General features: G+C 39.6%; 9 protein-coding genes across 10 annotated transcripts; 4 read left to right on the top strand and 5 right to left on the bottom strand.

Moving 5' to 3' along the window:
• Positions 1–68,579: 68,579 nt before the first annotated feature.
• On the bottom strand, positions 68,580–214,269 carry LOC135711071 (UPF0547 protein C16orf87 homolog). The gene is made up of 4 exons (XM_065233818.1): positions 214,265–214,269; positions 70,200–70,567; positions 68,929–69,080; positions 68,580–68,839 (listed from the first exon to the last, which is right to left on the bottom strand). The coding sequence occupies exons 2-4, from the start codon at positions 70,506–70,508 to the stop codon at positions 68,752–68,754; spliced, it is 549 nt and encodes a 182-aa protein (XP_065089890.1). The 5' UTR covers positions 70,509–70,567; positions 214,265–214,269; the 3' UTR covers positions 68,580–68,751.
• LOC135711051 (phosphoglycerate mutase 2-like) lies at positions 71,707–72,856 on the top strand. Its single transcript, XM_065233792.1, has 2 exons — positions 71,707–71,916; positions 72,094–72,856. The coding sequence occupies exons 1-2, from the start codon at positions 71,814–71,816 to the stop codon at positions 72,756–72,758; spliced, it is 768 nt and encodes a 255-aa protein (XP_065089864.1). The 5' UTR covers positions 71,707–71,813; the 3' UTR covers positions 72,759–72,856.
• On the top strand, positions 91,406–93,351 carry Sirt2 (Sirtuin 2). The gene is made up of 4 exons (XM_065233802.1): positions 91,406–91,995; positions 92,057–92,413; positions 92,475–92,854; positions 92,927–93,351. Exons 1-4 carry the CDS (start codon positions 91,521–91,523, stop codon positions 93,188–93,190), a joined length of 1,476 nt encoding a protein of 491 aa, XP_065089874.1. The 5' UTR covers positions 91,406–91,520; the 3' UTR covers positions 93,191–93,351.
• On the bottom strand, positions 93,494–108,945 carry GluProRS (Glutamyl-prolyl-tRNA synthetase). The gene is made up of 7 exons (XM_065233801.1): positions 108,780–108,945; positions 107,313–108,710; positions 106,738–107,252; positions 106,455–106,679; positions 104,185–105,810; positions 104,010–104,127; positions 93,494–94,734 (listed from the first exon to the last, which is right to left on the bottom strand). Exons 1-7 carry the CDS (start codon positions 108,823–108,825, stop codon positions 93,761–93,763), a joined length of 4,902 nt encoding a protein of 1,633 aa, XP_065089873.1. The 5' UTR covers positions 108,826–108,945; the 3' UTR covers positions 93,494–93,760.
• Positions 137,217–147,643, bottom strand: Gp93 (heat shock protein 90 Gp93). The gene is made up of 2 exons (XM_065233811.1): positions 147,475–147,643; positions 137,217–139,998 (listed from the first exon to the last, which is right to left on the bottom strand). The coding sequence occupies exons 1-2, from the start codon at positions 147,518–147,520 to the stop codon at positions 137,663–137,665; spliced, it is 2,382 nt and encodes a 793-aa protein (XP_065089883.1). The 5' UTR covers positions 147,521–147,643; the 3' UTR covers positions 137,217–137,662.
• Positions 151,460–152,624, top strand: 140up (RPII140-upstream gene protein). Its single transcript, XM_065233791.1, has 4 exons — positions 151,460–151,707; positions 151,778–151,943; positions 152,007–152,095; positions 152,164–152,624. The coding sequence occupies exons 1-4, from the start codon at positions 151,526–151,528 to the stop codon at positions 152,594–152,596; spliced, it is 870 nt and encodes a 289-aa protein (XP_065089863.1). The 5' UTR covers positions 151,460–151,525; the 3' UTR covers positions 152,597–152,624.
• LOC135711060 (serine-rich adhesin for platelets) lies at positions 175,858–252,825 on the bottom strand. 2 transcript variants are annotated; one of them, XM_065233804.1, is made up of 7 exons: positions 252,400–252,825; positions 228,297–228,986; positions 197,102–198,565; positions 186,853–187,514; positions 184,521–186,578; positions 179,766–181,305; positions 175,858–179,687 (listed from the first exon to the last, which is right to left on the bottom strand). In XM_065233804.1, exons 3-7 carry the CDS (start codon positions 198,402–198,404, stop codon positions 178,603–178,605), a joined length of 6,648 nt encoding a protein of 2,215 aa, XP_065089876.1. In that variant the 5' UTR covers positions 198,405–198,565; positions 228,297–228,986; positions 252,400–252,825; the 3' UTR covers positions 175,858–178,602. The 2 variants fall into 2 exon arrangements, with proteins under 2 accessions (XP_065089876.1, XP_065089877.1); XM_065233805.1 differs by lacking the exon at positions 252,400–252,825 and adding an exon at positions 229,292–229,706.
• A 5,699-nt stretch (positions 252,826–258,524) lies between these two features.
• Positions 258,525–270,962, top strand: EloB (elongin B). Its single transcript, XM_065233819.1, has 3 exons — positions 258,525–258,579; positions 258,701–258,890; positions 270,004–270,962. The coding sequence occupies exons 2-3, from the start codon at positions 258,888–258,890 to the stop codon at positions 270,355–270,357; spliced, it is 357 nt and encodes a 118-aa protein (XP_065089891.1). The 5' UTR covers positions 258,525–258,579; positions 258,701–258,887; the 3' UTR covers positions 270,358–270,962.
• Positions 270,963–274,976: 4,014 nt separating this feature from the next.
• On the bottom strand, positions 274,977–276,022 carry LOC135711049 (esterase AAEL000016). The gene is made up of 2 exons (XM_065233790.1): positions 275,366–276,022; positions 274,977–275,295 (listed from the first exon to the last, which is right to left on the bottom strand). The coding sequence occupies exons 1-2, from the start codon at positions 275,931–275,933 to the stop codon at positions 275,039–275,041; spliced, it is 825 nt and encodes a 274-aa protein (XP_065089862.1). The 5' UTR covers positions 275,934–276,022; the 3' UTR covers positions 274,977–275,038.
• Positions 276,023–288,358: the final 12,336 nt, after the last annotated feature.

Here is a 288,358-nt window from a genome sequence, read left to right as displayed (position 1 = left end):
GATTGTAAAAGTTACCGTGCACACCAACTTCAAACGTGTTCCAAATTGCTTCAGAACAAATGGAGTAGTTTTTCCATCGAAAGGATGCCCGGAAGTCCTACGCGGTCGCTATATGGAGTCAAAAGTGAGTGCAGGAAAAGAAATGGGATTATTTCAACAGTGTCGTTGCTGATGGGAATTCTTTTTCCTTTCGGTATAGTTACATCCGGTATTGCAGTTACTGAGTTATGGGAAGTTATTTACGACCCTATGCAGAGCATATTTCAACAAACGGTAAAACTGTTACATCGCTGCAGTAGCAGAATGTTTCGAGATTCGATATGATGATGTGCAGGCACCTTACATCCTGATCAGGGTAATATCACATATCTGCGGCAATATGAATAAGAGACACAATTGAACTGTACGAACATCGCGTGAAAGACGAACGCATACAAACAGGGTTGTGCAGTCCCTAATAAATGGGTACCATACACTAACGATATCATAGATGGAACGACCTTACCACATAAAGTTGGGATTATATCCCTTCTTCTTCTTTTTTATTTTATTTAACGTCGGTCTCTGTTCCGCAATCTAGTCAAGGGGGGGGGAGGTGGCTGTCAAATACGAACAATCGTCGCCTACCTCGCATAACTGGTTCCAAACGTAAACAAGCCATAAGAAACCTACAGCGTTTGTTTACGTTGGGAAGCAGTTTCATACAAGAATGATCAGTAGGCTGATTTGATAGCACGTCTGCATAATAAATTCTCATATTGAGAAATCTGCAATGGTCTTTAAACTCCGGATGTGATCCAGGTGCCTCCAGAAAAGTAAGTACAGTGCACAGTGGGCCAGAAATTCAATCTATCAGGAAAAATATTAACGCTATACGATTGCGTCTAACTAAATTTATGTCTTCCGTGAAGTTTCTTGGAATAATTATTACTAAAATGTGGTGGATAAAAATAGTTAATGTTTTGATAAATTTTTTTACTAGTTCGTTTATTTACATATTGGCATTATTATCAATTGGTCTCTCAGACCGTGGGCTCTTCGAATTAATCGAAACTAGCAGCAGATAATTGAGTACAGTCATGGGGCGCTAGTATAGATAGTCGGCGCCGCCGAGATTTTCCGTGGCATAAAATCTCTGATCACGCCTTCCTTCGGTTCATGAGTTGATGGGTCGATAGGTAGGGTCCAGGTATGGGAGCTGCCTCCCTGTAGTCGGTAGCATTGGTACTCAGTATGGAAATCCAGATCGACGGAAATCAAATCAAGGGAAAAAATCATTCGCTAGTCGGAACGTTCCATCTACCGAATGCCATTCGATTTGTTTTTTCCTTAATTTGTTTTCCGTCGATCTTGTTTTCCGTGCTGTGCACCAATGCTACCGACGCCAGGAAGGCAGCTCCAACACCTCAACCCTACCTATCGACCCATCAACTCATGAAGCGGGGACCAACGGCTTTACTTTCCTTTCGAAGGAAGGCGTGATCAGAGATGTTATGCCTCAGAACATCCCGGCGGTGCCGACTGGGATTGAATCCAGGCCTGCTGGGGTGAGAGATAATCACGCTTACCACTACACCACCGGCGCCGCTGAATGCCATTCGATAATTGGAATGTACTATGGGCCAGAAACGCAATCTAGCGGAGCAAAATTAATAACTCCGAAACGAAGCATTTCCGCGACTTGGTGTCTTGGGCAAAGTTTCTCATCATAATAACGACCATCTATTGACACAAACAAATAGTTCAAAACTCTTCCGCAAAGATGGTGCCACCATCTAACTTCTTTCTCTGACGTTTTGGAGACTTGATGTCTCCGGCAAAGTTATTTGCCTTGACAAAATAAACAACTCTTTTGAAGACGTAAAATTTCCACAGCCTACTGGTTCCGAGTTATATGGAGTTAAAGGAAAAAATGTCGAAAATATGGTTTTTTCTTTCTGTTTCGGTTTGTTTTTTGCTGACAACCATATAATGTTATATTTTTCCGTTGTGCAAATGCATTAAATAAATAACTTTTGTGAAGAAACAAACTGGTTTGAGCTTCAAATTTGAAAGATATTGTTGAAAACCCAAAAAAAAACAACAATTTTTGAACTTTAATAACTCTCAAGTCGCAAAAAATCGCAACCTGACATTTTCAGCAAAAATTAAGCAATACTCGTACAAAATATCAAAATTTTAGAAAGGTATCTTTGGGTGTTTTTGAGATTTCATCATTTTAGTGGAGCATGTATTTTTTTCTATAACTTTTTTTAATGCATTTAAATGGCGTTTTGAAGTCTTGAGGACTAAGGCAAAGTTGTTTGTCTTGATAAAATAAACAACTCTTCTCAAGAATGAAGTAATGAAATTGGGTTGTTAGCGGAATGCTTCAATAAAACAGCAAAAAGGTTATGTTCCATTTAATTCCACTTAATTAATTTTGGTATCCATGACAGATACGTATTTCGACTACAATGTGCAGTCTTCATCAGTGTCATTCCCACTAAAGAACTATTCAAAATCTAACTCCCTTAAGTACTCATCCCCCAGGTATAAAAGTCAAGATCACAGGTATAAAAATGAAACTACAATGTGTTGAATCGGAACCTACCTAACTAATTAAAACCAAAGATTTAAGTAAGCTAAAGGAGAAAAATCTATTCAACTCTCTAATAAGGACAATCCCAAAGGCTTGGTAGCCATCATAATGAAGTAATGAAATTGGGTTGTTAGCGGAATGCTTCAATAAAACAGCAAAAAGGTTATGTTCCATTTAATTCCACTTAATTAATTTTGGTATCCATGACAGATACGTATTTCGACTACAATGTGCAGTCTTCATCAGTGTCATTCCCACTAAAGAACTATTCAAAATCTAACCCCCTTAAGTACTCATCCCCCAGGTATAAAAGTCAAGACAGGTTTTATACCTGTGATCTTGACTTTTATACCTGGGGGATGAGTACTTAAGGGGGTTAGATTTTGAATAGTTCTTTAGTGGGAATGACACTGATGAAGACTGCACATTGTAGTCGAAATACGTATCTGTCATGGATACCAAAATTAATTAAGTGGAATTAAATGGAACATAACCTTTTTGCTGTTTTATTGAAGCATTCCGCTAACAACCCAATTTCATTACTTCATTATGATGGCTACCAAGCCTTTGGGATTGTCCTTATTAGAGAGTTGAATAGATTTTTCTCCTTTAGCTTACTTAAATCTTTGGTTTTAATTAGTTAGGTAGGTTCCGATTCAACACATTGTAGTTTCATTTTTATACCTGTGATCTTGACTTTTATACCTGGGGGATGAGTACTTAAGGGGGTTAGATTTTGAATAGTTCTTTAGTGGGAATGACACTGATGAAGACTGCACATTGTAGTCGAAATACGTATCTGTCATGGATACCAAAATTAATTAAGTGGAATTAAATGGAACATAACCTTTTTGATCTTCTCAAGAAGTCAAAACTCCACAGCCTGCTGTTTTCGAGTTATATGGATATACAAACAATGTGAAAATAAGTGTTTTAATTTTAAATATATTGTTTAAATGCATATGGCTCAGTGTGGAATAGTTTTTAAGCTTTCAAACTCACATTTTTCACACAAAACTGACCACTAAATAATTTCCAAGTACCAACGATTAAATGTCACGGCTAGTTAGGCGTAATTTTCTGACAGATAAATGCTTTTTAGTTGGAACGTTGCCAAATTAGGTTGGGTACTTGCGATGAGTTAGGTTTTTTTCATGTTGAAATATGATTAGTTTTGAGGAAGAAAATGCTGAGAGCGCAATCGATCATGCAGGCTTAGCCCTTGACCGATTAGATTTTCATATTTAATTTAGAGTTTGTTTGCAGCTAAGTATACGCGTCTTTCTGGTAAAACGATCGCAGCTATTTCTGGCTTCCGCTTGCTTGTTCTAATTTCCGGTTGATTTGTCGTTGATTGCCATCACTTATTCATCGAGCACCTCAATTGGCACCTCAGCAGTTGCATCTCCGGCTACTACACCTGCGTACGAAGTACCATTTAAACTACTACCGGGCTGATCTCTGATCTGATCTCGGTTCTCTTCATCCTGCTTTCGTTGTTCGTTCTGTTGTTGCTTCTCTAGCTGTTTCCGAACCTTTCACTTGGGTTACACCACGTACATCAGTATACATATGGAAGCACAGCTCTGTTTGATTTTTTTCCCGAATGACAACGCTTTTCTTTACCGCACACTGAAAATTTAGATCACCAAAGTTGGTAAAATTGTACCGGGGTTTTGGTTTTGAACAGCCGGAAAAGTAGGTAAAATTTTCAAATGACCGTAAGTAATCAATAAAATCGATTTTTTTTATTTTTAGTCATTAATTGGGGTTTACTGGACAAAGTCCTTACAGCTTTGGAATTAATTTTGTTACCGGTTTAAAACCAGTCACAATGTAAAATATAGTTTGATTTGAATGGCCCCAAACTTGTTAAATTGTAAATATTCATAATTCGTACATAATAAAAAAAGAAAATTACTATTGTTAATTAGTCTTAAGAAATTATGTGTTAGGTTTCCTTCACGGGATCTGTTTTCTATGTGTGTAAATTTAATTTACATATATTTGTTTAAATTATTAGTATAATACCAAACACATAAAGAACAGATTAAAAAAAAACTACATTGTCGGACTCCCGTGATCATTATGAAGAAACGGCTACATTACACATAATTATATACATCTAGCTCTAAAATATTACCCTTAAAATTAGTTAACCAGTACCTATTTATGAATTATATTAATCTTTGCATGCAGACATTTATGAAATAAATAAATAAATAAATAAATAAACAATTTAGCAAACACACTAAGTAAAAGTGTGTAAGGTTTGCTAGATTGTAAACTATGTAAATAATGAAAAAAAGACGGCAAAGATCCGCACTAAATTAAAATATTAATAAAATTCTACTAACCTATTCATCGAGCAAGACCGACACGGCTACGTTTCACCATTTACGGATAATCAACAACGAGATGAGAGTTGGGAGAGTGAGTACGGAAAGGGAACTCCAGGCGAAGCTGGAAGTTGTAGCCGGAGTGATTGATGACTGGACGTTCGAAGAGTGCACACACGATATCCCAGTGAAGAGGACGAACAGTATACCAGTGGAAAAAAACCGCGTGAGACTTTTAACCCTCACTCGGATTTGAAGAGAAGTGAAGATCGACGACGATTTTTCGGTCAGAGTGTAGACGGTGGTTTTCCGAGACTCGATCCACCCGGGATCCGTTCTATGAGAAAAATTCTACGTGTGTGAGGTGTGATACGTGATCGATCAGTGAAGCTTTTCCGAACAGTTTTGGAGGTTGGAAAGCCGCGGAGTTCCTTAATTTCGGAGTCGGATATATGGCCGAGCACGTTTACTACTCTGTGTGAAGATTACCGAATTACCCTACCGTGGACGTCGATCGGGAATACCCGTCATGCTAGCAGTGAGACCGACACTTGCTTTAGGTACTCCAACAATACGCGAGGCACCCCAGTAAGACACGTGGTGCCCCTGTGCAATTAACCTCGACACTTGAAGGCCTAGTGAAGCATTCCCCAGCACTCCAGTGAACCCCACAGCGGTGCAGGTAGTCGGCGGGCCCCCACGTCATTCCGTCCACTACACACGGTCGCTGAAGAGAGAAACGGACGCTAAGAAGGTCCCAGCCCAGTAAGGACCGGAGGGTTCACCCCCGCTTGCTTGTGCTTGGACCGATGTGTTTCTCCTCTCCTTCCGTGAGCGCCTTAGCATCACGCCGACCCGCGGGCGTACGCAGCAACAGCATGCAGCTGATAGGTATGTTCCCGACCATTAGCTTACTCTCTCTCCCACGCCGTACGACCTTCTAAGAGCCCCACCAGTTCCAGCATCGGCCGCAACGATTTCCTAAAAACCCATCTCAATCCTTCCCGATATGAGTAAAAAAAAAAAAAAATAGAAAATGATTTTGTAACCTTTCTTACTTTTCTATCTGAGCCTTTATGCATGAATCTGTGTATCTATTGTTCTCTATTGATGTTTAAGGGGTTAAGCCTACCTGCAAACTTTCAAAAAATCGATTTTTTTATTGTCCTAATCGAAAGTATATAAAGTCAAGAAGGTTTCCTCAAAAGATCAAGTTGATCCGATGAAAATTGTGAAAGTTATGTGACGTACAAAAATATTCACTTATAGTGGACTAAACCCAACTTGAAACTTTAAACGCGATTATCTCGGAATCATATTTTCAAAACCGGTGCCAAAAATTTCTCGAAATGTATACATTCGATTCGTCCGATTCGTTTTGATTTCTGTTCAGTACTATTTTGTGCAGTCGACGATCGTTCGGATTTCGTCTATCATTTAATTTCGATTTTTAACAGCTGATCAAAGACAAATTTTAAGGATCAAAAATCAGCACTTCAACTTTGCAAGGCCGCCATTTTGTCAAAAAAATTTAAAAAAAACGAACGATCAAGGACTAGTTTAACACATGCTTAACGATTTGGCAAGGTTTTTTTTTTATTTCAGATTATTACATCACAAACCGGAGTTGGCACCGCAAAAAGCGTTTTTTAGAACATCGTCCACGGGGAGCAGCCGTGCGGGGCACCAGGACCTCGTTTTTACAGCATCGCCTGATAAATGTACCATTTAATGTGTGTTCAATAAACGGCAGAAAACCGATTTTCAATATGTTGCGTCGTTTTCGAGAAAAAAATCCAAACTTTCGCTTTTTTTCGGTCTTGCAGGTAGGCGTTCCCTTAAGTCCACCTTGTTTGAGAAGTGAGTCTACTCCGGGTAAGTATTGTGCCGACCCTGGAGAAAGAGCAAACCTTGAGCTAGTCGAGAATTACAATTTTCTAATTTTTGAATATTTCACTGATACTTAAACTTTTACCCAACAGTGCCGTAGTTCCACAATTACCGATCAGCAGAAACCCGGACTGGTGTGCGTATTTCCCTACCACTAACGCTAGAACGCGGTCCGGAAGTTTTGCTGGCAGATTATAAACTCGCAGATATTGAACATACACCATCCACTGCCTTTCCATTTGCATAATGCATAATTAAATGTCAATGTATGGAGCACCGATTTCTTAAACTTTATGAAAAGGGATATTTGGACTGTGGAGTTATCCTGTATGCTGCTTTCATTTGAACGGAATTTGGCACTTTCATTCCCGAAGCAAAACTTGACGGTATACAATGTCAACGACACTCGTTATCAAATGGTTTGCAAGCAAAGAACAAGAGCGTTCCGAAAAATCACATAATCGAGTATACAAACTGTTGATAGCGATCGACACCGAGATACTGCTGCTGCATCTACCGCTGAAAGCGAACTGAAAACTTGATTGATTTCAGGAAATTTTTGAAATGCTGAAATTGAAAAATTCGGCTTAGAATGAAAGTGATCAACCTCTCGAACAACTTGTCAAGGCAATTACAGTAATAATTTTGTTGCTATAGATCCGAGAATCAGTCATTTACCATATATAAACTGGATTCTAAAAATTTAATAACTCAATTTACTTAAACAATTTATTTATTTATGTAATTGTCGTCTACTCTTTGACCGTTCTGTTACAATGCACACAGCAAAGCATACATAAGTTGATTCTTAAACATATTGCCAATTGTTTCGATGTATATTTACAGAACAGAGTCAGGTTCACGCAATATGAAATGAACCGCAAAAGCAACACATTTAGCCCAACGATCCAGACGATACATTTAACCATAACAGCACTGCATTCAAATATAGCGAAACCAGCACTTGAAAAATCCTACCATGTGTTGCAGGTCAGGAATTTTCCCATGTTCTAAACCAATGGATTGCATCCGAAAGGAAACTGCTAGGAATGTGATCGTAATACGACCCACGCTAAAAGTAATTTCCTAGGAAGGAGATATCCTCGCCTTATGTCGTATTCCAAGCGGACCCATCGCTAGTAAGCTCTTGCTACGTTTTGCGGTTGTGGTTTTATTATTTTCCTCCAACATCATCCTTTCCGTGCACCACTGTTTCAATTAGAAGCGTGCGTCGGTTTCATATACGTAGAGATGTTCAACTAACGGTACATTTCGCCTTCTTATTCGAGCGAGTCACGCCAGGAAGTCTTCAATATATGCGGAATGTGGTCCAAAATCGAAAAAAATGTGGGACTTTTTTCATAGGGCCTGACCTTAGCCTGTCATTTTAGCCATTAAGTGTCTTCAGAAGATTTGTTTGTACGAACATCCTGCACAATTTGAACGTAACGAAAATTATTCTTGTCTTAATATGATCAAAATAGAAAAACTAACTTTTTTTCTCTCTGAAGATTTATAGGAATAAATCTAGAATAAATAGGAGTTCATATGAGAGAATGAAACAAGTGGAAATACAAAGTCAAGTAATCTTCTTGAAGACTAGTTCATGAACTATAAAGCAGTGAAGGATTGAAGCAATTCAAGAAAGATGGAAAGGTGAAAAAATAGAAAAAAGTAGTTGAATATGTACCAGACAATAACACCAATTTCATCACAACAAAAATAGACTTGTTATTTATTGCCATGGCAACAAGGGGTAGGTCACTTCGCACACCAATCTTGGGTCATCTTTTTTGTCAGTGTGCCGCAGGTGTGCCGATTGGGCCCAGCGTTGCCAGATATACCGATTTATCGGTATTTATACCGATTTCCAAACTAGATACCGATATACAGATAAGGTTCCTCAGAATACCGATTTTTAAGATTTTATACCGATTTATACCGTTTTTTTTTTAATCATCAAAATTATTATTGCCTGTTTGCACTCGGAGAATTTTTTTGTGAGAGACTTGTATCTTTTTGAATACCTCATATTTTTTGAGCTTTCAAAATTCTAAACAATCATCTCTAAAGATGCCTTATGCTTGAAACTCTTTCGACTAATGTTTGCATTTCCTCATTGTTTTTGGCTACTCATCAATCGAGAAATAGTCGAAGGCTCTTTCTGGTAATTCCTAGGGAGTCGAAATTTTAAACATTGACTTCCTGAAGTTTCATCCAACTTTCCAAGTAGTTTTCTTCCACCTTACCCTGGAAGCTTCTTCACCCTTCGCTCGAATCATTCTTTCGTCTTCTCTCGCTAGTTTTTCAACTTTCCCGGAACTTCAAGGATGCTATCAGATAAGTCCAGATTTTTGTGTAAGTTTCGATAAATTAAAGACAGTTTCACTTCTGTTAAAATTCGAAAACCCGGGAATTTCAGAAAAGTCCAGCGAACTCCAGTGAACTTAAGGAAACATCATATAACTTCATAAAGCCAAAAAACTTCAGGGAAAATAAATGGTTTTCAGGAACTTTAGTGAAGCTCAGACAACATCAGGACAGATCAATTAATCAATTAAATTGCTGAAATTATAAAGGAGTTCCGAGAACCTCAGGCAATTTCCGAAAACTTCAGCAATGTCCTGAGGGGCTCATGAAAATTTAGGAATCGTAATGGAAGTTACGAGAACATTAGAACATTGTGAGAACATTGTTTGGGAAGTTCTTTGCTTTATATGGCAGTGTCAATAACTTTTAAAAATTTAAAAAAATCGGGAAGATCAGAGAACTTCAATGCTGATGTTACAATAAATTCAAGAAAATTTTGAGAGCACTTAAGAGATTTCGTAATCTTCAAGAAAGTCCAGAGACCTTCAAAGATGATTAAAGATATTCCTGTAGTTTTATTATAATCGGAAATTCCGAGCGCTTCGAGGATGACTAGAGAACTCCAAAACAGCCCATAATTTCAGGAAATATAAAAGAACTTTAAGGATTTTCGAGGAATTATGGAGTATTCCCAAGTACATTTTCGGAATGTACCGAAAACTTCAGGGAAATTGCGGAGTCTTCAGGGATGTTTTATGAATATCAGGAAAATTTTCTGGATCATTAGAACATCCCCCAGGAATCTATTTCTTCCGGAATTATGTCCTTGTTTCTTTCGACTGTTCCGTGAGTTGCTTCCGATTTTCTTCAGATGTTTCTTCCAATCTATCTTAGGAAGTTTCTTTCGTCTTCTCCAGGAAGTTCAATTAATTCTCCCAGAAATTTCTTTCGCCTTCTTGTGGAAGTTTGACCATAAAGCCAAAGGTTTGTTCGACTTCTACTGGAAGATTTTTCCGAGCTTCTTCAGGCTTTCCCTGGAAATTAATTATTTTCCACAAGTTTCTCAATTCGTGTCTCGGCAGTTTCCCGGATGTTTTTCTAACTTGTCTTAGAACTTTCATCGACCTTCATTCAGGAAAGCTTATTTCGTCTTTCTTTGGATGTTTGTTTGGCTTCGTTCAGAAGCTAATTCAAACATTCCCCGAGTTTTCGTCCGGAATTTTCCGATCGTTGTACAAAAGCTAAAATTTTGCTTTGATTAACGGCTTTCTCAGTCTTAAAAACTGCAACAACTACGATGTAATCTGCTGGACATTTCGGCCAAGGGTTGTGGCCTTTTTCAAGTGAAAATATTGTTTGTCGTAATTGTTAATAGTTTAGTCGTTATTTTGGCTGATTTTCCATATTTGGTTTCATTTAATGATATTTTATTGAAAGAAAAACTATTTTCTCTCAATTTTGATCACCACTTGAGGACAACGATAATTTTAAAAACTAAATTTAAAAAAATTAAGACTGTTTTAAGACTGAGTAAGCCGTTAAACATAGCCATTCCCCTCAAGTCCGAGTCGTCACCATCGTTAAAATTTTCGCTTTCAAAAACGGCAAAAATATATAGTTAATGAAATTGTAAATACCGATTAATACCGATTTTTTAATACCTTTGATACCGATAAGCTTTAAAAAAATCTGGCAACGCTGATTGGGCCGGTCATAGAGCAAGCTGCGATTGTTTGTGAAATACCAAACTCGGCAACCCGGTATGCGGTATTTATGACATTTATTTATGAAATCGCAAGTCGCAATCGGTCTAGTGAAAGTTGCAGCCTAGTGGAAGTGGCGGGTGTGCAAAATTAAAATCCTGTGAATTATAATGCCCTCAAAGGCAGACCAGAAACCTAGCCTTTCATGATGTGAAATGCTACAGTCTATCTGCGGCCGGAAAAAGTTGAGCCGGTGCGGAACATTGTTGGAGACCGAATATATTGCGCATTTCACACCAAATTGGACTAATAATCGCGTTTTCACTTATTAAAAAGTGTGATAAAATTGCAAGTTTACGTCTAATCGTCTTGGTGTCTTGCGTGCACTTATTCCTTATGATGCAAGCAATAAGTGTTTCGAAGACATCAAAACGATTTGACGGAAACGTGCACTTTTATCACACTTTTTGCATTTTTGGGACAGTCCAGTTTCAGATGCAATTAGCAATACAGGATGATGAATATGACTTCTATGGTTTTTTTTGCTTGAGTTGTAGCATTATTTGAATTAAGGGTACTAATGGGGTCTGATTATCTGCCCCTTTTTCTCGAGGCCACGCTAGAACCTACATTTCTGATTTAGATCTATAAGTGAACTGAGAAGTGAACTGCTGGTCTGAGTTCCTCTGGTATATTCAATTAGAGAATGTTCCTGAATATACAGTCAAACAGCACGTTCCTAATCTAATTTCGGCACAATGTGCTGAGTGGCTTACCCCTTGCATGGCAACCACATATTACTTTTTTAGCATTTGGACAACTAGAATCAGTGATGGAAAAGTTCGCAAAAAATCACTATGACTCGCGAACTTTTCCCTTAGAGAACTTCGTGAAATATCGCGAACTTTTTCAACACTGACTAGAATAAAACCCAAAAAACAATTTTGGTTTTATGAGGGTTCTGTAGACCATGATATGGACTTGTAGAATGCTATAAAACCTCTATAAAGCTTGCAATGCTACTTTGGAAGTTAGAGCAAATGAGTGAAATTTAAATTGCTTCCATAGTGATTTCCATACAAATTTCAAACCATTTGCGTGATCTCTAAACACTCAAAAAAATTTATGATTTTTTGCACCGACTCATATTTTGTGGTTATGAATCAAACTGGAGATCGGTCTATCAAAAATCTAACCCTTTTTATAAATTAGGCTTACAAACAAATCTTCTGAAGACACTGTACAGCAAAAATGAAACAAGTTCTCAAGGAAAAAAGTTCCACATTTTACCCTTTTTGGACCACAGTGCTGAGGTGAGAAGCAAGTCTTCGTCACGTGATATAATTACACAAAACATTTATTTCAAATGCAAGAAAGCTTTGGAAGATTGTAAACACACACACTAGCTCGGCATTGCTCGGGGCAGAGCAAAACATAAAGCTTCTCTTCTAAGGAAGATGAAGCATGTTCAGAATGCGAGCAAGCAGATGGTGACAAAATGTTGAATTACCTTCCAAATCAGTTGAAAAATGCAAAATTTGGTTGGAAATTCAACAATTCATCGAGCTGATGTAATTTAAATTACTGGAAATGCAATAGTATTTGGTTTTACTAAATGCTGTTCAGCAATGCATTTGAACTTAATTTCCAAATTGGGTATATATTCAGCCATTCCATAGCAAAACGATATAGTGGTTCTCAGAATTTCGTAAAAAAGGTAGTTTTGTTCTTATCGCAAAATATTAGACCAGTATTTTTTATGTTGTCATTAGGGTGACCATTTCCAGGTTAGGGTGGCCAAAATAATCAATTTTTAATTACTTTGACGAAGCTCTGCGATCAGTTTTAGCTCAAAGTTCAACGATATATTTAGCAACTACCGGTGCGAAAGTAAAAAACATAAATTAACAATCGTGATAGCAACGACCGGTGCGAAACCTGGTTGTGAACTAAAATAGCAACGGCTAAAATTGTCAAACTAGCCGCCTGAATAGCAACGCACCGGTACGGGTGCTCTAAAGGAATTTATTTTCCACAAGTGGTGGAAAGGGCTACAAAATGGTGAGTTGACAACCTGGAAGGAGCGGAATACCTAGCTCTGGTCCTCACAAGTTCCTACTTCAGGCCTCCCCAAGTCATATGATAACAAAAGACTACCAGCTGAAACATGGACACAGCTGGGTGGCGTAGCCTGGGCAATGTTGCCAGTCCGGCAATAGCAAAGTGAAGAGGTGCGACGCGAACACTGGCACGGTAACCATAGTACGGTGATAGAGGAAATGCTTCACCAAACCTCAGCGTCTGTGGAGGTGCGGCTCAAAACGGCGTCTGTCCTCCATGTTAGGAGCGGTTGACAACCGTCCTAGTGCCAGCGTGTGACTCTAAACAGAACTGTGCACGATGGTCCCCTGGCGAGACAGGGGGTTGGGGCAGGCCCAACAAGCCGCCCTGGAAAAAAACATAAAGTTGAAAATACTGAAGATAGAAATACGGATCGATTGGAAACTCGGAATATGGACCTGCAAATCGCTTGGCTTCCCGGGCTGCGATAGGTTAATCTATGACGAACTTCAACCACGCAACTTCGAAGTCGTAGCACTGCAGGAACTTTGCTGCACAGTACAAAAGGTATGGAAAAGCGGGAATCGAGCGGCTACTTTCTACCAGAGCTGTGGCACTACAAACGAGCTGGGAACCGGCTTTGTAGTGTTGGGTAAGATGCGCCAACGCGTGATTGGTTGGCAGCCGATCAACGCGAGGATGTGCAAGTTGAGGATTAAGGACCGTTTCTTCAACTACAGCATCATTTACGTGCACTGCCCACACGAAGGGAGACCCGACGACGAGAAAGAATCGCTTTATGCGCAATGGGATGTCAAAATCGTCATCGGCGACATAAACGCTCAGGTAGGACGGGAGGCAATGTATAGACCGGCAATCGGTCCAAACAGCCTGCATGTCGTATCGAACGACAACGGCCAACGATGCGTTAACTTTGCAGCCTCTCGGGGTATGGTAGTTCGAAGTACCTTTTCCCCCTCAAGGATATCCACAAAGCCACCTGGAGATCACCTGACCAACACACAGAAAACCAAATCGATCACGTTTTAATCGACGGGAAATTCTTCTCCGACATTATCAACGGCCGCACGTACCGCAGTTCCCGGACCACTACCTAGTTGCAGTATGCATGCGCTCAAAACTCTCGACGGTGCATAACACCCGTTGAAGTTGAACGCCGTGACCCAACGTTGAGCAATTACGGGACGCCGGAGTTGTCCAGTATTACGCGCAGCAGCTGGAAGTTGCACTACCCACGAAAGAGCAGCTTGCCGAAGCTACTCTTTAAGATAGCTGTAGGGACATCCGTTCCGCCATAGGTAGTACTGCTGCAGCGACACTAGGTACTGCGATCCCGGACCGAAGAAATGACTGGTTTGACGGCGAATGCAAACTGTTAGTAGAGGAGAAGAATGCAGCATGGGCCAGAATGCTGGAACACCGCACGAGATTGAATGTGGAGCGATACAGACAAGCGCGGAACAGAAAAAACTCGGTTCTCCGAAGTAAGAAGCGTCAGCAGGAAGACCGAGATCACGAGGCGATGGAAAATAGTTCGCGCAAAGGCTACATGCCGCAAGCCGATATGTACAAGGACTTGGACGGTAACCTTCTCACGACCGAGTGTGAGGTGATTGAGAGGTGGAAGCAGTACTATGACGAGCACCTCAACGGTGATGCAGCTGAAATCGAAGGTGGCACGGCAACAGACCTTGGAGCACGCGCAGAAGACGACAGGCTACCGGCCCCTAATCTTCAGGAAGTTGAAGAGGAGATTGGTCGGCTGAATAACAAAAAAGCAACTGGCGTAGATCAACTACCTAGTGAGCTATTAAAATACGGTGGTGATGCACTGGCTAGAGCACTGCACTGAGTAATTGCCAAGATTTGGGAAGAGGATATATTACCGGAGGAGTGGATGGAAGGTATCTCGAGTCCCTTTGAATCTCGAAGGGGGCTACGGCAAGGTGATGGACTTTCGTGTCTGCTATTCAACATCGCGTTAGAAGATGTGATCAGAAGGGCTGGGATAGACACGAGTGGCACGATTTTCAGGAAGTCCATCCAGCTTCTTGGCTTCGCCGATGATATCGACATCATGGCGCAGAACTTTGAGACGATGGCGGAAACGTACAATGAAGGCTGAAGCTAGGCGGATTTGACTTGCCATCAACGCATCAAAGACAAAATACATGAAAGGAAGAGGTTCTAGGGATGACAATGTTAGCTTCCCACCCCGAGTTCAGATTGACGGTGACGAAATCGAGGTGAACGATGAGTTCGTGTATTTGGGCTCACTGGTGACCGCCGAAAATGATACCAGCAGAGAAATTCAAAGACGCATTTTGGCAAGGAATCGCGCCTACTTTGGACTCCGGAAGACGCTCCGGTCGAATAAAATTTCGATCATCGACGGGCCCGACACTGACACCGCACACAAACAGAAACCTTGAGTAGTTCTTGATATGAAGAGATAGGGCTGTTATTGTCAAACATTCAATAAATCGCCGTCAGTAAGTAGATTAATTGTTTTTTGGTTTTTCCTCTTGCTTCGCAAACCATGGTGAAAAAAATCGACCCAGAGTGTGGTTAGAGTCACTTGTGGGCTGAGCGCGGACGTAACAAAAGGGTTTGTTACATACACTCATAGCGATGTTTTCGAACTGGGTGAACAGAAAATACAGAGAAGTCAACTTCCAACCTAACGCAGTTCCCGTCGAGGTTCCCGTCTAGCCACGGCTGCTCCAGGAAATACCTGCATCGGTTCGGACACGCAGCGTCAGCCCCTTTGTCCGGAGTGTGGCAACGCCGATGAAACGCCGAGGCATATAGTCTACGACTGTCCAAAGTTCAAGGCAGTTCGAAGGGAGATGTTTGTCCTTAACGTGAGGAATGTCGTCGATGAAATGTGTCGCGAGGAGAGCACTTGGAATGCCGTCAACAGAGCAGTCACGCAGATAATGTCGGAGCTACAGCGTAAATGGAGAGAAGAGCAGCGATCTAGCAACGCCAGCTAGCACTGAAAGTATGAGAACATGGGCGCGGGATATTCATCCTCCCCTACGCTGCCGTTCTACGCATATCTGTCCCATGTTACTTTTGGACGTTTTTCACTTTTGTTCATAAAGCAGTACTCGTTTAGGTAGACTTTGGAATGAAAATAGAAAAACGTATCATTTGTTCTGGGTTTGTATAAAACAATATCAAGCCTAATTGTCCCATGTTGAAATTCTACGCATAACTGTCCCACAAAGATTATCTTGACTGAATCTATCATTAACGAATCTATTTGTGTACACAAATTTTTGAAACAGGATTTATATAATCAAAAGAAACGGTATGAACCATTTTAGGAAGTGGAAGTTTTATTTTATGTTGATAAATATTTAGAAAAACGGGATTTCATATTAAAACACCAGTTTATAATTTCAAACAATGCCTTATTAGACACTTGCTTAGACACTCTCCACCCTCACACTCCCCCTATAGTGTCTACGTGTTTCATGAAAAGCCCCTTTTATAATATGATATTACGCAGCATAAAGGTCGACTCCGTACGGAAGAAATTTGCATGTGCATGTCAACTCATCCAAAGTGTTTCTTGAAATCATCGAAGCCCACGGTCAACGATCGTGTAACGATTGATCTTTTGTCCACAGCATGTCAGCCACCATAAATCTATGGTTGGACTCAAAATTATTAAGCACAATATCCTTTAGGCCTACGTTAATCTTGCTAAGAAGTAGAACAAGATGTTAAGAAGTTTATGTTCTAAATAGTGCATTCATCATTAGTTGCTTGAAATGCCCATACCTTTAATAGTTTTATAGAAGTAGCAATGTCAACAAATTTATAGTTGGTATAATTTAATGATGGGAAGCTATACAAATTATCCAGGATCTTCCAAAACTTCGCGGAGAACGCAAGCACGCTCATGCAAGCACAAGATTAAAGACGTCAAACGCAACGTAGCCATCAAAGCAACACTGAAAGTAACAGTTCCTAGTGGGACTAACATGCGTAGAATATCCTACTTCATTGCAAATTTCTAGGCATAACAGTCCCATTAAATATTATTCGTATAAAAATAGGCTTAACTGTTTTCATTGAAGGTAATTTCTGTAGTTTTCACTAAAACATATTGATTCTGTTGAAATGTGAATAATGCGGTAACTTATTTTAACGTATATTTCTTCCAATAAGCAGAAATGATTCGAAACATTATTCGCGATTTTCTCAGAAGCAACTTTTGAAACATGGGACTGATATGCGTAGAACGGCAGTACGGCCCTCTAACTAGGCCCATGAAAAAAAAACAAAGCTCACATTTAAAGATTCTTTTACTATTCCCGCCTACCTACCTTAGACGTGACCAACGTCGTTATTAATCTTTGATAATGGAGCCACTGAAACGTGTGCAATGACAATGAACGATTACTCAAGTCAGTCTATCAGTTGATTCATTGTAGAATTTCATTTATTTCGATCAACCTCGGAGTAGCAACTATAGCCATACCGAAAGGTTATCGACCATTTGATTTTTTTCCCTTGCTGTTCCTCATTCCACTTTGGTCAGCGAAAAGTTCAATCTACTGAATCCACATGAGTATGATATTCTATTTTCACGATCCGACCGACTAGGTATGTTGCTATACATATTTGGTGTCCTACCGCAACGTAAATGGAGCCAATCTCAATGGGGGTTTCGTTACATCGTCGTTTGGCTGCAAGTGCATTGCTGCAGATTGATGCTGTGGTAATACGAAAAAAGATTAATTTCTAGCGTTCGATGGATGGACACTACGGCCATACTTCGCTGATGGTGCACTGACGATCAAGAGCTTTTCCGGAAGATGCACAGTGAAAAATTACACCCGTTTGATAGACATATTTTTGCACGACTCTTGAGAAAAACTGTTTAGTCCGAGGTTTAGTCGCAACAATTTGTAAACGTATTTTAGTGATTCAAAATTATTGGTATGCTGATTGCCAACATTAAAACTAATAAATCGGCATGACCGAAAACTTCACCATTCTAAAGAGGGGACTTTTCCCGTCATTTTGAGACTAGGTACTAATGAATTGTTCCATTGGACGTACTTTTTCATACACAATGTGGGTCTATTTGATCGTTTATTTCTATGAATCACTTTTCTTACAGTATTTTTGTATGGATAATATAGAGAAAAACCGAGGAAAAAGCATTGTGTAATGGTAATAGCAACAATTAATACGAAACTAATGATTTTAAATTGACTCACTACTTGACTAGCCTATTGGTCCCAAGCAAACGATTAACGTACCCTATTCTAGTCGAAATTCTACTACTACACAATGTTTGTTTTGATTCGCTATGAAAATTTGACAGATAAAATGAGGGGTTTGTGGATTTTCCTATGTTTCGAGGGGTAAATCGATTAGCTTGGGACCGAAGAGAGTACCAGAGCTGAGCCAAAAAGTTGAGCACGTTATTTCGGGACCTTCTAGTATTAGAGTTACCTCTATGATACAACCTAGCGACTTGATTCCAACCACATTATCCGTTTCAAGCTATAGGTAATCGAATGGCATACTTTTAAAAAAATCACAATTTTTGGTGTAAATTCACAAATTTTTAAAATATGGACCATAGCATGCTATAACTACAAATGGCATCAAAATCCGATCTTTTAAAAACATTTAAGCATGTGAAAAATCAAAATCTCGGTAGGTTTTTTTTTACACGGTTTTTTTAAACAGGTACATATCCCCCGTGTAAAAAAAAACCTGAGTGTATCATGTAATATAAGCTGTCTTGCAATGAGCACTCATACATAAGATTTCCAGTGAAAACTAGTGTATGATTGTAATGTAAATATATGAGTAATGTAAATTGATATATATGATAATAATATATGAGTATTGTAAATGTATGAGTGCTCATTGCAAGACAGCCTATATTACATGATATAAGCCATAGTCTTTATGGGGTATAAGGTACACTTTGGTCCAATAAGACCACTGAAAAGTGCATGGGTTTCGTAACTTAGAAAAGATTTCCAAAAAAAGGGCTGGCAAAATCTGATCATTACTGTATATGTCTTCAGTGGGATGCCTTGGTCTCCTTATCATTATCAAGACCTGACATATACTAAATTGACCTGAAAAAGAACTGGCATCACTGATAAGTTCGAAATGTAGTGACTTGCTTAACGCTAGCTAACGCTAACCATGTCAAATGCAAGCACATTCCCAACTAAAACCGTATTTGCGAAGAATGTGATGGTGAGAGTTATGTCTGTTTGTCTGTGCCTAATCCTTCTCTCTTAATTCATGCAGGTATTGCACCATAAACGCCATATATCATATATCAGAATTAATCAATATTTAGCCAGTTAGTTCTAGCTTTTCGCTTAAAGATGACACCCCTTCCGATTGGTTTTTTTAATGTGCATCGAACCACATGGAACCTACGGCGTGTAATAAATGGTGCACACTACAATGCACCAGCGACGGCATTCTGCAGTAGGGTTTTTGATCTAATTTCCGTCCTACTAAGCACAACCCGCGCTTTACCTCTCTTTTCTGAACCAGTTCAAACAAAAAAAGGAAAATTTATGCCAAAGATGACTTCTAAATCTATTCACCTTCCATACGTACCGTTGGATTTGATAAAGAGTCACAAATTGTTGAGATATTGTTTAAAATCAAATACTGCTTCTTGATTCTAAATTCGTTCTATAGAGTTTCAATTCCGTCCTAACGCATTGAAACACCATTAGATTTTCTTCGTCCTACGGATAAACGTAGGAAAGGGGATTCGCTAGGAGCGCTTCTTTTATTTTGAGAACAATGAGTGTAAATATTCAAACAACGCGCTCTAACAGGATTTATGTTGTAGCTAATGAACTAACGCATCGGAACGCATTGATATTATTGATCTTTTCTGATCGATAGAACGGAAATGGGCGATTACGACGAAGTAGCGCTCTACCCTATACAGGAAAGATACAGGCAGCAGGCATGTGACAGACAAGCAATAATTCCAATAATGTAGGACAACACATTCCTCGATAGAATGGGATGAAACATGAAGAGCAAAAAAAGTGTTTCCGTCCAACAGATGGGATGTTTGATATTCACGGTTTCCATCGATTAGCTGCATACATGGTGACACTGCGAATAGAGCGCAAACAAAGGCAATGTGTTCCTTATAATTGATTTGGTTTTTCAGCTATGTTTTTATCGAGGGGCTATTCACTTGTGTATTTTCGATTTAGGCAGGTATTGATGAACGTATTGAAGTATTTTTTTTTATCGAATAAACGTGTATTTTGTGTAATAATGCATTATTTTCCACTTTTGACGTAGGACTACGTCTTTGATTCTATATGGGGGTACACTTTGTGAAAACCGAAAATGGAACATGTAACAAATTAAGAAAGATTTTGAACGTTAATAACTCAGCTGCCCCTGGTCCAATTTCAATAATTTTATCACCGATCGATCAGAAATATGGCTACACATCGATAACAATGCTTCCGAATGTTGATTTTTAAACAAGAAATTATTGAAAAACTGGTAAATGTCCAGCATTGTCCAAAAGCGTCGAATTAACTAACAAATCCACCAATTACCTACATGCATATGCTGCTTCTCCAGCACAGTCGTCAGAGAGTAGTAAGTAGACGAAACAAGTCGAAGTGGCATGCGCCTCCGATCCTCGGGCGCGTGCGAATAGGGAGGATGGAATTGCGTAATATGTTGCACACTCATCGCCATACTCAGAACCCCACGCTCCCAACGACCACACCACTATGTGGTGTTGTTCAGTCGTCGAAATTAGTAGCAGCAGTAGCAGTGCTTTCGGCCTGTTGTGGCGTTGAAAATTGTTCTCCAGTAACAACGAGCTGCAGAGCCCACATAAGCAACCATCAAGGAGGAAGAAGCTGCACCGCTATGATATGGATCGGAATCAGTAGCTCTTCGTGAGTCGCTGAGGAGCGGTCATCTATGCCAAGCGTGTCACCCTCGCTCCAAACGACATACAGCACGACAGCCTCATCCGTGTTGAACACCCAGCTCAGAATTACTCAACCATCACTACAAAACAGTCCTTTTCAGGGCCACCAAAAATTTGTTAGAGAGTATTATTTGGACACTGGTCAAGGTCATCAGTTCCCGCAAGCAGCTAGCTATCAAGGCTCAACCTGGTCTCTATATAAGGTGTGGAATTGTAGGCCCGAATGTATTGGTGAGATTAATCATCGTCCGACCATTTTCCAAAACACGCTGGTAGGAAGTGTTAAAAATGCATATAGAATTTGAGAGAAGTGGGAATACAATTCGCTTTCGCTCCACAGTGCTTAAATGGTTTCAAATCGGGTCCAGATTAGCCTCCCAAAGTTACAACTCATTTGGTTAGAAACAGACTTCGCACAAGCCATTTGAAGTTGACATGTAAATTACTATGGGAAATCTCAAATTTTTGTTCATTGCCTTCTAGTCTTTTTCCATATTAAGCTGCGAAACAGTTCGATAGCCATTCTTATAGAAAATTTTCTCAGCTACAACTTTGACGAAGATCATTTCTATGAAAACCCGACAGGAAAAAGCTAATAATTATTTAAGAGATTGGTAAACTTATGACATGATCAAGCAGCTGCTCTGTAGGCAACACTGTATTTTGCAGTGTGACATAGTAGCCATGATTGTTGTGTCCTATTTAACGCCCCAGAAACACCAATGTTGCCTGTTGAGCAGTTGATTGAGCATCATCATAAGACATCAGCGCATTGAACCATTGATAACTTTCAATCCTTGCTGTTCCGATACTCAGAAAGGCGGGAGGTTTTCACGGGTATAATCACTTTCTTTCAGATTCGTGTTACAATTCACAGGTAAGTATATTCTTCCCTTTCAGGTATGATCTTCATCACAGGTAAGTAATTCTAGTCCACATACGATTTATTAATCACCAATAGTTTCTTTTTATTTCACTAACTTGGCTTTAAGCTACTAATTAAACTCTTAAGTTATTTAACTTCTTATTAGAGTATATAATTCACAATTTTTAATCTTCACTGTAAGTAGTTCCACTATTCCTCGCTTGATGCTAATCTGCTGGTCGGTATAATCAAAAAGAGACGCCCTAGACGGGTTTCTTAGGTTTTAATATTGACTGAATCATCGGAAGTCATTGATGACACGACGTGATGACACATCATCGGTTTCGGTTCAGTGCAGGATCCAATCTGCCTAGGTGGTGAAATTCGTCGATGTAGCCATGATGCAAAAGACAGGTACGGTGAATTGGCTCCTCACGCATGCTGTGCGAACACTTGCATTTAATCAAAAAGTGGTCTTCAGCAAAGTTGTAGCTGGGAAAATTTCCTACAAGTACAGTTGCTTGCTTTTGCAGACCGATATGGTGAATTATTAGATAGACATGAACAAAAATCTTGGTTTTACCATAGTAATTCCCATACAAACTTCAAATGGTTTGTGCCATCTCAGTTTCTCACCAAATGGGTTCAAATTTTGAGAAGTGAGTCAGGATCCGATTTGGAATCGTTTAAGTATTGTGGAGCGAAAATTTCAAATTTTTCATCACTCTAGTATATATTCAGTCCCCAGAAAGCCAATAAAATCAAATTTGTGAGAAAATTAGCTCTCACGAGTTCAAACTCTCGAAGTCCCTCCTTTTTTACATATTCTGCACAAACGATACTTTCCGCCCCGCCCCATTCATATAATTCGGAAAGGAATCCTGTGAGGGGTGAATTGAATACACTTCAATACCAAAATGCACAAAACTTAAAAATTCATAAATAACAAAAAAATAAAAATACACCTTTTAAAGCCGGGTAGATGAATCGAAATACTCAAGTTGATAGTCCCTTGGATTCTCTTCATCAACTTTCTCTTTTAAATAAATACTACAAATTTGATAGGCTTACAAATAAAAAACGGAAAGGGTTAATATAATTGACGATTGATCAATTAAAAGAACTAAATGTTCACATTTGTTCCATCTACTAGCGGTCCTACGTCAAGCATCCGTTCGTGCCCCTAGGCACAGACCCTTCTACTTTTTGAATATATCTAGATAGAGCTGGAATTAGGGCGTAACAGCATTTGTAAACAATGACTCCTATCGATGATTTCTAGGAATTCAAGGCACGTTCTCGCAGACAAACCTAACCATCGGATAGGGGAAGTCTTTCCCTACCCGATGAGAATGTTGGTTTGAGTGGGCGACCCTTGAATTTGTAGAAATCAAACGAAATTGAAAAGTAATAACTTTCCGTCACGAATGCATTTTGATGGAAATGTAGGTGAAAATTCTTCTGAAATCCGCAATCTCTTTGCAAATTTCTTTCAGGAAGTATACACTACATTTTCTGAAAAAGACCGCGACCGCGACTTCTTTGCATTCATTCCCGAATCTCTAACAACATATCTGTCAATCAAACATGTCAACATGAAGTCCTCAATGCACTAAGTAATTTGGACGCATCTAAAGGTCCAGAACCTGACGGAATTGCACCTGTATTCTTGAAGAATCTTTCAGAACAACTCACCCTTCCTTTAGAACGCCTTTTCAATATGTCTCTGAAAAATGGGAAATTCCCTGAAATTTGGAAATCGTCTCATTTGGTGCCTATTTTCAAATCAGGCAAGAAATCTGACATCCGTAATTATCGTGAAATTGTCATTATCTCTTGCATCCCAAAACATTTTGAATCAATCGTAAACGACAAAAAATTTCAGCAAGTAATAAATCAATTTACAAACAAACAGCACGGCTTTTTAAAGGTCGTTCAGCTGCCTCTATTTTTTTTTTTAATTTGTTGCCTTCATTCTTAACGCAATGGACAAAAGCTTTTTATACTGACTTCAGTAAACCATTTGACCGAACCGACATACCATTATTATCCTTTAAATTTCAAAAAATAAGAATGAAATCTAGACTTCTGAATTGGCTCCAATCATACTTAACGCAACCCAAACAAATAGTTCGTTTTCAGAATAAACTACCTATTTCGGTCACCTCTGGGTGCCTCAGGGCTCTCATTTAGGCCCAATTTTTTTTTATTTTGTACGTAAACGACATTTCCTACAAACTTGAAAAAAATAAAAGTTCTTATATATGCAGACGACATGAAGCTCTTCGTGGAAATAAGTAATTCTAGCGACACAGAAGAATTCCAGAATGAAATCAACTTATTCAACACTTGGTGTAGTAAAAGTCTTCTCCAACTTAATGTAAAAAAAAACCAAGTAGAAGGGTCTGTGCCTAGGGGCACAAACGGAAGCTTGACGTAGGACCGCTAGTGGACGGAATAAATGTGAAGAGCATTAAGTTCTTTTAATTGATCAAATCAGGCATAACATTTGATAACGGCACAAAAGCATTTGTAAACAAACATTCTAAGGCCCTTTACACGCGAACTAAAGTACGCCCACGCAAATCAATACCACTTACGGACAAGGTTGCAAAGACTCATTTCAGCTAAAATAATGTTTTTCGGAATAATAAAACCAAAAGATGGTATGATGGCATGTTTTACTTGTAACTTACAAGAAGAGGTTACAAAGTATGCGTTGGAAACATAAAACCTGTAAATTTTGCTTTATATGAGTCACAATCAGCGATTTGCTGATCGCTGAGTGAGTGAGTGAGTGAGTGAGTGAGTTTGTGAAAAATCGCTGATTGTGACTCTCATGAAGTGAAATAAACAGGTTTAATATGTCAAACACATTCTTTGCAACCTCTTCTTGTATCCTACCAATTCAAAATTTAATCATGGCATCTAATTATTTCATAATTTAGAAAAACATTGTTTTAGCTGAAATGAGTCTTTGCAACCTTGCTTACGGAAAGGTGATAGATAATCAATCAGGGTGGCCAGTGAATTTTCATTTTGAAAATCCCGGTTTTTTCCCGGTTTTCCCGGTTCAAATCTTAAAAATTCCCGGTTGTTAATATGCAACAAAAAAAAACAAAATTTACTGATAGGATAAAAAGAATGTGATTTAAGAAGATTCCGAAGATTCTGGAGCTTTGAAATTTGTGTAGTCTGAAACTAGAACTTTTCTTCAAAATTTGTGATTAATAACATGCTTCGTGATGCAAGATTTGGAGAAACAATAATTAAAATGTGAAATTTTGAATTTTTTCAAGATCACAGATTTATAAAAAAAAAAACGTCATACTTATGAGTCGTGGAGTCATAATTGTCACGCTCTGAGACTTGGAAGCATTTTAAGGGTAATAACAAATTACATAGCAATCTGTAGAATCTGGCGGACAAACCCTGGAATTTTTAGTAAAATTTAAAAGAATTCAAAGTGTTGATTAAAAACAAATATTGAGTAGGATTCCCACACAGTTTTCGAAGGAGAAGAGCAGATTTCCAGAATTATTCTTACATGAAATCCATAGAAATTGTTAGATGAATTTGGAAGGATTTCTTTGGAGAAGAATGCAAGTTCTAAATTAAACTGTTAGGTAATTTTAGTAGATTAAAAAAGAATTGTGAAAATAAAAATAAAACATTGCAGAAAATTCCTACGTGGTTCTGATGAGATTTGTATGGGCATCGTGAGGAACATGACAGATGAATTTTAAGAAGAATTCCAAGAGAATTGAGATCGGAATTCAACAAGAAACAGAGTTCTTAAAATGTTCTGGCAATAATTTCAACCCTAGTGCGAATGATTCATCACATAACCCAAACAAAATTGATTCCAAAAAATTTGCTGATAATTAGAAAGAAATTATTTAAAATACTCCAAGGGGTTTATAAATAAATTTTCGAAAGATTTCTTTTGTTTTGAATAGAGTTAAAAGAAATGTTTGAAAAGATTTTTAAAGGAATCAAAGTCTCCGGATAGGCGGGAACGGGAATTATATGAAGGATTCCAATAAATTCTTAGAAGGGGTTGGAAGAAAATTCCTAAAGGAATTCAATTATTATTACGTAATTATTACGCGGAGTGTTTTCTGGTTTATTTCAGAACAATTTCAAGATAATTCAGAGCAGAATTCCAAGTTAATTCTGAAATTCATCATGAGAATTTTGAACAACGAAAAATTAAAACCCCGGAAAAGAATAATTCAGTTTCGGTTTTTACAAATATTTGTTTCCAAACTCCAGCATCTTCAATATTTTCTTTAGAGGACCATGCACTTTACATCTGAAATTGAAACGACAAAAATCAATTTGCAATATTGCTGAGTGATTAAATTCTAAAAACAATAAGACGGTATACTGAAGAAAATTATGCAACAAATAGAGCAAGACATTCATTTGCTAAAGGATCACTCTGTTTGAATGGTTTATTCTGAAATTCTGATGTAAAAATTTGTTCCTATGATATGGTTAATTTATTTTCCCGGATCTCTTGCAGAATTCTCGGGTTTTTCCCGGTTTCCCCGGTTACTTTCCAAATTCCCGGATTTCCCGGTTTGCTGGCCACCGTGAATCAATCAAAATCACTTGCACCCCTGCTTCCAAGTTTGTGTGGTCGTTGGGGGCTTGTGGTTCTGAATATGGACAAACAAGCATAGATAAATTCTATTCCAACTCTTTACTGATGTAAGCTTGATGGCCCTAAAAAGGGCCGTTTTATTGAAGAGGACATCCATGGCCACTAACACTTGGCGTGTTTAGTGTAGGTGACAGCATCACGGACCTCATTTTCCACGAACACCTTCAGCACACCTCGTAGATCAGACCGGAGATACGTCAGACACTGCGACGGCGAGCCAGACGACGGATGGTGGTTATCTCGAAGAATTTGCGATGACGATTGGCACCTTCTTTGCCACGACCTACTGCTACTATTGCTCACCACGCCGTCCGAAGCGAAAATGAGCTGATACCAGTAGTAGTAAAATTTACGTTTATTTTCTGGGTTTTATGTTTCAACATTTGATTTAACATTTCAATTGGTTAGCCTTTGGCTCTTCATCTTTGTTCTAATTAATTGGTTATTCTAATGTGATGATTGCGTTTAGCGCTAATTTACAGGATACCCTTTGTGGGATTGTTTTGGTTTGAATTTAAAAATTTGATAACCTACCTACTTGAGCACCTAACTACTTATACTAGGTTGCCAAATCACGAATGATCTGGTGGTTTGATCGCAGACAGGCGACTCTGAACCTTTCCAGCGTGGAAGTCTTTCGCTCCTCGAGTGTTTGAAGACCGGCCAGGTGGTGAATCTCAGAATTACGAGTTCGCGGTGGACTGTTAAGGATCATTCTGAGGATCTTGTTTTGGATCCTCTGAAGCTTTAAGTGGTGGCACTTAGCACAACTCTCCCAGATTGGCATACCATACTCAATAGCCGGCAGAATGATTTGCTTGTGGACAGCAAGCTTGTTTTTGAGGGAGAGGGTGGACTTCCTGTTTATCAGAGGGTAGAGCGACCTGATCAAGATGTTACACTTGGTGGATGTCTTGTCCACATGGGATCGGAATAGCAATTTGCTATCGAGGGTGAGACCAAGGTAGACTACTTCACTCGACCATTCAATGGGAGTGCTATCAAGATGGACCTTGTTGTTAGCAGGTGGAACAAGCCGAGGTGAATTCGAGTGTGGGAACAGAATGGTTTGTGTTATAGCTGCATTGATACAAATCTTCCAGCTCTTAAAATAGTCGGACAAAACATCCAGGCCTGATTGTAGTTTACTCGCCAGAGCACGGATCACTCGACCCTTATAGATGATGGAGGTGTCATCTGCGAACATTGACAGGATACCACCACCCGGTAGGGGAGGAACGTCTGACGTGAAAATGTTGAATAGGATAGGCCCAAGCAGGCTACCTTGAGGGACCCCTGCATCAACGTTGAACGTATCAGAGGAGACATTGTTCAAGTAGACCTGGAATGATCTGCCCGACAAGTAGTTTTTGATGATCTTCACGAGGTAGTTCGGAAAGTTGTATCGATGCAGCTTGTACACTAGACCATCATGCCAGACATTGTCGAACGCCTTCTCGACGTCCAACAATGCCATGGCAGATGTATTGGAAACGGACTTGTTCCGCTTGATGATGTTAGTAACCCGTGCGAGTTGGTGGATGGTAGAGTGGCCTTTCCTAAACCCGAATTGCTCTTTGAGAAAGATGTTATTATCATTTGAAAACACCAGCAGACGGCTGAGTATCAATTTTTCGAATAGCTTCGAGATGGAGGACAAGAGGCTGATGGGGCGATAGCTTTTGGCACTGGTAGGGTCTTTGCCAGGTTTGTGAATTGGAATAACTTTGGCTAACTTCCAGCATGCAGGGAAGTAGCCAAGCATTAAACACTTGTTGAAGACCACTGCAAGGTGCTTGAAGAAGTCAACACTCAAGTTTTTCAGCTCGAGGTTGACCACTCCATCGACACCAGCGGCCTTCATGTTCTTTGTTGATTTAATCGCTGCTATCACCTCATCAGCCGATATTCTACTTTCGTCAGGGACAACTACGGGGGTGGCAGCGACACTAGCCATTGCCTGTGATACTGCAGGCTCGTGGGGACTCACCATGGCGTGGCCAAGGTTATGTGAATTTTCAAAGTGTTGTCCAAGAGCATTGGCCTTTTCAAATGGGGTTATTAGTAAAGATGGGTCCGAATTTTGGTTAGGAGAGGAAAGGGGAGGAATGGGCCTCGGCTTATTTTTCAAAATCTTTGCCATTTTCCAGAATGGCTTAGCACAATCTGGGAGAGAGCGAATCTTGTTTGCAAAATCGATATTTCTGAGATCCACCATCCTGGCTTGGATGATTTTGCTCAAACGGTTGCAATTGGTCTTCAGATTAGGCAGCCCAGTACGCTGGTACTGCCTACGGATCGTGTTGCGGAGTCTAATGAGGTCTTTAGTAGGCCTGTCAAGGTTCAGAGTGTTACTCACCTGTCTGGATACTGGCACATGTAGCTCCCTGGCCCGGGAAATTGCTTGATCGATGGAGCGCAGACACCGGTCAACATCTTCGAACGATTCCGGTTGGACATCGTAGTCTACAGCGGTGTCGACGCAATGTTGGAACTGACCCCAGTCAACACGATGATAGTTGCGCCGGAAAGCTTCAAATCGATTTACGGAGGATCCCACCTCAGTCACCACCGGGTAGTGGTCCGAGCTGAGTTCCTGATAGGTGATAGGTTGAGCGATGTTGTTGCCCATGTTGCTGATGAAGATATCGATGGTAGCGTGAACACCGGACCGACTCAACCGGGTGGGAGTTTCCGGACTCAAGATGTTGTACTGCGCTTCCTGCAGGTCGTTGTTCAGGATGGTGCCGTTTTGATTGCGCCGATTGTTGCCCCAAGCTTGATGTTTGGCGTTCAGGTCGCCAGCGATGATAAAGTTTTCCCGTCGTCGTGTTAGCTTGATAATATCTCGTCGCAGATCTGCTGCTGATCCGTCCCTGATGTTGACTTGTTTGGGGCAGTAAGCCGCGACGATGGTGATGGGGCCGATAGGAGTAGAAACTTCCACCCCTACGGCTTCGATGATCTTCAGCTGAAAGCTGGGCATCAGTCGACAGCAGATGTTTCTCCTTATTGCAATAGCCACTCCTCCTCCTCCAGAGTTGGTTCGATCTAGCCTCACGAGCCGGAAATCGGGAAGGTAGACGTTTGTTTCAGGCTTCAGGTGGGTTTCAGTTATGATGGCAATGTCGATGTTTCGTTCATTGAGAAACTCAACAAACTCGATGTTTTTGCTCTTCAAGGAGCAAGCGTTCCAATTTACGATCTTGATGGCTTCACGGTCCATACTTAGTGACAAGGGACAGGGCAGCATGAAGCTGTTCAGATCGAGTCTTGCAGGTGCGCAAGATGATGATGACCTCGGCCACGAGCGTCACAAGTTCCTCCGAGGTGAACGGAGAATCGTCGACAGGCTCACCTGAGACAACACCAGCGTATGATAAACCAGGGGCGGTGGAGGGACCTGGCATTGGCTGGGCAGCAGCAGCAGCGAGACGATGCTGGACTGTTCGATTGTTAGGAATACTCACATGCTTGACTTGTTGGTTGTTGAGCGGAAGTGGTTCTAAGTTCGGAACATGTCGACGGGGCTGGAGAGCTGGGTACTGGACTTCCGTGCGTGCAGGAGGCGAACGATGATTACGGAGGCGACCGGGCTGATTATTGATCGTAGCCTTCCGACGGATATTGATGAACTCCACTCGCTTGGGACATCCGCGATTGGAGGCTTGGTTGTTACCACCGCAGTTGACACACGTTGGCTCGATGTCATCATCTTGCTCACAGGACGCAGTCGAGTGAGTTCCAGCACACTTGCCGCAGATAGTCTTCATATGGCAGTTTTTGGTGCCATGGCCGTAGGAGAGGCAGTTCATACACTGCGTAACATCACGATGTTGGGATTTGTAATGCTCCCAACTGATGATGACCTGAAACAGGTCCCGGATTTTGGATCTCAGAGCCGCTAGACTGGTGGATCCCTTCGTGAAGTGCACCAGGAACAACTGGTCACGGAAGCTGGTGTTGTGGTTGGAACGCCGGTTTATTGGGAACACCGCCTCAGGTTTGAGCCCAAGCCGCTCCAGCTCGGATTTAACCACAGCCGCCTCGAACGACGGTAATCCACGCAATACCAGCTTCAGTGGCTTGCTCGATGGCAGATCGTGCGTGAAGAAGTCAACGTTGTTTTCCTTTAGGAAACATCCTGTTTGATTGTACTCCTCCAGGCTGGAGCACATGATTTTGGTGCCGATGCTGCAAAGCTTGAAGCGAGGCAGCAGCTTGTGTTTTGCCAGTTCGGCACGCAGCTTGGCAACATCCTTCTCCGGCGTGAAAAGCGGGGGAATCCGCTCTCTTGCAGCGATGGGAACGACGTCACCATCGCCATTTTCTTCGGGGAGCACCGCAAACTGGTTGGCTTGCAGTACCCGTTTTCCGGCGTCATCCTGCGACGCGCTGTGCTGGATTACCACCTTCTTTGAAGGGCCCGCTGCTGAATCATTGGTACGTTTACGCACCATTTGTTTCGTGTTGGCAAGTTGCAGTAAACTTGCCAGAACGCGCGAAGGTGGCGACGCTTCCACGGCGCAACGCGACAGCACAAACCGAATCGAAGCGAGAACTCGAGCGAAAAAGAAAACGAACTGAACAGCTCAACAGTCGAGCAAAGACAACAGCGCTGCTTTATATCTTTTTAGGTTAAAGCAGAATGATGTGCAACCAAGTGGTATAAAAGCTACAAAGACTCCTCCCATTATGAGTAGTTTGCTATCAAGTAGCGACACTGGCTATTTTCTTTTTGCGTACACGGCGAATGAGAACGCCCCAAATTTGAGTTTAGTTCACTCATAATCGCCAAAAGTGTAGGAACTCAGCGATGAGTAAATTTGTCTAATGATTTCCTGTGGAAAACCTAAAAAATCTGCCAGAAAATGAGGAAATTGACGAAAATTTTATTCAGTATCGGAGTAGTACCAATAGACTGAGTGAATCCAATCTTTACTTTTCTCAAATTAGGGAATTTTTCCCTGGAAAATCCTGGAAAAACCTGGGAAAACATGAGGAATATTTACTCATCGCTGAGTTCCTGCACTTTATTTCTTATTTCTGAGATAACTAAACTCAAATTTGGGTCGTTCTCATTCGCCGTAATAGATATCGGCACCGGTGGTTAGCGTGATTACTCACCCCAGCAGGCCTGGGTCCAATCTCAGTCGGCGCCACCGGCATGTTCTAAGGCATAACATCTCTGGGAGCTGCCTCCCTGGCGTCGGTAGCATTAGAGCTCAGTACGGAAAACAAATCTCGCGTCACTTTTCAATAGGTCCTATCTACATTGATCGATTCTCTTCATCGACACTCTCTTTCGTAAATATTCGGCTTCACAAATGTGGATCAACAATAGAAAAGAGCCCATCAGCATTTGTAAACAAACCGTTCCAAAGCCCTTTACTCACAAAGCGAAGGCCACCCACACAAACCAACACCATCATCGGATAGGGGAAACTTCTACCTACAAGATGTTGGTGTTGGTTTGTGTGAGCGGCCTTCGATTTGTGAGGCTTTGGAACGGTTTGTTTACAAATGCTGATGGGCCCTATTCTATTGTTGATCCAGAAATGTTTCCTGCCGTCTTCGTCGAATAAGATGCTAGATTGTTGCTTCTTCCATCGAAAATATCCGGCCGTGGCGATTCAAAGTTGATCAAGGTTGATCAAAATAATTTGTATCCCTGCTTCCAGTTGATAACATGAGCATTTTGTGTGGTCGGTGGTTCTGAATATGGACAAACAGGCAGATGAATTCTATTCCTACTCTTTTCTGTTATAAGATTGGTGGCCCTGAAAAGAGCCGTTTTGTTTCCAATGTTGGTGATGATTTACCTCCGAAACCAAACAGAGTGCGTCTCTGTCACTTCAAAAACGTAGATGACATCCATGGCCGCTTACGCTTGGTGTAGGTGACAGCATCACGGATCTCATTTTTCAGGAACACCTTCAGCACACCTCGTAAATCAAACCGTAGATACGTCAGACACCGCCACTGCGAGCCAGACGACGGATGGTGGTTATCTCGAAGAATTTGCGTTTGGTTCTGAACATGGCTCCCTATTCGCACGCGCCCGAGGATCGGAGGCGAATGCCACTTCGACTTGTTTCGTCTACTTACTACTCTCTGACGACTGTGCTGGGGAAGCAGCATATGCATGTAGGTAATTGGTGGATTTGTTAGTTAATTCGACGCTTTTGGACAATGCTGGACATTTACCAGTTTTTCAAAAGTTTCTTGTTGAATATCAACATTCGGAAGCATTTTTATCAATGCGTAGCCATATTACTGATCGATTGGTGATAAAGTTATTGAAATTGGACCAGGGGCAGCTGAGTTATTAACGTTCAAAATCTTTCCTAATTTGTTAAATGTTCCATTTTCGGTTTTCACAAAGTGTACCCCCATATAGAAATCAAAGACGTAGTCCTACGTCAAAATCAAAAATTTTCTCTCACATCTATTCTACGTTAATATGGACCAACAGGTCTGTGCCATAAAAAGGGAGATCTATTCTACGCCTACATGTGCGCATCAAGCATTTCAAGTGATTCTAAATGTGTATGTCGAGGGCTTCCGCAAATTTTCATATCATTTATTACTTGTTGATAACATAGTTTCACACTTCTCGACAGCTAGCTGCAGGCTGCAGAAAACTAACGGCATTGGATCTAAGAAGTGTCGTTCCTTATGCTGTATACAATATGTATGTAGTCGTTGTTTCGCTTTTATCACTCTATGAAATTCAAATTACGAGGTACCTATGTAGGCACCTACATACTTGCTTTCTGGAGTAAGTTGTGTCACAACTTACCCAAAACGGGCAAGTAACTTTTTGCCAGCTTTACACTGTGCTAAGTGATTAAATATGCACTACAACGGAAGCGGATGGAAGAGTAGAATCAACTTTGTCGTAAATGTATTGCTTGAAACAAGATGGTTTCAATTAAGAATACCGACGGGCTTGCTCCTTCTTCTGTATGCAGTTTGATCTTTCGAGAGCACTTCACAAGCATTTGCATTTTTAATACATGTTTGCAAGTTAGTTGAAGTGCAATTTTCTACATCCATGCTTTAGCTGAGCACCGAAGGAAAGTAAGCGGTAAATGATGGTGGATTAACACGACTATACAAATATTTTAAACTGGTTGAGAAAGCTTTTCGGTTTCAATATTTAGGCGAGATTTTTCGTTACCAATTTTTATATTGAACAAAATATTTGAAAACAAAAAGTCAACCTCAATGAACAATTTAAAAACAAAAATAAAATTTACGGATTGTACTCGATTTTAACAGCTCCTAAAACATAATTGCAATACCGTAAACGCTCGGAATCTGAACACTTAGACCATCAATTTGGACTCTTTGAAAGGTTGATTACGCAACGCAAAAAAATCTGAATTTGGACCCCCACTCTATGTAACAATAATATTGCTTAACAAAACCTCCTCTAAAATTACGTAAGGCTAGCTCACTTCCCCCTTTTTTAAGATTGAATAAAAAATCTCAATTAGCAATTAGAAAAGCTTCTATCATATGTTAGGGGCTGGATTTGTTTAACACCAATTTATTTTTTAGCTTTTGATTACTTTTTTTTTCGCTTTGAACAATATGTTACGTAACATTTCCCATAGCCCCCTCTCCCTATGTAACAATAAATAACACAAGCTTTTCCCGCTCCCCTTATCACTGCCTACACTGAACCAATTAGGAACGTGAATTGCACCTGAAAATTCAGGTAACTTCTCAAAAATAGCAATCCAATAAGAATTACCTAATGCATATGAAATTCAATGACATGGTAATAAATTCCATTGGATTGACTGGTCGAAGTCAAGTGACATACTGGTGAATGTTATCTGAAATTCACGTAAATTGTACGTCATCTCTTGGTGAGAAAATTATCGTTGCATATTTGTAAGTTCAAAATGGCGATAGAAAGAAGTGTGAGTTCGTCGTTGATAGTCGATTTGGGATAAAAGTTTTTGGGCGTAAGTGTAAATAATCAATAATTGAATATTCTGTAATTCAATGTACTATGAATTGTAGAGTGTGGAATCGGATTATTTGAGCTCCTCACATGCTCATTAAAAGACCTACAGGAATACTTACAACAAGCGGACGTAAGTTGGAATTATGATGTCCTCTTCGAGCTTATCAGTTTCTGGAGAAACAGAAATGTCAGTGTCTAAATTTTACGTTTTAAATAAACCAATAAATAACCCATTCCAAATATCCATTTTTATACAGAAAGCAGCGATTATAAGTGGTCAGCAACGACGGCATATCGATCAACAATAATAACACTCAAAATACCAAGCCTCCTGAGAGTATTCCCGGAAGTGTATCTCTTTGTGACACCCTAGAAATCGTTCCCGGAGTTGAACACTTCCCAGTGGAAGGCCCAGAAATCAACAACAAGCAGAATATCAAGCCTCCTGATACTTTTCCCAGAAGTGGGTCTCTTTGTGAGACCCTAGAAGTTGTTCCCGGGGTGGAAAACATCTCAGCGGACGGCACAGACACTGGAGAAAACTATTCCGAAGCAGGAGAAAGTGTTAGGCATTGCATTCCACTGGCGACCTCGCTTGCGACGAAACTCTCCATTTTAAATTGGCTCACTACTTGACTAGCCCTTTGGTCCCAAGCAAACGATTAACGTACCCCATTCTAGTCGAAATTCTACTACTACACAATGTTTGTTTTGATTCATTATAAAAATATGACAGATAAAATGAGGGGTTAGTGGATTTTCCTATGTTTCGAGGGGTGAATCGATTAGCTTGGGTCCGAAGAGAGTACCAGAGCTGAGCCAAAAAGTTGAGCACGTTATTTCGGGACCTACTAGTCTTAGAGTTACCTCTATCGTAGTATGACCATAGAGGTAACTCTAAGACCAGAAGGTCCCGAAATAACGTGCTCAACTTTTTGGCTCAGCTCTGGTACTCTCTTCGGTCCCAAGCTAATCGATGCACCCCTCGAAACATAGGAAAATCCACGAACCCCTCATTTTTTCTGTCAAACTTTCATAGCGAATCAAAACAAACATAGTGTAGTACTAGAATTTCGACTAGAATGGGGTACATTAATCGATTTGCTTGGGACCAATAGGCTAGTCAAGTAGTGAGCCAATTTAAAATCGTTAGTTTCCACCGGTTGGTATGACCAACCGGTGGAAACTAACGATTTTAAATTGGCTCACTAATTGACTAGCCCAAGCAAATCGATTAACGTGCCGTATACTAGTCAAAATTCTAGTACTACACTATGTTTGTTTTGATTCGCTATGAAAGTTTGAGAGATAAAATGAGGGGTTCGTGGATTTTCCTATGTTTCGATTAGCTTGGGACCGAAGATAGTACCAGAGCTGAGCCAACAAGTTTAGCACGTTTCCTCGGGACCTTCTGGTCTTAGAGTTACCTCTATGATATTACCAACAATCAATACAAAACTAACGTTTTTAAATTGGCTCACTACTTGACTAGCCTATTGGTCCCAAGCAAATCGACTAACGTACCCCATTCTAGTATAAATTCCAGTACTACACTATGTTTGTTTTGATTCGCTATGAAAGTTTGACAGATAAAATGAGGGGCTAGTGGATTTTCCTATGTTTCGAGGGGTGAATCGATTAGCTTGGGACCGAAGATAGTACCAGAGCTGAGCCAAAAAGTTGAGCTCGTTTCTTCGGGACCTTCTGGTCTTAGAATTACCTCTATGATATTACCAACTCTAACCCGAATAGAAATTGTAATGTAGGAAACATCAGCAGACATCTTCAATACATTAAATTTTAACGTATATTGCTGTACCCTTAATGTATTCAGACTTCAGTGTGACGTCCAAGTACATAAAAATACATTAGCCTCAAACGTTACATCAGAATCAAACGTCTTGACGATGTAAAATTTGACATCAGAATACATCCAACGACAACAGAACCTAACGTTACATTAGAATCAAACTTCATCACGATGTAATATGTTGCACGCATAAAACATCAGAATACATCCAATGACAACAGAACCTAACGTTACATTAGAATCAAACTTCATCACGATGTAATTTGTTGCACGCATAAAACATCAGAATGCATCCAATGACAACAGAACCTAACGTTACATTAGAATCAAACTTCATCACGATGTAATTTGTTGCACGCATGCAACATCAGAATACATCCAATGACATCAGAACCTAACGTTACATCAGAATCAAACTTCATCACGATGTAATTTGTTGCACGCATAAAACATCAGAATACATCCAATGACAACAGAACCTAACGTTACATTAGAATCAAACTTCATTACGATGTAATTTTTTGCACGCATAAAACATCAGAATACATCAAATGACAACAGAACCAAACGTTACATTAGAATCAAACTTCATCACGATGTAAATTGTTGCACGCATAAAACATTAGAATACATCATATGACACAACAATAAAAAGTGGCTTGCAGTGCAGTGATGCCTCCTATGCATAGTTTTGTGACATTATCAATTGCAAATAAAATTGAACTCTTTAGAAGAGTGGAAACGCTAATAAAAGTGCACTTAGACGTTGTATCGTCTTGACGCCTTCTGCGCACTTATTCTTCATTCACCAAGGAATAGGTATGTGCGATGAAGACACAACAACAATTTAACGTAAAACCGCACTTTTATTAGTGTTTCCGCATTCATAATCTCATAAATGTGCCCAATGCGCGATCCTCGACGCAATCCTCGACGCAATCATATAAAATAGCACATTGCGATTACAAGGTAGAGCTTACCACCATTAACTCTTGCACGACTGACATAGCCTCAAATCACTGAAAGAAGTTTTGGCATGCCCTGTGGGCAATGTTTATTTGTATGTAAAACAATGCCCTGGTGACGTTACAGTGCAAGAGTTAATTAGTGTTTTAATTGATTATTATCGTTTCAATTGAAAACCGATTTTACTCTTGTTCTGTACGTTAGACATAACGTCGGCCATAGTGTGCTGTACACGCTAACTTGAAAGTACCCATTAATGGTTGAAAAAGACCCATTTTGAAGAAAAGTGGCTTAACTCATTAAATGAGTAAATTTTTTACCCATTAATGAGTATCTGTTACCCATTAATGAGTAATTGTTAATCATTAATGGGTAACAGATACTCATTAATGGGTAAAATTGTTTAATCATCAATGAGTTAAACCACTTTTCTTCAAAATGGGTCTTTTTTTACTCATTAATGAGTACTTTCAAGTTAGCGTGTATACCGCATCCGTGTACACGGTTAGAAAAAAGTGCCCAAAAGTAAGTTCTTTTCACTCATCTCGGCACTATACACGCTTATTCTGGTCAACTCAAAATTGAGTCGAATGTACTCATCTCAGCGGCAAGTATGGCTACTCAAAATTGAGTAGTATTATGTTGACTCACTTTTGAGTAAACTACGTTCTCACGTAGACTGAGTCAAATCCACTCACCGGTATTTTCAGTTGCAGGGAGAATTTTTGTTTTGATTTTTATTAAAGGAAATGGAAATTGCCTGCTCCGGATTCATTCTCCCGGAGCAAAAACCGGTCCAACACCGTTTCCCTAAGCAATTCGTACTTACTTGAAGGCATTTCAGCAAGTTTTGAGTAACATTTTCTATGAGGTTTCCTCCGACATGACTGGCATTTTTTCCAAGTCCAGGATTTTGCTGACTGAGTGGTTTTTACTCAGTTTGACATTTCTCGTTTACTCAATTTTTGACAACTCGATACATCGGACGAAAGTGAGTACAATCGACTCACCTGGTGAGTAAGCAGAAGTTAGCGTGTAGTGCAGGAACCCAAGAATAGGTAAAACGGGTCAAAGTACCCACATACAGCGGGCTAGTCGCCCACGGCTCGCCCCCGGACCGCTCGGCGGACGGGGCGGACTTGGGCGACTCGAACCTCGCGGCGCCGCTTGGTCCAATTTTGGTCGCCGGCGCGCCGGGGGCGACCATATTTGCAACATTTGGGCGCCTGAGGCGAAAACGATACCTGTCAAAAAACTGATCGTTTTAGCCGCTTTGGTCGCCTTTTGTCCGCCCCGGCGCACTAGCCGGCGGCTGTAGTTTGTGCACCACCATTTTCTTTCTTTTTGCGATTTTAATAATAAAAAGTAAATAATGTTGAACCCTTCAAATGACTTTATTTAAAACTCCTTTAAACATACATACAAAAATAATTCTTATAACTAAAATATTTGATTTTTTTTTGCATATACATATCTTAAACTAACAATAATAACAAACAAACTTACAATCTACCCAAAATCAGACGATATTCCCAGGGATGCCTCATCATTCAGGTTCAGGCCAATCCCGGGTGCCCTGGGGAAAGCATCCAGTAACTGATTAGATTTTATTAGGTTTAACCCCATGATGCGACACATCGAATTACATGAGAATTCAATGAATGGTTCAATAGAACTCAAATTTAGTTCCAAGAACCACTTTGGCCACATCCGGACATATTCCGGGTGTCCCGGGGGAAGAAGCCAACATCTAATTAGGGTCCAACCCATCATGCGACACATCGAATTACATGAGAATTCAATGACTGGTTCAATGGAACTCAAATTTAGTTCCAAGAACCGCTTTGGCCACATCCGGACATATTCCGGGTGTCCCGGGGGAAGAAGCCAACATCTAATTAGGGTCCAACCCATCATGCGACACATCGAATTACATGAGAATTCAATGACTGGTTCAATGGAACTCAAATTTAGTTCCAAGAACCACTTTGGCCACATCCGGACATATTCCGGGTGTCCCGGGGGAAGAAGCCAACATCTAATTAGGGTCCAACCCATCATGCGACACATCGAATTACATGAGAATTCAATGACTGGTTAAATGGAATTCAAATTTAGTTCCAAGAACCACTTTGGCCACATCCGGACATATTCCGGGTGTCCCGGGGGAAGAAGCCAACATTTAATTAGAGTCAAACCCATCATGCGACACATCGAATTACATGAGAATTCAATGAATGGTTCAATAGAACTCAAATTTAGTTCCAAGAACCACTTTGGCCACATCCGGACATATTCCGGGTGTCCCGGGGGAAGAAGCCAACATCTAATTAGGGTCCAACCCATCATGCGACACATCGAATTACATGATAATTTAATGACTAGTTCAATGGAACTCAAATTAAGTTCCAAGAACCACTTTGGCCACATCTGGACATATTCCGAGTGTCCCGGGGGAAGAAGCCAACATCTAATTAGGGTCCAACCCATCATGCGACACATCGAATTACATGATAATTTAATGACTAGTTCAATGGAACTCAAATTAAGTTCCAAGAACCACTTTGGCCACATCTGGACATATTCCGAGTGTCCCGGGGGAAGAGGCCAACATCTGATTAGGGTTAAACCCATCATGCGACACATCAAGATACATGAGAATTAAATTTCTGGTTCAATGGAACTCAAATCTAGTTCCTAGAACCATTTTGGCCACATCCGGACATATTCCGGGTGTCCCGGGGGAAGAGGCCAACATCTGATTCGGGTCAAACCCATCATGCGACACATCGAATTACATGAGAATTCAAAGACGGGTTCAATGGAACTCAAATCTAGTTCCTAGAACCACTTTAGAATCTAACTTATTTCAAATGCTTTCAACCATACAACACATTAGAATTACAAACATGATTTTGTAAACAGTTCACACCATTGTTGTTAGATTACATTATAGAAATGCATACATAATAGTCATTGCTAAAGCTCCCGTTCCCCACCAGTCAGTTAACTGACCTTAGCTAACCTAATATCATTGTAGCAACTCTCTATGCGGCATTGGAACCATGCCATCAGCGCGCTAAGAGTTATTAGACTACTGACATAGGCGCCAATTCGTGGATGACGAGGCACTAGGTGACGTTACAGCGAGCTTGACGATTGTTGTAGCATTTTTTAACGAACTACCAGACAATGATGCGCAGTGTTAACATGATCAAGTTTCCAACTCTACTACAATCTACAATAAACTGGAAATCGATATCCGACGCCATTTTAAATCAAATATCGCCTCTTCCTGTGTCAGAAAAAGTGGGTTATATTGTCATATATCCATCTATATGGGTATTTTTGGAATCGGGGTGACGTGTACAGATAGGAAATCGATATCCGACGCTATTTTGAAATCCAAGGTGTAGGATTCCTGTTTCAGAAAAAGTGGGAAATACTGTCAAATATCCATAAATATGGGTATTTTTAGAACCGGGGTAATGACTAGAGGCCGCTAATTAATATCCGATGAGATTTTGAAATCAAAGCTGGCGGCTTCTGGTTTAAGAAAAATTGGGAATACTGTCAATTATTTATAAAATGGGTATTTTTGGGATCGGGTTATGTCTATAGATTGGAAATAGGTATCCGACGTCAGTTTGAATTCCAAGATCCAAGAAGAGGTGGCTTCAGGTTTTAGAAAAAGTGGGAATTACTGTCAAATACCAATCAATATGGGAATTTTTTGAATCAGGTTGTCGTCTAAAGTAAATCGATATCCGATGCCATTGAAAATCGATTGCAGGCGCCTATAATCCGGGAGACTAGTGGACTCTGGAACTCTGGATGAAGTTGGACGACTGCGACATCAGTTGGAGTTCCATTCGTCAATTTGACAGTCGAGTACTATTCTGTACAGGATGAATAAAATGAAATCAAGGATAAGTAATGTTATAAAAAACTTATTTGTCTTATTTGTACCTTGTTGGACTGAGTTAATGATCCAGATTCGTTAGGTCCACCGTCGAGATGGTGCAACCTAAACTAACGCTGTCCGGTGACTTGAAGATAAGCTCGGTGACATTGAATACATAAAATTAAATTAATATTTATGTAGAGAAAAATTAACAAAATTTATCTAGCAATACACAGGCGTAAAAAGTGACTCACAGACTGAGTCAAGTTTACTCACTTTCTTTTTTTTTTACATACAACATTTTACTCACGAAAGTAAGTAAAATTGTGTAATTAAGTAAGTAAAAATTGCGAAATTACAGTGAAGTTGAATTTGAGATTCAAAAAGCATTAAATATATGAATATGATTCATTCCAAACATTATCAATGTTGAAAGTGATGAATTTGGTTGTAACATAGACTCCCTCGGTAACTATTTATTATATTCCTAAAACTTCCTTTGGCCACTAAGTCCTACTAAGTTGTTTAATTTTTAAAATTTATAAATTTTTAAATTTGATATTTTTTTTTGCTTTCGAAACATAGATATAAGTTTAGTTTAAGTTAAGGTAAATTTGAGTTAATGTTTAGTTAAAGCTAAGTTGTAGTTATGTTCATGTTACATCCGGGAAACTTCAGTTCTTGGATGTTTTTGTAACTTCTTGGAAGTTCTAGTTAAGATAAAATTAAGTCAAAGTTAAATCAAAATTGAGAATTAAAAATTTGATTAGTTCAGATTAAGTAATAGTTGAACATAAGTTTAGTTAATTAGTAATATTTTAGTAAAACATGTTTTATGAAAGATAAAATCAAGTTCAGTTCCCGAAAAATAATAATTATAATAAAACAATGAAATTACAATGATTTTCACGATTGAATTTTGAGTATATTAAAATTTATTGTTTAGTTATTGAACGGCGAAAAATAAATTTTAGATTTTTAACGATACAATGCTCAAACAATGAAAATTAATGTGATGAGATTAAATTTGTTCTAGAAAAATCAGTTTTTTTTTATTGCTAAGATGCTTAACAACCCCCCTTTTTTATTGTAAATTTCACAAATACCTTGATTTTCATTGTTGTGAACCATGAATTCCGTTGTGATTTCATGGTAATCAACAAAAATGTCCAATGTTTTAACAGTAAATATCATGGTCACAATAACAATGAAATTCATTGTATTTTTATTGGATTTTTTACGGGGTAAGCTAAAATTTAGTGAAGGTTGGTTAAGCTCAAGATAAAGTTTAGTTAAAGTGAATGATATGTTAAATTCAAGTTAAAGTTATGATAAAATTATGCTAAAATATGTTTAAGTTCAGTAAAAAATGAGTGGAAGTTAATTTTAACTTGAAGTTATGTTAATTTGATAAGATAATGTTTAATTAAAGTTAAGTTAAAGTATAGTAAAAGTTTAGTTGAAGTTTTTTCAAGAGAGCTTCTGTTCAAGTTATGTTAACGTTAATTAAAATTTATGTTAAACTATTAAGTTTAGCTTAAGTCATGGAAAAGTTATTTCCAGGGAATTTCAGGGAAATTTCCAGAGAACTTCAGGGAAACTCCAGTTATTGAAACTTCTTGAAAGATGTTGGAAGCTTTTGAAATTTTTTGAATGCTCTTTGAACTTTTGAAAGTTCTTGGAAGTTTTGAAACTTTTAGAAATTTCTTTACTTTTCACATGGAAGTTCTTACTACGTTAAAATTATGTCAAAGTTAAGTAAATGTTTAGTTAAAGTTAAGTGAATGTTTAGTTTAAGTTAAAGTAAAGTTGAGGTTATAAGTTAAACTTTAGTTAATGTTAAGTTGAAGTCTGGCTAAAGATAAAATCAAGTTGTGTTCAAATTAACTATAAGTAAAATTTTAATGAAATTTTAAATAAACTTAAGATAAAGTTTAGATAAACTTATGTATTAAAATTGAGTCAAATTTTTACAAAATTTTAAAGTTATGTTAAGTTTAAGTTATGCAAAGGAACTTCATGGAAGGAGTTTTCATAAAGTTCACATGAATGTTTAGTTAAAGCTATGTTGTAGTTAAAGCACAGACAAACATACATAACACTGGCAAGGTGTTCATCGAACACGCATTTAGCGGTCAATTTAAATGTTTTTAGTTGGTAATATCGCCACCTGTGTCGCGCTTAGTCAATTCCCTTGCGTTTGACGTATACACACTAGCGCCATCTGTTCAGCGTACTACCCATCACAGGATACTCAATAGATGGCGGTAGTGTTTAAGTGACTATGTTTTACCAAGAAAAATAATAAATGTGTTATGTCTGTTTGCCTGTGGTTAAAGTAAAGTGAATCTAATTAAAGTTTGTTTATATAAAATAAAGTTAAGTTATAATTAAGTTAAAATTTAGTGAACGTTACGATAAAACTAATTTAAAGTTTAGTTAAAGTGAAGTGAGAGGTATGATAGAGCTAATTACAAGTAATGATAATTTTAAGTTGAAGTTGCGTTTTAGTTGAAGTTAAGTTAAAGAAAAAGTAAATTTAAGGTATTATTAGTTATTGGTTTATTTAAAGTTTAGCTAATGATAGGTTAAAATTAAATAAGAACTATAATAAAGTTAAATTTAAGCCAAGTTAAATGTTAAGATAGAAAATCTACATTACAGAACCCTACTATTACTGCCAACACTGTATTGTAAAAGTTGGAACCTCACAAATACCAATGTATCTTTTGGAGAATAAAAAATCATATCTTTTGTTGAACTCGCTAGTATCGGACGTGTTTTATTTTCGTTCTCGAGTATCCGTGAAAAATACAGTCCGCTCGGTTTATTGAAGGAACATTAAATTTACATTAATTTTCAGTTCAAGTTTAATTGAAGATAAGTTAAAGTTGTTAAAGTTGAGCTAAAGATATGTAAAAACTAAGTTATAGTTCTGTTTAAGTTAAGTTAGTTTCCAGGAAGTCCTATGTTGTTCTTGGAAGGCTGGGAACTTCTTGTCTTTAAGTCCAGCATCGAAACTGCTGCAACCAGGTCAATCCATCGGTTGTGTAATATCACATTGTACAATGTACATCGATTTTGCGAACAAAATTACATCCATTGATGTAATATCCCGACCAACCGTTCGTGAAACTTCTTCAAAGTGCTTTATACAGAAATAAATATTTATGTCGGCAATCCTTTACTTTAAATTTTCTATGATTTCGATGTACACATTTAAAAATCTTTATTGCTCGATACTTACATTTAAGATTATTTCTTCATCGGTCATATGATAGTAATCTTTAAAGGTGCCATACTAAATTTCTTTTAATTTCGATATCTCACATGGACTTTAGTATTCTTTACAAATATTCATCAATAAATATTTAAATACTGATATCATCGTAACTTTGAACTTTGACGAAGAACAACAAAGATTGCCATCGATGCACATTTATAATCTCCTTGTTATCGATTTGCATCGTTGGTTAAAGAGAGTTCGAGACACACCAGGTGACAGATAGCAATGTTTATATTATTTATCGACATATTCGGCATTTCATCGGAAGAAGCAATCTGCTGGTAAATGAACGAGAAGACCGATGGCCGTGACGCAGCAAATGTTTACCATTGTAGTTCTTCACGTTTTATATTTAATAACTCGTGATAGCATGCGTGGTGGGATTCTCGGCATTTGGAACCCAATGAGGAAAACTTTTTGAACTCTATTACACCTACATGGCTGACTGGTTGATGGTTATGACAAAACAATATTGAATTCATGTATGAAAAGATTTACAGAAATTTCAATACACCACATACTAGAGTGTGTTTGCCTGTCGTTGATAAGCTCATCAACAGCAGCCGTGGACCCGAGGATTAGCAACCAACAACGAAATCAGTACACCCCAGATGGCCTGGGATCGAAACTAGAAATTTTGATTTTACAACAGAAATCGATATTTTGATCTGGCAACACAATCGATATTTTAACATTGGTAACGATTGGTAGCAATATTTTGAGACAGATCTTTATAAACGATTCACGATTAGACTTTTAGCATCTTTACAATTATTCATGAAATGGTGACGATCGCTATCGATTTTTCTTATGAATGGCTTTGAAGATCGATGTATAGAAAATTAAAGAAAATTAACAAAATGGTTGGTCGGGATTGTATATGCGTTTTGCTATTACATCATTATTTCATACATCAGCTTGAATTACGTTGATCGATATTACATTTTTTTGCTGTGTAGCTGCGATTTGAGTATTACGTAGCATAAACAAAACTTCTAAAAAGTTTTAACTGTTAACTTAATTTAAGTTTATTTTAGCTTTCACTTAACATTTACTAAACGTTAGTTATATTAATTAATTTTAACTGAACAGAACTTCCAAGATGTTCAAAGAATGAAGTTTCTCTGAAGTTGCCTGGACATAACTTTCACATAACTTCAACTTTACTTTATCATAACTAATGAAATTTTAACGTAACTTCAAAATATCTTTAGTTAAACTTCAGCTTATCTTCAATTAAACTTTAACTAAATACACCTTAAATAAAAATTTACTTTAATTTAACTGCCACTGAACACTAACTTATATTTAACACAACTTCAACATTTCTTTAACTTCGCTTTAACATATTTTTAACTTAGCTTTTACTTAATTTTAACTTAATTTAATCTTAACCTTTACTAAATTTTAACTTAACTTTGATTTAATTGTAAGTCAGCTTGATTTTATGTAACCAAATTTCAACTTAACTTTAATTAAACATTAACTTGTTAAATTAACTTAACTTTAATTTCAACGTAACAGTAACATAAATTTAACAAAATTTAGACTCAATCTTAACTTAACAAGAACATCCAAGTGAGATGTAATGAAGTTTAAAGAAGCTTCATGAACTTCCAAAAAGTTAAATAAAATTCAAGGTGTTCCAAGAGATTTCAATAACTTCCAAGAACTGAAGTATTACTGATGTGCTCTGAAAGGATCCCTGAAGTTCCTTTGTAATAACTTCAACTTCACTTATTTATAACATGTACTGCAATTTGACTTAACTCTAACTTAAGTTTCAACTAATTCTATAACAATTTAAACATAGCTTTAGTTTAAGTTTAACATAACTATCTTAACTTTAACCAAACTTTAAATTAATCTCAACTTTAGCTTCAACATGTCTAACTTAACATCAACACATACTTAACTTAAGCTTAAGTATCTATTAACATATCTTTACTTTAACTTTTACTAAACTTTAACTTAACTTTTCCTAAACTTTAACTAATGTCTAACTTAAATTTGATTTAATATTAACGTAACTAAACTTTATTATATCTTTTAAACCGCAACTCATTAATTTATCGTCACTTTGAATTAGTTTTGCCTTAACTTAAACTAAATCTTCACTAAACTTTAACCTACATTTGTCAAAATTTGATCCTAGCTTTATCTTTAACTTAACTTTAACTTAACTTTACCTCTACTTTAACTTAAATTTAACTTAACTTTAACTTAACTTTAACTTAATTTTAACTTAACTTTAACTTAACTTTAACTTAACTTTAACTTAACTTTGACTTAACTTTAACTTAACATTAACTTAACATTAACTTAACTTTAACTTAACTTTAACTTAACTTTAACTTAACTTTAACTTAAATTTAACTTAACTTAAACTTAACTTTTACTTAACTTTAACTTAACTTTAACTTAACTTTAACTGAACTTTAACTTACCTTTAACTTAACTTTAACTTAACTTTAACTTAACATTAACTTAACTTTAACTTAACTTTAACTTAACTTTAACTTAACTTTAACTTAACTTTAACTTAACTTTAACTTAAATTTAACTTAACTTTAACTTAACTTTAACTTAACTTTAACTTAACTTTAACTTCACTTTAACTTAACTTTAACTTAACTTTAACTTAAATTTAACTTAACTTTAACTTAACTTTAACTTAACTTTAACTTAACTTTAACTTAACTTTAACTTAACTTTAACTTAACTTTAACTTAACTTTAACTTAACTTTAACTTAACTTTAACTTAACTTTAACTTAACTTTAACTTAACTTTAACTTAACTTTAACTTAACTTTAACTTAACTTTAACTTAACTTTAACTTAACTTTAACTTAACTTTAACTTAACTTTAACTTAACTTTAACTTAACTTTAACTTAACTTTAACTTAACTTTAACTTAACTTTAACTTAACTTTAACTTAACTTTAACTTAACTTTAACTTAACTTTAACTTAACTTTAACTTAACTTTAACTTAACTTTAACTTAACATTAACTTAACTTTACCTCTACTTTAACTCAACTTTAACTTAACTTTAATTTAACTTTAACTTAACTTTAACTTAACTTTAACTTAACTTTTACTTAACTTTAACTTTAAATTAACTTTAACGTAACTTTGACTTTACTTTAAACTAATCACTTACTTTACTTTGATTTTATTATAACTTAAACTGAGTCTATCTTTAAATAAACATTTATTTAGTTTTATTTAACTTCAACTCATTAATTAACCATAAACTTGAATTAAATTTAACGTAAATTTAAGTTACACTAAATATAACATAAAACTAACAAAACTATAACTTTATTTTAACACAAATTTAAATAAACCTTATCTAATTCATTTAAAATAAAACTAACTTAACTTTGACTTAACTTTAACTTTACTTCAACTTAACTTTAACTTTGCTTCAACTTAACTTTAACTTAACTTTAACTTAACTTTAACTTAACTTTAACTTAACTTTAACTTAAATTTAACTTAACTTTAACTTAACTTTAACTTAACTTTAACTTAACTTTAACTTAACTTTAAATTAACTTTAACTTAACTTTAACTTAACTTTAACTTAACTTTAACTTAACTTGAACTTAACTTTAACTTAACTTAACCTCTACTTTAACTCAACTTTAACTTAACTTTAACTTAACTTTAACTTAACTTTAACTTAACATTAACTTAACTTTAACTTAACTTTAACTTAACTTTAACTTAACTTTAACTTAACTTTAACTTAACTTTAACTTAAATTTAACTTAACTTTAACTTAACTTTAACTTAATTTTAACTTAACTTTAACTTAACTTTAACTTAACTTTAACTTAACTTTAACTTAACTTTAACTTAACTTTAACTTAACTTTAACTTAACTTTAACTTAACTTTAACTTAAATTTAACTTAACTTTAACTTAACTTTAACTTAACTTTAACTTAACTTTAACTTAACTTTAACTTTACTTCAACTTAACTTTAACTTTACTTCAACTTAACTTTAACTTAACTTTAACTTAACTTTAACTTAACTTTAACTTAACTTTAACTTAAATTTAACATAACTTTAACTTAACTTTAACTTAACTTTAACTTAACTTTAACTTAACTTTAAATTAACTTTAACTTAACTTTAACTTAACTTTAACTTAACTTTAACTTAACTTGAACTTAACTTTAACTTAACTTAACCTCTACTTTAACTCAACTTTAACTTAACTTTAACTTAACTTTAACTTAACATTAACTTAACTTTAACTTAACTTTAACTTAACTTTAACTTAACTTTAACTTAACTTTAACTTAACTTTAACTTAACTTTAACTTAACTTTAACTTAACTTTAACTTAAATTTAACTTAACTTTAACTTAACTTTAACTTAACTTTAACTTAACTTTAACTTAACTTTAACTTAACTTTAACTTAAATTTAACTTAACTTTAACTTAACTTTAACTTAATTTTAACTTAACTTTAACTTAACTTTAACTTAACTTTAACTTAACTTTAACTTAACTTTAACTTAACTTTAACTTAACTTTAACTTAACTCTAACTTAACTTGAACTTAACTTTAACTTAACTTTACCTCTACTTTAACTCAACTTTAACTTAACTTTAACTTAACTTTAACTTAACTTTAACTTAACTTTAACTTAACTTTTACTTAACTTTAACTTTAAATTAACTTTAACGTAACTTTGACTTTACTTTAAACTAATCACTTACTTTACTTTGATTTTATTATAACTTAAACTGAGTCTATCTTTAAATAAACATTTATTTAGTTTTATTTAACTTCAACTCATTAATTAACCATAAACTTGAATTAAATTTAACGTAAATTTAAGTAACACTAAATATAACTTAAAACTAACAAAACTTTAACTTTATTTTAACACAAATTTAAATAAACCTTATCTAATTCATTTAAAATAAAACTAACTTAACTTTGACTTAACTTTAACTTTACTTCAACTTAACTTTAACTTTACTTCAACTTAACTTTAACTTTACTTGAACTTAACTTTAACTTATCTTTAATTTGACTTTTACTTAACTTTAAACTAATTTATTTTATAACTTTGTTTTTATTTTGACTTAACTTGAGTTTATCTTTAAATAAACATTAACTTAAATTTATAAAACTTCAACTCATTAAATTATCTTAACATTGAATTTACTTTAACATTAATTTAACTAACTCTTTCCTTATTAATTTAACATAAAGCATACTTCACTTTTACTTATTTTTTACATAAATTTAACTAAACCTTATCTAATTAATTTAATATAAATCTAACTTAACGTTAACTTAACTTTAACATGACTTTAGCTTAACTTTAACATTGCTTTAACTTAACTTTAACATATCCTTAACTTAACTTAAACTAATTAATTAAATTGATTATAAGTCAAAGACACATAAGCATTAACTTAACTTCCACTTAACTTTAACTTAACTTTAAAATAACTTGGTTTTAACATATCTTTAACTTAGCTTTATCCTAACCTTCACTAAATAATATATTAACTTTAACTTAACTTTATCTTTATTGAAACTCAACTTGATTTTATCTTTTAAAAAACTTTAACTAATTAATTTTAATTTTAATTTAACTTTACTTCAACTTTACACCAACATGAATTTAACTTTCGCGATCTGGCTTCGGATTCGCTATCGGGATACGGATTCGAATCCGTTATCGGGATCCAGATTCGAATTCCTGATCAGGATCTGGCTTTGGATTGTTCATGAATTAAAAAATAGCAAACTGTTACAAAAATATTAAAACACACACACGCATACGCCTATATACAGTGCGTCGGAAGCAGTAGGCATTATCGCCGGAATGATCCCTATCGGCATCACTAAGGCGGAGGACAGCGAGTGCTACAGGCAGAGAGAAGCCGGAAGAGTACGGAAAGTCGTGAGAGCGGAGTCGTTGACTATGTGGCAACAGGAGTGGTACCTCGAGTGGGACACGACGGAAAACGGTAGATGGACACATCAGTTGATACCGATTCTTTCGACCTGAGTGAACAGAAAACACGGAGAAGTCAACTTTCACTTGACGCAGTTCCTATCTGGCCACTGCTGCTTTAGGAAATACCTGCATCGGTTCGGACACGCAGCGTCCAATGCGAAGGGAGATGCCCGTCCTCAACGTGGAGAATGTCGTACATGATATGTGTCGAGACCAGGGCACTTGGAATGCCGTTAGCAGCACAGTTGCTCAAATGTTGTCGAAGGTGCAGCGTAAATGGAGAGATGAGCAGCGATCTAGTAACACCAGCTAGTGCTAAGAGTATGAGAAGTGCATGAGCACAGCCACCCCCCGAATTAGTCGCTTCACCGTAGTCCCGGGAGGATCAAGGCAGAGGAGAGATAAGGAATGGGTTTTAGTGGAGCTGTGCACCGTGCCAACTTCACTACAGGCCAAGCTTTTTGAAGGTTTCCTAAACCTTACTATGAAAAAAAAAAAAAAAAACACACACACACACACACACGAGTGTGCGCGCACAATTCCACCGCATCCTCAAGGATGTTGCAAGACAGCGGGAAATCATGCAGCAGGCCATTTATAAATTTAATTTAATCCCTTCAAGAAATATTGCTTGATATCACATAACCTGATAACCATCGCGTGATGCACAATTCCAACGCATCCTCAGGGATGTTGGAACATATCCGGATGTAGCCCAGAAAACCAATTATGACTATTGATTTTACTCTGAATCACTTCTTTAAATAAACAACAATTCAGTTCGGAGGATCACAATCCCCAGACATCCCAAAGGATGTTTAACTCCATCCGAATTCCTCCAGCGGATTAATTATGACAAATGATGTCACTTAAAACAACAAACAGGGCAATACTTATCTTAAATCAACTTCCCGTAGCTAATTCCAGCTTCACCATCATGTATCCAGAATTGCACTTAACTGGATCTGGATGAAAAATATAAACAAAAATTATCAACATTGCCCTTTTTTTCCGTTTGCATGCAGTATATTTACCTTGAGAGTATTCCACTTGGCATGTTGGCTTGCTGATTTTGTTGACCTCGTCGGTTCCGTTGGGAGGGAATTCACCCCGGTTTCGGTTGAATAAAAATCCATCTCGGTGTGGAGTCCACTCCTAGTCCGTGACACTTCTCAAGTAAACGCCAGCAGCCGGCTGAAAAAAATTTACAAAAATTATCAAATTATATTCACCCCTGTTCTGTATTTCGTTTCGAACGAAATTCTCATACAAAAAAATATTTTTTTGTATGAGAATTTCGTTCGAAACGAAATACAGAATAGGGGTGATTGTTTTTGTTTTTATTGAAAAGTAGTTTACTTACCTTGAGTATAAAAATGTTCCGTCTTTGGTCCCGTCGGAAGACCATTCATTCCCGAATATGGCCATCGGAGGCCAATTTCACGGCCCGAAGAAAAACAAACGACTTCCACGAATGAAATAAAAACATGGCTGACCACGTAATCAGCCGCTACGAACAAAATCACAAAAAAATAAAAACAACTTCCATCCGCCATTTGGTAGCCCGGCGCATGAAATTACTCTAGCGGGGCGAGTCGCCTTTCGTCCGGATCCCGGAGCGCCATTTGGTCGCCCGGCGGATGAAATTACTCTAGCGGGGCGAGTCGCCCTTCGTCCGCATCCCGGAGCGCCATTTGGTCGCCCGGCGGATGAAATTACTCTAGCGGGGCGAGTCGCCTTTTGTCCGCATCCCGGACAAAGGGCGAACGATCAGTCTTCAAGTCGCTCAATGTCAAATGACGTCACTTTTTCGCCGGCAATTCGTGTGGGTAGTTTTCATTTACTTGTGTGCAATTCGTATGGAATATTCCACTAGCTTTCAACGCAAAAGTAAGTTAGTTGTACCCAACAGTAGGTAAATATTATTATACTCAACGTTGGGTTCCCACACGTTACTACCCCTGTTGGGTGGTTTCGCTCCTCCGTTTTTGACAACATTAGAAGGAGAAAAGGAGACAAACTAGTCAAAAGTAGGTAAAAGTGAACTGGCCGTTGGGTACTTTTTTCTTACCGTGTACGAATACAGCACCCCACACGAATAAAGCCCTACAGTAAAAGTATGGACGACTGACACCACAAAACTGAAAAAAGCTGTTCCAATCGAGCAAAGCGGTGCATTTTGACGGTTCGATTGGAACAACTTTTGACAGACGTCCATACTTTTACTGTAGGACTTTACACACGAATTGCCGGCGACAAAGTGACGTCATTTGACATTGGGCGACTTAAAGACTGACGTTTTTAAATTGGTGTATTTTTTTTTGTCGTGCGCTCAGCCATCTTGTCTGGTTTGTTTATAAACAAACTAGACAAGATGGCTGAGTGCACGGAGCGCACCGCAAATTCCTTCACCCGAGCCGCGAAGGAAATTAGCAACTTTAACAGTAAGTATTCAAATATTTGTTATATTTAGTGTTATTATTTGTAATTTAAAAAATTGATGCGTTGCATTAGTTATCTCATCCGGATTTCTCAAGCGGGTCAATTTTGATGTAATTATTTTCAAAAATTGATCCGGTTGAGATAAGCAGGATTGCTGATGCAACGCATCAACAAGGATGTTTAACTCATCCGGATTCCTCCAGCGGATCAATTTTGAAAAATAATTACAAATTCTAATAATTGGATCTGTTTCCAAAATTTTGATTATTTTGTAATTGTTTTTTTTTTCAGCCGGCTGCTTCCAATAATTCCGGAGGTGTTCGGAAATTGAATAGAGGTAAGCTGAGGTAAGTATTGAACAGTTTGTTATTAAGTGTAATTTTTTTTTAATTGATCCGCTGGATGAATCTGACTGAGTTAAGCATCCTTATTGTAAGGATGTTTAACTCATCAGGATTCCTCCAGTGGATCAATTTTGAAAAATAATTACAAAATTCTAACAAACATCCAAAATTTTGATTAATTTGTATTTTTTTTTCAGCCGGCTGCTTCCAATTATTCCGGATTAAGGGACGGGTACGGAAATTGAATAGAGGTAGGTGTTAAACAGTTTGTTATTAAGTGTAATTATTTTTAAAAATTGATCCGCTGGAGGAATCTGACTTAGTTAAGCATCCTTACTGATGCAACGCATCAATAAGGATGTTTAACTCATCCGGATTCCTCCAGCGGATCAATTTTGATGTCTTTTTTTCCAAAAATTGATCCGCTGGAGGAATCCGACGGATTTCATTGACTGATGCAAAGCATCAACAAGGATGATTAACTCATCCGGATTCCTCCAACGGATCAATTTTGATGTTACTATTTTTCAAAATTGATCCGCTGGAGGAATCCGGCTGAGTTAAGCATCCTTGCTGATGCAACGCATCAACAAGGATGTTTAACTCATCCGGATTCCTCCAGCGGATCAATTTTGAAAAATAATTACAAATTCTAACAAACAGATCCAAAATTTTGATTATTTTGTAATTGTTTTTTTTTTCAGCCGGCTGCTTCCAATAATTCCGGAGGTGTTCGGGAATAGAGGTAAGTATTGAACAATTTGTTATTAAGTGTAATTATTTTTTTTAAATTGATCCGCTGGAGGAATCTGGCTGAGTTAAGCATCCTTATTGTAAGGATGTTTAACTCATCAGGATTCCTCCAGCGGATCAATTTTGATGTATTTTTTTTTTTCCAAAAATTGATCCGCTGGAGGAATCCGGCGGATTTAATTGACTGATGCAAAGCATCAACAAGGATGATTTTTTCATCCGGACTCCTCCAACGGATCAATTTTGATGTAACTATTTTCCAAAATTGATCCGCAGGAGGAATCCGGCTGAGTTAAGCATCCTTACTGATGCAACGCATTCCGATGCCGGATCCCGATGTTTATGTTTAAGTTAAAGTTTTATTATAGTTAAGTAAAATTTAAAGTTAAGTTAAATTAAGTATGTAACAACTAAATTTAAGTTAAAATTATGTTAAAATAAAAGTTATGTTGATGGTAAGATAAACTTATGTTAAAGTAAAAGTTAAAATTTAGTAAGTTACGTTAAAGGTAAGTTAGAGTTAAGTTAAGGTTATGTTTAAGTTAAGTTAAAGTTATGTTTAAGTTAAGATAAAGTAAAGTTAAAGTTATGTGTAAGATAAAGTTAAGTTAAAGTTATGTTGAAGTTAAGTTAACGTTAAGTTAAAGTTAAGTAAAATTTAAGTTAATGTTAAGTTAACGGTAAGTTAAAATTATGTTAAGTAGAAGTTTATTCAAATTTAGGTATAAGTTATGTTAACGTTAAATTTAAATTAAATTTATGTTAAAGTTAAGTTAAAGTTATGATAATGTTAAGTTATCATTAATTTAAAATTAAAGTTGTGTTAAAGTTAAAGTTATGTTCAAGTTAAGTTAAAGTTAAGTTAACGTTATGTTAAAGTTATCTTAAAGATAAGTTAAAGTTAATTTAAAGTTATGTTATGTTAAAGTTAATGTTAAGTTTAAGCTATGTGAATGCGAAGTTAAAATTAAGTTATGTTAAAATTAAGTTAGAGTTATGTTTATGCTTAAGTTAAGTTAAGCTTCAGTTAATGCTAGGTTAAAGTTATGTTAAATTTAAGTTAAAATTACGTTGAGGTTATGTTAAAGTTTAGTTAGAGCTAAAGTTAAGTTAAAGATATGTTAAGTATATGTTAGGTTAAAGTTAAGTTAAATTTATGTTAAATTTAAGTTAAAATTTCAAGTTAAGTAAAGATTAAGTTAAGGTTATGTTGCAGTTTAGTTAAAGTTAAGTTAAAGTTAGGTTAAAGTTATGTTAAATTTAAAGTTATGATAATGTTAAGTTATAATTAATTTAAAATTAAAGAAACGTTCAAGTTAAGTTAAAATTGAGTTAAAGTTGAGCACAATTTAAGTTCATGTTTAGTTCAATTATGTTAAGTTAAGGTTTATTCAAACTAGAGTATTCTAGTTCTAGAGGTTCAAGTAAAGTTTAGGTTAAGTTAAAGTTATTTTAAAGTTAAAGTTAAGTTTTAGTTATTTTAAATTTAAAGTTAAGTTCAAGTTATTTTATAGTAAAGTTAAGTTAAATTAATGTTAAAGATAAGTTAAAGTGTGCCGGCGCCGGTGGTGTAGTGGTAAGCGTGACTGCTTTTTCATCCCAATGGGTCTGGGTTCAATCCTAGCCGAGGTCGGTGGGATTTTTCTGAGGCATAAAAATCTCTGGTCACGTCTTCCTTCGGAAGGGAAGTAAAGCCGTTGGTCCCGGCCCATGTGTGTTGATGAATGGGTGCGATATCCTACGCAGGTGTGGAAGCTGCCTTCCTGCACATTCGATTGCCGTCAATGGATGGCAATCGATGTCCGTCGGTGATTGGCACTGGATTGCGGAACAGAGACCGACGTTAAATAAAGGAAAAAAAAAAAAAAAAAAAATAAGTTAAAGTTATGTTAAAGTTGTGTCAAAGTTAAGTTAAAGTAATTTTAAAGTTAAAGTTATGTTAAAGCTTAGTTAATGTTATGTTAAACTTTATTTAAAGTTATCCCGCATAAACAATAACCATTAGAGGAGCCTAACCACCAATTCGGGATATCATCTCAACTTTATGTGGTATGGTCGTACCATCTATGAAATTGTTAGTGTATGGTACCCGTTTATTAGGGATGTTATAGGTAAGGTAAAGTTAAGCAAAAAATAAATTAAATTTATGTTATATTTGATTAAATTTAAGTTAAAGTTTTGCTAATATTATGTTAAATTAAAGTTAAAGTTAAGTTTAAGTTATTGTTAAGTTAAAGTTATTTTAAAGTTAAAGTTAAGTTTAAGTTATTTTAAAGTTAATTTTTTGTTAAAGTTAAGTTTAAGTTATTTTAAAGTTAAAGTTATGTTAAACTAAAGTTAAAGTTCTGTGATGGTAAGTTAAAGTTAAGTTGAAGTTAAATTAACGTTAAGTTAAAGTTACGTTAAAGTTAAGTTAACGTTATGTTATGTTATGTTAAGTATAAGTTAACTTAAAGTTAAGTTTAAGTTAAACTTAAAGTTAAAATAATTTTGAAGTTAACGTAATGTTCAAGGTAAAGTTAGGTGAAAGCTAAGTTAAAATTAAGTTAAGTTATGTCAAAATTAAATTAGAGTTATGTTTATGCTTAAGTTAAGTTAAAGTTCAGTTAATGTTAGGATAAAGATATGTTGAATTTAAGTTAAAATTACGTAAAGGTTATGTTAAAGTTTAATTAAAGTTAAGTTAGAGATATGTTAAGTTTATGTTAGGTTAAGTTCAAGTTATGTTAATGTTAAAGTTATTTTAAATTTAAGATTAAATTTAAAGTTAAGTTATAGTTCAGTTAATGTTAGGTTAAAGTTATGTTAAATTTAAGTCAAAATTAATTTAAGGTTTTGTTAAACTTTAGTTCAAGTTAAGTTAAAGTTATGTTAATGATAAGTTAAAGTTATTATAAAGTTTAAGTTAAGTTAAAGATCTGTTTAGTTCATGTTAGGTTATAGTTAAGTTCAAGTTATGTTAATGGTAAACTTATTTTAAATTTAAGATAAAATTTAAAGTTAATTAAAGTCAAGTTAATGTTAGGTTAAAGTTCTGTTAAATTTAAGTTAAAATTAATTTAAGGTTATGTTAAAGTTTAGTTCAAGTTAAGTTAAAGTTATGTTAAAGTTAAGTTAAAGTTATTATAAAGTTAAAGTCAAGTTAAAGATGTGTTAAGTTAATATTACATTAAAGTTAAATTAAAGTTATGTTAAATTTAAGTTAAAATTTAGTTAAGGTTGTGTTAAAGTTAAGTTAAAATTTGGTTAAAGTTATGTTAAAGTTAAAAATATGTTAAAGTTTGTTAAAGTTAAGTTAAAGTAAAGTTAAAATTACGTTAGAGTGAAGTTAAAATTAAAATGATTTTAAAATTAAAGTAATGTTCAAGGTTAAGCTATGCGAAAGCTAAGTTGAAATTAAGTTAAAGTTATGTCAAAATTATGTGAGAGTTATATTAATGCTAAAGTTAATTTAAAGTTAAGTTAATGTTAGGTTAAAGTTATGTTAAAGTTAAGTTAAAATTAAATTAATGTTATGTTAAAGTTAAGTAAAAAAAAAAGGTTAAGTTTAGTTAAAGAGAAGTTAAAGTTAAGTTAAAGATGAGTTAAAGTTAAGGTTAAGTTATGATAAAGTTAAATTAAAGTTAAGTTAAGATTAAGTTAAAGATAAGTTAAAGTTAAGTTAACGCTAAGTTAAAGTTAAGTTAAAGTTAATGGTAAGTTAAGTTAAGTTAACGTTAACGTTATCTTAAAGTTATGTTACAGATAAGTTAAAGTTATGTTAAGTTATGCTCAAGTTAAGTTAAAGTTGAAGTAATGTTCAAGGTAAAGTTATGTGAAAGCTAAGTTAAAATTAAGTTAAAGTTATGTTAAAATTAATTTAGAGTTATGTTAATGCTTAAGTTCAGTTAATGTTAGATTAAAGTTATGTTAAATTTAAGTTAAAATTACGTTAAGGTTATGTTAAACTTTAGTTAAATTTATGTTAAAGCTAAAGTGAAGTTAAAGATATGGTAAGTTGATGTTAGGTTAAAGTTATGTTAAAATTTAAATTATAATAAATTTCAGTTAAAATTAAGTTAAGGTTATGTTAAAGTTTAGTTAAAGTTAAGTAAAAGTTATGTTAAATTTTCCTAAAAATCTGCAAATTACTTAGACGATCTTCGAACTTCCCTGAAGTTCTGTGTACTCCCAGAAGGTCTGTGAATTTCTCTGAAGATCTTCGAACTACCCTGAAGCATTAAAAATTTCTCTAAAAGTCTACAAAACTTTCCTGAATTTCTGCAATTTTTTCTGAAGCAATAAAAATTTATCTGAAGACCTCCTTTAAGTTCTGCAAATTTCTCTGAGGATCAACAAACTTCCCTGAAATTCAGTATTTTTCCCTGACGTTCTGCCAATTTGCCTAAAGCTCTGTGAACTGCCCTGAAGTACTGAAAATAACTCTTAGATGTACGAGGATCTTTAAATTTATGTGATCTTCCCTGAAGTTCTGTGAGTTTATCTAAAGTTCTGCTAACTTCTCTGAAATTCTGTTCTATAAATTTCCCTTAGGAACTAAAAAATTATCTTTAAATTTACGAACATCACTGTAGTTCTGTTAATTTCTCTGAAGATCTTCAAACTTCCCTGAAGATCTTCAAACTTCCCTGAAGATCTGTGAACATCCATAAAGTAGTGATTATTTCTCGAAACGACGACAAACATTACTGTAGTGCTGTAAATTACTCAGAAGATCTACGAACTTCCCTGATTTTCTTTTGATTTCTCTAAAGATTTCAGTTTTTTAAAACTTTTCTGAAGTTTTTTTTTAATTTCCCTAAAGTTCTGCTAGTTTCTCTGAAGATCTACGACCTTCGGTGTAGTAAGATCTTCATAACAATTTCCGATTATTCTACGTTCTGAAGAAATTTTCAAACGAATTCAATTCGATTTTTTATCAGATGTTGGTCCTCAGAATAATTCCTGATCAACTTGACCTCTTCGAAAAATATCTCAAGATTTTAATTTCTAATCCTTATCAACCTGACCACTTCGAATATTTTCTAAATTACTTTATTTGAATTTCTGATCAGTTGTAGGTCTTCAAAACAATTCCTGCTTATTTTGATCTCTTGTAGTAATATCCGAAAAGTTTCAATTGATTTATTGATCAGTTGTAGGTTCTCAGAATAATACCTGATCAATTTAAACTATTCAAAGAATATCAAAAGGACATCGTTTGAATTTCTGTTCAGTTGTAGGTCTTCAGAATAATTATTAACTTAAATTAAATTAAATCTGGTATTTTTCTGATGTTTATAGAACTACCCTGAAGTTCTAGTAGTTCTTCTAACTAACCTTAAAATGTACATTTACCGCTATACCGCTATGCCGCTGTCCTGGTGTCATTGGGTTCGGCCCTTTACCTGGCTCGTAGACATTTCAAAGACAACAATGTCTGCATGATGTTTATACATCGGTTCAAACTATGCGTATTGATAAGTTTTCTGAAAAGATTTGGATCTAGGTGCATAGTTTGCTTTGATAGTCTTTTACAGTTTCTCTAGCATTCTCTAGTCTTAGCTCATCTAAATATTTACTGCAAAATCCCTGGATTAATCTTCAATTTGGCTTTGTTTTCTTGTTTATTTTCTATCGTTCTATGTTCTGCAACCGAGTGGCAACCACTTACGCCAGGGAGGCAATTGAACACCTAGACCTGGACTCATCAACTCAAGGGCCAGGATCCACGGCTGTGCTTCTTTTCGAAGGAAGGCATGACACCACCAAAGCAACCAAGGAAGTCATCAATCACCACCAACTGACGAGTTTCGTTTGTGGTTCGACATATGGACGGAGCATTTGTGTTTTGCTAAATTTTGCTAATTATTGGGGAATTTCCCTAAACTTCACGCGGCCACCAGTTTTCACTCTTCCACAGGCCTTAAGGGTAACCCACATTAGATCTGCTTGCGTTGCGTTGTCGTAAATTTTATAGTTAGACAATATATTTAGCTGTCACTTTGCTGCATCGCGCCAGATCCGGATCTAATGTGGGTGGCCCTGTAGATTTGGAAACTTGATTATGTAAACACTAGGCATCTTTTTCTGGTAGTTCGTTCAAAAATGATACAACAATCGTCAAGCTCGCTGTAACGTCACCTAGTGCCTCGTCACCTACAAATTGGCGCCTAAGTCAGTGGTCTAATAACTCTTAGCGCGCTAATGGCATAGTTCCCCTGCCGCATAGAGAGTTGCCACAATGACATTAGGTTAGCTAAGGTCAGTTAACTGACTGGTGGGAAACGGGAGCTTACGCAATGACTATTCTGTATGCATTTAAGAGATAGTCTACCAGAATGGATGATTTTTTTTGTACAATTTTATGTTTTCTGATTGTGCAAAACATGAGAATTAAATTTTCCAATGCTTTCAATTGTACAAAGCATTAGTGCTAGAAACATGATCTTGTAAACACTACACACCTTAACTGTTAGTTTGATTAAAAAAATGCTGCAACAATCGTCAAGCTCGCTGTAATGTCACCAAGTGCCTCGTCACCTACAAATTGGCGCCTATGTCAGTGGTCTAATAACTCTTAGCGCGCTAATGGCATAGTTCCCCTGCCGCATAGAGAGTTGCCGCAATGACATTAGGTTAGCTAAGGTCAGTTAACTGACTGGTGGGAAACGGGAGCTTCAGCATTGACAGTTATGTACGCATTTTTATGATGTTATCTAACAACAATGGTGTGTAGTGTTTACACGATTATGTTACTAATTCTAATGTGTTGTAAATATAATTGAAAGCATTTGAAAAGTAAGATTCTAGTGGTTATACTACTTAAAACATAAGTAAACATCTACATTTTAAAACATTCAAACAACGTTTACTTTAAACGTTTTGTACATCTGAAAACATCAGAGAACAACAAACAGGAAGTACAATTGAAAACATCCGAACAACGTTTAGTTCTAACGTTGTGTACATCCGAAAACATCCAAAAAACGTTTGGTTCTAGCATCGGGAAACATCTACATAAGAAAACATTAGAATACATTTACATATAAAAACATCCGAACAACGTTTAGTTCTAACGTTTTTTACATCCGAAAACATCCAAAAACGTTTGGTTCTAACATCAGGAAACTTCTACATTAAAAAACATCAGAAAACATTTACGTATAAAAACATTTAAACAACGTTTAGTTCTAACGTTTTTTACATCCGAGAACATCCGAAAACGTTTGGTTCTAACATCGGGAAACATCTACATTAGAAAACATCAGAAAACGTTTACATATAAAAACATCCGAACAACGTTTAGTTCTAACGTAATGTACATCAGAAAACATCCTTAAAACGTTTGGTTCTAATGTCAAGAGATTGAAATTTTTGACGTCAGACCGACATTAGAATGGCAAAATTTTGTTCCAAAATTTCTGATGTATACACCATGTTACGTTGCTTAAATACAACTAAATCATAATGTTTTCTAATGTTTGACATCAGGCATACATTTGATTTCGATGCTGATGTAGACATCAAAATCAAACGTTGGGCTAATGTAAATTTCTATTCGGGTGGTCCAAAGGAAACTTCGAGCTTTTAGCTCCTTCAAGACCGAAACGCACTGCTATTTCTCGAATAGATCCCTGTTGACTCAGTGAATAGAATCCCTGTTCGTCCTTACGAACTCTGATCCCCAGAAACTGGTTCACTGTTCCCAAACAGGAAATCTCGAATCGCTTGTGCAACTCCTGTTCCAGCCGGTCTAGCTGTTGCTTGTCTCTGCACGCCACAATCATGTCGTCTACGTAAAGTAGTAAGTAGACCCACTCTCCGCTGTTCAGCTGCTTCATAAACAAGCAGACGTCCGACTCGGACTGCCGGAATCCCATCTCCAGCAACACCTTCTTCACGGTGGAGTGCCAAACTTTCGCCGACTGTTTCAGTCCGTACAGGCTTCGGTGGAGCCTGCACACCAGTTCTTCCTTTCCAGGAACAGCGTACCCCGGAGGCTGCCGCATATACACCTCCTCTTCCAGCCGCCCGTTGAGATATGCGTTCCTTACATCAATGTGCCGCACTTCCAAGTTCTTATGTCCCGCAACTGCCAAGAGAACTCGAAAAGTTGATTGCATCGCGACTGGAGCAAATACTTCTCCGAAATCTGCACCCAGCCACTGCGCGTATCCCTGTGCGACTAATCTGGCTTTAAAACGTGTCACACGTCCTGATGAGTCCCTTTTTTGCTTGTAAACCCACTTGGATCCAATCGCCTGTCGTCCTGCTGGCAACGGTACGAGCGACCAAGTGTTCATCGCCGACAGCGACTGATATTCTTCGTCCATAGCACGGACCCACTTGTCCTTGTCCGGACCTTTCACGGCTTCGGTGTAACTGACCGGCTCCGCTACTGCAACTTGAGCTACTCCAACCACGAACTCTCCGTATCTACTCGGCATCGTTCCCAGATTACTACGCTGTGACCTCCTAGGCTCATTGCGAGGCTCATTGTTTTTCGATTCTTCGAATCCGAAGTACTCTTCGTCTGAATCCGAAAAACCCTCAAAGTCAGACTCATTGCCGATACTGCCCGCATCACTCTTTCCAACAGAAAAATCAATTTCGATCTCCTCGGCAACCTGCCGCTCCGGTGAATCATTCCTAGTCTTCGGCGGATCTCTTTCTTGGTTCGACTCGCGGAGTTTCGACTCCTCCTGTAGCTCTGGACCAAGCTCCACAAACCTAGCATCTCTACTGATCGTTATTCTGTTAGACCTCTTGTCCAGAAAACGATATGCCTTCGAACCACACGCATACCCGACGAAGGTTAGCTTCTCGGCTCTGCTCTGCATCTTCCCGCGCTTCGCGTCCGGAATATATACGAAAGCGTCACACCCGAATACCTTCAAGTGACTCAGGTCTGGCTTTTCGCCGTTCCACAGCTCGAACGGAGTTTTCTGTACCGAACGCGATGGCAGACGATTTTGCACGTATGCTGCCGCTGCAATCGCCTCACCCCAATAACGCTTCTCCGTATTAGCGTCAAGGAGCATGCAGACAGCCATTTCCTGCAGATAGCGGTTACGGCGTTCTGCCACGCCGTTTTGCTGTGGTGCATATCCCGCCGTCAGCTGCATTTCAATGCCTTCATTCCGGTAAAAGCGCTTCAATTCCTTATTGACGAATTCACCGCCCCGGTCGGAGCGAATCACCCGAGGTTTTCTTCCGAACTTATTCTGCACCAGCCGTACAAAATCCTTGATACAGTCCTTCGCCTCCGCTTTGTCCTTCAGCAGGTAGAGCACCATGTACCTGCTGCACGCAGAAAAAAATATTTTAAACGTAATAATATTTGACGTAAATGCAATAAGAATTTCATTTTGTTTTGGCTGCAAAAAGAAATCATTATTGTTTCAACAATCCAGCATTATTGTCCCTTAAAACCCATGGATTGTTAAATCAAAGAGAAAATCTTTTCGAATTTACAAGAGCTTTCATGGTTTCGACGTAAGCTGTCAAATTTGGCAGCTGGGTCAACAAGAAAAATATGTTTGTTTTTAAAAGAGATTTCTTGTTGATTCAACCAAATTTATTTTATGAAGGCTGACAATTCACGCAGTAGAAATAACAATATGTTTATTGATTCAAAAATAATGTCGATTTTTTTTTTGTGACAACAAACAGAATTGCAATTGAATTTTTGAGGCATAAAATCACTGATCACGCCTTCCTTCGGAAGGGAAGTAAAGCCGTTGGTCACCGGTTCATGAGTTGATGGGTCGATATGTAGGGTCCAGGTGTGGGAGGTGCATTCCTGGCGTCGGGAGCATTGGTACTCAGTACGGAACACAAGATCGACGGAAAAAAATCAAGGAAAAAAAAACTTAAAAATTGATTATATTTAACAACTGCAGCTTGAACTGCAGCTTACTTGCTTACCTCAAGTCTTAAGATTTTCGGAAATCTCGTACTTATTTCCCGAAATTCACAATTAAAAACAATACTTAATCAAATGAGAACATTTTTGTTATTGTTTACATTTTTGTCCGGGTGAAAACGAGGGAATGGTTGGTAGTTATTTTTGTATTCATGGCCCAGGGAATGGACACAGCAAATAAATGCTAAATTAAAATTAACTATTGTTGGCTTAATAATAGAATATTGTTATTTTTACAATAGTTGCAATTGAAAAGTGGCTTATTAAAACAAAAAGAATCTTATGTTGAGTTTATTTGAATAAGTTTTATAGAAACAATAAAATGCAATATAATTTCAACCGGAATTGTTTGTTTAAATACAACTAAAGTTTTGTTTGGTTCAATGCAATCAATTTTCTGTCCGTGTGTAATCGTCAATCAGCGACATGAAGTATTTCTTACCGCCTGGAGTCACGTTTGACATAGGTCCACACAGATCCGTGTGGATAAGCTGCAACGGTTCTGTCGTCCTCCGTGCTGCTTGCTGCGGATATGGCAGTCGGGCCATCTTTCCCTCCATGCAGCACTCGCAAACGATCTTCGCTCCGCAGTTGACCACTTTCATCCCCGTCACTAGCTGTTCCTTCTGCAGTCGGTCCATTACCGCAGGATCGCGATGGCCGAACCTGCGATGCCAAGTATGTTGGCAATTCACGGTGTGCTTATGAGTTACCGCCAGCGTTGCACGCTCTTCCTCCTTAAGGACGTACAATCCTCCACACCGCTCACCTTGAACGACAACTTTGTTCGTATTGCTCAGGGCTTCGACGGTATCTTGCTTGAAAAGCACTTTATATCCGTTATCAGTGATTTTGCTTACGGATAACAGCCCGCTGTCCAGTTCCGGTACATACAACACCTTCTCCAGCTGGATGTCGACTGATCCTTCGGCGCCATTCCAAACTTTCACAGTTCCGCAACCATGACCACCCGATCTCGTACAGACTCCGTTAGCCATTCTCACCGTCACACCAGGTGATTCCTCCAGTTCTTCGAAAAAAGCTTCCTTGTTAGCCATGTGACACGACGCACCGCTGTCAATTGTCCACGACTTTCCCGGCTTCACTGCTGCACAAATGGCTTCATTGGTTTCACTCGCCGAAAAACAAATAGCTCCATCACTCGAATCCGTCGCCTGCTTAGCCTTCGCTTGCCGCTGGTTGCCCTTCGAAGGTTTGCTTCCGGATGCTCCCTGCGTTTCCGCGTTTTGAGCCTGCCACTTTCGGCAATCCCGTTTGAAGTGGCCTGGTTTCTTGCAAAAGAAACACACTACGTCCTTGCTCACCTTTTGCGTTTTCAGTACCCGCTCATCAGCGTCCGACTTTCCTGCACGTTCCTGTCTCTTCCGGTACTCATATCCAGCAGCTTAGTCCTGATCAGCTCCATGGTGATATCACCGTCGGGGCGAGCTTCCAAAGCCGATGCCAGAAAATGGTACGACTCTGGCATACTCCGAAGTACCATGGCGATTTTCAGTTTCTCCTCCAGCTTGAGACCAGCATCTTCCAGGCACTCGAAGAGCGAATCCATATCCAGTAGATGTTTCTCTACGTTTCCCGATTCACTCAGCTTCGTTTCACACAGCCGGATCAATAACGATAGCTGCGACGTAATCGTAGCTTTTTCGTGATACGCTTTCAGCGCATCCCAAACCGCTTTTGCACTTGTGCAGTCCTTGATCAGGATGTATTGGCTTTGCTCAAGACACAAGCCAATCGTCGCTCTGGCCTTCCTATCCGCGCGTATCCACGCGTCCGTCAACGGATCCGGTCTGTCATCTGCCACGACATGCCACAGTTCCTCCCGTGTGAGGAACATTTCCATTTGGAAACGCCACGTCGCAAAGTTGCTGTTTCCAAGCTTACTGATGGCAAATTTTCCGGGATCTGCCATGCTCACAGCTATCGGATCGGTACAAGTATTTATGCGGTACACTGTACCTCCTCCGCAAAACGCAAACAGCAGCCGAAACAAACTTTCGATACCAACCGCCGACCACGACGCAAAAACTTCCTTTTTCACCGATATTCGTCCCGATTTCACGATTCCCGAACTGGGCCCATAACCTATGGGCATTAGGTGGACGTTCCGAAGTGGAATTAACCGTGGGGAATTCGTAAACGCGTCAAAATAAAGTATAAATATCGGACTTGAAAAAACAACGTATTTTTATTTCGCACTGTAACAAAAGGAATGAGGTTATACTTCAAAACACCGCCTGGCTGTCATTCTCTCTACTCGCCGTGTTGCCAATTTCTCTGATAGGGGTTCAGTTACTTCAGCGTCCCTGTTGTTCATTTGCCAACAGGTACATGAGGGGAAGAAAGAAATAGAACAAGTTAAGTGTGAGCCGCATGCGTTGGTTAGTCGTTTGGGTCAGGGTGTTGTGTTCCCTATTTTATTTGCCTCTATTCAGCTCTCAGATCGCCCCTCCCCCCAAACTTTTGAGGATGAGAAAAAGAACCCATATTTGGTGACCTCTCGCGAGCTGCAATGCATAAGATATGAATAACAAACAAATCTAGAACGGGGCTTAAACATATAACATTTTTTAAGACGGATCATGATTAATATAGTATGAATAATGAGAATTGTATGAAGAAAATACGATCCCAAAAGAAAGTTCCCAAGCAATAAAACTATTACTCTGTGCTAATATGAGTTATTTCAAAATGGGCATCCATACTCAGAAACTATACCCGACCTCAACAAACTGTACCGAAATCAGACCAGCTAAACTACTCGGTTAGATTTTGGCATTTCTATTTAATTGTATTAAGCTATCTCACAGAGACCAGACGTCCAAGTTCGGTCAGAAACTTGTGTAAAGTTAAGTGTAAACGTTGCCGTTTCGTAGCTCTAGCATCTCCTGATTCCCTCTATAAATTTATCACTTTCTATCAATTTGGCGCTAGTATCGATAAATTATCTGCTGAAAATTTCCACTTAGCGCTACCAGTACTTCAAGAGCAAATTTTCATTATGTCGTAAGTAACATTCGCACCGATCCGAGAAAAATAAAGTTTTGTTTTGATGACCGAAAAGTTATTCCTATTTCCAATTAAACACATATAATCTCATAGTGATAGCAATGTTTAACATATTAAGCCGGGTTTTAATCATACAAATGCAAATCGCTAGCTTTCATGCTAAAAAATACTGGTTTTTGAGTCAAAAGATATTATACGTCGTTTGGTGGCCCCTATTGTTACTTAAGTCAAAGTGTATTTACCAGGATATTCGGGAGAATTATCAATTACGTCTCCTTACGTGCAGCCCATTCATCATTTTAGGACCACCGAAATCATCTTAGCAACAAACAGTTCGATTTATTCACTTTAATACTGAGAAATCGAAACGACGAACGTACACTTTTCACTGGTTTCTCTGTGCTGTTACTTAAGGCAAACGGCATCTCCATAGAAAACGGGTGACTTAAGTAACATCGAAAACTATTTTGATCGGAAGGTGATTACGTCAAAAAGCAATTTGACTGGTAAATAATTTTAAAAATGGGATGTGATCCTATATTCAGACAGTATATTAGTGTAATAGCAGGAGCATCGATTGACACTCATAGCTCGACTTTGTTTACCTTTGTTACATTCGACGTAATGAAAATTTGCTCTTGACTTAGTGTCTAGTGTAAGTCAAGGTGCCTACATATAGGTGTTCTAATGTGTCAAATTCATGATTCAGCCATGATGGCAGCCAGCGACCGAGTTTGTTTACAATTTGCTCTAAAACCGCACTTTCCCCCCCCCCCCCCCGCGACCTCCTCACCTATATAGTGACAAAGCTGTATCACCATTTATATACCCACCATGGTGTAAGTTTTGCAACGCCAGCGCCATCATGTTGTCAAAGAGGCTTTTTAAGTGGAGAAGTCGCCGTTAGTGGCGCTTAAGCCGAATAGGAATCTTTACACAAGTTTTTAGATAAATTTTGGAGCCTTAACGTCTGTTATCTGTGGCTATCTTATATCGAGCTCTCTTCAATAATTGCAACATGTGAATAATGCAGAACAAGTTTAAAATTGTTCTAGAGCCAAATGGGTTTTGAAGGAAGGTCAAACTACAAACGAACAGCTCAGCCGCTCTGAACCCTATGAAAATTATGCTTTCCCAGTATGGTACATTCTCTCACTATAAACCTGTCATTTCTAGCCTATCTGAACTATTTAATAAATGGAAACCATAACATGGGTTACGCTCCTCCTAAGCGGGCCCTCCGCATCCTATCTCTATCTTATCTCAAATGCCAATGGTTTGAATGTATCAATATATACATTGGAAATGACGTTCAATCAAATAAACCCATACCCCACTCACTTGGCCAGGCTTCAGAATCCTCCAGTGGGCAGTGCGCTCTACACTCCAAGTTCCCTTTCTTTCAAATTTACCCCAAATTTTATATTTTACCCCTTTGAGTGTTGATTAATCACAATGAAACATTGTGACAGAGCACGGACTTGAGGTTACTAGAGTATTAAATAATCTAGGTCCTATTTAGGATTACATCTGAAAAATCCAAATTTGGCCAACGCCCACCCAGATTGTTTGGAAGTCATCATTGTCCGCAAAGCTGCCACCATGTGAAGATCATGTTTGATCAAGCAAGAAGTAAATAGCAAGTGAATCCGTAACAAACTATGTTATGTAAAATAGTTTATGTAAATAGCAAACATATTTCCATCCAAAGTGTCCGAATCCCTGAAGTAATGTGCTTTCGGAGTTTTGCCGTTAAATAAACGAATTTCATGCATTCCACTCGCGACCAATTATGTAAACTTAAAAGAGTTCAAATTTTTATCCTCACACAGTCAATAAATTATTGCAGGACAAACATACTCCTACATTTAGTACAATAACCTAGCTACTAACTATTGTTTATTACATCATGGTTGTTTCCACACGACTGAACCCATTTTCCGATTTATCTCCGATAGAATCAGTGCTGCGATTTCCTGCTTATCCATCGGCATCCTAGAAAGGTAAGTGAAATCATTTTAAAATGTTTAGCAATTACAAGCAATGAGTTTTGAATTGTTTATTCTTTTTTTTTTTAATCTTACTTAGCAGCTAAATCTCCCCCGCCGTCGATTTCCTCTTTCTTAGCCCTTCGCTGTGCATGCCGATTGGCCCGAGAAACTTGCGTTTCTTTGGTGCTAATCAGTTGCGTTTGTTTTCCCTCCTTCCCTTTGAATAGTGCTGACCTGGTAGGTTTCTGAAAAGTGCGAAAAATCATTACGAAAATGAAACTCTGTGCTTTTGCTACAATATAATTGACAAGTTTATAGGGTAAACAGGCATAATACACCTCCTTAAGGAAAAACAGCTATATTTTTATCGTTTCATTTTAATTAACGAAAAAATCTCGTATATGTTGCATTGGGAATTAGAAATAACCTGTGATCATTTATTTTTCTTCGGTGGCAGTTAACATAGAAGTATGGTTTTTCTTTCGACAACTCTAAAATTCGGGGTTCTTCAATTAGGCGGGGAAATATGCCCCATCTATGAACGAATATGCTCCCACAACAAAGAGACTGTATGTTCTTAGGCCTACTCTGCGCAGCGTGACAGAGTAGTGACAATTTGATTTGCACCAAGAGTCACCTCACCCAAGGTGACAATTATTCTTCCTTCACAAGTGACAACGTGTCACCTCAGCTCACATGCCGCGCAGAATAGGCATGTATATTCCAAACGGATAGTACACCACTCACCAAAGGTGTGACATTAAAGCTGGGTTTAGACTAGGCAAGTCAAATGATCAACTCAGTTGAATTCAACTGACTTGAACGCAAATTGAACGTGTAAGCCATGCCATTCAACTGACTTGATCAACTCACTTGAATTGAAAAAAGTTGAACCAGGCTCAACTTTTCAAGCCAATTGAATTCAACTGAGTTGATCATTTGACTTGCCTAGTCTAAACCCAGCTTAAAGCATTAAATTTAGATGTCTCATACAGCACAAATATAGACCTTGACCTGATAAAGGGTACAACCAACAGGGTATCGTAAACTAAATAAATTACAATTACAATTCCAATAAAAACTTTCTTAAATATGTTTACTAAAATACCAAATGGGAGCCTCCCCTTACAGAGGGGGAGGGGTCTCGAGCCATCATAAGAACCTTTCCCGGCCCCAAAAACCCCCAATTTTTCATGCCGATCGATTGTAGTTTCCGAGTCTATAAGGGTTAGACAGACAAAAATTCGTGAAGCAGAGTTGACCCATTAAACACCTGGAATGCCCATCAGAAATGTATTTACCTATTAAGCCTGAATTCATAGAAATTTAAAGGGGGTGTTTTATACCCTATGTGTAGTAGGTACCTTAGTTTTTTTCTTTTTCTTTTCATACTGCAGGGAGTCGTAATAATTGGGTTTCTCACGCCGCACTCTGCCGGTCCTCCGTCGTTGAACCTGTGCGGCAGAGACCACTGCTGCTGCTTTCCGTGTTTCGGCCGCTGTAGGTTTACCCTTTTTACTTCCTTTCGGTCGGCCTACATTGGCAGGTGGAACGTATGCACTGTTTGCTTGGCGACCATTAAACGAATATCCGCACGAGCACCGTTTGGAGGCAATGGCCACTTGCTGTTCACAACTAGGGCAACTTTTTGAAATCATTCTGGTTCTCACCATTACGAAGTTTGCCGGAGGTGGATTGGAATTCGGCGGCGAAATTAATTTTGCTTTTAGAACTACTCCTGGCGAAAGCAACTTTCGTAAACAGAACGGGCAGTGTTGTTTATGTTCAAACAAATCTAGACCAACAATTGAAATAGGCGGAACAACCAAATGTAAGCAATGGCTTTAAACGCAAATTACTCGTGAATCAAAGCACATCTGAAAGAGCAAACTTCCTTTATCGAATGGCATTGTTAGCTTGTGTGGGAGTGTTTTCATTCTCGAGAATTATGTGTTTAAAGCCATTGATTATGTTTGGTTGTTCCGCCTATTTCAATTGTTGGTCTAGAAATTTTAACCATTTCAAGACCAACAATTGAAAAAGCCTCAACTCATTTTTTTAAACAAACCTTGTAAGGCCATTTTCTCGTGAACCGAAACCTATATGTATACCTTTGCAAACCTAAAACACAATCGGGTAGAGGAAGATTTCCCTTACCTGTTCATTTTGTTGTTTGCGTTGGCGGACTTCGGTTCGCAACAAAATGGCCTTACAAGTTTGGTTACAAAACGGAGTTGAGGCCTTTTCAATTGTAGGTCTTGTATTTGTTTGTTGAGTTCTTCACGGTCACTGATAATAACTCAGAAAGAGAAACACTTCTACCCAGAGGTATACACGCTATTTTGAGGCTACTCAGTAACTGGGTAGATAGCACTAATGTTTGCATGCTGTATATAGTTGTCGAAAAATGAGTAAAGTGGTTTTGTTCCTATGGGTGGAATCTACCCAGATTCTAGGTAAATGATTCTCATATAAATCTTTCCCAAGTTCAAAATGGCACACTTAAGTTGTGAACAGGCGATTTTTGCGCAGTGAATCAAACATCAGTTTCAAGAAGTAAAGCAGTGCAAATGGAACTGCTACGTAATAGCACAAACTAAGTGGCAGATGACTAACTGGCGAAGAAATCAATTAAAATAATGTGGTTCGCTGAAAAAAATGAATATTACAAACAATATATAGCATGAGGATGGTAAACACTAATGATAATGTTAAAATAGACTGTTCATTTAATTTAGAGTAAAACCCACATTCAAAAATTTCTAAATACTTAACCGTGCTTCAGTCGTTAAGAAAATTCTAAAGGGCTACGGAATATTTTGACCTTGCCACTGTCAAATAGAGGTCAACAAAAGATCAGTTTTTCGCTAATTTTCTTCAGGTTCGGAGTCCTTGTCCGGTTGCCGTGCCGTTAGTGTCCTGTGATTATCCTAGATTAAATTTCCAGTAAAATAATCTCAAAACAACTGCTGCGAACAATGGCTGCTAAATACCGTATTGTGATGGTCCGTCACGGTGAATCCGAGTGGAATCAGAAGAATCTGTTCTGCGGCTGGTACGATGCCAATCTTAGCGAAAAGGGTAAGTGATAATGGGTGAAAGTGAAACTAGCCTTGACCCCCCGAATACATGCACATAGCACAGACAACTGTGTGATGTAACAAGTGTAATCAATTTCCTGATCTGTCCTAACAAAGGATTAATTATCCACCAGGATTACGTTTGACCAATATCATTATAATTACAATCTTTCTGTAGGTAAGGAAGAGGCCCTGGCCGCAGGAAAGGCTGTCAAGGAGGGCGGATTGAAATTCGACGTTGCCCATACTTCTCTTCTGACCCGTGCTCAGGTCACCTTGAACTCCATCCTGACCGAATCGGGTCAAGCTGGAATTCCCATTGAAAAGACATGGCGTCTTAACGAACGCCACTACGGTGGACTGACTGGATTGAACAAATCCGAAACTGCTGCCAAGTACGGTGAAGAGCAGGTTCTGATCTGGCGTCGTAGCTTCGATGTCCCACCACCAAATATGGAACCGGAACATGCTTATTACAATGCCATCGTCAAGGACGAGCGTTACAAGGGTGATCCAAAGCCGGAGGAATTCCCAATGGCTGAATCGCTGAAGCTGACCATCGCTCGTACACTGCCATACTGGAACGACGTTATCATTCCTCAACTCAAGGCCGGCAAAAATATCATCATTGCTGCCCACGGCAACAGCTTGCGCGGTATTGTGAAGCATCTGGACCAGATGACCGACGAAGCTATCATGGGTCTGAACTTGCCCACTGGCATTCCGTTCGTGTACGAACTGGATGAAAATATGAAGCCCGTTGTCTCGATGAAGTTCCTTGGCGACGAAGAAACCGTTCGCAAGGCCATCGAATCCGTTGCAAACCAGGGTAAGGCTAAGTAAATCAGAAGTGTATGTTGGTGTTTTACTAGGTTAATGGTACCGACTATTAAATTATTAAACAAAAATTAGTTCAGTAATGTAACAGTATCCAGTACTAAGGAAGCCCAAACAATGTGCTGTTAAACGAACAATAGATTACGTAAAACTAGAAGCGTATTCAATAAATCATGTCAACCTAGTCTAAAACCGTGTTTGTTACATATCACTATCATGCATCCATATTTTTGTTTAGATAGGGGAAATGGATGTAATGTCGGCTTAAATGCCCCTATTTGGGCCCATACATAAATTCAGCAATGGACTAAATTCAATAGCGACCAAAAATATCCATTAGTACCGTCCCAATGACGCGTTCATCTAGATAAAATTGATAAATAGCAGATTTTTAGCGATGGGCCCAATGCTAGATCCATAGACCAACATTAGAGCCATTTCCACTATTTTTTTTTTGTTCGAAATTAAGCGAGAATATAGGTTGAAGATTTTAAGATTTTTTTCTGATTCTATAAAACGATGTTGCTGTTTTTTTTCTAAAACATGATGGTCCCTTGAATATTGAGGAGAGTTGACTAGTGTTGGTTGGTAGGGCGAAACATGTACGAAATACAACGTTTCAACAATTCAACCCGATCCATGCAAAAGATCGAATACTATCGACCTCTATCGACATACATGGTTGTAGCCTATGCTACAATCATGTCTGTACGTTACGTTACGTTACCTTGTATAAATATACATACATCTAAATTGTAATGTTTTCTAATTTTTGACGTAAGGAGTACATTTTATTTCGATGCTGAAGTAGAAATCAAAATCAAACCACAGACAAACAGACATAACACATTGAATATTTCTCACTGTAAAACACCGTCGCTAAAACATTACCGCCATCTGTTGAGTACACTCTTGTGGGCACTACACTGAACAGATGGCGGCAGTGTGTAAACGTCAAACGCAAGGGAATTGACTATGCGCGCCACAGGTGGCGGTACTACCAACTACGATACTTTTAAATTGTCCGTTAAATGCTTGTTCGACGAACAACTTGCAAGTGTTATGTCTGTTTGTCTGTGGTCAAACAGTGAAGTTATTATTTTGCTTTAAATCTTGATTTAAAAATCGAGATGAAAGTGTGTGGGTTCGAAAAAACTATCGCTGTGCTCCGAAAACGAAGCTCTTTCAGATGATGTATAAAAAACGATACATTTTTCAAAATTAAAGAACCCAATTGTATTTAAGCAAACAATTCCGATTGAAATTATATTGCATTTTGTTGTTTCAATAATAATTATTCATATAAATTCAAAATAGGATTCTTTTTGTTTTAATCAGCCACTTTTCAACTGCAACTATTGTAAAAATAACAATATTCTATTATTAAGCCAACAATAGTTAATTTTAATTTAGCATTTATTTGCTGTGTCCATTCTCTGGGCCATGAAAGCAAAAATAACTACCAACGATTCCCTCGTTTTCACCCGGACAAAAATGTAAACAATAACAATACTTCCGCGTTCCACGTAAGTATTGTTTTTAATTGTGAATTTCGGGAAATAAGTGCAAGATTTTCGAAAATCTTGAGACTTGAGGTAAGTAAGTATGCTGCAATTCGAGCTGCAGTTGATAAATATAATCAATTTTTCTGTTTTTTTTTCGTCGATCATGTTTTTCGTACTGAGTACCAATGCTCCCGACGCCAGGAAGGCAGCTCCCACATCTGGACCCTACATATCGACCCATCAACTCATGAACTGGGGGCTTTTATTTTATGCCTCAGAAATTCAATTGCAATTTCTGCAATTTTGTTTCAAAAAGAAAACGAAACATAAAAAAATTGCCATATTATTTTTGCATCAATAAACAAATTTTTATTTCTACTGCGTGAATTGTCAGGCTTTATAAAATAAATATGATTGAATCAACAAGAAATCTCTTTTAAAAACAAACATATTTTTGTTGTTGACCCAGCTGCCAAATTTGACAGCTTACGCCAAAACCATGAAAGCTCTTGTAAATTCGAAAAGATTTTCTTTTTGATTTAACAATCCATGGGTTTTTAGAAACAAAAATACTGGATTGTTAAAACAATAATGATTTCTTTTTGCAGCCAAAACAAAATGAAATTCTTATTGATTTTACGTCAAATATTATTACTTTTAAAATATTTGTTTTTGTGTGTAGCATGAAATTCAAATCAAAATTGAGATTTTACAGTTTTACTGAATTTTCAACGTTATTATTCACTGACTACATTGAAAATAGTATTACAAAATGTATTGTTTCTAAACAGTTAAAATAATAATCTGTCGAACTTCAACTTCGATTTTCTCAAAATGGTGGATATGTAACATTGGTCTATTTGAAAAGTAACACGAAAAATCTCGATTAGACCGTTGTCGAAATAAAAAAAAATTGATTTTTCATATTTTTTAATACATTCATATCACAGACAAACAGACATAACACTCACAATCACATTCATCGCAAATAATGTTTTAGTTGGGAATGTGCTTACATTTGCCATGGTGGCGCCACTGAAGCATTGAGCAAGCCACCAAATTTCGAACTTATCAGTGATGCCAGTTCTTTTTCACTTCTAGATAGTAGATGTCAGCTCTTGACAATGATAAGTGGTCAAGGCATCCCACTGGAGACACATACCACATTTGACGAATATAGAAAAAAATAGTTGAATATTACATCGAAAGTGCTGCACATTAGTCATTCCGTTCCTAATATTACGCTGTACGATTAACACAGAATTCGAGAACAAATCATGTTGATGACTGTAATATTCTATCAACTTTCACCCCTTTTACCAGTTATTGATGTTCAATACTTCACCATGAATTTCATTGATTGATACATATTACATATATATTTTTGCTGTACACACATTAAAGTGATGAGCGGTGGTAGAAAGGGCACTAATAAGTGATGCAAAAGAGGTAATGTTTAAAAACTTGTTTCCAGTAAAAGAAAAAACACAATAAACAAATAAAACAAATCCTTAAAAAAAGTCTTGACATCTGTGAATTTTTCCTACAGATCCATATTTCTGCAGAATTCAATCAATTCTATAGATCTACGGAAAATTTAGTAGAACCGACATCACTGACTTCCATCTGTTTTGTTTTTATTCAAAACAGCTGACGCGTTGACAGAACGAGGGAAAAGCAACTGGTGAAAAAATGGCATGAACGAGGGATGCTCTAGTTGCACATCAATGCTTGGGAATGTGGATGATAGATGGTAGCACCAAAAAAATGCAAAATACGCTTGACGATATTTTTTGAAGAATTTTCTTCTAAGAGTTATGTCTGTTTGTCTGTGTTTATATTTTAAATTCAGGCATAACATTTGATAACGGCATAAAAGCATTTGTAAACAAACTTTCTAAGGCCCTTTACACGCAAACCAAAGCACGCCCACGCAAACCAACAACATCATCGGATAGGGGCAACTGTCACCTTTCCGGAAGTGGTATTGGTTTGCGTTGGCGTACTTTGGTTCGCGTGTAAAAAGCCTTAGGATGTTTGTTTACAAATGCTTTTGTGCCGTTATCAAGTATTATGCCTGAAATATTCATTTATAAGACCCAGGGTCGTATTTACGTTAGAAGACTGTACACTCTAACATTATAGTACCCATTGATGAGTACAATTTCACCCATTTTGAAGTAAAGTAGGTTAACCCATAACATGGGTAAAAATACCCATTGATGAGTAACGTTTACCCACTAATGGGTAACAAGTACTCATTTTTGAGTATTAATAAGTTTTTTTTACCCATTAAATGAGTTAACCTACTTTACCTTCAAAATGGTCCTAAATTGAGAAATTGGGTTCTTTAAGGGTATTGAAGTAAATGCATATTCGTAATCTGCATTAAAAATGGAACCCAAACCCAAAATTTCATCAATTTTGGTACACTGGAACTATTTTAAATAAGTACGATTACATTTGCAAAAATCACCTTATTAGCGCCCCTCGGTGTCACTTTGTATGGGAGCGAGCTGTCAGTTTGTTAGTTTAGTGTCAAACAGTGAAGTTATTATTTTGCTTTAAATCTTGATTTAAAAATCGAGATGAAAAGGTGTGGGTTCCAAAAAAAATATCGCTGTGCTCCGAAAACGAAGCTCTTTCAGATGATGTATAAAAAACGATACATTTTTCAAAATTAAAGAACCCAATTGTACCCATTAATGGGTACTTTCCAGTTACAGTGTAGCTCAAGGTCTATCTGAAGGTCAATTTTTGTTATTTTTCTGTCTAAATTTGTGTCATGCATTTCATAGATAAAACCTAGATAAACATTTCGAAAGGTCCTATCTACATTGATCCATTCTCTTTGTCGACTTTCTCTTTCGTTAATAACTCAGCTGCATAACCTTTCCCTGTTGTATTTAACGTTTTGGACGCTAGATAAGAACCTCTTTTAACAAACTATGAGGTAAAAATAGCGAAAAACATGTTTGCATAGCAGTGGTATGTATGTATGTATGTAAGTAGCCACCATCCTAGCTTGGGTCTTGCCCTGCATGCGGCTCCACTCAACAGCAAGATCAAATTCCATCATCATTCTGAATTCAACATACTGCTGTATGAAGGGCCAAAAAGGGTTGGACGGGCCCGTAAGCAGAGGCACTTATGCGAAACCCGCGGGAATAAGAGAATCTCCTTCCAACAATATGATCCAACAAAATGAATAACGAAATTCGCAATACATGTTAAGCTTTCCACGGGATGATTTGTTTAAGAAGAGCGCGTCAAATTCATTGCAACTGTTGGAGTGAAATGTAACTATCTAAAATGACAGTACACATTCCCTCCTACACAGAAACAAAAGTTGTTGAATATTACATCCAAACTGCTGCAACCAGGTAAATCCATCGGTTGTGTAATATCACATTGTACGATGTACACAGAATCAAATGATGTGACACACAAAACCGATGTAATTTTTCTGATGTAATAAATGTGATGTACACAGATGCGATGTAAACGAAGCGATGTAATAGTGATGCGATGTAATAGTGATGCGATGTAAAGAAGAAACGATGTATAGGTATACATGGCTGATTAAATTGCTTTGTTATCTTTTTTCTCACATACAATTTAATCAGTTGTAAAAACTGCAGTTACTCAGAGCTACAAATAATCGCAGTTAGTACAGCAGAGTAAAATATGCGTAAGAAAAGAGATAGCAATGCAATTTAATGAGCAACTGAGTAGGATTCAACGGCGTTCCAAAAAGATGTTTGTTTTCGAAGAAAAAAAGAACAAATACCTAATTAAAATTGTATTCAATATATTCTGTCCTTTAGCGGCGGCAGTAAATTCATTCGCACCAAACACGGCAGCAGAGGACGGATTTCTACGTCGAGTTGTCCGCCGGGTTGAAGGGTAGACCACCGGGTGGTAGGAGCCATGGACCATGGACAATTAACAATTATTTGGTACAGCCATCTGAATAGACTTCCTTCGGCACTGCGTAGAGCACTGACAGTGTTAGTCAGCATGGAGGGCTCCCAGAAAGCATGGCGTCTATGCCTAGTTCACCCAGCTCACCGTCTGGTTGAAGAAGACAAGACAACTCGTCGCGGATGTTCTGAAAAGATAAAAGCGAAATCGGCAATAAATCAACTGAGACCTAACATTTGAAAACAGCACATAATCATTTGTAAACAAACTTTTGTGGAAACTTTACTCGCCACCCGAAGTACGCCCACGCAAACCGACAGTATCATTAGGAAGGGGAGAATTTGCCCCACAGTGTTTTTGGTTTGTATGAGCGTACTTCGGGTGACAAGTAAAGGGCCCACCAAAGTTTGTTTACGCAGTTTTCAAATGTTACTTGAGAACTAAAATATAAAGAAAAACATATTAGAACTTACAGATTACGGCTTCATCTGGAACTGCGTGGAGTACTGCGCAGTGTTGGTCGGCATGAAAGACTTCCAGAAAGCATAACGACTAGTCTCCGCCGTGTTGATGGGCGGACAACCGGGTGGTAGGAGCCATGGACCATGGACAATCAGCATTCCTACTGAATTCGGGTCACGTTGAAGGTACTGCTAGCTGAATGGACTTCCTCCGGCACTGCGTGAAGCACTGATAGTATTGGTCGGCATTGAGGGTTCCCAGAAAGCATGCCGTCTCTGCCTAGTTAACCGTCTGGTTGAAGGCAAAAAATCTCGTCGCGGATGTTCTGCAAAGATAAATGCGAAATCGTCAATAAATCAACTAAAATTTGTAAAAATTATTTCAATTTACAGGTTGTGGCTTCCTCTGGAAATGCGTGGAGTACTGCGCAGAGTTGGCCAAAAAATTATGACTCCGTATAGTTCTCCGTCAGGCTGAAACGCGGTCCACCGGGTGGTAGAAACCCACTATCCTTCCGTCACCATGAACAATCAACATTCCTGCTGTCACGTAGAAGTCATAATTAAATTAAGGATAAGTCATAATAATTAAGGATACTGAGAAGCAATGTACATATGATCAGAAGGACACGGGTGTATGAGAACGTTTGCGAATAGGCTTTCGGTGGGACTCTAACCCACGATCTCCTACTCGGTACGTAGGTGTGATAACCGCTACACCACGGTTATCACACCGAGTGCCGTGGATTTTTTTCGCAAACATTCTCATACACCCCGTGTCCTTCTGATCATTAGTACAATGCTTATCAGTTCCTTAATTATTTTTCATTAAACATTTGAATGAAAATGTTCGCGGACTTTACAAAGAAGAAAACAACACAGAAAAAAAAAGTTGTTGAATATTACATCCAAACAGCTGCACAGAGGTCATTCCGCCGGTTGTCTTATATTACGTTGTACGATGTACATCGATTTTGCGAACAAAATTACATCTATTGATGTAATATTGTATCTGCTTTTTGCTATTACATCATAATTTCATACATCAGCTTGAATGACGTTGATCGATTTTACATTTTTTTTTTTGCTGTGAAGTTCACGGACTTTTCAAATTGTCAAAATTGTTTTAAAAATTTTCAATTTCAATTTGAAATTAAAAAAAAATCATGTTTCAGTGATAGCAACACATTTTTAGATCTCGGAAAAATAATGGAAAGTCTTACCAAAGTTTTAATATGGACAAATAAGCATTAACTTATGTTATTTCGCGAAAATTAGTTTACATATTTTTTAAAGGGGCAAAGCAAGTTATTCAAAGTTTCAGTTATTTACTTTACCCGAAAGATTCGAAAATATTCAATTTTTGCTTTGAAATCGATTAATATGGAACAGATGGCTGATGCAAATATTAATTTCATTTTATGTCCGACATCACTCAAATAGGTCGAGGGGGGGGGCACAAAATAAATAACAATGGATGAAAAAAAAAGTAATTATTTAATTAAATAATTAAAAAAAAATATATTAATAATAAAAAAATGTTTTTGTAATTTTATGAAAAATCGCAGAGGAAATTTCAATTCTAAATTGGGCATTTTTTTGTTATGGAATTTGCATTAGCCTATTGACATATTTCCATTGATGTAGAAAAATTACGTTACTAAAAATTTAAAAACTTTTGGTGACCCGCATAAACGCGAACCATAAATTGACCTTACCTAAAATGGTTAAAAATTGTTTATAATCCCTGCTAAACTTTAACTGAAATGGTTATGGAACTTTACATGAACGTTTAATGATAAAGTTTCAACATTATGTATTATGGTTTTTTGGAACTGGACCTTACAAATAATGGGTTGTTAAGAACCATTACCATTCCAAATTCTTGTTTTCTCCATACATTTTCAGAAAGAGAACTATATAAGAACGTTTTTACTTATGATTTGAGAACATTAATGGTAATGTTTATGGTAGTTATGGTAGTCAGTAAGGTCCATTAATGGTTTTGTATTATCGCTCAACTTTACGTGGAATATATCGTGAATTGGTAATCTGTAAATTACAGGCAACCAATTCGCGATGTATTCCACATAAAGTTGATCGATGTTAGAAAACCATTCGTGGACCTTACTGACTACCATAACCATTACCATTAAAGTTCTCAAACCATAAGTTAAAAGGTCCTAATATAGTTCTCTTTCCGAAAATGTATGGAGAAAACAAGAATTTGGAACGGTAATGGTTCTTAACAACCCATTATTTGTAATAGTACGTTCAGACTACAGAGTTATAACATGTTATAGCGCTATCTTGATGGTGGTTTCTGTGTTGCAATTATTTGACAACCGTTATAACATGTTATAACTCTCCAGTCTGGACAGCGTTTAAGGTCCAGTTCCAAAAAACCATAATACATAAGGTTGAAACTTTATCATTAAACGTTCATGTAAAGTTCCATAACCATTTCAGTTAAAGTTTAGCAGGGATTATAAACAATTTTTAACCATTTTAGGTAAGGTCAATTTATGGTTCGCGTTTATGCGGGGAGTCAACACAAATTATGAGCCAATTTCTGTTAGATATTAAATTGTATGCAAGTTAGTGGTATCAGGGACGTCCAACATTACATATTCATTCATATCTTATACCCCGTTCACATTACAACCTATATCACGTAATATTGGCTGTCTTGCAATGAGCACTCATACATAGGATTTCCAGTGAAAACTAGATGTATGAGTGCTCATTGCAAGACAGCGTATATCACGTGATATACGCTGTAATGTGAACGGGGTATTAGAAGATTGAGATAAAAATTACGGAAAATTAAAAAAAAAATGTGTCCCAATAATTGGGAGAAAAGTAATACAAAAGGTAATAGAGGTGAAATCTTCATGATCCAGAAATCATTGATTACTACTTTAGTTTAATTTTCATAAACTTTATAAATAGTTTGTGCAAACATAGTGAAAGTCTATCGTCAGTGAGAAACTTTTACAAAAAAAATAATCTATACACTTTAAATAAGCGCATGTTAAAGTTTTTGTGATTGTTCCCTGTTCTCTCATCGAATTCCCGGATTTTTCCCGGTTACTTTTCAAATTCCCGGTTATTTCTCAGTTTTCCCGGTTCACTGGCCAACCTGTTTTCGTTATGATCCAAGGAAAAAGTGGGCCGAAGACAACAAAACAATTTGACGTAAATGCGCACTTTTATTAGCGTTTCCGCACTTTCCGTCAATGTCCACAATATGCTATATTAACACTTTAACCAAGGTAAGTATAAGGGAGGTACTCCAATCTGTCAGATTATGCATTCTGCCATATTGGAATGCACTACGACCAAGGGAGGGAGGTGGCTGTCAAATACGAACAATCGTCCCCTACCTCGCATAACTGATTCCAAACGTAAACAAGCCATAAGAAACCTACAGGGTTTGTTTACGTTTGGAACCAATTTCATATAAGAATGATCAGTAGGCTGATTTGACAGCACTTCCCACCCCAGACTACGACAGCTGGCGAGTTACTTTCACGCTAAAATGCACATCTCTAATAATTTTAAAATTTGCACATACTTAAATCACAGACAAACAGACATAACACATTGAATATTTCTCGCTGTAAAACATCGTCGCTAAAACATTGCCGCCATCTGTTGAGTACACTATGGTGGGTAGTACGCAGAACAGATTTTTTTTTTTTTTACTTTATTATAGAGATTTTTAGCCATAGGCTAGTTCATCTCTTACGCAGAACAGATGGTGGTAGTATGTGAACGCCAAACGCAAGGGAATTGACTATACGCGCCACAGGTGGCGGTACTACCAACTGAGATACTTTTAAATTTACCCTTAAATGCTTTTCGATGAACAACTTGCGAGTGTTATGTCTGTTTGTCTGTGCTTAAATTATCGATAATTATCGAATACCTAACATTTAGCAAACGTTTACTATATTTTTAGTATATTGTTATTAAAAAAAGAGCCTATTGTAAGCAAAAAGTAACGTTTTTATCGATAAGTTGCTTTTGTGAGCAACTCTTTTTGACCGTGAAGCTAGCCAGCTGTCATTTTCCCGCCCCAAGCATGCTGCTTCCCCGCGCTCCCCACACCAACTGACTAACCAGATCGGACAACCTGTATTACCATAGAGGTAACTCTAAGACTAGAAGGTCCCGAAATAACGTGCTCAAGTTTTTGGCACAGCTCTGGTACTCTCTTCGGTCCCAAGCTAAATGATTCACCCCTCGAAACATAGGAAAAACCAATAACCCCTCATTTTATCTGTCAAACTTTCATAGCGAATCAAAACAAACATTGCGTAGTACTAGAATTTCGACTAGAATAGGGTACGTTAATCGTTTGCTTGGGACCAATAGGCTACTAAAGTGGTGAGCCAATTTAAAATCATTAGTTTCGTATTGATTGTTGGTATTACCAAGGAACACAATTGAAGGGAAGTTATTAGTTGACTGCATCTTATGGATATCCTGTGTAAATATTGCAAAAAAAAAACTAATTCAAAAGATATTAGTTTGTGCACTGACAACGAAAGGACAAAGGGTCATGCGAGTGAATAATAGCAACAATCAATACGAAACTAACGATTTTAAATTGGCTCACTACTTGACTAGCCTATTGGTCCCAAGCAAATCGATTAACGTACCCCATTCTAGTCGAAATTCTAGTACTACACAATGTTTGTTTTGATTCGCTATGAAAGTTTGACAGATAAAATGAGGGGTTATTCGATTTTCCTATGTTTCGAGGGGTGAATCGATTAGCTTGGGACCGAAGATAGTACCAGAGCTGAGCCAAAAAGTTGAGCACATTTCTTCGGGACCTACTAGTCTTAGAGTTACCTCTATGATAATAGTGCAAGAATTGGTTGGTGCAAATGTAGCAATGTTGGATTTTTACTGTATAAAAAAACAATCAGATACAAGCATGTTTGATAGGAGTGATTCACAAATTATGTCACGTTCTAAATGGGAGCGGGGTGAAGAAATGTGTGACAAGCAATACATTAGGTATAGGAAAAACTTGATGAAGAGGAGAGGGGGGAGAGCGGTCGGGGTTAATTTTTACTAAATTTCACGTGACATAATTAAAGCATGACCCTATACCAATAATCAATACGAAACTAACGATTTTAAATTGGCTCACTACTTGACTAGCCTATTGGTCCCAAGCAAACGATTAACGTATCCCTTTCTAGTCGAAATTCTAGTACTACGCAATGTTTTGATTCGCTATGAAAGTTTGACAGATATAATGAGGGGTTATTGGTTTTACCTATGTTTCGAGGGGTGAATCGATTAGCTTGGGACCGAAGAGAGTACCAAAGCTGAGCCAAAAAGTTGAGCACGTTATTTCGGGATCTTCTAGTCTTAGAGTTACCTCTATGCCCATACCATCTGATTTTTCTTTGAATTTTTTGAAACTAGTTGCATTGAATTTGGTTGAAAATTGAGATCACACGATCAAAAATAGCATCCAGAATTCCGAACAAAACAGTCCATGTTGCAAACGCCCTTGGCTTTCTGAACAGCTTTGCTGAAGACTTGAACTTTCTAGGTGGTCGGGACCACAAGATAAAACAAGTTCAAAAATGATACACTAGTGCCACGTAGTGCCAGAATTCCGAACCATAGCGACCATCTTGTGAAGGCCCAAGACTCGAACTTTCTAGGTGATAAAACAAGTTCAAAAAATGATCTTTTTTACATGCACACTAGCGCCACGTAGTGACAAAATTCCAAACAAATGTGCCGGATGGCCTTGGCCTTCTGAATAACTTTACTGAAGACTTGAAATTTCTAGGTGGTCGAGATCACGAGAAAAACAAGTTTAGAAATGCAACTTGAAGAATGATCAACATACCGGTATTGTGGCCGAACCTGACTTCATTTGGCATCGATTATTAGTGGCCAATCACGTAAAAACCGGTTTTACATACCAGAAACTCAAAATTTAGACTCTCACAAACAATTTGACCATATAAACATTTAGGTTTTAATACAAAACACTTGTCCTAATAGTTTGAAATCCGGGTCAATATGACTCGTAACACCATATCAAGAGCAAATTTTCATTATGTCGTAAGTAACATTCGCACCGATCCGAGAAAAATAAAGTTTTGTTTTGATGACCGAAAAGTTATTCCTATTTCCAATTAAACACATATAATCTCATAGTGATAGCAATGTTTAACATATTAAGCCGGGTTTTAATCATACAAATGCAAATCGCTAGCTTTCATGCTAAAAAATACTGGTTTTTGAGTCAAAAGATATTATACGTCGTTTGGTGGCCCCTATTGTTACTTAAGTCAAAGTGTATTTACCAGGATATTCGGGAGAATTATCAATTACGTCTCCTTACGTGCAGCCCATTCATCATTTTAGGACCACCGAAATCATCTTAGCAACAAACAGTTCGATTTATTCACTTTAATACTGAGAAATCGAAACGACGAACGTACACTTTTCACTGGTTTCTCTGTGCTGTTACTTAAGGCAAACGGCATCTCCATAGAAAACGGGTGACTTAAGTAACATCGAAAACTATTTTGATCGGAAGGTGATTACGTCAAAAAGCAATTTGACTGGTAAATAATTTTAAAAATGGGATGTGATCCTATATTCAGACAGTATATTAGTGTAATAGCAGGAGCATCGATTGACACTCATAGCTCGACTTTGTTTACCTTTGTTACATTCGACGTAATGAAAATTTGCTCTTGATATTCATAACTTTTTTTCTGTACCCCTTCAGAAACAATTTCAATGCAGAAATCTAGATTGATTTTAGAATAGGTCCTATCTCCATTTGTCGGTCAAAGAATCGATTAACTTTGTTCGTTTTGCAAATCCATCGGATATTGCAAATCCATCGCTCAGATCGCCATAGAAAGCGATTTAAGTTAATCGACAAATGAAGGACATAGGGTTAAATACCCCATTTCCGGCCTATTAAGAACAACCCACACTTAATCTTTCTTATTCTAGCGCAACTTAGCACCAAACGGAATGTTATTATTACTGATGGCTTCCAAATTTATTTACCATTCCGTATGTACAGTAATATTTGATAAAGAGAAACCAATCGTTGAGGTATTGTCAAAAGTCTAAAACTGCTTCTTGACGCCAAACTCGGCCTACGGATTCTAAACTCAGCCTAACGCATTGAAACGCCATTGAAACGCCAATGAATTCCCTTCGGCCTATCGGATGAAGATAAAAATTGATTCGGTCGGAGCGCTTCTTTGTTTTTGGGAATAATTGATGCAAACCTTCATATCACGCGATATCATTGATTTCGTTCCGTAGCTTATAAACTAAAGTATCGTACCAAATGTATAATTGACTTTTTAACTCTGAAATCATGGATTTATTTGAAGTTTTCTGCTCGATAGGCCCAAAATGGGCGATTAGGCCGAAGTAGTTCTCTACCCTATTCTAAAATCAATCGAGAAATGTTAGTTCTCAGAAATTAGGAGAATTCAAGAAAAATCAGATCTCTAGTTGCTCACCATAAAAAGTTACACTGTTTCGAAAGTTCTTTTCGGGTCATATTGACCCTCCCTAATAAAAATGTTATGGTTAATTTGCTTAACGACGTGTTCAAGGTATCATCCAAACCATTTGTGGAATAGTTCAATGATTTGGTTTATCGTTCGTTTATGGTAATTTTTTATTAGGGCTAACACCTAAAGAAGGTTTAACATAAATGTCTTCTATTGCTATAGGGTAAGTGAGCCAGTTATGGCACTAGTGCTCAAGGGCATAACTTAAATTTGAAATAAATTTTCCTGGTATGATCCGCGTAGGCATAGGTATGACAAAATGTATGTTCTAACCTTGCATGTTAATAATTTTGGATAAGAATGATAAATACTGAAAATTTAAATACAGATGGATCTCGATTTTGGCAACACAACTGCTTCATCATCAAGCTTAAATCAATGCTGACTATTTAAAGCTGAATTTACAAACCAAAGAAGGATCGAAAAGTTGTGAATCACCTGTGCTACCATGTGAAGGAAAGGGTTAATTGCTTGCATGCGTAATCGATCCAGGTTGCGTGTAAAGGTCCTACAAAAGTTTGTTCATAAATGTTTATGTGCCGTTTTAAAATGTTAGGCCTCCGTTCTTTGATTCAAGTTCAGTGTAAAATTGGATAACGATAACGTAAATACGAGTAATTTTATTGTTGTTGTGAGGCAGCACAAATTTCCCGGTGTTCCCATTGAACTCCCGGTGATTTCAAATTCCTGGGTTTTCCGGCTTTCCCGGAATACCCGGTGAGCCAATATTAATACAGTTTAATACGACTGATACCATACAATTAGTATTTTTTTTTTCTTTTCAAAAAGCACTCACCCGAGCACTCACCTGTGTTTTGCAGGATCTTGTCGGTCAAGGGATATGATATTATTACGGCACACACGACGCATCTGTAATTTTCAAAATTTACATGTGATACAGCGCTACATAAACATAATTTTCGGTGTACCTAGTACCTGTGATTGGGTGTCGCGTATGGTGTGTGGGCGTATTGCACGAGTGCTGCTCAGCAATGCGGATGGAGCTGTTCCTGCCGTGGAGTCACTGAAAGGATAGAAGATACAAATGACATTCATGTGAGAGAAGCTAAAACGGCGAGGAAGACGAAATTGTTTCTTGTTGGAATACAGTGGAGATTCGCTATTTGGGGGAGGCCTTTCGCGTTTTTGACGTATTCAATCAACCGGAATGAGTGATTGAACCATTAAAAAACAAAATTAAGCATAATTTTACTTACATGCAGATTTTAGCTCGACGCTCACGAAAAAAAACTTTCACTCCCGACAATAAACAAACGCATCAATCATCATGGATGATCATCCAGAACGAAGTCTGGCAGTGTTGCAAGATTTAATATAGCATCAACGTTATATGATATTACACAAATTTTGTGTAATATTACACAACTATTTTGAAATGACTTGGTTGCATCTGATTCTGTGTAATAATTAAGTTATTAATATGTGAATATTACACAGATGCAACGTAATAGAGAATGGTAATTTTGTTTCGGTGTAATTTAAAGAGCGATGTAATATGACATCCAAATGGATGTTATTATACATCTACTTTTCTTGATTACATCCTTTTTGTTGTACATCATGTGAATTACGTTGATGCATATTACTTTTTTTTTTGCTGTGTAGACTCCGGTTGGCACTCCACTCCATTGCCCAGTTACAACTTCAATGATGCCCTGATGCTCCCTCCCGTCCCAGTATTTATTGTAATTTACATTATGAATTTATATATAATCATGTAATATATAATATATATAAAATATGTAATAAATAAAAAGTATAATAAAAAATAAAGATGTTTTACAAAATACAAATAACCTAGATTATTGGGTCCTATACACACACTTTTTGTTTTATGTGCCATGAAATGACATAATGCATCATTGTATGTTTTGAAAATATAATACTAAAGTTTTGAATCAATAGACCGAAAATCGACGTTATTTGGACATGAGACATTATATTTAAAAGGATACTACCAAACCGACCATCAAACGCACTGCCCACAAAAGCAGACACGTCCCCTCGAAAATGCAATCGAGAAATGTACAAGAACAATCCTCAACTGGAACGTACTCACCAAATCAATATATCCGGGAGCGCATTCCCGATGTCGTCGAACGGCAAAAAAAAGGGAACCCTGTGAGCAAATTTGTGATACGGAATTTTCGCTGAAAACAACTGCGAATTTCACCACACCCAACTGCGAAACACGTTCAGAAGCACTTTTGGTACACTTTTGGTACACTTTCGATATCAATTTCATTCGAAAAAACCTTACTTTTTTTTTTTTGCAAAAATAGTTGCAAGTGTACCAACATCAACACCGATCGTGCCAAGTTCTTTCACACACCTTGCAGCGCATAAACTGAAATTAAAATTTTCACTCACGATGCCACAAATTTCTGGTCCGGGAGAAACAATCAAACCACGCAGCGCCAAATCTTCTGATGCTTGCAATTTTGCAAACATGATGAATCATGTTTTCTTTCTCGATTCTAAAACTTCTCGGAAAGCGAGAAAACCACCACTCACACACGTATAACCGTCCGGGAGGCAGAGTGCCAGTGCTAATCCGGCAAATGCAGCCGAAAACTATGAAAGCGAACACAGGCACAAAACAGAGAACAAACACAACCGTATCCAAAGGGGTTCCGTGCGCGACAGACATGTTTGCATAGCAGTGGTTATCATAAAAGAATGTCGATGAAGAGAATGGTTCAAAGCAATTGGCGTTGACGGCACCGTCGAAAAATTTGCTCTTCCAGCAAATATAGACAGTTTCCTATGGGAATTTTCGGTGGAGTGAAAGGATACCCGCATAAACGCGAACCATAAATTGACCTTACCCAAAATGGTTAAAAATTGTTTATAATCCCTGCTAAACTTTAACTGAAATGGTTATGGATTATATAGTACAAAGTCCGCCATGTTTCACGCACAGTCTGACGTTTGCTTATGGATTTTCTCATAGGAGTAAAGAGCTACAGAGTCGCCGTCAACGCCAATGAGGTACAGAGAGATGTGAAGCAGATAGTGACGTCACTAATTGCTTGTATCGTATACAGGGGTTTTACTCACACAACTTAACGGATTGCTTCACCTCGGTAATCCAGCTCATTGCGTTCAAAGCAGTTAGTACACCGAAAAAAGTTTTCATATAGTTTCCATTGGGAACGCACATGATATTTTTCCAATAGCAAAATTAATGATTTTTATCTGAAATTCACATAACATTCATATGATCACATGAATTCTATGTGATAAATCACATAAATTTCATTGGACACATAAGGTTCACGTGATTTTGTAGTGCGATTCCCAATTATGAAATCACATGAAAGTTATGTGAAATTCTACACACTTAAATATTTATGCCGAGATTCCAACAGCCGAGTAATTCTGCAATTTATTTTACTGAGATTCAGTAAAACAATTGCCGAGACTCAGCTAACAAATAACATTTTGCTGAGCTGTCAGCTAACAAACAGATATTTTGCAGAGATATCAGCAAAAGAGAATGCCGAGGTAATCGGCTTTTGGAGATTTTACCGAGCTAGATTAAGTGTGTAATGGATATTTTCCATTGGAAATGTGATTTATTTTTTGAGTGTACTAAAGAGCCTGAATTTATAAAGAGACGACACCTTATCCATTTGACAGGTCTTCTGCTCGATTGGAATGACTTTTCCTATGACTTTGACAGATAATCGGTTGTTCCAATTTTGACGTGTCGTCTCTTTATAAATTCAGGCTCTTTAGTTAGTACCATTTGAAATCAAGAGCAAATTTTCATTATGTCGTAAGTAACATTCGCACCAACCCGAGAAAAATAAAGTTTTGTTTTGATGACCGAAAAGTTATTCCTATTTCCAAGTAAACACATATAATCTCATAGTGATAGAAATGTTTAACATATTTAGCAGGGTTTTAATCAAGAGATGAACTAGCCTCAGGCTAAAAATCTCTAAAATAAAGATTAAAAAAAAAAAAAAAAAAAAAAGGGTTTTAATCATACAAATGCAAATCGCTAGCTTTCATGCTAAAAAATACTGGTTTTTGAGTCAAAAGTTATTATACGTCGTTTGGTGGCCCCTATTGTTACTTAAGTCAAAGTGTATTTACCAGGATATTCGGGAGAATTATCAATTACGTCTCCTTACGTGCAGCCCATTCATCATTTTAGGACTACCGAAATCATCTTAGCAACAAACAGTTCGATTTATTCACTTTAATAATGAGAAAGCGAAACGACGAACGTACACTTTTCACGGGTTTCTCAGCGCTGTTACTTAAGTCAAACGGCATTTCCATAGAAATTGGGTGACTTAAGTAACATCGAAAACTATTTTGATCGGAAGGTGATTACGTCAAAAAGCAATTTGACTGGCAAATATATTTAAAAATTGGATTTGATCCTATATTCGGACAGTATATAGTGTAATAGCAGGAGAATCGATTGACATTGATAGCTCGACTTTGTTTACCTTTGTTACATTCGACGTAATGAAAATTTGCTCTTGAAATGTTCATCGAGAAATATTTTTTTATTCGTATTCAAGCTGAACATTGCATTAGGTCCTAAGTAACATTGATCGATTCTCTTCGTCGACTATCTCTTTCGTTAATAACATGAGTACATAACCGTTTCTCGTTGTGTTTGTCGTATTAGATGCTAGATGGAAGCTTCTTTTATCGATATGTGTACTGAAAATACCTGGGAATGTCTTAAGATGGCCGTGGGGATACAAAGAGAAAGTCGACGAAGAAAATCTATCAATATTACTTAGGACCTAATGCAATGTTTAGTTTGCAGTGTCATCCGCTAAAATGTAATGTCAAATTTTCGCCTGACCTTTCAGGCTTTCAGGGCTTTCAGTGGTATCATTTTACAAGCTGAACAATGCATTAGGGCCTTAGTAACATTGACAGATTCTTTTCGTCAACTTTCTCTTTGTATCCCCACGGCCATCTTAAGACGTTCCCAGCTATTTTCAGAACATAGATCGATAAAAGAAGCTTTTAGCTAGCATCTAATACGACAAACACGACATGAAACGGTTCTGTACCCAAGTTATTTGAGAAAGAGAAAGTTGATGAAGAGAATCGATCAATGTTACTTAGGACCTAATGCATTGTTCAGCTTGATTTTCCATCTTGTTTATGTCCGCCAACCAAGCAAGACCGAAGAAAACGTAGTTCAAACTGAATAATAAATTTTTTAGTATCTTCGGGAAGCACCTATCCACCAAGCTTCTTCCGTTTGCTCGTGGTTCGTACAACTTCACTATGTCTGCCGAAAATCCGATGCCAGATGTCGTTGGCGGTACCGAAGGTTCAAAATTGATGAGGGAAAACTTAAACAACAAACTCCCGATCGGTGGTGAAGCTAGCAGCAGTAGTAATGGTGTAACCACTAAAGCTGGAAACCCCGATGTGGCATTCGGTGAAGGTAATCACAGCTCAGCGGATCGACAGCCATCATCCGTGCAGCCAAAACCGGATTTCTCCCAGTTTGATGATAGTGAAGATGAAGAACATTACCACAGTGGTGGCTTACATTCGGACAACATCAGCATTGAAAGAATTAGGCAATACCTTTCGGACAAATTGGGTTTCTACACTACTGATAACTATGACGACAAGGATGGTGCTCCCAGGAAGAGGGTACTGGATACGGTGGACATAGACGGGGTCATCAAGCACTGGAAGAACGGTGGCTTCAAAAAGATCGTAACGATGGTGGGGGCCGGAATTTCTACTTGTAAGTATAGAGCCTAGGATTGGAGATGGGATATTTGATAATCACTTCATTTTTAATTCAGCTGCAGGAATACCAGACTTCCGGTCACCGGATACAGGATTGTACAACAATCTACTGAAGTACAACCTTCCATATCCGCAAGCAATCTTTGAGTTGGAATACTTCTACCAGAACCCGAAACCATTCTTCCAGCTGGCCAAGGAACTCTATCCGGGTACATTTAAACCGACGCCATCACACTATTTTGTAAAACTGCTGGAGGAGAAAGGGCTTCTGATACGACACTATACGCAAAACATTGACACACTGGAGCGCATTGCCGAAATAAACGAAGAAAAGATAGTGGAAGCTCACGGAACGTTCTTTACCAATCATTGTTTGCAGTGCAGAACAGAGTATTCTTTGGAGTTTGTTAAAGGTCAGATTTTTGCCATTGAGTAGCAAAAGTAGATTTGAAAATGTATTCCATATCTTTACAGAAAAGATTTTTTCGGACGAGATACCGACCTGTTCATGCAACGGGGTTATCAAACCGGACATTGTATTCTTCGGAGAAGGCCTTCCGGAACGGTTCCACGTTCTACCGCATAAAGACTTCGTCGACTGTGATCTGCTGATCATCATGGGCACATCCCTGACAGTACAGCCATTTGCATCGTTAGTCGAATATGTGAACGATGATTGCGTTCGGCTGCTGATAAACCGGGACAAGGTCGGTAACGGAGGATTTGGATTTTTACGTTCGATGATGTTTGGTGAAGGACTGTGCTTCGATTTGCCCGGTAACCGAAGGGACGTCGCGTGGACCGGTGATTGTGATGATGGGTGCTTCTTTCTCGCTGACAAGTTAGGAATGGGGGTAAATATATATAGTGGTGGCTTTGAAATGCAATCTGGAGCGTTTTTCTTAACAGTAGGAATCCCTTTTTAGGATGAACTGCGAGAAATGATCAAACGGGAACACGCCAAGTTGGACGCAGTTCAACACAAGCATTTCCTTATAATGGAACCGAACGTAGCTACGACGTCTTCTCCGCAGCAAATTCACGACAGTGAGGAAGCCATGATACACGAAGCTCATCCAGCTACAGACGCGTCTATACCAGACTTGGTTCCAGTGGATCTACATCATGACGAAATGAAGGATCATGGCGCGGGCAAACCGGAGGTGGCGAGTGAAGCCAAGAACGATTGAACGGGTACAAACGAATCGTTAACCAATATTGTAAAGTGCAAGAGAAAACCTTTTGTAAAAGGGAAAAGTATAAGGAAGATAAGTAATTTTAACCACTAGGAAACAAAATACACACGGACCTTGCAATCAAACTCCAATTCATGTTAATATAATACGGTTCATAGTTTTGCCGCAGTAATGAAACGAAAAAACTCAAAAAATAACAATTAGGGGAAATAGCTCTAATGTTGGCCTATGGATCTAAGATTGGGCCCATCGCTAAAAATCTAGCAGTAGAACATGATTCTGGAGCACGCCTATTTTAATTTAATTGACGGACGTTTCGGATCTAGGCAAACAGTTTTTTACCATTTAAAGTTCACTTTCACAAATTATGTTTATTAGTAAGATACAAGCATCAGCTTGAAACTGTTCGTATGCCTCGATTCTCAATCAAGCAACATATGTAGAAGTTATGTTATTAAGTTGACAGTCAAGAAAACAGTAACTGTTTAAAATTCAACTCTGGCGAGATTAAATACATTATTATCCCGAAAACACGTGTATTGTCACTTACCTCTCTATCCCTCTTTAGTAGCTTCTGCCAAAAAGCGTGTACCATTTTGCGCTTCTTCCACATGCTGGATGAACGCACTTGTCGTTCTGCTCAATGGCAGTCGGTTGTTCGAACGGAATACAGAGCGACTTGGCACCCATTGCCGGAGCACCCGCATCAGCTTCCGCGTCGTCACGAGCGCTATCCGCTTTGATCTTTTCTTCACACGAACCTTCTCCACAGAACGGTGCCAGAATGATGTTTTTCAACTCCAAGAACTGAATAAACTGATCCCAAACCTTGGTAACCTTCAGATGATCATGCAGATCTTTGTCGGCCTTGTTGAACATACTTTCGTGGATGGTTTCCAACAGAGAAGGAATATCCTTGGCAGCTTTATCTCGTTTGATGGTAATCTTTTCACCGGTATCACGACGAACGGCCACAAACTGATTGTTCTTCAAATCCTTGAAGCCCAGCTCGATACGAATCGGAACACCCTTCAACTCCCAATGATTGTACTTCCAGCCAGGGGAATAGTTGTCCCGATAATCTCCCTCGCAACGAACGCCGGCCTTCACCATTTCGGCTTCCAACTCTCTGCAGCTTTCGTACAGCGATTTCCTTTCGTCATCAGTAGTGTTGGCAGTGATACCGCAAGGAACGATAATCGCCTGCACACAGGCAACTCGCGGAGGAAGTACCAGACCTTGGTTATCGGCGTGGACCATGATCATCACACCGATCGTACGCGTCGTAATACCCCACGAGTTCTGGTACACATACTCCTTTTCCTTCGTTTCCGGATGCTCAAACACGATGTCGAACATTTTGGAGAAGTTCTGACCGAGATGGTGACTGGTGGCACCCTGGATCGCTCGGCCCGAAGCAGAAATGAACGCCTCGACCGTGGTAGTATAGTCACCTCCGGCGAATTTTTCCTTCTCGGTCTTGCGACCTTTCACGACAGGAATGGCCAACATATCGGTGTACACCTTGGCGTACAAATCTAGAAGAAAATGATAGAAGTTAAAGTTATTAGTTAAAGTTGGATGTACGGATATGCTTCTCTTATCTGTTGTATCTAGAGCACCAGGCTGAAAAAGACTAATGTGCCAAATGTTAACTTTATTTTTTTCATAAACCGCAACATACCCACGCAAACTAACTAAGCTTTTCAATGGGGCAAACTTCCTCTACCAGATGCTGCTGCTGGTAGGTACCTATGCCCAAATGAGACCGTGAGAAATTAGTTTAGTTTTCTTTATTAACGAGACTTTCAGCCTTGGGCTGGTTCGTCGAGTACGCCGTGAGGAACTGATGTTGGTGATGAACGGAGTCTTCCGTCAACTACCGAAAAACATGTGTTCGTCTACGCCGACGACATCTTCATCGTCACCACCGAACAAACGCCAGTACGTACAAGGATGAGAGGCCAAGCGGCAGTCTCCGCCGTCGCAAGGTGGGCCCACTCAGTAGGCTTTGAATTATCAGCCTCTAAAAGCATCAGGTGCCATGTCTGCCCTTCTCGACACAGAATTACCAGACCGTCGATCAAAATCAACGACCAATCCATACCGCTGAAGAAGACCGTCCGAGTTCTGGGAGTTTTCGTTGACTTTGAACAACATTCAAGAAAAATTGCCGCAGCCGAGTGAATCTCATCCGGACCATCTCCTGACAGAATAGATCGAACAATCCGCTTCCGTATAACCGCAGCTATCGCAACCAAAGCCGAGGGGAACAGACTCCTCCGCACGGCTGCCAACGAAGATCTCCCACCAGTGGCCAGGGTCCACTGGCATGGAGACAAATGCTGACAAACACCATTACCGAAAATTGAGAGCCGGATTAAGGACAGGTTCAAAGCCGGAGACAATTCCGTGGCCATGAAAAGGACTGTATCTGAAATGTTAGGAGAAAAATACTCCACGCACACTCACCGATACACTGACGGATCTCGCTCTCGGGCCGGGGTCGGTATCGGTCTAGCCGGAAACATCGCACCAACCAGCTGTAGCTTACCGCGGCAATTTTCTGCCTTCTCTTCTGAAGCTGCTGCCATCTTTATTGCTGCTACAACGCCCTTGGAACGACCGATCGTGGTCCTCACGGATTCACACAGCGTCATACAAGCCCTGACATCCGAGGCCCCAACTCATCCCTGGGTACAGACGACGATGAAGTCCGCGCCACCAAACACGGTATTCTGCTGGGTTCCGGGGCACTGCACCAGGCAACTCTTAAGCTGACTTTCTGGCTGGACAGAACCATCTACCCCTCGCTACACCAACGAAGTACCGTTTCACGATGTCAAGCGCTGGATCGTGAGCAAAGTACGGGAAAAAAAAGCAAAGTTGGGACGCAAAGTGGGCCCAAAACCGCTCCCTCTTCATCAGACGGAGCAAAGGGACGCCGAGGAAATGGACAGAACAGATCAACCAGCGGGATCAGAAGATAGCGTCGCGTTTGAGGACCGGTCACACCAAGATCTCGCACAATTTCGGTGGAACGCCGTTCCACAGAATTTACGTCGGTTGTAGAACTCCAGCTTCAATCGAGCACATTCTATGCGTATGCCCTTAGTATCAGAACCTGCGGGAATTCCACGGGCTTCCAAATAGCATACGCGACATGCTGGATGATGATACCTCCACACTGGCAGCAGTAATGCGCTTTCTAAAGGATGCTGCATTGTTATTTTAAAGTTTAGTTTTCTTTATTAACGAGACTTTCAGCCTTGGGCTGGTTCGTCTCGTACGCCGTGAGAAACTGATTGTAGAGTTATGATGACGTTACCCTAGCAGCTAGTAATGTTCCACTGTACGGTCAAACACTGGGTGCGATGGATGTCAACGTCGAGATGATTTCCACTGCCGCATCACAACTCAAGTCGTCCTTCAATCCAGGACCCGATGGCGTGTTCCATCCGTATTACTGAAAAAGCATATCGCCAGCTTGCTGATGCCCATGCTTCACCTATTTCGATTGTCCATCTCGAGTGGTACATTTCCATCTTGTTGGAAATTCGCACATATGTTTCCTATCCACAAAAAGGGCAGCAAACGGGATGTGGACAATTATCGTGGAATTACGTCGTTGAGTGCAGTTTCGAAGTTATTCGAGTTAGTCATCATGGAGCCTCTACTCTCTCATTGTAAGCAGTATCTAAGTGGTGATCAACACGGCTTCACTTCCGGTCGTTCTACTTCCACAAATCTGCTGTGTTTGACATCGTATCTTACGGAAAGCATGGCAGAGAGGACTCAAACAAACGTCATATACACCGACTTGTCAGCTGCCTTCGATAAGCTAAACCATGCCATCGCGATTGCCAAGTTGCATAGACTTGGGGTCAGCGGCAACCTCTTGCGATGGTTTCGTTCATATCTCACTGATCGGCAACTGATGGTTGCCATTGGTGACAACCGATCCAATATCTATCTAGCTACGTCAGGAATACCTCAAGGAAGTCACCTGGGACCTTTGATTTTCTTACTCTACTTCAATGACGTGAACTTGGTCATCGAAGGCCCACGACTATCGTATGCAGACGATCTTAAAATCTACCTACGAATCCGCTCGATTGATGACTGTCACTTCCTTCAACGTCAGTTCGAAGCCTTTGCCAGCTGGTGTAATTTGAACCGAATGGTGGTTAACCCCACTAAGTGTTCAGTGATCACTTTTACTCGGAAGAAAGAACCAATCACATTTGAATACAAACTTATCGGCACTGTAATCGACCGTGTGAACCATGTGAAAGATCTGGGTGTTATTCTGGATTCTCAACTTACGTACAAGCAGCACATCTCGTACGTTGTCGACAAGGCGTCTAGGAAACTGGGATTTATCTTCAGGATAGCAAAGAATTTCTCCGATATCTACTGTTTGAAGTCACTGGTACTGTTCCTTGGTGCGATCCATTCTGGAATATTGTTCTGTGGTCTGGAGTCCAAACAACAACAATGGTGCTGAGAGAGTTCGGTCCGTTCAACGCCGTTTTCTTCGATTCGCACTGCGGAAGCTGCCTTGGAGAGACCCATTTCATCTGCCCAGCTATGAAAGTCGTTGCCAGCTGATTGATCTGGAGCCTCTCCGAACTAGAAGAGACACCTCTAGGGCCCTGTTCATTGCGGACACTTAACAAGGTAGAATTGATTGCAGTGTAATCTTGGGGCAAGTCAACATTAACGTCCAACCCCGTGCGCTACGTAACAACGTTATGCTGAGATTGCCACTTCAGCGCACAAACTATGGCATGAACGGTGCAATAGGTGGGCTGCAACGAGTATGCAATCGAGTCTCGGGCATCTTCGATTTCCATATGCCTCGACAGCTGCTACGAAGATACTTCTCATCGTTCTTTTCTGGCACAGTTAACCGTGAATGATTGTGTGTTTTATTTATGTATTTTATGCTTAGTTTTTATTTTTTGATTTACCTATATAAGTTACTTAAATCATCATTGGGGCACAGCCTGTTGATGCAGACAAATAAATAGAGTTATGATGTACGATATGAACCCCTGGATACAACCCTAATAAGTATGAATGTGTTAATGTTGCCTTACCAAGTACCAGACTGGTGAGTATTAGAAACCGAGCATCAATGAGGGGGATTGATATACAAATAGTCGTGAAGAGTGGACGTACTGCGGATTTGGTCAGCGAAATAAAACCCCCGAAGAGGACTGTACAACAACAATCTCTGAAAACTTCATTATTAAGGTTTAACTACCCTCATAAACGCGAACCATCACATGACCTTACCGATAATGGTTATAAATTGTTTATAATCCCTGCTAAACTTCAACTGAAATGGTTATGGAACTTTACATGAAGGTTTGTGTGATAAAGTTTTAACCTTATGTATTATGGTTTTTTGGAAGCGGACCTTACAAATAATGGGTTGTTAAGAACCATTACCATTCCAAATTCTTGTTTTCTCCGAGGGGGACGACTCTATCTACGATGCAAAAAAGATTGTGTTTTGCTGTGGCTAGCTGCGCACGCGTTGAGTATATAGAAAGAAGATTGATGACGATTCTAAAGATTTTCTGCAAAAAATTGATGAGCGATGCAAGTAGATGCGACAAATGAAAGAAGATTGTTCGAAGATTGATACGCTAGTGTGAGATTTTTTGACCATCTAAACTTGAGATTTAGATGTGTCGCCCCCCTCGGTTTTCTCCATAGATTTTCGGAAAGAGAACTATATTAGAACGTTTTTACTTATGGTTTGAGAACATTAATGGTTATGGTTATGGTAGTCAGTAAGGTCCATTAATGGTTTTGTATTATCGCTCAACTTTACGTGAAATATATCGTGAATTGGTAATCAGTAATTTACAGGCAACCAATTCGCGATATATTCCACATAAAGTTGATCGATGTTACAAAACCATTCATGGACCTTACTGGTTATCATCACCATTACCATTAATGTTCTCAAACCATAAGTTAAAAGGTTTTAGTATAGTTTTCTTTCCGAAAATGTATGGAGAAAACAAGAATTTTGAATGGTAATGGTTCTTAACAACCCATTATTTGTAAGGTCCACTTCCAAAAAACTATAATACTTAAGGTTAAAACTTTATCATTAAACGTTCATGTAAAGTTCCATAACCATTTCAGTTAAAGTTTAGCAGGGATTATAAACTATTTTAACCATTTTAGGTAAGGTCAATTTATGGTTCGCGCTTATCCGGGTAGCTCTATCCTATCAATTTGACCTATCAAGCAAATAACTCCTTTGTCAACAATACATCACAATTTAAATGAAACAATAAATTTACTGCTCACTTAAAATTGTGATCCGTTTTAGCTTTTTTTTGAGACAAATTGAGTACGGCGCATTTTGACAAAAAATAATTCCGGAGAACTTTGAGATTTGGGCGTAATTACTTTTGTAAACAAACACGTCAATCGCCGATTGCTCGCGAATAAAAGCTCAATATCGCAAACAAACTATACCAAATGATAGAAGAGTCATTCCTCTACCTGTTTGTGTTGCTAGTTTTCGAGATGGAGCTTTAATTAGCGAGCAATCGGTGATTGACGTGTTTGTTTTCAAAAGCAATTACGAAGTTCTCCGGAATTGCACAGTAATATTCAAACTAAGCTCCCATATTTTCCCAATCAAACCCTGAAGTTCTAAGAAGTATGCTGAATTTCTACAACACTCCCTGAGTTGCTGCGAAAGTTCCAGAGCTTCTTTGAAGTTCACTGAGCTTCTAGAATTTTTTGCTGAACTCCTACGAAGTGTCTTGAATTAAAAAAAAAATCCCTGTACTTCTATGAAGTTTTACGAAGTTCCTCGAATTGCTACGTAATTTGTTTATTTGTTCATTTGTTATGTTTGCATCAACAGACTAGAAATAGTCCCAATGATGTGTTGTAAAAAAGTACAGATTATACAGACTACATATACTACAGTTACAAACGAAAATAACTAGGAAAGCATTGTCAAGTTACTAAAAATGTATAAGTCTTAAATTTTACACTTAACACCGACAAACCGGCATGAATGACCATACCAAAAGAATAAAATTTCTAACCAAAGCATGCTACAGACATCTGGCTCCGTGCGAGGCTCCGTGTTCGCCGGAAATATTTAGCTAAGCCATGAACCCGCTTGCAAAAGTTATGAATTGGTCCGTGTTTGATCTATTCTGGACAAATTATTTTTATCTAGATCAAAAACTACTATGGTTTTGACAGTTCGGATTACTGCACATTTAAATCGGCCGTTTACGATTTTCGGGCATAAGTTAGAATTAAGTCGAGAATTAAGTGTCATGTCGGTTTGTCGGTGGAGAATCTTCGGCGAAGCATATTCCGTGTAAAGTGGAAATCGAACATCGACGCTACTGGGTTGAACACTCGCTGCAAGCCGTAAATAGCGCTCCATAAGTTATAATTAGTTCGAAGAAGTGGAAGTCTCAGCATAAGACTATTGCGTAGTGATCGAGGTTGAACATTAATGTTCACAAGGCTCTGAAAACATCTCTTCGGATACGTAAAGGCTCGACATTGATCAATTGGCAGCGATTCTCGTAGCTTGGAAGACGAAGTGGGTATCTCCAAGGCAGGTTACAGAGCGCGAAGCGAAGAAAACGTCGTTGCACATATTCAATTCGCTCGGTCCCATTATTGTAGTTCGGGCTCCAGACTGCAGAGCAGTATTCCAACGTAGATCGCACGAGAGAGCAATAGAGCGATTTCAAGCACTAAATGTCTGTGAAGTTCTTAGTAATCTTGAAGACAAAGCCAAGAGTTCTGGACGCTTTGTCAACGACATACGATATATGCCCCCCTATTCTGCGAGTCACGTGACTCTCTCTCACCGGTGAGTCACCTCACACGAGGTGACAATTGTCACCTCACCGGTGACAGAGAGTCACGTGACTCGCAGAATAAGGGGGATGGTGTGAGTATGTCAGTTTTGAGTCTAGAAAAACGCCTAAGTCTTTCACGCAATCCACCGTTCGATACTCGTGTCTAGTAGTTTGTAGTTGAAAATAATCGGTTGTTTCTTGCGTGAGAAAGTAATAACTGTACACTTAGCTTGGTTGACCACCAGTCGGTTTAGACTACACCAGTCAGCAAAGATGTCAATCTGATTTTGGAAAGAACGGCAGTCGGCGAGTGAGTGGATGCGTAGAAAAACTTTCAAATCGTCTGCAAACGATAATCGTGGCCCTGTTATAACATGGTGAACGTCGTCGAAGTAAAGGAGAAATACCAATGGTCCCAGATGGCTACCCTGAGGTATACCGGACTTTGCGCAGAAGCTTGCTGAGCGACAAGTACACAAAGTTACTGTCAGTTGGCGCTCCGTGAGGTATGAACGAAACCATTTCAAAAGATTTCCACCGATCCCTAGCCTATCAAGCTTAGCGATAGCAATTTCGTGGTTTAGCTTATCGAAGGCTGCCGTAAGATCTGTGTGATCTGTAAGATCGTTTGGGTCCGAGCAATCAAGCTGTATGTGATGTAAGACGTTAGGCACAGCAGGTTCGTAGTTGTGGAACGCCCAGTTATTAATCCGTGTTGATCTATACTTAGATATTGCTTGCAATGCGCATGTAGGGACTCTATGACAACCAATTCAAAAAGTTTTGTTACAGCACTCAGCGACGTGATTCCCCGGTAGTTGTTTACGTCGCGTTTGCTTGAAACATATCCGCAGTCTTCCAGCAAGACGGAGAGATGCCGCTGGAAAGAGAGAGCTGGAATATGCGGCGCATTGGATCTAAAAGACAAGTGATGTTCTTTTTAAGAATAATCGACGGAACACCATCGGGTTCAGCCTTAGCTGAAGTCTGAAGTTTAGATGCTGCTCTAATGCTGAGCGTTTGGTTGACCAAAGGAACATTACTGGCCGCGAAAGTAATGAGATTAGCGGAGAGTTGCTCCTCTTCAAACACTCTAGCAAATTTGGCTGAGAACAGGTTGCAAATGTCTTGCTGATTGCCAGCAGTTTCACCGTTAAAAATCATGGAAGAGGGTAAGCCGACTTCCCTGCGTTGCTCATTTACGAAGTTCCAGAAGGATTTCGGGTGTGATTTTAGCCGTCGTTGAATCCTCCTTTGATAGCGTTGAAAACAGAGACGACTTAACCGCTTATACTCGTGGTTGAGTCTGACATAGTAGCATTCCAGCGGCAGTGTGCGGAGTTTAGTAAATCTTCTGAGAGCAGCCGTCTTAGTTCTTTTCAACGAGCGAAGATCTTTCGTCATCCACGGGACGCGAGAGTCGATATGGGTGATCTTTTTGGAAACGTGTCTGTCAATGACATGTGCCAAGACGTGAGAAAAGGGTTTGGGCTGCAATGTTGACGTCTACAGAATCTAGAATATGCTCCCCATCTAGGTTAGACAGCACATGGACAATACTGCGATGGCCAGCTCTACAAAAGTCATATGACACAGCGTTTGGAGTGCTGGTAAAATCATGGACAATATTATTTTCGATCATGATAAGTAAAGCAGGGTGATGATGCACTTCCTTGACTAAAGGTTAGGCTGCCGTGGAGAGGAAAGGAGCTGTATCACGAGCACTAACAAACAATAACTTCATCGGAAGAGCCTGCTTTGTCTGAAGCGACCAAGACGGATCGACAATGTGCGTCAATAAGCTCCAAGTCACGGGTTCGATCTGGAGGGATGTACACGGCACAGAGAAGCAATTGACGATCACCAAGTTGAATAGCCACCCACACTTGTTCAACCGTGTTCCAGGAATCGTCCTCGATAACTTCTGCTCTACGCCTCCCCCAGTAGTTTTCCTACTATTATTCGTGTTTCGATCGCAACGAAATATTTCGTAGCCAGCACCAAAGACATAGTTTGAAATGGTTCGATAATTGAGCCATGTTTCGGTCAAAACTAAAATGTCGTAGCAGTGATCTATGACGGCCAGATGATAATCTTCCACGAGGCCGTTCATACCACCAACGTTCTGATAGTAAATCGTTATGTCCGACCTCCGCTGTTCGGGAACAATGGAAGGTTCAGGCCGCTGGAAACCAAGATATTTTCAGGCGATAATATATTCGTCGGTTGATCCTACTTGCCAATAACAGGAATGTGGAAGACCCCTTCTTCCATCTTAAACGCAGGGCCAGGACAACTGCTGGCCGCTGGCAGGAGGGGCTCGACTGTGATAAGCGGAATAGGGGCTTCCTCAGGGCAAACGGCAAGAATGCGTTCCGGAGAGCAGTTGACTGTGATGGCTCCATGTTGCCGACTGGCAGATGTTTGAGGTGAGTTGAAGGCACGGGAATTGACGTTTGACTTCTACTAAGTCTTAAGAAATTATTTTAAGTTTTAAGAAGTGCCCTGAAGTTAGAAGAACTTTTATGAAGTCTCTTAAAATTAACCAACGTTTTCATAACTTCAACAAAGTTTCCCAAACTTGTATAAGGTTCATCCCCAGCTATTTTCAGCTCACAGATAGATGAAAGAAGCTACTTTTTCCCTTGATTTGTGTTTCGTCGATCTTGATTTCCGTATTGAGTACCAATGCTACCGACGCCAGGGAGGCAGCTTCCACTCCTGGACCCTACCTATCGACCCATCAACTAATCGACCGAGGACCAACGGCCCCGAAGGAACTCAGAACCTTTGGAGTGAGAGGCAGTCACCCGTACCTACTTGTAATACTGATATTCGGCCATTTACCACCTAACAAGTGGCCGCCATGGCGTGCCAAACACTATTGTGGCCGAATATTCGGTGCACCACTAGCCTGTACGCTTACTCCGCAACAACTAACTCACCTAGAATCTGCAGCACTTCCTCTTCAGCTTCGGATTTACCGGCAAATGCGGTGTGTCCTTCTTGCCATAGGAATTCACGAGTACGCAGGAATGGCTGCGGGTGTTTAAATTCCCACCTCTGTAAAAAAAATCAACGTAATCAACACCTCCTTCCCACAAACCGTTCAACACATACCACAACATTGTTCCACTGGTTCAACTTGATCGGCAAATCACGATAGGACTGAATCCACTTGGCGTACGCCGGGTACATAACCGTTTCTGACGTAGGGCGCACAGCGATTGGTTCGGCCAGATCCGATTCTCCACTCTTGGTGACCCAGGCCACCTCCGGAGCAAAGTCGGCAATGTGCGCCTTTTCCCGTTCCAATGCAGCTCGCGAGACAAAAATGGGAAAGTAGCACTCTTTGACCCCCATTTTGGTAATCTCCGCATCAAACCAAGCCTTGATCGACTTCCAAATGGCAAATGACCAATGGCGCAGAATGTAGCACCCGGACACGTCGTAGTATTCGATCATTTCTCCCTTGGTAATAACTTGCGAGTACCAATCGGGCAGATTGCCCTCCTTGGTAGCTTCCAAACCGAGCCGGGTTTGCTTCTTCGGTCCGCTGCCATCATCTTTCGGCTTGGCGGGTTCGTGCTTGGCCATTGGTTTGTCTACTTTTTTTGCTTCTTTCTTGGCCGTTACTGGCTTCGGAGTGCGTCCCGCAACTGGGAAATCAGTTCCGGTTAACTTTTTATATTCGGCCTTCAAGTCGAGCAATGCTTTCACAGCTGCATCGACTTGTTCCTTGGAGGCACCAGACGATTTCAGATTTCGAACCGCTTCACCTTGGGCGTTGACCTTGGCAGTCAGGGCGTCCTTTTCCGAACCGGATTTCTCATTATTTGTCGGTGTCATATTTTCTTTGTCCTTCTTAGCAATCGATGCTGGCGCGACAGTGCCTGGTTTCCAGTCCTTACCAGTTAGCGTCTTATAATCGGCTTTCAGCTGCAGTAGTGCCTTCACTTCACCGTCCACAGCAGCTTTGTCGGCCTTGTTCGTTTTCAGCGTGCGAATTTTGTCACCTTGCGCGGCAATTTTCTCCAACAGGTCAGTTTCTGCGTTTCCGGATGGCGCAGGTGCACTTCTTTTCGATTCAGTCAGTGGAGCACATTCTGGTTTCCAATCCTTATGCATAGTTGCCTTGTATAAGGCCTTCAAATCTAGCAGTAACTTAACCTGCACATCAATTTCAGCTTTGTTTGCCTTCTTCGATTTCAAATCCCGTACTATATCACCTTGCTTAACAATTTTGTCGCTGATGTCGGCAGAAGCAGGATTGGATTCCTTTTTGACGGATGCGGGTGTGGGTGCTGGTGCTGGTGCTGGGGCTGCCTCTGGTGTCCAGTTTTTGCCGCTGGCAGCTTTATACTGTGCTTTAAGATCTAGTAATACTTTCACCGCTGCTTCAACGTCGGCCTTGGCTGCTTTCTTCGTCTTCAAATCGCGGATCAAGTTACCTTGTTCGACAATCTTGCCGTTGAGGGTTTCGACCGAGGTGCCTGTATTGGGTGGTGCTGTCACAGCTGGAGCCGGAACAGCTACACCTGGTTTCCAATCCTGACCGGTTGCTTCCTTGAACTTGGTCTTCAGTTCCAGCAGAGCCTTCACAGCGGCTTCAACCTCCGGTTTGGCAGCTTTGTCAGTCTTGAGCTTTCTTACTTTATCGCCCTGTTGTACAATTTGATCGTTAATTTTAGCAGCAGAGTTCGGTGTCGACTTGGGTGCTGTTCCGCTGGTAGAATTCGCCTGTTTCTGAAAGAATGAAATCGTTACAATTGAAAACGGTATCGATAAGATAAAATTCGTACACAATGATGCAATAAATAAGAAATAAACTCCAAAGTAATCACGTTCGAACGGAGCACAATATTTTACTGATGGAAGCAAAACTTAAAATGTGGCAAAGTTCATTCCCTTTCACTTGACGCGTAAGCGACTCAGGCGTAGCTTAACGTACTTACAGGGGCTGGAGGGAGGCGTGCTTGTTCACTCGACTTTTGTTATTCTGCCTGCCTCTCTTCGATTTAAACTTTCAAAGCTTTGAATCAAATCGTGTAGAACGAGTACACTGAAAACGAAACTAACTCAAAGAGTGAGTCACTTTTACTCATTAGTATAAATAAATTTCGTAGGTCACTCAACTTGCTTTTAGAAAAAAAAAATCATACGAATGAGTAAAAATGACTCACCCTCTGAGTGAGATGCGTTTTCAGTGTAGACTTCAGGGAAACCATCTGCGCGGCGGGCACACTGAATCGCATTGCGATCAATCCTAACCATTGATATGTAATTTAATTTTTCCGCATGCGACATACTAGTGGCAGTGTACCAATGTTATCATACAGTAAAAGTATGTCACCTATTCTTTTAAAACCAAAATCATTGAGCAAACTTACCTTCGCATTTTCAGTGGTGGCCTTCTTCGGAGCACCCGCGGTCGGCTGTTCCTTGGCGTGACCATCGGGGATGGAAAACAGCACAACGGGCGTTTCAACGGCACTAAACTCACTGGCCGGCTTGAACGCTTGGTCTACCTTGAAGAAACCGCGACGCTGAAGTTGAATGATATCGCCCTTCTTGAGCTTCTTCAGCTCAGGATCACCCAACATTGGCACCTCAGTCTGAGTTTAATCAAAAGGATTAGATACTTACATGCCAACAATTTGCTTACCATCTTACCCTCGTTTGATGACCAATGAAGGTTTTGAAGTCCTCTTCTCTGCCAAGAACCGCTTTGTTAATGATGTGATCAAAGTACACGCAGAACGTTGGCGGATATTCCGAAGCGTCCTGCTCGCAAAGCCATGTCAACTTGAGCGTCTTCTTAAAGTCTTTATTGTCCAAGTTTAAAGTGGCATCCACCGAAGTGACCTTACCACTGGCATCCTTATGAACTTTCCTAATCATCAAATTGCCCCAATTGATGAAGGTAGCATTCTCGCCTTCCTTCAATTCAACTGCGTCGGCGTAATCGATCAGTACACGGGGACCAAGCCATACCGTTTTCGTTCCGATATCGGCATTCTTGGGATGTACTGGAACTTGTACGGCCTCTAATTTGGCGCCTTCAACATTCACCACCACACGGTTTTCATTCTCCAAAGCCGTGTAGCGTGGAGCAATCGGATCAATGACCTTCTTGTTGAAAGCCCAGATTTTGTCCCACTCCATAAATACGACGGATTTACTCGATCCTGAAAGCATATTTACTTTGGTTCAAGTTAAATTCCAAAACGATTTTATCTATACTCCACCTTGTGCAATGATAAACTCCTTCAATCCCTCGACGGTCATGCCACGACGAAGAATACCCCGAACCGTAGGGAAACGTGGATCGTCCCATCCATCAACGAGGCCACTATCCACAAACCACGTCAATTTTCGCTTTGATAGAACCGTATTGGTCATGTTCAGTCGGCTGTACTCCCAAATATACGGACGACGCAATCCCAGCGCCTCAATGAACCAATAGAACTGATCATCTCGGTCATGATATTCCATTGTTCGCAGCGTGTGCGTCACGTCTTCAATTGCATCAACGATCGGACAGGCAAAGTCATACGTCGGATAAACTTTGTAATGGGTTCCGGTGCGTGGATGAGGTTCGTTCTTGCATCGGTAAATTGTTGGATCACGCATGCATCCATTCGGAGATGCCATGTCAATCTTAGCTCTCACGCAACATTTTTGACCGAGCGCCGTTCCGTTCACCATTTCCTTCCACATCTGCAGATTCTTTTCGACCGAATTGCTTCGATTATTGGATTCAATCCTTTCCTCACGTTCCTTCTTCATCTGCTCCGGCTCGGTATTGTCAACGTAAGCCTTCCCTTCCTTCATCAACCGCTCGCAGTAGTCCAACATTAAATCAAAATACTGAGAAGTGTGCGTAAACAAATCCGGCTTAATTTGCAGCATTTCCAAATCTTCCAGAATTACTTTTTCAAAGTGAACATTCTCCTTGGCGGGATTCGTATCGTCGAATCTCATGATCAGTTTACCCTGGAATGCTTGCTGGTAGTATTGATTCAGAAGGGCCGCCTTGGCGTGCCCGATATGTAAGTAACCGGAAGCTTCCGGCGGGAAACGCACAACGACCTTCCCCATTTCAGCACCCGGTAGATCGACGAACTTTCCTTCCTGCTTTCGATCGGATGATTTATCAGCACTTCCTCCACGTTGCATTCTCTTTGTCAGCTTGGCTTCCTTGGGTAAATTCTTCAACACATTTATCACGGCTTCTTGGGCAGAGATCAAATTGTACCAGCGCTCGACATGCACTGGAATACCTATAGCTTTTAGTTCCTCGAAACTGCCGTACAACTGATTGTAAACGGCCAGATCAGCAATCGTCAGATGATTCGCAACCAGGTACGTCAACGGTGCCAAACATTTGTTGAGATACTTCAGCTCATCCGCCGGATCTTTCTCCACCGAAAGGGTATAGGTGAGCCAATGATCAATCTGCGTTCGCTCGATCGGTGTCTTCCCGTACAACTGATACTTGGGAGCATCCCGTGCCAGCGATCGCAAAACATCGTTGTTTGTCACACAAACCAGCGTGCGATTGGAAAAGGTGATCGATGTTTCATTTCCCCAGCTAATTCCAATGGGATTCGTACTTTTGATCAGCTCGGCCGCAATCAAACCACCTAAAAGTATTATCCATTTTAGGACTTTTTTGTAACCTAATAAAATTCATATTATGGAGAATAACCTACCGATTGCAGGTTCGTTGTAGCTAGTAACCAACTTAGTAGCCATCATTTGCCGGTTGCGTCAAGCAATTGAGCGTATTTCCAGATATGAACCGATTTTCCCGTGTAAAACCTGCAGCCGATACAAAATTTACCAGCTCTAGGCAGAAACCGCAGAAACGTGTCACCAAAGATGAACCTTTAAGGACGAAAGTGAAAATTTTGACAGTTTTGCTGCACATTTTCAAGCTGAACAATGCATTATGTCCTAAGTAACATTGGTAGATTCTCTTCATCGACACTCTTTTCACGCTAACTTGAAAGAGCCCATTAATGGGTAAAAAAATTCACATTTTGAAGAAAAGACTTTTCTTCCATACTTAGTGGCTTAACTCATTCATGGTGCACCGGTATTATCCTCGAGGATACCAACCTGTGTACTGAAAATACCTGTGAATGTCTTAAAATGGCCATGGAGATATAAAGAGAAAATCGACGAAGAGAATCTGTAGATGTTACTTAGGACCTAATGCAATGTTCAGCTTGAAGTGGCTTAACTCATTCATGGTGCACCGGTATTATCCTCGGATTAAATCCCGATCAAGAATGTCCGGCTGCTTTGATGTAGACATCCTTGTAGGTTTCTTATGGCTTAAGCAATTGCTTACGTTAAGAACCAATTATGCGAGGTAGGCGAAGATTGTTCGTATTTGACAGCCACCTCCCTCCCCCCACCCGCCCTTGTAAATAATTCGACAGTGATCAGGCATAAGGGCGTATACGCGATGATCGATTCTCTACATCTATTTTCTCATTGCATTGCTAGAGCTAAGCGAAACAAATTTCTAGATTTTTTTCCTTGATTTGTTTTCCGTGCTGAGCACCAATGCTACACACTAATCCAGCATTTAGTTGTTCGGTATTTTTTTGTACTGGGCTTAAACGGTAAAACGAAAGATTTACTGAAAATTCAGTTTAAATCAGGTGAATAACCGATGTTCTGTAAAACACAAACTGAACTTCGGTATCGTTTGATGCAAAATACTGTACACAGAATATTTATTTACTGAGAAAGTCGTTATTTTCCAAATTTTCGTGATTTCACGAAAAGTCAGTAAAAATAATTACTGTGCACAAAGTAGTCTTTATTTTTTTACCGACTGGTCAGCAGAATAGCCACCTTGTTTTACCGACCACGAATTGTAAAACTCTAAACTGTCAATTTTATTCCCGCCGCCATTTTAGCTTCAGTAAAATCCGGGAGCAAGTGTTTAATCGCGCGGTTTTGTTAAAACTTGAATTATATCATGACGGAACTGAGAAAGCTCGACAGCGAAATTGAAGTACTATTTCGTTAGTACCAACAATTATTATTTACTCTTTTTGCAGTTCCTTGATCTCCAACAAATTTTGATTAACAAAATGGATGTTTGCATTGTTTGCTTTCACTGTCGACGCGCTATTCCGGGGTACGTCAAGGGATTAAGTCGTCATATTAATTGGCATATTATAAACGGTGAATTGCACCAGGATTCATGCTTTTATGACTGCAAATTCACTACTTTTAAATTAACTGGGTAACACGGTATAATAATGAACCAAATAACTGTCTTTTCAGTTAAATTGCAGCAAAATAAACAAAAAGAAACTACTGGGTTTTCCAGTATACGCAACTCGAACCAATTACTGAATGAACAGTTATTTTTGACAGATTGACTTTACGGACAGTTCGGTAATGCAAATTATTTCTGTGATGACTACTGGGCGATCCGCAATTCAAAAACCCAGTAAAATTTTACTGACTCCAGTAATCTAAAGTTAGTGTGTACCGACGCCAGGAAGGTTACTTCCCTTCCGAAGAAGGAGGGCGTGGTCAGAGATGTTATGCCCTGGGGTGGGACGTGCTGTCAAATCAGCCTACTGATCATTCTTGTAAGAAAAATTGGTTCCAAACGTAAACAAACCCTGTAGCTTTTTTATGCCTTGCTTACGTTTGGAACCAGTTATGCGAGGTAGACGACGATTGTTCGTATTTGACAGCCACCTCCCCCTTTGGTTATGCCTCAGAACACCCTGGCGCCGCCGAAAACACTGCTGCTAAATACACCTGCTCCAACTATTTTATCGTATTTAGAACCATCCATATAAATAGCCAAAGCACGGTATTCATCTTTGGTTAAACCGGTTGGCCAGCAACTCCTGCACGATGGGACGCACTGTATTCGGGGGATCCCCAGCTTTCACCCGCCGTTTCACATCCCGGCTTGGGTTCATACCACCCTCGGTTGGCGAGACGTGTTCGTACAGCGATGTTTGGAAGCTCTACATCAACCGCCGCAAGGCGATCGGACGCTCGTTCCACAACTGGAAGATCGATATTCCTTGAATCCTTCTCCATCAAACGAATTGCAGCACGAATTATGGCTTGCATAGCCATTAAATCGAACGGCAAAGTGCCGGCTTCGCTGGAATCGAACTGGTGACGTACGCCCCTGAGGCGAAACCGGTTGTTGATGGCCCGAATAGAAATTTACATTAGCCCAACGTTTGATTTTGATGTCTACATCAGCATCGAAATCAAATGTATGCCTGATGTCAAACATTAGAAAACATTATGTAACATGGTGTATACATCAGAAATTTTGGAACAAAATTTTACCATTCTAATGTCGGTCTGACGTCAAAAATTTCAATCTATTGACATTAGAACCAAACGTTTTAAGGATGTTTTCGGATGTACAAAACGTTAGAACTAAACGTTGTTCGGATGTTTTTATATGTAAACGTTTTCTGATGTTTTCTAATGTAGATGTTTCCTGATGTACACTGATGCGGTATACAGCACACTAAAGAGCCTGAATTTATAAAGAGACGACATGTCAAAATTGGAACAATCGATTGTCTGTCAAAGTCATAGGAAAAGTCATTCCAAACGAGCAGAAGACCTGTCAAATGGATAAGATGTCGCCTTTTTATAAATTCAGGCTCTTTACAGCACACTATAGAGATTGCTGACGTTTATCGTACGCACACTACGTCACGTATACGTATACGCAAAATGTTTTCATCGGGAAAAAATACTTCATAGCAGAAAATTTTCCCGATGAAAACAAATCACTGACACAATCATACTTTAGCAATCTCTATGGCCGACGTTATGTTTAACGTATAGAACAAGAGTAAAATCGGGTTTCAATTGAAACGATAATAATCAATTAAAACACTAATTAACTCTTGCACTGTAACGTCACCAGGGCATTTGTTTTACATACAAATAAACATTGCCCACAGGGCATGCCAAAATTTCCTTCAGTGATTTGAGGCTACACAGCAAAAAAAGTAGAAGGGTCTGTGCCTAGGGGCACAAACGGAAGCTTGACGTAGGACCGCTAGTGGATGGAATAAATGTGAAGAGCATTAAGTTCTTTTAATTGATCAAATCAGGCATAACATTTGATAACGGCACAAAATCATTTGTAAACAAACATTCTAAGGCCCTTTACACGCGAACTAAAGTACGCCCACGCAAACCAATACCACTTACGGAAGGGTGATAGTTGCCCCTATGCGATGATGTTGTTGGTTTGCGTGGGCGTACTTTAGTTCGCGTGTAAAGGGCCTAAGAAGGTTTGTTTACAAATGCTTTTGTGCCGTTATCAAATGTTATGCCTGAAATATCTATTATCTCAACTCTTTCCGGTTTTGAATTGTAGACGATCCAAATTTGTAGTAATCTTTTTCAAAAAGAAAGTTGATTACGAGAATCAATCAAAATCTCTTGCACCCCTGCTTCCAAGTTTGTGTGGTCGTTGGGGGCTTGTGGTTCTGAATATGGACAAACAAGCATAGATAAATTCTATTCCAACTCTTTACTGATGTAAGCTTGATGGCCCTGAAAAGGGCCGTTTTATTGAAGAGGACATCCATGGCCACTTACGCTTGGCGTGTTTAGTGTAGGTGACAGCATCACGGACCTCATTTTCCACGAACACCTTCAGCACATCTCGTAGATCAGACCGGAGATACGTCAGACACTGCGACGGCGAGCCAGACGACGGATGGTGGTTATCTCGAAGAATTTGCTATGACGATTGGCACCTCCTTTGCCACGACCTACTGCTACTATTGCTCACCACGCCGTCCGAAGCGAAAATGAGCTGATACCAGTTTTTTTTTAGTTTTTTTTTTTTTTTTAGTTAAATGATCTTTATTTCTTGTGTTTGTGTGGTTTACATGTATGAATTTTACAAGTGACACAGATGCGTCTTTTCAACTTTAGTACAGTGAGATTTTAATTATTATTTACAGTTCCTAGTCCTATCAGGCCTGTTTTAGAGAATGACCACCTTGGTGGGATTGGTTTGTTTGAAAATTTGAAAAAGGAGACTACTTATAACTACTATTTACAACTACAACTAACCTACAACTACTATGTACACCTAACCTACTATATACAAATTGCTTATCAAAGCATGTTCTGATAAATTACATTTTTGTGCAAATTTAGTCTTAATTTCGTTAATTTTGGAATCTATTTTGGCAATGCCTGCCTCTTCATGTAAATTTGTTATTCTAGTGTCGAAAGGACGATCAAGAACCATCCTCAGCACTCTATTCTGAGCGACCTGAATTTTGTTCCTGTGAGTCTGTGCACATGATTCCCACACCGGAGCTGCGTAGAGGATCGCAGGTGCTATGATTTGTTTGTAGACGGCCAGTTTGTTCACCCTTGAGAGGCGGGATCTGCGGCAAATCAGCGGATACAGACACCTAACCAAGGTAGAACACTTGACTACAGTTTTCTCTACATGCGAACGGAAGAGGAGCTTTTCATCGATCAACATCCCGAGATAGGTTACTTCGGCGGACCACTCAACCCTTGTGCCATCCATGATTACAGTACAAGATGGAGCCGGTTTCAGTTTGGGCGATTGCCGATGTAGGAACATGATCGCTTGTGTTTTGGAGGGATTGATTTTAATTTTCCACGTGATGGCATAATCAGCAAAGGCGTTAAGGCATCGTTGAAGTTTGTTCGTTATTTCGCGAGGCATCCTTCCTTTGACGGCTATTGCGGTATCATCTGCGAACAGGAAGAACACGCAACCGTCTCCAAGGGGAGGAATGTCGGAAGTATAAATGCTGTAAAGCAAGGGGCCCAGCAGACTGCCTTGCGGGATTCCTGCTGGGATGGAAAACGTGTCGGAAAGACAACCATTCAACGATACCTTAAACGACCTTTGCTGAAGGTAGTTACGGGTGATTTTAACCAGATGTAATGGGAAGTTGAAGTTACAAAGCTTGTACACAAGTCCGTCATGCCAAACATTGTCAAACGCCTTTTCAACGTCTAACAAGGCCATGGCTGTGGACTTTGATACAGCTTTGTTACTTCGGATGTTATTCATCACCCGTACTAGCTGATGATTGGTAGAGTGCCCCTTTCTGAATCCAAACTGTTCCGGAAGGAGAATGTTGCTTTCCTCCACAAACTTGAGCAAACGATTGAGAATGAGTTTCTCGAACAATTTGCTCAGCGCTGAAAGGAGGCTGATTGGTCTGTAGCTTGAAGGCAATGTTGGATCCTTACCGGGTTTGCGGATTGGTATGATTTTTGCTACTTTCCAGATACTTGGAAAGTAGTGCAGTTCCAAACATCTGTTGAAGATAGCGGTTAGAAGAGACTGCACTTTCATGCTGAGTCTCTTCAAGATCAAGTTGAATATACCGTCAAACCCGGGAGCCTTCATGTTCTTGGTGCATTTCAGCGCTGAGCAAATCTGTTGTACTGTAATCATATCCGCCGGAGGCACGACACAAGGGGAGGCATCTAGGTTTTGAACGCATTGCGCAACCTGATCTTCGAGCGGACTTTGGATATTCGAGCCAAGCAAATGCGATGAAGCGACATGCTCGCCGATCGCATTTGCTTTCTCCTGTGTGGTGATTAAAAGCCGATCGTCATCATTTTCGACTCTGAGAGGTGGAATGGGTTTGGGATGAGTTTTCAGGACCTTGGCTACCTTCCAGAATGGTCTGGAGCGGTCGTCCAGATTCTGGACAACACGCCCGAAACTTTCATTTCGGAGTGAGTCCATTCTGGAAGCAATCTGTCTGTTCAGATCAGCCATTTCACGTTTTTTGCCCAGCTCTCCAGTCCTCTGAAACTGGCGTCTACGAACATTTCTCAGGCGAATCAAAAGTTGGGTGTGGGAATTGTGGTGCCCTCAGGGATATTTTAGGATGCTCGTGATCGGAATAATCCGGGGATTCATCAACACAACTGTACACTGTTTTTACTGTCTCTTTATTGCTCTTTTCTCTACTCTCGCACTTACCATAGTCAATGTCATGTCGGTTGTCCTGTTTCTCCTCTTCGGTAAGGTAGTAGTGTTTCAGTCGGCCGTTGTCGTGGCACCACGGCACCACATCTGGTTTTCTCTAGGAGATGGGAAATCTAATCAGCGATGACGAAGTCCTTGAACTTTGATGGGAATTTTACTTCTCGACGCGTTCTAGAATTTTCAGAAGTTATTAGTGATTTTGCCGGAGGCTCGGCAACGATTGGAGAAGGTGCAGAAACATCCAGTTCTTGGTGGCCAGATTCACTATCCGGCAATTCGTCGTCTGGCAACCTTTTTCCATCCATTACACGCTTGAGGTGAGCAACGTTGCGCTGGTACACCTTGTTCGTTTTCTTGTCGCTGATCGTGACTCTAGCTCCTTCCTTGCTTACAACAGTATACTCATCAGTGCCAAATGTTGTGGTCAGTTTATTTCCGGGTAGTAAATTCTTCATTAGCACTGTGTCCCCCGCCTGTATTTCAGAACATTTAGCATGACGTCTTTGGTTCTCCTTCTCTTTTCCTATTTGCTTTGAAATTTGATCTCTATCCGTTACTTCGTTGGTTGGTGCAGCTGATTCGATATCGTGTAGTGATGGGATCTTTGAACGTATTGTTCTACCAAAGCACAATTCCGTTGGGGTCTTTCCAGTTACGGAATGAGGTGATGTATAATACATCATCATGTAATCCATTAAATCAGTCTTCCAGCTTCGCCCTAGTGCGTGACTAATCTGAAGCCGTTTCAACAACGAACGGTTCTGGCGTTCTACAAGACCGTTCTCTTGTGGCCAGTATGGTGTAGAATGGTTCAGTGAAATTCCATGCTCTTTACAGTAATTTTCGAATTTTGCGCTAACAAACTGACGGGCATTGTCCAAAGTGATCGTAATTGGAAAACCAAGTCGAGTGAAGATCTTATGCAATCGTGATATGGTTTCATCAGCCGTTATTTGCCGCATTATTTCCACTTCCTTATATCGACTATAATAATCGACTATAACCATCAGGTTTTCACCCGTAGGAAGTGGTCCCATGAAATCTAGAGCGACGTCAACCCATGGTCGTGAAGGTATTTTTCTGCGTTGCATCGGCTCTGGTTTGTTTGGCATACCAACAAGTCTGCATCCTTCACATGAGGCTACAAACTTTTCGGCTTCACGGTCCATAGCAGGCCACCAAACGCGATCTCTTAGACGACGCTTCATCACCGTCTCCCCTGGATGACCTTCGTGTGCTAGGGTAAGCATTCTGTTTCGAAGAGATTTCGGAATTACCAATTTCGTACCTCGAACCAATAGATCACCGACAAAACCCAGTTCGTCTCGAAAAACTTCATACGGTTTAGCTTCTGGTCTTCCCCACTGTCCAGTGTGTGCACATTCGTGTACTATGGCAAGTTCAGCATCTTCTCTGGACGCCGTTTCCAATTCACATGTGTCAATAGCTGCTGACTCCATAATAGCAAGAACTAGAAACTGACTATCATCATCAAAATCATCATCCTTTCCATTTTCAGAAAGCCGTGAAAAGGAATCTGCTATGTTGTGGCAACCTTTACGATACTTGACATCGAATGTGAAGCCTTGCAACCGCAAAACCCATCTTTCGATTCTTGCGCATGGTCGTGATGTGGGCGCAAAGATGGTTTCAAGCGGCTTGTGGTCCGTCTCCAATTCAAATTTTCTGCCGAGTAAGTATGTTGAAAATCGTTCGACCGCCCAGACGAGTGCCAGTGCCTCCTTCTCCGTCTGGCAGTATCTGCGCTCTGTCGGACTTAGACTCTTGCTCGCATAGCAGATTATACGGCGATCATTATCATGATGCATGCTTCCAAACTGGACCAACACCGCTCCAAGACCAACCGGTGATGCGTCGGCTATTACTCGTGTTCGTAGCGAGTTGTCGAAATATTGGAGCGTTGTTGCTTTTGATACCATGTCCTTAAGTTTCCGAAATACCTTGTCATGCTCAGACGTCCATTGGAATAGTGTTCCTTTATGTGTAAGCAACCATAGAGGAGCGCATACGGTTGCCAAGTCAGGAAGGAATTTGCCAACGTACGTCACCAAGCCTAAAAAGCTCCTTAGCTCTTCAGCAGATCTCGGTGGTCGGAATGAATCGATTGCTGTCGTCTTTTCTTCTGCTGGTCGGATTCCCTTGGCCGAGATATGGTGACCTAGAATAGTCGAATGAGTCAAATTTTAACTTGTAATTATATCGTACCCATTATATAACTAACCGAGGAAGACAACCTCTCTCGTTTTGAATTCGCATTTTTGATGGTTCAACAGCACACCTTTTGAATTCAGAGCTTCCATCACCTGTTCGAGTGCTCGATCATGATCTTCTTCATCTTCCCCGAACACCAGGATGTCGTCAATGTAAACAACTATATTTTTACATTTCGACAGGATTTGTTCCAGCACTTTCTGGAACATCTCAGGTGCGCATGACACTCCAAACATGAGGCGCTTGTACCTGAATACTCCAGCGTGGCTGATAAATGTGGTGATATGCCGACAAGATTCATGAAGCTCCACCTGATGGAACGCTTCTTTTATGTCCAAACGTGTAAACAATCGTGCCTTCTTCAATCGTGGCAGAAAATCTTCAAACGTTGGCATGAGATGTCCTTCTCTTTTGATCGCTAGATTTGCCCTTCGCATATCGACACACAGGCGTAAGTCCCCGTTGTCCTTGACGATTGCAACCAGTGGCGAGACCCACTGGCTGTACTCTTCGACAGGCTCAATGATATCGGCATTCAGAAGCGAGTCCATCTTATCTTTAATTTTGTCCAAAAGAGCAAGTGGTGACCGCCGTGCGTGTTGAGTCACTGGAGTGACTTTTTCGTCAATTGGAATTTTGAGCTTGATACCCTTCATCTTTGGGAACGGATGCTTTTGCTCTGCGCGCAGTGTGTATACCTCTGGTGGGTTGGTGCTGGGCAATCCCAATGTCAGTACACCTAGGTCCTTAGCGGTGGTCCGTCCCAACAAAGGTTGAGTGCCACCTTCAATAACGTAAAAGGTAGCGTCACAAGAAATACGTTTCTCGTGGTCCTGAACTTCGATTTTAGCTTCGAAAACTTCTTTAACAATCAGTGGCTTTGAAGACCGTCCGTACGCTCGGAAACTTTGATCTGAATGTGCTCGTCGATTCGTAACTTCGATTGCTTGGCTTTTCATTTTGTCCCAAGACACATCGTCGATCACGTTTTTCTGACATCCAGAGTCAATAAGAACTTGAAGAAGGACTCCACCAATCGTCACCCACAAAAATTCATCACCTTCTCCAATACAGAATATGAAATTTGAGTCGTTACCTTGCTCCTCGTTTTTAATCGATCGAACCTGCTGATATCGTGGCCGTTTGTTGCTGTGTTCCGGGTATTTCTCGGCATCGTCGGTTCTTCGCTTCGTGGAGTGACGTGTCTGGCCTTGTCTTTGCTGCTGGGAACGACAGCACCTCGCAAAATGCCCGAGCTTGCCGCACTTATCGCATGCCTTGTTACGAGCGGGGCAATTCGTATCAGATCCGTAGTGACCAGTTCGTCCACAGCGAATGCACTCTACCTTTTTCATGGGATTTTGAATCCTGTTTATTTCGCTTGGTCCAGCACGTTGTGTATCACCCGAAGTTGACATTTGTGTAGCCTGGTATCGAATGGATTCGTGAGAGTTAACCATCTTCGAGACGTCATCTAGCGTCAATTTCTCTCGCTGGAGGAGCTTTTCTCTTAGGTCAGGAGGAGACATCAGAATAACTTTATCCACTACGCAAATTTCTTGAGCCTCCTGTTTGTTGGAACCAAAATTGCACTTATTGGCCAACTCCATTGCTCGCAACAAAAACTTGTCCAGTGGTTCCTTTTCTTGCGTCTTGAGGGACCAGAACTGGAATCTCTTGTATGCTTCGTGTTGCTTTGGAGAGAAGTATTCATCAAGCTTTCCTATGGCAACTTTAAACGGATCGACTCCCATACGCTCTTCTACGTCAGCTCCAGGAATACTGCTAAAAACTTCCTGAACGTCTGGCCCAGCACGGGCGAGAAAAATGTGCTTGAGACGGGTTTTATTTGTAACTCCATTCGCCAACGCCAGGTACTCGAAATGTCGTTTATAACGTAACCATTCATCTCTTACTTCACCCGGAGGAAGTAACTTGAACTTAAAGTTCGGAATATCGAATTTATCCATTCTAGTATTTCTTCAACTTATCTCGTTGCTCAACTTGGGTCGTAGTGCTGTCAAATTTTCCGGTGTAGTTACCGGATCGGTATGTTGAATAGCTGTAACACATAATCGAGTATAAGTTAACTTTCTATTTAAACTTATTTCTAATGTAGTTAAAGTTTTTATTAAATCAGTTCTAAACCAACTCCATTAATTTAACCTTGGCTATAGGAAGTTTCTATAATGAAACAAATCACCCGAATAGAAATTGTAATGTAGGAAACATCAGCAGACATCTTCAATACATTAAATTTTAACGTGTATTGCTGTACCCTTAATGTATTCAGACTTCAGTGTGACGTCCAAGTACATACAAATACATTAGCCTCAAACGTTACATCAGAATCAAACGTCTTGACGATGTCAAATTTGACATCAGAATACATCCAATGACAACAGAACCTAACGTTACATTAGAATCAAACTTCATCACGATGTAATTTGTTGCACGCATAAAGCATCAGAATACATCCAATGACAGCATAACCTAACGTTACATTAGAATCAAAGTTCATCACGATGTAATTTGTTGCACGCATAAAGCATCAGAATACATCCAATGACAACAGAACCAAACGTTACATTAGAATCAAACTTCATCACGATGTAATTTGTTGCACGCATAAAGCATCAGAATACATCCAATGACAACAGAACCAAACGTTACATTAGAATCAAAGTTCATCACGATGTAATTTGTTGCACCCATAAAACATCAGAATACATCAAATGACAACAGAACCTAACGTTACATTAGATTAAAAGTTCATCACGATGTAATTTGTTGCACGCATAAAGCATCAGAATACATCCAATTACAACAGAACCAAACGTTACATTAGAATCAAAGTTCATCACGATGTAAATTGTTGTCCCTCGGTCCCTCGCCGCATGCAAAGTTTGTTTCGAGGTTTGTTTTGTCCTGAGTCAGCACCACACGGCGAATGAGAACGACCCAAATTTGAGTTTAGTTCACTCATAAATTGCAAAAAGTGCAGGAACTCAGTTTTGAATTAATTTCCCTCATGTTTTCAAGGTTTTTTCCAGGAAAATTTTTCCGAATATGAGAAAAGCAAAGATTGGATTCTCTGGATTCTCGTCAATTTTCCTAATTTTAGGGCAGATTTTTGAGGTTTTCCACAGGAAAACATGCGGCAAATTTACTCATCCTGCACTTTTTTCGATATTGAGTACACTGTCCTCAAATTTGCGTTGATCTCATTAGCCGTGTACAGTTTGTTTTCGCATCAGTGGGAAAAATCTGGATCAACAATAGAAAAGGGCCCATCAGCATTTGTAAACAAACCGTTCCAAAGCCCATTCCTCACAAATCGAAGGCCGCCCACACAAACCAACACCATCATCGTGTAGGTGGAAGTTTCCCCTATCCGATGATGGTGCTGGTTTGCGTGGGTGGCCTTCGCTTTGTGAGGAATGGGCTTTGGAACGGTTTGTTTGCAAATGCTGATGGGCCCTTTTCTATTGTTGATCCAGAAGTTTGGTTTTTCGACGAATAAATTAGCCCGCGGGAAAGTGCCGATCAAGGTGACTACATATAGGTGTTCTAATGTGTCAAATTCACGATTCAGCTATGTTGGATTTTTGTATGGAACAGCTACCGAGTTTGTTTCTGTGCCATAAAAAGGGAGCTACCGAGTTTGTTTACAATTTGCTCTAAAACCGCACTTTTCCCCCCGCGACCTCCACGCTAATATAGTGACAAAGCTGTATCACCATTTATATACCCACCATGGTGCCGATAATGTGTCCGTCGCGAGTTTCAATGTTTTTCTGGTAAGTAAATGTGAACTTATTAATGTAATGTAATATAATTTTGTTTTTTTTTTTTAGGAAAGTGTACCAGTCCTAAGCCGACTCCCGGTAGGGAGTCTGAAGCTGGATCCCGGCGGGAAGTTTGCAGCCGGATCTCTTTTGCAGGTTAGTGAGTGTTTTTACTAAAAGCTACAATTAAATATAAGTGGACCCCGATGGAAATCCGATGACGGATTCCATAAACGGAGCCCGATGAAGGGTTCCGTAGACGGATCCCGATGACGGGTTCCGTAGACGGATCCCGATGACGGGTTCCGTTGACGGATCCTGATGACGGGATTCCGTAAAGGGATCCCGATGGGGAAACCGAATACGGATCCTCCCGATGGGGAAACCGAATACGGATCCCGATGGGGAAACCGAATACGGATCCCGATGGGGAAACCGAATACGGATCCCGATGGGGAAACCGAATACGGATCCCGATGGGGACACCGAATACGGATCCCGATGGGGAAAGCGAATACGGATCCCGATGGGGAAACCGAATACGGATCCCGATGGGAAAACCGAATACGGGTCCCAATGGGGAAACCGAATACGGATCCCGATGGGAAAACCGAATACGGGTTCCAATGGGGAAACCGCATACGGATCCCGATGGGGATTCCGTAGACGGATCCCGATGGGGATTCCGTAGACGGATCCCGATGGGGATTCCGTAGACGGATCCCGATGGGGATTCCGTAGACGGATCCCGATGGGGATTCCGTAGACGGATCCCGATGGGGATTCCGTAGACGGATCCCGATGGGGATTCCGTAGACGGATCCCGATGGGGATTCCGTAGACGGATCCCGATGGAGAAACCGAATACGTATCCTGATGGGGAAACGGAATACGGATCCCGATGGGGAAACCGAATACGGATCCCAATGGGAAAACCGAATACGGGTCCCAATGGGGAAACCGAATACGTATACCGATGGGGAAACCGAATACGTATCCTGATGGGGAAACCGAATACGGATCCCAATAGGAAAACCGAATATGGGTCCCAATGGGAAAACCGAATACGGATCCCGATGGGGATTCCGTAGACGGATCCCGATGGGGAAACCGAATACGGATCCCAATGGGAAAACCGAATACGGGTCCCAATGGGGAAACCAAATACGGATCCCGATGGGGAAACCGAATACGGATCCCGATGGGGAAACCGAATACGTATCCTGATGGGGAAACCGAATACGGATCCCAATAGGAAAACCGAATACGGGTCCCAATGGGGAAACCGCATACGGATCCCGATGGGGATTCCGTAGACGGATCCCGATGGGGATTCCGTAGACGGATCCCGATGGGGATTCCGTAGACGGATCCCGATGGGGATTCCGTAGACGGATCCCGATGGGGATTCCGTAGACGGATCCCGATGGGGAAACCGAATACGAATCCCGTTGGGGAAACCGAATACGGATCTTGATTGGGAAACTGAATACGTATCCTGATGGGGAAACTGAATACGGGTCTTGATGGGGATTCCGTAGACGGATCCCGATGGGGAAACCGAATACGGATCCCGATGGGGAAACCTAATACGGGTCTTGATGGGTATTCCGTAGTCGGATCCCTATGGGGAAACCGAATATGAATCCCGATGGGGAAATCGAATACGGATCCCGATTGGGATTCTGTAGATGGATCCCGATGGGGAAACCGAATACGGATCCCGATGGGGAAACCAAATACGGATCCCGATGGGGATTCTGTAGACGGATCCCGATGGGGAAACCGAATACGGATCCCGATGGGGAAACCGAATACCGATCTTGATGGGGAAACTGAATACGTATCCTGATAGGGAAACCGAATACGGGTCTTGATGGGGATTCCGTAGACGGATCCCGATGGGGAAACTGAATACGTATCCTGATGGGGAAACCGAATATGGATCCCGATTGGGATTCTGTAGATGGATCCCGATGGGGAAACCGAATACGTATCCTGATGAGAAACCAAATACGGATCCCGATGGGGAAACCGAATACGGGTCTTGATGGGGAAACCGAATACGGGTCTTGATGGGGATTTCGTAGACAGATCCCGATGGGGAAACCGAATACGGATCCCGATGGGGAAACCGAATACGGGTCCCAATGGGGAAACCGAATACGGATTCCGATTGGGATACCGTAGACGGATCCCGATGGGGAAACCGAATACGTATCCCGATGGGGAAACCGAATACGGGTCTTGATAGGGAAACCGAATACGGGTCTTGATGGGGATTCCGTAGACGGATCCCGATGGGGAAACCGAGTACGGATCCCGATGGGGAAACCGAATACGGGTCTTGATGGGGATTCCGTAGACGGATCCCGATGGGAAAACCGAATACGGGTCCCGATGGGGAAACCGAATACGGGTCTTGATGGGGATTCCTGTACACTGATAAAATTTCAAAGATTGTTTCTATATGTCCTACTTTTGCAATACAAATTATATCTATGTGTCGGACGCCGTTACGTGGTGTTAGCATCTCCTGATTTTCTCTATAAATTTTCCACTTTCGACCAATTTGGCGCTAGTATCTATAAATTTTCTGTTGAAAATAGCCACTTGGCGCTACTAGCACTTAGTGTCTAGTGTAATTTGTGCAACGCATGCGCCATCATGTTTTCAAAGAGATTTTTTTAAGTGGGGAAGTCGCTGTTAGTGGCGCTTAAGTCGAATAGGAATCTTTACACAAGTTTTTAGAGAAATTTTGTTCGAGCCTCCATGTCTGTTCTCTGTGGTTCATGTGAACCAAAATTTATGAAATTTTGGATTTAGGTTCCATTTTTAAACCATTTTTTCAGCCTATCAATATTGGATTCAGAGAGTAAGCGGCGGTAAGCTCCAACTCGGATTAACTTTTAATACCGCCCCTGTTTGGATGATCTGAGAATTGTTTGTATAGCGAATAACTGATGTCGACATCAAAGCAGCCGGACATTCTTGATCGTTATTTAATCCGAGGATAATACCGATTGGAGCTTAGCCATAAGTGATTTAATGAATACGCTGATTGCGACTCTCTGAAAATTAAATCCACAGGTTTTATACGTCAAACTCATCCTTTGCAACGTCCTCTTGTAACTTAAAAATACAAAATGTTATCATAACGTATAATGACTTCATAATTCCGAAAAAAAAACATGTTTCCGGGTGGAATAAGTTTCATCAAGCCTTATGATGGTACCCAAGATTGGCCACAAGCAGTGGCGTTTCCTTAACCTCAATCTACCTGCGCACCAGCTCTCAAAACAAACAATTATCAAAATATTGTTTGCAATGGATGGATATCGAGTAACCTAGAAGATTAAGTGTATTTTTCAACCGATTCGAGTATGAATAAGGCATTAAATCTGGTTTTGTATAACAAAGTTGCGCCAACTAACTCGGTCCCTGGCTGCTTATCTCCAATTTCTCGAGCGTCCCACACTTCCTACATCTTGCTCCACTTGGTCTAACCACCTAGCACGCTGTGCTTCTCTGCGTCTTGTACCGGCCGGATTTGAGGAAAAACACCATTTTTGCGGTATTGTTGTCCGGCATTCTTACAACGTGTCCCGCCCATTGTACCCTTCCACCTTTAGCGACTTTCTTGATATTGGGTTCGCCATAAAGTTACGCCAGTTCGTGGTTCATTCTTCTCCTCTACACACCATTTTCATATACCCTGCCAAAGATGGTCCTAAGCACGCATCGTTCGAAAACTCCCAGTGCTTCTCAAGCATTGTCCATTGTCATATTTTTCATGCACAATAATTTTGTTTATTATATATTTGCAGTTCGTCAATAAGGTAGAAGACTGGCAGCCCAAAACTTTCCGCATTTTTGGATCATCTGTAGAACAGGCAGAGATCTGGAGGCGCAGCGATCACATTGTCATGATTGTCTGGTAGTTCACTCAAAAATGCTATAACAATCGCCAAGCTTGCTGTAATGTCACCAAGTGCCTCGTCACCCACGAATAGGCGCCTATGTCAGTGGTCTAACAACTCTTAGCGCGCTAATGGCATAGTTCCCCTGCCGCATAGAGAGTTGCCACAATGATATTAGGTTAGCTAAGGTCAGTTAACTGACTGGTGGGAAACGGGAGCTTAAGCAATGGCTATTCTTTATGCATTTAAGAGATAGTCTACCAGAATGGATGACTTTTTTTTGTACAATTTTATGTTTTCTGATGGTTTCGGTTGTGCAAAACATGAGAATTAACTTTTTCAATACTTTCAATTGTACAAAGCATTAGAGCTAGAAACAAGATCTTGTAAACACTACACACCTTAACTGGTAGTTTGCTAAAAAAAATGCTGCAACAATCGTCAAGCTCGCTGTAATGTCACCAAGTGCCTCGTCACCTACAAATTGGCGCCTATGTCAGTGGTCTAACAACTCTTAGCGCGCTAATGGCATAGTTCCCCTGCCGCATAGAGAGTTTCCGCAATGATATTAGGTTAGCTAAGGTCAGTTAACTGACTGGTGGGAAACGGGAGCTTCAGCATTGACAGTTATGTACGCATTTTTATTATGTTATCTAACAACAATGGTGTGTAGTGTTTACACGATCATGTTTCTAATTCTAATGTGTTGTAAATATAATTGAAAGCATTTGAAAAGTAAGATTCTAGTGTTTTGTATATCTAAAAACATTAGTAAACATCTACATTTGAAAACATTCAAACAACGTTTACTTTAAACGTTTTGTACATCTGAAAACATCAGAGAACAACAAACACGAAGTACAATTGAAAACATCCGAACAACGTTTAGTTCTAACGTTGTGTACATCCGAAAACATCCAAAAAATGTTTGGTTCTAGCATCGGGAAACATCTACGTTAGAAAACATCAGAATACATTTACATATAAAAACATCCGAACAACGTTTAGTTCTAACGTTTTTTACATCCGAAAACAACCGAAAAACGTTTGATTCTAACATCAGGAAACATCTACATTAGAAAACATCAGAATACATTTACATATAAAAACATCCGAACAACGTTTAGTTCTAACGTTATGTACATCCGAAAACATCCAAAAACGTTTGGTTCTAACATCAGGAAACATCTACATTAGAAAACGTCAGAAAACGTTTACATTTAAAAACATCCGAACAACGTTTAGTTCTAACGTTTTTTACATCTGAAAACATCCTCAAAACGTTTGATTCTAATGTCAATAGATTGAAATTTTTGACGTCAGACCGACATTAGAATGGCAAAATTTTGTTCCAAAATTTCTGATGTATACACCATGTTACGTTGCTTAAATACAACTAAATCATAATGTTTTCTAATGTTTGACATCAGGCATACATTTGATTTCGATGCTGATGTAGACATCAGAATCAAACGTTGGGCTAATGTAAATTTCTATTCGGGCAAGCCAATCTGAACCACGACAATGATCAAAACTATTTATTTATTTAGCATTATTGTTTTCGTCATTGTGCCTCACACTTGAAAACAAACGTGTAAAACGCACCGCTTGCTGAGCAACGAATATTTCACTTTTTTTTTTTTCAATTTTTCCAATTTTTTTTTGTGGTCCACATCAACACTGCGCATTTGCGCCAGGCTTTTCCGTGCGTTGCGCATTTGCGCCAAACTATCCATGTGTTGCGCATTTGCGCTAGACTTTTGCGTACATTGCGCATTTGCGCGGACATTTTGCTTCTGCTGCGCATTTGCGCCAGTGGTTTTCTTTTTCTTCTTTATGCTGCACATTTGTGCCAGCCGTTTCCTATAGTTTTCGACTTGTGCATTTGCACCATTCTTTTTCTCTGTGCTACACATTTGTGTCAGCCATTTTGACGGTCCACTTTCTATAAAAAAAACATACTTCTGTTCCAGGAATGTGATAGCTAGAGCTACGCACCTTCTGCTCTACCGTCCCACATTCCGAAGCTAACCTCAAACTTTTGTTGATGCATTTTCAATTTGATGCTGCTGTAAAAAAACTCTTACCGGCTGCTTAAGATGTAGTAAAAATGCGGTGTTCCAATGATCCTGTCCTCCGTCGCCAATTTGTGGTGCCCTCAGGGATATTTTAGGATGCTCGTGATCGGAATAATCCGGGGATTCATCAACACAACTGTACACTGTTTTTACTGTCTCTTTATTGCTCTTTTCTCTACTCTCGCACTTACCATAGTCAATGTCATGTCGGTTGTCCTCCCTAATAAAAATTGTATGGTTGATTTGCTTAACGACGTGTTCTGGGTATCATCCAAACCATTTGTGGAATAGTTCAATTATTTGGGTTATCGTTCGTTTATGGTTATTTTTTATTAGGGCTGTTTCTCCTCTTCGGTAAGGTAGTAGTGTTTCAGTCGGCCGTTGTCGTGGCACCACGGCACCACAGGAATCAATGGCAATAAACTTACCCCTCACAGGAACTCGTCGGACGCACGCCTCGTCAGCCACGGTTATTGCTTGGTGGAGTCCCTCCAACGCTCGGTCGATGTCCTCCACGGTGTCAAGCGACGGGTTGTCGATGATGTGCCTGTCTACCACGCGTCCAAACTGGGCCCAGTTTACGCGATGGTAGTCCTTGCGCAGGCTTGGAGCAGCAGCTACGTTGTATCCCAGTTCAGCCACCACCGGTTGATGGTCGGAGCTGAGTTCGTTTTAGGCTACAGGCTTGGACAAGCCGGTATTTGAAAGAAACAGGTCTAGCGTCGATGGGTTGCCTGCCGGTGAGATGAATGTTGGCTCGTCCGAGAACCAAACGGAGTACAGCCCATGCTGCGAATGGTCGAACAGCAGACGACCGTTCTGGTTCTGCTGGTAGTTCCGCCATGCCTCATGACGAGCATTCAGATCTCCTCCAACAACGAAGCGGGAACCGGTACGGGTGATGGTGGACAGGTCCTTCTTAAATTTAGCCGCTAGTCCACTGCTGGCGGCACACTGTCGAGGGCAGTAGACGGCGATGAACTGGACGTATCCAGTCGACGACTCCACCTCCACACCAAGGGCCTCGATGATAGAGGTGCGGATATGGGACAGAGTGTGGTATTTTATTCCTTTCTTGACGACGACCGCAACACCACCCCCCCTGGAGCTGGTGCGATCAAGCCGGATAATGTTGTGGTCAGGCAACCAGAAGCTGTCGCCGGACTTTAGATGGGTCTCGGTTAGAAGGCCCACGTCGATGCTGTGCTTGCGGAGGAAGTCGGCAAGCTCAATCTCTTTTGCTCTTACAGAGCAAGCATTCCAGGTGACGATAGTTAGCGGTTTAGACGCCATACTGGATGATGAACTTACCGAGCACTTGGATCTGTTCGGGCTTATTGCGGCACTTACGAAGAGCACCGGACATGTTGACGAAAATTTCCATCAGTTCATCCGCTGAGAACAGATCGGCGTTGTTGTTTTGCGCTGTTGGTTGTCTCCAGAATCCAGGGGGGGATGGAGAGCTTTGGCCAGCAAAATCACCGGAAGCTTCTTGAGAGGGGACGGGTTGCACCCGCGAATTCGCCTGCCTTTGCTGGGGAGCACGAAGAGGCGGAAAATCCTCCGTCCTGAATGCTGGGGTTTTGTCCTTCTTGCGTCCTGGTTGATTGTTGCTTGACGCCTGCTTTCGGATGCGTTTGAAGTCCTCGCGTTTGGAGCACTGTCTGTCGGAACCTTGATGTGCACCACCACAGTTAGCGCATTTTATTGCCACGGCTCCATCCGCAGGGCAGTTGGAAGTGGCGTGTTCTTGAGCGCAGTTGCTGCAGCGTGGCTTGATGTTGCAGTTGCGGGTACCGTGTCCAAAATTGAGGCACCTCATACACTGCGTTACGTCACGATGGCCGCCACGGTATGGCTCCCACCGTACGATGATGGAGCAGATTGATCGGATGGCTTGTAGCGCATTGAGCGTCACCGTCCCTTTCTGGAAGTGCACCAGGAAAAGACAATCCGGGTACGTCTTCACGTTTTCGTCTCTCCTTGTCATCCGGAAGACAGCGATTGGGGCTAGCTTGTACCGGTTGATTTCGGCTTCGACCATCTTGGGGTCGAAGTTTGGTAGACCCCTGATGACTACCTTGAAGGGCTTCTCACCGGGGATGTCGTGCGTGAAGAATTCCGCCTTGGTATCCTTCAGATATTTCACGGCCACTTCGTACCGAGCTTCGTACTCCGCTTTTGTTCGGAGCATCACCTTGGTGCCGATCCTGCCGAGCTTAAACTCAGCTGCAACGCCCAGCGATGAAAGATCGCCAATCAGCGTGTTGAGTGGGACTTGCTTCACCACCAGTGGAGGAAGCTTCATTTTTGTTGCACTCGGGGTGGCAGCAGTTTCGTTGTCGACGGCGTCGCTGAAATCACCAATGACGCTGACGTTCGTCGCGGTGGCATCGTCCCGTCCACTCGCACCATCGGACTGGCCTTGATTTTTCTTCCTCTTCTTTGACCGCTTCACCGTGGCTGAGGTGGGATTCCCTACATCGGTGGGAAGAGTAGCGTACCTATTCGAAATAGGTACACTCAAGCTACCCTCACCGCTGTTCTTCTTCTCCGTTTTCTCTCGGAGCCTGCTCCGGGAGCGCTGTCTTCCCATCACACGAAGCGACCGACACTACTGACGACGCGATTAAACTGCGAATGTTTGGAACAAACTAGAAACTTTAGAACAACTCGACAGAGCGAGCAAAGACCGAACTGTACTGCTTGACGTACAAGCAGAGAATGAGCTGATACCAGACAGCAGTGCTGCTTTATATCTTTTTAGGTTAAAGCAGAATGATGTGTAACCAAGTGGTATAAAAGCTACAAAGACTCCTCCCATTATGAGTAGTTTGCTATCAAGTAGCGACACTGGCTCTTTTCTTTTTGTGTACACGGCGAATGAGAACGTCCCAAATTTGAGTTTAGTTCACTCATAATCGCCAAAACTGTAGGAACTGTTAGGTTTTCCTGTGGAAAACCTAAAAAATCTGCCAGACAATGTGGAAATTGACGAAAATTTTATTCAGTCTCGGAGTAGTACCAATAGACTGAGTGAATCCAACCTTTACTTTTCTCAAATTCGGGAATTTTTCCCTGGAAAATCCTGGAAAAACCTGGGAAAACATGAGGAATATTTACACATCGCTGAGTTCCTGCACTTATTTCTGAGATAACTAAACTCAAATTTGGGTCGTTCTCATTCGCCGTGATAGATATCGGCGCCGGTGGTTAGCGTGATTACCTCTCACCCCAGCAGGCCTGGGTCCAATCTCAGTCGGCGCCATCGGCATGTTCTTAGGCATAACATCTCTGGGTGCTGCCTCCCTGGCATCGGTAGCATTGGAGCTCAGTACGGAAAACAAATCTCGCGTCACTTTTCAATAGATCCTATCTACATTGATCGATTCTCTTCATCGACACTCTCTTTCGTAAATAACTCGGCTTCACAAATCTGGATCAACAGTACACTAATTTTGACTAGTTTGTCTCATTTTCTCCTTCTAATGTTGTCAAAAAAGAAGGAGCAAAACCACCCAATAGGGGTAGTAAAGTGTGGGAACCCAACGTTGGGTATAATCATATTTACCTACTGTTGGGTACAACTAACTTACTTTTGGTTAAAAAGCTAGTGGAAAATTCCATACGAACTGCACACAAGTAAATCAAAATTACTTTGACCCGCTTTACCTACTTTTGGGTTCCTGCACTATAGTGCCGAGATGAGTGAAAAGAACTTAATTTTGGGTACTTTTTTCTAACCGTGTAGAAAAGAGCCCATGAGCATTTGTAAACAAACCGTTCCAAAGCCCTTTACTCACAAAGCGAAGGCCACCCACACAAACCAACACCATCATCGGATAGGGGAAACTTCTACCTACAAGATGTTGGTGTTGGTTTGTGTGAGCGTCCTTCGATTTGTGAGGCTTTGGAACGGTTTGTTTACAAATGCTGATGGGCCCTATTCTATTGTTGATCCAGAAATGTTTCCTGCCGTCTTCGTCGAATTAGATGCTAGATTGTTGCTTCTTCCATCGAAAATATCCGGCCGTGGCGATTCAAAGTTGATCAAGGTTGATCAAAACAATTTGTATCCCTGCTTCCAGTTTGATTACATGAGCATTTTGTGTGGTTGGTGGTTCTGAATATGGACAAACAGGCAGATGAACTCTATTCCTACTCTTTACTGTAATAAGCTTGGTGGCCCTGAAAAGAGCCGTTTTGTTTCCAATGGTGGTGATGATTTAACCTCTGAAACCAAACAGAGTGCGTCTCTGTCACTTCAAAAACGTAGATGACATCCATGGCCGCTTACGCTTGGCGTGTTTAGTGTAGGTGACAGCATCACAGATCTCATTTTTCAGGAACACCTTCAGCACACCTCGTAAATCAAACCGGAGATACGTCAGACACCGCCACGGCGAGCCAGACGACGGATGGTGGTTATCTCGAAGAATTTGCGTTTAGTTCTGAACATGGCGATGAGTGTGTAAAATATTACGCAATTCCATCCTCCCTATTCGCACGCGCCCGAGGATCGGAGGCGAATGCCACTTCGACTTGTTTCGTTTACTTACTACTCTCTGACGACTGTGCTGGGGAAGCAGCATATGCATGTAGGTAATTGGTGGATTTGTTAGTTAATTCGACGCTTTTGGACAATGCTGAACATTTACCAGTTTTTCAATAGTTTCTTGTTGAAAACCAACATTCGGAAGCATTGTTATCAATGCGTAGCCATATTTCTGATCGACTGGTGATAAAATTATTGAAATTGGACCAGGGGTAGCTGAGTTATTAACGTTCAAAATCTTTCTTAATTTGTTACATGTTCCATTTTCGGTTTTCACAAAGTGTACCCCCATATAGAAATCAAAGACGTAGTCCTACGTCAAAAGTTGTTGAATATTACATCGAAACTGCTGCAACCAGGTCAATCCATCGGTTGTGTAATATCACATTGTACGATGTACATCGATTTTGCGAACAAAATTACATCCATTAATGTAATATTGCATCTGCTTTTTGCTATTACATCATTATTTCATACATCAGCTTGAATTACGTTGATCGATATTACATTTTTTTTTGCTGTGTATGTCAGTCGTGCAAGAGTTAATTATGGTAAGCTCTACCTTGTAATCGCAATGTGCTATTTTATATGATTGCGCCGAGAATTGCGCATTGGGCACATTTATGAGATTATGAATGCGGAAACACTAATAAAAGTGCGGTTTTACGTTAAATTGTTGTTGTGTCTTCATCGCACTTATTCCTTGGTGAATGAATAATAAGTGCGCAGAAGGCGTCAAGACGATACAACGTCTAAGTGCACTTTTATTAGCGTCTCCACTCTTCTAAAGAGTTCAATTTTATTTGCAATTAATAATGTCACAAAACTATGCATAGGAGGCATCACTGCACTGCAAGCCACTTTTTATTGTTGTGTCATAGGATGTATTCTAATGTTTTATGCGTGCAATAATTTACATCGTGATGAACTTTGATTCTAATGTAACGTTAGGTTCTGTTGTCATTGGATGTATTCTGATGTCAAATTTGACATCGTCAAGACGTTTGATTCTGATGTAACGTTTGAGGCTAATGTATTTTTATGTACTTGGACGTCACACTGAAGTCTGAATACATTAAGGGTACAGCAATACACGTTAAAATTTAATGTATTGAAGATGTCTACTGATGTTTCCTACATTACAATTTCTATTCGGGGGGTGCAAGAGTCTGCACCACCCAATCCTTCGCTCTACTGACGAGCCCGATACCGTAGATAAGTCACGACGTGACGATTGCTGATCCGATACACAACAGAGAATCGCGTTGCCCTCGCGGAAGTTAAGCCCCGATCATCTTCAAGATCCGCAGCCTAGAGTCGCACGTGGTTTTGACTATCTTGCAATGGTGTTTGAAGGACAGCGACCGGTCAAGGTTGACGCCAACAACTTTCAGTTGATTCGTCCTCGTACAGCTGTACAGTCGATGAATATATCGTTGTGGTTCTCGACGGGCATTGGGACTGCCGTAAAAAAATCTTGATTTTGTCGCGGAAATTGTGAAGCCGACGCTTTTCGCCCATTTGGCGACAGCTTTCACTGCGGCCTGTAGATCTCTATACAGAGGACGCTCCTTACTTCGTCCGCATAGAGAAGCACGGTAACAGTATGCGGTACCACTCTGAAAATCGGCTGCATCGCTATAAGGAATAACGTGACGGGGACTCCGTTCTACAATAGCATTTCACCCGATAAATGTTCTTCCACGTTCACCCGGAGGTCCAGATTCAGAACAGTTTGGCTTTGGAATCGGCACTATTATTCCGGTTCGCCAGCTGATAGGGTAAACGCCACTACGCCAGACTCTGTTTAGAAGCTGCAACAGCGCGATTTTGACGGATACCGGTAGACGTCGGATCATCGGATACCCTACCGAGTCAGGATCCTGTAGAGACACTACGTACTTTGTCGAGTGCCCACAGAAGCTCATCCAGGGTAAAGTCCGCGTTATATATGTCGTCGGTTTCCGGAAGAAAATCCACGCGATTCCGTTCCGCTCTTTCCTTCGCTGTTTGAAATAATTGAGGATAGCTTGAGGTCACCGATCTCTCACAGTAGTGCTCGGCCAGTTCTTCTGCTATTTCTTCTGCCTTCTCCGTGTAGCCATCGGGTCGCTTGATAACCGCCTTGCTGTATTGTCGTTTGCCTCTCAGGGTGTTCATCGTCCGCCACATGTCTGCCGTTGTGCTGCTAGGTGATATTTTTCGGACAAAGTCCTCCCACGAATGTTCCTTAGCTTCCTTCACTAGCTTCTTAGCCGCTGCCTTCACTTCCTGGAACTGCTTCAAAACATCCGCTGTGTCCGATCCTGCTGTTCTGCTGCGCTTCAGTGCTCTCAGAAGTTTTCGACGCCGCTTAATCACCGTTTTCACTTCCGGGCACCACCAAGGTACCGATTTGGAACCAATTCGTCCTGATGTTCGAGGAATGCTAGTGGTTGCTGTTGATAATATCCGATTGACGAACTCATCAACCCCAATCTCGTCATCCGGTTTGATGCTGCAGGTGAACATACGGTGATTGGATAGTGGTCACTGCTGTGGGTATCCGGAAGTGTTCGCCAGATAAATCTGGGAGCTAGCACCTCCGAACAGATCGAGAGATCTATGGCAGAAGATGAACCATTTGCTGCACGGCAAGAAAAAAATACTCAAAATTAAGTTAAGAAAAACTCAACGTTGGGTTCTATCATTTGAGGTCCACCGTTGAGTAAATCAGAAAAGCGGCGTTGGTTAAAATTTACTCAACTATTGAGTAATAATAAATGAACTCAAATATAAGTTTGTTTTCATTGAGGTTGCTGTTATGCGCCTTTAACCATTTCATTTTCACAAGCGTTGATAGACGAGTGGTCAACACACGGGCCCCGTAATCTTAACGTCCAAGGTTCGGTTCCAGTCTGCTCCGTTTTATCATTTTTTTGTCAACTTGGTCAACGTGGATTCATGATCAGGATTACTCAAAATTGAGTTTTCTTCTTTAACTTAATTTTACCTAGCCCCACGGAAGCCACGTGATGAGTGAAAGGAACTCAATTTTGGGTACTTTTTTCTTACCGTGTGGATCCACCCGCGTGTCGTCAGTGTCTTTTCAGCGATGTAGCGGCCAAGCGCATTCGATGCCGTAGAACCCCAGGCGGGATGGTGCGCATTGAAGTCGCCAAGTACCAACATTGGCGCGGACAGATGTTCCAAGAAATCATTTAGCTGTGGTTGGCACTGTTGCTGGGAATTCGGAGAGATGTAGATCGACACTACCGTCAGTGGCGTCGGAAGATGGATGCGAACAGCAATGGCTTGAAAATCACAATCGATATCGATGCGCTTGAATGGAACCCCCTCAAATCTGGAAGCTGCAATGGCCCACTCTTTGCTACCAGTACTGACGACTACCGGTTTGAAGAAGCAGGGTGTAGTTCTTGCCGGCAAAGTCTGGCGCGACCACACGATTATCCACTTTCGTCTCCTGCAGCGCTATAACGGACGGTTCATGCTGGCTGATGGGCAGTTTGAGCTCGCTGCTGTTGGCACGTACACACCAAATTTCTTGAATCTTGTTCGGTACTTTTTTGCTGGATTTGTTCGGTAAAATGTAATTTTTACTGAATGCTTTGTAAAACATATTATTTTACACATTTTCCGCAATCTAAACTGCTGAATTTCCGTAATTTACATACATTTACCTAAAATTGTAAATAAAATTTGCGGATCGAAACTGTAAAAGGCTGCGATTTCGAAACGCTGTAAAAATTGTGACGAGTATACTGTAAAAATAATCTTTAACAAAATCAAACAGCAATAAAGTACCGAATTCTGTAAAAGTTACTGAACAGATTTTCGTACTGTCAAACTCAATATTAGCTGCCATTTCGATGTTGAGTGTCCTTCGGTTCTACGTTGTGAAGCGTAAGTACTTTACCTTTCGATAGATTCTGTGCAATTTATGCAGAAAATATAATTAGTTTTTCATTTCTGGGCCAATTTCTTTCAGACGCCATGGACGTTATGCAACTCAATGTCCTCCTCTACCGCCGAAACTGCATTTTAGAACGGTTCGCTACTTAGTTGATAACCTCGTCCGGGTTCTTTACACTGATTTTTTTTTTATAATTTTCTGTACAAACTCAAGATGAAAATGCATCTTCTAAAAAAATATATGGTTAAAAGGAATGGATCTTTTGGTTTGATGAAAGAAAGAAACAGTTAATCAATCAATAAAAATTACAATTTTTATTATTTATTCTGAAAATAAAGTACAGTCGATTCGGTAAAAATTATACTGAACGCTACCCGCATAAACAATAACCATAAGATGCGCCTAACCACCAATTCGGGATATCATCCCAATTTTATGTGGTATGGTCGCACCATCTAAGATATCGTCAGTATATGGTACACGTTTATTAGGGTATGGTAAACTTTACCGATCTTTCAGTAAAGTTTACAGTCCAGGTCAGTAAATTTTGACAGGCCGCAAGCGAAGAAAATTTACAGAACGGATTGTAAATTAAAAAATTACCGAATGGATTACCGAATGTTCAGCTGTTCCATATTCGGTAAAAAATTACAGTATACTGTAAAACAATCTTAGTGTGTATTAACAAATAAAACGATTGACGAATCTTGAATGTGGATGGGCCTGAGATTAGACTCATGATGTTCTGCTCAGTAAGCAAAAACGGTTGCTCTAATGCCACCGAGCCCCTCATATCACATAATACCGTTGCTCAAATTTGTGTATCCATTCAAACCCGGAACCAACGACAACAACGAGTTTCGCAAAATACACGATACACAAGCGATTTTACCATAAATCTCTTTCATATGTAAGGACCTGGGACCTGTTTTCTGCTCAGTAAGCAGGCCACTGTAACCGACGATCTTTCAAATCCGAAAACTAAAAACTACGAAAAAGTACTTAGGCCTTCATTAAGTTCCACTTTCACGCGACGTTCAATGACAGGGTCCTATCCAGGATTACATCTGAAAAATCCAAATCTGGCCAACGCCCACCTAAACCTGTTCTAATCCACCTGAAATGACTAACGAATGGAAGACTTTGACTACCCAGCCATGCAATAGTCTCATTCCGTGCCTTATGGCAACTTGATGATTCTATTGCGCTCATCTTTTGGCACCACCCAGGGGAGACTTGGTCCTGTACCCAATGTTTAACTTATCTCCATTCCACTCAGCTACTCGCAAATATTCGGAATATTATTATATGAGACAATTCAATGCAGATGTCTTTCCAAATTTGGCAGATCGACAGGTAATCGGTGAGTTACCACGATAGTTGCTATTCAACAACTCGACAACGTCCCATCGTCAACGCCTGCTATGATAATTTCCCATTGCAGACGCCAACGAAATGACGTCATCGAGCTATCGATCAACTACCCTGGTTATCGACTGGTACCTTATAGCACGATGCTAGGAGGCGAACCGGAAGAATCGATGAGCTACCTTTCCCCCCCACCCGCCGATATACGGCACCTATATAGAACAGAAAGATTTTTCACAAAGTCTTTCAGTAAAACAATCTCATAATTTGATAGGTCATTTATTGTTTGTATCATCTGCTCACAATGTGATAATTTTATTTCTTCTGAATAGAATCTGATGTAATTACAGCAAATAATCGTTTCATGATTACCGAACAAAGAGTCTCTGGGATGACGTTTGTACAGCTCAATAAATATATAAAAATGTTTCAAACACATTTTAATAAACAAAAAAATAAACAAAAGAACACTGTCGTTCGGCTATTACGAAATGCAAATTAGTTACTAACCACTATAAACGTACGGACGTCTTAACTAATGACAAAACGGAGCAACAAAAATATGCTCCTTTCCACGACTAAATTGGAATTACAGGACACAAGTGGCTTATCGACTTAAAATCAGTCCTTTCTCCCTATTAGCTACACATTCATTCATTCATATCTCCCTGGCAAACGGTTCCCAGTCATTCGTTTTCCGCTCTAGATTTTACAGCTCGTCATGCTCGGCTTCATCGTCAGCGTTGACTTCTTCCTCTTCGTCCTTGGAGTCGGCGTCGGCGCTATTATCTTCCTCGGCGAATTCCTCCGGTTCCGGTTGTTCATCCTGTGAGACACCCAACGTCTGGCGCATCATTCGCTCGATGCTGTCGGCAAAGTCTGCAGTTTCCGATAGATGGAATCCAGACCGGAGAGTGGCGGTGTTGAACATCAAAACAGCCATATCCTTCGCAACGACATCTTCGGCATCGGTTTCCACACGGCGCAACAGCTCACGCATAAGTGGGTGGCGAGGGTTAATTTCGAGGGTCTTGCGCTGGTTGAGGTAGTACTGACGTTGCGGATCATCGGTCTTCTGGTGAGCGTTGGCCAAAGCAAGACGTTCCATATTACCGGTCCAGCCGAACATGGACGCAACCAGGGCACATGGGGAGTTGGAAAGACGTTCCGAGATCAGAGCCTTGGCGATTTTGTCCTTCAGAGCAACATCGTTCAACCACTTCAGCAGAGGCTCGAATTCGGTCTTCAATTCATCGAAACGGGCCTTGGATTCTTCCGATTCGTTCAGGACGAAACCTTCCTTGGCAATGTTTTGGAACTTCTTGCCATCGAACTCGGGCAGAGCAGAGATAGAGTATTCATCAACGGCTTCGACCAGATAGAGGACTTCGTAGCCACGCGATAGCAGACGTTCGGCAAATGGAGTCTTCTCGATTTCAGCACGGCTAGCACCAGCAATGAAATAGATGTGTTCCTGCTTGGGCTTCATGCGGGAAACGTAGTCGGATAGGCTGGTATATCCCTTAGGGCTGTCGGACGACTGGAATCGCAGCAGCTTGGCCAGACGCGAGCGGTTGCTTGGGTCTTCCATGATTCCGAGCTTGATGTTGGTAGAGAATTCCTTCCACAACTTTTCGTACGTTTCTTTGTCGAGCTTCTTGATCATGTCCAGTGCCTTTCGGACGAGTTTCTTCTTGATGACCTTGATCAGCTTGTGCTGCTGGAGAGTTTCACGGGAAACGTTCAGCGGCAGATCATCGGAATCAACAACACCTCGAATGAAGTTCAGATAGTTTGGCATCATGTCGTTGAATTCGTCGGTAATGAACACCCGTCGGACGTACAGTTTGATGTTGTCCGATTTGGTTCCATATTTGTTGAAACTCTCCGATGGCTGCACCTTCGGGATGAACAGCAACGATTTGAAGGTCACTTCACCTTCGGCGACGAAGTGAGTGTGCGTCAATGGCTCCGAAGTGTCCTTGGTCAAGCTCTTGTAGAACTCGGTGTACTCATCATCCGTCACATCATTCGGTTTGCGCGTCCAAATTGGTTTGCTATCGTTCATAACCTCCCAGTCCCAAACGGTCTTCTTGATCTTCTTGGTCTTAGGTTTTTCCTCTTCGGCTTCTTCCTCAACCTTTCCGTCTTCTTCCTCGGTTTGGTCCTCGTCCTTCTTCTCGGGCTTCTCAGTGACATCTTCCTCAACTGGGACTTCCTCTTCGACCTCCTTGCTAGTCCACATGTAGATCGGGAAGTTGATGAACTGCGAATACTTTTTGATCAGCTGCTTGACAGTGTCTTCCTCCAGGAAGTCCTGAGCTTCGTCCTTCAGATGCAACGAAATTTGCGAACCACGCTGCAGAGTATTTCCACGCGGATCTTCTACGATGCTGAAGCTAGCCGCATCCGACTCCCAGATGTACTGCTTGTCGTCGTTGTGCTTGGTGGTCACCACAACACGATCAGCAACCAAGAAGGCCGAATAGAAGCCTACACCAAACTGTCCAATCATATCGTTGACATCTTGATTCTCGGTCTTGGTCTCCTGCATCTTCGAAAGGAAATCGGCGGTACCGGACTTGGCAATGGTACCCAGATTGTTAATCAGATCCTGCTTCGTCATACCGATACCGGTGTCGATGAGGTGCAGCACCTTGCCGTCCTTGTCAGCCTTGATCTTTATCTCCAGGTTACTGTTCGTGTCCAGAACGCCAGGTTCGGTGAGCGACAGCAGTCGAATCTTGTCCAGCGCATCCGAGGCATTGGAAATCAACTCACGCAAGAAAATCTCCTTGTTGCGGTACAGCGAGTTAATGATCAGCTTCATCATTCGGTTGACCTCCGCCTGGAAGGTGAACTTTTCCGACTTCTCGCGGAGTTCCTTGATTTGGGCCACATTCAGACCGTCCAGCTTGATGGCTTCCTCCTCGCGTTGTACTGCTTCGGCATCGGTGCGGGACGCTTCCTTTGAGGCACCCAGATTCATTTCCACCACCGGCAGGTCCTCGATGTCCAGTTCGTCCGCCCGGACGGTGGAGATTCCTGTACGGGGAAGAAAATGAACGGGAAATTTGCTGGTGAGTTTGGGTGTAAGAAAATGCATTTGCATGGGTGTGGGAGCTATGCAAAAAAACCATTTTTTATGGGAACCGTTATATATTAGAAATACTCAGAGGGAGAGATGGGCGGAGAGTATATATTGAGCGAAATGAACTGTCAAAATCTGAGCAAATCGAACATTCCCATTAGATTTTTTCCGGAGATTTCTTATTCTTACTACAATAAATTAGAGAGTATTGCAATCGAACAGAAATTCAATCACCTTTATGTTTCGTGTGCTTCTCAAATTCAACTAGTTTTTTTGAATAAAAAACAATACTCTAACTCTATTGATTAATTAATCTTTGTTGGTTAATTAATGGTACAAAGAAATGTGCAAAATATTGCGATGTAATCAATTATTATTTTGCACGTAAATCGATTCAACAGTAAAAGTCATGTGAAATGCTAGCTTCTAGCAAGGGTTGCAAGATAATTTAGGTACAAATCCCTGTTTTCTCCGCTCATCTCTCCCTCTGAGTATTTTCAATATAGTTAGGTATGTTTGTAAGAAAGCTTAAATATACTGAGAGGTAAGCACATATCATTGGTAAGAGACGTATGTGTGTGTGAGAAAATTTGCGAAAAAATCTAAGGGCACCGGTGGGATTCGAACCCACAATTCCCATTCAGTACACGGGTGCATTGTCAATTATACAACGGTGGACCTATATGGTCTATGGATGCCCTTAGATTATTTCGCAAATTTTCTCACACACACGTCTCTTACCGATGATGATGGCTCGGTTTTATCCAATAGTTTATTTGTTAGGCTCAAATATCCAAAAGGACTCCACGGAGCCGAGAAGAAATGGCTTGCTTTATATACAAAAATTTAACCATTGATATTGACAATGGTTTGATCCATTACACATCCGTTTTACAGTCAACTCACAATTGGGTCAGCTAATAAGAATCTCTAGTGACACATTCAGCTCAACAGCGTTCGACCTAGTGATCATAAACATATTTCATGACAAAGTTGCTCAGTAAGTTCTCGTGATTTGCAAACTTAAGAGGCCTCAAGCTTAAAAAAGTGCTGCAAATTGATTTTACTTAGTACCCATCTCAAAACAATTATTTGCTTTGGTTGACCAATATTTGTAAGGTCACTAAGCAGAACGCTATTGAGCTGAATGGGTCATTAGACCTGGCATTCCCCCGAGTGTTTACTTAAATTTTCTATGAGTTGTTTCCACCTTTCCACCAACTGCAGCGCTACTGTATCTGTATTTAAGATTCTGGCAAAGTTCCCAGTCGATTTCTTCGATTTAAACGTATTTTTTTAACTTTTCATCCGCATATTTTCCCTGAATCAATTAAAAAATTAAAATCTCGATTTTGATTTATTTATGTGTACAGTACTTTAGAAATTTGTCAATGTCAGAATTGTCGCGATAATAATACTCTAAAAAAAAACACATCTTACGAATATTCGCACCTCGCAATTCCCTTGCAACCATCCTAAGATGCCTTCAGATTATTCTGATATTAGCTTGAAAATTTCTGCAGCACGCTTTAGAAACTTTCATCAGAAAACTTTTTTATTTCATTCCAAAATTCTCGCGAAATCACGATTCTCTTTTAAGTTCCCTTGTCTGAGAATTGCGTAGCTATACCATTTAGGATTCTGAAGTCATGAAATCCACCTCACCCAAAACCTAAACAATTATCAAAATATTGCTTGCCATGGATAGATATCGAGTAAACTAGAAGATTAAGTGATTTTTCAAGATTTGAGTATGAATATGGCATTAAATCTGGTTTTGAAAGTTGATGCACAGGTAAAAATTGAGGTTACGGGACGCCACTGGTTCAATGTACAAAATATTGAATATTTATCTTGATCCAGATTCTGGAAAATGTCTCCAAGTTTGTCCACGATTTTCTAAAATTTAAATCTGTAAAAAAATATCCAAGTTCCTAAACTTAAAAAAAATATTGTTACTGGAAGCTAAATGCACTTATGAATTATCCAGTCCACTCGATCCAGTCGCGCTAGCTGTTTCCCGCCATCAGCGTCGTTCTGGACCTGCGGTCGAGTTCGGTGGTGGGGTCTCCCAACCATCGTTTTCAGGCAAGTATGCATACATTAGTTACAGTAATTTTCCTGATCAGCTTCCGTGTTCCAGTGCAACGCCTAAAACATCTGCCGGCTATTTCCAGTTGAGAAGCACTTCTGATACTGCTCATGCACAACATCCGCTTTACTGTTCGAACAATCCTAATTCATCTCCGGGACGCACAATAGACCGCTCTTTGGAAGTTCCTGGTTCCTCCAACCCAGTCCTGCCGATTCCTGCCAGCGTTCAGCATAGTCGTCCTGGATCTGTGGCTGGATATGAATCAGGAGTCTTCCACCTTGTCTCTACAGGCAAGTACAATCAATATATTGACTATTCGCTGCCTGATGCCGATCAAATTTTCAGCAATTCGGACTATGTTAGTCATTGTGATGATGATTCTGTAACTCCCAATCCTGGGAACCCGGAACGCGCCGTAGAAAGCCCAATGGAAGCCCCCAATCCCTCCGTCTCAGTCCTGCTATCAGCAGCCTTCGTTCATTATAGTCGATCCGGACCTGCTGTCGGATGTGGAGAGGGGATCTTCCAACCCACTCACTATGGCGAGTATCCATGAGACTTGATGATGGTCAGTTATTGCCTGATGTATCTGTGATTTCCAGGTAGAGCAGTCATTCGATTCCTTACCGCAAGCAGGACGTCGTGATCTTCTACCAAAACGCCTTTACCTTACCAATCAGGCTAAGGCCTTGTTGTCCTCTGCTGTCCGAAGAAGTCGTCTCCACTCTACTCGATCCATGGCCACAGTTCGCCAGCCTCGTAGTCTGCGAAGGGTCCGCAGGTCGCCTTCTACTTGGTCGATCCACCTTGCCCGCTGCGCGCCTCTTCTTCTTGTTCCTGTTGGGTCGCTTTCTGGAACCATTTTCATTGGGTCGTCGTGCGGCATTCTTACGACGTGCCCAGCCCACCGTAGTCACCCAATTTTTGCAATGTGAACGATGGATGGTTCTCTCAGCAGCTGGTGCAATTCGTGGTTCATTCACCTCCTCCACGTTCCGTCATCCATCTGCACTCCACCGTAGATGGTACGCAACACCTTCCGTTCGAAAACACCAAGGGCGCGTTGGTCCTCCACGAGCATAGTCCAGGTCTCGTGGCCGTAGAGGACCACCGGTATAATCAGCGTCTTGTAGACAGTCAACTTCGTGCGGTGGCGAATTTTATTCGACCGGAGCGTCCTCCGGAGTCCAAAGTAGGCACGATTCCCTGCCATAATGCGTCTTTGAATTTCTCTGCTGGTATCATTTTCGGCGGTCACCAGTGAGCCCAAATACACGAACTCATCGACCACCTCGATTTCGTCACCGTCAATCTGAACTCGGGATGGGAGGCTAACATTGTCTTCTCTAGAACGTCTTCCTTTCATGTATTTTGTCTTTGATGCGTTGATGGCAAGTCCAATCCGTCTAGCTTCAGCCTTCAGTCTGATGTACGTTTCCGCCATCATCTCAAAGTTCCGTGCCATAATGTCAATGTCATCGGCGAAACCAAGGAGCTGGATGGACTTCCTGAATATCGTGCCACTCGTGTCTATCCCAGCTCTTCTGATCACACCTTCTAACGCGATGTTGAACAGCAGACACGAAAGTCCATCACCCTGCCGTAACCCCCTTCGAGATTCAAAGGGACTCGAGAGTGTCCCCGATACTCGAACAACGCACGTCACTCGATCCATCGTCGCCTTGACCAATCGCGTCAGTTTATCCGGAAATCCAAAACGCCGGTGGAATGGATTCTGATGCAAATGCTATGCAAAATTAGACGAGTCATACGTTGTATTCGGGGTACAACACAGTAGCTGTATCGGATTGTTGCTACGATGTAATTGTCCTGTGCGAAACGTGGCTTGATTATCGAACGCGTTCCAGTCAAGTCTTCGGTCCTGACTACGAGGTCTTTCGTTGCGATCGGAATCCTAACAACAGCCGTAAATCTATTCGTGGAGGTGTTCTTGTAGCTGTCCGTGGCGGGTTGGAGGCAAAAACCATCGAGAACGATTCATGGAACTATGGGGAGCAGGTTTGGACAACTATTTCTATGCGCTCTATACATTCCACCTGATCGAGTCCGGGACAATGAACTCATCGATACTCACTGTCGGTCACTTTTCACATTATCGAAAGTGCCCCTTCAGTTGATGAGATATTCATTTTTGGTGACTTCAATCTGCCAGGCGTTTCGTGGAGTCCATCTCATAGCGGATTCCTGTACCCAGATCATGATAGCACTACATTTCACACCGGAGCTATTAACCTTCTCGACAACTACAGCGCACGCTTTCTCAAATTAACGTTGCAGTTAACGAAAATGATCGTAGTTTAGACTTTTGCTTCGTGAGCACACAGGACAGGGCTCCATTAATTTCCTCGGCTCCTTGTGCACTAACTAAGCTAGTTCCTAAGCTAACTAAGCCAGTTTCGACGATTATCCTACTACGGTTTCTTATGACTTCCGTAAAGCTGACCACCGTAGCATCATAGATGTATTGTCTAGCATGGTATGGGAGAACATCCTTGATCCAGATGACGTTGAGGCTGCAGCGCAAACCTTTTCACATGTCTTGGCATATGTCATTGACAGACACGTCCCGAAAAGAACTCACCACAAAGTGTCTCACCCTCCCTGGCAGACGAGAGAGCTACGTAGGTTGAAGTTAATCAAGAGAGCAGCATTGAGAAGATTTACGAAGTATCGCACACTTCCTCTGAAACTACATTATGTCAGGCATAACATTTGATAACGGCACAAAAGCATTTGTAAACATCATCAAATGTTATGCCTGATGTGAGGCTGAATCACATGTACCAGCTTGCGTTAAAGTGACTATAATTAAAAAAAAAAAATAAATAAAAAACATGTACCAGCGAGTCAGTCATGAATGCTTTTCAAGTTTCCAACGAGGGATCGAGCGCAAACGTGAACGAGCAACGCAGGGGATCCGGCCTCCCATCGTCTATAGAATTCAACGGAGATGTTGCTGCCACCGTTCATGATATAAGCCACCTTTTTTCCGAAAAGTTTGCCAGTGTATTCACTAAAGAGATACTAACTGACGACCATATTAACCTGGCTGCCAGGAACGTTCCAGTAAATTATCAAACGCTGGGTTCAATTGATATTAATGCTGAGATGATTTCTAAGGGCACAACTCTGCTCAAGTCATCCTTCAATACTGGACCTGATGGAGTGCCATCTGTATTTTTGAATAGACATATTGCTAGCTTGTTAATTCCGCTTCTTCGCCTGTTCCGAATGTCTCTCTCCAGTGGCATATTTCCATCTGTTCCATTGCAAGCAGTATTTGAGTGCTAATCAACATGGGTTTACTGTCTGCAGCTCTACAACCACCAATCTGCTGTGTCTCACATCATATAAAACCGAAAGCATGTCGGATTGGGTTCAAACGGACGTTATTTATTCAGACCTACATTACATTCATTTCATGCATTCATTTACATTCATTTGCCCCTAACTTTTTTCATCAACAGAATTCCGCAAAATGATGTATGGAGCTTTTGTAGGTATGTTATTAACTTTTGTTAAGAACTCAAATCCGTATCTCTTATGCATGACGAACCAGAGCAAACAGAATCTTCTACTATTTATCAGTAAATGTATTTTACATTCACTGAAAAACAGTAACGAGTTCTGTCCGCTCTTATTCGTGATGCATAAGAGATACATATTTAAGTTGTGGGCAAAAGTTGTAGCTAATAACAAAACCTACTAAAGCTCTAATCATTTTGCGGAATGCTGTTGATGAAAAAAAGTTAGAGGCAAATGAATGTAAATGATTTTCCATGCCTGGTGGTAAGCGTGACTGCTTTCTCACCACCAGTGGGTCTGGGTTCAATCCCAGCCGAGGTCGGTGGGATTTTTCTGAGGCATAAAAAATCTCTGGTCACGTCTTTCTTCGGAAGGGAAGTAAAGCCGTTGGTCCCGGCCCATGTTGTGTTGAATAAGTACGATATCCTACGCAGGAAGCTGCCTTCCTGCACATTCGATTGCCTTCAATCGATTGCAATCGATGTCCGTCGGTGATTGGCACTAGATTGCGGAACAGAGACCGACGTTAAATAAAGGAAAGCAGAAGATTTTGTCGAGCAGTTTTGAGACAACCTTCTACCAGTGATCTTAAGAAAATGAAGTAATAAATTCCAGATTTTTCTAGCTTAGCATAAATAAGACCCTATTTTCTCGAGGTTCTTGAAGAAACATGTTTCAAAATACTATTCCATGGCAAAGTTTGAATGGTAGGAAATGTCATTTTAAACTGCTCAAACGATGTGATCCATTAATCAAAATTATGTTTCCTACCACTCAAACTTTGCCGTGGAACAATATTCTTCTAGCACGCTGATCAAATAGAGCTTTATTTTTGCAAGGTCGTCTCAAAACTACTCGACAATATGATTAATTAATAACATCATTCAAATAGTTAAGAATAATGTTTCCTAAAACTCAAACTTAACCATGGAGTAGTTTTTTGATACTGATTTAGGATTGGGAGGATCCACCCTTGAGTTGGTAAGATGAAACACACCTACAGGAAAACCTGTTTACCCAAAGATCAACAGGGTTATTTGATAGTAGTAGGTATCAGCTCATTAATTCAGTTTTACATCCATTCCTCCAGACAGAACGCCATTCTTGCACTATTCAAGTGATTTCCTACATGCGTGGATTATGCTTATCAACTGTTTCACAAGGGGAATCCCCGGCCCAGGGATATCCCAACGTGCCTGTTGTAAATAACCTGCCTAATCGTTCAACAGTTGACCACGTTTTGTAATGTTCTTTAGTCAAGAACGCAATATAATAGAATCTTTAATAGAAATCACCTACATTTTATAATTAATACACAAATACCAAATACAACTTGGCACCATGGCTGATCAAGACAAAGTGTTGAAAGAGTCAAAGCTTGCATCACTGACGTGGCTTTATCCCATTGAATCAAGTTCAACAGCAGAGATTATGGTACAATCTGCTGATGTACAGAACGAATGTCAGTGCATATTGAAGCAAGATTACTTTTTGGCCTTTATTGTTCACTCTATTAAGAGGTAGCGTTTGAATTATCTCATCGAAATACTCCATATGCCGAAAATTGTAAAATGTATCAATTCAACCAGTTTATAAAATCCTTAAAATTTCGATAATTGCAAATTCAATTCCCCACTTCCAACAATACAAGAACCACTATATCTTTCTGTACCACGTAGTCAGCATTTTATTCGGGAATATTCTACGAGTCAAAGATGAAAGAACAAGAAGACGCCACCGAAACTCAGTCCCGTTACCATTTTTTCCCTGCTTTGACTTCGGCACTCACCTGCAAACAGGAAAACTCCCACTATCAGAAGTAGTAGATACTTCATTGCGCCTTCCGTATGCAACACTTTCGTGTTGATTTCTGAACTATCCCAAATCACCGGATAAATTCCGAATGGTTCACTCCCCAAAACTTTTCTTCTTCCGAACACTCGCGGTTACGTTTCCAAACCAACTTCACTTCCTTCGATGACCGATTCTAGGCGAAGACTACGAGCTCGAATGAGGCTTCTCTCGATGAAATAAGGGTACGCGATTTACGGGTACACGGTTCCATTGTACGCACACCAACGCGAAGGCGATTTGGCGACTGGTGATTGGTCCAAATCGCCGGCCGCTGTCAGGAGTCGGCAGGGATGCGATAAAATCGAAATCGCACATTCATATGGAGCATGAAGCTTGCACTGTAACTTGAAAGTGCCCATTAATAAGTACAATTTTACCCTTTTTTGGGGAAAAATTGATTCTTTACACAGCAAAAAAAAAATGTAATATCGATCAAAGTAATTCAAGCTGATGTATGATGTAATAGCAAAAAGCAGATACAATATCAGGCATAACATTTGATAACGGCACAAAAGCGTTTGTAAACAAACTTTCTAAGGCCCTTTACACGCGAACCAAAGTACGCCTACGCAAACCAACAACATCATCGGATAGGGGCAACTATTACCTTTCCGAAAGTGGTATTGGTTTGCGTGGGCGTACTTTAGTTCGCGTGTAAAAGGCCTTAGAAAGTTTGTTTACAAATGCTTTTGTGTCGTTATCAAATGTTATGCCTGATAGACGAGTGCACGGATGGATTTGAGTTCACTCTCCCTACAAAAAGTGACACAACAGCGGGGTTCTGTTTACTAAAAATGAACACATGAATAATACTCGCGTAACATTTGAAACGGTTGCAACAGTTTGGATGTAATACTCAACAACTTTTTTTTTCTGTGTGGGGTATTGAGGTAAACGCACTTCCAGTTGTGTTTTGATAGAGTGCGGTTGAAGAAAAATCATTCGGGCGATAGTGTATTCTTATACCCCGTTCACCTTACAGCCTATATCACGTAATATAGGTGCTCATTGCAAAGCATTCATACATAGGATTTCCAGTGAATACTAGATGTATTACCCCGTTCACATTACAGCCTATATCAGCCTGCTCATTGCAAGACAGTCTATATTACGTGATATACGCTGTAATGTGAACAGGGTATTACGCGTTGTAATAAGGACAGTGTTATTTAAATTAACTCGGTGTTTGAGTTCCCACGGCATAGAACCATTGAAATACCTCGGTAAACACATTCACTAAAGCGCTGTCCAGATTGAGCAGTTATAACTGTTATAACTGTTGTCAAATAATTGCAACACAGAAACCACCATCAAGATAGCGCTTTAACATGTTATAAAGGGTGTCCACGATGAAATTGCCACACACAAAATTGATTCGTAAAATTCGAGTTTTCATCCGATTGCCATCAAATTTTCAGGGATTGAGAAATAACTATTAAACTTCATTTTACCATTTTACTCGTATTTTATTTACAGTCCGTACGCAAATGCCCACACCTTGGCCTTAACCCCGGCCATAAGATTCTGCACAACCTGTGAATCAACCGTTTTTTGCATGTAAACCCATACTTTCTTCAGTTCCTCGACTGTCTTCACTACCTTAGGTCGTTTAAGAAGGTGCTGCTTCATAATCGCCCAGTACTTCTCGATGGGGCGGAGTCGTATGAATGAAAATGTATGGAGAAAACAAGAATTTGGAATGGAAATGGTTCTGTGTATTTGTAAGGTCCAGTTCCAAAAAAACATAATACATAAGGTTGAAACTTTATCATTAAACGTTCATGTAAAGTTCCATAACCATTTCAGTTAAAGTTTAGCAGGGATTATAAACAATTTTTAACCATTTTAGGTAATGTCAATTTATGGTTCGCGTTTATGCGGGTGAGCAGTTATAACATGTTATAACGGTTGTCAAATAATTGCAACACAGAAACCACCAAGCGCTATAACATGTTATAACGATTCTGTGACACTACCCCGAATGTCACTACCCCGAACGCCATAACCCCGAGCGCCATTACCCCGAATGCCACTACCCCGAATGTCCTACTACCCCGAATGGCCATTACCCCGAATGCCCTACTACCCCGAATGGCCATTACCCCGAAATTAAGACAAATGAAAGAACAGCAAGGGGTCAAAAGAAGGGTACATTTTTAGAAGGAAATTTCGTTTTGGAATTTATATATATTTATATATATTTATATTATTAAATGATAATTTTTTATTGGAATTTTGAAGCTTGCAAGCAAGCAAGCTTGTTTTACGCGAGAAGCCCGAGAGATGTCGTTACTGAGGTCCTATGTTTTGAGATACTATGTTTTCAAGAAAAACTTTTTCAAAGTTTTATGTCTGTTGTCTGTGATTAAACTCTCTGATTAGTTTCACTTTACTAAATTGATGATACACTACGTTTACTTTTATGGAACTATGTATTTATCAATTCCAAACCATTTTAAAGCTCTTTAGAAAATGACAACCTTCAAGTTTTCGAGCACTTCGTTCACCATTTAAAAAGTCAAAGGGTCTAATATGCAATCCAATTCAATATCCAATACCAGTCGGAAACTGTTAAACCTTATCAAAGAATTGTTCGACCTGAGTCTAGATCTGAGTTGAAGAATTTCTCGTTATGGATTGAAAAATCGGTGCATGGAACGTTGAACTAGCGATTACAAATTTATAACATTATTCCACACGTTATTATCCCAAATGGTCATTACCCCGAATCCCTTGCCAAAAGCTATTGATTACATATTTTCCATATATATTAAAAGAAGGGAATATTCCCTTCCCTTCTTTATCATACATCCAAAGAATAAATTATTTTCTTAAATTAGAAAGGAATATTCCCTTCTTTATCGTTCATCCAATAATTAATTATTTCCTTTTGTTATATTTTCAAAGAAGGGAATATTCCCTTCTTTATCATATATTTAACGAATTGATTATTTTCCCTTTTATATATTAAAAGAAGGGAATATTCCCTTCTTTATCGTATATCCAAAGAATTAATTATTTCCTATTGTTATATTTTCAAAGATGGGAAACCCCCTTGAGCCATTAAGGGGCTGTTCATTAACTACGTAGACAGTTTTTGTGGGATTCTTGACCCCCCCCCCCCCCTTCCCCTGCGTAGACAATTTTCCATACAAAATTTTTAAAATTTGTATGGACCGTGCACAATTGCCAGCCTTCCTTTTCCTGGAAGCGACTGTTATTACTTTCCCTCCTCCAACCATTTCACAACAAAAGCAAAACAAAACACTTCGGCACGTTTTTTTTTGTTCTGTTGTCAAAGAAAATAGTAACCCATCCCGGGTTGCAACTCGGTCTTCAAATTAGAAGACCGGCTACTACCCGGGAGTGCGTTCACAGTTAAGTTTTCATTTTGAACACCCATTTAGCACCTCACGGTGGGAGACGTGGGTATTAAACCCCGTTTAGCACCCCCCAGCGGTGGAGATGCTCTAAACAATGCAATTGGGATTCAACTCAATGTTAATTTCTAAAGAAACATGTCAGAAGGGTATAACTCGAAACGTAAACAATGACTTTGATCGTCGATTTCTCTTGAATGACCACACACCCACGGAATCTAATTACACTAGCTCATGGAACAAACATTTCTCTGTCAGATGATTTAGTTAGTTTGAGTGGGTATGTAGTCATTCGTAAGAAACCAACGATCCAAGTCATTGTTTACGTTTCGAGTTAGACCCTTCTGACATGTTTCCCCTGATTTGTAGATCTCATCGTTTGTTTACATCAATTGAACACTTTTCATACGAGTGCTCACATTATGTAAAGAAGTGTTGCCAGTTGACCTTCTCCTTCGGAACATGAGCAGCTGTGCTTACATATTTTTTGACAGTACCCCTTCTCCTACTCACTGAAAAACAAAATAAAGATTATGAAATCAACGCAGCGTAATTCTGTATAACTGTTAGCTTTTATCATCACGTTTAGCTGTTCAAAGCAGTAAAATGTTCCGACAAATAGTGAAATTTGCAACCCCAGGAACGGCAGTCCTCTCAGCCGGGCTATTCCCTTTCAACACCAACGAAAACGACCGCATCGAACATGCACCGATGCAGAAAATGCTCGCCGATGCGCCCGGCGATCAGCAAACTGGCAAGGAACGACTGTATCTTATGTTCAGTATCGAGTGAGTATAAGAACAACTACTGTTGGGTGGTTCGGATATAGAACGATTATTTATAGTAATTCTTCAACAGCGAATTTGGTCGAGTGTCCAGTGAGGTGAATTCCATCTACCAGGCAGGCTTTCTGGGCTTCCTGGTGGGAGCGTGCTACGGTGGGTTTATTAATTCGCGAGTGGCTTACATGAACTTTATGGAACGGAATCAGGCCACGGCCTTCAAATCCAGCTTTGAAGCAAAGGTTAACTATACATTGCTCAAGCTTGTACTGATTGAATTAACCAAGTTTTTTCGTCCAATACAGCGACAACTTCAGGACCAAGTGACGATCAATTTTGCCAAGGGAGCATTCAAATGGGGATGGAGATTAGCGTTGTTCACTACAAGCTATATGTGAGTACCTATACATTTGCTTCTGCAAATCATGTGCAATGAATGCTATAATTTCTTCAATCCGACAGTGGACTACAAACTGTGATATCGGTTTACCGTGGAAAGTCTTCCATCTACGAGTACCTAGTGGCGGGAGGAGTTACCGGTGCAATGTACAAATTCAACATGGGCCCGAAAGGGATGACCAGCGGTGGACTGGTGGGTATGGCCTTGGGAAGTGCTGCTGGATTAGCATCGTTGGCTATACTCAAATCAACTGGAACCACTATGGAAGAGGTTCGCTTTTGGCAGTACAAGTGGAGAGTCAATCGAGACGAGGCGATAAACGAAAGTATGAAAATGCAGAGCACGGAGGAAGCCGATCTGTTGTTGGCGAATCATCATGAAAAGTTTGGAACCTCCAATATCGCACTGGAGAACATTGTAACCAGTAGCACGAAGAGTAGCAGTTCGGATACCCCAACAACACCGACTAAAACGGAGGAAGGCGTGAAAAAGTAAACGTTTGTAAGGTATAGTGTATGAAAAAGCAGTTTCCTATCTTTATTTTGTTACTTCGAAATTCCTATGATTCATACAGACTTTAATGCAACTCTGAGATACCCTTTCTAAAGTTACTAAGCTTAGCTCTTGGTCTGAAGCATCTTCTTTCGGGCTTGCAACTTTTCGTGTTTCAACCGAAGCTGCAATAGCCACGCAGAACCGGACATGTCGTCTTCTGTTTTCGGTTTTCCTGCAATTGAAATGAAGTACCGTTGTCAGTATAGCCGTAGCATCAGCTGCTGTAGTATAGTATTGTTAATTGTAAACTTATCTGCTTATGAAGATGAAGCGTATAGTTAATTCGCTTGTTGAATCACGCACAAAATGGAAATGTACAGAAACACTTGATCTTGAGGGTCTGTAATGTGCATGTCAGTGTTTTGAGTGTCATGCTTGGAATCATACTGCCTCGTGCTTCATTATTACCAAATCATCCTACCTTACCTGCCTGTCCTGCACAGTTTCAGATGCAAACTGCTGTATTACCCATAAACGCGTTTCTATTGGAATCGATGGATAACTATAGATAAAAATAGGTATGTAGGTATTTCTATAATTTTCAGGACTTATGCAAAATTTGACTTTTTCGCTCCACAGTGCTTAAATGGTTTCAAATCGGGTCCTGATTAGCCTCCCAAAGTTACAACTTATTTGGTTAGAAACAGACTTCGCACAAGCCATTTGTAGTTTACATGTAAATTACTATGGGAAATCCCAACTTTTTGTTCATTGACTTCTAGTCTTTTTTCATATTGAGCTGCGGAACAGTTCGATAGCCATTCTTATAGAAAATTTTCACAGCTACAACTTTGCTTAAGATCGTTTCTAAGTAAAACGAGACAGGAAAAAGTTATTAATTATTTAAGAGATTGGTAAACTTATGACATGATCAAGCAGCTGCTCTGTAAGCAACACTGTATTGTGCAGTTTGACATAGTAGCCATGATTGTTGTGTCCTATTCAACGCCCCAGAAACACCAATGTTGCCTGCTGAGCAGTTGATTGAGCATGATCTTAGGACATCAGCGCATTGAACCATTGATAACTTTAGATCCTTGCATTTAATCAAAAAGTGGTCTTCAGCTTTAGCTTTAGTCTACAAGTACAGTTGAATTTTTTTAAAGTAGGTGAATTATTAGATAAACATGAACAAAAATCTTGGTTTTACCATGGTAATTCCCATACAAACTTCAAATGGTTTGTGCCATCTCTGTTTCTCACCAAATGGGTTCAAATTTTGAGAGGTTAGTCAGGATCCGATTTGGAATCGTTTAAGTATTGTGGAGCGAAAATTTCAAATTTTGCATCACTCTACTGTGTATGTGTAACTAACACACTAACTTTGGATTACCGAAGTCAGTAAAATTTTGCTGAGGTTTTGAACTGCGGACCGCCCAGTTATCTGTTCAGTGACAAATCCTTTTACCGAACAATCCGCAATCATGAATTTCCATCCAAAATACTGTTTAGTTAATCGTTTAACAAAAAATAACTGACAAACCCAGTAAACGTGATTTTGCTTCTGCCAAAATAATGCTGACCATCCTGTTTAAATGAATGTATCGAACAACCCAATAATTGTATATTTACAATAACAAGCTTTATTATTAAAGATTTTTAGACGTATTTATTTATTTTTAGTGATTTACACTTACAAAAACATTTTTTTCAGCTGATAAAACTATCTCAAGATTTTGTTTTTCCTCTACGACATGCTTAAATGATTCTTCGATAAAATGATGACATCCACCTATAATAAAACATTAAAACTAGTAGATTTTATCGTATGCTCTGCCAACGCCTTGCATGTTCCTCCGACTATATTCACGTCGTAGGCGAAGCAAATTAACTGACTGGGTTTATTAAAGATCGAACAGGAGGTAGGAAAGATCTTCTCATTGTCGAAGTCCTTTGCGTGTTTCAAACGAGTTCGATAATGCACCCAACATATTCACAGAGTACTGTACACCATCTATCCTATCTAAGTCTTGAGCAGTCTGGTCAGTTTCCCGGGAAAACTGTTCTCATCCATAATCTTCCATAGCTTTCCACGGTCAATAGTATCGTAGGCGCCTTTGAAACCGATGAGTAGTTGGTGCTATGGGACTTGATATTTACGATATTTTTTGATGATATGTCGTAGCACCAATCTGCTTGCAACTGTGTTACCTTAACTCCTAACAAATACGCGTTGTATCCGCGGGATCGTATACCTTGTCTAATTTAATGTACCCAGTGCTGGAAAAGTTCGCGATATTTCACGAAGTTCACCAAGGGAAAAGTTCGCGAGTCATAGTGAGTTTTCGCGAACTTTTCCATCACTGTAGTACCATAATGATCATAGAATTAGACGAGGACCCCCGGATACAACGTATATTTGATATGAGACAGGTAACACAGTAGTAGCGACATACGACAAGAGATTATCCTAGAAAGCAGTCCCATTCTAACTTGTCCCCGTGTGTGTATATTCACAGACAATCAGACGTAACACTTTATTCTGGATCATCGTTGGATGTTTTCAAGAAAAACTTATTCAAAGAATTACGCCTGTTTGTCTGTGATATATTGAAACTCTCTCATTCCATTCCTCCGGTAGCTGTTCTGTATCCCAGATCCTAACTATCAGATGCAGAAGAGTAGTCAATCGATCACCTGACGTTCATCTGTCAAGATATTTGTCAATCCTTTGTGGGATTGCGGCGTTGAGTTTCTTGTATTATCGGTCAAGTTGGACACCGGGAAACCCCAAACGTCGGACATAGTGCGCGTTACACCGCATCATTGTGCGAATACAGCGCACTATCTCCGACACTATGTTTAACGTACAGAACAAGAGTATTTTTTTTTTGTCTTTATTATAGAGACTTTCAGCCTTAGACTGGTTCGTCTCTTTATTTAACAGAAGAAGCATCGAAGGAGGCCCCCTTGGCAAAGCATAAACATAAGTTTACATAACAATAATTTTTTAAAGTTCCATAAATTGAAATGTCAGGTTTAGTTGCGTTGTTCATCAAGTCAGTGAGGTTGTTAATCAAGAAACCTTAATCGTAGTCCTGTAGTGGCGCACTTTGTTGTTGTTTAGAAGTTCCCGTGGTTGATGTCAGCTAAATTCGTTCGTACAGTTTTGTGTCTTTAAGGAAACAGAGCAAAGCTGTTTCTGTTGAAGGGTCGTTAGCAAGAATATCTCTTATACCATTTTCTAGTCCGTATATTCTTCTCGAATCTTGATATTGAGGGCAAACAGCAACAGTGTGTTCGACAGACTGCCGAATCCCACAAAAATCGCATAGGCTTTGATCGTATCGTCCCGACTGGAAGTGACTAATTCGTGTGTGGCCGGTTCGCAGCCTAGATAGGATTCGTTGATCTTTTCTATTATTTTGGTCATTCCATTTGGTAGTCTCACCTTTAACCTTACGAAGAAAAAGGTCTCTCTCTTGTTGCCATGCTACTGCCCAAGCTACCGAAATTATGTTTTTAACCCAGGTTTTGGCATCTTGAAAGGGTACCTGTGTGGTGAGTAGCTGCGAATCTCGACCTAAGGCCGCAAGCTTATCTGCGCTTTCATTGCCCGGGATGCCGCAGTGTCCGGGAATCCAAACGAAAAGAATGTTAGGTTTCACTGTCGCCCGGATCATTTGTACCCATGGGTGACGTATACGGTCCGTTTCAAGGGCTTTAAGGACACTCGCGGAGTCTGATAATATGGCAGTATAAGTTGCCTTTGCATTGGTCGCTGCTTGATGAATAGCTATGGCCTCAGCCGAGAAGACTGAGCACATGTTTGGTAGCCGCTGGTGTATCACAAGATCTCTTCCTGACACACCAACACCTACTCTGCCATTGGCCTTGGAACGATCGGTGTATATTAAATCATATCCAACTAACGTCGTCGCTTTCATACGATTGAAAGTACTTATAACTCCGGCCTTACTTTCTCCGACTTTATAAGAACATTGAAAGGACCAGTTGACCTTCGGTTTGGAAGAGTCCCGTCCTTGGCCTCCGATCCGGTCTAATTCAGCTACCGGTGGGAGTTCCTGATGAGCCAGTTTCTGAAGGAGTTTGTTAGCCTCCCTTAGGAGGAACACTCCCTCCTCATCTCCGTATGTCTTTTCCATGAAGCTCAAAGCTCTCGAGCAGGTGGTTATGGCCATGATGTAATGGAAAGGTAACACTCCAGCTTCGACACACGCTGACGACGCCGGCGTGGATGGTAGCAAACCAGAGACTATTCTTATGCAGCGATTGTAGGTTGGTCCTAGTTTCTGCATCATCTCGTCTGAAGATCGGCAGGTGAGCTCTATACCGTATAACAGTCTGCTGGTTACGATGGCCGTGGAAACTCGGAGCGCAGTATCGCGGTTTTTGTGATTCCGCCGGTTCGTTATCAAGCGTAATAGGCGTATTCTTGATTGACAATCTTCTCGGACCGTGTTAAAATGTTTTTGGAAGTTGAGGTGGCGGTCTAGATAGACGCCGAGAATGCGACAGCAGGTCTTGTAAGGCACTGTGTTGCCTTCGATTTTGATAGGGTTTGACTCCGCCCGGTGTCGACCGTTACAGATGTGTGTAAAGTTACTCTTGCTCGGTGACAACTCAAAACCTACCGATTTGGCCCATCTGTTAACGGCATTGACAGCTGCTTGAAGCTTTTTCCGAAGTGAAACTGGTCTATGCCCGACAACAACGAGGACGATGTCGTCAGCATAAACAAAGATGTATATATCTTTGGGAAGGTCCCCAAAGACTCCGTTCATAGACACTAGGAACAGTGTGACTGCGAGAACAGAGCCCTGGGGGTCTCCAGTCTCTTCCCTAGAACAAGAGTAAAGTCGATTGTCACGGGTGGGGTTTTCCGGTTTTCAACGGTACCGACAATATAGCTTCTGCGTCTTTTGCAAATTATTCACCTGTTCTGTTTCTGCGCACTCTAACTTCTTTAGGCTGTCTGCGTTTCGGTATCGATCTGCATTCATCTCGTCGTCAAATCAGTCGTTTCGTCGATTCTTCTGCTGAACTGTTGATAGCTACTTTAACATTAGTCTAGGAGTCCTCAAGAGGACCTTCAATATGCTCTACCTCATTACCGTGTCGAGCTCATCGAGGCCCCATCCGCTCTTTTAAAACTTGACGCTCACCACAAGCCGTCTGTTCACCGCATTAAATTCGGCGAAAGTTCTCAGCAAATTCTGCTGATGCCTGTGATGATCCTGATCCAGTTCACTTTCGGCTGTTGATTGCAACGAGGTTTTTGGTACAGAGTCAACCGGCAGCATTCTTCGTGGACACCGGAGTTGTGTCATCTTCGTAACATTGTCCGCAAGGCTCGGAAACGTCACTTTCGAACTAAAGTCGCAGCCATAGTAACAAGCGAAAAAGCGTTGAATCGAACGTAAGGAATTATATCAATAATGGAAATTCATATTATTTATGAAGTAATGAAATTGGGTTGTTAGCGGAATGCTAAATAAAACAGCAAAAAAGGTTATCTTCCATTTAATTCCACTTAATTAATTTTGGTATCCATGACAGATACGTATTTCGACTACAATGTGCAGTCTTCATCAGTGTCATTCCCACTAAAGAACTTATCAAAATCTAATCCCCTTAAGGGGGTATTCCCAATCTTTTGCCTTTTTTCGGCCTGTTTTTCAATTAATTTTTTTTTCAAGGAAAATGAATAGTAATGCGCCTAACTCTTTGGGATTCTTGTTTATTGAACATTAAAGTTTACAAATAAATTTTTTTCGACATAAAAAAGACATTATTGACGTCACAAAATGGCGTCAAACAGACCCCTGTTCGCCGCAAACGCCTGGACGGGCGAAGACTTTTCTCTGGAACGGCTTATCTGAAACAGATTTCGTGATGAAATTAATAATCTGCATAAGATTCTCTGGAGCTTCTCCCGTTTGCAGCAAAAAATCTTGCAAATTAACAAAATGGCGGCCATATGAAAAAACAGGCGATTTTTAGCCCGCTTTTTTGCAACTTTAAGGTGCTTCAAACAATGTTAAATGTTAATATTTTTGGCTGAAAGTGGGAGAAGCTCCAAAGAATTTAATAAGGAACAAAATGCGCAAAGATTCAAGTCAATATATCTTATAGTTTCTGAGAAAAATCTTCGCCCGATAAAAAAATGTGGTTTCGAGAAAAACGCGTTTAAAGTTTTGACTTTAGTTAAAACCATTTGGGGGTTCTTACCATTAGTCAGCTATGCCTGGACACCGAATTCGCTGATCGGAAAACGGCTTGGGGGGATGAAAGTATATAGTCTAAAGTACAAAAAAACGTGAAAAAAAAAAATTTGATTTTTTGAAAAAAAAGATCGGGAATACCCCCTTAAGTACTCATCCCCTAGGTAAAAAAGTCAAGATCATAGGTATAAAAATGAAACTACAATGTGTTGAATCGGAACCTACCTAACTAATAAAAACCAAAGATTTAAGTAAGCTAAAGGAGAAAAATCTATACAACTCTCTAATAAGGAAAGTCCCCAAAGGCTTGGTAGCCATCATAATGAAGTAATGAAATTGGGTTGTTAGCGGAATGCTAAATAAAACAGCAAAAAAGGTTATCTTCCATTTAATTCCACTTAATTAATTTTGGTATCCATGACAGATACGTATTTCGACTACAATGTGCAGTGTGTGATAAGTTCTTTAGTGGGAATGACACTGATGAAGACTGCACATTGTAGTCGAAATACGTATCTGTCATGGATACCAAAATTAATTAAGTGGAATTAAATGGAAGATAACCTTTTTTGCTGTTTTATTCATATTATTTATGTTATTCCTTAGGTACATTCGTTTCAACGCTTCGCTCTCCCTACGGCGGCGGTCTAAGCCTCGTGATGCACAAGAAAAGCTCAGACATCTTAAAGCATGTCATATACACGGCGAATGAGAACGACCCAAATTTGAGTTTAGTTCACTCATAATCGCCAAAAGTACAGGAACTCAGCGATGAGTAAAATTTGTCTCATGATTTCCTGTGGAAAACCTAAAAAATCTGCCGGAAAATGAGGAAATTGACGAAAATTTTATTCAGTCTCGGAGTTGTACCAATAGACTGAGTGAATCCAATCTTTACTTTTCTCAAATTCGGAAATTTTTCCCTGGAAATTCCTGGAAATACCTGGGAAAATATGAGGCAAATTTACTCATCGCTGAGTTCCTGCACTTTTGGCGATTATGAGTGAACTAAACTCAAATTTGGGTCGTTCTCATTCGCCGTGTAGTGAGTGTCGAACTGCTTTCCGTACATACACAAACCGCATCAAAACGAATCTAAATCGTGACCCGAAAAGCTTCTGGTCCTTGTTGATACCGTATTCCGGAGAATGTGTCATACAGAGATTCGACTGCCACTACCGCTGCACGGCGAATGAGAACGACCCAAATTTGAGTTTAGTTCACTCACAATCGCCAAAAGTGCAGGAACTCAGCGATGAGTAAATTTGCCTCATGGTTTCCTGTGGAAAACCTCAAAAATCTGCCGGAAAATTTTACTCAGTCTAGGAGTAGTACCAATCTTTACTTTTCTCATATTCGCGAAGTTTTTCCTGGAAAAACATGAGGGAAATTAACTCATCGCTGATTTCCTACACTTTATGTGATTTATGAGTTATCAGACTAAAATTTGGGTCATATAGTTTCCTCAACGCTGGACGAGATAAATAAGGCAATCACGTAAGGTCACCATTCACTGCTCATTGTATATTCATTATCATTAATCCTGTGGATTAACCATTATTCCAAGTTTTTCGAAAAATTATATATAATAATAATAATAAAATACATAGCAAAACGATATAGTGGTTCTCAGAATATTTTTTTTTTTTAGTTTTGTTCCTTATCGCAAAATATTGTGTAAAAAAGGCCTAAATTTACAAGGAAAAATATAAAAACATATTGCGGCTTCTATTTACAAACCAAAAACCAAATACAATCAATGTATTTCAATACAAAATCGCAATTTTTTAATATCATTATATTTTTCCTAAAAAGTATTTTTAATTATCTTTCATTCGATATTTTGATCTTTGAAATCGGCCCAGTGGTTGAAAAGTTTGAAAAAAGTTGAAGATTTTTTGGACCAATTAATACGGGTCTAATATGTTGCGATAAGGATTTTTTACGAAAGTCTGAAAACCACTATATCGTTTGGCTATGATATGGCTGAATAAGTATACAGTGAGCGTTGAAGGGAGGCTAAGCGATGAATGGCGACCTTACGTGACCTTACCTTAACAGTAAGTTTAAGGCCTGGGTATCCTTTGCTGTACACATAAGTCGTCTCCATGGCAGTCGATCTAAGGTTGCTTGTCGTTAGCCATGCTGTATGCGGAGGTCATCTTCCACCTGGTCGATCCACCTTGCCTTTGCACGTCGTTTTGTCTAGTTCCAGTTGGGTCATTTCCATGAACTATTTTTACCTGGTTGTCGTCTGACATTCTTACGACGAGCCCAGCCCACCGTAGTCACCCGATGTTTTAGGTTATGACGATGGGTTGTTCTCCCAGAAGCTGGTGTAAATCGTGGTCCATCTCCACGTTCCATATTCCATCTTCACTCCACCGTAGATGATACGCAACATCTTCCGTTCAAGAACAGCACGAGCATACACCCCAAAAATCATAAACGAGTTCCAGCAAAAGCACTGAACAATCAGCAATTTGAAAAAAAATGCTGGATCTTTCGTAATCAACGTGATCTGTCAAAACGAAGCGATCATGTTTTCGATTCACATGCCCGCGTATTTTTTCAGATATAAAAAAGCTCTTTGTAGCAAAATTACAGTACTCATACTAGGCTTATTCATCAATAAACTTTAAGTAAATGATTAAAAATATCATTCAATAGATTGATTATTTTGATTGCTGAAGTGTTCCTGAATATCTACCCCTAACGTGAACATTACAATGTGCAAATCATATGGATTATTGTTCATTTATGTTATGGTAAAACCACAGACAAACAGACATAACACTCGCAAGTTGTTCATCGAACACGCATTTAACGGTCAATTAAAATGTTTTTAAGTTGGTAGTACCACCACCTGTGGCGCACATAGTCAATTTTTTTTCATTTGACGTCTACACGCTACTGCCATCTGTTCAGCGTACTACCCATCACAGTATACTCAACAGGCGACGATGTTTTATATTGAAAAATATTCAATGTGTTATGTCTGTTTGTCTGTGGTAAACAATTAGAATCATTTATTATACGGCTTCACCGAAAAAAAAAATCCAGCAAAATGTTACTGATATTACAGTAATGATCTATCAAATCAGAGCCACGATGTTTTGTTGGTCGTTCAGCAATAATATTTTGCTGGTTCACGGCAATACAAATGGGTGTGTAATCCAGATCTTACGGTCTAGTCTGCATTTTATATAGATGGTCAACTTCGAACCGCGGCGAACTTTATTCGAACGGAGCGGTCTTCTGAGTCCAAAGCAAGCATGATTCCCTTCTTTGAATTTCTGTGCTGGTGTCATTATCGGCAGTCACCAATGAGTCCGAATACACGAACTCGTTGATCACTTTGATTGCATCGCCGACATCTTGAATTAATCATATTGTCGAGCAGTTTTGAGTCGACCTTCTACCAACGAATTTACGGAAATGAAACAATAAATTCAAGATTTTTCAAGCATATCACAAATAAGACCATATTTTCTCGAGGTTGTAGAAGAAAAAACATCAAAATATTGTTCCACGTTAAAGTTCGAGTGGTAGGAAACGTCATTTTAAACTGCTCGAATGATATGATCCATTGATGGTGGGAGACTAATAACGAATTTGTTTATTATCGGGGTAACTGAAATTTTTGTCAGTGCGAATCTGAACCTGAGGTAGGTTTTAAAAACAAACGATCAAACCTCGGATCAAACTGCCGTTTGTCAGAAAACAAGCAGAGCCGATACCCGATCCAGGTTGGAACTGAATAATAAACAAAATCGTTATAACATTCTCTTGAATCTCTTCCTCTCATGTACTTCGTCTTCGATGCGTTAATGACAAGTCCAATCGACTGGGTTTCAACCTGCAGTCTGATTTTCGTTTCCGTCATTGTCTCAATGTTCCGTGTCATGATGTTAGATACAATAAATAATCTACCATATTTAATCTCAATCGTGTCGTACTGTTTCGATTGTTTCGTAAAATCAAATATGCTGATTAAAAATCGATGATCAAATGATGAGTGTTCCCACGTTGTATCGCGACATTTCTGCAAAACTCGGTGAATCGTGAAGATCTGGCCCGTGGTAGCGCGGTCACCCATGAGTGTCACCTGGTCGCACATCACAATCTACTTTACTCTGTCGCAAATACTCCTCGAGCAATGAAAGCAGGCGTAGGCGATAGCGGGAATGGAGCTCACGATAAGTCGTATTATCGGTACAGTTGAAGACCGTAAAATCCCACACACAGTCGATTTGACTTTTGTTAATTTTAAGTTAAATATAGTGTCGGACATAGAGCGCTGTATTCGCACAATGATGCTCTATAATGCGCACTATGTCCGACGTTATGTTTAACAGAACAAGAGCAGGGTAACTTCCACTCACTTGCTATAAAAAATTGTTTTTCAGAATTATGAAATCATTAGATGTTATAATTATAATTAGTACTTGTAAGCTACAAGAAGAAGTCGTTAAGTATGTGTTTGAAACATAAAACCTGTCAATATTGCTTTCAGTGCATCGCAATCAGCGATTTTACGATTCATGAGCGCTCACTCTGAGTGAACGCTCACGAATCATACGATCGCTGATTGTGACGCTCTGCAAGCGAAATTGACAGATTTTATGAGTCAAACACATACTTTTACACCCCCTTCTTGTTACTACAACTACAAGTACAACAAATTGTTACATCATCTAATAATTTCATAATTCAGAAAAACAAATTTTTATAGCACGTGAAGCAACCCTGAACAAAAGTAGACAATACAAGCTGAACAATGCATTCTTTTGGACCTAAGTAACATTGATCGATTCTCTTCATCGACTTTCATTAATCTTTCGTTAATAACTTGGGTACAGAACCGTTTCTTGTCGTGTTTGTCGTATTACTAGATACATAATAGCTTCTTTCATCAAACTTTGTGCTGAAAATAGCTGGGAATGTCTTAACACGGCCGTGAGGATGGAAAGAGAAAGTCTACGAAGAGAATTTGTCTATGTTACTTAGGACGTAATGTAATGTTTAGCTTGAACTTGGGTACATTCTAAAAAATCTTCACGTTAATACTACGTGAAAAATCACGTAACCTCTTTAACACCCCACTTCGATCATTTGCACGTGGCTCACGTCAATGTCAAATTAAATTTTGATAAAATTTACGTGATTTTCATGTTCGTTGATGCTAAGGGAATTTCACGTATAATCATGTACACTCTACAACATAATCATGTACACTCTACAACATATCCAATGTACGTGAAAAATAACGTAGCTCATTCGAATGCTTCATTTTTCATGTTTACAAGATGGTAGTTAAATTGATTAATATATCAGGTCATGTTCACTGGACCTGATGATGAATGTGACAACATTTTCATATCAAACTTCTATGTGCGGTTGTGTGATTGCGGTGTGCTTACGTAAAATGAGTTTACGTGATTTACATGTATGAAAAAGTGAAACAATATGGCGGTATCGATTTTATTAGTGGAAGAAGTGATTCAGCATACCGCAACTCGTTGAAGGTATTTTTATATTATTTCGCTTTATTTGAAATCCGTCATACACTGCTAATTAAATTTATTTCGAAGCCAGGGGCTGGATAACAAGATACAATTTACGGGGATTTTCCAAAGGTCAATTTAGCCTGACTCGGCAGTAAACAGTGCAAACGGATATTGCATCTGAATCGAGATCTGAATTGTCATGATCAATTAAGTATTGGAAAAGCGAAATGGTAAGTATTAACGTTTCAATGACATACTTGACGTATTAATAAAAAATACTAACAATGTTTAAATATTCTTTTCTTGGAAAAAAAAAATGGAAAACAGTATTTGTTAGATCCAGTAGAGATCACTTCAAAACCATGTCAACATTACGTGCAAATCCATTCCAATTATAGTGGAAACCATAATAAGACAAACAGTATTTTCCAGTAAATATCATTTCAAAATCACGTAAACATTACGTGATAACCGCTTCCAACTTAAGTGGAAATCACGTTATATTTACCTTACTGTTCACGTTGGCCGCTGAATGGAAATATTTTTGGCTACCTGGTATTAACAGAAATGTTACGTGAAAAGTAGTATGCATTTTTTTGGAGTGTACACAACTGTTTCTTTTCATGTTTGCCGTACTTGCAGCTAGATAATAGCTTCTTTTTTCAGCGGCGCCGGTGGTGTAGTGGTAAGCGTGATTACCTCTCACCCCAGCAGGCCTGGGTTCAATCCCAGTCGGCGCCGCCGGGATGTTCTAAGGCATAACATCTCTGCCGTTGGTTTCCGGTTCATGAGTTTTGATGGGTCGATAAGTACACACTTAGATTTTTTCGCCGAGATGGGCGTGGAGCAGCTCGGCTTTTTATTTTGCTGGTTCTCAGTGAAAAACTTGCCGAGATTCAGCTAACAAACGGGAATTTTGCCGAGATCTCAGCTAACAAACATATTTTTTGCTGAATTTCAAGCAAAATAAAATGCCGAGCTGCTCGGTGGTGCCCATCTCGGCAAAAAAATCTAAGTGTGTAGGGTCCAGGTGTGGGAGCTGCCTTCCTGGCGTCGGTAGCATTGGTGCTCAGCACGGAAAACAAGATCGACGGAAAAAAAATAGCTTCTTTCATCGATCTGTGTGCTGGAAATAGCTGGGAATATCTTAACATGGCCGAAAGGATGCAAAGAGAAATTCTATGAAGAGAATAATCTGTCAATGTTTCTTAGAACCTACTGCATTGTTCAGCTCGTAATACCGAAACGAAGTACATGATCACCGGTAAGCGGCGTGACAGCAACGGTTGGTTGTGTTGGTAATGAAGTAGTGGAAGAATGTGTGTACCTTGAAACATAAGTGGCTTACGATGGAGATGTTACCTGTGAGATGATAATGTCCTTGAGCGCTAATTGCTTGCATGAGAATACATCGTGTTCCACGATGTACCCATCTGACGATAATCGACGAAAAGATTTCGAGTGAATATCCACAAAATCACACAAGTTGGGATGATCGGATGGAAATGGAAAACACATTGGAACGATGCATACGTTTAATCAACACTACTACTTTTTATTTACAAGAAATGAAAAAATAACCTCTTTCTTTCGGGGGAAGGGAGAGGGTTAAAGTATACCGGAGAGAAGTCGAGAAGTTCTATCGGTAGCTGTGGGTATTGTTCTTTTCTTTTGTATAAAGTATAATAGGTAGGTAATTTGAATCCGACTAAGTTTGTATGTGTTGCTTATTCTTTTTTTTTTTTTTTTGTAACGTGTACAGTAATTTGTTGACTTTCAACATATGTTATTAATTATAAATTAACAGAAACGAAAATAAGACCTAGTCAGAGAGAATACGCTTGGTTTAGTGTTTTTCTTCTGGCGTAGGGTGTTTCTTCGGATTTCGGCGAGCCGGCTACTTTATTATCAGTGTGTGTGTATCTGTTTGTGTGTATATGTTCTTTGTTTAAGTAGTTTCATCTGATCGATCTACTAACCAGCTTATTTTGGTGTTTATTTGAACGTAAATGAATTAAATTTGTTATCTCTCCGCTTTCTAATGATGAAGTACGTAATAATAAGCAAGTGTTGTTGTTGTTGTTGTTGTAATTGCGTAAGTATTTTTTGTGAAAAGACGAAAACAAGCACCTCTTGAAGTCGCACTTCGAGGATTTCTCTACGCTGATGGATGCCCTTTTCTTCACAGTTTTCTCGATCAATTGGCCGATTGAGTTGAAATAAATTTGAAACGGGAACGTTTTTGATGATAGACTTCATCGCAAGTACATGCGCTTTATTAAACCGTAAGAAAAGGGCAGTTTAACCACAATTATTTGCCGCTTCTAGTTTATGTTTAGTACTTTGTGGAGAACCATTGAGTTTAATGTACATGGAATCTTTCTATCATCGTTAAAAAGAAAATAATAGTATTTCTAAATAGTGGTTGGTTCTCCGCTCACTGCCACTTTTGCATTAGGATCTACCGCTTTGAATAAGATAAATTTGATACTTTATTTGTTATATAGCTAACTAAGTGAAACAAAACTGAAAAGAAAACAAAGTGATTGACCAATGAAAAAAGGGGTAATGTAGCGTGAGCCTGACCGCTACCTTACCAGGGGGCTGCATTAGATCTGCTTTGTTCTTCTGTTTTCTGCTTTTACAACTGTTAAAACGTTCAGTGTTAATTTTAAAAATAATTATAATCGTATCACAAGTGTACTATCTTGTATCACAGAAGTATTAAATGAAGATACTAAAACAATCAAGAGAAGAAAAAAACTGCCGTACTGCTACGCCCGATAATGGTTGAACTACACTGGAGATTTGCTGTGGTTGCGTGTGTTTTGCTTGAAAACTTTCCTGGCTAAACGGGGGAATTTATTCTGACATTCGACGCCAAAGATAAACCCGGAAGTACGATCCAGACTTTTGAATTAAGTTATTCTTTTTTTTTGTAAACTAGCGGTACATGAACATAGTAAAACGATAATTTTTAATTAACAGCCAAAATATAAGTAACATGAATAGCATCCTATACGTACATCTGTAGAATATGTTTATCTGTTATGTGTTTCTCTTTATTTGAAATTAAATTTTGCCTTAAACTAAAGTTTCATCCAAAATGTATGCTTTCCTATGTCGTCCACGTGTGCATGAAAGGGTTTGCCTGTTCTTATTCTTCAACGATCGTTCTTAGTCTTTAGGGAAAAACTCCGTGCCGGTGTTATTATAAAAGATTGCGAACATTTCCACCAACGCTAGGCGCTTAACATTTGAGAGGAGCATAAAAAACACTGCGGACAGTGTAACCAGATCTATTGTGGTACAGTATTCCGCATTTAGGGACAGCTAAAAATGGCGTTTGTTGTTCAGGTCCAGAAGTGGTACAATTACCGCACGAAGATGGGTTGTGGTATCTGCGGATTGCTTGTAACTTCGGATAGCAACCCCAGTCATGGAAATCGATTTGAGGTATGCTCGTCAATCTAAGCAGCGTCCGCGCTTCTGCGAGCATTTTCTTATCGTAACTCATAAATATAAAGCGTTCATTTGTTTACATTTATTTCATGCTGGCTGCTCTATTAAATCCCATCGAAAATTTGCACGAGGTGACATTATAGTCGCTATATTTATAGTCTGGCGGATAGAATTTCGATCCATCAAAAAGCGGAACCAACAATTGAAAAGGTACTATCAACTTTTTTAAACAAAATGTTGATTATTCTTTTCTCGCTTATCGAACGCAAATTACCGGCATCATCGGATAGGGAAACTTTCCCCAACCCAAAAGATGGTGTTAGTTTGCGTAGACGAGCCTTGAGTCACAAGAAAAGAGTTCCGAAGTTTTGTTTACAATAGCTGATGTGCTCTTTGCACGATTGGTTCCGCTATTTGACAGCTCAATTGGTTCCCGGGATTCTATCCGCCAGACTATGAATATAGCGACTATAGGTGAGATAGGACAGAACTGGTCAAAATTGATGTAAAACGGACAGCAATCGGCTACCTATTTCTGTTCAGCACGTTTTTTTTTCATTTGAACTAGGTACGTGTTAAACAAATGTTCTATTATCGGCATCGCAAAACCAGCAGCATTTTGTAGTCCGTATGTTTCATTACTAAAAAAAGCAAGTAAAATGTATTTGCCAGACGTAAAAATTGTACAACATTGAAACTAAGACTAAAAAATTGTTTAAGTACATTCAGCGAAGTGTTTTAGTTGGAAAATCCAGTGAAATTGACGTTTTAATTTTGATTGCGAAGCCGTCATGTACCCTATTAAAGAAATACATTCGGTCCTAAGTAACATTTATCGAATCTGTTCATCGACTTTCTCTTTCGTTAATAACGTACCTACAAAGAATACTCGATGAACATTTCAAATGGTCCTATCTGCTTTGATCGATTCTCTTCATCGAGTTTCTCTTTCGTTAATAACTCAGCTGCAAAACCTTTCCCTGTTGTATTTGACGTTTTGGACGCTAGATAAGAACCTCCTTTATCAAACTATGTGGTAGAATTAGCGCGAAATCTGTTTGCATAGCAGTGGTTATGAAAAGAGAAAGTCGATGAAGAGAATCGATCAAAGCAGATAGGACCATTTGAAATGTTCATCGAGAATAGCTCGAAATGCCTTCACATGGCCGTGGGGATGCAAAGAGAAAATGTACACTGATAAATTGAACTATTCCCATTTTGCTTGAAATTTAATCAATTTGACATTAAACTCAGTTTAATCATATCGAATGATTAAAAATTAATCCTCTCTTTCTAAAAAATAAGCATCTGATATGAATCCCAGTTTAATCATGGTTGATTAGATTGTAGATTATCTTTTTTTGAATAACTTTTAATCATTTTTGATTCTATTTTAATAATTTTTGATTGAATTTTAATCTTTTTTGATTATGTATCAGTATTGAAAAAGAATAAAATTTAATACTGGAAAGATTATTTCGATTTTAATCATACATGACTACTACCGAAGTAATCATGGCTCGGACTCAATAAGGTGAAGCGGGAATCTGCATACTTTTTAAGCTTTTTTGATTTAATTTATCTTTGAGTGTACGAAGAGAATCTGTTATTGTTACATAGGACCTTATCCATTGTTCGGCTTGTCAAAGATTTAGGAAAACTCCCAGGATCTTGAAGATAGTAAATTTCTGGAAAACTTGCATAAAGCTAACGTATACTTTTACAATACCGAATCTTCTGGATTTCTGAAAATGGAGTGGAACCCACCACATTTGCCAAGCATGCTTTTGGCGCTGGTAGCCACAGCATAGTTCTGCCAAAACCTCAGCATTTTCATTGATCCATTGTCTACGCAGAAAGAGGGAGTCTGAAAACTCTCAAAAACTGTCGTAGTTTGTGAACAGCCCTTATGATTGTTTCACAAGACATCTAGATTTATCCCAATGTCCTTCGGACATGCCCCATAAGTAATATGAACATAAACCACAAGATCCAACAAACTTCTAGCATGACGTCACTGAATTTTGAGGTTATCAAACAAGGCTTCTTAACCTGTCCATCGAGATCTTTTAGCGTATTCCACATGACTTAGGAACTCGCTTGACAAAGATTTTGATGGACATGTTCCACACAAGTCATACCATACAGAGTATTTATTCTAAATTCACTTGGATTTGCTACACAAATTGTCTAGATTTATCTCACAAGAACTTAAGTAAGCAGTATGTACATTGCACAAAACAACCATGCTAATTTTCATAACACGAGTTGAATCAGTTCGCTCTCAGCTGTTGTCGTGACTGAAGAAGCAAAACTTCACGTAATCCCATTGGTGAAATCCTTAAAATTTCATTGAATGTTCAATAAAGGTATCACGTTGAAAAACCTAATGAAAGTTATGTCCATGATTTTCCTTTGATCATCATTTAAGAAACATATTTTGGAGAACAGCAGCCACGTGGAAAAAAGATACGTTTTATAGGATTTTACCTATCATTTCCGTTCTGCGATCAACAGTTTGTAAACTCGATACTACTGTTTCGGTGCGTTTTGTTCATTGAATGCAGCTTAATAATCCGATCAAATTTAGCTTCGCCATTAAAAGTGCGAAACCCACATTGGAAGAAATTGCCAATTTTTGGTTAGCAATGAATGCAAATTTCGTCGGTGTGCAAATCCCGTTCAGATGGAAGCAACACACCAAATTGTGGAGAAGAAACCACTGTTCATTAAGTTTAAGTCAGAAGATTCGGTGTTGCATGCAATAAACGTATAATTCGTAATTTACCATTACGTGAATAGAAAAATAGTACCCGAGTGTATGATCGTTGACCCCAAAATTCCAGACCGCGATCTGGCGTTGGTGCTGGGGAAATACGCTAAAGTGAAATTCCTTGCAGAGCTATACTTTGACAGATGTGCGGGGTGTATTTATGCAAAAGAAAATTCCCACCTCGTTTCTTCTTCATCTAGGCTTTTCAAGCTTCTGTAGCGAGCATTTTGCTGGCTCTCAACTTAGGCTCTGAACCATTTGGCGAATTTTTTTAACTTTTGGTTAAAATTTGACAGATGGAAAGTTATCGATGAACCCTGCTATCCGAGCATGGTTATTTCTGACAGACAAGAAGTTAAATTTTGACAACCGTGGGTCAAAAACCGGTCGATCGACAGCACGGGGATTTTCGAACATAGAAAATAACTTTCGAAATGTCACTTTTAACCACGAGTTAAATTTAACTCGGCAAATGGTTCACAGCCTTAGTGTTCTAGATGCACTTCCACAGCCTATTATTTAAAAGCTTTCTATGCCAACTAATGCATGAATTTGTATATTGTGTGACAAAGTACAATGATACTCTATGTAATACCGTGCCTATACTGACTAGACTATCTGAGAAACCTAATCCTATACTATTGGACCTGTAATATATTTTATAGAGCAGTCGAACTTGCCCCATAACTCACCTGAACCTAACCCGTGACATCTCTGAACTTTTTTTTTAAGATAGGGTTAACTACCCCATTTCCGGCCTATTAAGCACAACCCGAACTTAGTCTTTCTTAATCTAGCGTAGTTTAGCACCAAACGGGATGTTATTATTACTGATGGCTTCCAAACTTATTTACCTTTCCGTTTGTACCGTAAGATTCGATAAAGAGAAACCAATCGTTAAAATATTGTCAGAAGTCTAACACTGCTTCTTGACGCCAAACTCGGCCTACGGATTCTAAACTCGGCCTAACGCATTGAAACGCAAATGAATTCACTTCGGCCTATCGGTTGAAGATAAAAATTGATTCGGTCAGAGCGCTTCTTTTCTTTTTGGAAATAATGGGTGCAAACCTTCATATCACGCGTTCATTGACTTCGTTCCGTAGCTTATTAACTAAAGTATCGTACCAAACGCATAATTGACTTGTTAACTCTGAAATCATGGATTTATTTGAAGTTTTCTGTTCGATAGGCCCAAAATGGGTGATTAGGCCAAAGTAGTTCTCTCCCCTATTTAAATTTATTCCATTAGGTTTCTGGACCAGTATTGGAAAACTTCGCAATCCGTCTTTCCTCACTCGCGGTGACTTTTTTTTGTCCCTTCACTAGTGACAGCGAGTCACCTCCCTCAATCGCGGCGCAGAATAAGGGGGAATGTTTCATCGGTAATAAGGGTCAGTATACGTCCGATGGAAATGTCACACAACAAGACACGTCTGAAGATAGTCACGATATAGAATGTGTCTTGTCCTTCTCTACCCTTATTCGGAAAACTGTCCCATATGAATTTTGTCATTTTGTCATAATACATTTATCCTCTACTAATTTTAAATTAGGGGAAATGGCTCTAATGTTGGCCAATGGATCTAAGATTGGGTCCATCGCTAAAAATCTGCTATTTATCAAAATTATCTAGATGAACGCGTCATTGGGACGGTAATAATGGATATTTTTGGTCGCTATTGAACATTTAGTCGATTGCTGTATGGGCCCAAATAAGGGACATTTAGGCCGATATTACATCCATTTCCCCTACCTACTTTGAGTCAAAATTTCGCCATAAAGATGGGTGTTTAAGGCATAGTTTGTTTCAATGAAACCACTGTAAACAGCAAGGATTTCAAGCGTAAAAAAAAAAAATCAAAAGGGGGCCTGACACAACCGGGAAAGTGCAGTAATACCCCGTACAGACTATGGCTTATATCATGTAATATAGGATGTCTTGCAATGAACACTCATACACAGGATTTCTAGTGAAAACTAGATGTATGAGTGCTCATTGCAAGACAGTCTATATTACATGATATTGCCATATTCTGTACGGGGTTTAAAGCAAATGTGGAAAGGATATTCGATTATGGGTAGTACAATTCATCTAGATTTATCCTAGTTGGCTCATAACGTATGTTATCTTGTTCTATAAGTCAGCTAGGTTCATCCCACAAGACGTTTAGATTTGTTTTTCTATATTGTAGAAACGTTCAGCCTTTGGCTGGTTCATTTCTTAAAGACGTTTAGAGTTATTCCACAGGGCCTCTGGACTTGCTCCATGAGATGACTGGACTTGCACTACGAGGCTTCTGGACTTCACTTACAAGGACTCTCAAGAAGCCTTTACTTATCCAAGGAGTAGATCCCAAAAGTTTTCTGATTTTTTCCTACATATCATCTGGAGTTTTTTTCAGTTCTCCAATGAGGAAACCAAGCAGGAAAATATCGATTACTCATAATATGAAATATATAGATGTACATTTGAAAAGGTCCTATCTGAATTGAACGATTGACCTAATATTTTTTTCTTCGTGAATTACTCTAGCGTTCAGAATCGCCTGACTTGTAGGTTGTAGAGTAAATCACGGTTTCGGTAGCCAAATTAAATCGTTGATCTCACTGCATTTTCTCACCCAAATACTTTGCTGAATGTATTCAAACGATTCATTAGTCTTTCAGATTCAATCTGCTTTGATTTTTATCACTGAGCAAACGCATTTTGTCAGGTTTATTTTCAGATGAAACATACGCACTACATCTAGCTAAGGGGTGAAAAGGTTTCTATATTCTTTAAGAGATTTGCAAAGGTCCATAACTGTTTTAACTTATCCATATCAATATTAGAAGAAATTGTCATAAAGGTCAATTTATTTGCCTATTTAGACTATTGTGTAGCGTGCAGGACCAAAATCCATAAATCTAAAAAAAATCCGTCCACAAAATCCAAACATAGTCCATACTTTGTCTGAATAATATTAGTCCGAATGGCAGTTGCCCGAACGCCACGAGCTCAAATGTAACACATACCCGAATCGTTTAAAAATAGTTTGATTCTGAACTCAATATTTGTGAAGCAATAGAAAACTCGTACAGCTTCTGAAATATTTAAATATCTCCTAAAATAGTAGATTCTGATTTCACATAAAACTTTCTATAAATCTCAATGAAGAAAAACAAATTATTTCTCATCAAACATTCCCCATTATTCTGCGAGTCACGTGACTCTCTCTCTCACCGGTGAGGTGACAATAGTCACCTCGTGTGAGGTGACTCTCCATTTGATTTGCATGGAGAGTCACCTCACACGAGGTGACGTGACAATTGACCGGTGAGAGAGAGAGTCACGTGACTCGCAGAATAAGGGGGATTGAAATAGTAGAAATCACACATTTGTCCACAGTCTATTTTTGAATCTCAAATGTAAACTTCATTTGCAGTACAGTACAAACCGAAAGAACTGGTAATGTTTAAAGAAGGAAAAATCTACTAAAATTATTTTTTTTATTTACTATGTCCGGGATAAAGAACTGCTCATAATTGCAAGAAATATTTCTCGATTACTTTTTCGAGTGGACGTTATAACTTTTTGTAAACTTTGGTTGTTTTATCAACAATCGACGATCTAGATTAGGCGTAACTGGTAGCTCACTAACGCATACTAACACCACTATCAGGTAGGGGAAAATTTCCTCTATTTGATGGTAGGCTTAGTATGCGTGGATGAGCTACTAGTTACGCCAAATTGACGATCAAATGCATTGTTTCAAAAGCTGATACGTCCCTTCGAAAAAGTAATCGAGATATATTATATTCGGGCTAGTGACATAAGGGCAAATGTTACATTCGGGCTAGTGTTATAAAACCAGTCCATCAAGTGGACAGATTTCTTATGCGTACGGATTTCGGTCCCGTATGGTAAAACGGAACTATACAAGGCAAATACCGATATTGTGACATTATAAAACAAGTTCTCTTTCTGCTCGCACTTCCCACAGTTAGTCAACTAATTCAATAGTCCTTTCAATGTCGAGCTGGTGAAAGTTTACTTTGATGTTTCTAGAAAATGGGAGAGGCGCAAGTTAAATATAAATCGAAACCGGACAAACAGTTTCATGTTCTTTGCGTCCCACATTCATGCAACCGTGTTCAACACTCTTCTTTTCTTCGTTTTATGTTCCGTTTAACCGTTGCGTATTATTCCTAAACCAAAAAACAACTTCAGTTGAAGTATGTGATATCAATGACATTAAGTTTACTTTGATTCTAGCATATGAATTCGATCTCACATAGTCTGCTTCTACCTTGTCTTCTCTTCTTCCTCAAGTAGAGATGGATGATGATTCGTTCCTTGCCTATATCTGAGACTACGGGAATACAGACGACGCTCGGTGAACCACATCCACCTGTACCGATCCTGTGTGTACGGGATAGTACATTCCAAATATTAAAACCTACTGACTCATCTCGGGTGGGCTATGATTTCATTCTTTCTGTTTCGCGTGTAGAAGGGTTCCTAATTTCTGTTTTTGGACCGTGTCCCACAATATACGCTCAAATTCGAATAATCATTCATTGGCAAATCAGCTGTCTTCTACCTGGTCGTTAACCAAATGCAGCTAATTTTAGCTTGAAGTTCAAGTCGTATAAAACGTCTTAATTCAGTACACCAGGTTACCGTTCGTTTATATCGCTTTGTATATTACACTCAACGTGGGCGGACATTTACAAGCCGGTGGTGCGGAATGGTTTTGTTCTCATCATCCGAACCGTGTGTTTATGTTTACTTCTATAATTAAACCAGCATCCACGCGGCTGGGCAGTTCACACCTTCCTTCCTTTGCCTGATCTTTTTGTTACAATCGACTGTACACACTTTATAGGTAGTTAGGTAGGTGCATTACACCTTGAGTGCGCAAATGTTGACCGTATCATTTCACCGATGCACGGCATGACAAATATTCGGCTAATAAGTAGTCTAAATTTGACCACGTCAACACATCGGTCTTCTTTAACTGTCGCTCGAAAGGGGTCGTGTGTATCTTCCGAGATCGCATGTTTCGCAACTGGTAGATGTGATAATTGTTAATGCAATTTCGAAAGGTTATAGGTATTATACATATCAGGATAATGACTAAAGGGAATAGATGATAGAGGAGCGGACATATGCTATGGTTGGGATTTATCTTCGATACAAAAGGTATCCAAAAATATATGTTTGTAATAGATAGCGTACTCGTATCAACACGTTTCAGCGAACACTTAAGACTTTGATGCCGTTCATTTGTATAAAGTTGACTGCATTGCATGCTTTCCGTTGTTGAAACTAGAATAACACTGACTCGTCACTCAATCATACGCACACATATTCATTCAAGAAAAAAAAATTATCACTTATATAGTTGACTTGCTAAGAGTTCTCTCTCTCTCTCTCTCTCATTACTCGCATCGCATCTTACTTATTAAAAATAATCACGTCGATTAAAACTAATATCACAATGGCATTGATTAAGGGTAAAGTTACGCAAGTACATCTCCCTTCGTCGTTTCTGTTATTCGTTTAATACTTCATTTCTTGTTGTAGTGTTCATATTCAATACGTTGTTGCTCATTTCTCCTTCGTTTTTGTTTTCTTCTCAGGTCCAATTTAGTTTTGTTTTGTCATTTTTGTTTTTTTTCCTAATACATTCACATTCACGTTCTCAGTTTCTTGCATTTGCATAAGTACTCCGGTTACTCGTTTTTATTTATTTTTTTATTTGATTAATATGTGATATTTTCATACTACTTCAAACTCAAATTCAAACGCATGTTCATTCGATACTCGTTCACACTGGCGATGGGCGTTGCTAGTTGTTGGTTTAGCGAAACAAATATTCCAGACAAAAACAAGACCGAAACCAGATACGGAAATTGGAAAATTCGAAATTATGTTCAAGTGGGAATAAACATTGAAGAATGCATAACTGAAATATTTAAAATAAAATATGTTATGTTACCTTTGAAAACAAGTGGTTCATATGTAACATGGAAGAGTATTTAAAGAAATCCTGCCCAAATTGGAATAACGTGGCAGTAACCAGAGAAGACGAGGAAGCAAGGGGAGAGAAATGACGATCTGTTCGGTAACCGGCACCGCATAATCCTTCATTTCCAGTTCGACAAATGATGTCACGGAGAGTAAAACAAGGGATGGACAGGACTTTTGAGTTTTACTATGAAGAACAAATTGGAAATAAAAATGCATCTAAAACGATGCAATTATTGTTTATTTTATGTCATTTCATCAAATCTGAGTGGCGTCCCAGGGTGATTAACCAGCAGCGTTCAAATTGTTTAATGAAATACGAACACAAACCATTGCATTGTCGGTCCACAAGTTACACGCTAGTGTTGAACAGGAAAAATATACACATTATAGAGGCGGACAACAGGAGAAATGAGATGGTGGCAGTCTTTATACCAAAGAACAGGGCAACCTTCGTTTACGTTTCTGACTTCAGAGCTATAGATCCCACGTTCATCTGCGACTCATGTTAGTCGTGTTATGTACCAGCAATACTGAGACCCCCCCCCCCCCCCCTTTCATTGCCTCAGGGTCGACGTATGCCCTAGAATACCTAACCAAGACGACACTTCAAAACTTCATTGTTCGTCCACTTTCTCCACTCTTTCTTTCAATCGTTCGCCTACAGATATGTTCTGCTGAGCTGCGATACCACGAAGCCCACGGGTGAGTGTCCTCGTGGCGACTAGTGGTTGCTTTCAGTTCTAACAACGGATGTGACTGAAACGGTCAATTACGGGGTTTAGTACACCGTACTACATATTAATACGAAGAAAGTTCAAGAATGATCTTATCAAACAGACGCGAAATCAGAAGAATTTCATCGTGGCATGTGACCTGAATGCCAGACGAAGCATCCGTTCCGCTTAACTCAAATTCACAAAAACCACGGTCTGCATGGACTGGGTAAAATTTTCCTCGAATATGAGTATATGTCACTAATTCGACCAGAAATCTGCTAGAATATGAGGAAAATCGAGGAAAAGATTAATCGGTCTACGAGTAACCGTAGTTTTAACGAACTTTAGTGAACACATTGGAAGGAGAGCTTATTGAGGGGAAAAATGCTTCTTCAGCTAAACATTGGCTTGTTCAGCCTTTAATCAGCTCAAATTGTGTGTTGGAACGGAACTGAAATTTGAGTTGAATTCTGCACGCTAGAGACATATTCTTAGACGGAAATGTTGAAGAAGTAGAGACGGAGATTTGTCGAAAAAGCTGTTTTCTTCTACGCAAACATCCCTAACACGGGCATCAGAACTTAGGAAATCATCATGATATTGGTGGGATTTGAATCCCAAATGTACATCCAATGACAACTAATTAGCGACGAGAATAGCAGACGTTCAGGAATAACAGCCAAAAATGAAGTGTTTCAAACAACGGATATGTGTTGACCAGTCAAAATATAAACGAAGAACAAATGTAACACCCTTTCCCATACAAAACAGAGCCTCATCGCACATCGCAGCAAATTATCACCACACAAACATTCTCAGTTTCAACAACGGAAACAGACATCCGCAGTCACGTTGTATCTCGTTTTAATATTCTCAATATTCTAGCCTCTTCCGTTCCCGACATTGTTGTGTATAATTTAAGTAATTCGTAACTTCTCACCTGCTCAGTTCCGCGTCCCGACGTATTCTTTCTTCAGTTTTCTAGACAAATCGAGTTCTTCCGTGTTCGCATTTTAAAGAAGGCACATTAATTACTTCTTGCTTCTCAATAAATCGATAAAATAAAACTACGATGGTTGTTGGAGGAAACATGCAAACCGGTAACACACATCACCTCCCTCGGGCGCTCTATCAAGCTCTCTCGTCCGTTTGGAAATCATAGCGCATCCGAGCGGTTCTGTAGTAGGTACCTACCTCGAAAAAACAACCTCTCACCTAAATCGTTCTGAAGACAATCAATCATATCAACCATTCGACACTTTTACGTTCCACCCAAGTCGGCTACTGAGCTTGCGTGTCATCCGGTGTATGCTGATGTTGTTGCTGCCGCTGTTGATGATGCTGCTGCTGCTGCTGTTGTGACGGTATCTGAGACATCGTATCAGTCATCTCTACAAGAGAGTCCATCGAACGGATCGAATCTTGGGACGTCAACGATGCGTTCTTGAACATAGTGGTCAAAGAATCCCTTGCCAGCTGGCCGAGATGACCGGTTTGCAGGATACCTCCACCGGATGGTATGGGTGATCCTTCGGCCATGTTGCTACTGATACTGATTCCGCTACTGTTGGTGGTGGTGCTTCCGGTGCTGGTTCCCAGTATGGATAACAATGGTCTGTGGAGGTCTGCCGAACTGCCACCACTTCCTCCGCCGCCACCGCCAAACTTGTTCGTGAGAGTGTCGATATCATCCTCGGAATCGTCGTAGTCATCCCCTAGACGGAATATGACTTTTGGATGAGGTGAGCCAACAGCTGTTGGAGCGGCTGCTGGTGCTGGCACTGCTGCACTCACCGGAGCTATGACTTGAGACGATGGTGGTGGGTTTATTAATAGCTTGTTTGTAATGGTGTTTTCCGGGGAGATGTTTTCTTTAATTTCCGTCTTCAGCTGACTAGGTATGTTGTCTACGCTAAACGCCGGAAGTTGAGGCGATTGCTGCGATTGGCTTAGCGGGTGAGCCTGCTGTGGGACGATTGTATTCTCCGGCGAAATGTTCACCTTCAACACCTTTTCCTCGTCTTTCGTAGACTTAGACCACGGGAACAAACCTCCCATAGGACTTTCTTTACGCGAGGGAGGTTGCGAAGAGGATGTATTTTCTTTTGCTATGGCTGAGGATCCTCCGCCGGTGGCTACCGTCCCACATTCGGAACTCGGTGGACTAGATTTGTTGGAGGAAAATAAATTGCTTGGATTGAAGATGGACAGCAGTTTTTCGATGGCAGGCGAGTAACCACTGCCGGAACTGTTTCCACAGGACGAGGCCGTCGAACCGCCGTCCGCTTTCGATTGATTACCAATGGATGCTATCCAAGATGTTTTCCGCACGCGGGGTGGCTTGTCTAAGGATTTCACGGTTGCAGCTAGGTTGGGTGATTTTGGAAAAACAATTATTCTAATATTCATTCCAAAACTAATCCTACAACTTGCCTTCCTCTTACCTGGTTTATGATCCTTGTCCAAACTCTGAATCGACGTCAGGGTATTTTCATTGGAATTACCGCTACTGGCCGGTAAAGTCAATCGGGCAGCAACGCCTCCGACCAGCGAAGACGATCCACCCGACGACGATACCGACACCGACGACAAGTCCTGCACATCGTACAAGGATTCTTGCGAACTGGTGCTCATCTCCAAACTGGACAAGCTATTGTTCTTCACTTTTAACAGATTAGCATTGACTACTAAGCTAGAGGGTTCTTTGATCGTTGGAGTTAGCAATTGTGGTGGTTGTTGTTGCTTTTGTTGGTGTTGCTGTTGTTGTTGTTGTTTCTGAGGGATAAGTGTAGTACAGTCTCCCTGTTGACTGGATGTGGATTTTACCAACGGAGCCGTGCTAACCGATCCGATCGATATCGATGAAGATGAAGGTGAACTAACGATCAAATCGAAGCTTTCATCCGTCGAACTGATGGAGGTGTTGTTGAAGTGCACATTGTCAATCGAATCAATGCTACTGCTAATGGAGGAACAGCAGCTATCGTCCATGGTGGAAGAGTGCGTTCGAGTTTGTCCAGTGCTAGGGTATAATCCTACGGCTCCGCTCATAAACCGTTTCACTTCGAGATCCGGACTCTCGATCGACGTGGATGAAATGACCGAATCGTTCAGCGTACTGCTAGTGGAAGGTAATCTTGCATGCTTGGGCTTTGGTGTCGTCGGTGGGACTGAAGGTATTGCAGCTGGTAGGGGCGGTGGGAATTGTGTCTGCGGGTGGTGCTGTTGTGGTGGTGGTGGTGGTGAGGGTACTGGTAGCTGATGTTGTCCTAGCACCGGTGGCAAAGGTGTATTGGTAGCAACTGACTGTTGTTGTATTGGCGACGGTGTTAGTTTCGGTGAACTGACGAATGAGGACAATGCAGGCGCTGAACTGCTACTGGTTGGTGGCATCCGACTGATACCACCCGTAACGAGCGGTGATGGCGAAATGGACGAAGATGACATTTTCCCTAGCGGGTAGTTAGGCACAGACGACGACGATGCCGGTTCCTCAACGGTTACAACACGAAAGCGAGAATTTGCCGCGAAAAACAGTGTCGGCGAGCTTCCCGTCGATGAAGGCGACGGTGAGGTAGATGTATTGCTCGTGTTGTTGATACTGGTGAGACTACTGGTACTGCCGGTAGACTCGCCGACACGTGTCACCTGGAATCGATTCCGCGAGGGACTCGGCACCGGTGATGCGATGGGTGATGGAATCGGACTTGGCAATGGAGAACGTAATCGCCCACCAGTTTTCTTGCTCGGATCCAGCAGATGGTGATGGTGCTTCTCGCCGGCGGTTGCCGTACTCGGCTTGGCACGGATCGATGGTGTGCAGGTGAGCGAGATTTTCCGCGAGCTGAGATGCGAACTTCGCAATCGCTTGATGGATGTGCTGATCGGTTCCGACGGTTCCTGCGGGTGTTTGTTACGTTCGCACTGGGCACGAATGTTGTTCAATAGCCGGACATACTCCGGGCCAATTTCCAAGGCGTTTTCCTGCGAAAAGATGACATACAATTATTCACGGCCCATACAAATTAAAAAAAAAAAATGGTCTACGCATGGAGGGGGGGGTCAAGAATCCCAAAAAATGTCTACGTAGCTAATGAACAGCCCCTATGAATATGAACTGCCATCTTCCTCATCATTCACTGCCTCGTGAGAGTCTGAATGATTGAGAGGTAAACGAGTCACTGACAGCCGAGTACTCAGTCATTAGCTCAGTCAGCAAATTTATTCTTCCGTGAGGGGCTGTTCATAAACTACGTAGACAGTTTAGGGGGGGGGGGATTGATTATTGTCCACGGCCCCTACAAGTTTTTTTCAAATTTTTTGTATGGACAATTTTTTATGCGGGGGGAGGGGGTGTCAAAAAACGGTCTACGTAGTTAATGAACAGCCCCTATAGGTACCCAATTCTTGTTTTGAATGACTGAGCGTACATTTTCTATGTAAAAATGCCTCAATTACATGCTGTGTGAGCGAAGGCAAGCGGTGTGAGTCTCGGCGCCTAATACATAGGTGCAACAGTCGGAAGAAGTGTTAGTTTGTTTACTAAAATGAACCATGCCCATTTTGTTATGGCATGTTTGCTATAAGAAATGCGCCTCGTGTTTATTAGCGAATTTCACATCAAAGATTGATTAATTGAGTAGGAAATCAGTTTGGCACGGCATTTGTGACCAGCATACACCTTCCGGTAGTATGAAACAGGTCAAAAACTGTTCAAATCCGCAGATAAAAATTTTTGTTTTGTATAGCAAAATAGTGAACTTTTTGTGAACATTAACGGCAAAGAACTCACCAACACTGGGAGACCGTGAGTTCCTGCCCACCTGTCATAAACCCGTCTTGGGTGTGAGTCGCCTGTTCGTGAGTGACTGAATGTTTTTGTTGGCTCTTTCTTTGCGTCGTTCTTTACCGTTTAAAACAAACGGTCTGCACAGAGCAATAGACGAGTGCACGGATGGATTTGAGTTTACTCATTTGACAAAAAGTGACACAACAGCGGGGCCCTGTTTACTAAAAATGAACACATGAATAATACTCACGTAACATTTGAAACGGGTCTATCAACTTATGTACGCAAAACTTGTTAAGCCTTTTTCGCGCGAACCGAATACCCTCACGTAAACTAACAACACCATCGGGCAGAGAAAATTCTCCCCTTCCTGATAGTGCTCTTGGTTTGCGTGGGCGTACTTCGGTTCTCGTGAAAAGGACTTAGCAAATTATTTACAAAAGTTGATAGGCCCTTTTCAAATGTTATGCGAGCATTATTCATGTGTTCATTTTTAGTAAACAAGGCCCCGCTGTTTTAAAAAAAATTCAGTAGATGAACTAAAGTTCACCCGTGCACAAGTCTATGGATTGAATAGTGGAGTGCAGGGTTACTTCCACTCACTTGCTATAAACAATTGTTTTTCAGAATTATGAAATCATTAACTGTTATAATGATATTTCTTACTTTGTAAGTTACAAGAACAGGTCGTGAAGTATGTGTTTGACACATAAAATCTGTCAATATTGCTTTCAGTGCGTCACAATCAGCGATTTTACGATTCGTGAGCGCTAACTCTGAGTGAATGCTCACGAATCATAAGATCATTGATTGTGATGCTCTGAAACCAAAATTGACCGGTTTTATGAGTCAAACAGATACTTTACACCTTCTTACCTTACCTCTTTTTGTTACTTACAAGTACAACATACCATTATATTATCTCAGGCGTAACATTTGATAACGGCACAAAAGCTTTTGTAAACAAACTTTCTAAGGCCCTTTACACGCGAACCAAAGTACGCCCACGCTAACCAATACCACTTTCGGAAAAGTGAGAGTTGCCCCTACCCGATGATGTTGATGGTTTGCGGGGCGTACTTCGGTTCGCTTGCAAAGGGTTTTACAAAGTTTTTTTTTACAAAATCTATGCTTCTACGCTTCTACTATGTTGTCGGCCTAAGCAGTAAATAATGTTACGCTCTGTAACTGTTTATGTACAATAAACAAACCCGTTGTCATGAAAGTTGTCCCTAGCAACCGTTGATGTTGCACTCATGGAAGTGCTTCCTCCAACACTCCTCCTCAACATCAACTGTTTTTAATTTCCGAAGAATCTCGTAACGGCCGCAATATTGTTTTAACCCAGTACAGCTTCAATGATGTACAACAAAATTATAACGCGACCTTGATACTGATCCCCTTCCGAGAACGCTTATCCGTCTCTTTTAGTTGTACTTCCAGTGGAATAGAATTTACCAGACGATCTACCTCCTCCCGAAACAGCTCATCGTCATCGTGCTGACCAACAGTTCCAGAAATCGCTGCAATTATCGCCTAGCTTCAATATATAGTCATCAAACTCATCTCCGTTGGAACTTCCGAACAGCTTTCGACGTCTTCATGCCACGGTCAGTTCACAACGACTGGTCATTTGAATTCCATCAACAATGTCGCATCGCTTGATCTTCATATTAGCTGCCAAATTTCCCCCACTTGATCCTACCAAGAACGTCTATGTCTCGTTGACCAAATCTTCGATGCTGTGTTAAATACGTTTTTTCTTAGTAGAAGAATCCACCCGTCCAAACATGTCAGCTCAATTGATCATAACAAAACATAGTTGCAATATGCCTAAGTTGGCTAGTTTGTATAAAAATCAGCCTATTGTGCTAATTGTGCTAAATTAACAATGAAAATCCATCCATAAATGGCCATGCTTTTAAACACTTACACTATTTCGTTACTTTTTTATAATTATCGCCCAGTATAATATTACACAAAGACGCTACGTTACGGTAGTCCTACGTCAAAAACCAGAATTTATCCACCTATTGTGAGATCTGACCCTTTTTACATAAACTCAATTCTATTTTTACGCGCTTTGCATTTTTTTTCGATTTTGGCTATTTGAGATCACACGATCAAAATTAGAGGCGAAAAAAAAATCGCGTTAGAACAAAATTAAGTGTATTGACTTCATGTATCGTATGAGCAGTTTTGACCCTTGAAAGGAACCGGAAACTACCGAAGGTGTACCCGGAACGTGCCCGGATGTGTCTAGTATGATCCTGGGCTCTTGTTTTTGAATTCTTATGTGATTAGAGGTGTTGCATGAGGGTTTTGATCCAAGTCAGAAACTAGACACTTCCCCACAGGGTTCTTTGTAAGACGAGTAAACATATCGAAAGATCAAGAAAAAAATACTCACCACTACTCGCCGCGGTACGTCGTCCAGATCGATCCTCGTGACGGACTTGTTGGACTTCATCGCTTCGTTCAGATAGTCCAGCCCCGTTGCCAATATGTTATTGTTTCGCAGATCGATCCTCTGTAGCGTGGCATTGCCGCCAAACTCAATCACTTCCGCCATTACTTTAGCACCATTATCGGACAGATGTGCTCCCTGCAGCCCCAAACTAGTCAGGCTACTGTTAGACTTCAGGCTACTCTTGATGCTGCCAACAAAGTCATTGCACAGTAAATTGCAACCCGCGTTCAGTATCTCCAGCGTGGAGGTGTTTTCGATCAAATCGGAAAAGGTTTGAGCAGAATTCCGGGTGATTTCATTATTCCACAAAACCAACACCTGCAAACCACAAGGCGTATTCTGCGATTGATCTGTTAGTGGCGTTTCTCTGCTTGCATTTGACTGCTGTCGTTCGAGTGTTCCGTTACGAGCAGCAAATTTCGATTCAATTATCTTCAAACTACTCTTGGAGTCGTTCGAATCAACAGAGGTTTCGCTATTCAAGCTTTCCGAACTAAACGATCGTTCATTAGGGAACGCTGGCGGTTGACTGCCTCCTAAGAATGGGCTTTCGAATTCCGATGATCCAGTGCTATCCAGCGATCGCGACAGAGGTTTGTCTTTAAGTTGCCCTTCAACTATCTTAAGATGAATTGTTCCCAGGCTTTGAGGAGCAATTGTAGACGTTATGTCCTCTATTGTGTTTTTTGCTCCCACGATTTCGGTACGCTGTAGTGTAGCCTTCAACATTGAAGGATGATGAATAGTCTCTTCATCCTGTTCTTCCTGTTGCTTGGCTTTTTCCAATAGTAATTGCAGTTCGTCTTTTTTGTGAGTGGTCAACGGAGTGACAGGTGCACTGTCGTCGTTATCGGTTGTATTGTTATCTTCTTCTTCTTTGGTGTCATTTGATTCACTGCTATTTGCATTGATACTCCTATCTACAAGAAGATTCTCTTCCACTATTTTGAGATTTGGATCGTCGTAGTCCGCGCAAATTTCCGGTGTATCCTCATCCATGGGTTCCTCCGCTTTGCTCGGGGTTGTTTTCTTCTTTGGAATATCCGTTTTCAGTTTAAGCTCAGGCATGCTTGATTCAAATTCACTCAGTACACTGTCCTGTTTAGCGAGCCTTGCTTTCTTAGGTCCCTTAACCTCCACTTCATCACCCAGATCGAACGTGAGCTCTAAAGTCTGTATCTCTCCTCTGTCCCTTTCGGTAGCATTGCCCTCTTCTCCACTACCTTCAACGTCACTAGCACTATCAGTCCTATTGTTGTCCTGTGAGTCACAAACCACTAGCCCCGAATCAACTAAATTATCACCACTAATGTCACTGGTCATTTCACTATCCAACATCCCATCTACTCTTGTATCATGTTCTAAAGATACCACACCCGCCAAGTGCTCCTCTTCCTCACTGCCAGGTTGCGCTTTCTGTTGCTGTACTTCGGTGCTCACCACAATATTCCCGCTACTATCGCTAATCGTTTGTTCCGCTTCGCTAGAAACACTACTATTAATACCACTATCATTATTTGTACTTTTCTCTTGCAAATCTGAAGATTCATCTAACGCGGTTGTGGCTTCTGCAGGTGCAGTCGGAAGAAGTAGGGGTGGTGGTTCCTCTTCCTGGGATTCAACTGGTGGTGACAAACTGGTTGACATGAGAAGTGCTTCTCCCGATGGTGTGCGTACAGGTAAGGCCGGCGTTGGCGGTGGCGTTTTTGGAGTTTCGTTCAACAGCATTGAAAGTGGCGTCGGCGACATGGCGCCAGCGATCGAACTTTCAGAAAGTTTCGGTTGCAGATGCTGCTGCTGCTGGTGGACCTTTGACTGACGCATTTGTGATGGTTTACCGTACGATTTGGGGAAGTAGTGTTTGTTACTGTTGATGTTGCTGAGGCTACTGGAAAGATCGGCAAAGCTGAACTCGCTCTTTCGCTTCGTTTCCTGCATCGTTTTGAAGTAAATCGATTGATCTATCAGTGCGTTCACGATGTATTCTACGCCCTTATCCTGGAAACAAACACAAGAAAAAGAGCATTATTATTATGGGCACCAGATTCACTGTCGTTCTATGTAGGTAGGTGCATTTAAGCAGGTATTTCGAACTAGTATCCAAGGTGGACGATATATCCCAATAAGGTGAATTTAAGATGTTGGATATTTGACAAAATGACGGTTATTAAAAGCTTTGCAAGAAATATGACTTTCAAATTGTTAAATTTAATAGATTTCATCAGTCTTTGGCTTCTAGTTCAACTTGGGGGCCACCTAAAACAATACTCACCCCGATGCTATTGTTCGAGATATCCAACAGTTGGATGTGATAGTTGGACCGCAGCAGATTGGCCACATTCTTAGCATCATCACAGGTCAGCTGATTGTGCGCCAGCGACAGCTCCCTAAGTATCGTGTTTCTCTTCAGTAGATTGCACAACGTTGCCAGCGGCCGCTGGCTCAGTTCACAGTGTTCTAGTTTGAGCGTGTGGACCTTGGACGTGTTCAGCGCCTTCGCCAGATTCATAGCATGATGTTCGGATATTGCTGGTCCGCGGGTGATCAGCACATTCAACGCTTGGCTCTTTTTTACCATGTTGATGCAGGCAAGCCAACTCTTGTTCGACATGGCTAGATTATCGGAGATGTCCAGCTCGTTAGCGGCTTCGTAGTATTCGATCATATCGAACAGCACACTGGCACTGGTGTCGTCCAGTCCGGCGTTGGAGAGATTAATACTGCGGTACTGAACACGTTTGAAGATTTCCTCCAGCGCTTCGCACGAGCCATGGCTGAGATTCTGATCCTTCAGCGAAAGCAACGGTACTCGCTGGTTCACGGCAAGGTCCAGCTTATTGAGGTGCTCCGTGATCATGGGTAGTGGTTCAGTAGAGTGTTTCGCGCAAGATTTCTGGTATAATTCGTTAAGTTCCGGCACACTTATAATGGTTACTGTTAAAAATAAAGGAAAAAGATTTACATTGTAATATTGATGCAAGTTATGAAAGATTTGTTATAGAGTTAGCTGTAGAAATTGTAAGTCAGTTCATCGTGTCGATATGCAGTTCTGTCAGAACACTCAGGCAAAGGAACGTAAAAATTTCAAAAGAACCAATTTTCGACAAAAGGATTTCTTAAGACGCAGAATTTATTCAAGATTAGAAACAGAAATTATAAGTTAGCTTATGAAACTTTTAAAAAATTGCAACATAAAATGTAGTAGACCGGAATCGAACCCTTAGCGTTCGGATTATTAATTCCATGATTTCTAGACTAACATTTGAAAGGGGCGGAAGAGCCAAAATGTAAACAAACCATATATTGCCACATATAGAGAGAACAGTTCACAAATTACTCGATAAACACGAAAAAGTAGAAGAAAATATAATTTCAAATCATCAAAAACGTTTCCTTTTACATGGCGTATTTCCAATTTTCCACTCTTTGATGCATCTGGTTGTTACGCCTTGCACCAGAACTACGAATTATATTATTTTAATATGCCAAACGTACTGATTCAGTATTATCTAGTCACGCCCGATTCTTTCGAAATGCATCCGATATATAATGAGAGAGAGAGAAGGATTAGTTATTTTCCATTTAATTCCACTACCTTATTTGCTTATCCTTGACAGATACGCGTATTTCGTCTACAATGTGCAGACTTCTCTTCAGTGTCTTGTACTAATACTCGACTCAATATACTATAGTTTTTAGTGATCGACGATTATAGATTCCAATATTAACTATATACTAAGCTAATCAAATTATCCATAAAATGGAAAGTCGTGAAATAGGATTAATTTTTAGGTCATCAAAATTCGGAAGCTATTTTCTCGATATGGTTATTTTGAAATTCCACCCTTTTTAAATGTTAGTCTTGATTTGTTCTAATTTCTATCTACGCTTGGAAAATCGAACAGGGTAAAGGCGTATAAGAACCACTCGTAATACCTCATGTAGAACGATAATTTTCGAGGGGCGCGCACTAGTATTTCAATATTTCACAGCCTGCAGACCAAATATTTAAAATCTTGCCATTACTACATTCATTACTTTAAATACACTCTTAATTTCATTTTCATTTCGCTGCAAAGGTGGGGCAGTAGGAGCGCAAGTCAATCCAAGGCCGATAGTAAAGGAAGTAATGGCAGACCCGCCATATGCAGGCTACATGATCACCATGGGAAGGCATATTGATTAGATTGAGGTAGGTGGTTGGATGATTTTTGGATTGAGTTCTCCATAATGCTACAAAATGATATGGTGAAGCCATGATTTGCGTAAATAATTTGAAATATGAATGAGTTATTTAGAATTCATTACTGAGAGTTCTGCTCTGCTTTGAATCAAATTTGAACTACTGAACATCCATAATATATAAACCCTTGTATCTCAAAATTTAGGAAAAAATCTTAAAGGATTATATATCAATCCGGAGCCCGGAGGAATTGAATATCGTACTCCACAAAACTAAGATTAAAAAAAAATAGATTGGTCTCACCCGATATTCTTGAAATACTTGACGTTTTGAATAACACATTTCCATTTCCAGACTTCGAGATGTTAGTTTTCTTGAAGGTAATTGCTTGATTCATCTTTCGCTTTGTATTTCTACGAATTGACTCTATAAATATATTTAAAAAAAAACAACGCCACCCAAAAACTCTAGACCGAGTGCAAAATCTTTAAGACGATACTTTCCAAACGTGCATACCCATAGAAATAAATCAAATTCAATAAAGGATTGATTTAAAAAAAAACAGATGTTTCCTACTGTGACTAAATCCAACATTCCTACTAAAAAATCAAATGCTGTGCTTAATCATATATTATTAAATGAAGGCGAAATAATGAATTCCAAGATGGCGACATCCGGTTGGACAGAAACTGGATAATACTGTGAAATACCCTACAATATGGATATTTTTTCTAATTGAAAAGGGCCTATCAGCTTTTGTACACAAAACTTTGTAAGCCCTTTCCCCGCAAATCATATGCTGCCCACACACCAAAAAATTCTGAATTTTACTAGCGATGTAAACATCCATGCATGCAACATTCAAACATGTAAACTTCCTTTTCACGTAAACTAGCAGCTTGCAAGAAATGTTGCAAACAAAAGTGGACTGTTGCATACAATATATAAAATATTGCATTACATGTCTCATAAATTTACACGATCTATAATCTAAACTTGTATGATATATGACGGTCCATTTATGTGCATCATAGTAACGGAAATTTACACTCCTTTTTTAGCTACGCAACCCAACAGCGGGGTAGAAGAAACTTTAGTTTTGTGGCATGAAATCTATAATTTCAAATTTTTCGTGAAAGTCGTCTTCAAGAAAATTTTAGAACTTTGAACATTGTTCTGAAAAAATGATCATGATGGCTCATCCTAATATACACTAACATGATTTTTTTTAACTTTACAGGCAGGCATGACCCCTTAGCCTGCCTGTAAAGTTAAAAAAAAATCATGTTAGTGTATATTAGGATGGGCCATCATGATCATTTTTTCAGAACAATGTTTTTTTGGTTCCATTTGGGGTCCCAAACAACTATGCAAAATTTGGGGACGATTGGTTGTAACCCGGCTTTCCACATGGTGTTTGAAATTTGTATGGAAATTAGTATGGGAAAACCTACTTTTTTGCATCTTTATTACTAGGGACCACAATTTTGCACAAACCACGCATCTAAATACGTTAAAGTATAGCCCAGGAAGTGGGTTATTCAAAAACATTAGCTCAATCTCATAAGAGCAGTTTGAAAGCGAGTACCCCCATTCCCTTCCTTACTCTTTTGGTGCAATATACAAGATATATTCACACAAATGTCATTGGATTGTTATGATTATATTTCATTTTAATATATTCCACGATTTCTCAAGGTACTCTTTTCGTTGCTGTTCTATCCGCTGAAGCAAATATTGCGGTTGAACTAGGTCTCGGGTGAATTTCTTGATAAGTCAGAAATTAGTTTCACACCTCATTCAGCCATTTCCATGTAAATCATCTAGGAAGCAACTCGTTGTATCGCATTGAAATAATCTGTATCATTACTCCACTCGTTTGCCGGTTTTTGCATGAAGCCTCGAAATTTCGAAAAGGAATCAGCACTGTTAGAAATGACGTTTGACTTGGGAGCCCAACTGAAACGTAGCCCACTTAAAGTTATCCCAACATGCGAAATCCAACTGTACCTGTGTCTGAGACGAAACTGGTGAAGATAGTTTCCGTTTTCTCCTACTTTTGGTTTTTGACGTACGACTACTTCTGTGTCTTATATATGCGGGTGGCCCGAATGGCAGTTTAATATTTCAAATAAAAGCTTTATATAGAAATAATATAGCAGTTGGACCAATAATTCAAACAACATCTCCTCACAAACAAATGAACGGACAAGTGGATATTAAATATTTACACTACAAAAAATTTCGTTTTGAAACTACTTATATAACCCACCTCCCCCCCCCCCTCGCTCTCTTACGACGCTTATGAGATTGAGCAAATGTTTTTGAAGAATTCATCCTAAACATGCCAAATCTATAAGATTTTTTTTTTTAGGGGAGTTGAACCACTGCGTCCATTATTTGAACTTTTGTGGTACCCTGTTTACTGTTCGTATCTTGCAAGCTGACCACCATTTAATGAGTGGACAGCTAATTGCCTGGACACGTCCTTTCCCAGTCAGGTATGATATGGTTTATGGAACCAACTACCTTTCCAGGATTAGCAGACCAAATTCCACTAGGTTGTAAGATAACACTACGAAGAAATTTAGATCTACGCCTGTGTAATGCACCGCAACTGCAAAGCAGATGTTCCGAGGTTTCACGTTCTATGCTACAGAAACGGCAGATATCGCTCTGAACCCGACCAATGTTCTTCAAATGATATCTACTCGAACAGTGCCCCCAAGAGCTTTTTGGTATGTGTTACATTTGGAGTTATAAATCTTTTCGACTGGTTACACTTCGTGACGGCAATCCAGTTGGCCATCACCCTTTGTTCTTCCCAGCGTTTGAGTTCCATTTTTACCGTACAGTTTGATATTCCACAGTATGGTTCTGGGCCAATAAACGGTGAATTGGAACCTAATTTTGCGAGATCGTCTGCCCTTTCATTCCCTTCAATGCCACAGTGTCCAGGAACCCAATATAAGTTTACTGAGTTCTGTTTGCACAGCTGTCGCAACAAGAGAATTCATTCCTAGACAATCTTTGATGTTCATTTGTAAGCACGAAGCGCTTTTAGTGCTGCTTGACTGTCAGAAAAATACAGATATTTGCACATCTATATTTTCTCCTTAAGCAAACACTTACACATTTAAGTATGGCCACGATTTCCGGTTGAAACACTGTTGGACAATGTCCCATCGCTACTGAAATATTAGTCCCAGGGCCAAAGATTCCTGCACCTGTTGTGTTCCAATTTTTGAGCCATCGATAAGATAAGAAACTCCCAAGTTTTTTCAGTTTGAGACTTTACTTCAATTGATATGAGTGAATAATTCATCTCAACATACCAAATAGACAAGATAAGAAACTCCGAAAATATTTCAGTTTGGAATTTGACTCCCATTAGTACACCAGCAGTGTTGGTAGAAACAGGGATTCTGGGTGTTTACTTCAAACCATAAATATTTGAATAGTTATAACTTTTTTTAGATACATTATAGCTTTGTACTTCCTTTGGAAAAGTTGTTAGGCACTTCCTGGAATATATTTGTACATACTTAGTTGCATGGTTCATGCAAAATTGTGGTCTCTAGGGATAAAAATGCAAAAAAGTTGGTTTTCCCATACTAATTTCCATACAAATTTAAAACGTAATGCGGACAGCCGAGTTACAACCAATCGTCCCCAAATTTTGCACAGTTGTTTGGGACTCCAAATGGAACCAAAAAAGGGTTGTTCTCGATTGGTGAGGTAAAGTTTGCGTTTTTCCATATAACGATGACCCACTCTAGTGTTAAGATTATTTTTTCAAAATGTCAAAGTGATCCGATAAAAATTGACAAAATTATGCGACTTGAAGAGTACCATATCTATGATTCCGGGAATATAACTTAAAACATTACGGAACGCAATTATCTCGAAAATTTATTTTCAAAGTCGGTGTCCGTGATAACGCAAATTAAATACATCCGAATTCTTTAATTGTTTTCGAATATTGTTTAGAACTCTTTATGTAATGCCTTGATCGTTCGGATTAATCGGATTTCACATATTATTAAAATTCGATTTTTTAGAGCCGATTAAAGACAGGTTTTTTTTTAATTTTAAAAGGCAAAAAAAAAAGTATAATCCACGATCACCGCCTGAATTGACAGATTGCTAATGCAACCCCTTTGAAATGTTTGACTTCAGACAATTTCTGCTCTTGTCACCGTGGGCAATGCGGAACGTCTTTTTAAAAAGGCCTCCTCCTGGGAGCGGCCTCCTGGGCAACACACGACAACCAGGAAACCATTTTACCTAGTATCATACTTTCCGGCAGATGCTTCCAATAATTTGGTATTTTGTAATCGTAAAATTGAACATATCTCTATGATGCATCTGGTTGCTATGCCGAATTATATTGTTATAATATGCCAAACGTACTAATTCTGTAGTATCTAGTGACTAGACTAGAGCGTAAAATTATTGACTGCCTAGGCTGAGTGTGAAAGCACTGCACTATTCAATCCATTGCTCTGTGCAGACCGTTTGTACCAAACGGTAAAGGACGAGGTAATGAAAGAGCCAACAAAAACATTCAGTCACTCACGAGCAGGCGACGCACACCGCTTGCCTTCGCTCACAGAGCATGTAATTGAGTCATTTTTACATAGAAAATGTACGCTCAGTCATTCAAAACAAGAATTGGGTACCATCACGGCAGAATAAACGTGTTGACTGAGCTACTGACTGAGTGCTCGGCTGTCAGTGACTCGTTTACCTCTCAATCATTCAGACTCTCACGAGGCAGTGAATGATGAGGCAGATGGCAGTTCATATTCATATCAAAATGACTCAATGAACCTGACTGTTTTGCGCATTGATCTAGTCACGCCCAATTCATTTGAAATGCATCCGATTGATATTTTATGTGTAAACAACGAACAAAAAGAAGACCAAAATGTCTCCGGGTGTAATTCCACTTTCACAAAATTTGCGAACAGTGTTGGCAAAATCAGAAATCAATTGATATTTTTCCGCTCTCATGCGCTCGCAATATCACGCGTGATATTGGAACAAAATATCATGCTTGATATTGATTTTACAAGCTCCTTTGATATTGCGAGACTATTCACAACGTGCAAAAATCAAGCTGAGAGTTGACTCGACACAAAAATGATTCCATTGCACATCGGTTTTTCTTAGAAAAAGAAAGCATAGTTCGCTATCTCTTTTTAATCTTCACCGATGGCAGACGCGAAGGGACTGCTGCAAGCCGTTATGGAAGTTTCGGTTGCATTGGGGTGTAAAGCAAAAATCATTAAACTCAATCTCACCACAGTTTGGTGAGATTTGCAGTTGGTGAGTTTTGTTAGCTTGATACTCCGAACTGCGATATCACAGCTTGCAAAATCAACCGCAGTTGTTTGCTTGTTGATTTTTGTCTACGAAAATCAAGCGTGATCTTGGGCGTTGGTGAGATTTGATTTTTTGATATTTTCCCAACACTGTTTGCGAACAAAGAACCAAGGAGGAACACAAACAAAAAATCCCGAGGGTGTATTTCCACGGCGTATCACTAGTGTTGGCAGTTCAAAGGGTGGAAAATCCGGGGGTAACAACATGTAATAAATTTATATTATATTATGATGTTTTCTTCTCAATTTTGTTTTCCGTCGAGCTTGTTTTCCGTGCTGTCAAAGTCAAAGTTGTCAATTTAGTATGAAATCGAAATGTGCTGCTATTACATATATCGAACAGCATTGTATATGCACAGTCCCTTATGTATTTACTCGTCTGTGCTTAGTGCGGTACTCTATCTTTGCTTATAGGCCATTGAACGGTCCTCTGAAATATCCGGAACTTCAATAGAGCTCTGATTTTTTTTGACGTGAATTTGTGAAAACCAAAAATGGAACATGTAACAAATTAAGAAAGATTTTACACGTTAATAACTCAGCTGCCCCTGGTCCAATTTCAATAATTTTATCACCAATCGATCAGAAATATGACTACGCATCGATAACAATGCTTCCGAATGTTGATTTTCAACTAGAAACTATTGAAAAACTGGTAAATGTCCAGCATTGTCCAAAAGCGTCGAATTATCTAACAAATCCACCAATTACCTACATGCATATGCTGCTTCCCCAGCACAGTCATCAAAAAGTAGTAAGTAGACGAAACAAGTCGAAGTGGCATTCGCCTCCGATCCTCGGGCGCGTGCGAATAGGGAGGATGGAATTGCGTAATATTTTGCCCACTCATCGCCATACTCAGAACCACACGCTCCCAACGACCACACCACTGTGTGGTGGTGTTCGGTCGTCGAAATTAGTAGCAGCAGCAGTAGCAGTGCTTTCGGCGTGTGGCGTTGAAAATTGTTCTCCAGTAACAACGAAAGGCTTCCTGCAAGCAGCGAGCTGCAGAGCCCACCTAAGCAACCATCAAAGGAGGAAGAAGCTGCACCGCTATGCTATGGATCGGAATCAGTAGCTCTTCGTGAGTCGCTGCGGGTCGGTCATCTATGCCATGCGTGTCACCCTCGCTCCAAACGACATACAGCTCGACAGCCTCATCCGTGTTGAATACCCAGCTCAGAATTACTCAACCATCACTACAAAACGGTTTTTTTCAGGGCCACCAAAAATTTGTTTAAGAGTATTATTTGGAAATTGGTCAAGGTCATCAATTTCCCGCAAGCAGCTAACTATCAAGGCTCAACCTGTCTATAGAAGGTGTGGAATTGGAGGCCTGAATATATTGGTGCAATTAGTTTTTCCTCGGCTTTCATTCCGCACGATTCGTTTCTTTCGTTTAATCAATCACCCTTGTAGTGACGTCGAAAAGATTGTTTCAATCGGCGCTTACATATGAAATTTAATGTCAAATTTTGCCAAATATAAATGAAATTATTGAAGGACTTGGTTTCCCCTAGGCCCTGGATGTTCGTGATTTTTAGAATTATTATCTTTCAATAAAGCATAATACTGCATAGTCAAATGTGTCTACAGGGATTAGGCAAAAAATTTGCACTAGCAAAATTTTGTCGAACTTTAAAGTGCCACAGTTGTTCTAGACTAACATTTGAAAGGGGTGACAGAGCCAAAATGTAAACAAACCATATTTTGCCACATATAGGGAGAATAGTTCACAAACTACTCAATAAATACGAAAAAGTAGAAGAAAACATCAAAGCGGTGCCTGTGGTGTAGTGGTAAGCGTGATTGCCTCTCACTCCAAGCCTGGATTCAATCCCAGTCGGCGTCGCCGGGATTTTCAGAGGCATAAAATCTCTGATCACGCCTTCCCTTCGGAAGGGACGTAAAGCCTTGGTTGGAAACTTGTTATACCATTTAAATTGTGTTTTAAAGTAGAATCTGATTGATTTGTACATTGTACAATACATTGAAAAATGATGCAAATATTATAAATTACATATAACAATAACAATTTTTCGACAGCAAGACTAAAACAATAAAATTTTCAAATAATCTTTTACATGCTAATTCACTTTTTTTTAAGTATTTGTAAAATAATATTTAAAAAAAAAACTTCAACAGCAGCGATGCCAATCTCTTGAACAATCGATCTGCGATTAATTTTACCACAATCACAATTCAGTACACACGGCCGGTGAGATCAACTCAAAATTGTGTCCAATTTATCTCAAAAACGTAAAAAGTGGGGTTATGTACTAGTAAAGTTTTGTTCAGTCTTTGAGTAGATTGAGTAAAATTTTCCTCATATTGGAGCAGATTTTTGAGGAAAATCGAAGAAAATTTTACCCACTAACGATTTTGAGCGAAATCCTATTCAATTTTGAGTTGATCTCTCCGTGCAGAAGATCGAATTAAACTACTGAAGATCTCATGCATTATCGAATGAGATGGTTTTAATAAACTGCGCTATGAACCTCTAGAGCAGTGATGCTTGATTCTCTGTAATGCAACAACCTCAGCTTGAATTTGTGTTTGCAATACGAATATATGGCCCAAATGATTAGGAAATACGCTAAATTCAATTTAAAAAATGACTATCGAACAAAGATAGAGCTTTTGGAAAAATGGGCATGAGCACCACTACTCCAGAGCAGCGCTGTCCAACGTGCGGCCCGCGGACCGGACATTGACTCTGAATCTCTGCAAGGATATCATTCTAGCCCAATTTTATTCATCATTATGAATTTTAGCCCAGAATGAATGGGAAATAAACTTCAATGCATCTTGAAACATGTTAATCGATCAAAGATACAGCCATTTAAAAATCAAATTTAGAAAGTTTTGGCAGGCCTGCTCTAGAGTCTAGACGATTGAATAGTATCATTTAGATAAAAAAAAAGCAATGAATAAACGGTGCCTATACATACCACACGCCCACGGATCAATCGGCTCCAGATAGCCGGTGATGAGCTGCGCATCTTTCGGAAACGAAACTCGCCGTCGGATTCCGCTGCTCCGTTCGCCCATTTTGTACTTTTTCAAGCTGCTCTGCAGTTGTGGCGACGACGACGAAGTTCGATTGTGATACATGAGTGTATGCTTGGCGGCATCGACATCCTGCAGCTGACGTTGCTTCTGAGGCACCTGCTGGTCAGATAATGTGACCACGTTTATCAAATCACCTATTTCCGCATCACAAATAGCAGAATCATCCATTTTGAGTGGCGGCGCTTCCGCCCGAACTTGTGGCGGCGATGTACTTACTGTTGCTGCTGCTGTTGCGGGTTGCTGTTGGTCCACTGCCAGCGGAGAAACGGAAGGTGACGATGAGGTTGAGGACGCCGATGATGTACCCGATGATGAAGAAGAGCCCGACGAAGGAGAGGACGATGATGAAGAGGACGTTATCGAAGAGGATAACGTTGTTGCAGTGGAAGGAAAGATTTGTACTATCTCTATCGGTGCTTGCCTCTGCTCTTCTTCTTCCGCTTTACAACTGGGGGTACGTTCAGGGGTACTAGTGACCAATGTGGCTGTCGAAGCCGCTAATGGTGGAAGGGCACTTTCAATCGAACTCAACTTCTTTGCCGTCGCCTGCTGATCACTGCTGCCTATTGCTGTACTGTTGTTATTGTTGTTTAGTTGATTATTGCTACTGGAAACGTTCAAGGCGCCTTCGGTGCTGCTAGTGGTTACAGATTCATCGTAATCTTCGGATGAGGACGGAGTCGACAGTGAGGACGAGGACTGGATCGGAAGAGTATTCCGTGGCTGATGTTCTATTGGTAAGTCAGTTGCAACCTGCGCTGCCACCGGTGCTAAGGTCGGCTGCTGCTGCTGTTGCTGACGATGGATCTGCTCAGGAGTCAGATCCTCGACTAACGCCACCGTACTGGCTTCTGATGAATCTGCAGATGCAGCTGCATCTTCACTCGTGATCGTCATCGTTGTCGTCGTTGATTTTTCGTTCGCAGCGATGTTTGCCACCTCTTCCGGATGTGATTCGGACCCATCGTCACCAGTGCCAGTACTGGTTCGGGACGATGCCGACAGCGACGATACCGTCGTTGGTGATGATGATGAAGAAGGTGAAACTTCAACCAGTGTCGATTCTTCCTCCTCTTCCGCACCGAGCGATGACAAAGATGATGCTGCTGCTGCTGTTGTTGTTGTTGTTGTTGCTACTGTAGAGGCTGTTGTTTGAGCTACGTTGGTTGGATCAATGCTCATTTTTTGCCTGTGCCTTGTGTATTCTGGGCCTATCTCAACTTTTCACTCTCGTTTTGTTCATTCACTTTGCCGTCTGCCGACGACGGTCGATGGCTGCCTTTGAAGCTAGTGCACGTTTGGTACGTCCTCTCGCTGTGTTTACGTTTCGGTCTGTGTTTTGCCTGTTAAATATAGAAACCAGAAATAGATAAAAAATAAAAGAGTCAATCATATGTGCGACTATTATTATTGGCGATGTTGCTATATGCTATGTATATGTATATCTAGGATTTTTTACAGATTATGATGACAAATATATTCGAGATGGTCAATATTGTAATTCGGTTGACAAGCATCAATTATGTAAATAGGTTTCAGGTTTTCCCCTCAATTTTCTATTTGGAATTCCCGACTTTTCCCGATTTTCTCTTAAAGCTAAAACAATTGCCGGTTATTAATATTCAAAACTGTTATTCAAATATCTAAGAACACCACGAAAATTTTGAGGTTGAATATGAAGGGATGTTCTGCTTCTAGAAAGTTTCTAGTTGCTCATGGAAAAATAGCTAGTTTAGAAAAAAAAAAAACAAAAAAGTAAGTTCTTCAAATTAAATACATAGGGTAAATGTCGGCTTCGGCACCCATTGACTGTTTTCGACAACCATACGTTAATGTCACTGTATATTCTTATCAAAACACCTTACTGAATGTATTCAAACGATTCCTTAGTCTTTCAGCATCTGTTATATCAAATTTGTCTTTAAATGAAATACACGCACTACAAAATGCGACTGATTTCGAGTTGCCGATAATAGAACAGATGTTTTTTTTCTTCGATTTGTTTTCCGTGCTGAGCACCAATGCTACCGACGCCAGGGAGGCAGCTCCCACACCTGGACCCTACCTATCGAGCAATCAACTCATGAACCGGGGACCAACGGCTTTACTTGCCTTCCGAAGGAAGGCGTGGTCACAGATATATATGGGATTGAACCCAGGCCTGCTGGAGTGAGAGGCAATCACTTACCACTGGCGCCGCTAATAGAACAGATGGTTAACACGCAGTTCGAATGGAAAGGTTGCCGACAATAGTCACACTCACGTGAGTAGTTTGGACCGTTGTAAAAATGCTTTCAAACAGTTTTGAACAATTCTGTCGATCGGAATGGATAGAGAAGTAAGCAGCAGATAAATGTAAACAAACAAACATATGTGTGCGTGACGCTGAGAAAATGCTGATAAAAGTGCGGACGTTGCTTGGATTGACGAGAATACGTAAATTCCCCTATGTACTCAATAGTTATCACAATATCATGCTTGATATAGATTTTACAAGCTCTGCGAAACCTGGGGGGAAGATGACTGTCAAATACGAACAATTGTCGCCAACCTCGCAAAACTGGTTCCAAACGACAACAAAGCCATTAAGCAACGATGGTTTGTTGATGTTTGGAACCAAATGCACATATGGAAAATCAATGAGGTGAGGGGCTCAGTAAACTTGTCGTCTCTTTTGTTCTCCCGCTGATTGAATGGATGACGGAGTTTGACGTCACACTCCTTCAACCGGTTAAACGGCGGGAGAACGAAAGAGATGACAAATTCACTGAGCGTTACATATTTACATCTCATTGATGGATGTTCAGTAGGCGGATTTGACAACACATCCCACCCCTGGCCCTGTGAGAAACTACTCATCACATGTGAAATAGCAGCTGATAGTTGCCGCGACGCAAAATTGATTGCGTTGCACATCATTTTTTGGAAAGAGATAGAATAGTTTGCTCAGTGGCGTTTTCTTAAACTTAATCTACCTATGCAGCAACTCTCAAAACATAAACAATTATCAAAATATTGCTTGCAATGGATAGATATCGAGCACACTAAGTTTATTTTACCGAAATCCATGAAATTTTACCAAAATCTCAACAGCTGAACGTTCGGTAAACAGTTCGGTGATTTTTCACAGCTGTCCTGTAATTTCTCAACGAATATCTGTGAAAAATCACCGAACTGTTAACCGAACTTTCAGCTGATGAGATTTCGGTAAAATTTCACAGATTTCAGTAAAATAATCTTAGTGTGAGTAAACTAGAAGATTAAGCGTATTTTTAAACCGATTCGTGTATGAATATGACATTAAATCTGGTTTTGAAAGTTGATGCACAGGTAAAAAAAGTGAGGTTACGGGACCCCACTGAGTTTGCTATCTCTCTTTACTCTTCACCCATGCCAAACACGAAGTTACTGGTGCCAGCAGTGATGGAAGTTTCGGGTCGCGTTCAGATGTAAAACAAAAATCTTGAAACTCAAACCCACCACAGTTTGGTGTAATCGTAGCAACGATATTACAGCTCGTAATATCATCCGCTGCAGAGTTTATAATAGAAGAGTTGCGCAGACTGAAATCAAAATCTACCTATCGACCTGTCAAACCGTCTACCTATGGAGAATAGTAGCGAACTGACTCTGTTGCGTGGGAAGTATTGTTATCGAAACTAGAGGAAACTTTCACAACCCAGGTGAAGTCATCCGAGGTGTAAACAAAAACAAAGGTTGCCAAAATAATAAAAATGTCCATTGAATTCTGAATCAATTATTGAGTGATCTTTAAAAGATCCGGAACAACCGTGTAAGTAGTAAATTCTTGAAACTAGTCCTGGAGGTCTATGATTTCGTTCCAAAGCACTTTTTATTTATTTATTTATTTATTTACTTGTCTTCGAATTATATCGTACAGACAGATAATACTGTTAAATTATGCTAATTTTAAACAGTCTTGATAATATTGAAATCAAAATTGACAAACACTTCATTAAAACGACGACAACAAAGATCAAACGACTTGTTCTGTTCAAAGAGAGTGCGGTGCACACGAAGGCGGAGAAAATCAGCATGTCGAGTTGTTCTGGCTGGAACGTTGAAGGATGTCAAATATGAAAAGCCGCTGCAACAGGATCCTCCATTAACCAAGGTCGGCAGATGTATCAATGCACAGCGATGCTCGTAGTGTGAAAGTAGGACAGGATCATTCCACAGAAGCAAGCGAAGCGCAAATCGAAGATAGTTTCGTTGAATACGCTTGATGCGGTTAATCTGAATGGCGTAATATGGCGCCCACACCAGCACACCATATTCAAGAATGCTACGTTCCAGAGAGTCTTAAAGCAGAAAATGTATTCGAACTGTTGCGGGTTTCGCTTGATGAATCCAAGCACTACGTACGCCTTGCTGGTCGTTGCTGCTACGTGTTGTAGAAATTTCAGATTACTGTCAAATAGCACCCATAAAAAAACAGATCAAAATATTAAATGAAACGTAATTAAAAATACCATGTAGGAAAATATATAATGATATTAGACGTCGTGACCATGTTACAGACGCTATAAATCAATGAAGACGCATGGTAGTCTAGTCGCATAGGAGTATTGAGCGGAAACCCAAAACTTGAAACTTAAAAAAACTCAAAATCGAAAAAAAAAAAACACAGCGCTGATTTTTTGATATGCTGTGTAAAAAAGCCTCAATTTTCAAGGAAAAATATAAAAAAACATATTTCATCCAATCAATGTTTTTCAATACAATATCCCAAAATTTTTAAACATAACATTTTTGCTAAAAAGTATTTTTAACTACTATTGATATTTTGATCTTTGGCCCAAGTTATGAAGTCATTAAAAAACAATTTTTTTGACCATCTTAACATGGAAATGGTCACCCTAATGAAAAAAAGGGACAAAACTATTAATTTTTGAGAAATGCTGAAAACCACTATATTGTTTTGCTATATATTAGGGTGGATAATCATGATCATTTTTTCAGAACAATTTTTTTTTGGTTCCCAAACTGTTGGCACACGAATTTTATTATAATTTCTAAGGACAGAATTCCAAGAGGGATAGGGTTTTTGATCTAATTTCCGTCCTACTAAGCACAACCCGCGCTTTACCTCTCTTTTCTGAACGAATTTGAACGAAAAATGGAGTATTTTTGTCAAAGATCATTTCTAAATTTATTCACCTTTCCATACGTACCGTTGGATTTGATAAAGAGTCACACATTGTTGAGATATTGTTTAAAATCTAATACTGCTTCTTGATTCTAAATTCGTTCTACGAGTTTCAATTCCGTCCTAACGCATTGAAACGCCATTAGATTTCCTTCGTCCTACGGGTAAACGTAGAAAAAGAGGAGCTAGGAGCGCTTCTTTTGTTTTGAGAACAATGAGCGTAAATATTCATACAATGCGCTCTAACAGGGTTTACGTTGTAGCTAATGAACTAACGCATCGGAACAAACCTATTATTGCTTTGTGCATGGTGAAATCATTGATATTATTGATCTTTTCTGATCGATAGAACGGAAATGGGCGATTACGACGAAGTAGTGCTTTACCCTACTGAAAAAAAAACTTCGAGCAAAACATCAACTGCAATCTGCTTTCATTCAAGGTAGTTCGGAGAAATTTTAGATTTCATGCGATGCCTGACATAGTTTTGAGTAGAATTCCAAGAAAACTCTGAATTGAACTCAAAATCAATTTTAATTAAAACTCTTAGGAATTTCTGAGGAGTTTGCGGCAGAAAACGAATCAGGAGCATAAGAACTTAGACGTTTTTGGGGAATACTTAAGGAGTGAGGGGATGCTAATAGGAGGATATAATATAAATCTGATAATAACTCCAGGAGATCTTGAAAGGAATTCCAGGAGAGTTTGCCAAACAAATTAACAGGAAAAAGCAACAATGCTACCCACGCCAGGGAGGCAGCTTCCACACCTGGACCCTAGCTATCGACCCATCAACTCATGAACCGGGGACCAACGGCTTTACTTCCCTTCCGAAGGAAGGCGTGATCAGAGATGTATGCTTCAGAACATCCCGGTGGCGCCGACTGGGATTGAATCTAGGCCTGCTGAGATGAGAGGTAATCAAGCTTACCACTACACCACCGGCGTCGCTATCTAAGGAATTTATAAGGAGAAATACAAGTTAATGCTCAGGAGACTTTCAATGTGAGAAGAATTTTAAGGGAATGAGTGATATTCAAAAGAAAATCTAAAATTAATTCAATGAACATTCTGATAATCTTTCCAAATGTTTCCAAATGGTTTTTTTTTTCTGATGAGAATTTCAAGGAAATTCCGAGGAAACCTCAAAGAACTTTGAATTCGGAGGATAGTTCCAAAGAAATTTTGAGGAATATTTCAATGGAATTGCGAGAAGTATTCTAAGTATATTCTGGTGATATTTTTTAGATAATTAAAGGAAATAAACTTCTAGAATAATTCCATAAGAGTTTTGGGAGAGGAAAACTCCAAGTGAATTTTCATGAAAAATTTCCGTTGAATATGTAACAGACTATTGCCACTTGAAAGTTCCAAAAAATATTTTCTAAAACTAATGAAACTGCCTTGAAATTCTTTCATAGTTCGATAAGATGCTAACAATACTTCACATCAACACTTTAAAGTTTCCTAAACTTTCCTAACGATCATGGATCTTATCTAAAGTTTGAACAATTCGTTCAAATTCTCGAAACTTCTTTAATATTGATGAAATTTGTGCTTATGTTTACGGGACTACTCTGAGGTTCTCTGTTTTTTCCTGAAGTAGTCGAAACTTCTCTAAAGTTTATGCAGTTTTCATTAAGCTTGTTGTACTGCCCTGAATTACATTAAACTATCCTAAAAATGTTTAGCTTGCGTGAACTTCTGAACTTATGTGAAGAAGTCAATAATTTCCTTAACATCTCTGGTTTTCTCTGAAAATCTGGGATCTTCTTAAAATTTCCCGCAAATTTTCAGAAACTAATGGAACTTAAACTCCCTCTATTTTTGGAGCTTACTAAACGTTTTTGAAATGCTCCTTCTTTTTGTTCTTCTTCATCGCATTTCAAGCTTATTGCTTATAGTGGTGCTTGGATATGTATGATGCAACAACTTCAGCTTGAATTTCTGTTTGCAGTACGAATGTTTGGGAAATACACAAAATTCAACTTAAAATATGACCATCGAACAAAGATATAGCTATTGAAAAAATGGGCCTGAGCACTACTGGCTTATCGCATATTAGCTTATTGTGTGCTCTCAAACTTAGTGTTTTAGGTGCACTTCCACAGTTATTAATTGAGAGCTTTCGAGGCCTGTATTACTTTTTGCATTAGTAAAATTGTGTGGCAGCCTCCTCCATGGTATGGTCTTGCTTTATAGCTACCGACTGAGCTAAGGGAAATGCTCCTGCATTTTGCTAATATTCATGGAAGATCCTGGAACTTCTTTAACACTTCGGAACACGATGCCTCCGGTAAAATGTGTAACGTCAAATTGGCAATGTTTGAAAAATCATTGCTCAGCAGTTTATTTAAATCTTTAAAGTATGTAGTTTGAAATGGTCTCAATAGATTTAAAATTTGTTTATAAATGGCTTAGCTATAATTTTACAAATATTGCAAGTTGCCGTTGCTAAGCTCCCACAATTTTCTTGGAATCAAAACGAAATAATTAATATCGTTCTATGATTTTCACTGAAGTTCACAAAACATTTCTGAAGTTATGGAACTGCCCTTCAATTATCCACAATAATTCAGAATTTCCTGATGTTATTAAAACTGCCCAAAAGATTTCTAAATTTCCTTAGTTCTCTAGACTGCCCTGAATTTCTCCGTTTTATATAAACCACAATTTACTGAAATTAGTTAAATAGCCTTGAAGTTTCCACAATTTTTCTGAAGCTTTATAAGCACTCACAGAACTTTGCATTAAATCACTGATTTTTCCTAAACATATCTGGACATCCCTGAAGATTTCTATGCTTACCAGAAGTTGTCTAAATTTGTTTTATGTTCCGGAAAATTTGCTGATATATATTCATAATTCCCTTCTGAAATTTTCGGATCAATCATAGAATTCTCGGAATACATCATAATTCTACGAAACTCGCTGCAAATTTTCTTAAGTTAATGGGATAGTTCTGAAGTTTTCTGATCGTCTTCAAAGTACTTGGAACTTCGCTGATGATCGTGCAACTATTTAAACAGATATAAATTTCTTAGAAGTTGTTTGAAATTTCTAGAAGGTGTTTGCTAAAAGATTTCGCATTTTTATTTTTATTAATGGAGCTTCGTTGAATTTGATGTTCTCTAATCAATATTCGCTGATCTGTCTTGATTTCTCGGAGCTTCCTTGATATAGATGGAATTCTTGTAAACCCCGTTAACTCCCCTGAAATTATCAGGACTTCTGTGAAGTTCCTGAAATAATTTGTGAATTTTTCATAAATTCTCTGAAGGATTCTGTACTTCTATGAAATTCTCGGATCATCGTAAGGGATTTTTTTTCGGCGCATCATGAAACTATCCTGAATTTTTTATTAACTCACGATTATAGGTCTTTAAACTGTTCCAAAAGTCTGGACTGAAGCTACGGAAACTGCCCTTAAGATCTCTGAAAATCGCCAAAGATCTCTAGATCTAACTATTCTGAGGTACCGTAAAACGTAGTAACAATGATAGTATTTTAAAGTATATTCTAAATAATTTGTTTTGTTGTTTATTTATTTATTTGATGAGGCTCAATCGAATTAACTTTACAGAGCCGAGAATTCCTGGTCACTATACAATACATCTTAAAACTATAGTCAACAGGTACAAAACAATAAACACTTTATCTTCCGATATCCAAAAAGCCTCCTCCATCAGAACGGGAGCCAGTTCCAGTGGTTTCATTGTATGGCAGTATTGCCAACGAGGGTCAAAGCGCTTTCATTGCAGCAATGGACGCAAAACGTGGTCAGCACTCACACACTCATCACTAAACGGTTTCTTTCCTAAATCAACGACGCATCGACCGAAAGAACTGCTAATGAAGAACAATGAGGAGGACCACACAATGCACACTGGGTTTTTTTTTTTTTTTTAGTCTTTATTATAGAGATTTTTAGCCTGGGGCTAGTTCATCTCTTAAAATGCACACTGGGGACAAAATCGAAACAATGTGTTAAAATTCAATAGCTTCGGTGCTCGCTGGAACAAGAGACTAAAAAATAGTCATTCTTATAGAAATAAGTCTCAGAAATCGATTGGAGTGGGTTTAATCTTGGGCACAATAGGATAAAATGGGGTTTTTCACAGTTTTGCCCTAAAATCTCCTATTTTGCATGATTTGAATGCTGTATCTCAAGATACCGATGATATAGACGGATGATTTCTTGGGCAAAGTTGATCAGGAGGTCAAGGACTGTTGGATGATGGACAGAAAAATTCAGAATTCTTCCGCTAGGCGGCGCTAGTGAGCATTCGAAGTGTATATGTTTGCGCTGCTGTATCTTAAGATCCTGACTATTTAGACGTATGATTTCTTCGGCAAAGTTGATAAGGAGGTCAAGGAACAATCCGGAATTCTCTCGCTAGATGGCACTAGTGAGCATTTGAAATGAATATGTTTGTGCTACGGTATGTTCATGTATTCTTCTTTGTGTGTGTGTGTGTGTGTATGTATGTGTGTGTGTGTGTGTGTGTGTGTGTGTGTGTGTGTGTGTGTGTGTGTGTGTGTGTGGAAAATTCGGAAAATTCAAATGTCTTCTTCATCGCTCTCCTCGTTAAGTTCACCGGGGTCATCATCTTCTTCGTCACTCTCTTCGATGAGTTCACCGGAGTCATCCGATTTTCCATGGTTTTCATCGCTGTCATCTTGTTTCAAGGTGTATTCGTCCAGCCTCTCTTCGAACCTGGCATCAGTATTTCTCGATTGTCTGCTCTGATTAAAGAAACAGGCAAGCTTTGGGTCAGACCTAGACCTAGCATGATGGGTTTTTAACTTACTCATAAGTTGGTTATTTTCCCTGAGACACTAAGAACTTGTTCCGGTCGTATCTCCGGAATTGTATGACCAATTTTGAAACTATTCCGTAGCGATCTATGTAATCATAATCTCGAGCAAAGTAAAATATCAAACTGATAACAAGTTCTATGACCCGGTCATCACTTTTTGATAATGTCCTGCAAAATACCTCAGCGGCGAAACCTGCCCAAACATGTTCAAGGAGTTACTGCGCATCGTTCTTGATCTATTTGGATGTATATAAGAAGCTCAAGTGACGTTCTAGGTCATCCAAAGCATTCTGTAGTTTAGAACATTTGACAACCAAGGGCTGCACAATGTCCTCAGCGTCGAAACTTGCTCAAACATGTTCAAAGAGGTTCTGTACATCGCTCATGATCAGTTTGATGTATATATGATGCTCAAGGTTCACCAAATTGTCCTTGATCTTAGATCAAATAATGTACCAGGTCAGTCATAACCGGTACAAGGCCCTTACTGCCGTGAGATGACAAAGTGACGTAAACGCCACCATGGTCAATTTTCACTTTTCTTCATATTCATAATCTATACCCTAAGATAGACCATAAAACGCTCTCTTCGTGATAAAAATGTGTTTTGGAGGCCGGGAGACAAAGTGACGTAACCATACATTTTCGGAGAAAGAGTCATATGTTTTCACTGTTTCTACGGATAAGTGACGTCCACCATATAAGAATTTTGAAAATTCAAAAGAAGTTTTAAACAGTGAGGTTCATATTTTCCGCTTAATTTTTACATTTTTTAACAGAATGAATTTTTTTTGCAAATTTTTATAATTTTTGCAAGTTTATGCACCCAGGTCCATGACTATAATGCACATCAGTTTCGTTGTAATTGATGATGTATGAGATGTTATAGGTTCTCCAAGTTGCTTTGGAGTTCAGATTATTTGATCTACTGGCTCAACCATGAACTGCACGATGTCCTCAGCGACAAAACCTACAAAGACATGTTCATAAAGTTTCTGCGGATCGTTTTTGATTTATTTTGATTTATAATCAAGGTTCTCCAAATTGTCCTTGAGTTCAGATCAAATTCTCATACAGGTTCATTGATTCAAAGCCCTTTGTATTAAAACATCTCCAAACAGGGTTAAACATATCATGCACATTATTTACGTTTGAATTCGATATGTTTAAGACGTTCTAGGTTCACCAAATTGTCCTCAAACTTGTTAATTAGGCTACTATCTCGCATTTTAGTTTGATTACATTCATAGATCAGGGGGCCTCCATAAGCTCGGTCGGTAGAGCTTGCGACCATAAAGCAAACCATGCTGGAGGTGGCTGGGTTCGAATCCCGGTTGGTCTAGGATTTCAGATTGGAAAATTTCTCAACTTCCCTGGGCATAGTATATTATTGTACTTGCCACAGAATATACACATGTAAAAATCGAACAAGCTTGGAAAGCTTTCAATTAACAACTGTGGAAGTGTATCTAGAGCACTAAGTTGAGAGCAGGCGTTAATTTACAGTTGGGACGTAATAGCCAGAGAAGATCATATATAGCACTAACTAGCGGAGGAATTCCGAATTGTTCTGTCCATCATCCAACAGTCCTTGACCCCCTGATCAACTTTGCCGAAGAAATCATCCGTCTAAATAGTCAGGATCTTGAAATACAGCAGCACAAATATATTCACTTTTAATGCTCACTAGCACCACCTAGTGGAGGAATGCTGAATTTTTTGTACATCATCAAACAATCCTTGACCCCCTGATCAACTTTGCCCAAGAAATCATCCGTCTAAATAGTCAGGATCTTGAGATACAGCAGCGAAACATATTCACTTCGAATGCTCACTAGCGCCGCCTAGCGGAAGAATTCCGAATTGTTCTGTCCATCAGTCAACAGTCCTTGACCTCTTGATCAACTTTGCCGAAGAAATCATCCGTCTAAATAGTCAGGATCTTGAGATACAGCAGCGCAAACATATTCACTTCGAATGCTCACTAGCGCCGCTTAGCGGAAGAATTACGAATTGTTCTGTCCATCATCCAACAATCCTTGACCTCCTGATCAACTTTGCTGAAGAAATCATCCGTCTCAATAGTCAGGATCTTGAGATACAGCAGCACAAACATATACACTTCGAATGCTCACTAGCGCCGCCTTGCGGAAGAATTCCGAATTGTTCTGTTCATCATTCAACAGTCCTTGACCTCTTGATCAACTTTGCCGAAGAAATCATCCGTCTATATCATCGGTATCTTGAGATACAGCATTCAAATCATGCAAAATAGGAGATTTTAGGGCAAAACTGTGAAAACCCCCAACTTACCCTATCGTGCCCAAGATGAAATCCACTCCAATCGATTCCTGAGACTTTTTTCTATAAGCATGACTATTTTTTAGTCTCTTGTTCCAGCGAGCACCGAAGCTATTGAATTTTAACACATTGTTTCGATTTTGTCCCCAGTGTGCAATGGTTGCTGCCGAGAAAACAGACGATCGCGTGGCAATTTAGTTCTTTAAATATGAAACTTTGAATGAATATACAATCAGAAAACTTCATAAGTAATAAGAATACAACATTGAATTTAATACATTTAATAAGTGATGGTTTGAGTTTTTTTTTTCAAACAGGCGAAAAACACGAAAATTGTTTTTTTTTAATATGTTTGTAAAATATGTAACACATACTGTATAAACACTACATAAGATTTCAACGGAAATACCCTAAGCTACAATATGGAACTAATGTTTCTAATTTGGAAAAAGCGCAGCTAGTAAATTTAATCTTTACATTATACTATCAAAGTTACCCGCTTTATCAAAGATACCCCGTTTTACGGTACATAGCAACTTCTGAAAAGTTTCCACAAGGTTCTCTTTGTTTCTGAAGTTCTCTTGACACCGGTGAAGTTATCTGAAATTTTAGGTACTTCCTAAACGTTCCTACAGTTTTTCGGTTTAAGGTTCTAAGGTAAGTTCCCCATATTTTCAGGATGATAACTTCCCTTATGTTCCCGCAGATTGATTATGAAGCTTCACCGAATTTCTCTGCATTTCCTTTCATTTCTCACAACATCTGTAAAGTTCCTACAATTGTTGTGAGATTAAAGGGAACTGAAGATATTAAATCTTGTATAAAGTTAATTACAAACTTGAAATAAATCATTTAATTTTATGAAGAGATTTTTAGTGTGTTGATTTATTTGTTATTTGTTATGATTGCTTACCTTTTTACAGATACGCGTATTTCGTCTACTACTTGCAGACTTCATCAGTGCCAAGTACTCAACACCACTGGGCACTGATGAAGTCTGCAAGTAGTAGTCGAAATACGCGTATATGTCAAAAGATAAGCAATTGATAGATATCGAGTAAACTAGAGTAGATTATTACAATAGATCAATTTACTGGTCGCAGTAGTGTTAGGTCCCGAACAGAGAAAAAAAAAACTAGAAGATTTAGTGTATTTTTAAACCGATTCGAGTATGAATATGGCATTAAATCTGGTTTTCAAAGTTGGTGCACAGGTAAAAAATGAGGTTATGGGACACCACTAGTTTGTGCCGATTTCTATAGCGCGGTTCCAATTAACCGCACTATAACCATTTTTACTGTATGCCATGTATGGGTTTGGGTTGCCTATAAACTACGTTGTGCTTCTGAGATATAAAAAAAAACTCTCTACTCAGTTAGCAGTTCATATTTCGAAGACCTTAACATTGTTTTATGTGCAAAAAAAAATAGGAAGTTTGAATTTTTATTAAAAAATCTTACAAGGAATGGTCTGTCTGATATTAAGGATTTTAATTTGGTCATAAGACCAAAATAGCTTAATTGTTTTACAGTGTAGGGGAAATAGATGTAATGTCGGCCTAAATGCCCCTAATTTGGGCCCATACATAAATTCAGTAATCGACTAAATTTTCAATAGCGACAAAAAATATCCATTAGTACCGTTCCAATGACACGTTCATCTAGATAAAATTGAAAAATAGCAGATTTTTAACGATGGGCCCAATCTTAGATCCATTGGCCAACATTAGAGCCCTCTATATTTATTTAATAACATTGTGATAGAACGTTTAATTTACTAATCATGTTTTGTTGGTGCAAGGACGAATAACAGCATTGAACCCAGACCTACTGGGGTAAGAGGCAGTCCTGTTATGCACCAGGGGGGGGGGGGGGTTCGTCGGAAGTTTTTGTTAATTTATTCTGTAATATGATTGTAGATGCCGACTTATAAATATGCCGAAACGGTTCCATCACACACCGGTCAGATCCTAGTTCTGCGAACTTACGCTCCGCTGGTTTTATTTACGTTGGACTATAGCCGAGATTAGAATCTGTTTATTTCCTCTGTACAACACCCATAAATAATACATAATAAACTTGCGTATTTGTATTCTTACGTTGAAACCACCCAATCAACCGGCCGCTCGCTCATCGCCGTTACATCAGTATCTACACACCATTATATTATTTATTAGTACGATTCGCAAACCGGTAGCCGGAATCAAAGTAAATGCTATTTTTTTAGCTCACGTACGTCGTCGTCGTCGTAGTCACCGGCATAAGAGGCTAGTGGGTACGTGTTTTCACACGCGACATCACCGTTTAAAGCGATGACACACATGTGTACATATTGGGGAATGGAGGAGACAGCTACGTGGAAAAATCACCTGACCAGCTGATTTCAGATGTTTGCTCCCTAAAAGACGGAGCAGTGCGTACCCTCCAACTATGGCTATGTATCTTGTCTTTTGCTGACAGCATTTCCATTTAGATAGATAAGATGATTGCGGTTGCGTATACGTTCCGCTAGTTTAACAAAAGAAATATGTGTTTCTATATAGGATCCTAATCGAATTGAGTTTTACCAGCAGCGGTTGAATAGGAAAGGCTTTATTTCTTGCTTCTACTGTTATAAACTCAGCTGTTTTATGCAAATCCTGCCAACTATCATTAGTGTTGCATGTGTAGGTGCAGTATTTGTACATAGCTAACTGGTTTTCCCATATTGCGACTGTCATGCTTTTGGTATTTTTTACATTTACACAGTTGGGATAATTGCTAGCCTACCTGTTGGTAAGACATGATTTATCGTCAGAATAGTGATGTTTATATTTGCAATGTAATTGTAGTAGGCATTCTAGTTTTGTAATTAGACTCAGCATTTCACCCGATGAATATCATTTGCGGTGTGTTTATTTGAATATTAAAACAAAACATTCACAGGTATACCTCGATATAACGTAACTGTTACTTTAGATTTCCATCGTCGATTTCCCGCAAATTATCATTCAAACAAGCAAAGTAATATCACCATCGGACAGATGACATAATCCCCCATTTATTGCTAGTATTAATTTGTATGATTCAATTGTTATTAGAGAGATATTGACGGTGGAAATCAAAAGTGACAGTTTCGTTATATCGAGATATACCTGTATTTGAAGGCTACCTACTAAATGAAGAAATTTTACTTTTTACATATGTATCCTACACATCCCTACTGCTTTTTACATATATGTATCCTGCACATGCTTGAAAGATTTCCATCCTGGCCGGCTGCTCGATTTTGCCTTGACCTTAGCCCAGATTAGATTCCTGTCGACTTCCTTTATTTCGTTGTTGAGGCTCCACCGCCATGAGCCCCTGGGTCTGCCTCTGTTGCGAAGTCCTTTTGAGTGTTCTCCGCTGTTACACACCACATTTCGCTGGCGTATAACAACACGTTTGAATTGAAAATTCAAATGTTGGAACGTTGACTTATCTGGTTAGAATTCCATACATTTCGTAAACTAGCAAAAGCAGGCTCCTATGCCGCTCTTGGTCCCACCGTCTGACGCTATCTGGTTGCTAAGATATTGGAAAGTTTCAACTTCCTCCACTACTAACCCCACTACCGTGAAGTTGGAAGAGTTGTCCGTGTTGACCTTCAACGATTTGGTTTTGCTGATGTTGATGGCGAGGCCCACCTTAGAGGAGCGTTCGGCTAGGTCGTTGAACTTACTCTACATATCAGAGCACCGTTGTGCCAATAGCGCAACGTCAACAGCCAAATCGAAGTCGTTGAGGTGCTTCATAGTGATAGACTACCAAAGTAGCCCACGATTCGGTACACGGTCAATTGCATGATCTCGTCGATTACGATGAAGAACATTAGCGGTGATAGTAAACATCCTTGCCTTATACCTGCGACTACCCGGATAGGGTCGAACAAGGCTCCGTTATGCAGGACTCTACATGTAAAAGCATCGTATTGCGCTTCGATTAGGTTGACGATTTTATCCGGGACTCCTTTGCATCTCAGGGCGTCTCACAGATTTTTGTGATTGAGTCCAGAGGCGTCGCGTGCCTCATTTGTTTACTTGTGCCCAAACTTTGTTTGTTATAGTTTACCACCACATATTAGTTTTTGTTTTATTTTTCAATGCGCCATGAATTCGAGAGGCATATTCTCAATTAATATATTAATCACTACCGAACGTAACATTTCTATCATCTTGTGTAATACCCCGTTCACATTACAGCGTATATTACGTTATATACGCTGTCTTGCAATGAGCACTCATACATCTAGTTTTCACTGGAAATCCTTTGTATGAGTGTTCTTTGCAAGACAGCCCATATTACGTAATATAGACTGTAATGTGAACGGGGTATAAGCAAAACTTGTATGGCCCTTTTCGCGCTAATCGAAGTAAAAGGAATTACAAAACTTAACTAATTCTCGTTTTTATCACAAGGCTAACTCTTTCCACTGAAGTCTCCTGGGTAGCAAACATGAGTTAATCATCAGAACAACACTATGAGAATGAACCAGGGGAAGCTCATAAGTCTTGACAAGTTCACCGGCGCAACCATCGGAATTTGAGAGATTTACAACTGACAAGATAGTAAAAGCGAGCTTTTGCGCTCTCATTCTTCATTACTCCCTTTGCCTGCAATCAGCGCGTGCACAGCGAGAAATGCACGCTTTAGGCGGCACCCATACATCACAAATGTTCTTCTAATTTAAAGTCACACATTCAAGCCGGTCTGCAAGTGATAACGTCCCACCAAGACTGCTGTTTCCGTGTTACTCCCATTTGACGCGTGACTGTTGAAAGTTTCAATTACAACTAGTGGTGCAAACCGCCATGTACTGTGGAAAATTTGTGGTATGTTTCAAGAGGTGATAGAAGCTCTGCTTGGCTTACATCAGGCATTTGACTATTCAAAACATGCCACCAGCCACCCAAAAAAGCTCGCTTTTAGGTGCACTATTTAACGAGTTTTGTCATGGTAGTGATATCGACCCGCTTAGAAATCATTGCATTAGGGATTGGCAGACCACCCGAACTGAATTTAATCCTTTTTGAAGCAAATCAAGGTCGAAGATGTAATAGATAAAATAGTGTATTCATGGTCACTTGTGGTCTGGAGTAGAGAAGTACAGCTATAATGTGACCATAAAATCTATAAAAATCTGAATGCATTTTTTTAAATTATTTACACCTGTGTCGTGCACAGGTTGCACATGTAGACGCGACGCCACTGATTGAGTCGGTCGAAAACTTTTTCGTAATCACTGAGTACCAAATAGAGGGACTCTTGGAATTCTTTAACCTGTTCCAGGATGATGCTACCTACATACTGCCGCCGGAGAGTCGCATCGATCTTCTCCTGTATCCGATTCAGGTGCACAGAACTTCGAGAACAACGCTCCTCAATCTTACGAGAGGTAGCATCAGTGATTAACTCATTTCGCTGAGTGCGCAGCTCACCCAGATTGTTTTCTCTTGTCTCGTTAACGGCGTTTTTATTTATTTGTTTGTTCTATATTCAAAATAAATTACATTTCATTATAAACCTAGGTGCTCCCGCTGCTGCAGTAACGTACCAGCCTTAATCGTTATGATATATAGGGGAAATGGATGTAATATCGGCGTATATGCCCCTAATTTGGGCCCATACATAAATTCAGCAATCTAATAAATTTTCAATAGCGACCTAATATATCCATTAGTACCGTCCCAATGACGCGTTCGTCTAGATAAAATTGATAAATAGCAGATTTTTAACGATGGGCCCAATCTTAGATACATAGCCCAACATTAGAGCCATTTTTCCCTATATCTAAGTGTTTTTACGTTGTTCCTGCCTTGACAATTCAGTATTTAAAACAGGTTTTCCATACCTGCATGCCAGTATAACAATTGACATCTTAAAACTAAAAACTAAAACTAAACCTTATCTAAGTATAAAGGGAATTAATCGTAATTGAGGATTGCAACGATTTTTGCCTGAAATTATTAATTATTTTTGTTGAACATTTGTTGTACCTCGGTAGTACTGTACCAGGGAGGCAACTTCAAACATGATTCTTTGAAGAGCTTTTTTCCTGGTAATGCAACAATTATACAATATTGGCACAGCGTAAAGCATGGCCGGGCTAAAAACTTGTTTAAATATTAGAAGTTTATTCGTCAGACAAAGTTTGGATTTCCTGTTTATAAGAGGATACAAACATTTGATATATCCGGAGCAAATTGTTACTAGGGCGAAACTAGCCAAATGTACACCAATTGAGAAAAACCGCACGCAAGTTTGCACGTATTTGTTTTGATTTCCTTAAAAGTGTCACTCAGCGGTGCGGTGGTGTAGTGGTAAGCGTGATCATAAGGGAAGTAAAGCCGTTGGTCCCCGGTTCATGAGTTGATGGGTCGATAGGTAGGGTGTTGGAGCTGCCTTCCTGGCACGTCGGTAGCATTGGTGCTCAGCACGGAAAACAAGATCGACGGAAAAAAACAAACCAAAGGAAAAAAAAGCAAACTAGGTAGCTAGAAGCTCCAGCTGGATTTTTATCCGGCTTCAAAATTGGAACAACTTTTGCACTTTTCCATTTATCAGGAAAGTATGCCAAATGGAAACATCTGTTAAATAGTTTAACCAAGAAAGACAAGGTACTCTCTGGGAGTTTTTTGATGAGGATACAGACAATTCCATCATCACCTGGAGCTTTCATATTTTGAAACTTTTTAGCTATTGATCTTACTTCGTCCAAATCAGTTCCACAGGAATCATCAAACATATTTTACCGAGAGAAAATTTTCAGATAATCCCGAGCAACCTGATTCTCAATAGGACTAGTAAGACCCAAACTGAAACTATGGGAGCTCTCGAATTGCTTAGCAAGTTTCTGAGCTTTTTTTTCCGAATTTGTGATCAAAATTTAACCACCTTCTATTTTCAAAAGTTTTGTTCCTCTGGCGGAGAATCGCTTTTTAATTAGTTTTTGCAAATTCCATCAGATAACTTTCATGGAAGGATCGCGTGTTCTTTGATATTGCCTACTACGAACATTTTTAAGACGGATCAAGAGCTGAAGATCATCGTTTATTATTATTGAATTTAACCTCGCATTTTGGTACTGAGGTAGCTCTTGCTTCAACTATAGAAGTAGCCAGAGAAGCTATGTTCCATATACTATATGTTCGATATTGCTCCAAAGCAGCTCTATGGTTATTGAAAGTAGAGCTGTTGGGATTAGACATTATTTCTTCGTCTATTTCAAACGTTACTGGAAGGTGATCAGAACCGTATTCAGCATGGGTAACCAATTGGCTACAAAGTTGACATGAATCAGTTAAGACCAAATCGATAGTTGACGCATTTCTTGCTGAAAAAAAGCATGTTGGATTATTTGGATATTGAATAGTGTAATAACCTACAGAACAATCATCAAACATAATATTACAATTGGAATTGCTTTGAGCATTATTCCATGAGCGGTGTTTTGCATTAAAATCATCAATAATGAAGAATTTAGACCTATGACGGGTAAGTTTGAAGGTTACCCTTGAGAAAATTCTTTTGCTGAAACAGCAAAAAAGGTTATCTTCCATTTAATTCCACTTAATTAATTTTGGTATCCATGACAGATACATATTTCGACTACAATGTGCAGTCTTCATCAGTGTCATTTCCACTACAGAACTTATCAAAATCTAACCCTTTTAAGCAGTGGCGTTTTATTAACCTCAATCTACCTGTGCACGAACTCTTAGACATAGACAATTATCAAAATATTGCTTGCAATGTATAAATATCGAGTAAACTAGAAGGTTAAGAGCATTTTACAACCGGTTCGGCATTAAATCTGGTTTTGAAAGTTGGTGCACAGGTTAAAAGTGAGGTTACGGGACGCCACTGTGACCTTAAGAGAAAGTTCACCGCTCCGAAAAAAATAATTACGTTTTGATTTTTCTAAAAGTATTTGGAAAAGGTATCAAAAATTTAACATAATCACTTTTTTTTTCTAATTTTTCAAAGAAAATTCACGTGAAAAAAAAATTTTAAGTCATTATGGCATAGAGTTGGACTCAAAAAACCACAAAACATCGACTTTTCGGTTTTGCTGAGAGTCCAATTTTTTTTTTCATGATGATATAGAAAAAATATTATTACATGTAATTTTTGTCAAGAATCTTAGGATCCCAATATTTTTAGAACAATAAAAACGAGCCGAAACGAAATTTTTATTTTCGGGCCGGTAGTACTCAGCCTCTAGGTAAAAATGTCCTTCTTACTACACTGAAACAAAGACCATAGTTAGGAATACTATTTTGCAGAAAACACTTATTTTCAGTATAACTACGCTTAATGCCGTTAAATCTACCATGATTTCAGTATAGTTGACTAAAAATATAATCAAATTTACTACCATTCTGTCAAAACTACTATGCTTACTCAAACGGCATAGTAGTTTTGATAGAAAAAATAGTAAAATTAAATGAATTTCGTTTCTGCACAAATCTATTGGTGGGAGTATTTAATTTAAACCATCAATATAGTATTTTTGCCAATGGATTTTGTTTCTGTGTAAGCACACGCGGTGCTTTGTCTATCTTTTCCGAACGAGTTTAAACAAAAAAATGTTTCAATTCCGTTCTAACGCATAGAAACGCCATGGAAAAAAATCACTAGGAGCGCTTCTTTTGTTTTTGAGAAAAATAGGTAACATTCATACTATGTGCTATAATAGATTTTGTTGTACCTATTGACCTAACGCATCGGAACAAACGTGTGTTTGATTTGTGCACGGTGAAATCATTTTTCTGTTCGATATAACGAGAATAGGCGATAAAGACGAAACAGCGCTTTACCCTATGTATTTGATCATTCTAAACGCCACATGTAAATACATACACCCATGTTTGAAATTTTCATTAATTACACACTTTGCGCCATTAAACTCTAGGTCCACCTTTCCTGTATTGTCCTTGTGGATCCTAATCAAGTGGTCCTTGACAAGTCTCACTCTCGTCCTTGCACCAAGTGCGCTTGATCCATTTTCACTCACGCTCACAAACCCGAGAAGCCGACAGTTGCGTGTCTTAAAAGTTTCCAATACTGACTGAAGCCATTGCCACCATTCAATCTCTCTCTTGGCAACAACTTGGATTTTTTTCGTAGAAAACTCATCACCATGTACTATCGTTCCGCATTTCTATTGTATATTAAGTGGACACATCGACTGTTTGATGACGGATACTTCTCGCCTTGAACAGTTCAACGAATCATTTAATTTTGAGGAGATTTCCGATATATCCCACACAGGCTATTTTTACCATTTTCAAAATTTTCCACATCCCGTCACAATTTACTACAGAGCTTTGCATCTACATACATATATTTTGCTGTTCGATTGTTGCAACCATTAATCAATCCGTGTCAGCGCTCTATCAATCTCCGACGTACATGCAGGAAAGCAACAGTAGGAATGTGGCCCGTCGGTCACTTCGTAAGCCTCCTAGATAAAGACATAATGAAAATATTTACGTGTCTGATGTCCACTTTGCAATGTGGTGTAGGAACATTAATTTTTTCGCGATTGTAATTCTTGAATCATTTTCCTGTGCGACACAAAGTCTAATAAGTTTGCTGGCACCGACCGGTGCGAGTCAGCTGCCACAAGTATGTGGTAGGTATATAACTGCATATATCTGTTTTGCTCATCTTTTCTGCTTTGTGTGTCGTATACATATGACGAGTACTGTGTCGATCGCTCAGATTAACTTAGAAGCTCGTCATCATTGCAATTTGTATATGCACACAATGAGCACGCGATGTTCTTTTCGTGTAAGACACTGTTAAGTGTTTAGCGTACGTAGTCAATTTTAAGTGGTTTTTCAGAGCTTCGTGTTGCTCAACAAATTGACGGTCTTGAAGTATGGTTATCTTCTAATTTATTGTGATTATTTTACATTGGGATGCAGAATTATAATTAGTATTATTATAAAGAGGCCGTAAGTGAACAGTTTTTGCATGCTCGACTTATGTGGTTAACTGAAATATGAAGGGCGTAATATCGTTATTGACCTCGTAAATACTGAACATAAATAATTCTTAATAATGTAGTTGAATAGACCACAGTGTTAAATAGCTAATTTGAGCAACATGGGAATGTATTGTAGATGAAAGTGATACTTTGTGATATATCACAAAACTTAAAACACCTATTTAAACAAGCACTTCAAAACTAATTTACTTTCACCTACCGAAAAAGATTTAGACTTGTTCTACATGTGGTTCATTTTTATACCTGTGATCTTGACTTTTATACCTAGGGAATGAGTACTTAAGGGTAAGTTTAAAGAAGGTCACATGATTAGTTTTAAGGTTTCTGCAGACAATTTAAGAGAACATAAACAATGTTATGGAAATCTTAATAGTGTTTGGAAACCTTCATTAAAATTAGAGAATCTTAGATAAAGCCGCAGAAATCCAACGAAATTTAGTGAACCTCAGAAAAGTTCAGGGTACTTTAGGACCTAAACAAAATTCGAGAACCCTCAGAAAAGCTTTGAAAACATAAAATTAGTTTACATAGTTGAAGATGCAAAATTTCAAATAACAGTAAAGAGAGATGATCAAACCGATTTGTACCTTCCTAAAGTTATCCTTGCTCGCTTTCTACTCTCTATATACAATTTTCACACTGCTATACTCTAACGGAACTATCAACTCTATACTTTCATCTCCATCTGTCGTATAAAAATTACCACTTTAGTCTGTTATTTGAAAGTTAGCATCTTCAACTATGTAAATCGTTGACTTCACGTAGAAGTAATACAAAAACATATAGTCAAAGTATAAAATTAGTTCAGAAAACCTCATCAAAATTTAAGAAATGTCAAGAAAGTTAATGCATTTATGGAAGTTCAAGGAAAAGTTCAAGAATGACTCATATTTAATCCATCCATTAGTGTAGATTATATATCATTATTGATAGGTTGGTTGGTTGGTTGTCTTTATTATGGAGATTTTCAGCCAGACGCTGGTTCATCTCCGGATTATTGATAACAATTGGTCAGAATGTACTATTTCCTACTAAAAAATAAAATATAGACCAAACAAAGTAGACGGCTCAGTGTGACATTCGGGCTAATATCTCTCCGTTTTTACATAAATCAATCAATTCCTTAAAATGCAGTTTCGATATCGTTTGACTTAAATGAAGAAAAAAAAGTCGAAAGTTCGCGTGCGGTTTTGAATTGAGGGATCACGCGGATTTCCTGCGATTTTGATACAATGTTGGCGAATTTTGTTTAAAATTTCTCTTAACAGCCCTTATCATCAATACAGGGTAGCCAGTGAATTCTCATTTTGAAATTCCCGGTTCATATTTTTAAAAAAATCCCGGTCGTTAGTATTCAACAAAAAACGAAATTGTACGCATCTTTCGGAGGTTATTTGTAGGTAAATAAAAGCAAAATTACAGAAAGTATTTTTTAAAGTTGAAAATATAAATTAAACTCTATGAGTCACTTAATGTATTCAAAAATAATCATTGATTTTTCGAGATACTTGAACAATCAATTCGTATCACTTTTTTATGCTCGATACATGTTATGATTTCAAAGCCTTGGGCGTAGTGGTTAACATCCATACCTCTCACACCAAAGTCACGAGTTCAAATCTCACCCCCGGACAAGTTACGAATGACCCAAGTGTGTTAAAGAGACTATAATAAAAAAAAATCAAAGCCTTAGAAATGATTGAGTAACTAGACCAAAAGCTATCTGGAATCTGGGGCTTTGACATTTGTGTAGACAGGGTGTCGACTCAAAGTCGAAAATAAAATTCCCTGACCTTTTGATTCCCTTACCGTAGTGTAAATTAGGGTTAGTTTAAAATGAGCAGCAGGGTAAGCTTTCGAAAATATCAAGAATAGCATACTCATGGCACGTACAACAGAACTTGATACTAATACAATTTTTACAGAACATATGACCGACTACCTACGAAGGATTTGAATAGGCCTTGGACTATAAATACATATTATAATATAATAATGAATAACTACTGCTCATAATTTCACAGCCAAATAAAAATCAACCCGTAGACGATCCTTTCTCTTAACATATAAATTATTGTAAAATAGCAGAGCAGTGATTATTCTTGCTTTGGCAAACGAACCTGAGGATGCACTGCTCATGCATTAGTCAGTTTCGTACTCTCTGGAACTCCATATGACAACCGCAGACATAGCAAAATAATTTAAGTTTAATTATCATTAACATTTTATTCTCTCAGTGAGTTCACATTACAACGAGAAATTGCAAGTTGAATATGTGTTTATTTTCGGAATACTTTTAAAAATGTTTATCATTTGAGCAGAACAATTTTCTCCTGCAAACTCTCGGCTTCTTTTTGAGCATCTTGAGCTTCCGGAATCAAGAACTTCTTTCATACGACGATCCTTGTCTACATGGAAAGCGAATGCGATTTGTCGAACTCGCTGAATAAGTTTATTCAAAATTTGTAAGTTTTCCAACCCGCCTGCATGAGTAACACCATCATAGATCTGACGTCGCGCTACGACTGATGATATGATATGATGATATGGAACTACCACTCATTGTAGCAAGACGCCTGTCAGTAGCTGTGGGTTGGCCTCGTTGTTCAACTTGATCAAGCTTAATAACCTCTAATTGTACTCAATCTGCCATTGTCTGAAGGGTCAAAAACGGATAGGGTAGATCCGTGAGCAACATCGCCCACGTGCACCTACGGGATGAATGAGAATCTCCTTCCAACAGCAGAATCATACAACCGGTCAAAAAGCAAGCCATCCAACACGAGGATACCCCAATGAGTGGGGAGAAGAGCCCACCCTTTATTCACGAAATGTTAACGACAGGGAGTTGGCATTCCCACTCTCCCCATCCATTTCGTTTCAATTGGGTGCCCTGGTGGTCCCTTCCCTTCCCAGCATTTATTGATTCATTTGAAAATAGAATATTTTTATGCAAATGTTATATTTTGGAAAAGTATATAAGAAGACTTGATGATGAAGTAACTTACCTAGGTATCTGATAACCATGTTTTTTTTCTTCTTGTATATTTGTTGCATATATGGAATCATTTTTGAAATGCCCTCTCAAACAAACTTTTTGATAAATACTGCAACGCAGATTTAAACTCAAAAAATGTAGAAAAATCTGCATTACTATCCCTTTCGACAGTTCCTCAAGTTTTTATTACCTTCTTTTTTTAATTTTTGAAGATGAAGCTTATTGCACAATGTATTGAAAACCGATCAGGGATCCCACTGCATCCTTGAGTAATTACTTTTTTCTTTTCCAGTGTCTATATTTTCTACCACTCTTGCCTTCGTCCTCTGTAGATTCGCCATCTGAAATTTCACTATTCTCTTCTTTATAAATCGCTTCAGCTTGAACTTTTATTTTTTCCCTGTCTTGCGCCAATAGTACCCATTCATTAAGATTTATACATGAATATCTACTAAAGTCCTGATCTAGAGATTTTTTCCAAGTTAAGCTAGGACGTCCTTCCTTTTTCCTTTTGAAATTCATATTGAATGCTAGTCTGATGGCATGATTATGTTCTCTCCTCAAAATGTGACCGTAATAACTGATCCTACCTACTCTAACTCTTCTGTTGATAGTTTTACCGTCGAGCAATTTCGTAGCGTTAAATTTCGATTTTCCATTTCGCTTACATTGACTGTATATATTACGTAAAATTAGCTTTTCATAATTAGCTATAGAAATCCTGCTCTTTTTCGTAAGAACGGCTACTTTAGTGCCATAGATAAGTGCTGGAGCTAATACTGTTTTATATATAGTCTTACCTAATTCCCAACTTAGATGAAACTGTTTACAAAAATCTACTATCATTCTGCTAGTTTTCAAAGAATTCCTACACCTTTCTCTGTTGGTTAATTTTCTATTCAGTGCTGCTGTTAGACATACTCCCAAGTATTTAATGCGATCACTAACCTTAAATATTTTTCCATTTAAATTAATCTCTTCTGGTTGTTTTGCTTTATTGTTGGGATATCTAAACATAATCTGGCTTTTATCATAATTTATACTTAAGCCTACTTTCTCCAACTCTTGTGTGAGGATTTTCACTACTTTCTCCATCTCTCTCATGCTCCTAGCAATGATCAATAAGTCATCAGCTAACGCCAGGATTAGAGGAAGTACTAAACAGTCAAAGTCTAAAAGTTTTAATTCTGGAATTTCTTTCGAGACATTGGTCAAAACTTCCTGCATCAAAATATTAAATAACAATGGTGAAAGAGGGCAGCCTTGCTTAATGCCTTTACAACGTTTAACTTCTTCTGAGTATTGAAATTCCCAAAATACCCTAGTCATTTCATCTTTAACGCACATCAGAATTCTATCCACTAATCTTGAAGGAACATCTAAGCATAGAAGAATATCCTTAAGAGTCTGAACCTTAACTGTATCGAAAGCCTTTCTTATATCTAGTGCTAACACTATTAGGTCATTACCACTATTCTAATGTCTGACGTCGCGCTACGACTGAAGGCCTAAACGCAATGTGGGCGGAAACGTCAAGTTTGACAATTGTCACAAATGACATCAAGATGCCTAACCGCAGTCGATTTGATTCTAATTAGTTTTCAATCCAACAAATAGGCTTACTCAGATCGGGCTTTTCCGCTACCACTGCCGTTCCGCTGCCATTTCGCTTGGGCCTTGACTCTTCCCTCATGTTTTCAAAAAGATATCCTGCATTTACCGAGGGGGGCGGCACATCTAAATCTCAATTCTAGATGCTCAACAAATCTTCTTTCATTTCTCGCATCTACTTGCATCGCGCGTCATATTTGTGCAGGAAATCTTCAGAATTGTCATCAATCTTCTTTCTATCTACTCAGCGTACGTGCAGCTAACCACAGCAAAATACATTTTTTCCTGCACCGTAGATAGAGTCGTCCCCTCGGCTTTTACCGAAAAATCTCTCTCTGCATTGGCGTTGCCATGCGATAAGCAGCAAATCATTTTCACAACCAACAATAGTTCTGAATATGCCGACTAATAACCTGTGCCAAAAAACGTCCAGGCGTTCCTTTTTGCGATCATATTGATCAAATGTGCATTTACCTGTGCAATATTGTTCAGATTATCAATGTCAGGTTGTCAAATAATTGCAATACAGAAACCACCATCAAGATAGTGCTATAACATGTTATAAATCTGTAGTCTGAGCCATCAGCAGCGAGTCATTCAAACCGTTTTTAACATCTTGGTAGGAAGCTGACGTTGGTTCGATTTTGTCTTTCTGGACGCCTTGTATAAATTTTCGTATTTGCGGAGTAGTTTTGATTACCCTCTGAACAGCAGCACTATTTTCCAAACATCGGTGATCGCAAAACTTTAGCGGGAATTTTTGGGCCGATCCATGGACACTTGCAGCAACTTGTTCGAAGAGATACCGGCAAGGGCATCCATAAACGCAGCGAGTAGATCTGATGCCCGGGATCTTCCCAAAAACTTTGACGTCATGAACTGATAAAATTTCAAAGATTGTTATTATGTGTCCCACACATGATTTTTTGCAATGTGATCAACATATTTTTTTTCCCTGACCTACACTAAAATTCCCTAACATTCCCTGACTTTCCAGGCAATAAATAAAATTCCCTGACTTTCCAGGTTTTTCCAGGTAGTCGACACCCTGTGTAGAGCCTGAAACTAGATCTTTTCTTTAAAATTTGTGATAAATAACAATCTTCGTGATACAAGATTTGAAGCAAAAATTATTAAAATGTGAAATTTTGAAATTTTTTCAAGATGGCCGATTTTTAAAAAAATAACATACTTATGGGTCGTAGAGTCATAATTTTCAAGGCTCTAAGACTTGGAAGCATTTTAAGGGTTCTAACAAATTACAGAACAATCTATAAAATCTTACGGACATCTAGAATTTTTAATAAAATTTAAAAGTATTCAAAGTGTTAGCAAATTCTTTAAGGGAAAGCGGACGTCATACATTTTTGGAAAGTCATAACCAGTTTTTTCGTTTAAAACTGAAATTCTGTCAATGGACAAGTAGGCAAGTAGAATGCAATGACCATAATTTCATGAACGAAGTTTTCGTTTTGAACGAAAAAACTGCTCTTGAATTTTTGAAAATTAATTATGTCCCCTTGTAACAATATTTAACAGTTGTCACAAATGAAGCCAAGATGTCTAACCAAAGTCAATTTGGTTTTAACAGTTTCCTACCCGTTCACCACTGCCGTTCCGCTTCCACTAGCATTGCGTTCGGGCATTTACTCTCAATATTAGTCGTAAAAAAGTGACTTTAGTGATTAAATTTTAAGAATTAGTTTATCCTTGATTTGTTCTCCTTGCTGAACAGCAATGCTACCGACGCCAGGGAGGCAGCTCCCACACCTGGACCCTACCTATCGACCTAACAACTCATGAACCGGGGACCAACGGCTGTACTTCCCTAGGTAATTTTAGAATATTTCAAAGGAGTTGGGAAAAAAAAACTTTAAGGAAAATTCCTACGAGATTCTGATGAGATTTGTATGGGGATCGTGAGTAAAATGATAGATGAATTTGGAGAAGAATTCCAAGAGAGTTCAACAAGAAACAAAGTTCTAAGAGTGTTATGAGGATAATTTAAACCCTAGTGCGAAAGATTTATCACAGAGTTTCAATAAAATCGATTGCAAAAAAAATTTCTGAAATTCCTGATAAAGAAAGAAATTTTTTAAAATACTTCAAGGGGTTTCTAAATAAAATTTCGAGATTTCTGTTAAGAGTTAAAAGAAAATTTTGAAATGAATTTCAAAGGAATCAAAGTCTCCGAATAGGTTCAAGGGAATTCTAAGAAGGATTCCAATCAAATTTTTAGAAGGGGTTTCAAGTAGATTCCAAAAATAATTTAACGCTAATTATTATGCGGAGTGCTTTCTGGTTAATTTGAGAAGAATTCCATGATAATTCAGAGCAGAATTCCAAGTTATTTCTGAATTCATATCATGAGAATTATGAATAATGAAAAATTAGAACCCCGGAAAAGAATAGTTCAGATTCGGTTTTTACAAATATTTGTTTCCAATGTCCAGCATCATCAATATTTTCTTTTAAGGCCCATTCACTTTACATCTGAAATTGAAACGACAAAATCAATTTGAAATATTGCTGAGTGATTAAATTCTACAAACAATAAGATGGAAACTGATGAAAATTATTCAGCAAATAGAGCAAGACATTCATGTGATAAAGAATCACTCTGTTTTAATGGTTTATTCTGAAATTTTGGTGTAATAATTTGTTCCTATGGTATGGTAAATTTATTTTCGCAGGCCACTCTGTCGCTGGTTCGCTGCCCACCCTGCCAATAATTTATTATTATATTTTTCAACTATCAATTGACTTTTCATTCAAGACTTCAGAAACTTTCTGATCTAATGAACTTAAAACTGGTAAACATTTAGAATTAATAGTATATTTTTGTTAATTACTTTATTTGATCAGACTCAATCGAATGAACTTTACAGATCCGAGGCACATTATACAATATAATACATACACTATAGTCAAGAATTACAATACAAAAAACACCTCATCCTTCGCTATCCAATAAGCTTCTTCCATCAGAACGGGATTCACTTCCAGTGGTTTCCAAATATGGCAATATAGCAAATCGTGGTTTTCATTTATACACTCATCACGAAATTGGGAAAGTTTCCCCTACCCCGACGATGCTGTTGGTTTGCGTGGGTGGTCTTCGCTTTGCAACGAAAGGGCTTACCAAGTTTTGTTTACAAAAGTTGATAGGCTCTTTTCAATTGTTGGACGAGATTTCAAAGCCTATACTGAAGATCCGAGAGATGTCGCCCCTTCAGTGGTAGGAAAATCATTTTTGCAGTATGGAGAATATCAGAAAATCCACGATTTGTGACTAAACATGCTTTCACAGAAGGAAACAAATAAACGAGTGTTTACCTTATCACCATAGTAATGTACTCGTGCAATTTTTGTGCATCTAAAACTACCCATAAAGATGATAATGAATAAAAACTGAAAATTTTGATGCATTTCCAAATGGTTTCCTACCATTCCCATACATTCGAAGTGACTGGCCCTCTGGATGTGGATGATGTCAAAAAAAAAAACAAAACATGATTAATTGGGACCTCGCCAGTCACTTACCCAAGCGTCTGCACGTGGTGACGGGTCTAAGATGAAAGAGGTCGAGGATTGTTCGTGACGCGCCTTCATCGTTATTTGCCGTGCAAGGGGGTTTCGTCGGCGATGTTAGTCGGACCCGAAGCCGAGTTAAATGTTCGGGTTTTATAGCATACGCCTAACATCTCTATTCGAGGGGTATTAATACCACACAATAAGAAATTATAACGGAATTAAAAGGGAATACAGCAACACACTCAAAAAGCTCTTCATAAAGGAATTCTGGTAAAAGGTTCTACAAAATTAAAAGATTAGTTAAAGCTGTAATTAATGGAATTAATTTAATTACAGTGCATTTCTGCGTCGGAGTTAAAGGATTCCGTTAACAGAAATTCAAACCTAAGATTCAGATTTTTTTCAAGATCCTATGTAGTGTAATGTAATAAAATCCATACCTAAAAAATATTGATTTTTAACTAATTAAAGGAATTTAAATGAACCCGAATTTTTGTTTTCACATAACGTGAGCGAGTTGACCAATACTTGATTGTAAAATTTAGTGTTTATGTTTAACTTACACAATCTAGTTTCAAATACTGATAAGAAATCTCAGCACTCACCTCTCTTTTTATTATAGTTGTGTTATGGTATTCCGATTGAAAATTTTACAATTTAACTTCTATCAACTCGATCTTTTTCTTGCTTCAGATATTTTTGCTCATTCAATAATCACTTGTTCCGCAGCACATGCACTGGAGAATTCCACGCATTTATCTCTCCTTCGGAAACAATAAACTTCTATGTCGCACGTATCACACTGCTGCAATTTTTGTATTCCTATTTACTATAAGATGCTCTTCTTCAACTGCCTTTTAATCAATCACACACACACGCAATTTGTAAATTTTCTTCAACCACGCGCGCGCTCACTGCACTCTTTCTTTGTTATGACACAGGGGCTCTCCTTTTTTCTTCGCTCTGCTTATTCTTCACGATGCACTGCACCACACTTTCCTTCAACCCGCCTCACTCGCATGCAGGGGGGGTACTACACTTCACACTTTTGCACACACATTTGTTGCTCTTTTTCCGTTTTATTTTCTCATGCGCTCTAATGCTTTGTTGATACTCCTTTACTCTTTTACTCTTCTTCTCTGCACGTTGATCTCACTGACTGATGTTCGAAATGTTGTAGGATGAATGCTTGGACTCGGTCGGGAGTCGGAGTGCAGAGGTCGGACTTTTCTGTATTTGTTTTTATTTAGCTATTCCCGTCGAGCCGGATTGGTCTGGATTTTCGTGATTCGTGTCTGAAAGAAAACGATAATTTAAAGATGATCAATGTCGTTTCGATATCAAAGTATCTAATCGATTATAAAAGATTAAATATTCATGATAACTGGGAAGACTTCCTTCTTCGTAGTGCAACGTGGAATTTTCCTCGAGCGATGCTTCGATTTGGAGTCAATATTTCACGCAAAAACTACACTTCGTCAGCACGAAAAGAAGATTTTCTTTATTGAGAGACTGCAATCTTCTGTGATTATATCACACTTCCTCTATCATATCGTATAATTTTGCTTGCTCTGTTGCGTCCCATTGGATATCCAAGTACCTGCTACTGTAGTAGGCAATCAAGAAACGTCACATTTTACACCATTTTATGACATCCGAAATCGTGCACAAACGGTTCCGAAGAGTTAGCGGTACGTGTGCCGAAAGTGAAACAAAAAGTTCTACACCGTTTTCTATGAACGCAATTTGACGAATGATTGCCTCTGGTTGGGAACAAAGTAATAGAATTTTCCACTATTCCTCAGTACAGCTAACCTACTCTTTCTCTCTGTATTAGCCGCGACCGGGAGGCGAGTATGTGTCACTCGGTGAGACTGTATGTTACTGTTATTTTTTGTTTGTTTCGGCATCATCATCACACCGATTCGCTGTGGGCCAGAGATGGGAAATTGTGTGAGGGGACAGCGACTAGACAGGGATCGAGTTGGTGCAATCAGTATGCAGTGAATTCTCTAGTAGCGCCAGAGTTAAACTCACTATAAGGCGTTAAACGTGACTCTCCGAAGATTTTGTAGATCATCGCTTTTAGCTATTCCTCACGATCGAACTAACTACGGTCACAACAATCCTGTTGACTCGTGCCTTCGTGTGTTTAATGATGTAGGAGAAGAATTTTACTATGCTTTATTGAAAACGACAGTCGAAAATAGGTTTAGGCTTAGATTAGTTGCAAAGATTTCGGTTTGTACGATTTATAGACGAAGACGGTGTGAATACTGGTTTTGGACGAATTTTAAAGATCTCGAACTTGTAAAACATGTAAAACAGGAAAACATATATAAGATCTTAGCAGACTTTTCAAAATCTTCAAGATCTCGCATTTGTAAGATAGAATCCACAAATGGCCGTTATTATGCTTGTCTTGTCTTGTCACTTAAATGTTTGATGACTGAGATTATCAGAAACTGCACAAATTTCTTGTACGAAAATATATCAACACTTTTGCTGCACTGCTGTGCATATGTAGATGTTGATAGAATTTCGTACCCGAAATCCTTGTAATTGCAGAGGTTCGTGCCTTCAAAAATTCAAAGGGGCAAGACAGGACAACCATAATAACGGCCATTTGTGGATTGTATCATCTCCGAAATTGAATTCAGTAATTTTCACCGATTTCAACTTCCATGAAAGAAGAACAATGAATGAATATTGTTTTGTTAGTTGAAAAAGGTTCTAGAATCGTGAGTAACTGTAAAGTTCTTGCACACTGAACCAAAACATCTTCCTATCATTGAATGAAATTGATCTCTGGCCATTTGGCGGAATGCTGTTTGGCTGAATACTTGAAAAGACATTTACAATTTTTCTTTTCCTTCATTTAACGTCGGTCTCTGTTCCGCAATCTAGTGCCAATCATCAACGGAATTCCATTGACGGCAATCGAGGGTGCAGGAAGGCAGCTTCCTCACCTGCGTAGGATATCGTACCCATTCAACACACAGGGGCCGGGACCAACGGCTGTACTTCCCTTCCGAAGGAAGACGTGCCCAGAGATTTTTATGCCACAGAAAAATCCCACCGACCTCGGCTGGGATTGAACCCAGACCATTTGGAGTGTGAGAAAGCAGTCACGCTTACCACTGCACCACCGGCGCCGGCCGTTCCAATTTTTGAACACTACTAGATTCATGTGGATTTTTTTTACTTTCCACAATTCTGGTTTTTTGACATTATAAATATGGGATTTTTTGTTAAATTGTACATGTGTGTTTGTGTGTGTGTATTCCCTCTAACCTCCACTGACCGGCAGTGTTATTATGGAAGAACTCTCTCTACAATGTCGCATTTATGGTCATTGTAGAAAGCTTTAGTCCGGGAGTTAGAAGGTGATAGCTCTATTGCAGATCCAGCAACCCATTTCAGAATGTCTGGAAAGTCACGCCCATTCCGAGGTTACTTTCACTTACAATAAGCCCCGCATGTATGCATCACCGTTATCAAATGGATATTGGTGATACATACACACTTCCAGGTTCGAAAAAATTCTTTTCAACCCTGGCATGTACTTAGTTTAATTTCGATATTTAATTTGTAAACAAAAATTTGGACAGCTCTCACCATATTCTGCTCTTCCGCCGCCGTTAATTGCTTCATTTGGAATTCCTTGGACTTTTCTCTAACGCTTCGTATTTCATTCCGTGCTTGGATTTTTTGTTAAATTGTACATTGCACAAAATTGAAATTTTGTATTGTCGATGGATTCGTTATTCTTTTAAAGATAAGCCTTTAGTTATGTAATTGGCATTTTTTTAGCCACCCTTTTTAACATGAGCAGTTTTTTGGAGTTTTTTTTTGTTCTAGTTATTTTTGCAGCTTGTCATAAAATGAAGACAAATCAGAATTAAAAAAAAAAAAATTTCTTTTTTTTCAAACCTGAGCAGTTCTTTGAAGTTTTGGTGTTCGGAATTCGGCCAAACGACCCATTCGACCAAATAGCATTCGGCCAAATAGCATTCGGCCAAACGGCATTCGGCCAAATGGCCAGACACCTTTCATTCAATGATAGGAGGATGTTTTGGTCAGTGTGCAAGAACTTTTCTCTATTGATGTCGAACTGCAGTTACTCACGATTTTAGAAATGTTATTCGCGAAAAATCGGTGAGCAACGGCGCCGGTGGTGTAGTGGTAAGCGTGATTACCTCTCACCCCAGCAGGCCTGGGTTCAATACCAGTCGGCGCCGCCGGGATGTTCTGAGGCATAACATCTCTGATCACGCCTTCCTTCGGATGGGAAGTAAAGCCGTTGGTCCCCGGTTCATGAGTTGATGGGTCGATAGGTAGGGTCCAGGTGTGGGAGCTGCCTTTCTGGCACGTCGGTAGCATTGGTGCTCAGCACGGAAAACAAGATCGACGGACAAAACCAACCAAAGGAAAAAAAAAAAAAAATCGGTGATTGAAGCCATTGTTTAAAAAAAAAAAAAAAAACAGTTACACCCAAATCCGAAACCAGTCCTTACATGAGTGTCTATAACAACTATTTATACTAGCAAACAAACCTTTCAACTTCATTGGGAAGGTGCGCTGTCAAAATTTATCGTTTTTTTCGGGCACCCATCTGCACTCTATATTCTCGACAATTTAAACGATAAATAACGCTTTAATAAAATTGTAAAGCATGATAATTTCTTCACCTGCACATAAAATTAATTACCACGGCATTTAATCTTATTTTATGTTATGATTTCAAAGAAAGCATCAATATTGTTTTTTATATCGTTGACGGAAATAATGCCATTTGCCCGATTTAAACGATAATCTCATTCTTCTCTAATAGTACGTTCAGACTACAGCGTTATAACATGTTATAGCGCTATCTTGATGGTGGTTTCTGTGTTGCAATTATTTGACAACCGTTATAACATATTATAATTGCTCAGTCTGGACAGCGCATAAACTATTGTAGGTGTAAACGGTGATTGCTTTTTACTACATTCGCGTCGTTGTCGTGGATTATAGTCTTTTTATTTTCGTACACTACCATCACCTCTCTCGTACAGCCCGAGTGATAGAACAACATTCACGTAAAAGAAAAACTGTCATATAACCAGCATATCAACAGCTTATAACGAAATGTCTAGTTTTTCTATATTGTGTCTATTTAAATTATGTCTGATCAGTAGTGTTTCCTCTCGTTTATCGTTGCATATTTATTATAATGATAATATAATTGTCACAAGCATGGCATGAGCAGCTCTCATAATAAGAAAAAAAAATTAACACGAAAACGTAACATTTTTCGGCGGCACGGTCGTATGAGAGCTATTTTCGTATGACATTTTAGTTGATGGATTATCACAGAAAATACGTTGACTGCGACCGCTTACATCATTGGACGCCATCATACTCTTCACTGGTAATACTATATACAGAGATTCGTGGAAATATTATCAGACGATTTGGCAACGTGAATTGTTGTGTTTACAAAAGCTGCCAACGCTTCTTGCGGAGCAAAATGTGTCAGCTATGCTGCAAATTTGTTTACGTTGTTTGAATTCTCAGTGAACTGGTGAACAATTTCTCCTTAAATTTCGAATAATATTTACTGAGTATGAAGTGTATTGCCAAGTTTTGCTCTGGTCAAGTTTTGGTCGTGGAACTGCAATGAAGTGTAACAATATGAGATTTTTCCGGTTTCCGAAAAACACTGAACTTCGCAAAAAATGGCTTAAGTTTTGCGGACTAACGTCGGATTTTTTTTAGTGATAGTGATAATGATAATTATTAGGTGGCATCTAACTAAAATATAATGCTTCTTCCAGTACTACTTCAAGAACACGCAATTGTACTTTGCTAAAGAAGAACACACCCATTTTACTGCTATATAACGGCTGGCAACTAAAATTTTGGAATTTCTTTCTCAAGCTGTCAAAAAAAGACAAACATACTTGAAGAAGATCTGATTTATTGAAATTAAAGATACATTGTCCATTGTTGAAAAAAAATTAGTGAACATTTGAAAACGGTCCGTAATCGGATGTTCGGCGAAGCTTCCGTTTGATGTCGGAACAGGAGCGTTGTACGGCCTTCATGTCAACTTTGCGAATGCATCTCTTGATTCTTCCAATCAACTGTTTGCAATTCATGGCTCTCCAGTTATTTTTGTACACCCAGGAGCTCAAAACCCCGAAGAAATCTTCGATTGAGCGACACTGAGGCAGATTTGTCGGGTTGTGGTTTTTGTGTACAAATGGGATCGAATGGGTATTCAGGAACGATTGTGTTTTTTTGGCGTAATGCGATGACGCTTTATCCGGCCAAAACACGTATTGTCCATCAGTATGATGTTTTTGTAGAAACGGGATCAAAATTTTCTTCAAACATTCGTTCTGGTACACATATTGATTGATTGCCAAACCAGAGGGCTTGAACCATGGCACGAGAAAGAGAACGAAGTCCTTTTGCGTCCATAATTTTGGCTGGTCTTCCACTACCTTGCTTGCGAGCAGTTGTTGGGGATCTTAGGATATGATAAACAGTCGAAGCCGCAACATTTTCGCTTTTAAAATGTTGTACCGTATACTTTTTGCCGAGATTTCTGTGCAGTTCGTAGAACTGTACAACGCGCTCGCGAAATACTTCTTGTTTCGACGGAATTTTGAGCAAAACTGAGCAAGCATAAACAAAACAGAAAATACTAGCAGAAAGAGGAGAGAGAGAGCTAACACATACACACTCTTATTTCTCTCTGAGCTCGTTTGTTGTTGAGCATAGAGGCTTCGAAAAAATTCCAAAATTTTAGTTGCCACCCGTTACATATATTTTTTATCTATAAACTTGTTTGAATTTATTCTACTCGATTACAATACTTTTCAACTGAAACATTCTGACAAACGATAAACATACTCGTTTGGCTTATATTTTGACAGTTCCGCTGCGGCCATCTTGAGCCAATCGATCAAGATGGCCGCTTCCGCGAATCTCTATAATATATGTATGGTTTTCCTTTATTTAACGTCAGTCTCTGTTCCGCAATCTAGTCCTAATCACCGACGGACATCAATTGACGGCAATCGAATGTGCAGGAAGGCAGCTTCCACACCTGCGTCGGATATCGCACCCATTCACAACACACATGGGCCGGGACCAACGGCTTTACTTCCCTTCCTAAGGAAGACGTGACCAGAGATTTTTATGCCTCAGAAAAATCCCACCTACCTTGGCTGGGATTGAACCCAGACCTATCGGGGTGTTAGAAAGCAGTCACGCTTACCACTACACCACCGGCGCCGGCATATAATATATGTAGGATTACTACTCTGTCCCCATAGATCAGTCCACGAAAATTTGCCGCACTCTTCCCTCAACCGTATTTTTTTACAGTTTTTCATGGTTTGTTTTGGCTCCCATTCGTTGCCATCTCGTAGGAGCAAAAAGTGATATCTCACGTCACTTTTCAAATAGACCAATGTAACATATCCACCATTTTGAGAAAATCGAAGTTGAAGTTCGACAGATTATTATTTTAACTGTTTAGATACAATACATTTTGCAATACTATTATTAATGGAGTCAGTGAATAATAACGTTGAAAATTCAGTAGAAACGATAAAATCACAATTTAACTTTGAATTTCATGCTACAACATAGAAAAAAAACCACATAGGACGTTTTGACAAGTCGCGTTGTACATCGGACATGTAACATTGGACGATATTTCTCACTGACATAATCAATGAGTGTTAAATTGGACGTTTTGATCTACATGATACTAGATTCCCTTTCACAGATTTCATAGTAGAATACCTAACTTTAGATTGGCCCGCCTTTAGAAAACGAGCACCAATCATGTTAGGCAGTCCGAATGACCGAAGTAACAATCATGTACCCATCATTTCAAAATTTACATTGGGCAATTTTTTAGCTAAGATTTTCTTAAATAAATAAAAGTAAATTTGGATGGGTGTTTTTGTATCAAATACAATAGTTTGTATAGCTTAACTCGATTTGTTTACATGTGTTACATTGGTCTATTTGAAAAGTGACGCGAGATATTAGGGACCATGTACTGATGTGTTGCCTCAACTTGCGGCAGTGAACTATTTTGGTTCATTCACTGTCAAATACACATAAATGAACATCACTCTTTCATACACAGACGGTTGACAGAGAGGGATGCCAGATTTGAAGACATGTCTTCATTTGGATTTGAGTTTTTCCGATCACTGTGGATGATTGATAAAACATATGATGTGATTCATTTCGTGGAGTATTTCTTCGCATGTCTTCATTTGTATTTGACAGCCACACACTTCAATAGCATGCTGCGATTGCCAATTACAATGCTATTTTTGTCTGAACTGGGGATATTTGGAAATTGAAATAGATTTTGGAGTACACAAGGGTAGTTTTGTTTATCGCGAGACAAGTGAAGATTTTGACAACACAATTGAAACCACAAACGAAGTGACAGACGGAGCGGCTCGAAAACTTTGGTGACGCACCTGCTATTGCAATTTTTCAGTGTACCACATGGCAACACCAGTACTACTGGATTGTACCACATGGCAACACTACTAATGGATTTGTGGTACAACACAAAATGACAAAATGATACACTCTTTGCACACTGTCAAATATCATATTGCACACAAAATCAACTATGTTCAAATCAAAACAAAAATACTACCCCATCTGGTGGCTGATGGCACAAGCTTCTAAGAAAATTCTATTACAGCGAACCACATTATTTTAATTGATTTCTTCGCCAGTTAGTCGTCTGTCACTTCGTTTGTGATTGAAACTGTTTTTTTCAGGTAATGACAAACCAGCGAAGCATCAAATCGAATGAAATGATCAAGATAATCAAGATCAAAGGAAGATAAATTTGCTTAGGAAGTACACATGTACATCGAGTTTTTTTTCCTTGGTTTGTTTTCCGTGCTGAGCATCCATGCTACCAACGCCAGGGAGGCAGCTCCCACACCTGGACCCTACCTATCGACCCATCAACTCATGAACCTCATGATTTTTTTTCTATATCTGGAATTTTGCAAATTTGTCTGAACTATTTTGAAAATTGCCACAGGATGAATTCCTCTTCGAATTTATCAGGGTGTCGACTGAACGAAAAAAAAAAACCAAATTCCCTGATAATCCCTGATTTTCTAATAATTTTCAAAAAAAATCCAGTTGCAGTGCCTACCCGGTTATGGCAACACAACCCCATCAGCTATAACTTTCCTCAGAATATATTAGAACTTTATGGACATTTTTTCATGAAATACCATACGAACCTCTAACCCATGAAGAGTATAAGATGTTCCATACATTTTAAAGAATGCAAATATGACAGAAATCTCGTGTTGCCAAAACCGGGAAGGATCTGCATTCTAGGGGGATAAATTCATCCACATCTCCAAATCATCTTCATGGTGACATGCAAATCTCGATTAGCAATTTTCCCGGTTTTCTCCCGGAGTTTTGGAAATTATCGTGGTTTAGGTATTTTAATTAAGCACAAAACTGAAAGTGATGAAGCCTGGTAATTTCTAAGACAGCAGCACCTTTGCTGGATCTTGAATTTGGATCTGCGACAGGTTCGAAGTCATCACAATTTGTGTATGAAAATTTCGCTCAAAACTTTACAGGCTTTTATTTGAAAAGGCTTGAGAATTCTTTAGACTAATTTCCTTTCACAGTGATCTCTCCAGAATTCTTCTAAAATAAATTTGAACTTTTCTCTGGAAATCCCTTGAAATTGTTTTTTATTATAGTACAGACATTCTCTGTCGAACACTCAAAACAAACCCAAAGGCGCCGGTGGTGTAGTGGTAAGCGTGATTACCTCTCACCCCAGCAGGCCAGGGTTCAATCCCAGTCGGCACCGCCGGGATGTTCTGAGGCATAACATCTCTGATCACGCCTTCCTTCGGATGGGAAGTAAAGCCGTTGGTCCCCGGTTCATTAGTTGATGGGTCGATAGGTAGGGTCCAGGTGTGGGAGCTGCCTTCTTGGCACGTCGGTAGCATTGGTGCTCAGCACGGAAAACAAGATCGACGGAAAAAACAAACCAAAGAAAAAAAAAACTCAAAACAAATTCTTAAAATTCATCCTGTCTTCGAATTTTAAACTCTTTCTAAGAATTTCTGGAGCTTTTTTAAAAATTTACATGAAATTCTCCGTAGTATTGACCTCAGACCAACATTTGAAATTCCTTTCGAAATGCGATTGGAATTATACTCGGAATATCCTTATAGATCTACGCATAATTATGTTGTAGTTGTACCCTCAAAATTCACGTTCCTTGGTATTTTTCAAGAATCCTGGAATCCTCTTCACTCTTGAGAGATCTTGTAAAAACTCTTCCAGAGGTTTTCCTAAAGCTCCCTAGAAAATATTCTCTGAAATACCTTGATGTTATCTCTAGAATTCATTCTAAAGTCTGCTCAAATTTGCTTTAGAAAAAATTCTAAAATTCTGTATATAGTTCTTCAAAGTGACTGTAGTTATCTTGAAACTCTAGACCAGTCCAAGGGTCTTGAAATCTTATTGTTTTCGAAGAGACGACGAAGTGTATTTTTCCAAATTTGTCAACTAAATGCATGGGATTTTCCCGGTGACTTAAAATTCCCGCTTTTTCCGGTTTTTTTTCGGTTCACTGGTCACTCTGCATTTCACATATGAAACACTTGTTTTTAATCCCATTATATTTGTTTTGCCTTCAGCACATTTTGAGACCCAGCTCCGTATAAATATTATTCCGGATAATATGCTCCAATGCGCTCAAGGGATTGAGGTTTGCTGGTCACAGCTGGATCGAGCTAATGGAATTGAAAACCATCCTCAAACTACAACGAGTAATCAAGTTGTTTGAAACTAGCGAAGTCAGCCATACTTATTAATATGTTTCTGTTATAAAGAAATATTTCCCTGACTTTGAATGAAATTCCCTGACAATCGCTGATTTGGCAGGTCCAATAAGGAATTCCCTGATATATATTTTCCAGGTAGTCGACACCCTGAGAATTATCTTACAATTCTACTCATCATGGTCCTGAAAATTCTACAGAAATTTTCCCCAGCATTTTCTAAGTATTCTCCCAAAACTTGAATGGGCTTATTCTTCGAGCTATCTCTGAATTTATCCAAGAATTTTTGTAATTACCTTCAGAAATATCATGGATTTCTGAGTTTCCTCTCCTAGGAATTGCGATGAAATACTCCACGAAATTAATCACATCATATTTTTTTCAATCATCCTCAGTGCTCGGAAAAAACTGAAAAAAAAAATCAAATCTCATGCGAGAATTTATTTGCCTTCTATGGATGGAAAACTAACACAATATGCATAAGCATGCTATCAATTGACGTTTGAGCGATTTTTATGAGTTTTAGGCTGGAATAATATTTTGGCGTTTTGAGTGTGAGTGCGTGAAAATGCATGAGAATCTCAAGCGTGAGATTTGTTTACCAGATTCGCAACCGAGTTTTTTTTTCTCTCAGGAAGGCTCAACGAATGAGATTTGAAAATGATTTTCCGAACACTGATCCTCAGAGTTTCCTTCGGTTTCTTATCATATATATCCTGAAGTGCTACTCAGAACTACCTTGGAATTGATTTATTTTTTTTTTCTTTTCCTTCAGAGCTCTTCTCGTAATTTTATTGAGTTTCTATTTAGAACTCCCTTTGAATTTTCTTAGGAACATTTTAAATTTTCATTTAAATTCACTCGGAATTATAATCACAATTAATATTTAATTTTTCTCAGCATTCCTGAAGTATTCTCCAAAATTTACCGTGAAATCTAGCATCAGACTTCCTTTGAAATGCATCTCCGAATTCCCTTTAAAAAAATCTCAGAATTCTATTAGAATTTCCTTGAAACTATGCACTGAAGTTCATAGAAATTATGTTCTAAAAATTCTCTTCAGAATTTCTATTATATTCTCATCAAGATTCTCTTAGAAATCTTCTTAGGACTAAATTGGGGTTATCATTAGAACTCATATGAAGATCTTCTTTTAATTTCCTTAGAATTCTCCTCCGAACTACCTAGGAATTCTTCACAGAACTCCCTCGAAATTATTCCTAAGTTTCACCAGGAATCAGGTGTGTTTCAGAATAAACCGAGTAGTAATCTTTAGATTTTGCACAACTTTCTCCTAACACCTTTGAATTTTCTTCAAACCTAAAAAGAAATTTCAATTAGAAAGAACACTCTTACTATTTTACTACTTAGAATTATTTTCGAACTATTCCCAGAATTCCCATGTTCACTTGAAAATATTTAAGGCGGGTAAACCAGTATTGTTCCGATGAGTAGAATCTACCAAGATTCTGAAAATTTCGCAAAGTTAAAAATGACGCTCAGTGACACAGTGGTCATTTTTTGCACTGTACGAGAAAAGTTATGTTCTCTGTGTAATAACAGCTAATCTGGCAATAACAGAGTAGCATCCGCGGGCGGTCAATCATGCTCATGCTCATGTACGAGCAAAGGTTATGACTTTCGCGTAAACATGATCGAACGAATATTTTCTACTTTTTTCTGGTTGCCCGTGGCCCTAACCTAGATTTTATGTTCCGGATCCATTAACGGTCGATGTTATGATATCAGGTTTATGCCTGGTTACTCATGGCCAGTGACCTATATCGTATGTTCCGTGGACAACAATCGACTGTTTCGTAAATATGATCATGTCGAATAAATATGCTAAAACAGGCATTTTAAAACATTTTTTATTAGGATATTTGCGAAAACAACATTGGCGGAACATCTGGCAAACCATTTGAGGACCCAATTTAAAAGGATCATTTTATAATCAACTGACATGATTATTATCCCAGGGCCCACAGTGAGGAACTCGACTGGCTATACTGTCACGGGGGGCTTGTGTAAAAACACACGATAACTATTTTTTGCTCCACTGCCTGTGAGAGTGTAACTACAATCAATCGAATGAATGAATCGAAAAATAGCCCTCGTGTGCACGGTGGTGTTCACCTATATTTTCATTTCACTACTACGAAGTTCCCGCGAGCTGGGAGCGAAAACTATCGACATCTAGAGTCCACACCGTTCTCCCAGTCGATTCCACATATTCTCTCTTTTCTACTAAAACCCTACTACTGTAGTGAAATGACTACAGCGCCGCGCCGGATGGGTTTAGTCCGAGTGAGCGTCAATCGCTTCTCTTCTTTTAGTAGGTTGGTGCATTTGGCATTTTAGTTAGTACTCCCATCGACCGCGAACCGCTGACCGTGGATGATGGAGATGAAATTTGCAACACCCGCGCTCGAGCCAGTTACATATGTCACCCACAACGGAGTACAACGCACACGTGTGGAGATGAGAATGCATACACACACAAACACACAAAGGCAGCTCCCCCATACGAACAAAAACTGTATGCAGGCAGATAAAGTTGGAGTTTTTATGGTTAAACGCAATCAAGTAGACGTAGATGATGCTATCTGTTTAGGCGTGTGTGAAACTGCAACTGCAATGAGGCAAAAGTGGAGAAAATTGTTGTCCGGCAGATTGCGTCTTGTTATTAGGCGACAGCGACAGTATAAAGGTATAACACGCAGATTGTGGATGGAGGAGGAAAGCATGTACTTACTTTTCTATAGGAATAATATGACCTTCAACGATCTATAGCTGCTTTGTACAAGTCGTCGTAAATGATAGTGATGGAAAGTTGATTTGTAATCATATGGAATAGAATGGCTTTATGGGCATTTGAATTATAGGTTCGTGTTTAGAATATCTATTTCAGGGTGGCAACTGCTTTTCCATTTTGAAATTTTATTTATTTTCACGGTTTTCCTGGTCATCGAAAGGTACAGTAGCAGCACCTACCCCACCCGTGTCCCCTCGAGATCGTCAAGTCGACGATGACAGGAGCACATATCGTGGTAGGGGTAAACAATAGTTGCAATTTCCAAACCTACGACTGGATGCCTTCCTTCAAATAACAACTGAAGTGCGGTAAAAATCGGTAGAACTGTTTCAAACACATCGTTGGTACTTGAGCGGGTCGGCGTTCATCTCTTTTTGCCAGTGGTGGCGTTTGGTAAAGAGAGATGAAAAAACCGATTTGTACCTTCCTTAAAAGTTGTCCTAGCTCGCTATTCTACCACAGACAAACAGACGTAACTCTTTGAAAAAAGTTTTTCTTGAAAAAATAGTATCTCAAAACATAGGACCTCAGTAGCGACATCTTTCGCTTACTCGCAAACAATATTGCATAAAAGTTCTATAGAATGTAAAGAAACGTCAAAGTGATCCGATGCCAGCGCTGCGGCGAGTAGTTCGCGGTACTGATAATATTCAAATCAACCGTTAAATGCGTGAACGAAGATACACAATGAAGAGTTACGTCTGTTTGTCTGTAATTCTACTATCTATATGCAATTTTCACACTGCCGTACTTTAAAGGAACTATCAACTCTAGACTTTCATCTCCTCCATCTATCGTATAAAAATTACCACTTTAGTCTGTTATTTGAAATTAGCAACTTCAACTATGTATATCGTTGACTTCACGCAGAAGTAATACTAAACATATAGTCAAAGATACCATTATTGTCAATAAAAGCAAATGTGTAGAGTCCACTTTAGACAAGGATTTCAAGTTATGGTAGTTTCAACGTTAACTATTAACGTTAGTCTCTATAAGGGTTTATGAGCCAGGAAAATTTAGAAACACTAGGAAAGTTGCAATTTATACCATGTTTATAAAAATATATCTTTTTTCCCAAGTAAGATGATATTGCGGTGCTCATCATATATCTGACTGATGCAACCCGCTTTCTCCCTGTTAACTTGAGCCACATTACAGAACCACGTCGAAACGACAAAATATGACAGTACAATGTATTAAAATACGCGTTTATACTGTTTAATATGACACTAACAAAATCCGCATTATAGAATGTCGGATTAGCGGGGAGATGTTGCATTATACAGTGTTTAAAAACAAGCCGGAATAGTGTTCAAAAGCTGCATCAGGTGAAATTTCAGGACCAAAAAAATATGTATCTGACTTTCCAATTTATCCAAGGTACATATTCCAAACTTTTTCCCAGTAATTCTCGATTCCAGTCTTTTTATCGCATTTCCCGAATCGGTAGACACTCTGCATATGTGTGACAAGCAGGTAAGGCATAGGAAAAATGTGACGAAGGGGAGGTATGCACCCCAAGTAATATTGAATCTCTTGTCTCGTATGCTAATCGACAGTAACAAAAATAATAAACTTAAGGGGGGAAGTACAATTAGAATTTTTTTTTCTCGAAAAAATTTTTGTTGGCTTAATTTACTCTATATGTATCTGGGAATGAGCCTTTAAAAGCATAAAGCCGTCCGGAGCTTATTTAAAAAGTTATACGCAATTCAGTGAGTGCATGTCAAATAGCTGAACATGTCAAAGTTGAACCACAGACAAACAGACGTAACTCTTTGAAAAAGTTTTTCTTGAAAACATAGTATCTCAAAACATATGACCTCAGTAACGACATCTCTCGGGCTTCTCGCGGAAAACAAGCTTGCTCGCTAGCTCGCAAACAATATTGCATAAAAGTTCTATAGAATGTATAGAAACATCAATGTGATCCGATGCCAGTGCTGCGGCGAGTAGTTCGCGGAACTGATAATATTCAAATCAACCGTTAAATGCATGAACGAAGATACACAATGAAGAGTTACGTCTGTTTGTCTGTGGTTGAACTTTAAATGCTTCTACTGAAAAGTAGTGTTTTCAAAATCGCCGTGCAATGTACAGGTCAGAGTTTTCATTCAAATCGATTCCGGTTTTCTGTTTTATGTTCATAATTAAATTCTCCACAACATGAATAGAAAGATTTTTTAGATTTGTTTGTTATAACATGTTTTTTTTATAAACAAAGTCGAAAAAAATAGGGTTTTTAAAAAAAAAATTTCAACTTCAAATTTTTTGTGAATTCATTGTAATTCATGTTGTGCGCTGTACCTTCTTCAAATTTAATGTCCTGTTTTTTTTTTGTTTCAGACGTGATCATGGACGTAGGGACTGCACGGCGCGAAGTGCTGCTTTAAAAAATTGACTTCACATTATTTATAATAATTGGGCTAAATTGCAAAATTTTAAAAAAATGTCACTGATAATTTATCTTCATTAAATCCTTAATAACATACATAAAGAATCGCTAACATTCATTTATTTCCCTACTCGCAATCCACTCTCAAAGATAGGCCTCATTTTAGGCCTTCTAATTGTACTTCCCCCCTTAAATAAAAGAAAATAATTTGTCGAGAAATGAGAATAATAGTGAATCGAATTAAAAGATGCTCATTTAGGCAAGCAACTCAAACTAGCTCGAAGAAGGTTGAGAGCTATTAGTTGACGAAAAATTACGAGTAACTGCGAGGAACTGCGAGCGAGTGCAAGCTGAGTTATTGAACAAAGCTATTGTCTTAACGTTTTTATTACACCGTGTTATTGAAATGGGAGCTGGGTACCCGGGTGCATCAAAGCGCATACACCTTAAGAGAGATTTTTCCAGCCTAAAGGCTGGTTCGCCTCTGGGAGATGCGTGTAAGTTGGCTTGAGCCATCCAATATTTAAAATTTACAATTCATTAAATTTTAAAGAAAAGTTTGGTTTATTTTAAGCATATTATAAGTTTAGTTTTGTTGACTGTATCATTTTGCAGGATACTCCGGATGTGTATGCCAAGGTCCAGGTTCGTTCGTACTGTTTCAAACTGCGGACAATTTATTAGAAGATGTTCCACCGTTAGGGGAACCTGGCAGAACTGGCATGTTGGTTGAGGAAAGGTTGATATGTAGTGCTGATGGGTGATCCTTGTATGTCCAACTCTAAGACGGGATAATACTTGCTGTTCTCATCGACTTTTGCTGTCCGTCCATCTTCCTATATCTCCTTTTATTTTCCTTAGAAAAAGGACTTCGTTTGATGCCCACTGCTGCTCCCATGTACGATTAACAGATTGCGTGATTGTTGAGGTACCATTTTTCGGAGCTTCGGCCAAGGCAAGCGAGACGGTCTGCTTCCTCGTTACCTTTAATGCCGCAGTGACCGGGTATCCAGCACAATGTGGTGCTAGCTCGGGCGGTAATCTCGATGGCTTGAATTAACGGGTGCTTCTGTCCTGGGTTCTCCAAAGCTGCCAGAACACTAGCCGAGTCTGAAAGTATGATTTTAGGAGTGAAGTCGTCGGCGTTACTGTTTATGGCGTGTAGAATGGCTGCTGTCTCAGCAGAAAATACAGTGAACTGATCTCGCAGCTGTTTTTAGAATGCGATTTCTTTCTCACCGACAATTACAGGTTGGCTGTATGTAGTTTTCGACGAATAATTTTGGGGTACCTACCACAACAATTACAATGCCATTCGCGTAGACAAAAATATAGATGTCCTTTGGTAAATTCATAAATACTGAGTTCATGGGGACCAATAATAAGGTGCCGGCAAGGACTGAGCCTTGTGGAACTTCGATCTCTTCTTTAAAAGTGTTGGATTTAGTGCTCCTTCAGAAAACCCTGGACAAATTTGCCCATCTTGCCTACAATATCCCAGCCTATAAGCTGTTGTTGTACAGCAGGACGCCAAACTCGGTTGTATGCTTTCGAGAGATCCAAAGTTGCGGAGAGACCTGGCACCCGCTACCGGCTGGGAATGCCGGGCCTACTGTCATAATGTATATGGGTTAAACCCTCTTGTAGATTCCGGCCTCCTTCGCGAAACATATCAGTTGTGCCTCTGCTACCGGGTCGTTCTGAAGGGCGACTCGGATGTTGCCCGGGATCCCGTAAAGTTCTCGTGGTCCGTGGAAACAAGGGCAGTTTATAAGAATGTGCTCGACCGTCATTATTGTTCTGCAGATGTCGCATCTTTGGCGGAAGTTTCTGCCACTGCTGCTCCCCATGTTGTGGGTGATGCGGGTGTGGCCGCTTCTTAACCGGGACAGGAATCTCTGGTCGTTAAACCTTGGGACATCCGTCCAGGGAAGGGTTACCCCTTTGGTCTTCCGGATGAAGAGGTCTCTCCTGGCGAACCATTCGCGGTTCCACCCGTCCTGAGGGTTGACTTGATCCAACTTTTCAGGTCCTGTCTGGGTACCGAAGTGTTGGCGAGTCGGCCATTTTGTCCAATGGCAGCGAGGTGGTCTGCTTCTGTGTTTCCGGCAATTCCGCAGTGTCCCGGTATCCACATGAAAGTGGTGCCAGGGGGGGGGGGGGGTGTGGTTTTGTATGGCCTGAATCCAGGGGTGGCGGGCAGTGGCGGATTCCAGTGCCGCGAGGGCGCTAGCAGAGTCGGTTAGTACACATAGCGGGGAGGAGGATGGTAGGGAAGCTGCGTAATGGAGGGCTGCAGTCTCGGCCGAGAAGACCGAGAATTGATCGGGGAGTCTCCAGAAGTGTGAGGTCTGTCCATCAGTTACTCCAAAGCCGACCCTGCCTCCTGCCTTGGAGCCGTCGGTGAAACGGAGTTCATAGTTGTGGTACCGTGTTTGTAATAATTCGGTGAGGCAGGATCTCATTGCCGTAGAGTTGTCTCCTGCTCGGAACTGCTTGGCCATGCATTTTTCTACTCGGATGGGGGAAGAATCCCACTCTCTGGCTCCGTTCCAGTGAAGCTGGGCCACCGGGGGGAGCTCCTGGTGAGCGATTTCCTGGAGGATTCGTTTCCCTTCTGTGAGGAGATAGAATTCTCCTTCTCCGCTTAATTTTTCGTCGAGGCCCACGGCTCTGGTACAGATTGTTTCCGCAATGTAATATCGGAAAGGGAGCACTCCGATTTCAATACAGGCGGTATCGGCTGGTGTTGAGGGCAGAAGTCCAGCCGCAATTCGTGTTGCCTGGTTATATATCGGTGCTAGTCGGGTGACGACCGAATCGCTGGACGCACAGAGGAGCTCAATTCCGTAGGTCAGTCGGCTATGAACAATGGCTCTGGCGGTATTGAGTACGATGGCCCTGTTGCTCGTTTTATGCTGCCCGGAGAGGGAGCGGAGGATGTTCAATCGTGTTCGACAATTAGTCCTGACATCATTAAGGTGGGTGCCGAACCGAAAGTTCCGGTCAATCGTGACCCCGAGGATGGATATGGTCTTCTTTCTAGGGATAGTGTGGCTGTTAATCTTGATTGGTGTCGGAAGTGGTCGGTGGCCAAGGCGGCAGACGTGGGAGATTGAGCTCTTTTCAGCAGATATCTCAAAGCCGGTCCTAGCGACCCATTGGCCAACAGCGGAGACCGCAGCTTGGAGCTTTATCCTCATGGCCTTCAGGGTCTTCCCTATGATCAGTAGCAAAATGTCGTCCGCATAGACGATAGGTAGATTGAGGTTAAGGAACGCCACTGCCATAGTCGCTGGTATTCCGGCTAAATCACCGGCCCTACTATCACCATCACCGACAACCCGGCGAGTGCAACGCCGTTGTCACCCCAGCGGGCCTTCAGCAGTGTCGTTGGCAGTTCGGCAGTTGCCCCGCCGTTCATAATTGTCATCTCGACGATAGTCACCAACAGTGATGGCATAATCCTCACTCAAATGATTTTGTTTAGCTCTCAAGGGCTTCCAATATCACGCATGATATTGGAATAAAATATCAAGCATGATATTGTTTTTACAAGCTCCTTTGATATTGCGAGACTATTCAGAACATGTAAAATTGTAGCCACGAGTTGACTTACAACAAAAATGATTCCTTTGCACATCGTTTTCTTAGAAAGAGAAAGCATAGTTTGCTATCTTTCTTTAAGCTTCACAGATGGCAGACACGAAGTTACTGCTGCCAGCAGTGATGTAAGTTTCGTTTCGTGTTCGGATGTACAGCAAAAATCTTGAAGCTCAAACTCAACACAGTTTGGTGAGAATTGTAGCCGGGGAGTTTTGTTAGCATGATATCATAGCAACCGTATCACAGCTTGTAATATCATCGGCTGTTGTTTGCGTGTTGAGTTTTTGGTCTACGATACTCAAATGAGATTATGCACATTGGTGAGATTAGATCTTTTGATATTTTCACAACACTGGTCACCAATGCACCACCACCAACAGTGAACCTTTCGCTGTTTGTCATCAGATGTTTCTGTCGGCCACTGGGTGGTTATCGTCGAACGAGTGAGCTGCTCTTGGTGGCTATTCCCGGCATTAGTCGCATCCACCGGCTCCATGAACAGCTAGCAACTAGCAACAGCTAGCTCACCGGTCAGCAAACCACACGATCAAAAACACCACCCACCAGCAACGACCACCAACATCATCATCAACAAAAAGCAGCATGCAAGCAGGTAACCCTTTACCATGTGACATTACAAAATAAATGTTAAAATAAAACTTGAAAATGATGACATCGATTTTTTTTTTGTCAGTTTGAACTTGACAGTGCTGTCACAGACAAACAGACATAACACATTGAATATTTCTCACTGTAAAACATCGTCGCTAAAACATTACCGCCATCTGTTGAGTACACTGTGGTGGGCACTACGCTGACCAGATGGCGGTAGTGTGTAAACGTCAAACGCAAGGGAATTGACTATGTGTGCCACAGGTGGTGTTACTACCAACTACGATACTTTTAAATTGTCCGTTAAATGCTTGTTCGATGAACAAATTGCGAGTGTTATGTCTGTTTGTCTGTGGTGGTGTGATCATCATGATTACTAGCTCATGTATCGCTATAAAAGTTATTTGTACCAAGGAAATCTTAAAAATATATTAAATCTACCAATTACATACGGTTACTTGCTTAAATTAATCTAAATCAGTTAGAAATGTTGATGTCCAAACTGCATAAGATTTATTCTCATGAGTGCTTGATCATTGGGAAATGACAAGAAAGCTAATGATCGGTCGTTTCGTCTCGTGATAGTGAGAGGACCTGTTTTCTCATTGTCATGACGGCCGTGATATTTACCAGCTCTGGTTTCTGGAAATGTCTAGTATAAGAATTTAATTCGTTTGTCTTTTGTATCTCTTTATTAATTTTTGTTTGTCTCATCGTCGCCCACTGGTCACCATAGCCGGTCGAACTCCAGACGAATCTAGAACCACACTACCGTTCATACTGACGACATCGCTCTGATGAGACAACGAAACCCTACCCCAAGCTCCTCCTCTTTTCCTATCCTTCGACAATGTACCCCTCTAACCTCGAGTAAGCCGTGAGTATTTGGCCCAACTCCTACTAGACATAGAATTAAGGGAATTTTGTTACAAACAAAGAACCATGAATTATCGGCTCCGTAAAGCTAACGCGGTTGAGCCTTACAAATAAACGAACTAGATAAACAAAATCAAGGCTACGCACAATGGAATTCGGTTTTGATCCATTCCGCAAATTTGACAGACAAAATATGAGCTTTCTGTTAAATTTGCTATGAAAGGTGCCGGAATCCCTTCTTGGAGTATTCATGTGCTGTGCGTGAGCGTCTAGCATACTTTTACGAGGTATTGGATTAACTAATATTGTTGAAGATTTTTTTTTAATTTAGAAAATAATGATTTCAGCAAAAAATTATGCACGTAGGGGAAATGACGACTTCGGCATGACAGACTATTTTCGGCAACCCAAATTGAAACGCTAATTTCACTGGATTTTCTTACGAAAACACTTCGCTGAATGCATTCAAACGATTATTTAGACTTTCAGCTTCAATTTGATTATATTTTTACCGCTGAGAAAAGCAATCTAGCAAGGTTTTCTTGAAAAATGAAACACTCGCATTACAAAATGCTGCTGATTTCGAGTTGCCGATGAAAAAAGCACAGCTGTTTAACACGCAGCTCAAATAGAAAGGTTGCCGAATAAAAAGATGTTGCCCACTATAGTCGCTCTCACTAGAGAAGATTGGAGGTTTGTAAAAGCGTTTCAAAACAATTTTTGACAATTCTTTCGATGGTAGCAAAAGATTGTAAACAAACCAATACTGCATATGTGTGCGTTCCTTAGAGAAAAAGGCTATAGAGTTCTCCAGATGCACAAAAGTGTGCGTGAGACCGCGCGCTACCTTTTTAAGTAGTTGTGATATCGCGATACCTTTTTTTTCATCTTCTTCTTTATTTTTATGTATGGATGTTGGATTTTAGTGTTCGTGAGATTGCGCTTGGAGATCTCTATAGAGATATCTAAGCGCAATCTCACGAACACTTAAATCCAACATCCATATATAAAATGAAGAAAAAGAAGAACCAAAAAGGTATCGCGATATCACAACTACTTAAAAAGGTAGCGCGCGGTCTCACGCACACTTTTGTGCATCTGGAGAACTCTATAGAAAGATGGTCGCTGCTTAGGTTGCCGAGAATACGTAAATTCCCCTGTATAGTTTTCCGCAAAATGGTATGCACCGCCAATTGGTTTTTCGCCAAATGGTACAATCCGTAAAATGGTTCACGTCGCCAAACATTATTCCGCAAAATATGCAACCGCGAAAAGAAATTGTTAGCATAGTTGAAATGGAAAATGAAGTCGAGATACGATGATTCATAGTTAACATGATAAAGAGACGCATCCACGTTCTTCTTCTTATTCTTTCTTTTATTTAACGTCGGTCTCTGTGCTAATCTAGTGCCAACCACCGACGGACATCGATGACCATCCGTTGACGACAATGTGCAGGGAGACAGCTTCCACACCTGCGTAGGATATCGCCACCATTCAACACACATGGGCCGGAACCAACGGCTTTACTTCCCTTCCGAAGGAAGACGTGACCAGAGATTTTTATGCCTCAGAAAAATCTCACCGACCTCGGCTGGGATTGAACCCAGACCCATTGGAGTGAGAAAGCAGTCATGTTTATCACTACACTACCGGCGCCGGCGCATCCACGTTCAGATGTAGGGGTTGGACAAATTATACGCAGATGAAACTTCTTACCAGGGGCTTGGCAACCCTATATCAATCCTATACGTTTGACAGTAGACAACATCACGGGCCTTATTTAAATACGGCCCGCCTGACGTATACATGGTAGAAAGCGACGGAAAATTGTATTATAAGCAGGAAGACAAGAGCAGATGATAGCATCAAAAACATGGCCGCCAGCCAGGCCCCTGCTTCTTACAGTCAGCTATTTTCTTACAATAAATAAAGTTTTAGCTTAAAACAATGATAATAATCATTCATTGAATCAGTAGATGTTGGATCATTGTAGGTCAGCATTCCGTATTATTAAGTTTCATTGCTTAAAAGGATCCTTCAACAGAGAGCATTTTTTTTACCGTAGCGATTTTTTTTTATCGATTTCGTTTATTTGGAAAGTTCAATCACGTTAGCTTTACGGAGCCTATAATTCATTGCTCTTTATTTGTAACAAAATTCGCTTGATTATATGTCTATGTGTGAAGTTGGAAAGAATACTCGCGGCTTACGCGAGGTTCTGAAGCGTTTTTTATAAAAGTTAGTTATTATTTCGTCCAGAACCACAAATTTAACATAAAAGAACCTAAGAATGTTTAGATGTGTTTCAGGTGATCAGCATTTATAGCAATCTTCACAACTCACACGTTGTTCTTTATCAATGCTGATCAAGTTGTTTAGTTTGAGATTTTCATTCTCGTCATGACTTATCAAAGTCTGCTTTACTGTGTCTGTAAAGGTTTTTGAATCCCTCGTGACAGATTCTTTAGAAATGGAGCCATTTTTTACCTCTCCCTTTTAAAGTTGCACACAACATCAACAGGCCACTAGCTGTTTCCGTATACTCTTTCAATAAACGACTTAAACATATTCAATTGATTCTTTACGTTTGGCTCGATACTCTATAAAATCATAGGTTGACTGTCCCTACCCGGGTATTTTTGTGCGTACGAGACATTCTACTTATCCCATCCTCTTCGCTTTACTTACTTTAAATAGATGTTGATGAACAAAATAGTTAACAATTTCGGGAAACAAGTGTACAATACTTTCCAAATGATCATACCATTCGGTGGAAATTTGTAACGTAAATACAATACAATACTATACAATAATGCAGTAATTTGGGTTGCAATTGCGCCATGCATCAGTGATAAGGTAGCACCACCAAAAACTGCATACGATGCTGAAGAGAGAGAGAAAAAGACTCCGTTCCCTAATAACAAAGGATACCTTATGTGTCACAATCTCAGCTCAGCCAGGCGACGGATCATTTCAAAACTTGGAGAAAATTATTCTCCCTGAACATATAAAGCCGAATGATGTCATCCCAAGAAACTCGCAACTTTCCTACATCACTGTACCTGCATCAAAATGACGATCATCGCTTCTCTGCCACATGCAGATAAAAATATATGTTTTTCAATCAACAGGTACATATTTTTAGACGATCGTGAGGGATAAAATCGTCCCAACTAACAGTCTTATCCTTATTGGATTTGGATTCCCGCAATAAATGGGCCAAAACAAAATCCAGCTATCGAAAACTTCTTTTATGCAACACACTCCGCACAACTATCGTGTCGTGTGTACGTACATTCTGGTATTTATCTGTTCCGCTGTGTAGGTGCACGGATGCTTTTGTGTCTGTAAATTTTACGCTGTCGTAATGATCGCCCTCGGTCCTCCACTCCGTATAGTGCAAATACCTATCAACTCGAAAATGATTTTACTCTGTGGCCCATAGCAAAGGCGCGGAAGGAACAACGTCCCCTATAGAGGAACAGCTAGCTTGGAGAAAAGTAGCCCCGAAAAAATGTTCTGACACTCACCTAGAAACACTGGAATTGAGGCGATATTTTCTCCCTTCGCTATCTGGAATCCTATATTCCTTAACGCCACTGACACTACACACTGCTGCTCCGCGGATTCATTTTTTCCGTTTTATTCCACTCACTCACTGCGATCTGATGATGGTGCTCTGCGCTGGGTTCACTTTTTTTTTCTTTTCTGTTCCAGTCTCGTGCCTGCTGCTGGGGGCCACGTTTTCCCCCGCCAAGTAATCACTTTGGGGTAGCGCGCGCGACTTTCCACCCCAGGAAAACGGTACGGCCAACTAATTTGCACTTGAATTTTGCAAAATTTTGATTTTTTCACGGTTTGTCCTGCTTTTGTCAAAGCGGACGAAATTTTCTGCTTGTTCCTCTGTAAGTACTCTCGCGACGAATGTCGAAAAGAACAGCCTTCTTTCTGCAGAGTGTTCTCTTTCTCCCTGCCACTGTCTGACTATAGTTGCCTTTCGTTTACTCCTAAACTCTGGTCTTGTTTTGCAGCGCCACCATCGGTCGCCTTTCAGTTTTTTTACTGTTCTGGTACGATGGAAAAGGAATTATATTTATGATGGCACACCATGGAACCTTCCGTGATTATAAAGTCAATGCAATTAATTTCAAAGAAAAATATCCAACTGTTCTAACCAAACAGCATTTAATTAATCAAAGGGATAACATTTTAAAAGGTGAATTAAAAAATGTTCAACAGACTCCAACAATCAATTATTGATTGAATAATGTTTTTTTTTTTATTTTGCACCATTAATTTATTTGGAACAACATAAGCTTTCATTGCACTTCCAGGAAGATTAATATTTTAGATTTTGCTTTTCTTGTTTTCCCTTAATTTTGTATTTGACGTTTCCTTGTGACGCGCAACTGCACGAAAAATAATGACAAGAAAACATGCCTCAGCGGCCAAAATTACTGTCTATTGGCCGAACAGATATCACGTAACCATAAATATTGCTGATTGCTTCTGAAACAAGGCTGCCCCAAAAATGCAAAAAGTGTGAAAAATGTGAACGTTTCCGTCAAAAAAATTTATTGTCTTTGGAGCAATTATTGCCTGCATTATAAGGAATAAGTGCACCGGATCCACTGATACGATTAGTCGGAAACTCGCTCTATTATCGCACTTTTTAATAAGTGAAAATGCGCTTATGCTTTGTCCAGTTTGGTGTGAAATACGCAATATAAAAAAAAATATAGACTTCTCTGACTTTTGTGAAATGCACAAGTATTGTCGGGGTAAATTATAATTATTAGTACAATAAAACCTTTGAATTCACCCAAAATTCTGCACTAATACTTGTGCAATTCATAAACGTCAAAGAAGCCTCCCTAATAAAAAATAACCATAAACGAACGATAACCCAAATCATTGAACTATTCCACAAATGGTTTGGATGATACCCAGAACACGTCGTTAAGCAAATTAACCATACAATTTTTATTAGGGCTATTTATCTACACGGAACCGACAAATTACCCAAAATTAAGTTCTTTTCACTCATCTCCCATGTTCCGTTCAATAAGCTAATTTTCAGTAAACTGCTTAAAGTAGTTTGCATTTGGCTACGGCAAAAATAATTACTTACTCGTGAGTATTTTCTACCTAAAATTAAGTTCAATTGCCTCAAATTTGAGAATATCTCATATACTCACTAGTAGCATACACAGCAAAAAAAGTTGTTGAATATTACATCGAAACTGCTGCAACCAGGTCAATCCATCGGTTGTGTAAAATCACATTGTACGATGTACATCGATTTTGCGAACAAAATTACATCCATTGATGTAATATTGTATCTGCGTTTTGCTATTACATGATTATTTCATGCATCAGCTTGAATTACGTTGATCGATATTACATTTTTTTTTTGCTGTGTAGAGGTAACTCTAAGACCACTGGGTCCCGAAGAAAATCATTATTATTTTTGGCTCACTCAGTACCAGAACAACGGTCCCAAGCAGTCCCAAGCTATTTCACTCACCCCTGCATGTTCTGCATGTATCCACACACCCCTGATGTTATCTGTCAAACTTTCATAGCGAATCAAAACAAACATAGTGTAGTAATAGAATTTCAACTAGAATAGGGTACGTTAATCGTTTGCTTGGGACCAATAGGCTACTAAAGTGGTGAGCCAATTTAAAATCGTTAGTTTCGTACTGATTGTTGCTAGTAGCTTATTGAACGATAGTCATGAGAAAGTCGAATCTCTCGTTCCGTTTTTGACAACAACAAAAAGTGAAAATGGGATGCAAAACTCAAAATTACCCAAAAATAAATAAAAAGAACTTAAATTTAGGGTAAATTTTTTTCTCTGTGTAGCGCTCCGAATCATAAGGGTCTAACTGCGATGATCGATTTTCTCTTTTGTTAATAACTCGGCGACCCATAAATGAGTAAAATTTTACCCATTTCGAAGAAAAGTGGCTTAACTCACGAAATGAGTAAAACCGAGTTTACTCATTAATGAGTATTCGACTAGTACTTCATAAAATGGGTAGTTTTTATCCTTCGTGTTTTTTTTGGCAATGAATAAACAGTACCCATCTTTTTAATCGCTTCATAGGGCACATAACTAACAATCATAAATACGTCAGAGGTCAACTTAAGATCAACAAAACACTTTCTTTATTGGAATCATGAAACAATGGCACATTCAACACTGCAAAGCAATAAAAAAAAGTCAACCGCTTGTGCTGAGCTGGGAATTATAGAAGTGATTTTGTATAAGTAACTCGTGCGTCATAATCTCCTCTTGCACTTGATCTACTTTGGATTTGGCTTACTGATGTATATCGGCTTGAAATCTGGCAAAATCATCTTGTACAGTTTTCCAGGCATGATAAATTAGGATGGAGGCCAACAAAGCTTTAAGAGATAGGTATATTGAGCCACATAATTGTGGTTTAGGAATAGGATAGCCTGTAACGGACAAAGAGCATCCGGAAACAGGACAAGCGAATCCAGTTAAAAATCGTATGAATTGCAGCTCTGGGAAAATGGCGATATTTTTTTACAGAATCACTGAGGATTCTTAGTTTTTAAAAAATACCCTTTTTTGACAGCTCGGAATGAATTCAAAAAATGGGTAAAATATACTCATTTAATGGTTCAAGTTAGCGTGTTTGCTAGCTACCCCCCCCCCCCCTCCGTAAGCACAAAAACGTGCTTGTATTGCCCCCTCGGTAGAGTTGATCACAATCACACCGAAAATCAGTGATGTCCCATTTCTTTATTACTCGATTAATAATTAGTCGGTTATTTATTTATCGCTGTGCTGCAAGCTATACTATCATTTTCCACCTATGAAAGTGACATGTTTGAAAAAATGATGATCCTCTGCAAAAAATAATGCATGATATTACCGATTGAAAATAATTCATTTTTTGGTTCGTTAATCGAATAATCAATTATTCGAATAAAAATCGCTCTCCACTCACCGCGGTAAGCTCCAACTTGGATTGACTTTTAAAACCGTCCCTGTTTGTGTGATCTGCAAAACGTTTGCTTAGAGTCGTGTTGATTGAATCTGATGTTAATTTAATCCGAGGATAATACCGGTTGGAGCTTACCACCATAAATGTGAAATATAAGGTCTGTTCATAAACAATGAGACAATTTTAAAGGGACCGGGGCCTGGGTCTATTACATTCCATGAACCATAGTATAACTATTTTTTTATAAAGTTAACATTACTGGTAAGGTATAGGTAGTGTTGGAGCTGTTCTACACACTTAGAAAATAATACCGAACTCGATTTAATTTTCTACCGAACCTGTTCGGTTACCAACGAGAAACCAAATAAATGGATTAATAAAAAAAATTAAGGCCTATTTATCGAATCAGATCCCAATTTCGGTAAAATAGTATAAATTTGACAGATATAAATGAAGACTGAACCGAAAAGTACGGTAATGTATCGATATTTACGAATTCGCTACGTGAAAACCGAGAAATTCGGTAAACTGAACCGAATATTCGAAAAAAAAAGTGTTAAACGTCAAACGCTTAAACGTCAAACGTTCCACTTGCGCTCAACTTAACGACGGAAATTTTTCTCGCGTGTGCTAGTCGGACGTGTGCAAAACTTTAGTAAAAATGGAAAAAGTTCTGGAGCAGCTGCAACAGGAGTATGCACGATTGATTGAAATCTTTTGTAAGTATTTGAAACTAACGGTATGATTTTATTTGCAGGCATATTGTGTTATAGTTTGTTTCTCCTGCCGTGAAAATATACAAGGTTATGTCTCTGGCTTGCAAAGGCATTTTAAAAACCATTTGAATAAGACTTCAAAGTCAGTGATATTTTTTGACTGTACTTTTCCACGCTGTAACTCGCGTTACGGAAGTTTTTATTCGCCAACACAAATTAAATAAATCTTGATAGAGCTGGAATTAGGGCGTAACAGCTTTTGTAAACAATGACTTCTCTCGATGATTTCTCGAAACTCAAGGCACGCCCACGCAAACCAACATAACCAACGGAAAGGGGAAGACTTCCCCTACCCGATAATGACGTTGATTTGAGTGAGCGAGCCTTGGCTTTCCAGAAATCATCGAGAGAAGTCATTGTTTACAAAAGCTGTTATGCCCTAATTCCAGCTCTATCTAGAAATATATTTCATACATTTTTTTGACAAAACTGGTTTTATTTTTATGAAAATTCAAAGCGAAGTATCCTTAAGTGAAGTGTGTAGCAATGGCAAGAGCAATGGTTACTTTATATGCGGGTTGTCACTCCCAACTTAGTTATTTTGAGGTATCATGGTATCATCCAAGCCTTTTGTGGAATAGTTTTTATTATTTGGGCTATGGTTATTTTATTAGGGCCAAGCGCAATGGCAGCGGAAGCGGAACGGCAGCGGCAGCGCAAAAGCCCAATCTGAGTAAGCCTACTTGTCGTATTGAAAACTAGTTCGAACCAAATCGACTTCGGTTAGGCATCTTGTTGCCATTTGTGACAAATGTCAAACTTTCCGTTCCCGTTCCGCTTCCGCCCACATTACGTTTGGGCCTTCACTTTTAACCGATATGAGCCCGCATAAAGAATAACCCTAGGGGAAGGACAGCTCCATGTATCAGTATCAATACCGATGGTGGAAATATTAAATATTTTAATATGTGTGATATTTGCGAATCTTATACTTAGTCTGACAGTTGTTTTTTGTTTGTATTTTTGTTTTAAGTGTACATTTGACATTCGTTTAATCAAAATTGCATTTCACACGAGAGGCAAGTCATTCCTTTGTGATCTTGCTGGCCACCGCCACCAAAATCCGCTCCTTGTTTTCATAAATTCGGCATTTTTGGTAGCTGTTCTCAGTGCACATAATCGGCCGCACTTCCATTCCCAGGAATTAATTTCCACGAATTCTTCATCGTCTGTGAACCAATGTGCTGTTCTCCTATGGAACGGGAATCGATTGACAACGCCGCCCCTGCTAACGGAAGCCCAGAGTGATGGTCCCGTGGTCGTATTACGCTTGATTCTCCATGAGAATGCAACTTGGAGAGATTTGTTGCTGGGGGGAACGTCCAGTACCATTTTTATCATGAAAAGCCGAAGTCGAAATCGATCAGAGCTATCGAAAACGAAAATCTAGGCAAAAATTATGACAAACAGAAAGCTGCAGGCTGCAGTAAACATAAACAACAACGGTGCAACGTCATTGAGTGTATGCGTTAAAGTTACACTGTTATTTTTTTTTTGTTTTACTTTGAAGCTTTCCGCTTGACAGTTAATATCATTAATATTTATACTAAAAATTATAATATCTACCAATTTGAGCAATTTTTACATCAAATATTACTTCAGATCAAGTTGTACTTCCCCTAGGAATAACCATAAGATGCGCCTAACCACTAATTCGAGATATCATCCCAACTTTATGTGGTATGGTCAAACCATCTAAGATATCATCAGTATATGGTACCCGTTTATTAGGGAGTACATCATACTCAAATTTGGGTAGTTTATAATATGTGTTTCAGTAAGTAACTGAACGAATTTACCCCCTACCACAACCATACACCACTGTCACGATGGAAAAGCCTTAAACCAGCAACACTGCCGTCAGTCAAACAGACAGGGACAGAGCGAGCTATCATTTTTTGACAAAAGTTCCAAAGCAGCGGACTTCGAAAAAACTTAGGGCCACCAAAAGGTAATCTTTTGCTAGATTTTTCCAAGATTATTGTGAACTAGTTTGCTGTTATCGATTCGAAACGGATCCTCTAACTATTGCGCTTACAATCCACTCACTTTTCGACCGGAACGTCATCCAGGATTGCAGGCAGGAACCGGCTGTACAAGCGGTGTAGGCATTAGTCGAGCATTTTTCTTTCGATCATCGGAGGGCAAAGAAGCCGTGACCGAAGACACGAAGGAAGCATACACACATCAAGCGTGAGTAGTAAGCAACAACAGGAGTAGCAGAAGTAGCAGCAACAAAAAAAGCAACCTCTAGGAAAAATGGTGAGTGTTATGTTTTCGTTATCTCCACTGATTATCAGGGGCTAGATTTCCCAATATGGAAGTTGCCGGTCCGGTCGCTTGAGACGATTTCTTCCCCGTTTTGTCTACTACTGTGGGATTAACACGTTATTAGGTGCAGTCAGCGTTGGATCGGATGGTAATAAGCTGATAAACGCATGATGACGAATGAACTTTGGACGGGGCCCGCTACTGGTGAGGTGTTGTGACGATAATAGACGACAGTAAATGACAAATAAGATGGTTTAAGAGGTTTACGTGAAAATTGCCTACTACTTGTTGAACTAAGCTATCGGAGGATGAGAATGTTGCATTTCGGGCAGCTATTTTTGGTTGACCTCGGACTGGTTATGGAAGTTTCAAATAGCCTTCAATTACCTATACGTGCGCTGCTGCAGCAGTTGACATTCGAAAGAACCCTACAGTGACATCTCAATTTACGCTATCCGACTGATTAAGTTAAGTTGTTGGTCGATCGGTGGTACATTGATCGTTTATTCGCTTAATCAAATTTATGTTGTCAGACTCAATTACCGATTAGGTAGATGATTTGTTGTTAGCAAATCCGTACCTCTCGTATGCCTAAAGCAGGATAAATAGGATTCAGTATTTTGTAAATTACCTAATGATACAGTTACCGCCTTTGTAAGGAAGCCTTCTGGAAGTACAAACCGATGTTGTACCTTTACTTCGTCAATGCCTTTGCGTAGCCGCTTTTTCACAAAGTGGTGAATAGTTGTTGATCTTTTCACCAAAACAAAGGTCGACTTTTTATCGCAAAAAAAAAAAATAGTACCTCGAACAACTAAAATTAAATCTTGGGTTTATCTAAAACACTGATTAAAAATAACTAGTATACTCATCATTTATTATGTCTCTAGATTTTTTTAAGGCCGTTCATATCGTAGTTGCAACGTCAGAACCAGTGAAATTGCAGAGAACCACTTCAATGTACAACGTTCAATGATTCATTCTATTTGATCAGCACCGACGGGACCCAATCCGGCATATGCGAACTCGGTTCAAGGAGTCTTTGAAGAATTTGATTTCCATATTTAGGCTGCCACTCTGTAGCGCCGTGATAGCACACAACAGTGGTAAATTGTCTGGCTCTATGGATGAGAACCACTGGAGAAGGACCTTCTTGGCATGTCTGCATCATCGGTATTCAAATCTAGACTAAAACTGCGAGTGTTAGTAGCCCAATGGGATTAGAGACACTTACGCGCAGAGACGTGCCGATACCAGCCTCGGAATGAACATTGTTTTACTGATTTGACTTTGTTTCTATAGTATGTGTTTAGTGTACTATATGAGAAATGGATTCAACAATTATTCTTGAATGAGGGCACAGAGAAAATTCGCGGCAAAAACATCCAAATTTCGCCGTTGAGAAATGGGAAAAAATTACGCGGCAATATTTGCGATAATCTTAATAATGATAACATTTTCATTGTTTTTGACGTAGAACTACGTCTTTGTCGACTATACTGGGGTGCAAATCAAAAAATATGTGTGGTGAAATAGTGTTAGGTTTTGAACGCTTGTAACTTTGTCATTTATAGATGAAATTAAAATCCAAATACGCCAATCGATAGGATATTACTTAACGAATCTGCTAAAATAAATACTTTTCAAATTTTTAATCAAAAAACTTTTGAAAAATGCACAAATGCTAATTTTATCACTGTTTTCATGAACTAAACGGTTTACCTAAACTCAGTCATCATAAACGAATACCACTTGGTTGCACATCATTCTGCTTGAACCTGAAAAGATATAAAACAGCGCTGCTGTCGTGTCTCTGCTCATTACCGCTTCGGACGGCGTGGAACATGGTCCCGCAAATTTCATAAAAAGTAGAAGGGTCTGTGCCTAGGGGCACGAACGGAAGCTTGACGTAGGACCGCTAGTGGACGGAATAAATGTGAAGAGCATTAAGTTCTTTTAATTGATCAAATCAGGCATAACATTTGATAACGGCACAAAAGGATTTGTAAACAAACATTCTAAGGCCCTTTACACGCGAACTAAAGTACGCCGGTTTTGAATTGTAGGCGATCCAAATTTGTAGTAATCTTTTTCAAAAAGAAAGTTGATTACGAGAATCAATCAGGGTGGCCAGTGAATTTTCATTTTGAAAATCCCGGTTTTCCCGGTTCAAATCTTAAAAATTCCCGGTTGTATGCAACAAAAAAAAAAAAAAACAAAATTTACTGATAGGATAAAAAAAATGTGATTTAAGAAGATTCCCAAGATTCTGGAGCTTTGAAATTTGTGTAGAGTCTGAAACTAGAACTTTTCTTCAAAATTTGTGATTAATAACATGCTTCGTGATGCAAGATTTGGAAAAACAATAATTAAAATGTGAAATTTTGAATTTTTTTCAAGAACACAGATTTATAAAAAAAAAACATCATACTTATGAGTCGTGGAGTCATAATTGTCACGCTCTGAGACTTGGAAGCATTTTAAGGGTAATAACAAATTACATAGCAATCTGTAGAATCTGGCGGACAAACCCTGGAATTTTTAGTAAAATTTAAAAGAATTCAAAGTGTTGATTAAAAACAAATATTGAGAAGGATTCCCACACAGTTTTCGAAGGAGAAGAGCAGATTTCCAGAATTATTCTTAGAATTATTTATGAAATCCATAGAAATTATTAAATGAATTTGGAAGGATTTCTTTGGAGAAGAATGCAAGTTCTAAATTAAACTGTTAGGTAATTTTATTAGATTTAAAAAAGAATTGTGAAAATAAAAATAAAACATTGCAGAAAATTCCTACGTGGTTCTGATGAGATTTGTATGGGCATCGTGAGGAACATGACAGATGAATTTTAAGAAGAATTCCAAGAGAATTATGATCGGAATTCAACAAGAAACAGAGTTCTTAAAATGTTCTGGCAATAATTTCAACCCTAGTGCGAATGATTCCAAAAAATTTGCTGATAATTAGAAAGAAATTCTTTAAAATACTCCAAGGGGTTTATAAATTAATTTTCGAAAGATTTCTTTTGTTTTGAATAGAGTTAAAAGAAATGTTTGAAAAGATTTTTAAAGGAATCAAAGTCTCCTGATAGGCGGGAACGGAAATTATATGAAGGATTCCAATAAATTCTTAGAAGGGGTTGGAAAAAAATTCCTAAAAGAATTCAACAGTAATTATTACGCGGAGTGTTTTCTGGTTTATTTCAGAACAATTTCAAGATAATTCAGAGCAGAATTCCAAGTTAATTCTGGAATTCATCATGAGAATTTTGAACAACGAAAAATTAAAACCCCGGAAAAGAATAATTCAGTTTCGGTTTTTACAAATATTTGTTTCCAAACTCCAGCATCTTCAATATTTTCTTTAGAGGACCATGCACTTTACACCTGAAATTGAAACGACAAAAATCAATTTGCAATATTGCTGAGTGATTAAATTCTAAAAACAATAAGACGGTATACTGAAGAAAATTATGCAACAAATAGAGCAAGACATTCATTTGCTAAAGAATCACTCTGTTTTAATGGTTTATTCTGAAATTCTGATGTAAAAATTTGTTCCTGATATGGTTAATTTATTTTCCCGGTTCTCTTGCAGAATTCACGGGTTTTTCCCGGTTACTTTGCAAATTCCTGGATATTTCCTGGTATTCCCGGATTTCCCGGTTTGCTGGCCACCATGAATCAATCAATCAGAATCACTTGCACCCCTGCTTCCAAGTTTGTGTGGTCGTTGGGGGCTTGTGGTTCTGAATATGGACAAACAAGCATAGATAAATTCTATTCCAACTCTTTACTGATGTAAGCTTGATGGCCCTGAAAAGAGCCGTTTTATTGAAGAGGACATCCATGGCCACTTACGCTTGGCGTGTTTAGTGTAGGTGACGGACCTCATTTTCCACGAACACCTTCAGCACACCTCGTAGATCAGACCGGAGATACGTCAGACACTGCGACGGCGAGCCAGACGACGGATGGTGGTTACCTCGAAGAATTTGCGATGACGATTGGCACCTCCTTTGCCACGACCAGCCACGACCTACTGCTACTGTTGCTCACCACGCCGTCCGAAGCGAAAATGAGCTGATACCACACAGCAGCGCTGCTTTATATCTTTTTAGGTTAAAGCAGAATGATGTGCAACCAAGTGGTATAAAAGCTACAAAGACTCCTCCCATTATGTGTAGTTTGCTATCAAGTAGCGACACTGGCTATTTTCTTTTTGCGTACACGGCGAATGAGAACGACCCAAATTTGAGTTTAGTCGCCAAAAGTGTAGGAGCTCAGCGACGAGAAAATTTATCCCATGGTTTCCTGTGGAAAACCTAAAAATCTGCCAGAAAATGAGGAAATTGACGAAAATTTTATCCAGTCTCGGAGTAGTACCAATAGACTGAGTGAATCCAATCTTTACTTTTCTCAAATTCGGGAATTTTTTCCTGGAAAATCCTGGAAAAACTTGGGAAAACATGAGGCAAATTTACTCATCGCTGAGTTCCTGCACTTTAATTCTTATTTCTGAGATAAGTAAACTCAAATTTGGGTCGTTCTCATTCGCCGTGATAGATATCGGCACCGGTGGTTAGCGTGATTAACTCTCATCCCAGCAGGCCTGGGTCCAATCTCAGTCGGTAGCATTGGAGCTCAGTACGGAAAACAAATCTCGCGTCACTTTTCAATAGGTCCTATCTACATTGATCGATTCTCTTCATAGACACTCTCTTTTGTAAATAACTTGGCTTCACAAATCTGGATCACCAATAGAAAAGGGCCCATCAGCATTTGTAAACAAACCGTTCCAAAGCCCATTCCTCATAAAGCGAAGGCCACCCACACAAACCAACACCATCATCGGATAGGGGAAACTTCTACCTACACGATGGTGGTGTTGGTTTGTGTGAGCGGCCTTCGATTTGTTAGGAATGGGCTTTGGAACGGTTTGTTTACAAATGCTGATGGACCCTTTTCTATTGTTGATCCAGAAATGTTTCCTGCCGTCTTCGTCGAATTAGATGCTAGATTGTTGCTTCTTCCATCGAAAATATCCGGCCGTGGCGATTCAAAGATGATCAAGGTTGATCAAAATAATTTGTACCCCTGCTTCCAGTTTAATTACACGAGCATTTTGTGTGATCGTTGGTTCTGAATATGGACAAACAGGCAGAAGAATTCTATTCCTACTCTTTTTTGTAATAAGCTTGGTGGCCCTGAAAAGAGCCGTTTTGTTGCCAAAGATGATTTAACCTCCGAAACCAAACAGAGTGCGTTTCTGTCACTTCAAAAACGTAGATGACATCCATGGCCGCTTACGCTTGGCGTGTGTACGTCAGACACCGCCATGGCAATCCAGACAACGGATGGTGGTTATCTTGAAGAATTTGCGTTTGGTTCTGAATATGGTGATGAGTGTGCAAAATATTACGCAATTCCATCTTCCCTATTCGCACGCGCCCGAGGATCGGAGGCGAATGCCACTTCGACTTGTTTCGTCTACTTACTACTCTCTGACGACTGTGCTGGGGAAACAGCATATGCATGTAGGTAATTGGTCAATTTGATAGTTAATTTGACGGTTTTGGACAATGCTGGACATTTACCAGTTTTTCAATAGTTTCTTGTTGAAAATCAACATTTAGAAGCATTGTTTTCGATGCGTAGCCATATTTCTGATCGATTGGTGATAAAATTATTGAAATTGGACCTGGGGCAGCTGAGTTATTAACGTTCAAAATCTTTCTAAATTTGTTACATGTTCCATTTTCAGTTTTCACAAAGTGTACCCCCATATAGAAATCAAAGACGTAGTCCTACGTCAAAAAAAAAAAATTCAAGGCATATGCTATTATGATGGTGAATTACACACAACTGACTGTAAAACATATCTGGTACCTCTATATATGCAATTAGATTATCATCGATCCAAAGTCCATCCATTTTTACATATTCTGCACAAAAGAAACTTTCTGTCCCGCCCCATTCATAAAAAACGGCGGGAAGTCATGTCAGGTTCGATTGTACATCGTTCTGCTTGAACCTGAAAAGATATAAAACAGCGCTGCTGTTATGCCTCTGCTCATTACCGCTTCGGACGGCGTGGCACTTGGTCCTGCAGAAAGCAGGACTAAGTCAGCGGATAAAAAGGTGGATCACGGCGTGACCACCAAATTGGAAATTATGTATGTACCCCCCCCCCCATTTAACAACATCTCCCCCCCCCCCTCTTAATAACAACAACCCGGAAAATATATGGTCTTTGACGATCACTTTTTCCGGGAAATAAATTTTAAGCAAAACCACAATTATTAATATAAACAAATGTTTTCCGTTAATTCCCGCACCAAAACTTTCAAATTTCAGGAGAAAAAAATCAAGGGATATTCGATGATATTATGTAGGTGAATTACACACAACTGACTGTAAAACACATCTGGTACCGGTACCCCAATTAGATTAACATCCAAAGTCCATCCTTTTTTTTACATATTCTGCACAAAAGAAACTTTCTGCTCCGCCCCATTCATAAGAAACGGCGGGAAGTCCTGTCAGTTGCGGGGTTTAGAAAGTATGTAATGTGCAAAATATGTAAAAAAGGATGGACTTCGGATGTATTTTTTGTGCAAAATATGTAAAAAAGGAGAGACGTCGGATGTTAACCTAAATGCAAAATAGATAGAGAAGCTGGTTCTACGTCATATTGCGGTCGTGTCTAGGACACAACCCTTTAATATTTTTTTTTTCATTTCTACAATTTTTTACCAAGAAAGACAACAACTTAACCTAAATCTTATGATTTGGTAAATTTGGTTGTCACAAATTTTGCAAATTATGATTTTATTACAAAGTTCTAGTTTTGAATGATTTAAACTGCTCGTATGAAGTGATCGGCTGTGTTCACAAAGTGGTTTATTGATCTAAAAACCACAACGTCAACGGTTTCATAATGTCGCAAATTCCAAACCCAATAGTTTTTTTGGGTGAATTTAGCAAAAAAAATCCAAACTTTAAACTGCCACACTGCCGCTGGAAGCATAATTGTCCCATGTGTATATGAAACTACATAGCACATGGGAAAATTATGCGTTCATTCTTCGCAGATTTAATAACAAAGGTAAACAAAGCCTCCGTCGAACAGATGAACCGCTCCCTCGGCGGAAGATACATCTGGACAAAGAAAAGCGGCAGAAATTTCCGATACTCCGTAGCCATTGGGGTACTAACCATGGTAACTTTCCGGGTTATCGACTTGGACTCACAATAACCCATACTCGGGGTTCAACCACCGACAAACCGACATGAATGACCAATAAAATTTCTGACCAAAGCACACTAATGACATCTGGCTCCGGGTTCGCTGGAAATATTTAGCTAAGTCATGAACCCGCATGCAAAAGTTATGAATTGGTTCGTGTCTGATCTATTCTGGACAAATTATTTTTATCTAGGTCAAACAATCCTATGGTTTTGACAGTTCGGATCACTGCACATTTAAATCGAGCGTTTACGATTTTCGAGCATAAGTAAGAATTAAGTGTTATGTCGGTTTGTTGGTGGTTCAACTTACAGAACCAGTCAACATCACCGTTGCGTAGTGGAACGTTAACTCTGACCTGTACGGTAGTGACCACTACCCCATACAAAATCAACCCTCAGCGACCTTCGTCCCGGCGGTAACACGGAGGCCGCGATGGCGGTATGAACAAGCTGACTGGGAAATCTACGGCGCCACTGTGGAGACTCTACTACTACAGCGGAACCCGGACAGTATCGAGGAACTCTCAGATGCCATATACGAAGCAGCAACGGCCACCATCCCCAAGACCAGCAGCGTACCGGGGAGAAAAGCTCTCCGCTGGTGGAATGAAGATACGAAGAAGGCAGTCAAAGCCCGGCGCAAGGCACTTCGGCGTGTAAAGTGGCTATCCATCGGACACAATGACAGAGAGGAGGCCCTTTATCACTACCGTGAACTACACAACCAATGCCGACAAGAAATCCGTGATGCCAAGCAATCCAGCTGGATGGATTTCCTGGAAGGGATGAACGCATCGCAATACTCGGCCGATCTATAGCAGCGAATCAACGCCCATAGTGGGAAACGCCGCACGACAGCACTTCACTTCCAGGTTAATGGTTCCACGGTTTCCGATCCGGAAACGGTAGCTGATGAACTCGGTACCTACTGCGCCGAGCTCGCAACCATTGGCAAGTATGACAACAAGTTCAAGCAGAAAACCAAGCCATCGACCGCATCCATCGCAGACTTCATAGTACACCCCGATACCGCCAGTACCGGTATAAACCAAGCTTTCTCTTGGCAGGAACTGCAGCATGCCTTTCGCTGCAGCAACGGGAAGTCGGCGGGACCCGACGAAATCGAATATCCTCTACTCAAGAGGCTACCGGTACCAGGACAGCTACGGATGCTAGACCTCTTTAACAAGCTCTGGCTCACTAACGGGTACCCAGCAGTATGGAAGGAAAGCTTGGTAGTTCCCATCCCGAAAGCCCGGGTAGCCACCCGTGAAGTCAACAAGTTCCGTTAAATAGCGCTAACATGTTGTATGACCAAAGTCCTTGAGCGTATGGTCAATCGAAGACTGAAGCAACACCTCGAAGCTGGAAATTTCCTTGATCACCGACAGCACGCTTTCCGAGAAGGTTTTGGAACGTCCACCTATTTCGCAACCCTAGGGAAGTTCTCGAGTCCTACGACAGTGGTCTGCACACCGAGATAGTATCGCTCGACATATCGAATGCCTTCAACAGAAAGTGGACACCCCTCGTCCTTAAGCAACTAATCGACTGGGGTCTTAAAGGACCCATCGTTCAGTTTCCCCGAGGAAACGGGTGTCCCACGAGGATCGGTTATCGCCGTTACCCTGTTCCTCTTGGCGATGAACGGAGTCTTCTGTCAACTACCGAGAAACATATGTGTTCGTCTACGCCGACGACATCCTCATCGTCACCACCGGACCCACACCAGTACGTACAAGGATGAGAGAGCCCAAGCGGCAGTCTCCGCCGTCGCTAGGTGGGCCCACTCAGTAGGCTTTGAATTATCAGCCTCTAAAAACATCATGTGCCATGTCTGCCCTTCTCGACACAGAAAATCGACGACCAGTCCATACCGCTGAAGAAGACCGTCCGAGTTCTGGGAGTTTTCGTTGACCGATTCCTCAACTTTGAACAGCATTTCAGTACAAGTCAAGGACCATTTCCCAACAGAATAGATCGAACAACCGCAGCATCCGTTTTCATGTGGCGAGTGCAATTATCTATAGTCGCCTTCTATACGGGTTGGAGATGACCTGCATCCCAACGGATAAGCTTTTAGCTACGTTAGCACCAGTCTACAACACCTATGCCCGGATTGGCCTGCTGCCATCCACGCCCGCTGACGCTGCATGCATCGACGTAGGCATCCTGCCTTTCCGCTTCCGTATAACCGCAGCTATCGCAACCAAAGCCGCTGCTTTCATCTCGAAGACATCCGGAAATCAAGGGATCTTCCTCCTCGTTAAGGGAAACAGACTTCTCCGCACGGCTGCCAACGAAGATCTCCCCCAAGTGGCCAGGGTCCACTGGCATGGAGATAAATGCTGGCAAACACCATTACCGAAGCCGGATTAAGGACAGATCCAAAGCCGGAGACAATTCCATGGCCATGAAAAAGACTCTAGCTGAAATGTTAGGAGAAAAATACCCCACGCACACTCACCGATACATGGATGGATCTCGCTCTCGGGCCGGGGTCGGTATCGGTCTAGCCGGTAACATCACACCAACCAGCTGCAGCTTACCGCCGCAATGTTCTGTCTTCTCTGCTGAAGCTGCTGCCATCTTCATCGCTGCTGCAACGCCCTCGGACCTCATTGTGCGCAAAGGCCAGTTGAATATCAGTAGAAAGTAGCGCTAGACAATCGTTTGTTCCTTTGCTCTTGCGGAACCCAAACTGTGGTATTTGATAGCAGTATTTGAAGGATCATTTTCTCCAACAATTTCCTTATGCTCGAAAGAATGGCAATCGGACAATATGAGTTATGGTCAGCCGCTGGTTTGTCAGTCGAATGGCTATTACTTTGACCTGCCTCCATTCAGGTGGTATAATGTTGTTTTCTAGTAAAGAATTGAATAAGTCTAGCAAGCGTCTTTTAGCGATATTTGGGAGATTGAATTTAATCATATCGCTTCCTGGTGAGGAGTTGTTCGATGAAAGAAGAGCCATAGAGAATTCCAGCATTGTGAATGATCTATTCAGAGAGTCGCCGCTCGGAGACGCTTCTCGAAGAATGTGTTCACAGCAAAAAAAAAAATGTAATATCGATCAATGTAATTCAAGCTGATGTATGAAATAATGATGTAATAGCAAAAAGCAGATACAATAGTACATCAATGGATTTAATTTTGTTCGCAAAATTGATGTACATCGTACAACGTTATATTAAACAACCGATGGATTGACCTGGTTGCAGCAGTTTGGATGTAATATTCAACAACTTTTTTCTGTGTTGTATTGGAACTGAGTCCGGAGGTTTTGTGTCTACGAAAAGCTTTGCAAGCATCAGATTTTTCTACATACAATTAATGTTGTGTGCATTCCATCCTGGTGTGGCTGGTCTCCTTTTGAAGGGTGCACTTAGAATATTGGGGATTATTTTTGGCGCAGTGGTCTACTTTGGTGAACATAATATTTAAAAGTTCAAAATTGGTTTGCAAGAACTAGATTATATGAACAATTTTTAAAATTCCAATTAAACAAAATCCTTTTTGTTAGGTAAACCGGTTTAAATTTCTACTGATGAAAAATTTGCGGATATTCAAATAAACTTCCAATAAAATTGATAGAAGCATTTAAATATTCTAAGAGCAAATGTTGAATTGTTAGCTACAAACATGATATATAAAACTAGGAAATTTTCGAACTATTGACCAGGAAAACCGGGAAAAAACCAGACATTTAAAAAAAGAAAATTCAGTTGCCACCCTGATACGATATTCTTTCATCATGAGTTTCATGAGTGATCCGGATTCCGAAGCTACTATTTGCTTGCACAATTTTTTTTTACTATTCTGATTCTCTCCCTCTCTCGTCCTCCTTGCAGGATGTCTTCATGATGATCAGACGGAAGAAGACAACGATCTTCACCGATGCCAAAGAAACCACGCCGGTTCACGAGCTGAAACGAATGATCGAAGGAATCCTCAAAGTGCCTCCCCGGGATCAGCGGTTGTACAACAAGGACAACCAACTGATGGAGGACGATCGGACACTGCAGGATTGCGGCATCACAGTGGCAACGGCCAAGGCACAGTGTCCGGCTCAGCTCGGGCTGGCAGTCCGAGAAAACAACGGCGACTTTGAGCAACTGGAACTAACGCCCTACTCGCTGCCGCCGGATCTGCCCGATGTTATGAAGAACCAGGATGCAGCCAACGGTCAGGATCAGCTTGCCTAATGGATAGTGTGTTTCTTCTGCCTACTGTATAGGTCGCGGGCGGGCGGGGTTGCTTTGTACTGTTTTCTTGCTCCTTTTTCATATCTCTTGAATCAAAGTTTCTATCCGCACTTACAAGCTCGATTGTTTCCCACTCACATATGAACCAACAAACAAACAACAAACCAACGCATACACCACTTTATACTCAGTCATCAACATTATTATTTTTGTTAGGATCGCAAGCAGTTCAACATCAGAAGGTTTCCCAAAATTTAGTACTAGAAACTTTTTTTTTTTTGTTACAATCTTCATTTCTTACGTTACGTCGAATGTTCGAATCGTGTGCAGTAGAAAATGTACGAATGGTGTCAAACGTGGGGACGGTAGCAGTATGTTGTGTAGTAGCACGCTGAATTGCACGGTTGTTTCTACTATTATTATTTTGTTGTACACACAGAAGAACCATGGCAAGATGCAAGATTAAGATTATCGAAAACGGTTTGGAGGGAATCACGCGTGCTACCGGACGAAGAAAGGTCGTTATCCCTTTTTGTGTATTTTATTTGAATTTTATCATTGTAATTAAATTATGAAATAAATTATGCTCGATTTGGGAAAGCGTATTATTTTCTGGTCTTATTGATGATGATGATGATGATGGTCCAAGCTCTTACCCATACAAAGGCGTGAGCTGGACGATTTATCTTTATGATAGTTAAATGTAACATCTTAACCAGATTAGCAAACAAAAACGAACTGGTTACTGTTACAGATATAAATTCCCTCTACAATATACAATGGCTTCTCAGCGATATAAATGTAAAAAGCTTAGGCGTTCTTCTCTTTGTTCACCTCAAATATTCACAAGTATCTCCAGTGATCAAGAGTGCATGCATAATCAATAAAGCATCTTTTAAAACTAACAACACTGCTCACGAGCCTCCGACATTCAGCCAGAAAACTTACTACTAATTCAAGGCATCTTCCAAATAAGCTTCAAAGTTCATTTTTTTCATTCGTGAAATGTAAAATTAAGTCCTTTATATCCGTAATCTGCCATGTGATGATAATAAATGGCCATGTTGTTGAGAGGTATTTTTTTAATTAATGCATGCAATATTCAATATATTTTTTTCGCATCATCTCTGTTTCATGTCGGGTATAACGGGTATAATGAAGATCGCTACAGCTGCTGACGAGATGATAATCATTGGCGACTTCAATCTACCGGCATTTTCTTGGCAATCAGCTTACGGTGGATTCCTGTATCCGGACCACGACCGAACTACATTTCACTCTGGAGCTGTAAGCTTTTGGGATCATTACAGTATCGCCACTCTGAAGCAAATCAACCACGTTGTTAATGAGAACAATCGTAGCTTAGACCTTTGCTTCTTCACCGCTCAGGATACTGCTCCACATTTGTCTATGGCTGGCTGTTTCTCCGTTGATAAAGACTGTTCCACACCATCCTCCTTTAGTTATTGCACTTGAAGGCAACCAAATTCCTGAGGTCATTCCACCCCCCTAGAGGTCGCCTACGATTTCCGAAATGCTGACCACGACACTATCGGGGAACTTCTTTCAAATTTGGACTGGCACGGGACACTCATCCCTGTCGATGTCAATGCAACTGCCCAAACGCTCTCGCATATTTTGGCTTACGTCATTGAGCGACACGTTCCAAAAAAGTTCCTAAACAAGGTAATCTCCGTATGTTAAAGTCTTCCAAAAAAGTCGCGCTAAGAAAATACACCAAGTACCACACCCTACAACTGAAGGACCATTATGCGAGGATCAATCATGCGTATCAACGAACCAGTCGCCAATGTTATCGGCGTTATCAACGAGATGTTCAACGGAAGCTTCAATCTCACCCGAAAACTTTTTGGAATTATGTGAATGACCAACGAAAGGTGTCTGGCCTTCCACCGACTATGGTACTGAACGGCGAAGAAGCTTCATCCCCTCAGGACATTTGCCGTCTGTTCTCAGCCAAGTTGGCGAGTGTATTCTCGGATGAGAACCTACCGGACGAGCACGTTTCTCTAGCAGCCAGTAATGTTCCAATGTCTGGTCAATCTTTGGCAACTATCAACATCGACCACGCTATGATAACTAGGGCGGCTTCGCAACTGAAGTCTTCATTTAAGCCTGGACCTGACAAAGTTCCTTCCATCTTTCTCAAGCAACACATCGATAGCCTGGTGGCTCCTCTCGGCTTTCTATTCGAAATGTCCCTCTCCAGTGGGGTGTTTCCTTCCTGCTGGAAATCAGCTGAGAGGGAAGGGATGCAAAAGAAACATCGACAACTATCGCGGCATCACATCGTTGTGTGCCATATCTAAACTTTCGAGTTGATTGTTATGGAACCATTAGTCTCTCACTTCAAGCAGCACTTGAGCGAAGACCAGCATAGGTTCATAGCAGGGCGGTCGACTACTTCCAACCTTCTGTGTCTCACCTCGTACATTACGGAGAGTATGACAGACCATATGCAAACAGATGTCATCTACACTGACCTATCAGCCGCCTTCGACAAGTTGAACCATCCTATAGCGATCGCCAAACTGGATAGGCTCGGTATAAACGGCAGTCTCCTACGATGGTTCGAATCCTATTTATCTGATCGTCACTTGGAAGTAGCAATCGATGACTGCCGATCTCCTTCGTTCCCTGCCACTTCGGGTATTCCGCGATGTGATGAAAATCTATCTTCGAATCCGAGCCATCGCTGACTGCCACCTTCTCCAACTCAACGCTTTTGCTAATTGGTGCCAACTGAACCGCATGGTTGTAAATCCAACAAAATGTTCAGTAATCACGTTCTCACGGAAGAAACATCCAATTACATTCAGTTATATCCTAGAAGGCGTTGACGTACATCGTGTGAATCACATTAAGAACCTGGGAGTCATCTTAGATTGTCAACTCACATACAGTCAGCATATCTCGTACGTGATCTACAAGGCATCCAGAACGCTTGGCTTCATTTTCAGGATAGCTAAAAGTTTCACGGACATCTACTGTTTGAAGTCACTTTACAGCACCCTGGTCCGGTCGGTGTTAGAATACTGCTGCCCTGTATGAAATCCCAATTACCAAAACAGTGTACAAAGCGTATAGTCTATTTAACGACGTTTCATCTGGTTTGCCCTTCGACGATTACCTTGGAGGGATCCTCATCGTCTTCCAAGCTACGAAAGTCGGTGCCAGTTAATTCACCTGGATCCTTTGTGGAGTCGAGGAGACACGACAAGGGCCCTGTTTGTGGCAGACATTCTACTTGGCAGAATCGATTGTCCTTCTATTCTACAACAAATCGACGTTAAAGTTCAACCACGAGCACTCCGTAACAACGCAATGCTGAGGATACCTTTTCGTCGTACAAACTATAGTTCGTATGGTGCTATCAATGGGCTACAAAGGGTTTTCAATCGTGTTGCTTCCTTATTTGATTTTCACTTGGCACGCGAGACGCTGCGTCAGAGATTCCGTGATATATTTTTAAGAATTAGGAATTAAGTTGGACTTTACGGCCTTTGAAGCTTATTACTTCTTGGCTATATTGTATTTCCTAGTATTGCTTAATCCATCATTAGGACTAAACCGTCTGTTGATGTAGAACCAAATAAACACAATAAACTAACGGAACCCCTATTCTGTTAACCGTTCGAAACGGATTTCCTATATTTTTTTGTATGGGAATTCCGTTCCGAACGGAATATAGAATATAGGTGGTGAACTTTTGTTTGACCTTGGGTTCCCTTGAGGTTACAGCTGAGAGGATGTAAAATGTCAATATCAGTACCTACAAAATGTTGATTTTCACTAGCCATCTAATGTCAGTTTTAGCTCACATAGTTTCAATTATATATAAGGGAAATGGCTCTAATGTTGGCTTATGGATCTAAGATTGGGCCCATCGCTAAAAATCTGCTATTTATCAATTTTATCTAGATGAACGCGTCATTGAGACGGTACTTATGGATATTTTTGGTCGCAATGTAAATTTAGTATATTGCTGAATTTATGTGTGGGCCCAAATTAGGGTCATTTAGGCCGACTTTACATCCATTTCCACTACTATAAATTCCAGTATCTGTATAAAGAAAGAGAGAAGGTTTAGTAATTTACAATAGTACAATACACTGAAGAAGTCTGCACATTGTAGACGAAATACGCGTATCTTTTAAGGATAATCAAATAAGGTAGTGGAATTAAATGGAAATTACTAATCCTCCTCTCTTTCTTTATACAATGCAATGTATAAACTAAATTTTCAATAGCGACCAAAAATATCCACTAGTACCGTCCCACTCACGCGTTCATCTATATAAAATTGATAAATAGCAGATTTTTAGCGATGGGCCCAATCTTAGATCCATAGGCCGACATTAGAGCCATTTCCCTTAGTTGGTTTATTGAGCTAAAACTTGTAACCTAAAAGTAAGATTTTCAACTGTCCACTAGGGATTTTCCTAGGCATTCCTATTTTAAAGCCTGATATCATTGCTAAGACTATCAGTATCGGAAGTGAAATTCAGTGCTGGATATATTAATTGACATGGTCGACAGCACGCAGCACAGCTGATGTTTTCCGGGGAAACTCATTTCGGCACAAAAAGAACAACCACTTACCAAACGCTTTCAACGTAAACGCAAGACTGTATTTCATTTCCTTCAGTCCTCACCGCACCTAATCCGAGTCATCATCATCGTCGTTATCGGTTCCGTGAACTCCATTTCCCCCACCAGCACTGTTATCATTCAGCATTATACTATTCGCAGCAGTGGCATTCTCAATTTCCTTCGCTTCCAAATGGAACTGTAACCGGTCCCGGAAAAACTCCACATAGGTTTGCTTCTGGGTGGCTTGGGCCGGCAAAAAGTGACCGCCCGGATGCGTCAGTACCTGCGGATCCGTAAAAGTGTCCGCTAAGGCCATGCTCATTTCTACGGTTAAACGAAAATGATTAAAAACTCCAATTGTGCAAGACCATCTTTCAATCCGTTTCAAACTCACCCTTTGGAATAATCTCGTCCGCCTCGCCGTAGATGTGCAACGATGGAATCTGCACCTTGCTCTCGTAGAAATTTAGATGCACCAAACTGCCGGATCGGAAACCGGACGACAGTACGGCAAACTCCGGCTTAATTGACGTCATCCCTCGGGCACTCAGATCGCACAGCAGCCCCACGAAACAGGCCCCCTGCGAGAACCCCAACAATCCACAGCACTGTTCCTCTTTCCACACTTTTTCCACCAGCTTGAGACTCTCCTCGAACCCGATTGCGGGACCATTTTTGTTCGTTCCCTTGAAGGTACCGTCCTCCTTGTTGAACCACCAGCCACGCTGTGCCGGATCCGGTTCCGTTCCTGGTTCGCTATCCGGAAGAGGGGGAGCAATGTGTGGTGCCGTTACAAACACCAGTTCGGCATGCTTGTTGATGAATTTCCGGAACGATCCTAGCTTGGATTTGAAGCCGTCGCCGTTTTGCCGATAACCGTGCAAGGCCAGAATCTTTAGCTTTGAATCCTGCTCGCCGGAGGAGACATTTTTTGATGATTTTACTACCGTTTCGTTGGCCATGTGTCTAATTAGATTAGGTGTAAATTTTGAACGTAATATTTTCACTTCACTTGGGGGTTTTCAGATGTGGAAATAATGGAAAAGCGCAACCGAACTTTGGTTGGTGCGTTTGTTTTGGATTCTGCCGCTTCGTTTCCCGACCTCGTTATTCAAATTGTCAAAAAAGGGATGAAAGGGGAAATAAATACGAACATACAGCGTTGCCAGACGATTTATTGTTAAATTCAGTACCAACATTTCAAAGGGGCGTAATTGCATTTGTAAACAATGGCTTTAGCCGTCGATTTCTCGCAAATAAAAGCTCGGGTATTGGAAGATTGCCGCAAAAGCTCAACGCAGATGTCGCCACTGCATGATGATGATAATGTTGACAGACTGCATATAAAATTCGTGAAAATTATCATTAAATCATAATTTTCATCAAGCCTGCGTGAAATCCTTCCAATATAACATTCGAATTGAAGAAGAAACGAGAGAAGAAAACGTTTTTACGATCAGACTGATGTGCATCTTTCCCTAATAAAAATTGTATGGTTAATTTGCTTAACGACGTGTTCTGGGTATCATCCAAACCATTTGTGGAATAGTTCAATGATTTGGGTTATCGTTCGTTTATGGTTATTTTTTATTAGGGTTGACTTTTCCAGGTGAACTTTCATAAGATATATTCATTTCATTTCACGGCTCCATCAATGCTGCATCGTAAATATGATGGTAAACAGAAGTAAATTGCTCAATTACTCAAAATAAAGATGATTTGTCATCTTGTTATCACTTTGAAGACCATCTAGCACCATTTTATAGCATGGTGTGTGTTGAGTAAATCAAGTTCCGTTGCGTTTTCCGTCGAAAATTGTGAGTATCAATATGTTTACCTAAAAAAAGGCCAAAATGAACATTTATTGAATATTGGCGTCCTATACAACCAATCTCCATTACCACCAGCATGATACAACCTTTCCTAAGTAAATTCACTTAATTTCCACTTTCATTCTAGTGGAAATCGCACATATTCACCATTTTCCGAAAAATGCCGCTGCGCAGGAGGTAACCTCTCCCTGTGGGTGCAAACTTGTTGTGCATAATTTTCCATGAAAACATCTCTGATCCATACCGAAATAATAACAGTTAGTTTGCAAACACATTTTCTTACACGATTCAAGCAAAAGTTTCCACGGGAAATTATTAGTTTTTCTTTATGTACCGATTTGCCCCAAAAATCGTCTGTTTTACTTGAAGAATTTGGAAACTATCCTCCTTCTAGTAGTTCTCACTTCGAAATGTAGGTGGTGAAAGCAGGGAAAAGTTTCACTGCAAGACGCCAATCGGGTATCAAGATTGGGTCTGCTTGTTGACTTTAAAGCGTCAGTTTGAACGTTTGTTTTTGTATCCTGGCTCGGGTTGAGGTTCGCACTGAAAATAAGCTTGGGTTCGCAAGGGATGGAACTGGTTTCAAGCTGGATAATAAACAAATTCACTATTGGTTTCATCATTGTTTTTATTGCGATTTACACCACGTGATGGACATTTAGCACGAATTATTGCCAACGCTCTGATTAATTCTATGTTCACTGAATTTTTGCACACAATGATTTTAATTGTTGTGAACCATGAATTTCGTTGCGATTTTATTGTAATCAACTAAAATGTCCAATGTTTTGGTAATTATCTACGGCCCATACAAATTTAAAAAAAATGTATGGAGAATTAATCATGTGATGTTGTTTTTGACATCATCCACATCCAGTTGGCCAGTCATTTTCGAATGTATGGGAATGGTAGGAAACCATTTGGAAATGCATGAAAATTTTCAGTTTTTATTGATTATCGTCTTTATGGGCAGTTTTATGTGCACAACAATTGCACGAGTACATTACTATGGTGATAAGGTAAACACTCGTTTATTTGTTTCCTTCTGTGAAAGCATGTTTAGTCACAAATCGTGGATTTTCTGATATTCTCCATACTGCAAAAATGATTTTCCTACCACTGAAGGGGCGACATCTCTCGAATCTTCAGTATAGCTATTACTCAAATCATATAATTAATTGTCTACGCAGGGGGAGGGGGATCAAGAATCTAAAAAAAAAACTGTCTACGTAGTTAATTAAGGGGAAGCTCACCGCTTCGAAAAAAATAATTACGTTTTGATTTTTCTAAAAATATTGAAAAAAAAGTATCAAAAATCTAAAAAAATCACATTTTTTCTAATTTTTTACAGAAAATTCACGTGCAAAAACATGTTTTATAAGTCATTATGGCATAAAGTTGGACTCAAAAAACCACAAAACATCAACTTTTCGGTTTTTCTGAGGGTCCAATTTTTTTTTCATGATGGGATAGAAAATTTTTTTTTGCATGTAATTTTTGACAAAAATCTAAGGAAGAAACTGATTTTCTTGGATTTTTGATAATTTTTCCCAATATTTTTAGAAAAATAAAAACGTACCGAAAATATTTTTTTATTTTTGGGCCGGTGAGCTTCCCCTTAACAGCCCCTTAGCCGTTCATCCACTGTATTTCCTCTGCCATCTTACACGGCTCGATTTATGCTCATAAATATCTTAACATTGATAGAGCGTCGTTAATTTGCTACGCTGATAAATTGAACTATTCCCATTTTGCTTGAAATTTAATCATTTTGACATTAAACTCAGTTTAATTAACCGGTGAACACTCGTGTTTATTTCAGTTACCGTGGGGACGTAATTTGTGATTAGTCCCGGTCCCTTTCAAGTTGTATCATTATTTATGTACGGTCCATATATTTTAAATGACGTTTCACATTAATCTAGAGATGGCTGATTTTCATTCGAATAATTGATTAACGAACCGAAAAGTAAAATATTTGTAATCGGTTATATCATGCCGATATAAGCATTAACATCTTCAGAGGATCATCACCGATCGTTTCAAACATGTGCTGCACTCTCATTGGTGGAAAAATAGCAGCACAGCGAACAAAAAAAAAACGATTAGTTGTTAATCGAGTAATTAAAAAATGGGACATCTCTGATTTTGGTGTGTTTGTTTTGATAAAAAAGAGCGCGATATTTCATCTCTACCGAGGGGGCAGCAAAACCACAAAATTACCTTGTATACGGGGGGTATTCATTGGATGAAAGGGACCGTGAAAGAGGACACTAAAATAGAAAGTTTTTCTTCTCACAGTTTCATCTTAGTATTCATCTTTGGTTTAATCATATCGAATGATTAAAAATTATTCCTCTCTTTCTTAAAAATAAGCATCTGATATTAATCTCAGTTTAATCATGGTTGATTAGATTGTGGATTATCTTTTTTTGAATAAATTTTAATCATTTTTTATTCAATTTTAATAATTTTTGTTTGAATTTTAATCTTTTTTGATTATATATTTGATACTGGAAAGATTATTTCGATTTTAATCATGCATGACTACTGCCGAAGTAATCATGGTTCGGACTCAATAGCCCTTTTAAAAGAAACTAAACGATCCATTCTACCTCTGGTGGTGAATAGGAGAACGTCAAAAAGAGTGTTGTGAGCAGACATTTTTGCCTTGAGACAGAGGAAGCGGAACACTTTTTTACTTTTTCTGATAAATTGATTCATCTGAGATGCACCAAAACTTAATCTACAGTTAAACAAATTAATTCTGTAACGTTTTTGTAAAGGTCCTGCTGGTGTTCAGGAATATTATTGTTGAGAAAAATGGAAAAAATTAGAAAAGTGCCTTCCTTAGTGGTTATAATCTTCCGGATTTCTTCTGTGTGAACAGTTAAGGTACAAATCAGTTCTGATCTGTGGAAAATCGTACAATAAGACAATTACCGATGGAAATTGGCAAGATGTTGAATGAAAAATGCTTTAATTTGCGTTGTGAAAAATAGTTATGTAAACAAACGGTTTGGTTGACGTTTCTTCTCGAACTCGCGTGGCGCACTCTACGTTGGTGGTGTATTAAAAAGGCCTATAAGGTGAAGCGGGAATCTGCATACTTTTTAAGCTTTTTTGATTTAATTTATCTTTGAGTGCTCGTTTGAGTGTATGATTTCATTCGGGAACGATATCGTATTGCATAGCATTGATTCAATAAAACTATTGTCATCCTTAAGGGGAAGTTCATCGCTCCGAAAAAAATAATTACGTTTTGATTTTTCTAAAAATACTGGAAAAAGATATCAAAAATCTAAAAAAAATTACATTTTTTCTAATTTTCTAAAGAAAATACAAGTAAAAATTTTTTTTTTAAGTCATCATGGCATAAAGTTGGACTCAAAAAACCACAAAACATAGACTTTTCGGTTTTGCTGAGGGTCCAGTTTTTTTCATGATGAGATAGAAAAGATATGATTACATGTAATTTGTGTCAAGAATCTTAGGAAGAAGCTGATTTCCTTGGATTTTTGAAATTTTTCCCAATATTTTTAGAAAAATAAAAACGTGCCAAAACTAAATTTTTTTTTCGGGCCGGTAAACTTCCCCTTAAATTTAAGTACACCATCTACACTCTTAAAATTTGACACATTTTTATCGGCGAATTTCCATGTAAAATTCCACATGATTTTCATTTGTCCAGAAACAGAATCCACTCCTCGATCCACTAAGAAGTACCCATGAAATTTATGCGTCAAATGATTAGTATGTGTGGTTACACATGCATTTTATGTGTACACATATTAAGTATTTGTCTGACATATATATATCATTTGTTTATCACATTGCAAAAATTCATGTGTGGGACACATAACAATAATATTTGAAATTTTATTAGTGTGTGTCACGCTAAATTGAGCAAAAAAATAACCCCTCTCTTCACCCTTTCGTGGCGTTTTTCCTATACCTATAATGCATTGCTTGTCACAAAATCATAAACCTACCTACACACAAAGAACAAATATTGTTGCTATAAAAATATGTAATGCAATTTTAAATTAAAAGTTTCCCAAATTGTGTAGTTTTAACATCGATAATATTCTAAACGAAAGTTATTTTTTTGGTTTGAAAGTGTTTCTTTTAATTATCCACTCGTAATTTTAAAAGCTATTTTTTTTAAATAAAAGTTGTTGAACTGTCAAAAATACCTCCTCATTGCGAGGTTTTTGGCAGCACAGGACTTCAGTTTGGCGCTAAATTTGACGGGTGACACACCACAAGGCGAAGCAGTTTTCCATTGAATTGAATTTACACTTCACTCACTTTGCTTCCACCCCAACTTCCACCGGATTTACCAGGCAGAAAATCATTAAGGTGAGAAATTTTAGGAATGATCACATACACAGTTTTCATTCATTTTATTTTTGCAGAACTGGAACCAGAAAGCTAGCCAGGATGCAGATTTTTGCTTTCAGCTTCATTCTTGAGGATGTTTCGCAGGGCCAATGTTGGACTTCATCATAGTTCAGGGCACCAGATTTGGACAAACTTGACTCAACGGATTCAATTCATCTAGTATCCAGGTAATTATCATGCATTACATTATCCAGGACATTACCTCAAGAGTTGTTCAAGCCTATTCGAATAATTCCACCACAGATTTTCTTGCGTCACCCTAAAGATGCCTGTTCTGTTCCCCTTGTGTGTGATGGAGGATTTATCATGCACGTGATCAACCCGGTGATGGGAATACCGCAGTAATCACAAATTTGCCTCGTTTTTTCAACAACAAATAGTCATCAAATCAAAATCAATGACTGATGTCTTGAAGGAAGCAACCCACCGCCACGACGTCTTTGAAAATCGGGTAATCATAATAATGTATTGTTATTGTTGTTTATGTCAAGTGATAAAAATATTTCTGGATCTCTGTATTAAATAAATAAAAACATATATTAGAATTTAAAATGTAATGCGACGTGATTAAATTGAAAATGCTGTTTTTTTACTGAAAATATTTAATTTTACGATTGAAAATACCACATGTCATTTTAAAAGTTTGATTTGATTTAGAAAAAAATATATTTTTCTTTCAACACTGTCTGGCTTTTAATTTGACAGTAGTACCATAGAGGTAACTCTAAGACCACTGGGTCCCGAAGAAAATCATTATTATTTTTGGCTCACTCAGTACCAGAACAACGGTCCCAAGCAGTCCCACGCTATTTCACTCACCCCTGCATGTTCTGCATGAATCCACACACCCCTGATGTTATCTGTCAAACTTTCATAGCGAATCAAAACAAACATAGTGTAGTAATAGAATTTCAACTAGAATAGGGTACGTTAATCGTTTGCTTGGGACCAATAGGCTAGTCAAGTAGTGAGCCAATTTAAAATCGTTAGTTTCGTATTGATTGTTGGTAGTACAATTCGTTTTAAAAGTTTAAACTTTTAAAATTAATGGCCGGAAAACTTTTGAATGGACATTTGATTGACTTTCGCTTTGAAAGCTAACTGCTTTCTACCAAAAAGAACCAATGCAAACTTTTAATTATATCAATGGTTTTTTTAATTTTAGCAACGCTTTTTCTTTGTGTGTATCGACCCATCAACTCATGGACCGGGGACCAACGGCTTTACTTCCCCGTGGTCACCGGCGGCGCCGACTGGGATTGAACTCAGGCCTGCTGGGTGAGAGGTAATCACGCTTACCACTACACCACCGGCACCGCTGTTACAAATATAATATGTATCTATCAACGTTATTCATGATGATTTTTTTTTTTTTTTTTTTTTTAATAATTCGTTTATTTTTCCAGGCTCATTTGCTGTAGCTTTGCGGAGCCGATATTCATTGTTTAGATAACAAAATTACTTAAAACTAACGTTAGTAAAGCGGGGGCCGATTACTCGCGGCTATCTCGAGGTTAGGGGTAACAAATTGTAACAAATGGATGGCAGGGTAGGGATTGTGAACACAAGGTTTGGAGAGCAATGTGCTCTTGATCTCGAACTAGGCGACACTCTGATGAAAAAGACAAACATGGGGGTACACCGATGGGTAGCTAACAACTTGGGAGAACACAAGATGACACTAACTTCTAAATCCTCAAATCTATCCGTTTTAAAAACACATAAATTAAATTCAAATAGTCAAGGTCTCGGCTCGCCAAGACATCTCTAACGGGTATCGAGGGTTGTTTTCCTCGGGCCCTGAGGGATGTGGATAACTCAGATCTGGCAACACGGTGTAAGGTACACGACCAAACAACATGCTCGATATCGTGATAACCACTGCCACACGCACATAAATTGCTGCCTGAGAGCCCAATTCGATAGAAGTGCGAGTCTAACGAGCAGTGATTGGACATAAGCCTTGATATAACGCGTATAAAGTCGCGGCTCATGTCCAACCCTTTGAACCATGGTTTGTTCGACACCTGTGGGAGAATAGAATGTAACCATCTTCCCAATTCACCATCATTCCATTTGTGTTGCCAACTGATGAGGACTTGCTGACGAGCAATGGAGAAAAATTCGTTGAAGGCGATTTGTCGCTCAAAAATATCGCCTTCCATAGCGCCCACCTTAGCCAACGAGTCCGCTTTCTCATTACCCGGAATTGAGCAATGAGATGGGACCCAAGCTAAGGTGATAGTATAGGAGCAGTTAGATAAAGCACTCAGTTTAGATCGTATTTCAGGCAGGAAATACGAGGAGTGCTTCATCGGCCTCATTGAACGAATAGCCTCCAATGAGCTAAGACTATCCGTAAAAATGAAATAATGGTCAGAAGGTAGTGAGGCAATTCGCTCTACTGCGTAAAATATAGCTGCGAGTTCCGCAACGTATACGGAGCATGGTTTCTGCAGTTTATAGGAGGCGCTATGAAATTGATTAAATACACCAAATCCAGTGGAAGCATTTATGGTTGACCCATCTGTGAAAAATCTTTTATCGTTACTTACATGGTGGTACTTGATTGCAAAAATTGAGGGAACAACCATCGATCGATGGTGATCTGGTATTCCATGGATTTCTTGCATCATGGTCAGATCAAAATTTACAGAGGAACTATAGAAGGCTTGGAAGCAATCACGATTGGAGATTAATGAAGAAGGACCAACCTCCAGCGTCATGTACTCATAGTACAAACTCATGAATCTTGTTTGAGGATTTTGGTCGAGCAGCTTCTCAAAGTGTTCTATTACCAAAGGATTCAATACTTCACAACGGATGAGGAACCGGAAAGACAGCTCAGCGAAACGATCTGTCAGTGGGAGAACACCCGCGAGTACTTCGAGGCTCATCGTATGCGTCGAGTGCATACAGCCAAGCGCGATTCGGAGGCAACGGTATTGAACTCGTTGCAGCTTCAAGATATGTGTTTTCGCCGCGGATTGAAAGCAGAAGCTACCGTACTCTAGAACCGACAAGATGGTTGTTCGGTACAACCTGATAAGATCTTCCGGGTGTGCTCCCCACCAAGTTCCGGTAATTGTACGAAGAAAATTGATTCTTTGTTGGCATTTTTGTTTTAGATACGCAATATGTTTTCCCCATGTGCATTTGGAATCGAACCAGACACCTAAATACTTGAAAGATATACTTTGAGTGATTGTTCTACCCTTTAGTTGAAGCTGTAACTGTGCAGGATGATGCTTCCTAGAAAAAACAACCAACTCAGTTTTCTCCGGAGAGAATTCGATACCCAGCTTCATAGCCCAAGTAGACAAATTGTCTAAGGTATCTTGCAATGGTCCTTGCAGGTCCGGTGCACTTGGCCCTATAACGGACACAACGCCGTCATCTGCAAGCTGCCTTAGCGAGCAATTTTCATCAAGACAACCATCAATGTCTTTAACGTAAAAATTATAAAGAAGGGGGCTTAAACATGAGCCCTGGGGGAGACCCATGTAACTAATTCGTGAAGTTGTCGAGTTTCCATGAGAAAAGCTCATATATTTCTCAGACAACAAGTTGCTCAAATAGTTGTTCATAATTGGTGAAAGCCCACTATCGTGGAGTTTATCCGAAAGGACATCGATACAAACAGAATCAAAAGCCCCCTTAATATCCAAGAAAACTGAACCCATTTGCTGTTTTTGCGCATAGGCCAGTTGAATTTCAGTTGAAAGCAACGCAAGACAGTCGCTCGTTCCTTTGCCTCTCCGAAATCCAAATTGCGTATCTGAAAGTAAACCATTCGACTCGACCCATTTGTCTAGACGAAAAAGAATCATTTTCTCCAACAATTTCCGTATACAGGACAGCATCGCGATGGGACGGTACGAGTTATAATCCGACGCGGGTTTACCGGGTTTTCGAATGGCGATAACTCTTACTTGCCTCCAATCATCCGGAACAATGTTGTGCTCCAGAAATTGATTGAATAAGTTCAACAAGCGTCTCTTCGCGACGTCTGGGAGATTTTTGAGCAAGTTGAACTTGATTCTATCCATTCCTGGAGCTGAGTTGTTACATGAGAGGAGAGCAAGTGAGAATTCCACCATCGAAAACGGAGAATCTATTTCGTTACTACCCGACGGACTATCACGAACGTTGGTTTGAACCGACACCGAATCCGGGCAAACTTTCTGCGCGAAGCTGAATATCCAACTGTCTGAGTACTCCTTGTCTTCGTTGACCGGTGATGACACGTTGCGCATTCTCCTGCCGACATTCCAGAGTGTTCTCATGGAAGTCTCTCTCGACAAACCATCGACGAACCGACGCCAGTAACCGCGTTTTTTGGCTTTAATCAAGCTCTTAAAAGTTTTCTCGAGGTCGGTGTACCGCTCGAAATCCTCGACCTTACCGTGTTTGCGGAAGCGTTTAAACGCGGCGGACTTCTCGCTGTTCGCGTCGGTGCAATCCTTATCCCACCACGGAGTGAGAGGTCGTTTGCGAACGAAAACACCCGGAACGCGTTTCGTCTGTGCTTGAAGAGCGCAGTCAACAATAAGTCGCGATAAAAAGGAGTACTCATCCAGCGGAGGGAGTATCTCAACCGAATCAGTACCACCGAGAACCGCGGACGCAAATTTTTGCCAGTCGATGTTTTTCGTGAGGTCGTACGCGATGTCAACCGAGCGAGTGGAAGATGAACCATTGGTAATAGAAATTTTGATTGGCAAGTGGTCACTACCGTAGGGATCTTGAATTACTTTCCACGAGCAATCCAACGATAGTGAACTCGAACTGAGGGAGAGGTCTAATCTACTTTCTCTTGCTGGAGGTTTGGCCACTCGTGTTACTTCCCCAGTGTTTAGAATTGTCATATTGAAGTTATCGCAAAGGTCGTATATCAGGGTTGAGCGGTTGTCATCGTACAGTTCCCCCCAGCCTGTACCGTGGGAGTTAAAATCTCCTAATATCAACCGAGGCTCAGATAAAGCTGAGCAGATATCTGAGAGACCTTGGCGAGAAATCGCAGTTCTTGGAGGAAGATATACTGAGGCAATACTGAGGCTTTTACCTCGAATATTTACCTGACATGCGACAACTTCAATGCCTGTCACGGAAGGCAGATCGATTCTATGAAAGGAATGGAGCTTATTAATCCCGAGAAGCACCCCTCCATACGAATCTGCTCGATCAAGGCGAATAATGTTAAAATCGTGGAAAGGGAGATCGGTGTCTGAAGAAAGCCATGTTTCACAAAGAGCAAATGCATCACAAAGTGAGTTGTGAACTAAAAATTTGAATGTGTCAAGTTTCGGTATAAGACTTCTACAGTTCCACTGAAGAACAGAGATCATATCCCCGACCTCATTCGGAAAATTATCCATCAAAGGATATGATCGATGCAAGGAAGGACCACCTAGAAGCTAGTTGCTTCAAAAGAGTTTTCACGAATGGAAGCACTAAATTAATAATGTTCCGAGTTGAGTCAGAGACGTTGAATATATCGAAGATGCTCTCCACAATTCCAGAAAACGTAAACATGGCATCATGTTCTTGCTGATTATTCAGCTGTTTTTCTGGCTGAAAAACTGGGATATCTGGGGTTTTAGATGATCCCGGAAGTGGCGGAAAGTCCTTGTTAAAATTACAAGATTTAAATCCCGGTGGTGGGGGTTTCGGTACATTTCCGCTACCTCTTAAATTTGTCAAGGTAGGTTGGTAGTCCATACGAGAGGTCTTACGCGGATTTTGAGTGACGTTTTTTTTTAATCGCTTTCTCGTGTTGCCTTTAAACACAAAGGGACTACCTTCACCAACCTCTGAGTCAGAGCCCTGATCATCATCTGGCAAAATGGAGTATGTGTTTTTGGTTTTTGGGGTGGTTTGGGAAGATGAAGCGGTGTTTTTTAAGAGTTCTGCAAGTGACCTCTTGGAGCGAGCTTGCAAAGACCGCTTAAGTTTTTCTCCCTGCTGTTTGTACTTCGGGCAATCAACCAAAGCATGCAGAGTATCCTTGCAGTAAACACATTTTGGGGTAGCCCGGCAAGGACCATCTGCATGCAGCTCGCCGCATTGATCGCAGCTCGGTTTGTTGGAGCAGAAGTCAGCGGTGTGACCAAGTTGCTTGCATTTTGAGCAGTTCATTACCCGCGGTACAAACAAGCGTACAGGCAGTCGAACCTTCCCAATTACGACGTAGTCAGGTAGCGCCGATCCTGAAAAGGTCACACGGAACGAGTCTGACAGAGAGTACGTTTTTTTCGTGCCAATGAGAGACACTGATTGCATTTGGATGCAATCCAGAATCTTCACTTTCGGAAGGGCACGGTTTTTAAAAATACCGAAGGATTCGGCATGAAGGAAATCTTCGCAAGTTAGACTCGCTTCGGTGACCACTCCTTCGATTTCTACGTCGCAACTGGGGATGTAGACTCGATATTCCATCGTAAAAAGCTCATAGGCAACAATCCGGTTTGCCTGTTTCAGGTCATCAACGGTAACGCGCAGTTTGTTTGGCGTCACCTTAAATATATCGGTTACGGCCGAAAAATGTTTTGTCAGATCCTTCGAAATCCGAGAAATATTCAAAGGTTTTTGTTTGGGCCGGAAAAAAACAACCCACGGACCTTTTGAGCCATTTGGGTAAGCTTTATGGCGGGGGGTCGCAGAAATTTTTAAGGGAACGGTTGGAGTAGGGGGAACAGGTGGACGAGGGGGCGATGGTGGAGAAGGGGGGGCAGGGGGTGCAGGAGGCTGTTTTTTAGACATCACCTTTGGGTAAGCTCCAGTGCTCGTTTTGGGGTCCGAAGTAGAGTCCCCTGAGGTATCCATTTTCTCTTCAGTGAGAAGCAGATTTTCGAATGATGGAGATTCAACAGACTCATCATCGGAGATATCTGCTAGCGAAATACCCCCGCCATCATTTGTTTCATCCATTGCGGGGTCTTAAGTACCTCCGCAACAGATTTCGACATAAACAAGAAAAAAAAAAAAATATGCGTAAGGAAAACAAAAAAAAATAAATAAAAGAAAATAATAATAAAAAAAAAAAAATATATATATATAAGAAAAAAAACTTATCTAGAAATATACGGTAAAAATAATACTTAATCCAACAAAGCAAAAAAAAAAAATGTGCCAGGAAAGTTAATCAACAC

This window comes from Ochlerotatus camptorhynchus, unplaced genomic scaffold (genome assembly GCF_037179485.1).
Source record: "Ochlerotatus camptorhynchus isolate MF236.1 unplaced genomic scaffold, CSIRO-AGI_Acam_v1.1 ptg000417l, whole genome shotgun sequence".
NCBI classification, from domain to species: domain Eukaryota; kingdom Metazoa; phylum Arthropoda; class Insecta; order Diptera; family Culicidae; genus Ochlerotatus; species Ochlerotatus camptorhynchus.
This window is presented reverse-complemented; position numbering and strand designations above follow the sequence as displayed.

Bases quoted from the DNA above. Each gene is read 5' to 3' on its own strand.
- LOC135711071 (XM_065233818.1), bottom strand. From the start codon at position 70,508: ATGGTGAGAACCAGAATGATTTCAAAAAGTTGCCCTAGTTGTGAACAG. The intron at 69,081-70,199 runs GTACCTACTACA...CGCACTTTTCAG, and splicing joins AGAAAAAGAAAAAAACTAAG to AAACCTACCAGGTCAGCACT. The intron at 68,840-68,928 runs GTAAGATTAAAA...TTACCTTTCTAG, and splicing joins GGGGGAGATTTAGCTGCTAA to GATGCCGATGGATAAGCAGG.
- LOC135711051 (XM_065233792.1), top strand. From the start codon at position 71,814: ATGGCTGCTAAATACCGTATTGTGATGGTCCGTCACGGTGAATCCGAG. The intron at 71,917-72,093 runs GTAAGTGATAAT...ATCTTTCTGTAG, and splicing joins TGCCAATCTTAGCGAAAAGG to GTAAGGAAGAGGCCCTGGCC.
- Sirt2 (XM_065233802.1), top strand. From the start codon at position 91,521: ATGTCTGCCGAAAATCCGATGCCAGATGTCGTTGGCGGTACCGAAGGT. The intron at 92,414-92,474 runs GTCAGATTTTTG...ATATCTTTACAG, and splicing joins TTCTTTGGAGTTTGTTAAAG to AAAAGATTTTTTCGGACGAG. The intron at 92,855-92,926 runs GTAAATATATAT...ATCCCTTTTTAG, and splicing joins CTGACAAGTTAGGAATGGGG to GATGAACTGCGAGAAATGAT.
- GluProRS (XM_065233801.1), bottom strand. From the start codon at position 108,825: ATGATGGCTACTAAGTTGGTTACTAGCTACAACGAACCTGCAATCG. The intron at 108,711-108,779 runs GTAGGTTATTCT...TAATACTTTTAG, and splicing joins CTACAACGAACCTGCAATCG to GTGGTTTGATTGCGGCCGAG. The intron at 106,680-106,737 runs GTAAGATGGTAA...GATTAAACTCAG, and splicing joins TCATTGGTCATCAAACGAGG to ACTGAGGTGCCAATGTTGGG.
- Gp93 (XM_065233811.1), bottom strand. From the start codon at position 147,520: ATGAAGTATCTACTACTTCTGATAGTGGGAGTTTTCCTGTTTGCAG. The intron at 139,999-147,474 runs GTGAGTGCCGAA...TTCCCCGTACAG, and splicing joins GGGAGTTTTCCTGTTTGCAG to GAATCTCCACCGTCCGGGCG.
- 140up (XM_065233791.1), top strand. From the start codon at position 151,526: ATGTTCCGACAAATAGTGAAATTTGCAACCCCAGGAACGGCAGTCCTC. The intron at 151,944-152,006 runs GTTAACTATACA...CGTCCAATACAG, and splicing joins AATCCAGCTTTGAAGCAAAG to CGACAACTTCAGGACCAAGT. The intron at 152,096-152,163 runs GTGAGTACCTAT...TCAATCCGACAG, and splicing joins TTGTTCACTACAAGCTATAT to TGGACTACAAACTGTGATAT.
- LOC135711060 (XM_065233804.1), bottom strand. From the start codon at position 198,404: ATGAGCATTGATCCAACCAACGTAGCTCAAACAACAGCCTCTACAGTA. The intron at 187,515-197,101 runs GTATGTATAGGC...TATTTTTAACAG, and splicing joins GATTGATCCGTGGGCGTGTG to TAACCATTATAAGTGTGCCG. The intron at 186,579-186,852 runs GTGAGTATTGTT...GTTTGTTTCCAG, and splicing joins TCTCGAACAATAGCATCGGG to GATAAGGGCGTAGAATACAT.
- LOC135711049 (XM_065233790.1), bottom strand. From the start codon at position 275,933: ATGGCCAACGAAACGGTAGTAAAATCATCAAAAAATGTCTCCTCCGGC. The intron at 275,296-275,365 runs GTGAGTTTGAAA...GTTTAACCGTAG, and splicing joins GGACGAGATTATTCCAAAGG to AAATGAGCATGGCCTTAGCG.